The sequence below is a fragment of the Dipodomys merriami genome, unplaced genomic scaffold (assembly GCF_024711535.1).
Source record: "Dipodomys merriami isolate MVZ:Mamm:240054 unplaced genomic scaffold, mDipMer1.0.p SCAF_80, whole genome shotgun sequence".
Classification (NCBI taxonomy): domain Eukaryota; kingdom Metazoa; phylum Chordata; class Mammalia; order Rodentia; family Heteromyidae; genus Dipodomys; species Dipodomys merriami.
Genome location: NW_027206402.1, coordinates 2,780,254 through 3,047,201, shown reverse-complemented (window position 1 = coordinate 3,047,201; position 266,948 = coordinate 2,780,254).

Here is a 266,948-nt window from a genome sequence, read left to right as displayed (position 1 = left end):
GGCTAGGTTGAGGGTGAGGGTTAGGGTTAGTGTTAGGGTGAAGTTTAAGTTTAGGTTTGGGTGAGGTTTAGGGTTATGGTGAGGGTGAGGGTGAGGGTAAGGCTGAGGGTGAGGTTTAGGTTTAGGATTAGGGTTAGGGTGAGGGTTAGGGTGAGGGTTAGGGTGAGTGTTAGGATGAGGTTTAGGGTTAGGATTAGGGTTAGAGTGAGGGCTAGGGTGAGGGTGAGGGTTAGAATTAGTGTTAGGGTGAGGTTTAGTGTTAGGGTTAGGGTGAGGGTTAGGGTTATTGTGAGGGTGAGGGTGAGGGTAAGGTTGAGGGTTAGGGTTAGGGTGAGATTTAGGGTCAAGGTTAGGATTTGGATTAGGGTGAGTGTGAGGTTTAGGGTTAGAATTATGTTTAGGGAGAGGGTTAGGGTGTGGGTTAGGGTTAGGGTTAGTGTTAGGGTTAGGGTTAGGGTGAGGGTTAGGTTGAGTTTTAGGGTTAGGGTTAGGGTTAGTGGTAGGATTAGGGTTAGGGTGAGGGTGAGTGTGATGGTTAGGGTTAGGGTTTCGGTTAGGCTTAGTGTTAGGCTGAGGGTGAGGTTGAGCTAAGGGTTATGGTTAGGGTGAGGGTCCGGGTAGGTTTAGGGTGAGGGTTAGAATTAGGTTTAGGGTTAGCGTGAGGGTTAGTGTTAGGATGAGGGTGGGGTTTCGGATGAGGTTTAGGGTTACAATTAGGGTTAGGGTGAGGGTTAAGTTGAGGGTGATGGGTAGTGTTAGGATTAGGGTCAGGTTTAGGGTTAGGGTTAGGGGTAGGGTTAGGGTCAGGGTTAGCGTTTGGGTTATGGTGAAGGTGTGGGTTAGTTTTGAGGTGATGGTTAGGGTGAGGACTAAATTGACGGTGAGTGTTAGGGTTAAGGTTAGGGTTAGTCTGAGGGTTAGTTTGAGGCTTAGGTTTAAGGTTAGTGTTAGGGTTAGGATTAGGGTTTGGCTGAGGGTGAATGTGAGGGTTAGGGTTAGGGTTAGGCTTAGGGTTAGGGTTACGCTGAAGGTGAGGGTGGGGATGAGGATTAGGTTTAGAGTGATGGTTCTGGTTATGGTTAGGTTGAGGGTTAGGATGAGAGTTAGAGTTAGGATTAGTGTTAGGGTGAGGGCTACGGTGAGTGTGAGGTTTAGGGTTAGGTTTAGGCTTAGGCTTATGGTTAGGGTGAGGCTAAAATGAGGGTGAGGGTTAGGGTTAAGGTGATGTTTAGGGTTACGGTTAGGGTGAGGGTTAGGATGAGGGTTAGGTTTAGGTTTAGGGTTAGGGATAGGGTGACGTTAGGTTTAGGGTGATGGTTAGCGTTAGTGTGAGGGTTAGTGTTAGTATTAGTGTTACTGTTAGGTTGAGGGTAAGTGTTAGGGTAAGGTTTAGGTTTAGGGTGAGGTTTAGTATTAGGGTTAGGGTTAGGGTCAGCGTGAGGTTTAGGGTTAGAGCTAGTGTTAGGGTGAGGTTTTGGGTTAGGGTTAGGGTTAGGTTTAGTGTTAGGGTTTGGGTTAGGGTGAGGTTTAGTAGGGCGTGAGGGTTACTGTTAGGGTTAGGATGAGGGTTAGGGTTAGTGTGAGGGTTACGGTGAGGGTGACAGTAAGGGTAAAGTTGAGGGTTAGGCTGAGAGTGAGGATTACCGTAAGGGTGAGTGTTAGGGTTAGGGTGAGGGTTACGGTTAGGTTTAGGGTGAGGGTGTGGTTTAGATTGAGGATTACTTTTAGGGTTAGTGTGAGGATTAGGATCATGGTGAAGGTGGGGTTAGGATTAGATTTAGGTTTAGGGTTATTCTTAGGGTAGGGTTATTGTTAGTGTTATGGTTAGCGTTAATTTTGTGGTGAGGGTGAGGCTGAGGGTGAGGGTTAGAGTTAGGGTTAGGGTTAGTGTTAGGGCTAGTATTACGGTGAGGTTGAGGGTGAGGATGAAGTTTAGTGTTAGGGTGAGTTTTAGGGTTAGGGTTAGGGTAAGTGTGAGGGTGAGGTTTAGGGTTAGAGTTAGGGTTAGGGATAGGGTTAGGTTGAGGGTTAGGGTTAGGGTTAGGGTTAGGGTGAGGATTAGATTGAATATTAGGGTTAGGGTTAGTGTGAGGTTTAGGGTGAGGATGAGGGTTAGGGTTAGGGTGAGGGTGAGGGTAGGACTTAGGGTTAGGGTGAGGGCTAGTTTGAGGGTTAGGGTTAGAGTTAGGTTTAGGTTTAGGATTAGGTTTAGAATTAAGGTGAGGTTTAGGGTTAGTGTGAGGATTAGTGTTAGGGTTAGGGTTAGTGTTAGTGTGAGGGTAAGTGTTAGGTTGGTGTTTATGGTTAGGGTGAGGGTTATGGTTAGGGTGAGGGTTAGGGTTAGGGTCATGATTACTGTTAGGTTTATTGTTAGTGTTACGGTTACATTGAGGGTGAGGGTGAGGGTTAGGGTTAGTGTTAGAGTGAGGTTGGTTTAGTGTTAGTGTTAGTGTTAGAGTTAGGGTTAGGGTGAGCGTGAGGTTTAGGTGTAGAATTAGGGTTAGGGTGAGCGTTAGGGTTAGGGTGAGGGTTAGGGTGGGGGTGACGGTAAGGGTAAAGATGAGAGTTAGGCTGAGGGTGAGCTTTACACTAAAGATGAGGGTTAGGGTAAGGGTGAGGGTTAGGTTTAGGGTTAGGGTTAGGGTGAGGGTTAGATTGAGGATTAGTGTTAGAGTTAGTGAGAGGTTTAGGGTTAGGATGAGGGTTAGGGTTAGGGTGAGTGATAAGGCGAGGTTGAGGTTTAGGGTTAGTGTTAGGGTGAGGTTTAGGGTAAGGGTGATTTTTAGGGTTAGTGTGAGCGGTAGTGTTAGCATTAGGGTTAGTGTTAGGGTGAGGCTAAATATTAGGGTGAGGATTAGGGTTAGGGTGAGGGTTATGGTTAGGGTGAGTGTTAGGGTTAGGGTTAGGGTTATTGTTAGTGTTAGGGTTATACGGTTACGGTGAGTGTGAGGGTGTGGTTTAGTGTTAGGTTTAGGATGAGTTTTAGCTTCCGGGTTAGTGTTAGAGTTAGGGTGAGGGTGAGGGTGAGTTTTAGGGTTAGAGTTAGGGTTAGTGTTAGAGTTAGGGTTAGGGAGAGGGTTAGGGTTAGGCTTTGGCTTAAGCTAAGGCTTAGGCCGAGCATGAGGGGAAGTTTAGGGTTCAGGTTAGGGTGAGGTTTAGGGTTAGGGTTAGCGTGAGTATTAGGATGAGGTTTAGGGTTAGGATTAGGTTTAGGGTGAGGGTTAGGGTGAGGGTGCGGGAGAAGGTTAGGGTTAGGACAGGGTTAGGTTTAGGATTTGAGTTAGGGTGAGGGTGAGTGTGAGGGTTAGGGTTATGGTGAGGGTTAGGGTTAGGGTTAAGTTAGGATTAGGCTGAGGGTGACGGTGGGGGTGAGGATTAGGGTTATGTTTATGTTTAGGGTTAGGGTTATTGTTAGTGTTATGGTTAGGGTTAAGTTTGCAGTGAGGGTGAGGCTGCGGGACAGGGTTATGGTTAGGGTTAGGGTTAGGGTGAGGGTGAGGGTGAAGGTTAGGTTGAGGTTTAGGGATAGATTTACATTTAGGACTAGGGTTAGTTTAGGGTGAGTGTGAGGGTTAGGTTGAGGGTTAGGCTGAGGCTTAGGGTTAGGCTGAGGGTCACGGTGGGGGTGAGGATTAGGGTTAGGGTGTTGGTTAGGGTTAGGGGTAGGGTTATTGTTAGGGTTAGGGTTAGGGTGAGGGTTAGGATGAGGGTTAGGGTTAGGGTTAGGATTAGGTTTAGTATGAGGGCTAGGGTGAGGATGAGGGTTAGCGTTAGTGTTTGGGTGAGGTTTACGGTTAGCATTAGGGTTAGGATGAGGGTTAGAGTTATGGTGAGCGTGAGGGTTAGGGTTAGGGTGAGGTTTAGGGTTACATTTAGGTTTAGGGGGAGGGTTAGGTCGAGGGTTAGGGTTAGTGTTAGGGTTAAGGTTAGGGTGAGGGTTAGCTTGGGGTTAGGGTTAGTGTTAGTGTTAGTGTGAGTTTTAGGGTTAGGGTTAGGGTTAGGGTTAGGGTTATGTTTAGTTTTAGGGTTAGGGTTAGGGTGAGGGTGAGTTTGACGCTTAGGGTTAGGTTTAGGGTTAGGCTTAGAGTTAGGGTGAGGGTTAGCATTAGGGTTTGGGTTATGTTGCAGATGAGGCTGAGGATTAGGGTTAGGTTTAGGTTAACATTTAGGATTAGGATTAGGGTTAGGGTTAGTGTTAGGGTTAGGGTTATGGTGAGGGTTAGGTTTAGGTTTAGGGTTAAGATGAGGGTGACTGTGTGGGTGAGGATTAGAATTAGTGTTAGGGTTAGGCTTAGGGTTAGGGTTATTGATAGTGTTATGATTAGGGTAAAGTTTGCTGTGAGGGTGAGGCTGAGGTTGAGGGTTAGGGTTGGGGTTGGGGTTAGAGTTATTGTTAGGGTTAGAGCTAGAATTACGGTGAGGTTGAGAGTGACGGTGAAGGTTAGTGTTAGGGTGAGTTTTAGGGTTAGAGTTAGGGTTAGGGTGAGGGTTAGGGTTAGGGTTAGGTTTAGGGTGAGTTTAGGGTTAGGGTTAGTTTGAGGGTTCGTGTTGGGGTTAGGTTAGTGTTAGGGTGAGGGTAAGTGTTAGGGTCAGGTTTTGGGTTAGGGTGAGGTTTATGGTTAGGTTGAAGGTTAGGATTTGGTTTAGGATTATTGTTAGGGTTAGGTTTAGGGTTAAGGTTACGGTGAGGGTGAGGGTGAGGGATAGGTTTAGGTTTATGCTGAGGTTTAGCGTTTGCGTTAGGGTTAGAGTTAGGTTTTGGGTGAGGGTGACGTTTAGGGTTAGAGTTAGGGTTAGGGTGAGGGATAGGTTAAGGTTATGTTTAGGGTTAGTGTTAGGGTTAGGGTTAGGGTGAGAGTAGTAGGGTTAGGGTTAGGGTTAGGTTTAGGATTAGGGTTAGGGTGAGGGTGAGTGTGTGTGTTAGGGTTAGGTTTAGGGTTAGGCTTAGAGTTAGGCTGTGGGTGAGGTTGTAGGTGAGGGTTAGGGTTAGGGTTATGGTTAGGGAAACGTTTAGGGGGAGGGGTAGGATGAGTGTTAGGTTTCGGATTAAGGTTAGGGTGAGGGCTAGGCTAAGGGTGAGGTTTAGGTTTAGGTTTAGGGTGAGGGTTAGGGTTAGGGTGAGGGTGAGAGTTAGGGTTCGGGTTAAGTTTAGTGTTAGGTTGAGGGTTAGGGTAAGGGTTATGTTGAGGGTGAGGTTTAGGTTTAGGTCGAGGGTTAGGGTTCAGATTAGGGTTAGGCTGATGGTGAGGGTGACATTTAGGGTTAGTGTTAGGGTGAGGATTAGGATGAGGGTTAGGATTAGGATTAGGGTTAGGGTGAGGGCTAGGGTGAGGATGAGGTTTAGGGTTAGGATTAGGGTTAGGGTTAGGGTTATGGTGAGTGCGAGGGTTAGGGTTAGGGTTAGGATTAGGATTAGGATTAGGGTTAGGGTGATGGACAGGGTTAGGCTGAGGGTTAGGGTTAGTGTGAAGGTTAGGATGAGGGTTAGGTTTAGGATTAGGGTAAGCGAGAGGGCTCTCCTGAGGGTTAGGGTAAGGGTTAGGTTTAGGCTTAGGGTTAGGCTCAGCATGAGGTTGAGGGTGAGGGTTAGGGTTAGGGTGATTGTTAGGTTTATGGTTAGGGTGGGGGTTAGGATGAGGTTTATGGTTAGGGTGAGGATGATGGTAAGGGTAAATTTGAGATTTAGGCTGAGGGTGAGTGTTAAGATAAAAGTGAGGGTTAGGGTTAGTTTTAGGGCAAGTGTTAGGGTTAGAGTGAGGGCTAGATTGAGGATTAGGGTTAGGGTTAGGGTTAGTGTGAGGTTTAAGGTGAGGATGAGGGTTAGGGTTAGGGTGAGGTTGGGGGTAGGTCTTAGTTTTAAGGTGAGGGCTAGGGTGACGTTTAGGGTTAGAGTTAGGGTTATTATTAGGGTTAGGTTTAGGATTAGGTTGAGGGTTAGGGTTAGTGTGAGGGTTAGTGTTAGGGTTAGTGTTTGGGGGAGAGTAAGCGTTAGGGTGAGGGTTAGGGTTAAGGTAAGAGTTATGGTTAGGCTGAGGTGAGGGTCAGGTTTAGAGTAATGGTTATTGTTAGGTTTAGGGTTAGGTTTACGGTTACGGTGAGGTTGAGGGTGAGGGTTAGGGTTAGGGTTAGAGTTAGAGTTAGGGTTAGGGTTAGGGTGAAGTTTGGGGTAGAATTAGGGTTAGGTGAGGGTTAGGGTGAGGGTTAGGGTTACGGTGAGGGTTAGGGTGGGGGTGACGGTAAGGGTAAAGATGAGGGTTAGACTGAGGGTGAGCGTTACGATAAAGATGAAGGTGAGCATTAGGTTTAGTGTTAGGGTGAGGATGAGGATTAGATTGAGGATTAGTTTTAGGGTTAGTGTGAGGTTTAGGGTGAGGATGATAGGGTTAGGGAGAGTGCTAGGGTGATTTTGAGGGTTAAGGTTAGTGTTAGGGTGAGGTTTAGGCTTAGAGTGATTATTAGGGTAAGTGTGAGCGGTAGTTTTAGCTTTAGGGTTAGTGTTAGAGTGAGGGTAAATATTAGGGTGAGGGTTAGGGTTAGGGTGAGGGTTATGGTTAGGGTGAGGGTTAGGGTTACGGTTAGGGTTAGACTTAGGGTTAGGGTTAGGGTTAGGGTTAGAGTTATGGTGAGGATGAGGGTGCGGGTTAGGGTTAGGGTTAGGGTTAGGTTAGGGTTAGGGTTATTGTTAGGGTTAGGGTTAGAGTTATGGTGAGGGTGAGGGTGGGGGTGAGGATTAGGTTTAGGGTTAGGGTGGGGTTTAGGGTTAGGGTTAGGGTGAAGATGAGGGTTAGGTTTAGGGTTAGATATAGTGTTAGGGGGAGGGTTAGGGTGACGGTTAGGTTTAGGGTTATTGTTAGGGTTCGGGTGAGGGTGAGGGTTAGGGTTAGGCTTAGGGGTAGGGTTAGAGTGAGGTTTAGGGTTAGCGTTTGGGTTAGGGTTAGAGTTAGTGTGAGGGTGAGGGTGCGGGTGAGTGTGCAGGTTAGGGTTAGGTTTAGGGTTAGGCTTAGGTTTTGGCTTAGGATTAGGCTGAGGGTGAGGGTGGGGATGAGGGTTAGGGATAGGGTGAGGTTTTTGGTTAGGGGTATATGGAGGGTTATTATGAGGGTTAGGGTTAGGATTAGAGTTAGGGTGAGAGCTAGGGTGAGGGTGAGTTTTAGGGTTAGGGTCATGTTTAGGGTTCGGGTTTGGGTTAGCGTTAGCCTTACTGTGAGGGTGAGGGTGCGGGTGAGTGTGAGGGTGAGGGTGAGGCTTAGGATTAGTGTTAGGGTTAGTGTTAGGGTGAGAGTTAGGGTTCAAGTTAAGTTTATTGTTAGGGTGAGGGTTGGCGTTATGCTTAAGTTGAGCATGAGGGTTAGGGTTAAGTTGAGGGTAAGGGTTAGGGTTAGGGTTAGGGTGAGTTTTTGAGTTAGGGTTAGGGTGAGGGTTAGGATGAGGATTAGGGTGATTTTTAGGGTTAGTGTGAGCAGTAGTGTTAGCGATATGGTTAGTGAAAGCGTGAGGGTAAATATTACGGTGAGGGTTAGGGTTACGGTGAGGGTTAGGGTTAGGGTTAGGGTTATTGTTAGGGTTAGGGTTATATGGTTACGGTGAGGGTGAGAGTGTGGGTTAGGTTTAGGGTTAGGATGAGGTTTAGGTTTCGGGTTCGTGTTAGAGTTAGGGTTAGGGTAAGGGTGAGGTTTAGGGTTAGAGTTAGGGTTAGTGTTAGGGTTCGGGATAGGGTGAGGGTTAGGGTTAGGCTTAGGCTTAGGCTGAGCATGAGTGGGAGGGTTAGTGTTCGGGTTAGGCTGAGGTTTAGGGTTAGGTTTAGGGTTAGGGTTTGTGTTAGGGTTAGGGTTACAGTGAGGGTTAGGGTTAGGTTTAGGGTTTGTGATAGGGTTAGGGTTAGGGTTACGGTGAGGGTTAGGGTTGGGTTAGGCTTATGGTTAGGGTGAGGGTTAGGGTTATGTTTTGGGTTAGGGTGAGGGTGAGGCTGAGGATTAGGTTTAGGTTTAGGGTTTGGTTTAGGGATAGGGTTTGTGTTAGGGTTAAGGTTACGGTTAGGGTTACGGTGAGGGTTAGGGATTTTTAAGGGTTAGGGTTAGGGTTAGGGTTCCGGAGAAGGTTAGGGTTAGGGTTAGGGTTTGGGTTAAGTTAGGGTTAGGCTTAGGGTGAGGGTGGGGGTGAGGATTAGGTTTATGGTTAGGGTTAGGGTTAGGGTTAGGGTGAGGGTGAGTTGAGGGTTAGGTTGAGGGTTAGTCTGAGGCTTAGGGTTAGGCTGAGGGTGAGGGTGGGGTTGAGTATTAGGGTTAGAGTGATGGTTACGGTTAGGGTTAGGGTTATTGTTAGGGTTAGGGTTAGAGTTATGGTGAGGGTGAGGATGTGGGTGAGGGTTAGGGTTAGGGTTAGGGTGGTTTTTAGGGTTAGGTTTAGGGTGAGGGTGAGGGTGAGGTTTAGGGTTAGATATAGGTTTAGGGGAGGGTTAGGTTGAGGGTTAGGATTATGGTTATTGTTACGGTTAGGGTGAGCGTGAGGATTAGGGTTAGGCTTAGGGTTAGGGCTAGAGTGAGGTTTAGGGTTTGGGTTCGGGTTAGAGTTACTGTGAGGGTGAGGGTGAGGGTGAGAGTGAGGGTTAGATTGAGGATTAGTTTTAGGGTTAGAGTGAGGTTTATTTTGAGTATGAGGGTTAGGGTTAGGGTGAGGGCTAAGGTGAGGGTGAGGGTTAGGGACAGGGATAGGTTGAGATTTAGGGTTAAGGTGGTGGTTAGGGTTAGTGTGAGGGTTACTGTTAGGATTAGGGTTAGTTTTAGTGTGAGGTTAAGGGCTAGATTTAGCGTTAGGGTGAGGGTGAGGTTTAGGTTTATAGTTAGGTTTGGGGGAGGGTTAGAGTGAGGGTTAGGGTTAGGGTTAGTGTTAGTTTTAGGGTTAGGATTAGGGTTAGGATGAGGTTGAGTGTGAGGGTTAGGGTTAGGCGTAGGCTTAGGGTTAGGCTGAGGGTGAGGGTGAGGGTTAGGGTTAGGGTGAGGTTTAAGTTTAGAATTAGGGTGAGGGATAGAATGAGCTTTAGGCTTAGGATTAGGGTTAGGATGAGGGCAAGGGTGAGTGTGAGGGTTAGGGTTAGCATTATGGCAAGGTTTAGGATTAGGGTTAGGTTTAGGGTTAGGGTGAGTGTTAGGGTTAGGGTTATGGTGAGGTTGAGGTTTTGGGTTAGGGTGAGGGTTAGGGTTAGGGTTAGGGTTAGAGTGAGGGTGAGGGTTAGGATTAGGGTTAGGGTTAGGGTTATTGTTAATTTTATGGTTAAGTTTTCGGTGAGGGTGAGGCTGAGGGTGACCATTAGGGTTAGGGTTAGGGTTAGGGTGAGCTTAGGGTTAGGTTTAGGGTTATGGTGATGGTGAGGGTTAGAGTTAGTGTTAGGGTTAGTGTTATTGTTAGGGTTAGGGTTAGAGTTATGGTGAGGGTGAGGGTGAGGGTGAGGTTTAGGGTTAGTGTGAGCATGAGGTTTAGGGTTAGAGTAAGGGTTAGGGGGAGTGTTAGGGTAAGGGTTAGGGTTAGGTTTAGTGTTAGGGTTAGGGTTATTGTTAGGGTTAAGGTTAGAGTTATTGTGAGGGTGAGGGTGAGGGTGACTTTTAGTGTTAGGGTGATGGTGAGGTTTAGGGTTAGAGTTAATGTTAGGGAGACAGTTAGGTGAATGTTATGGTTAAGTTTAGTGTTAGGGTTAGGGTTAGGGTGAGGGGGTTAATTTGAGGTTTAGGGTTAGGGTTAGGGTTAGGTTTAGGATTATTGTTATGGTGAGTGTGAGTGTGAGGGTTAGGGTTAGGTTTAGGCTTAGGCTTAGGTTTAGGCTGTGGGTGAGAGTGGGGATGAGGATTAGTTTTTGGGTGATGGTTAGTGTTAATGTTAGGTTTAGTGTTATGATTAAGGTTAGGGTTAGGATTAGGCTTAGGGTGAGGGCTAGGGTGAGGTTGAGGGTTAGTGTGAGGGTTTGGCTTAGCCTGTAGGGTTAGGCTGATGGTTAGGTTGAGGGTGAGGGTTAGGGTTAGGGTGATGCTCAGGATTATGGTCAGGGTGAAGGTTAGGATGAGGGTTAGGGTTAGCGTGAGTGTTAGGGTGAGTGTGACGGTAAGAGTAAAGCTGAGGGTTAGGCTGAGAGTGAGGATTAAGGTAAGGTCTAGGGTTAGGGTTAGGGTTAGGGTTAGGGTGAGGGTGCGGTTAAAATTGATGCTTAAGTTTAGGGTTAGTGTGAGTTTTAGAATGAGGATGAGGTTTAGGGTTAGAGTGAGGGCTAGGTTGAGGTGAAGGTTAGGGTTAGGCTTAGGGTGAGGTTTAATGTTAGGGTGATGGTTAGGGTTAGTGTGAGTGTTAGTGTTAGGGTTAGGGTTAGTGTTAGGGTGAGAGTAAGTGTTAGTTTCAGGGTTAGGTATAGGGTGAGGGTTATGGTTAGAATGAGGGTAAGGGTTAGGGTTAGGGTTATTGTTAGGTTAGGGTTAGGGTTACATTTATGGTGAAGGTGAGGGTTAGGGTTAGGTTGTGGTTTATGTTTAGGGTTAGGATTAGAGTTAGGATTAGGGTGAGGGTGAAGTTTAGGGTTAGAGTTAGCTTTAGTGATAGGGTTAGGGTGAGGGTGAGGGTCAGTGTGAGGGTTAGGGTTAGGCTTAAGCTTAGGGTTAGGCTTAGGCTTAGACAGAGCGTGAGTGTGAGGGTTAGGTTTAGGGTTAGGGTGAGGGTTAGGTTTAGGGTTAGGGTGAGAGTTAGGGTTAGGGTTAGTGATAATGTTAGGGCTAGGGTTAGGGTGAGGGTGACAGTAAGGGTAAAGGTGAGGGTTAGGGTTAGGATCAGGTTTAGATTGAAGGTGAGTGTGAGGGTTATGGTTAGGGGTAGGGTTACACTTAGGGTTAGGGGGAGAGTTAGGTTTAGGGTTAGGGTTAGTGTTAGTGTTAGGGGTAGGGTTAGGATGAGGGTTAGGGTGAAGGTGAGGTTTAGGGTTAGGATTAGGATTAGCATTAAGTTGAGGGTGAGTGTTAGGGTTAGTGTTAGGGTTAAGGTGAGTGTGAGGGTTAGGGTTCGAGTTAGGGTGAGGTTTAGGGTTAGTCTTAGTGTTAGGGGTATGGTTAGGTTGAGGGTTAGGATGAGGGTGAGGGTTAGGGTTAGGGTTAGGATTACGATTAGGGGTAGTGTTAGGGTGAGTGCTTCGGTTAGGCTTAGGTTTAGGATTAGGCTTAGCATTAAGCTGAGGGTGATGGTGAGGTTTAGGGTTAGGGTGAAATTCAGGGTGAGGGTGAGGGTTAGGCTTAGGGTTAGGATTAAGATTAGGGTAAGGGTTAGGGTGAGTGTGAGGGTTAGGGTTAGGGTTAGGCTGACAGAATGTATTAGGGTGAGGGTTAGATTTAGAGTGAAGAATATGGTTAGGATGAGGGTTATGGTTAGGGTTATTGTTAGGGTTAGGATTGGGGTTATGGTTACGGTGAGGATCAGGGTTGAGGTTTAGGTTTAGGGTTAGGGTTAGAGTTTGGGTTAGGGTTAGGGTTAGTGTTAGGTTTATGGTTAAGTTGTGATTTAGGGTGAGGTTGAGGGTTAGGGTTAAGGTTAGGATTAGGACTAGGGTTAAGGTGAGGGTGAGTGTGAGGGTTAGGATTAGGGTTTGGGTTAGCATTAGAGTTAGGGTGAGGGTGAGTGTGAGGGTTAGGGTTAGGGATAGGCTGACAGTATGTATTAGGATGAGGGTTAGATTTAGAGTGAAGAATATGGTTAGGATGAGGGTTAGGGTTAGGGTTATTGTTAGGGTTAGGATTGGGGTTATGGTTACGGTGAGGATCATGTTTGAGGTTTAGGTTTAGGGTAAGGGTTAGAGTTTGGGTTAGGGTTAGGGTTAGTGTTAGGTTTATGGTTAAGTTGTGATTTAGGGTGAGGTTGAGGGTTAGGGTTAAGGTTAGGATTAGGACTAGGGTTAAGGTGAGGGTGAGTGTGAGGGTTAGGATTAGGGTTTGGGTTAGCATTAGAGTTAGGGTGAGGGTGAGGATGAGAGTTAGGGTTAGGGTGAGGGTTGGGGTTAGGGTTAGAGTAACGTTTAGGGTGAGGGTTAGGCTTAGGCTTAGGTTTAGGGTGTGGGTTAGGGTGAGGGTGAGAGTTAGGGTGAGGGTTAGGCTGAGGGTTACGGTTAGGGTTAGTGTTAGTGTTAGGGTTAGGGTTAGGCTTAGGCTTAGTATTAGGCGAAGGGTGAGGGTGAAGGTGAGGTTTAGGGTTAGCTGAGGGCGAGTTTTAGGGTTAGATTTAGCATTAGATTGAGGGCTAGTTTGAGGGTTAGGGTTAGGGTTAATGTTCGGTTTAGGGTGATGGTGAGTGTGAGGGTTAGGGTTAGTCTTAGTCTTAGGCTTAGGCTTAAGGCCAAGCATGAGGTTGAGTGTGAGGGTTAGGTATAGTGTTAGGGTGAGGGTTTTAGGGTTAGGCTGAGGGTTATGATGAGGTTTAGGGTTAGGATGAGGGTTAGGGTGAGGGCTAGAGTGAGGGTGAGGCTTATGGTTAGCGTTAGGGTGAGGTTTAGGGTTTGGGTTATTGTTAGTGTTAGGGTTAGAGTTAAGTTCAGAGTTAGGGTGAGGGTGAGGATTAGGTTTAGGGTTAGGGTGAGATTTAGGGTTGCGGTTAGGGTGAGGGTGAGGGTTAGGGTTAGGGTTAGGGTGAGTTTTAGGATGAGGTTTAGGGTTAGGATTAGGGTTAGGGTGAGGGCTAGGGTGAGGTTTAGTGTTAAAGTTAGGGTTACGGGGAGGGTTAGGGGGAGGGTTAGGCTTAGGTTTATTGTTAGGGTTAGGGTGAGGGTTAGGTTGATGTTTAGGGATATGTTTAGGGTTAGGATTAGGGTTAGGGTGAGGCTGATTGTGAGGGTTAGGGCTAGTGTTAGACTTCGGCTTAGGGTAAGGCTTAGGGTGAGTGTGGGGTTGAGGATTAAGATTAGGGTGATATTTAGGGTTAGGGTTAGTGTTATTGTTTGGGTTAGGGTTAGAGTTACTGTGTGGGTGAGGGTGCGGGTGAGGTTTAGGTGTACGGTGAGGTTTAGGGTTATGGTTACGGTTAGTGTTAAGGTGAGGGGGAGGGTGAGGTTTAGGGTTAGAGTTGGGATTAGGGGGAGGATTAGGGTGAGGTTTACTGTTAGGGTTAGTGTTATGGTTTGGGTGAGGCTTAGGATTAGGGTTAGGGTTATTATTAGGGTAAGGTTTATGTTTATGGTTATGGTTAGGTTGAGGGTTAGAGTTAGGGTTAGGGTGAGGTTTAGGGTTTGGGTTAGGTTTAGAGTTAGGGTGAGGGTGAGGGTGAGGTTTAGGTTTAGAGTCAGGGTTAGGATCAGCATTAGCTTGAGGGTTAGGTTTAGAGTTAGGATTACGGTTAGGGAGAATGTGAGTGTATGAGATAGGGTTAGGTTTAGGTTTGGGCTTAGGGTTAGGCTGAGGAAAAGTGTGTGTGTGTTAGGGTTAGGGTTAGGTTTAGGTTTAGGCTTAGTCTGAGGGAGAGGGTGAGGGTTAGGGTTACAGTTAGGGTTAGGGTTAGGGTTAGTGTGAGAGTTATGGTTCGGGTTAAGTTTAGGGTTAGGGTGAAGGTTTGGGTAAGGCTTACTGTGAGGGTGAGGGTTAGCGTTAGGTTGAGCGTTAGGGTTAGGGTTAGGGTTAGGGTCAGGGTGAGGGTGAGGGTTAGGGTTAGGTTTAGGGTGAAGTTTAGGGTTAGGATTAGGGTTAGAGTGAGGCTACGGGTGAGGTTTAGAGTTATGGTTAGTGTTAGATTTAGGGTTAGGGTGAGTGTGAGGGTTAGGCTTAGGGTTAGGATTAGGATTAGGATAAGGTTTAGGTGTGTGTGAGGGTTCGGGTTAGGGTTAGGGTTAGGCTTAGGTTTAGGCTGAGGGTGAGGGTGAGGTTGAGGTTTAGGGTTAGGGGGATGGTTAGGGTTAGGTTGAGGGTGAGGTTTAGGGGTAGAATTAGGGTAGGGTGAGGTTTAGGGTGATTGTTAGGGTTAGTGTGAGCGGTAGTCTTAGCGTTAGGGTTAGTGTCAGGGTGAGGGTAAATATTAGGCTGAGGGTTAGGCTTAGGGTGAAGGTTAGGGTTAGGGTTAGGGTTATTGTTAAGGTTAGGTTTATACGGGTACGGTGAGGGTGAGGGTGTGGGTTAGGTTTAGGGTTAGGATGAGGTTTAGGTTTCGGGTTCATGTTAAAGTTAGGGTTAGGGTGAGGGTGAGGTTTAGGGTTAGAGTTAGGGTTAGTGTTAGGGTTAGGGATAGGGTGAGGGTTAGGGTTAGTCTTAGGCTTAGGCTTAGGCTTAGGCCGAGCATGAGGGGGAGGGTTAGGGTTCGGGTTAGGGTGAGGTTTAAGGTTAGGGTTAGCGAGATTGTTAGGATGAGGCTTAAGGTTAGGATTAGGTTTAAGGTGAGGGCTAGGGTGAGGGTTAGGGTGACGGTTAGGGTTAGGATAGGCTTAGGTATAAGATTTGGGTTAGGGTGAGGGTGAGTGTGAGGGTTAGGGTTGGGTTAGGCTTAGGGTTAGGGTGAGGGTTAGGGTTATGTATTGGGTTAGTGTGAGGGTGAGGCTGAGGATTAGGTTTAGGTTTAGGGTTTGGTTTAGGGTTAGGGTTTGTGTTAGGGTTAGGGATAGGGTTAGGGTTATAGTGAGGGTTAGGGTTTGTGTTAGGGTTAGGGTTAGCGTTAGGGTTACGGTGAGGGTTAGGGTTAGGGTTAGGGTTAAGTTAGGGTTAGGATGAGGGTGAGGGTTGGGGTGAGGATTAGGGTTAGGGTTAAGGTTAGGGTTAGGGTTAGGGTTAGGGTTAGGGTTATTGTTAGTGTTATGGTGAGGGTTAAGTTTGCAGGTAGGGTGAGGCTGAGGGTGAGGGTTATGGTTAGGTTGAGGGTTAGGGTTAGGGTTACTGTTATTGTTAGGCTTAGTGTTAGAGTTACAGTGAGGTTGAGGGTGAGGGTGAGGGTTAGGGTTAGGGTTAGTTTTAGGATTAAGTTTAGGGTTAGGTTTAGGGTGAGGGTGAGGTTTATGGTTAGAGTTAGGGTTTGGGGGAGGGTTACAGTGAGGTTTAGGGTTAGTGTTAGTGTTAGGGTTAGGGTGAGGGTGAGGGTTAGGTTGAGGTTTAGGGATAGGGTTACCTTTAGGACTAGGGTTAGTGTGAGGGTGAGTGTGAGGGTTAGGTTGAGGTTTAGGCTGAGGCTTAGGGTTAGGCTGAGGGTGAGGTTGGAGGTGAGTATTAGGGTTAGGGGGTTGGTTAGGTTTAGGTTTAGGGTTATTGTTAGGGTTAGGGTTAGAGTTATTGTGAGGGTGAGGGTGCAGCTGAGGGTTAGGTTTAGGGTTAGGGTGGGGTTTAGGGTTAGGGTTATGGGTAGGGTGAGGGTGAGGTTTAGGGTTAGATATAGGTTTAGGGGGAGGGTTAGGGTGAGGGTTAGGTTTAGGGTTATTGTTAGGGTTAGGGTGAGGGTGAGGTTTAGGGTTAGGCTTAGGGTTAGGGTTAGATTGAAGTTTAGGGTTAGGGTTTGGGTTAGGGTTAGAGTTACTGTGAGGGTGAGGGTGCGGATGAGTGTTTGGGTAAGGGTTAAGTTTAGGGTTAGGTTTAGGATTAGGCTTAGGATTAGGCGGAGGGTAAGGGTGGGGATGAGGGTTACGGATAGGGTGAGGGTTAGGGTTAGGGTTTTTTTTTTTTTAAATTGTATTTTATTTTATTTGAGAACATACTGTACAGAGGGGCTACAATTACATGGGCAGGATAATGCATACATTTCTTACCAAGCATTGCAGCCTCCTCCTTTGTTTACCCTTCACTTCCCTTCCCCGCCTCCCCCCTCCCCCCACCCAATTTTATCCCCCTCCCCCCACCCAATTATACCCCCCTCCCCCCCACACCGAAATTGTAAAGCTGGTTTTGACATGACATTTTGTACTTCTCATTGTTGCAACAGGTCCACCTGAATCCTTAAACGACGTGTTTGTCCCCATCTCCTCCACATGTTATAGTGACATCAAATATATTGAAAGCGGGGGTTACACTGTGGGGGAGGGACATACAAAGCAACAAAGAAATAATCTTATAAATGCATTAGAAACACATGCATGAAAGAAACGAAAACATTAAAATACATATTTAAGGGTTCATTTTCCTAACATCACATTATCTGGCCTTTTCCGCTTGACTCATACCTATACTAGATATTGCAAATAAGGGAAACCATGGGACCTATGCTTCTTTGGGCCTGGCTTACTTCACTTAATATAATTTTTTCCAAACCTTTCCATTTCCTAACAAATGGGGAAATGTCATTCTTTCTGATGGAGGCATAGAATTCCATTGTGTATATATACCACATTTTCTTGATCCAATCATCTACTGAGGGGCATCTGCCCAATAAATAAGTGGGCGAAAGACTTAAAGAGAAGCTTCTCTGAAGAAGAAAGAAGGATGGCCAATAGACACATGAAGAAATGTTCAACATCCCTAGCCATAAAAGAAATGCAAATCAAAACAACATTGAGATATCACCTCACTCCAGTTAGAACAGCAAAAATCAAGAACTCTAATAACAACAGATGCTGGAGGGGTTGTGGACAGAAAGGAACCTTACTTCATTGTTGGTGGGAATGTAAACTTGTTCAACCACTTTGGAAAGCAGTATGGAGGTTCCTCAAAAAACTTTACATAGATCTCCCCTATGATCCAGCAATCCCACTTTTGGGCATTTACCCAAATGTTTACAAACAAGACCACACTAAAGCTATCAGCACAACTATGTTTATAGGGTTAGGGTTTTGGGGAGGGTTAGGATGATGGTTAGGGTTAGGATTAGAGTTAAGGTGAGTGATAGGTTGATGGTGAGTTTTAGTGGTAGGGTTGGGGTGATGTTTAGGGTTACGGTTTGGTTTAGGGTTAGAGTAACTATGAGGGTTAGCATGCGGGTGAGTTTGAGGGTGAGGGTGAGGGTTAGGGTTAGGTATAGGGTTAGCGGGAGTGTTAGGGTGAGTGTTAGCGTTAGGGTTAGTGTTAGGTTTAGGTTTAGGGTGAGGGCTAGGTTGAGGTTTAGGGTTAAGTTTAGGGTTAGGGTTAGTTTGAGGGTTAGTGTTAGGGTTAGGGTTAGTGTTAGGTTGCGGGTAAGTGTTAGGGTGAGGGTATTTGTTAGGGTGAGGGTTAGGGTTAGGGTGAGGGTTAGGATTAGGGGTAGGGTTATTGTTAGGTTTAGGTTTAGGGTTAACTTTACGGTGAGAGTTAGGGTGAGGGTTAGGGTTAGGGTTAGGGTGAGGTTTTGGGTTTGGTTTACGGTTAGAGTTAGGGTTAGGGTGAGGTTTAGGGTTTGGGTTACAGTTAGAGTTAAGGATAGGGTGAGGGTGAGGTTTAGGGTTAGAGTTAGGGTTAGGTTGAGGGTTAGGTTGAGGTTTAGGGTTAGGGTTAGTGTTAGGGTTAGGGTTAGGATGAGAGTTAGGGTGTGGGTTAGGGTTAGGGTTAGGGATAGGATTAGGGTTAGGGTGAGGGTGAGTGTGTGTTAGGGTTAGGTTTAGGGTTAGGCTTACGGTTAGTCTGGGGGTGAGGTTGAGGGTGAGGGTTAGGGTTAGGGGAAGTGTTAGGATGAGGGTTAGGGTTAGGATTAGGGTTAGCATAAGGGCTAGTGTGAGGGTGAGGTTTAGTGTTAGCGTCAGGGTTAAGTTTAGGGGCAGGTTTAGGGTTAGGGTTAGGGTGAGGGTGAGGTTTAGGGATAGAGTTAGGATAAGGGTGAGTCTGAGTGTGAGGGTTTGGGTTAGGGTTAGGGTTAGGTTTAGGGTTAGGGTTAGGTTTAGGGTTAGGATTAGGGTTAGGGTGAGAGTCAGGTTTAGGGTTAGGGTTGGGGTTATGCTTAGGGTTAGGCTGAGGTTAGGGTGAGGGTGAGTTTTAGGGTTATGTTGAGGTTTAAGGTTAGGGTTATTGGGAGGGTTAGGATGAGTTTTAGTGTTAGGATTAGGGTTAGCATGAGGTCTAGGGTGAGGGTGAGTTTTAGGGTTAGGGTTAGGGTGAGGTTTAGGGTTAGGGTTAGGGTGAGAGTTAGGATTCGGGTTAAGTTTAGTGTTAGGTTTAGGGTTAGGGTAATGGTTATGTTGAGGGTGAGGGTTAGGGTTAGGTTGCAGGTTAGGTTTAGGATTAGGGTTAGGGTGATGGTGAGGGTGAGGGTTAGGGTTAGTGTTAGGGTGAGGATTAGGATGAGGGTTAGGGTTAGAGTGAGGCCTAGGGTGAGGTTTAGGTTTAGGGTTAGGGTTAGGGTTAGGATTAGGGTTAGGGTGAGTGTGAGGGTTAGGGTTAGGGTTAGGATTAGTATTAGGGTTAGGGTTAGGGTGATGGATAGGGTTAGGGTTAGTGTTAGGGGTAGTGTCTAGGTAAGGATGAGGGTTAGGTTTAGGATTAGGGTAAGGGAGAAGGCTAAGGTAAGGGTTAGGGTAAGGGTTATGCTTAGGTTTAGGTTTAGGCTCAGGATGAGGTTGAGGGTTAGGGTTAGGGTGATGGTTAGGTTTATGGTTAGGGTGTGGGTTAGGATGAGGTTTAGGGTTAGGGTGAGGATGATGGTAAGGGTAAAGGTGAGATTTAGGCTGAGCGTGAGGGTTAAGATAAAGGTGAGGGTTAGGGTTAGGTTTAGGATAAGAGTTACGGTTAGGGTGAGGGCTAGATTGAGGATTAGGGTTAGGGTTAGGGTTAGTGTGAGGTTTAGGGTGAGGATGAGGGTTAGGGTTAGGGTGAGCGTGAGGGTTAGACTTAGTGTTAGGTTTAGGGTGAGGTTTAGGATTAGGATGAGGGTTAGGGTTAGTGTGAGTGTTATTGTTAGGGTTAGGGTTAGTGGTAGGGTGAGGGTAAGTGTTAGGGTAAGGGTTTTGGTTAGGGTGAGGGTTTTGATTAGGGTGAGGGTTAGGGTTCGCGTTATTGTTAGGGTTAGGTTTAGGGTTACGGTTACGGTGAGGGTGATGGTGAGGGTTAGGTTTAGTGTTAGGGTGAGGTTTACTGTTAGGGTTAGTGTTATAGTTAGGGTTAGGGTGAAGGTCAGGTTTAGGGGTAGAATTAGGGTTAGGGTGAGGGTTAGGGTGAGGGTTAGGGTTAGGGTGAGGGTAAGGATGGGGGTGACGGTAAGGGTAAAGATGAGGGTTAGGCTGAGTGTGAGCGTTATGGTAAATATGAGGTTTAGGGTTAGGGTGAGGGTTAGGTTTAGGGTTAGGGTGAGGGTGAGGTTTAGATTGAGGATTAGTGTTAGGGTTAGTGTGAGGTGTAGTGTGAGGATGAGGGGTAGGCTTAAGGTGAGAGCTAGGGTGAGGGTGAGGTTTAGGGTTAGTGTTAGGGTGAGGTTTAGGGTTCGAGTGATGTTTAGGTTTAGTGTGAGCGATAGTGTTAGCGTAAGGGTTAGTGTTCGGCTGAGGGTAAGTGTTAGGGTGAGTGTTAGGGTTAGGCTGAGGGTTATGGTTAGGGTGAGGGTTAGGGTTATTTTTAGGGTTAGGGTTAGGGTTAGAGTTAGGGTTAGGATGAGGGTGAGATTTAGGGTTAGATTTAGGGTTAAGGTTAGGGTTAGGGTTAGGGAGGGTTAGGGTTCGGCTTAGGCTTAAGCTTACGCTTAATCTGAGCATGAGTGTGAGGATTAGGTTTTGAGTTAGGCTGAGGGTTAGGTTTAGGGTTATTGTCAGGGTTAGGATGAAGTTTAGGGTTAGGATTAGGGTTTGGGTGAAGTCTAGTGTGAGGAATATGGTGAGGTTTAGGGTTAGGGATAGGGTTATGTTTAGGATTAGGGTTAGGGTTAGGGTGAGTGTGAGGTTTAGGGTTAGACTTAGAGTTAAGGTGAGGGTTATGGTTAGGGTTTGGGTTAGGTTGAGGGTGAGGCTGAGTATTAGGTTTAGGTTTAGGGTAAGATTTAGGGCTAGGTTTAGGGTTAGTGTTTGTTTTAGGGTTAGGGTTAGGGTTACAGTGAGGGTTAGGGTTAGGGTTAGGGTTAGAGTTAGGCTGAGGGTTAGGCTGAGGGTTAGGCTGGGCGTTAGGATTAGGGTTAAGTTTAGGGTTAGGCTTAGGGTTAGGGTTATTCTTAGTGTTATGTTTAGGGTAAAGTTTGCGGTGAGGGTGAGCCTGAGGGTGAGGTTTGGGGTTAGGGTTAGTGTTATTGTTAGGGTTAGGGTTAGAGTTACTGTGAGGTTGAGGTTGAGGGTGAAGTTTAGGGTTATGGTGAGGTTTAGGGTGAGGTTTAGGGTTAGGCTTAGGGTGACGTTGAGGGTAAGACTGTGGCTTCTGGTTAGGGTTAGGGTGATGGTTCGGGTTAAGTTTAGTGTAATTGTTAGTGTTAGGGTTAGAGTTACAGTGAGGGTGAGGGTGCCGGTGAGGGTTAGGTTTAGGGTTAGGGTGGAGTTTAGGGTTAAGGTTAGGGTTAGGATGAGGGTGAGCTTTTGAATTAGGGTTAAGGTGAGGGCAAGGGTGAAGGTGAGGTTTGGGGTTAGGGTTAGGGTGAGATTTAGGTTTAAGGTGAGGGTTAGGGATAGTGTGAGGTTTAGTGTTAGGATTAGGATTAGTGTTAGGGTGAGGGTAAGTGTTAGGGTGAGGGTATAGGTTAGGGTGAGGTTTATGGTTAGGGTGAAGTTTAGGATTAGGGTTAGCGTTATTGTTAGGATTAGGTTTAGGTTTAAGGTTAGGTTGAGAATGAGGGTGAGGGTTAGGGTTAGGGTTAGGGTGAGGTTTAGGGTTTGGGTTAGTGTTAGAGTTAGGGCTAGGGTGAGGGTGAGGTTTAGGGTTAGAGCAAGGGTTAGGGTGAGGGTTGGGTTGAGGGTTAGGGTTAGTGTTATTGTTAGGGTTAAGGTTAGGCTGAGAGTTAGGGGTGGGTTAGGGTTAGGGATAGGATTAGGTTTAGGGTGAGGGTAAGTGTGTGTGTTAGGGTTAGGTTTAGGTTTAGGCTTAGGGTTAGGCTGAGGGTGAGGTTGAGGGTGAGGGTTTGGTTTAGGGGAAGGGTTAGGATGAGGGTTAGGGTTAGGATTAGGGTTAGGGTAAGGGCTAGCGTGAGATTTAGGGTTAGCGTTAGGGTGAAGCTTAGTGTTAGGTTAGGGTTAAGGGTAGGGTGAGGGTGAGGTTTAGGGTTAGAGTTAGGTTTAGGTTGAGGCAGAGGGTGAGGTTTAGGGTTAGGGTTAGTGTTAGGTTTAGGGTTATGGTTAGGGTGAGTGTTAGGCAGTGTGAGGGTAGGGTTAGGGTTAGGATTAGGATTAGGGTTAGGGTTAGGGTGAGTGTGAGGGTTAGGGTTAGAGTTAGGGTTAGGCTTAGGGTTAGGCTGAGCGTTAGGTTGAGGGTGAGGGTTAGGGTTAGGGTCAGGGTTAATTTTAGGGTAATGGGTAGGGTTAGGATGAGGATTAGGGTTAGGATTAGAGTTAGGGTGAGGGCTAGGGGAGTTTGAGGTTGAGGTTTAGCGTTAGGGTAAGGTTTAGGTTTAGGGTTAGATTTAGGGGTAGGGTGAGGGTGAGGTTTAGGGTTAGAGTTAGGGTTAAGGTGAGGCTGAGGGTGAGGGTTATGGTTAGGGTTAGGATTAATATTAGGGTCAGGTTTAGGCGCAGTCTTAGGATGAGGGTTAGGTTTAGGATTAGGGTTAGGGTGAGCATGAGAGTGAGGGTGAGGGTTAGATTGAGGGTTAATGTTAGGGTTAGAGTGAGGTTTAAGGGAGGATGAGTGTTAGGGTTAGGGTTAGGGCTAGGGTTAGGTTGAGGTTTAGGGTTAGTGTTAGAGTGAGGTTTAGGGTGAGGGTGATGGATAGGGTTAGTTTGAGGCTTAGTGTTCGGGTTACGGTTATTGTTAAGGTGAGGGCAAATGTTAAGGTGAGGGTTAGGTTTAGGGTTAGGGTAATGGTTAGGGTGAGGGTTAGGGTTAGGTTTAGTGGTTTTGTTAGGTTTAGGGTTATGGTTACGGTTAGTGTGAGGGTGAGGGTTAGGTTTAGTGTTAGGATTAGGTTTAGGGTTAGTGTTAGGTTGAGGGTGTTAGGATGAGGGTTAGGGTTACGGTGAAGGTTATGGTTAGGTTGAAGGTCAGGGTTAGGGTTAGGGTTACGTTGAGCATGAGGGTTAGGCCTAGGTTGAGGGTTAGGGTTGGGGTTCGGGTTAAGTTGAGGTTAGGGTTAGAGTTAGTGTGAGGGTAGTGTTAGGGTTATGGTTAGTGTTAAGGTGAGGGTAGTGTTAGGTTGAGGTTTAGGGTTAGGGTGAGGATTATGATTAGGGTGAGGGTTGGGGTTATATTTAGGGTTAGGTTTAGGTTTAGAGTTAGGGTTAGGGTTATTGTGAGATTTAGGGTTAGAGTTAGGTTTAGTGTTAGGATTAGTGTTAGGGTGAGGGTTAGCCTTAGGCTTAGGCTTAGGCAGAACATGAGGGTTCGGGTTAGGGTTCGGGTTAGGGTTCGGGTTAGGGTTATGGTTAGTGTCAGGTTTAGGATGAGCTTTAGGGTTAGGTTTAGGGTTAGGGTGAGGGCTAAGGTGAGGGTTAGGGTTAGTGTTATGGTTGGGATAGGGTTAGGTTTACGAATAGGGCTAGGTTGAGGGTGAGTGTGAGGCTTAGTTTTAGGGTTAGGGTTAGGCTTAGGGTTAGGGTGAGGGTTAGGGTTAGGGTTTGGGTTAGGGTGCAGGTGAGGCTGAGGTTTAGGGATAGGTTTAGGTTTAGATTTAGGGTTAGGTTTAGTGTTAGGGTTAGTGTTAGTGTTAGGGTTAGGGTTAGGCTAAGGGTGACTCTGGGGGTGAGGAATAGTTAGTGTTAGTGTTAGGCTTAGGGATAGGGTTAATGTTAGTGTTATGGTTAGGGCTAAGTTTGCAGTGAGGGTGAGGCCGAGGGTGAGGTTTAGGGTTAGGGTTAGGGTTAGGGTTAGTATTATTGTTAGGGTAAGGGCTAGAGTTATGGTGAGGTTGAGGGTGAGGGTGACGATTAGGGTTAGGTTGAGTTTTAGGGTTAGGATTAGGGTTAGGTGAGGTTGAGATTTAGGGTTAGATTTAGGGTTAGGGTTAGGGTTAAGATGAGGTTTCCGGTTAGGGTTAGGGTTGGGGTTATGGTGAGGTTTAGGTTTAGGTTTATAGTTAGGGTTAGGGTGAGGCTGAGTGTGAGGGTTAGGGTTAGTGTTAGGTTTAGGGTTAGTGTTAGGGTGAGGGTTAGGGTGAGGGTGAGGTGAGGGTTAAGGTTAGGATTAGGATTAGGGTTAGAGTTAGGGTGAGTGTGAGGGTTAGGGTTAGGGTTAGTATTGGGGTTAGGCTTAGGGTTAGGCTGAGGGTGAGTGTGAGTGTGAGGATTAGGGTTAGGGTGAGGGTTAGGTTTAGGGTTATGGGGAGGGTTAGGATGATTGTTAGGGTTAGGATTAGGGTTAGGTTGAGGGCTAGGGTGAGGGTGAGGTTTAGCGTTAGGGTTAGGGTTAGGGTGAGGGTGAGTTTTAGGGTTAGAGTTAGGCTTAAGTTGAGGCTGAATGTGAGTGTGAAGGTTAGGGTTAGGATTAGGATTAGGGTAAAGTTTAGGGTTAGGGTTAGGATTAGGCTTAGGGTTACACTGAGAGTGAAGTTGAGCGTGAGAGTAAGGGTTAGGATTAGGGTTAGGGTGAGCGTGAGTGTGTGTGTTAGGGTTGGGTTTAGGGTTAGGCTTTGGGTTAGGATGTGTGAGGTTGAGGGTGATGGTTAGGGTTAGTGTCAGGATTAAGGTAAGGGTTACAGGGAGGGTTAGGATGAGGGTTAGGGTTTGGATTAGTGTTAGGGTGAGGATTAGGGTGAGGGTGACCTTTAGGTTTAGGGTTAGGTTGAGGGTTAGGGTTAGGGTTAGGGTGAGAGTTAGGATTCGTTTTAAGTTTATGTTTAGGGTGAGGGTTAGGGTAAGTGTTAAGGTGAGGGTGAGGGTGAGAGTTAGGGTTAGGTTGAGGTTTAGGGTTAGGATTAGGGTTATTGTGAGGGTGAGGGTGAGTGTTAGGGTTAGTGTTAGGGTGAGGGTTAGGATGATGGTTAGGATTAGGGTTTGCTAGGCTGAGTATGAGGTTTACGGTTAGGTTTAGGGTGAGGTTTAGGTTTAGGGTTAGGGTTAGGTTTAGGGTTAGGGTGAGGTATAGGTTTAGAGTTAGGGTAAGGGTGAGGCTGAGGTTGAGGGTTAAGTTTAGGGTTAGTGTTAGAGTTAGGGTTAGGGTGAGGGTTAATGTGAGGGTGAGGGTTAGGCTTACTGTTAGGATTAGGATTAGGGTAATGTTTAGGGGGAGTGTGAGGTATAGTGTTAGGGTTGGGCTTAGGCTTAGAATTAGGTTGAGGTAGAGGATGAGGGTGAGGGTTAGCTTTAGGTTGAGGGTTAGGTTTAGGGTTAGCTTGAGAGTTAGGTTTCAGTTTAAGTTTAGAGTTAGGGTGAGGTTTAGGTTTAGGGATCTGTGAGGGTGATGATTAGGGTTAAGTTGAGTGTTAGGGTTAGGTTAGGGTGAGGGTGAGGGTTAGGATTAGGATTAGGGTGAATGTTAGGATGAGGATTAGGCTTACGATTAGGGTTAGGTTGAGGGCTAGGGTGAGGGTGAGGATTAGGGTGAGTGTTAGGGTAAGGTTTAAGTTTAGGGTCAGGTTTAGGGTGAGGGTTAGGATGAGGGTTAGGGTTATGGTGAGGGTGAGGGTTAGGGTTAGGGTGAGGGTTAGGTTTAGGATTTTAGGGTTAGGGTGAGGGTGAGTGTTAGCTGTAGGGTTAGTGTTAGAGTTAGGTTTAGGGTTAGGATTAGTGTTATTGTTAGGGTTAGGGTAAGATTTATGGTGATGGTGAGAGTGATGGTGAGAGTGAGGGTTAAGTTTAGGTTTAGGGTGAGGTTTAGGTTTGGGGTTAGGTTTAGGGTTAGGGTGAGGGTGAGGTTTAGGGTTAATTGGAGCATTAGGTCGAGGGTTAGGTTGAGGCTTAGTTTTAGGGTTAAGGTTAGGGTGAGGGTTAGGTTGAGGTTTAGGGTTAGTGTTAGAGTTAGGTTTAGGATTAGGGTTAGGGTGAGGGTGAGTGTGAGGGTTAGGGTTAGGCTTAGTCTTAGGCTTAGGGTTAGGCTGAGGGTGAGGGTGGGGGTGAGGATTAGAGTTAGGGTGATGTTTAGGGTTAGGGTTAGGGTGAGGGTTAGGATGAGGGTTAGGATTAGGGTTAGGGTGAGGGGTAGGGTGAGGGTGTGGGTTAGGGTAAATGTTAGGCTTAGGCTTAGGTTTAGGCTGAGGATTTGGTTGAGGATAAGGGTTAGGGTTAGGGTTAGGGTGAGTTTTAGTGTTAGGGTTAGTGTTAGAGTTATGGTTAGAGTGAGGGTGAGGTTTAGGGGTAGAGTTATGGTTAGGGTTAGGGTTAGGGTCAGGGTTAGGGTGGGGGTTACAGTAAGGGTAAAGATGAGGGTTAGACTGAGGGTAAGGGTTAATGTAAGGGTGAGGGTTAGGGTCAGGGTGAGGGTTAGGGTTAGGGTTAGAGTGAGGGTGAGGGTTAGATTGAGGATAAGTGTTAGGGTTAGTGTTAGGGTGAGCTTAGGGTTTGGGTGAGGGTTATGGTTAGGGTGAGGGTGAGGGTTAGGGTTATTGTTAGCGTTAGGGTTAGGGTTATGGTGAGGGTAAGTCTTAGGATGAGGGTTAGGGTTAGGGTGAGGATTATGGTTAGGGTTAGGGTTAGGGTTATTGTTAGTGTTAGAATTACAGTTAGAGTTAGGTTTAGGGTGCGGGTGAGGGTGAGATTTAGGGTTAGAGTTAATGTTAGTGTTAGTGTTAGGGTTAGGGTTCGGGTTATGGTGCGGGTTAGGGTTATGATTAGTGTCAGATTTAGGATGAAGTTTAGGGTTAGGGTTAGGGTGAGGGTGAAGGGTAGGGTTAGGGTAAGGGTTAGGGTTAGGGATAGGGTTAGGTTTAGGTTTAGGGTTAGGGTGAGGGTGAGTGTGAGGCTTAGGTTTAGGGTTAGGGTTAGGCTTAGAGTTAGGGTGACGGTTAGGGTGTGGTTTAGGGTGCAGGTGAGATTGAGGATTAGGGTTAGGTTTAGGGTTAGATTCAGAGTTAGGTTTAGGTTTGGGGTTAGTGTTAGTGTTAGGGTTAGGGTTAGGTTTAGAGTTAGGCTGAGGGTGATTGTGGGGGTGAGGATTAGACTTAGGATTAGGTTTAGGTTTATGGTTAGGGTTAATGTTATTGTTATGTTTAGGGTTAAGTTTGCGGTGAGGGTGAGGATGAGGGTGAGGGTGAGGGTTAGGTTTAGGGTTAGTATTATTGTTAAGGTTAGGGCTAGAGTTATAGTGAGGTTGAGGGTGAGGGTGAAGTTTAGGGTTAAGGTAAGTTTTAGGGTTAGGGTTATGGTGAGGGTGAGGGTGAGGTTTAGGGTTAGAGTTAGGGTTAGGGTTAGGGTTAGGGTGAGGGTTAGGGTTAGGGTTAAGTTTGGGGTTATGGTGAAGGTGAGGTTTAGGGTTAGAGTTAGGGTTAGGGTGAGGCTGAGGATGAGGGTTAGTGATAGGGTTAGTGTTAGGTTTAGGGTTAGGGTTAGGGTGAGTGTTAGGGTGAGGGTTAGGGTGAGGTTGAGTTTTAGGGTTAGAGTTAGGCTTAAGGTGAGGCTGAGGGTGAGGGTGAGGGTTAGGGTTAGGATTAGGTTTAGGGTAAGGGTTAGGGTGAGTGTGAGTGTTAGGATTAGGGTTAGGATTAGGCTTAGGATTATACTGAGGTTGAGGTTCAGGGTGAGGGTAAGGGTTAGGTTTAGGGTTAGGGTGAGGGTGAGGGTTATGGTAAGGGTTAGGGGGAGGTTTAGGATGAGGGTTAGGGTTAGGATTAGGGTTAGGGTGAGGTCTAGGTTGAGGGTGAGGTTTAGGGTTAGGATTAGGGTGAGCGTTAGGGATAGGGATAGGGTTAGGGTGATAGTTAGGATTTGGGTTAAGTATATGTTTGGGGTGAGAGTTAGGTAAGGGTTACGGTGAGGGTGAGGGTGAGGGTTAGGTTTAGGTTGAGGGTTAAGGTTAGGATTAGGGTTTGGGTGAGGTGTAGGGTGAGGGGTAGGGTTATTGTTAGGATGAGAGTTAGGATGAGGGTTAGGATTAGGCTTAGGGTGAGGGCTAGGCTGAGGGTGATGTTTAGGGTTAAGATTAGGGTGAGGATTAGGATTAGGGTTAGGGTGAGAGTGAGGTTTAGGTTTAGTTAGGGTTAGGGTGAGGCTGAGGATGAGTGTTAGGGTTAGGGTTAGTGTTAGAGTTAGTTTTAGTGTGAGGGTTAAGGAGAGTGTGAGGGTTAGGCTTAGTGTTATATTTAGGTTTAGGGTAATGTTTAGGGTGAGTGTGAGGTTTAGGGTTAGGGTTAGCCTTAGGCTTAGGGTTAGGCTGAGGGAGAGGGTGAGGGTTAGCTTTAGGTTGACGGTTAGGGTTAGGGTTAGCTTAAGAGTTATGTTTCAAGTTAAGTTTAGGGTTAGAGTGAGGGTTAGGATTAGGGTTATGGTGAGGGTGATGTTTAGGGTTAGGTTGAGAGTTTGCGTTAGGGTTAGGGTGAGGGTTAGGGTTAGGGTTAGAGTGAGGTTTAAGATGAGGATTAGGTTTACGATTAGTGTTAGGTTGAGGGCTGGGGTGAGGGTGAGGCTTAGGGTTAGAGTTAGGGTAAGGTTTAAGGTTAGGGGATGGTTTAGGGTGAGGGTTAGGATGAGTGTTAGGGTTACGGTGAGGGTGAGGGTTAGGGTTAGGGTGAGGGTTAGGGTTAGGATAAGGGTTAGGTTGAGGGTGAGTTTTAGCATTAGGGTTAGGGTTAGGTTTAGGTTTAGTGTTAGGATTAGTGGTATTGTTAGGGTTAGGGTTTGAGTTATGGTGAGGGTGAGGGTGAGTGTGAGGGTGAGGGATATGTTTAGGGTTAGGGTGAGGTTTAGGTTTAGGGTTAGTTGGAGGCTTAGGTCGAGGGTTAGGTTTAGGCTTCGTTTAGGGTTAAGTAAGGGTGAGGGTTAGGTTGAAGTTTAGGATTACTATTAGAGTTAGGGTTAGGAATAGGGTTAGGCTGAGGGTGAGGGTGGGGGTGAGGATAAGAATTAGGGTGATGGTTAGGGTTAGGGTTAGTTTGTGAATTAGGATAAGGGTTAGGGTTAGGATTAGGTTTAGGGTGAGGGCTAGGGTGAGGGTATGGGTTAGGGTAAGTGTTAGGCTTAGGCTTATGGTTAGGCTGTGCATTTGGTTGAGGATAAGGGTTAGGGTGAGGTTAGGGTATGGTTTAGTGTTAGGGTTAGAGTTAGGGTTAGAGTGAGGGTGAGGTTTAGGGGTAGAGTTAGGTTTAGGGTGAGGGTTAGGGTTAGGGTTAGGCTTAGGCTTAGGGTTAGGATGAGGGAGAGGGTGAGGGTTAGCTTTAGGTTGTCGGTTAGGGTTAGGGTTAGCTTGACAGTTAGGGTTCAGGTTAAGTTTAGGGTTAGGGTGAAGTTTAGGGTTAGGGTTACAGTGAGGGTGCTGTTTAGGGTTAGGTTGAGGGTTAGGTTTAGGGTTAGGGTGAGGGATAGGATTAGGGTTAGGGTGAGGGTTAGGATGAAGATTAGGGTTAAGATAAGGTTTAGGTTGAGGGCTAGGGTGAGGGTGAGGATTAGGGTTAGTGTTAGGGTAAGGTTTAAGGTTAGGGTTAGGTTTAGGGTAAGGGTTAGTATGAGGGTTAGGGTTATGGTGAGGGCGAGGTTTTGGGTTAGGGTGAGGGTCAGTGTTAGGATTAGGGTTTGGTTATGGCTGAGTGTTAGAATTAGGGTTAGGGTTAAGGTTAGGGTTAGGATTAGTGTTATGGTTAGGGTTAGGGTTTGAGTTATGGTGAGGGTGAGGTGAGGGTGAGGGTTAGATTTCGGTTAGGGTGAGGTTTAGGTTTAGGGTTAGGATTAGGGTTAGGGTGAGGATGAAGTTTAGGGCTAGGTTTAGGGTTAGGTCGAGGGTTAGGTTTAGGGTTAATTTTATGGTTAAGGTTAGGGTGAGGGTTAGGTTGAGGTTTAGGATTAGTGTTAGAGTAAGGGTTAGGATTAGGGTTATGGTGAGGGTGAGTGTGAGGGTTAGGGTTAGGGTTAGGCTTAGGCTTAGGGTTAGGCTGAGGGTGAGGGTGGGGCTGAGTATTAGATTTAGGGTGATGGTTAGGTTTAGGGTTAGGGTGAGGGTTAGGATTAGGATTAGGGTTGGGTGAGGGCTAGGGTGAGGGTGTGGGTTAAGGTGTTAGGCTTAGGGTTAGTGTTAGGCTGAGCGTTTGGTTGAGGATAAGGTTTAGGGTTAGGGTTAGGGTGAGGTTTAGTGTTAGGGTTAGGGTTAGTGAGGGTAAGGTTTAGGGGTAGAGTTAGGGTTAGGGTGAGGGTTAGAGTTAGGGTCAGGATTAGGGTGGGGTTTACGGTAAGGGTAAAGGTGAAGGTTAGACTGAGCGTGAGGGTTATGGTAAGGGTGAGGTTTAGGGTTAGGGTGAGGGTTAGGGTTAGGGTTAGAGTGAGGGTGAGGGTTAGATTGAGGATAAGTGTTAGGGTTAGTGTGAGGTTTAGGGTAAGGATGAGGGTTAGGGTTAGGGTGAGGGCTAAGATTAGGGTTATGTTTAGGATTAGTGTTAGGGTGAGCTTTAGGATTAGGGGGATGGTTAGGGTTAGTTTGAGGGTTAGTGTTAGGGTTAGGGTTAGTGTTAGGGTGAGGGTAATTGTTAGGCTGAGGGTTAGTTTTAGGGTGAGGCTTGTGGTTAGGGTGAGGCTTAGGGTTAGGTTTAGGGTTATTGTTACCGTTATTGTTAGGGTTATGATTACGGTGAGGGTGAGGGTGAGGTTGAGGGTGAGGGTTAGTGTTAGGGGAAGTGTTAGGATGAGGGTTAGGGTTAGGATTAGGTTTAGTTAAGGGCTAGGGTGAGGGTGAGCTTTAGGGTTAGCGTTAGGGTGAAGTTTAGGGGTTGGGTTAGGTTTAAGGTGAGGGTGAGGTTTAGAGTTAGAGTTAGGTTTAGGGTGAGGCTGAGGGTGAGATTTAGGGTCAGAGTTAGTGTTAGGTTTAGAGTTAGGGTTAGGGTGAGGTTTAGGCTGAGGGTCAGGGTTAGGGTTAGGTTTAGGATTTGGTTTAAGGGTAGGGTTAGGGTGAATGTGAGGGTTAGGGGTAGGGTTAGGGTTAGGGTTAGGCTTAGGTTTAGGCTGAGGTTTAGGGTGAGGGTGAGGGTTAGGTTTAGGGTGAGGGTTAGGTTTATGGTTATGGGGAGGGTTAGAATGAGGGTCAGGGATAGTATTAGGGTTAGGGTGAGGGCTAGGGTGAGGGTCAGGTTTAGGGTTAGGGTGAGGGTGAGGTTTCGGGTTAGGGTTAGGTTTAGGGTTAGGGTGAGTGTGAGGTTTAGGGTTAGAGTTAAGGTTAAGATGAGGTTGAGGGTGAGGGTTAGTGTTAGGGTTAGGATTAGGATTAGGGTAAGGTTTAGGGTGATTTTGAGGGTTAGGGTTAGGGTTTGGGCTTGGCTTAGGGTTACACTGAGGGTGAGGGTGAGGGTGAGGTTTAGGGTTAGGATTAGGGTTCGGGTGAGTGTGAGTGTGTGTGTTAGGGTTAGGTTTAGGGTTAGGTTTACGGTTAGGCTGAGGGTGAGGGTGAGTTTCAGTTTTAGTTTGAGGGTAAGGTTAAGGGTTAGGGGGAGAGTTCGGATGAGGGTTAGGGTTAGGATTAGGGTTAGGGTGAGGGCTAGGGTGAGGTTGAGGTTTAATGTTAGTGATAGGGTGAGAGTTAGGGTTAGGGTTAGTGTGAGAGTAGGATTCGGGTTAAGTTTAGGGTAAGGGTGAGGGTTAGGGTAAGGGTTACGGTGAGGTTGAGGGTTAGGGTTAGGTTGAGGTTTAGGGTTAAGATTAGGGTTAGGGTGAATGTGAGGGTCAGGGTTAGGTAAGGGTTACGGTGAGGTTGAGGGTTAGGTTGAGGGTTAGGTTTCGGAGTTGTGTTAGGGTGAGGGCAAGGGTGAGGGTGAGGGTTAGGGTAAGGGTTTGGCTTAGGCTTAGGTTTAAGCTGAGAGTGAGGTTGAGGGTGAGAATTAGGGTTAGGGTTAGTGTGATGTTTAGTGTTAGTTTTAGGGTTACAGTTAGGATTAGTGTGAGGGTGAGGTTTAGGTTTAGAGTTAGTGTTAATTTGAGGGTTAGGGTTAGGATGAGGGTTAGGGTGGGGGTGACAGTAAGGGTAAGGTGAGGGTTAGGTTGAGGGTGAGGGTTACGATAAGGGTGTGGTTTAGGTTTAGAGTAAGGCTTAGGGTTAGGGTTAGGGTGAGGGTGTGGGTTAGATTGAGGATTAGTGTTAGGGTTAGTGTGAGGTTTACCATGAGGATGAGTGTTAGGGTTCGGGTTAGGGCTAGGATTAGGTTGAGGTTTAGGGTTAGTTTTAGGGTTAGGGTGATGGTTAGGGTTAGTGTGAGGCTTAGTGTTCGGGTTACGGTAAGTGTTAAGGTGAGGGTAATTGTTAGGGTGAGGTTTAGGTTTAGGGTGAGGGTAATGGTTAGGGTGAGAGTTGGGGTTAAGGTTAGGGTTTTTGTTAGGATTATGGTTTGGGTTACTGTTACTGTGAGGGTGAGTGTTAGCGATAGGGTTAGGATTAGTATTAAGGTTAGTGTTAGGATGAGGGTAAGTGTTAGGGTGAGGGTTAGGGTGAGGGTGAGGGTAATGGTTAGGGTGAGGGTCAGGTTTAGGGTTAGGGTTACATTGAGCATGAGGGTTAGGGTTAGGTTGAGGGTTAGGTTTAGGGTTAGAGTTAGGGTGAGTTTAGGGTTAGGCTTAGTGTGAGGGTTAGTGTTAGGGTTAGGGTTAGTGGTAGGTGAAGGTAAGTGTTAGTGTGAGGTTTAGGGTTAGGGTGAGGATTATGTTTAGGGTGAGGGTTAGGGTTATTGTTAGGGTTAGGGTTAGGGTTAGGGTTAGAGTTAGAGTTAGGGTGAGGATAAGATTTAGGGTTAGAGTTAGGGTTAGGGTGAGTGTTAGGGTTAGGGTTAGGCTTAGGCTTAGGCCAAGCATGAGGGTGAGGGTTAGGGTTATGGTTAGTGTTAGTTGAAGGATGAGGTTTCGGCTTAGGGTTAGGGTTAGGGTGAGGGCTAGGGTTAGGGTTAGGGTGAGGGTTAGGGTTAGGGATAGGTTTAGGGTTAGGTTTAGGGTTAGGGTGAGGGTGAGTATGAGGCTTAGGGTTAGGCTTAGAATTAGGCTTAGAGTTAGGGTGAGGGTTAGGGTTAGAGTTTCGGTTAGGGTGCAGGTGAGGCTGAGGATTAGGTTTAGGTTTAGGGTTAGATTTAGGGTTACGGTGAGGGTTAGGGTGAGGGTTAGGGTTAGGGATAGTGTTAGGTTTAGGATTAGGGTTAGGGTTAGGGTGAGTGTGAGGCGTAGGGTTAGGGTGAGTATTAGGGTTAGGCTTAGGTTTTGGCTGAGGGTGAGTGTGAGGATTAGGGTTAGGGTTTTGGTTAGGGTTAGGATTATGGGGAGGGTTAGGATGATTGTTAGATTTAGGATTAGGGTTAGGGTGAGGGCTAGGTTGAAGGTGAGGTTTAGAGTTAGGGTTAAGGTTAAGGTGAGGGTGAGTTTTTGGGTTAGAGTTAGGCTTAAGATGAGGCTGAGGGTGAGGGTGAGGGTTAGGGTTAGGATTAGGATTAGGGTAAGGGTTAGGATGACTTTGAGTGTTAGGGTTAGGGTTATTATTAGGCTTAGGGTTACACTGAGGGTGAGGGTGAGGGTGAGAGTAAGGGTTAGGTTTAGGGTTAGGTGGAGGGTGAGTGTGTGTGTTAGGGTTAGGTTTAGTGTTAGGCTTAGGCTTAGGTTGAGGGCTAGGCTGAGGGTGAGCTTTAGGGTTAGGATTAAGGTGAGGTTGAGGATTAAGGTTAGGGTTAGGTTTAGGGTGAGGGTGAGGTTTATGTTTAGAGTTAGGGTAAGGGTGAGGCTGAGGGTGAGGGTTAGGGTTTAGGGTTAGTGTTAGAGGTAGGGTTAGGGTGAGGGTTGAGGTGAGGGTGAGGGTTAGGCTTAGGTTTAGGGTTAGGTTTAGGGTAATAGTTAAGGTGAGTGTGAGGTTTAGGGTTAGGGTTAGGCTTAGGCTTAGCTTTAGGCTGAGGGAAAGGGTGAGTGTTAGTTTAGGTTGATGGTTAGGGTTAGGGTTAGCTTGAGAGTTAGGGTTCAGGTTAAGTTTAGGGTTAGTGTGAGGGTTAAGGTTAGGGTGAGGGTTAGGGTTAGGATTAGGTTTAGGGTGAGGGTGAGTTTTAGCATTAGGTTTAGTGTTAGGGTTAGATTTGGGGTTAGGATTAGTGTTATTGTTAGGGTTAGGGTTAGAGTTATGGTGAGGGTGAGGGTTAGGGTTAGGTTTAGGTTTAAGGTGAGGTTTAGGTTTAGGGTTAGGATTAGGATTAGGGTGAGGTTGAGGTTTAGGTTTAGGTTTAAGGTTAGTTGTAGGCTTAGGTCGAGGGGTAGGTTTATGGTTAATTTTAGGGTTAAGGTTAGGGTGAGGGTTAGGTTGAGGTTTACAGTTAGTGTTAGAGTTAGGGTTAGGATTAAGGTTAGGGTGTGGGTGAGTGTGAGGGTTAGGGTTAGGCTTAGGCTTAGGTTTAGGGTTAGGCTGAGGGTGATTGTGGGGTTGAGGATTAGAGTTAGGGTGATGGTTAGGGTTAGGGTTAGGGTGAGGGTTAGGATGAGGGTTAGGTTTAGGTTTAGGGTGAGGTTTAGGGTGAGGGTGCGGTTTAAGTGTTAGGCTTAGGCTTAGGGTTAGTCTGAGCGTTTGGTTGAGGATAAGGTTTAGGGTTAGGCTTAGGGTGAGGTTAGTGTTAGGGTTAGGTTTAGAGTTAGGGTTAGAGTGAGGGTGAGGTTTAGGGGTAGATTAGGGTTAGGGTTAGGGTCAGGGTTAGGGTGGGGGTTACGGTAAGTGTAAAGGTGAAGCTTACACTGACGGTGAGGGTTATGGTAAGGGTGAGGGTTAGGGTTAGCGTGAGGGTTAGGGCAGGGTTAGAGTAAGGTTGAGGGTTCGATTGAGGATAATTGTTAGGGTTAGTGTGAGGTTTAGGGTAAGAATGAAGGTTAGGGTTAGGGTGAGGGCTAAGTTGATGGTTATGTTTAGGGTTAGTGTTAGGGTGAGTTTTAGGTTTAGGGTGAGGGTTAGGGTTAGGGTTAGTGTTATTGTTAGCGTTGTTGTTAGGGTTATGGTTACGGTGAAGATGAGGGTGAGGGTTAGTGTTAGGGGATGAGGGTTACGGTTAGTATTAGGGTTAGTGTAAGGGCTAGGGTGAGGGTGAGCTTTAGAGTTAGCGTTAGGGTGAAGTTTAGGGTTAGGTTTAGGTTTAGGGTGAGGGTGAGGTTTAGAGTTAGAGTTAGGTTTAGGGTGAGGCTGATGGTGAGGGTTAGGGTTAGGGTTCGTATTAAGTTTAGGGTTAGGGTTAGGGTGAGGGTGAGGCTGAGGGTGAGGGTTAGGGTTAGGTTTAGGATTTGGTTTAGGGGTAGGGTTAGGGTGAATGTGAGGGTTAGGGGTAGGGTTAGGGTTAGGGTGCGGCTTAGCGTTAGGCTGAGGGCTAGGGTGAGGGTGAGGGTTAGGGTTAGGGTGAGCGTTATGTTTATGGTTATGGGGAGGGATAGATGAGGGTTAGGGTTAGTATTAGGGTTAGGGTGAGGGCTAGGGTGAGGGTCAGGTTTAGGGTTAGGGTTAGGGTGATGTTTTGGTTTAGGGTTAGGGTGAGGGTGAGGTTTAGGGTTAGAGTTAGGGTTAAGGTTAGCCTGAGTGTGAGGGTTAGGGTTAGGGTTAGGATTAGGATTAAGGTGAGGTTTTGGGTGATTGTGAGGCTTAGGGTTAGGGTTCGGGTTTGGCTTAGGGTTACACTGAGGGTGAGTGTGAGGTTTCGGCTTAGGATTAGGGTTCAGGTGAGGGTGAGTGTGTGTGTTAGTGTTAGGTTTAGGGTTAGGTTCAGGGTTAGGCTGATGCTGCGGTTGAGGGTGATGTTTAGGGTTAGTTTAAGGGTTAGGTTAAGGGTTAGGGGGAGGGTTAGGATGAGGGTAAGGGTTAGGATTAGGGTTAGGGTGAGAGCTAGGGTGAGGTTGAGGTTTAATGTTAGGGTTAGTGTGAGAGTTAGTGTTAGGGTTAGTGTGAGAGTAGGATTCGGGTTAAGTTTAGGGTTAAGGTGAGGGTTAGGGTTAGGGTCAAGGTTACGATGAGGTTGAGGGTTAGGGTTAGGTTGAGGGTTAGGTTTGGATTTGTGTTAGGGTGAGGGCTACGGTGAGGGTGATTGTTAGGGTAAGGGTTTGTCTTAGGGTTAAGCTGAGCATGAAGTTGAGGGTGAGGGTTAGCGTTAAGGTTAGTGTGAGGTTTAGTGTTAGTTTTAGGGTGACAGTTAGGATTAGGGTGAGGGTGAGGTTTAGCGGTAGAGTTAGTGTTAGGGTGAAGGTTAGGGTTAGGGTGAGGGTTAGGGTGCGGGTGACAGTAAGGGTAAGGTGAGGGTTAGGCTGAGGCGAGGGTTACGGTAAGGGTGAGGCTTAGGTTTAGGGTGAGGGTTAGGGTTAGGGTGAGGGTGAGGGTGTGGTTTAGAATGAGGATTAGTGTTAGGGTTTGTGTGAGGTTTACCGTGAGGATGAGTGTTAGGGTTAGGGTTAGGGCTAGGGTTTAGTTGAGGTTTAGGGTTAGTGTTAGGATGAGTTTTAGGGTTAGGGTGATGGTTAGGGTTATTGTGAGGCTTAGTGTTCGTGTTAAGGTTAGTGTTAAGGTGAGGGTAAGTGTTAGGGTGAGGGTTTGGTTTAGAGTGACGTTAATGGTTAGGGTGAGTGTTAGGGTTAAGGTTAGGGTTTTTGTTAGGATTATTGTTAGGATTACTGTTACTGTGAGGGTGAGTGTTAGCGATAGGTTTAGGATTAGTATTAGGGTTAGTGTTAGGGTGAGGGTAAGTTTTAGGGTGAGGGTTAGGGTGAGGTTGAAGGTTAGGGTTAGGTTGAGGGTTAGGGTTAGGTTTAGGGTGAGTTTAGGTTTAGGGTTATTGTGAGGGTTAGTGTTAGGGTAAGGGTTAGTGGTAGGTGAGGGTAAGTGTTAGTGTGAGGTTTAGGATTAGGGTGAGGATTATGGTTAGTGTGAGTGTTAGGGTTATTGTTAGGGTTAGGGTTAGGGTTAGAGTTAGGGTTAGGGTGAGGGTGATATTTAGGGTTAGAATTAGTGTTAGTTTTAGGTTAGGGTGAGGGTTAGGGTTAGGCTCAGGCTTAGGCTTAGGCTTCGGCCGAGCATGAGGGTGAGTGTTAGGGTTCGGGTTAGGGTTAGAGTTAGGGTTATGGTTAGTGTCAAGTTTAGGATGAGGTTTAGGATTAGGGTTAGGTTGAGGGTGAGTGTGAGGCTTAGGGTTAGGTTTAGGATTAGGCTTAGAGTTAGGGTGAGGGTTAGGGTTATAGTTTGGTTTAGGGTGCAGGTGAAGCTGAGGATTAGGGTTAGGTTTAGGGTTAGATTTAGGGTTAGGCTTAGGGTTAGGTTTATTGTTAGGTGTAAGATTACGGTGAAGGTTAGGGTTAGGGTTAGGCTTAGGCTTAGGGTTAGGCTGAGGGTGTCTGTGGGTGTGAGAATTAGAGTTAGGTTTAGGGTTAGGTTTATTGTTAGTGTAATGGTTAGGGTTAAGTATCCAGTGAGGGTGAGGCTGAGGGTAAGTTTGAGGGTTAGAGTTAGGGTTAGGGTTAGTGTTATTGTTAGGGTTAGGGCTAGAGTTATGGTGAGGTTGAGGGTGATGGTGAAGGTTAGGGTTAGGGTGAGTTTTAGGGTTAGGGTTAGGGTTAGTGTTAGGGTGAGGGTGAGTTTTAGGGTGAGGGTGAGGTTTAATGTTAGGGTTAGGGTTAGATTTAGGGTTAGGGTTAGGCTGAGAGTAGGATTCGGGTTAAGTTTAGGGTTAGACTGAATGTTAGGTTAAGGGTTACAGTGAGGTTGAGGGTTAGGTTTAGGTTGAGGTTTAGGGTTAAGATTAGGATTAGGGTGAGGGTGAGGGTTAGGGTTAGGGTAAGATTTACGGTGAGGGTGAGGCTTTGGGTTAGGGTTAGGTTTAGGATTTTTGTTAGGGTGAGGGCTAGGGTGAGGGTGAGGGTTAGGTTAAGGCTTTGGCTTAGGCTTAGGGTTATGCTGAGCGTGAGGTTTAGGCTGAGTGTTAGGGTTAGGGTTAGTGTGAGTTTTAGTGTTAGGGTTAGGGTTAGAGTTAGGATTAGGGTGAGGTTTAGGGGTAGAGTTAGTGTTAGGGTAAGGGTTAGGATGAGGGTTAGGATTAGGCTTAGGGTGAGGGCTAGCTTGAGGGTGAGGTTTATAGTTAGGGTTAGGGTGAGGTTTAGGGTTAGGGTTAGGGTGAGGGTGCGGTTTAGGTTTAGAGTTAGGTAAACGGGGTGGCTGAGGTTGAGGGTTAGGGTTAGGATTAGTGTTAGAGTTAGGGTTAGGGTGAGGGTTAAGGTGAGGGTGAGGGTTAGGCTTAGGGTTAGGTTTAGGATTAGGGTAATGTTTAGAGTGAGTGTGAGGTTTAGGGTTAGGGTTAGGCTTAGCCTTAGGGTTAGGCTGAGGGAGAGGGTGAGGTTTAGCTTTAGATTGACGGTTAGGGTTAGGGTTAGCTTGAGAGTTAGGGTTCAGGTTAAGTTTAGGGTTAGGGTGAGGGTTAGGGTTACGGTTATGGTGAGGGTGATGTTTAGGGTTAGTTTGAGGGTTAGGGTTAGGCTTAGGGTGAGGGTTAGGATTAGGGTTAGGGTTAGCGTTAGGATGAGGATTAGGGTTAGGTTGAGGGTGAGTTTTAGCATTATCGTTAGGGTTAGGGTTAGGGTTAGTGTTAGTATTAGTGTTATTGTTAGGGTTAGGGTTAGAGTTATGGTGAGGGTGAGGTTGAGAGTGAGGGTTAGGGTTAGGGTTAGTGTGAGGTTTAGTGTTAGTTTTGGGGTTACAGTTAGGATTAGGGTGAGGGTGAGGTTTAGGGTTAGAGTTAGTGTTGGGGTGAGGGTTAGGCTTAGGGTGAGGGATAGTGTGGGGTTGACAGTAAGGGTAAGGTTAAGGTTAGGCTGAGGGTGAGGTTTATGGTAAGGGTGAGGTTTAGGGTTAGGGTGAGAATTAGGGTTAGGGTTAGGGTGAGTTTTAGTGTTAGGGTTAGGGTTAGAGTTAGGATTAGGGTGAGGTTTAGGGGTAGAGTTAGTGTTAGGGTAAGGGTTAGGATGAGGGTTAGGATTAGGCTTAGGGTGAGGGCTAGCTTGAGGGTTAGGTTTAGAGTTAGGTTTAGGGTGAGCTTTAGGGTTAGGGTTAGAGTGAGGGTGCGGTTTAGGTTTAGAGTTAGGTCAACGGTGAAGCTGAGGTTGAGGGTTAGGGTTAGGATTAGTGTTAGAGTTAGGGTTAGGGTGAGGGTTAAGGTGAGGGTGAGGGATAGGCTTAGGGTTAGGTTTAGGATTAGGGTAATGTTTAGGTGTGAGTGTGAGGTTTAGGGTTAGGGTTAGGCTTAGACTTAGGGTTAGGCTGAGGGAGAGGGTGAGGTTTAGCTTTCGATTGACGGTTAGGGTTAGGGTTAGCTTGAGAGTTAGGGTTCAGGTTAAGTTTAGGGTTAGGGTGAGGGTTAGAGTTACGGTTACGGTGAGGGTGATGTTTAGGGTTAGTTTGAGGGTTAGGGTTAGGCTTAGGGTGAGGGTTAGGATTTGGGTTAGGGTTAGGGTTAGGATGAGGATTAGGGTTAGGATTAGGGTTAAGTTGAGGGTTAGGGTGAGGGTGAGGTTTAGGGTTAGTGTTAGGGGAAGGTTTAAGGTTAGGGTTAGGTTTAGGGTGAGGGTTAGAATGAGGCTTAGATTTACGGTGAGGGTTAGAGTTAGGGTGAGGGTTAGGGTTAGGATTAGGGTTAGGGTGAGGGTGAGTTTTAGCATTATCGTTAGGGTTAGGTTTAGGTTTAGGATTAGTGTTATTGTTAGGGTTAGGGTTAGAGTTATGGTGAGGGTGAGGTTGAGGGTGAGGGTTAGGGTTAGGGTTAGTGTGAGATTTAGTGTTAGTTTTAGGGTTACAGTTAGGATTAGGGTGAGGGTGATGTTTAGGGATAGAGTTAGTGTTAGGGTGAGGGTTAGGCTTAGGTTGAGGGATAGGGTGGGGTTGACAGTAAGGGTAAGGTGAAGGTTAGGCTGAGGTTGAAGTTTATGGTAAGGGTGAGGTTTAGGATTAGGGTGAGAGTTAGGGTTAGGGTTAGGGTGAGTTTTACTGTTAGGGTTAGGGTTAGAGTTAGGATTAGGGTGAGGTTTAGGGGTAGAGTTAGTGTTAGGGTAAGGGTTAGAATGAGGGTTAGGATTAGGCTTAGGGTGAGGGCTAGCTTGAGGGTGAGGTTTAGAGTTAGGTTTAGGGTGAGCTTTAGGGTTAGGGTTAGGGTGAGGGTGCGGTTTAGGTTTAGAGTTAGGTTAACGGTGAGGCTGAGGTTGAAGGTTAGGGTTAGGATTAGTGTTAGAGTTAGGGTTAGGTTGAGGGTTAAGGTGAGGGTGAGGGATAGGCTTAGGGTTAGGTTTAGGATTAGGGTATTGTTTAGATGTGAGTGTGAGGTTTAGGGTTAGGTTTAGACTTAGGTTTAGGCTGAGGGAGAGGGTGAGGTTTAGCTTTCAATTGACGGTTAGGGTTAGGGTTAGCTTGAGAGTTAGGGTTCAGGTTAAGTTTAGGATTAGGGTGAGGGTTAGGGTTACGGTTAAGGTGAGGGTGATGTTTAGGGTTAGTTTGAGGGTTAGGGTTAGGCTTAGGGTGAGGGTTAGGATTTGGGTTAGGGTTAGGGTTAGGATGAGGATTAGGGTTAGGATTAGGGTTAAGTTGAGGGTTAGGGTGAGGGTCAGGTTTAGGGTTAGTGTTAGGGGAAGGTTTACGGTTAGGGTTAGGTTTAGGGTGAGGGTTAGAATGAGGCTTAGATTTATGGTGAGGGTTAGAGTTAGGGTGAGGGTTAGGGTTAGGATTAGGGTTAGGGTGAGGGTGAGTTTTAGCATTATCGTTAGGGTTAGGGTTAGGTTTAGGGTTAGGATTAGTGTTATTGTTAGGGTTAGGGTTAGAGTTATGGTGAGGGTGAGGTTGAGCTTGAGGGTTAGGGTTAGGGTTAGTGTGAGGTTTAGTGTTAGTTTTAGGGTTACAGTTAGGATTAAGGTGAGGGTGAGGTTTAGGGGTAGAGTTAGTGTTAGGGTGAGGGTTAGGCTTAGGTTGAGGGATAGGGTGGGGTTGACAGTAAGGGTAAGGTGAAGGTTAGGCTGAGGGTGAGGTTTACGGTAAGGGTGAGGTTTAGGGTTAGGGTGAGGGTTAGGGTTAGGGTTAGGGTGAGGGAGAGGGTTAGATTGAGGATTAGTGTTAGAGTTAGTGTGAGGTTTACTGTGAGGATCAGTGTTAGGGTTAGGGATAGGGCTAGGGTTAGGTTGAGGTTTAGGGTTAGTGTTAGGGTGAGGTTTAGGGTTAGGGTGATGGTTAGGGTTAGTGTGAGGCTTAGTGTTCGGTTTGCAGTTAGTGTTAAGGTGAGGGTAACTGTTAGGGTGAGGGTTAGTTTTAGGGTGAGGGTAATGGTTAGGGTGAGGGTTATGGTTATGGTTAGGGTTATTGTTAGGATTATGGTTTGGGTTACTGTTACTGTGAGGGTTAATGTTAGGGTTAGGGTTAGGATTAGTATTAGAGGTAGTGTTAGGGTGAGGGTAAGTGTTAGGGTGAGGGTTAGGGTTAGGGTGAGGTTTATGGTTAGGGTGAAGGTCAGGGTTAGGGTTAGGGTTACATTGAGCGTGAGGGTTAGGGTTAGGTTGATGGTTAGGGTTAGGGTTAGGGTTCGGGTGAGTTTAGGGTTAGGGTTAGTGTGAGGGTTAGTGTTAGGGTTAGGGTTACTGGTAGGGTGAGGTTAAATGGTAGTGTGATGTTTAATGTTAGGGTGAGGATTATGGTTAGGGTGAGGGTTAGGGTTATTGTTAGGGTTAGGGTTAGGTTTAGAGTTAGGGTTAGGGTGAGGGTGAGATTTAAGGTTAGAGTTAGGGTATCTGTTAGGGTTAGGGTGAGGGTTAGGCTTAGGCTTAGGCTTAGGCTTAGGCTTAGGCCGAGCATGAGGGTGAGGGTTAGTGTGCGGGTTAGGGTGTGGGTTAGGATTATGGTTAGTGTCAGGTTTAGGATGAGGTTTAGCGTTAGGGTTAGGGTTAGGGTGAGGGCTAGGGTGAGGGTTAGGGTGAGGGTTAAGGTTAGGGAAAGGTTTAGGTTTAGGATTAGGGTTAGGGTGAGGGTGAGTGTGAGGCTTAGGGTTAGGGTTAGGATTAGGCTTAGAGTTAGGGTGAGGGTTAGGGTTAGAGTTTGGGTTAGGGTGCAGGTGAGGCTGAGGATTAGGGTTAGGTTTAGTGTTAGTTTTAGGTTTAGGTTTAGGGTTAGGGTTAGTGTTAGGTTTAGGGTTATGGTGAGGGTTAGGGTAAGGGTTAGGGTTAGCCTTAGGTTTAGGCTGAGGGTGTCTGTGGGGGTGAGAATTAGAGTTAGAGTTAGGCTTAGGCTTAGGTTTAGGTTTATTGTTAGTGCTATGTTTAGGGTTAAGTTTGCAGTGAGGGTGAGGCTGAGGGTAAGGGTGAGGGTTAGGGTTAGGGTTAGTGTTATTGTTTGGGTTAGGGCTAGAGTTATGGTGAGGTTGAGGGTGAGGGTAAAGGATAGGTTTAGGGTGCGTTTTAGGGTTAGGGATAGGGTTAGGGTGAGGGTGAGTTTTAGGGTGAGGGTGAGGTTTAATGTTAGGGTTAGTGTGAGAGTTAGGGTTAGGGTTAGGGTGAGAGTAGGATTCAGGTTAAGTTTAGGGTTAGAGTGTGGGTTAGGGTAAAGGTTACGGTGAGGTTGAGGGTTAGGGTTAGGTTGAGGTTTAGGGATAAGATTAGGTTTAGGTTAGGGTGAGGGTTAGGGTTAGGGTAAGGTTTAGGCTGAGGGGGAGGGTGAGGATTAGGTTTAGAGTTAGTATTTGTGTTAGGGTGAGGGCTAGAGTGAGGGTGAGGGTTAGGGTAAGGGTTTGGCTTAGGATTAGGTTTAAGCTGAGCGTGAGGTTGAGGGTGAGTGTTAGGGTTAGGGTTAGTGTGAAGTTTAGTGTTAGGGTTAGGGTTACAGTTAGGATTAGGGTGAGGGTGAGGTTTAGGGGTAGAGTTAGTGTTAGGGTGAGGATTAGGCTTAGAGTTAGCGTTAGGGTGGTGATGACAGTAAGGGTAAGGTGAAGTTTATGCTGAGGGTAAGGGTGAGGTTTAGGGTTTGGGTGAGGGTTAGTGTTAGGGTTAGGGTGAGGGTGAGGGTTAGATTGAGGATTATTGTTAGGGTTAGTTTGAGGTTTACCGTGAGGATGAATGTTGGGGTTAGGGTTAGTGCTAGGCTTAGGTTGAGGTTCAGGGTGTTAGCGTGAGGTTTAGGTTTAGGGTGAAGTTAGGGTTTGCGTTAGGATTAGAGTTAGGTTTTGGGTGAGGGTGAGGTATAGGGTTAGAGTTAAGGTTAGACTTAGGTTTAGGCTGAACGTTTGGTTGAGGATAAGGGTTAGGGTTAGGTTTAGGGTGATATTTAGTGTTAGGGTAGGTTTAGAGTTAGGGTGAGGTTGAGGGTGAGGTTTAGGGGTAGAGTTAGGGTTAGGGTGAGGGTTAGGGTTAGGGTGAGGGTTAGGGTGGGGGTTACGGTAATCATAAAGATGATGGTTAGACTGAGAGTGAGGGTTATTGTAAGGGTGAGAGTTATGGTTAGGGTGAGCATTAGAGTTAGGGTTAGAGTGAAGGTGAGGTTTAGATTGAGGAAAAGTTTTAGGGTTAGTGTGAGTTTTAGGGTGAGGATGAGGGTTAGGGTTCGGCTGAGGGCTAAGGTGAGGGTGAGGTTTAGGGTTAGTTATAGGGTGAGGTTTAGGGTTAGGGTGATGGTTAGGGTTAGTGTGAGGGTTAGTGTTAGGGTTAGGGTTAGTGTTATGGTGAGGGTAATTGTTAGGATGAGGGTTAGTGTGAGGTTAGTGTTAGGGTTACTGTGAGGGTGAGGGTAAGTGTTAGGGTCAGAGTTTGGGTTAGAGTGAGGGTTATGGTTAGGTTGAGGGTTAGGATTAGGGTTAGGGTTAGTGTTAGGTTTAGGTTTGGGATTAAGGTTACGGTGAGTCTGAGGGTGAGGGCTAGGGTTAGGGTTTGGGTGAAGTTAGGGTTTGCGTTAGCGTTAGAGTTAGGTTTTGGGTAAGGGTGAGGTTTAGGGTTAGAGTTAGGGTTAGGGTGAGGGTTTGGTTGTGGGTTAGGTTAGGGTTAGTGTTATGGTTAAGGTTGGGGAGAAAGTTAGTAGGAGGTTTAGGGTTAGGGTTAGGGTTAGGGTGAGGGTGAGGGTTAGGGTGAGGGTGAGGGTTAGGGTTAAGGTTAGGATTAGGATTAGGGTTAGGTTTAGGGTGAGAGTGAGGGTTAGTGTTAGGGTGAGGTTGAGGTTTAGGATTATGGTGAGGGTTAGGATGAGGGTTAGGGTTAGGATTAGGGTTAGGGTGAGGGCTAGCGTGAGGGTGAGGTTTAGGTTTAGGGTTAGGGTTAGGGTAAGGGTGAGTTTTAGGGTTAGAGTTAGGCTTAAGGTGAGGGTGCAGGTGAGGGTGAGGGTTAGGGTTAGGATTAGGATTAGGGTAAGGTTTAGGGTGAGTGTGAGGGGTAGGTTTAGTGTAGGATTAGACTTAGGTTTACACTGAGAGTGAGGGTGAGGGTGAGGGTAAGGTTTAGGATTAGGGTTAGGGTGAGAGTGAGTGTGTGTGTTAGGGTTAGGCTTAGGTTTATGCTTAGGGTTAGGGTTAGGGTGAGGGTGAGGTTGAGGGTGAGGTTTAGGGTTAGGGTGAGGGTTAGGGTAAGGGTTAGGGGGAGGGTTAGAATAATGGTTAGGATTAGGATTATGGTTAGGGTGAGGGCTATGATGAGGTTGAGGTTTAGAGTTAGGTTTAGGGTGAGGGTTAGGGTTAGGGTGAGAGTTGGGATTCAGGTTAAGTTTATGTTTAGGGTAAGGGTTAGATAAAGGGCTATGGTGAGGGTGAGGGTTAGGGTTAGATTGAGGGTTAGGGTTAGTTATCAGCGTTAGGGTGAGGTTGAGGGTGTGGGTTAGGGTTAGTGTTAGGGTGAGGGTTAGGATGAGGGTTAGGATTAGGGTTAGGCTGAGGGTGAGGTTTAGGGTTAGAGTTAGGGTAAGGGTGTGGCTGAGGTTGAGGGTTAGGTTTAGGGTTAGTGTTAGAGTTAGGGTTAGGATGAGGGTTAGGGTGATTGTGAGGGTTAGGCTTAAGGTTAGGATTACGATTAGGGTAATGGTTAGAGTGAGTGTTAGGTTTAGGGTTAGGGTTAGGCTTAGGCTTAGGGTTAGGCTGAGGGAGAGGGTGAGGGTGAGGGTTAGCTTTAGGTTGAGGGTTAGGTTTAGGGTTAGCTTGAGTGTTAGGATTCAGGTTAAGTTAAGGGTTAGGGTGAGGGTTAGGGTTAGGGTTACGGTGAGCGTGAGGGTTAGGGTTAGGTTGAGGGTTACAGTTAGGTTAGGGTTAGGGTTAGTATTAGGGTTAGTGTTAGGGTAAGGTTTAAGGTTAGTGCTAGGTTTAGGGTGAGGTTTACGGTTAGTTTTAGGGTGAGTGTTAGGTTTTGGTTAATTTTAAGGTTAGGGTGAGGATGAGGGTTAGGTTTAGGGTTAGGGTGAAGACTAGGGTGAGAGTGAGGTTTAGGGTTAGTGTTAGGGTAAGGTTTAGGGTTAGGATTAGGATTCGGGTAAGGTTTAGGATGAGGGTTAGGGTTATGGTGAGGGTTAGAGTTAGCTTGAGGGTTAGGGTTAGGATTAGTGTTAGGGTTGGGTGAGTGTTAGGATTATGTTTAGGATTTCGGTTAAGGTTAGGTTTAGGTTTAGGATTAGTGTTATTGTTAGGGTTAGGTTTAAAGTTATGGTGAGGGTGAGGTTGAGGGTGAGGGTGAGGATTAGTGTTTGGGTTAGGGTCAGGTTTAGGTTTAGGGTTAGGATTAGGATAAGGGTGAGGGAGAGGTTTAGTTTTAGATATAGGGTTAGGGGGAGGGTTACTTTGAGTGTTAGGGTTAGGGTTAGTGTTAGGGTTAGGGTAAGGTTGAGAGTTAGGTTGAGGTTTACGGTAAGGGTGAGTGTTAGGGTTAGGGTTAGGCTTAGGCTTAGGGTTAGGCTGAGGGTGAGGTTGGGGGTGAGGATTAGGGTTAGGGTGATGGTTAGGGTTAGGTTAGGTTGAGGGTTAGGAGGAGGGTTAGGGTTAGGATTAGGGTTAGGCTGAGGGTGAAGATGAGGTTATTGTTAGGGTGAGGGTTAGGTTTAGGGTTAGGGTGAGAGTTAGGGTTTGGGTTAAGTTTAGGGTTAAGTTGAGGTTTAGGGTAAGGGTTACAGTGAGGGTGAGGGTTAGGGTTAGGTTGAGGGTTAGGGTTCGGATTAGTGTTAGGGTGAGTGTGACAGTGAGGGTTAGGTTTAGTGTTAGGGTGAGGGTTAGGATGAGGGTTAGGGTTAGGATTAGGGTTAGGGTGAGGGTGAGGTTTAGGGTTAGGGTGAGGTTTAGGGTTAGGGTTAGTGTTAGGGTTAGGGTGAGGGTGAGGTTTAGTGTTAGAGTTAGGGTTAGGTTTAGGCTGAGGGTGAGGGTTAGGGTTAGGGTTAGTGTTAGAGTTAGGTTTATGATGAGGGTTAGGGTGAGAGTGAGGGTTAGGCTTAGTGTTAGGATTAGGATTAGGGTAAGGGTTAGGGTGAGGGTGAGGGTGAGGGTGAGGGTGAGGGTTAGGGATAGGGTAAAGCTTAGTGGTAGGGTTAGTTTGAGATTTAGTGTTCGGGTTAAGTTTAGGGTTAGGGTGAGAGTTAGGGTTAGGGTTACGGTGAGCGTGACGGTTACTGTAAGGTTGAGGGTTAGGGTTAGGCTTAGGATTAGGGTGAGGGGTAGGGTTCGGGTTAGGGTGAGTTTTAGGGTGAGGTTTTGGGTTAGAGTTAGGTTTGGGGCAGGGTTAAGGTGAGGGTTAGGGTTAGGGTTAGTGTTAAGGTTAGGGTGAGGTTTAGGGTTAGGGTTAGTGTTATTGTTAGTGTTATGTTTAGGGTGAAGTTTGCGGTGAGGGTGAGGCTGTGGGTGAGGGTCATGGTTATGGTTATGGTTAGGGTTAGTGTTAGTGTTATTGTTAGGGTTATGGTTAGAGTTAAGGTTAGGTTGAGGGTTAGGGTGAGTGTTAGGATTAGGGTGTGTTTTAGGGTGAGGTTTAGGATTAGGGTTTGGGTTAGGTTTAGGGTGAGGGTGAGGTTTAGGGTTAGAGTTAGTTTTGAGGGGAGGGTTAGGGTGAGGTTTAGGGTTAGGGTTAGGATGAGGGTGAGGGTTAGGTTGAGGTTTAGGGATAGGGTTATGTTTAGGATTAGGGTTAGGGTGAGGGTGAGTGTGAGGGTTAGGGTGAGTGTTAGGCTTAGGCTTAGGGTTTGTCTGAGGGTGATGGTGGGGGTGAGGATTAAAGTTAGGGTGACGGTAAGGGTTAGGGTTAGTGTTGTTGTTAGGGTTAGGTTTAGAGTTAGGATTAGGGTGAGGGTGAGTTTTAGGGGTAGAGATAGGGTTAGGGTGAGTGTTAGGCTTAGGGTGAGTGTTAGAGTGGGGGTGACGGTAAGGGTAAAGGTGAGGTTTAGGCTGTGGGTGAGGTTTACCGTAAGGGTTAGGGTTACCGTTAGGGTGAGGGATAGGGTTAGGGTTAGGTTGAAGGTGAGGGTTAGGGTTAGATTGAGGATTAGTGTTAGGGTTAGTGTGAGGTATAGGGTGAGGATGCGGGTTAGGGTTAGGGTGAGGTCTAGGGTGAGGATGAGGTTTAGGGTTAGTGTTAGAGTGAGGTTTAGGGTTAGGGTGATGGTTAGGGTTAGTGATAGGGTGAGGTTAAGTGTTAGGTTTAGGGTTAGGATTAATGTGAGGGTTAGGCTTAAGGTGAGGGTTAGGGTGAGGGTGAGTTTTACGGTTAGGTTTTGGATTAGGAATAGGGTTAGGGTTAGGGTGAGTGTGTTATTTAGGGTTAGCGTTAGTGTTAGGCTTAGGGTTAGGCTGAGGGTGAGGGTGAGGGTTATTGTTAGAATGAGGGTTAATGTTATTGTTAGGGTGAGAGTTAGGTTTTGGTTTAAGTTTAGGGTTAGAGTGAGGATTAGGGTAAGGGTTACAGTAAGGGTGAGGGTTAGTTTTAGGTTAAGGGTTAGGGTTAGGGTTAGGGTGAAGGTTAGGATGAGGATTAGGGTTTGGATTGGGTTTAGGGTGAGGGCTAGGGTGAGGGTGAGGTTTAGGGTTAGGGTTAAGGTGAGGTTTAGGTTTAGGTTTAGGGTTACGGATAGGTTGAGGGTGAGGTTTAGGGTTAGAGTTAGGGTTAGGTTGAGGCTAAGGGTGAGGGTTAGGGTTAGGGTTAGTGTTAGAGTTAAGTTTACGGTGAGGGTTAGGGTGAGAGTGAGGGTTAGGCTTAGTGTTAGTTTTAGGATTAGGGTAAGGGTTAGCATGAGGGTTTGGGTGAGGGTGAGGATGAGGTTTAGGGATAGGGTAAGGTTTAGGGATAGGGTTAGTTTGAGATTTAGGGTTCGGGTTAAACTTAGGGTTAGGGTGATGTTTAGGGTTAGGGTTATGGTGACCGTGAGGGTTAGGGTTAGGTTGAGGGTTAGGGTTTGGTTTAGGATTAGGTTGAGGGTTAGGTTTAGGGTTAGGGTGAGGTTTAGGGTGAGGTTTTGGGTTAGAGTTAGGTTTAGGGGCAGGGTTAGGGTGAGGTTTAGGGTTAGGGTTAGTGTTAAGGTTAGGGTGAATGTTAGGGTTAGGGTTAGGGTTAGGGTTATTGTTAGTGTTATGGTCAGGGTGAAGTTTGCGGTTAGGGTGAGGCTGAGGGTGAGGGTTATGGTCATGGTTATGGTTATGGTTAGGGTTAGGGTTAATGTTATTGTTAGGGTTAGGTTTAGAGTTAAAGTTAGATTGAGGGTGAGGGTGAGGGTGAGTGTTAGGGTTAGAGTGAGTTGTAGGGTGAGGTTTAGGGTTAGGGTTAGGGTTAGGGTTAGGGTGAGGGTGAGGTTTAGGGTTAGAGTTAAGGTTGAGGGGAAGGTTAGGGTTAGGTTTAGGGTTTGGGTTAGGATGAGGGTAAGGGTTAGGTTGAGGTTTAGGCATAGGGTTAGGTTTAGGATTAGGGTTAGAGTGAGGGTGAGTATGAGGGTTAGGGTGAGGCTTAGGGTTAGGCTGAGGGTGATGTTGGGTGTGAGGATTAAGGTTAGGTTGATGGTAAGGGTTAGGACTAATGTTAATTTTAGGGTTAGGGTTAGAGTTGGGAATAGGGTGAGTGTGAGGTTTAGGGGTAGATATAGGGTTAGGGTGAGTGATAGGCTTAGGGTGAGGTTTAGGGTGGTTATGAGGATAAGGGTAAAGGTGAGGGTTAGGCTGAGGATGATGGTTACGGTAAGGGTTAGTGTTAGGGTTAGAGTGAGGGATAGGGTTAGGTTTAGGGTGAGGGTGATGGTTAGATTGAGGATTAGTGTCAGGGTTATCGTGAGGTTTAGGGTGAGGATGATGGTTAGGATTATGGTGAGGTCTAGGGTGAGGATGAGGTTTAGGGTTAGTGTTAGGGTGAGGTTTCGGGTTAGGGTGATGGTTAGAGTTAGTGTTATGTTGAGGTTTAGTGTTAGGGTTAGGGTTAGGATTAATGTTAGGGTTAGGCTTAAGGTGAGGGTTAGGGTGAGGGTGAGGTTTAGGTGAGGGTTAGGATGAGGGTTAAGGTTAGAATTAGGGTTAGGGTGAGAGCTAGGGTGAGGTTGAGGTTTAGGTTTAGGGTTAGGGTGACGTTTAGGGTTAGGGTTAGGGTTATTGATAGGGTGACGGTGAGGTTAAGGGTTATTGTTAGGGTTAGGGTGAGGCTGAGAGTGAGTGTTAGGTTTAGTGTTAGTGTTAGAAATAGGGTCACAGTGAGGATTACGGTGAGGGTGAAGGTTAGGCTTAGTGTTAGGATTAGGTTTAGGGTAAGGTTTAGGGTGAGTGTGAGGGTTAGGGTTACAGTGAGCATGATTGTTAGGTTTAGGTTGAGGGTTAGGGTTAGGCTTAGGATTAGGGTTTCGGTGAGGGTGAGGGTTAGGGTTATGGTAAGGGATAGGGGTAGGGTTAGGGTGAGAGTTAGGTTTCGGGTTAAGTTTAGGGTTAAGGTGAGGATTAGGTTTAGGATTAGGGTGAGCATGAGGGTTAGGTCAGATTGAGGTTAGGGTTAGGCTTAGGATTATTGTGAGGGTTAGGGTCAGGGTTAGGGTGAGGTTTAAGGTGAGTTTTTGGATTAGGGTTAGGGTTAGGGTTAGGGTGAGGGTGAGGTTTAGGGATAGAGTTAGGTTTAGGGGCAGGGTTAGGGTGAGGTTTAGGATTAGGGTTAGTGTTAGAGTTAGGGTGAGGGTTAGGGTTAGGGTTATTGTTTGGGTTATTGTTATTCTTAGTGGTATGGTTAGGGTTAACTTTGCAGTGAGGGTGAGGCTGAGGGTGAGGTTTATGGTTAGGGTTAGGGCTAGGGTTAGTGTTATTGTTAGGGTTAGGGTTAGAGTTAAGTGTAGGTTGAGGGTTAAGGTGAGGGTTAGATTTAGGGTGAGGTTTAGATTGAGGTTTAGGGTTAGGGTTAGGGTTACGGTTAGGGTGAGGGTGAGGTTTAGGGGTAGAGTTAGGGTTAGGGGGAGGGTTAGGGTGAGGTTCAAGTTTAGGGTTAGGTTGAGGATGAGATTTCGCTTGAGGTTTAGGGATAGGGTTAGGTTTAGGATTAGGGTTCAGGTGAGGTTGAGTGTGAGGGTTAGGGTGAGGGTTAGGCTTAGGCTGAGGGTTAGGCTGAGGGTGAGGGTGGGGGTGAGGATTAGGGTTCGCGGGATGGTAAGGGTTAGTGTTAGTGTTATTGTTAGGGTTAGGGTTAGAGTTACTCTTAGTGTGAGGGTGGGGGTCAGGGTTAGTGTTAGGGTTAGTGTGAGGTTTAGGTTTAGGGTTATTGTTAGGGTTATTGTGAGGGTGAGGTTTAGGGTTAGTTATAGGGTTAGGGGGAGGGTTAGGGTGAGGTGAGGGTTAGGGTTAGTGTTAGGTTTATGGTGAGGTTGAGGGTTAGGTTGAGGTTTAGGGTTAGGCTTAGGGTTAGGGTTACTGTGAGGGTTAGTGTTAGGATTAGGGTTAGTGTTAGGGTGAGGGTTTGGGTTAGGGTGAGGGTTTGTGTTAGGTTGAGGGTTATGTTTAGGGTGAGGATTAGGGTTAGGATTATTGTTAGGGTTAGGTTTAGGGTTATTCTGAGGTTGAGGGTGAGGGTGAGGTTTAGGGTTAGGGTGCGGGTTTTGGTTATGGTTAGGGTTAGGGTTAGTGTTAATGTTATTTTTAGGGTTAGGGTTAGAATTAAGGTTAGGTTGAGGGTGAGTATGAGTGTTAGGGTTAGGGTGATTTTTAGGGTGAGGTTTAGGGTTAGGGTTAGGGTTTGGGCTTGGGTGAGTGTGAGGTTTACGGTTAGAGTTAGGGTTGAAGAGAGGGTTAGGGTGCGATTTAGGGTTAGGTTTAGGATGAGGGTGAGGGTTAGGTTGAGGTTTAGGGATAGGGTTAGTTTTAGGATTAGGGTTAGGGTTAGGGGGAGTGTAAGGGTTAGGGTGAGGTTTAGGCTTAGGCTTAGGGTTAGGCTGAGGGTGATGGTGGGTGTACGGATTAAGGTTATGGTGATGGTAAGTGTTAGGGTGGGTGTGACAGAAAGGGTAAAGGTGAGGTTTAGGCTGAGGGTGAGGTTTACACTAAGGGTTAGTGTTAGGGTTAGGGAGAGGGATAGGGTTTGGGTTAGGGTGAGGGTGAGGGTTAGATTGAGGATTAGTGTTAGGGTTAGTGTGAGGTTTAGGGTGAGGATGAGGGGTAGGATTATGGTGAGGTCTAGGGTGAGGATGAGGGTTACGGTTAGTGTTAGGGTGAGGCTTAGCGTTAGGGTGATGGTTAGGTTAGTGTTAGGGTGAGGTTTAGTGTTAGGTTTAGGGTTAGGATTAATGTTAGGGTTAGGCTTAAGGTGAGGGTTAGGGTGAGGGTGAGGTTTAGGGTTTGGGTTAGGATTAGGAATAGGGTTAGGGTTAGGGTGAGTGTGAGGTTTAGGGTTAGCGTTATGGTTAGGCTTAGGGTTAGGCTGAGTGTGAATGTGAGGGTGAGGGTTATTGTTAGGGTGAGGGTTAGGTTTAGGGTTAGGATGAGAGTTAGGGTTCGGGTTAAGTTTAGGGTTAGAGTGAGGATTAGGGTAAGGGTTACAGTGAGGATGAGGGTTAGGGTTAGTTTGAGGTTTAGGGTTAGGCTTAGGATTAGGGTTAGGGTTCGGATTAGGTTTAGGGTGAAGGCTAGGGTGACGGTGAGATTTAGGTTTAGGGTTAGGGTGAGGTTTAGGTTTAGGTTTAGTGTTAGGGATAGGGTGAGGGTGAGGTTTAGGGTTAGAGTTAGGGTTAGGTTGAGGCTGAGGATGAGGGTTAGGGTTAGGGTTAGTGTTAGAGTTAGGGATATGGTGAGGTTTAGGGTGAGAGTGAGGTTTAGGCTTAATGTTAGGATTAGGATTAGGGTAAGGGTTTGGGTGAGGGTGAGGGTGAGGTTTAGGGTTAGGGTAAAGTTTAGGGGTAGGGTTAGGGTGAGATTTAGGGTTCTGGTTAAGTTTAGGGTGAGGGTGAGGGTTACGGTTAGGGTTATGGTGAGCGTGAGGGTTAGGGTTAGGTTGAGGGTTAGGGTTAGGTTTAGGATTAGGGTTACGTTTAGGGTTAGTGTTAGGGTGAGGTTTAGGGTGAGGTTTTGGGTTAGAGTTAGGTTTAGGGGCAGGGTTAGGGTGAGGTTTAGGGTTAGGGTTAGTGTTAAGGTTAGGGTGAGGGTTACGGTTAGGGTTAGGGTTTGGGTTATTGTTAGTGTTATGGTTAGGGTGAAGTTTGCGGTGAGGGTGAGGCTGCGGGTGAGGGTTATGTTTATGGTTATGGTTATAGTTAGTGTTAGTGTTATTGTTTGGGTTAGGGTTAGATTTAAGTTTAGGTTGAGGATGAGGATGAGTGTTAAGGTTATGGTGAGTTTTAGGGTGAGGTTTAGGGTTAGAGTTAGGGTTAGGGTTAGGGTGAGGGTGAGGTTTAGGGTTAGACTTAAGGTTAAGGGGAGGTTTAGGGTTAGGTTTAGGCTTAGGGTTAAGATGAGGGTGAGGGTTAGGTTGAGGTTTAGGGATAGGTTTAGGTTAAGGATTAGGGTTAGGTGAGGGTGAGTATGAGGGTTAGGGTGAGGCTCAGGGTTAGACTGAGGCTGATGTTGGGGGTGAGGATTAAGGTTAGTGTGATGGTAAGGGTTAGGGTTAGTGTTATTGTTAGTGTTAAGTTTAGAGTTAAGATTAGGGTAAGGGTGAGGTTTAGGGGTAGAGATAGGGTTAGGGTGAGGGTTAGGCTTAGGGTGAGGGTTAGGTTGGGTGTGAGGGTAAGGGTAAAGGTGAGGGTTAGGCTGAGGGTGAGGTTTACCGTAAGGGTTAGGGTTAGGGTTTAGGGGAGGGATAGGGTTAGGGTTAGGGAGAGGGTGAGGGTTAAGGTTAGATTTAGGATTAGTGTTAGGGTTAGTGTGAGGTTTAGGGTGAGGATGCGGGTTAGGATTAGGGTGAGGTCTAGGGTGAGGATGAGGTATAGGGTTAGTGTTAGGGTGAGGTTTAGGGTTAGGGTGATGTTTAGGGTTAGTATTAGGGTGAGGTTTAGTGTTAGGGTTTAGGTTAGGATTAATGTTAGGGTTAGGCTTAAGGTGAGGGTTAGGTTGAGGGTGAGGATTATGGTGAGGGTTAGGACGAGGTTTAGGGTTAGAATTAGGGTTAGGATGAAAGCTAGGGTGAGGGTGAGGTTTAGGGTTAGTGTTAGGGTGACGTTTAGGGTTAGGGTTACGGTTAGGGATAGGGTGATGGTGAGGTTTAGGTTTAGAGTTAGGGTTTGGGTGAGGCTGAGGGTGAGTTTTAGGTTCAGTGTTAGTGTTAGATATAGGGTTTTAGTGAGGGTTAGGGTGAGGGTTAGGCTTAGTGTTAGGATTAGGATTAGGGTAAGGCTTAGGGTGCGTGTGAGGATTAGGGTTACTGTGAGAGTGATTGTTAGGTTTAGGTTGAGGGTTAGGGTTAGGCTTTGGATTAGGGTCAGGGTGAAGGTGAGGGTTAGGGTTAGGGTAAGGTTTAGGGGTAGGGTTAGGGTGAGAGTTAGGTTTCAGGTTAAGTTTAGGGTTAGGGTGAGGGTTAGGGTTAGGGTTACCGTGAGCATGAGGGTTAGGGTTAGGTTGAGGGTTAGGGTTAGGCTTAGGATTAGGGTGAGAGTTAGGGCTAGGGTTAGGGTGAGGTTTAGGTTGAGGTTTTGGATTAGGGTTAGGGTTAGGGTTAGGGTGAGGGTGAGGTTTAGTGTTAGTGTTAGGTTTAGGGACAGGGTTAAGGTGAGGTTTAGGGTTACGATTACGGTGAGCTTGGGGGTTAGTGTTAGGTTGAGTTTTAGGGTTAGGCATATGATTAGGGTGAGGGTGAGGTTTAGGGTTAGAGTTAGGTTTAGGGGCAGGGTTAGGGTGAGGTTTAGGGTTAGGGTTAGTGTTAGGGTTAGGGTTAGAGTTAGGGTTAGGGTTGTTGTTTGGTTTAGGGTTATTGTTAGTTTTATTGTTAGGGTTAAGTTTGCAGTGAGGGTGAGGCTGAGGGTGAGGGTTATGGTTAGGGTTAGGTTTAGGGTTAGTGTTATATTTAGGGTTAGAGTCAGAGTTAAGGGTAGTTTGAGGGCGAGGGTAAGGGTTAGGGTTAGGGTGAGGTTTAGAGTGAGGTTTAGGATTAGGGTTAGGGTTAGGGTTAGGGTGAGGGTGAGGTTTAGGGGTAGAGTTAGGGTTGAAGAGAGAGTTAGGGTGAGATTTAGGGTTAGGGTTCGGATGAGGGTTCGTATGAGGATTAGGGTTAAGATTAGAGTTAGGGTGAGGGCTCGGGTGATGGTGACGTTTAGGTTTACTGTTGGGGTGAGTTTTAGGTTTAGGGTGAGGGTTAGGATGAGAGTTAGGGTTACCGTGACATGAGGGTTAGTGATAGGGTGAGGGTGAGGATTAGAATTATGGTTAGGGTGAGGGTGAGTTTTAAGATTAGGGTTAGTGTTAAGTTTAGTGTTAGGATTAGTGTTATTATTAATGTTAGGGTTAGACTTACAGTGAGGGTGAGGATGAAAGTGAGGTTGAAGGTGAGGGTTAGGGTGAGGGTTTGGGTGAGGTTTATGGTTAGGGTTATTATTAGGGTTAGGGTGAGGGTTAGGGTTATGTTTAGGGTTAGGTTTAGTGTTATTGTTAGGGTTAGGGTTACAGTTACGAATAGGTTGAGGGTGAGGGTGAGGGTTAGTCTTAGGCTGAGGTTTAGGGTGAGCTTTAGCTTTAGGTTTAGGGTTAAGGTTAGGTTGAGGATGAGGTTTAGTGTTAGAGTTAGGTTTAGGGGGAGGGTTAGGGTGTGGATTAGGGTTAGGGTTAGTTTTCGTGTTAGGGTTAGGGTGAGGATTAGGTTGAGGTTTAGGGTTAGGGTTAGGTTTTGCATTAGGGTTAAGGTGAGTGTGAGGGTTAGGTTTAGGGTTACACTTAGGCTTAGGGTTAAGCTGAGGGTGAGGGTTAGGATGAGGATTAGGGTTAGGGTGAGCGTTAGGTTGAGGGTACTATTAAGTGTAAAGGTGAGGGTTAGGCTGAGGGTGAGGATTAAGATAAGGGTGAGGGTTAGGTTTATGGTGAGGGTTTGGGTAAGGGTTCGGGTTAGGTTTAGGGTGAGAGTTAAATTGAGGATTAGGGTTAGGGTTAGTGTGAGGTTTAGGGTGAGGATGAGGATTAGGGTTAGCCTGAGGGTGAGGGTTTGAATTAGGGTTAGCGTGATGGATAGTGTGAGGGTGAGTGTTAGGGTTAGGGTTAGGGTTAGGGTGAGGTTTAGGATTAGAGTGAGAGTTAGGGTTAGTGTGAGGGTTAGGGTTAGTGTTAGGGGAGGGTAATTGTTAGGTTGAGAGTTAGGTTTAGGGTGAGGTTTATGGTTAGGGTTAGGGTTAGATTTAGGGTTAGGGTGAGGGTGAGGTTTAGGGGTAGATTTAGGGTTAGGGTGGGGGTTAGGGTGAGGGTTAGGATTAGGGTGAGGGTTCGGGTGGGGGTGACGGTAAGTGTAAAATTGAGGGTTAGGCCGAGGATGAGGGTTAGGGTTAGGGTGAGGGCTAGGGTGAGGGTGAGGGTTAGGGTTATTGTTAGGGTGAGGTTTAGGGTTAGAGTGATGGTTAGGGTTGGTGTGAGGGTTAGTGTTAGGGTTCGGGTTAATGTTAGGGTGCGGGTTAGTCTTAAGGTGAGGGTTATGGTTAGGGTGAGGTTCAGCGTTAGTGTTAGGGTTAGAGTTAGGGTTATTGTGAGGGTTAGGGTTATGGTGAGGGTAAGGTTGACGGTTAGGGTTGGGGTTAGGATGAGGTTTAGGTTTAGGTTTGGTGTTAGAGTTAGGTTAGGGTGAGGGTGAGGTTTAGGGTTAGTGTTAGGGTTAGTGTTAGTGTTAGGGTTAGGGTGAGGGTGAGGGTTAGGCTTAGGCTTAGGCTTAGGCTTAGGCTTAGCCCGAACATGAGGGTTAGGGTTAGTGTTAGGGTGAGTGTTATTGTTAGGGTGAGGGTTAGGGTTAGGGTTAGGGTTAGTGTTAGGTTTAGTGTTAGCGTTAGGGTTACGTTGAGGGTAAGGGTGAGGCTTACGGTTGGGGTTAGGATTCGGTTTAGGATTAGGTTTAGGGTTAGAGTTTGGTTTAGGGTGAGTGTAAGTTTTAGGGTTAGAGTTAGGGTTAGGGTTAGTGTTAGGGTTAGGGTTAGGATGAGTGTTAGGTTTAGGATGAGGTTTAGGGTGAGGGCTATTGTGAGGGTGAGGTTTAGGGTTAGGGTTAGCTGAGGTTTAGGGTTAGGGTTATGGTTAGGGTTATGGTGAGGGTTAGGTTTAGGGTTAGAGTTAGGGTTAGAGTGAGGCTGAGGGTGAGGGTTAGGTTTAGGGTTATTGTTAGATTTAGGGTTAGGGTGAGGGTTAGTTTGAGGTTGAGGGTTAGGCTTAGAGTTAGGATTAGGATTAGGGTAAGGGTTACAGTGAGTGTGAGGGTTAGGTTAGGGTTAGGGTTAGGCTTAGGGTTAGGTTGAGGGTGAGGGTGAGGGTGAGGGTTAAGTTTAAGGTTAGGGTGAGTGTTAGGTTTAGGGTTAGGGTGAGGGCTAGGATGAAAGTTAGGTTTAGGGTGAGCGTGTTAGGATTAGGGTTAGGGTTAGGGTTAGGGTTATGGTTAGGTTTAGGATTAGTGTTATTGTTAGGGTTAGGGTTAGAGTTACCGTGAGGTTGAGGGTGAGGGTTAGAGTGAGGTTTAGGTTTAAGGTAAGTGTTAGGGTTAGTGTGAGGTTTAGGTTTAGGGTTAGATTTCCGGTTATGGGGAGGGTTAGGTAGAGGGTTTGGGTTAGGGTTGGTGTTAGGTTTAATGTTAGGGTGAGGGATAGGTTGAGGTTTAGGGTTAGGGTTAAGTTTAGGATTAGGGTTAGGCTGAGAGTGAGGGTGAGAGTTACGGTTAGGCTTAGGCTTAGGTTTAGGCTGAGGGTGAGGGTGGGTGTGAGGTTTCGGTTTATGGTGATGGTTAGGTTTAGGGTTAGGTGAGGGGACGGGTGCGGGTAAGTGTTAGGGTAAGGCATAGACTTAGGCTTAGGGTTAGGTTGAGCTTGAGATTGACGGTGAAAGTTAGGCTTAGGTTGATGGTTAGGTTTACGATTAGGGTGAGTGTTAGGATGAGTTTTAGGGTTAGGGGAGGGTCAGGGTGAGGATGATGGTAAGGGTAAAGGTGACCTTTACACTGAGGGTGAGGGTTAAGATAAGGGTGAGGGTTAGGGTTAGGTTTATGCTTAGGGTTAGGGTTAGGGTGAGGGTTAGATTGAGTATTAGGTTTAGGGTTAGTGTGAGGTTTAGGGCGAGGCTGAGGTTCAGGGTTAGGTTGAGGGTGAGGGTTAGAATTAGGGTTAGTGTGAGGGCTAGTGTGAGGGTGAAAGTTAGTATTAGGGTTAAAGTTAGGGTGAGGTTTTAGGTGAGGGTTAGGGTTAGGGATGTGGTTAGGTTTAGGATTAGGGTTATGGTGAGGGTGAGTGTGAGGGTTAAGGTTAGGGTTATGCTTAAGGTTAGTGTGAGGGTTAGGGTTTGGGTAAGGGTGAGGGTGAGGCTAAGGATTAGGGTTAAGTTTAGTGTTAGGTTTAGGATTAGGGTTATTTTTAGGTTTAGGCTTAGGGTTAGGATTATGGTGAGGGTTAGGTTTAGCCTTAGCCTTAGGCTTAGGTTAGGCTGAGGGTGAGAGTGAGGGTGGGGATGCGGATTAGGGTTGGGGTTAGGGTTAGTGTTATTGTTAGGTTTAGGGTTAGAGTTACGGTGAGGTTGACGGTGAGGGTGAGGGTTCGGGTTAGGGTGAGGTTTAGGGTGAGCTTTAGGTTTAGGGTTAGGGTGAGGTTTAGGTTTTGGGTGAGGACTACAGTGTGGGTTAGGGTTAGCTTTAGGGTTAAGGTGAGAGTTAGGGTGAGGTTGAGGGTTAGGGTGAGGGTGAGGGTTAGGGTTAGGGTTAGGGTTAGGGTTTGGGTGACGTTTAGAGTTAGGGTGTGGGTTAGGGATAGGTTTATTGTTAGGGTGAGGGTTAGGTTTTTGGTTAGGGTTCAAGTTAGGGTGAGTGTGAGGGTGTGCATTAGGATTAGGATTAGGGTTAGGGTTAGTGTTAGGCTGAGGGTGTGGGTGAGGGTGAGTATTAGGTTTAGGGTAATGTTTAGGGTTAGGGTTAGGGTTAGGATGAGGGTTAGGGTGAGGATTATGGTTAGGGTTAGGGTGAGGGTTAGGTTTAGTGTGATTGTTAGGGTTAGTGTGAGGTTGAAAGTTAGGGTGAGGTTTAGGGTGACGGTTAGGGATAGGAATAGTGTGAGGGTTAGTGTGAGCGTTTGGGTGAGGGTTAGGTTTAGGGTTAGGGTGAGGGTTAGGGTTAAGTTTGAGATTAGGGTTAGGGTTAGCGTGAGATATAGGGTTAGGTTAAGGGTGAGGGTTAGGGTTACTGTGAGGTTTAGGGTTCTGGTTAGGTTTATTGTTAAGATAAGGATTAGGGTGAGGGTTAGGGTGAGGGTGAAGGATAGGGTTAGTGTAAGGGTTAGGGTGAGTGTTTGCTGAGGGTTAGGTTTATGTTTTAGGTTAGGGTGAGGGTTAGGCTGAGGGTAAGTTTTAAGGTGAGGTTTCTGGTGAGGTTGAGTATTAGGGTTAGCATTAGTCTTAGGTTGATAGGGTTAGGTATAGCATTAGGGTTAGGGTGAGGGTTAGTATTAGGGTTATGGTGAGGGTGAGGTTTAGGTTTAACATTAGGTTTATGGTTAGGGTTATAGTGAGGCTGATGGTGAGGGTTAGGATTAGGTTTAGGGTTAGGGTGAGGCTGAGGTTGAGAATGAGGTTGAGGGTGAGGTTTAGGGTTAGGGTTAGGTTTAGGGTGAGGTCTACGGTGAAGGTGAGGTTTAGGGTGAGGGTTAGGGTGAGGGTGACTTTGAAGGTGAGGTTTAGGCTTAAGGTGAGGGTTAGGGTTAGGGTTAGGCTTGAGGGTTAGAGTTAGGGTGATGTTTAGGGTGAGGGTGAGGGTGAGAATGAGGGTATAGGTGAGGGTTAGGTTCAAGGGGAGGGCAGGGGTGACGGTGAGGGTTAGGTTGAGTGTGTGGAAAAGGGTTAGGGTTAGTTTCAGGGTGAGGATGAGGGTTAGGGTTAGCATAAGTTTTAGGGTGAGGGTTAGGGTTAGGGTTAGGATAAGGGTTAGGTTTAGGGTAAGGTTTAGTGTTAGGCTTAGGGTTAGGGTTAGGGTTAGGGTGAGGGATAAGCTTAGGGTTAGAGTTAGGGTGAGGGTTAGGGTTAGCGTGAGGGTTAGGGTTAGGGTGATGTTTAGGGTGACGGTGAGGGTTAGGGTGAGGTTAAGGTGAGCGTGAGGGTTAGTGTGAAGCTGAGCGTGAGTGGGAGGGTGACGGTGAGGGTTAGGGTTAGGGTTAGGTTTAGGGTGAGGGTAAGATTTAGGGTTACTATTAGGGTTAGGGTAATGGTTAGGCTGAGGGTTAGGGTGACGGTGAGGGTCAGGGTGTGCGTTTCTGTTATGTAAGTGTTTGGGTTATGGTTAGGGTGATGATTAGGTTGAGTGTGAGTCATAGGGTTAGGTTGAGTGTTAGGCTTAGTGTGAGGGTCACGGTTAGGGTTAGGTTTAGTGTGAGGATAAGGATTAGGGTGAGGGTAAGTATGAGATTCAGGGTTAGGGTTAGAGTTAGGGTTAGGGTGAAGTTTAGGGTGGGGGTTAGGGTGAGGGTTAGGGTTAGGTTTAGGGTTGGGTGAGGGTTAGGATGAGTGTTAGGTTTATGGTTAGGGTTAGGTTTAGGGTGCAGGTTAGGGTTAGGGTTAGAGTGAGGGTGAAGGTCAGGGTTAATGTTAGGATTAGGTTTAGGGTTATGGTGGGGCTGAGGGTGAGGCTGAGGGTGAGGGTGAGGGTGAGGGTTAATATGAGGGTTAGTTTTAGGGTGAGGGCTATTGTGAGGGTGAAATTTAAGGTGAGGGTTAAGGTTAGAGTGAGTGTTAGGGTTAGGGTTAGGGTGAGGGTTAGGTTTAGGGTGATGTTTAGGGTGAGGGTGAAGGTGAGAGTGAGGGTTCGGGTTCGGGTTAGGGTTAGGGTGAGGGTTAGGATTAGGGTAAGGGTTAGGGTGAGGGTAAGGGTTAGGATGAAATTTACGTTGAGGGTGAGGGTTAGGTTTAGGTTTAGGGTTAGGGTCAGGGTTAAGGTGAGGGTTAGAGTGAAGCTTAGGGTGAAGGTTAGGGTTAGGGTTAGGGTTTGGGTTAGGGTGAGGGTTAGGTTAAGGGGAAGGGGTAGGTTGAGGTTTAAGGAGAGGGTGATGGATAGGGTTATTGTGAGAATAAGTATTAGACTGAGGCTTAGGTTGAGAGAGCATTTGTGTTAGCATCAGGTTTGGGCTGATGGTGAGGGTTAGGGATAGGCTGACGGGTAGTTTTAGGGTTAGGGTGAGGGTTAGGGTTTGGGTTAGGGTGAGATTAAGGTTTAGGGTGAGGGTGAGGGTGAGGCTTAGGGTTAGGGTTAGGCTGAGTTTGAGGGTATGAGTGAGGCTCACCCTAGACCTCACCGCTAGGGTTAGGGTGAGTGGTAGGTTTAGGGTTAGATTTAGGGTGAGGTTTAGGTTTAATGTGAGGGTTCGGGTGATTATAAGTGTTAGAGTGAGGGTTAGTGTGAGAGTGAGGTTTAGGGTGATGTTTAAGCTGAAGGTGAAAGTTAGGGTGTGTGAGAGGTTTTGGGTGAGAGTGAGGGTTATGGTTTGGTTGAGGGTGAGGGTTAGTGTGAGAGTAATGGTTAGGGTGATGTTTAGGTTGAGGATGAGGTTTAGGGTGAGAGTTAGGGTTCAGGGAATGGGTAGGGTTAGGGTGTAGGTGAGGGTTAGTGTAAGGGTGAGGCTTAGGGTGACCGTGAGGGTTAGGTTTCAGGGGAGGATTAGGGTTAGGGTTAGGGTTCGGGTTCAGGTTAGGGTTAGGGTTAGGGTGAGTGTTAGGGTGAGAGGTAGGGTTAGGTTTAGGATGAGGGTTAGGCTTTTTGTGAGGGTTACGGTTAGGGTTAGGGTTAGGGTTTATGTGAGGATAAGGGTTAGGGTGAGGGTTTGGGTGAAACTGAGGGTTAGGGTTAGCCTTAGGGTTAGGGTTAAGGTTAGGATGGGGGTTAGGGTGAGGGTTAGTATGAGGGTTAGGGTTGGGTGAGGGTTAGGGTGATTGTAAGGGTTAGGGTGAGGGTTAGGTTGAGGTTGAGGAATAGGGTTTTTGTGAGGTTAAGGTTTATGGCGACGGTTAGGGTGAGGTTGAGGGTTAGGGTTAGCATTAGTGTTAGGGTGAGGGTGAGAGTTAGGGTGAGCGTGAGGGGTAGACTGAGGTTTAGGGTTGGTTTATGGTTAGTGGTAGGGTGTGGTTTAGAGTTAGGGTTAGGGTGAGGGTGAGGGTTAGGGTAAAGGTTAGGGTCACTGTTAGGGTGAGGGTGAGGTTTAGGGTTAGCATCACGGTTAGGGTTAGGTTTAGGTTGAGTGTTACAGTTAGGGTGAGGTTGAAGGTTAGGGTTAGCATTAGGGTAAGGGTTAGGGTTAGGGTGCAGGTTAGGGTTAGGGTTAGAGTGAGGGTGAGGGTCAGGGTTAGGGTTAGGATTAGGTGTAGGTTTAGGGTGAGGCTGAGGGTGAGGGTGAGCATTAGGGTGAGCGTGAAGGTGAGGGTTAAGTTTATGGTTATGTTTAGGGTGAGGTATAGGGTGAGGGTGAGGGCTAGGGTGAGGGTCAGGTTGAAGGTGAGGTTTTCAGCTTGGAGAGGGTTAGGGTTAGGTTTAGGTTGAGGATTAGGGTGAGGGTGAGGTTTAAGGTGAGTGTTAGGGTTAGGGTGTGGGTTAGGGTTAGGGTGAGGGTTAGGGTTAGGGTGATGTTTAGGGTGAGGGTGAGGGTGAGAGTTAGGGTTCGGATGAGGGTGTGGGTTAGGGTGTTGGTGAAGGTTAGGGTGAGAGTGAGGGTGAGGGTGAGGGTGAGGGTTAGGGTGTTGGTGAGGTTTCGGATTAGAATAAGTTTTAAGGTAAGGGTGAGGTTTAGGGTGAGGGTGAGGGTTAAGGTTAGGGTTAGTATTATGGTTAGGGTTAGGGTGAGGGTTATGGTTAGGGTTAGGTTGAGGATTAGGGTGAGAGTGAGGGTTAGGATTTGATTAAGGGTTAGGTTGAGGTTTAGGGTAAGGGTTAGGGTTAGGGTTAGGGTGAGTGTGAGGGTTAAAGTTAGGGGTAGGGTGAGGGTCATGGTTGGAGTTAGGGTTAGGGTTAGGGCTAGGGTGAAGGTTAGGATGAGGGTGAGGGTGAGTGTGAGTGTTAGGGTGTGGGTTACGGTTAGGTTTATGGTGAGGGTTAAGATGACGGTGAGTGTTAATGTGAGGGTGAGTGTTAGGGTTAGGGTGAGTGATAGGGTGAGGGTTAGGGTCAGATTGAGTGTGAGGATTAGGGTTAGGGTTACCCTTAGGTTTATGGTGAGGGTATCAGTTAGGGTGAGATTTAGGGTGAGGGTGAGGGTTAGGGTGAGCGTTAGGGTTAAGTTGAGATTAGGGTGAGGATTAGAGTTAGGGTGAGGATTTGGGCTAGGGTTAGGGTGACGTTTAGGGTTAGGGTGTGGGTTAGGGATAGGTTAATGTATAGGGTGAGAGTTAGGTTTATGGTTAGGGTTCAAGTTAGGGTGAGTGTGAGTGTGAGCGTTAGGGTTAGGATTAGGGTTTGTGTTAGTGTTAGGCTGAGGGTGTGGGTGAGGGTGACGGTGAGGGTTAGGTTTAGGGTAATGTTTAGGGTTAGGGATAGTTTGAGGGTTAGGGTTAGGGTTAGGATGAGGGTTAGGGTGAGGATTATGGTTAGGGTTAGGGTGAGGATTAGGTTTAGTTTTATTTTTAGGGTTAGTGTGAGGGTAAGCGTTAGGGTGAGGGTTAGGGTGAGGGTGAGGTATAGGTTTAGTGTTAGGGTTAGGGTGAGCGTTTGGGTGACGATTAGGATTGGATTTAGGGAGAGGTTTGGGGTTAGGGTTGAGTTTAGGGTTAGGGTTAGTGTGAGGTTTAGTGTTAGGTTTTGGGAGATGATTAGAGTTAGTGTGAGGTTTAGGGTTACGTTTAGGGTTAGTGTGAGGATAAGGGTTAGGGTGATGGTTAGGGTGCGGGTGAGGGATAGGGTGAGTGTAAGGGTTAGGGTGACTGGTGAAGGTTAGGTTTAGGTTTAGGGTTAGGGTGAGGGGTAGGCTGAGGGTAAGTGTTAGGGTGAGTTTTCGGGTGAGGTTGAGTATTAGGCTTAGAATTAGTCTTAGTGTAAGTGTTAGGATTAGGTATAGCATTAGAGTTAGGGGTAGGGTGAGGGTGAGGGTTAGGATTAGGGTAAAGTTGAGGGTGAAGTTTAGGGTTAGCATTAGGTTTAAGGTTATCGTTAGAGTGAGGGTTAGGGTGAGGATTAGGTTTAGGATTAGGTTTAGGGTTAGGGTGAGGCTGAGGTTGAGGATGAGCTTGAGGGTGAGTTTTTGGGTTAGGGTTAGGTTTAGGGTGAGGGCTAGGGTGAGGGTGAGATTTAGGGTGAGGGTTAGGGTGAGGGTGAGGTTGAAAGTGAGGTTTAGGGTTAGGGTGATGTTTAGGTTGAGGGTGAGGGTGAGGGTGAGGGTGAGTTTTAGGGTATAGGTGAGGGTTAGTTTTAGGGTGAGGGTTAGGGTGACGGTGAGGGTTAGGGTGAGGGTGTGGAAAAGGGTTAGGGTTAGTTTCAGGGTGAGGGTTAGGGTTAGGGTTAGGGTGAGTGTTCGGGTTAGTGTGAGGGTTAGGGTTCGGGTTAGTGTGAGGAAAAGGTTTATGGTGAGGATTAGGATGAAAGTAAGAGTTAAGGTTAGGTTTAGTGTTAGGGTTAGGGTGAGGTTTAGGGTTAGGATTAGGGTTAGGGTTAAGTTGAGGGTGAGGGTTTGAATTAGGGTTAGGTTGAGGGTTAGGTTTGGGGTGAGTGTTAGGGTTTCGGTTAGGGTGAGGGTGAGGTAGAGGTTTCGGTTTCTGGTGAGGGTTAGTGTGTGGGTGATGGTTAGTGTTCGAGTGAAGTTTAAGGTGACAGTGAGGGTTAGGGTGAGGGTGATGGTTAGAGTTAGTGTGAGTATTAGGTTTAGGGTTAAGGTTATGGTGAGGGTAAGGTTTAGGGTGCGGTTTAGGGTGAGGCTGAGGGATAGGGTTAGCATTAGGGTTATGGTGGGGGATAAGGTTAGGTTTAGGGTGAGATAGAGGGTTAGGTTTAGGGTTAGGATGAGGATTAGGATTAGGGTTAGAATTAGGGATAGGGTTATGGTTAGGGTTAGTGTTTGAATTAGGGTGAGTATGAGGGTGAGAGTTAGGGTTAGGATTTAGGGTTACGGTTAGTGTTAGGCAGAGGGTGAGGGTGAGGGTGAGGGTTAGGGTTAGGGTGATATTTAGGGTTAAAGTTAGGGTGAAAGGTAGGGTTAGGGTTAGGGAGATTTTTAGGTTTAGGGTGAGGGTTTGGGTTAGTTTGAGGGTTAGGGTGAAGGTAAGTTTGAGATTGAGGGTTAGTGTGAGGGTGATGGTGACTGTGAGGGTTAGGGTTAGGATTCTGGTTAGGGTTAGGGTGAGGGTTAGGGTTAGGTTTAGGGTTAGAGTGAGGGTAAATTTGAGGGTAAGGGTTAGGGTTATGGTTAGGTTTAGCGTTAGGGTTAGGTTTCAGGTAAGGTTTAGGGTTAGGATGAGGGTTAGGTTTAGGTTTAGGGTGAGGGTTAGGGTTAGGGTTAGGTTTAGGGTGAGGGTTAGTGTTAGGGTTAGGGTGACGGTGAGGGTTAGGTTGAGGGGTAGGGTTAGGAATAGGGTAAAGTTTAGGGTTAGGGTGAGGCTTAGGTTTAGGGTGAGGGTTAGGGTGAGGGTTAGGGTGAGGGTTAGTGTGAGGTTTAGGTTTAGGGTAAGGGTAAGGGTTAGGTTCAGGGTGAGCGTTAGTTTTAGGTTTAGGTTTAGGGATAGGGTGATGCTGAGGGTTAGGGTTAGGGTTCGTGTGAGGATAAGGGTTAGGGTGAGGATTAGGGTGAGGATGAGAGTTAGGGTTAGCATAAGGTTTAGGGCGAGGGTTAGGGTTAGGGTTAGGGTTAGGGTTAGGGTACGGTAAGGGTTAGGGTTAGCGTGAGGGTTAGGGGTAGGGTGATGTTTAGGTTGAAGGTGAGGGTTAGGGTGAGGGTGAGGTTGAGCGTGAGGGTTAGGGTGAGGGTGAGCATGAGTGGGAGGGTGACCATGAGGGTTAGGGTTAGGGTTAGATTTAGGGTGAGGATAAGAGTTAGGGTACTATTAGGATTAGGGTAAGGGTTAGCCTGTGGGTGAGGGTGAGGGTGAGGTTTCGGTTTCGGTAAGGTAAGGGTTAGGGTTATGTTTAGGGTGAGAATTATGGGGAGGGAGAGGATTAGGGTTAGGTTGAGGGTTAGGCTTAGTGTGAGGGTTGCGGTTAGGATTAGGGTTAATGTGAGGATAAGTTTTAGGATGAGGGTTAGGTTGAGAGTGAGGGTTAGGGTTAGCGTTAGGGTTAGGGTGAAGGTTAGTGTGGGGGTTAGGGTGTGGTTTAGGGTTCGGGTTAGGGTTGGGTGAGGGTTAGGCTGAGCGTAAGGTTTAGGGTGAGGGTTAGGTTGATAGTGAGGGATAGGGTTAAGGTGAGGGTAAGGGTTAGGGTTAGGGTGAGAGTGAGGGTGATGGTAAGGGTAAGGGTTAGGGTTCAGGTTAGGGTGAGGGTGAGGGTTAGGGTTAGCATTAAGGTTAGGGTTTGGTTTAGGTTGAGTGTTAGGGTTAGGGTTAGGGTTAGGGTTAGGGTGAGCGTAAGGGTTAGGATGACAGTTAGGGTGAGGGTGAGGGTTAAGTTTAGGTTTAGGGTTAGGGTGAGTTTGAGGGTGAGAGTTAAGGTTAGGGTTAGTGTGAGTGTTATGGTGAGGCTTAGGGTGAAGGTTAGGATTAGGGTTAGGCTTTGGGTTAGGGTGAGGGTTAGGGTGAGGGGAGGGGGTAGGGTGAGTTTTAGGGGGAGGGGAGGGATAGGGTTATGGTGAGGGTAAATGTTAGGCTGAGGCTTAGGTTGAGAGTGAACATTTGAGTTAGCATCAGATTTGGGTTAAGGGTGAGGGTTAGAGTTAGGCTGAGGGGTAGTTTAAGAGTTTGGGTTAGGGTTAGGTTTCGGGGGAGGTTAAGGGTTAGGGTGAGGGTGAGGTTTAGGGTTAGACTTAGGGTGAGGGTGAGGATTAGGTTTAGGGTAAGGGTGAGTGTGAGTGTGAGGGTTAGGTTTAGGATTAGGGTTAGGGTTAGGCTGAGGTTGAGGGTATGAGTGAGGGTGAGGGCTAGGGTTCGGGGTAGAGGTAGGGTTAGGGTAGAGGTTTAGAGTAAGTATTAGGGTTAGGGTTAGGATTAGGCTGAGGGTGAGGGTGAGGGTGAGGGTGAAGATGACGTTTAGGGTTAGAGTTAGGATTAGAGTTAGGGTTATGTTGACCACTAGGATGAGGGTGAGGGTTAGGGTTTGAGTTAGGGTTAGGGTGAGGCTTAGGGTGAGGGTTGAGTGTTAGGGTTTGGCTTAGGTTGAGGGTTACGGTTAGGATTAGGGATAGGGATAGGGTTAGGCTGAGGTTGAGGATGAGGTTGAGGTTGAGGGTTAGGGTTAGGGTTAGGCTTAAGGTGAGGGCGAAGGTTAGGATGAGGGTTAGGGTGAGGGTGCAGTTTTCGGTTAGGAAAGGGTTAGGGTTAGGTTTAGGGTGAGGATTAGGCTGAGGGTGAGGTTGAAGGTGAGGGTTAGGGTTAAGGTGAGGGTTAGGGTTAGGGTTAGGCTGAGGTTTAGGGTTAGGGTGATTTTTAGGGTGAGGGTGAGGGTTAGGGTTTAGGTGAGGGTTAGGGTTAGGGTGAGGGTTAGGGTGACAGTGAGGGTTAGGTTGATGGTTAGGGCTAGTGTGAGGGTTAGGATTAGGGTTAGTGTGAGGAAAAGGTTTAGGGTGAGGATTAGGATGAGACTAAGATTTAGGGTTATGTTTAGCATTAAGGGTAGTGTGAGGTATAGGGTTAGAGTTCGGGTGTTGGTTAGGTTGAGGGTGAGGGTTTGGTTTCGGGTGAGGGTTAGGGTGTGGGTTAGGGTTAAGGTTGTGGTGAGGGTAAGGGTTAGGGTGAGATTTAGGTTGAGGGTTAGGGTTAGGTTGAGGGTTAGTGTGATGTTGAGTGTTAGGGTGACAGTGAGGGTTAGGTTCAGGGTTAGGCTTAGGGTGAGGGTTAAAGTGAGGGTTAGGGTTAGGGTTAGGTTTAGGGTTAGTGTGAGGATTAGGGTTAGTTTTAAGTTTATAGTGAGGGTAAGGGTTAAGGTGAGGTTTAGGCTGATGGGTAGGTTTAGGGTAAGTGTGAGGGAGAGGGTGAGGGTAAGGATTAGAGTGAGGGTTAGGGTGAGGTTGAGTGTTAGGGTTAGCATTAGGGTTAGGGTTTGGGTTAGGGTGAGGTGTAGGGTTAGGGTTAGGGTGAGGATGAAGTTTAGGGTTAGCATTAGGTTTAGGGTTAGGTTGAGGGTGAGGGTTAGGGTTAGTTTTAGGGTGAGTGTTAGGTTCAGGTTTAGGGTCAGGGGTAGAGTGAGGGTTAAGGTTAACGTGTGGGTTCCAATTAGGGTGAGGGTGAGGGTAAGGATTCGGGTGAGGTTTAGGGTGTGGTTGAGGGTTAGGATTTGAATTAGAGTTACGCTTACGGTGAAGGTGAGGGTGAGGGTTAGGGTTAGGGTTAGGGTTTGAGTGAGGGTAAGTATTAGGGTGACGGGTAGGGTTAGGTTTGGGATGAGGTTGAGGGTTAGGTTTAGTGTTAGGGTGTGGGTTAGGGTTAGGGTAAGGTTAAGGGTTAGAGTGAGGGTTAGGGTGAGAGTGAGTGTTAGGGTTAGCGTGAGTGTGAGGGTGAGGTTTAGGGTGATGTTTAGGGTGACAGTGAGGGTTAGGGTGAGGGTTAGGTTTAGGTTTAGTGTTAGCGTTACAGTGAGGGTTAGGGTCACGGTTAGGATTAAGGTGAGGGGTAAAGTGAGGGTGAGTGTTAGGGTTAGGTTTAAGGTGTGGGTTATGGTTAGGGTTAGGATTAGGGTGAGGTTTAGGGTGAGGCGTTGGGTCAGGTTTAGTGTGAGGTTTAGGGTTAGTGTGAGGTTTTGGGTTAGGTTTAGGGTAAGTGTGAGGATAAGGGTTAGAGTGAGGGATAGGGTTATTGTAAGGGTTAGGGTGAGGGTTTGGGTTCGGTTAGGGTTAGGGTTAGGGTGAGGGTTAGGGTTAGGTTAAGGCATAGGGTTGGGGTTAGGGTAAGGGTGCGTGTGAGGGTGATGGTTAGTGTTAGGTTTATGGTGAAGGTGAGGGTTTGGTTTAGGATTAAGGTTAGGGTTAGTTTTAGGATGAGTGTGAGGGTTAGGTTTAGGATTAGGGTTAGGGTTAGGCTTAAGGTGAGTTTGAGTGTGAGTGTGATGGTTAGGGAGAGGATTAGGGTTAGGTTTAGGGTTAGCGTGAGAGTGAGGGTTAGGTTGAGGTGAGGTTTCGGGTTTGGGTGAGGGTGAGGGTTAGGGTTAGGGTTAGGGTTAGGGTAAGGTTTAAAGTTAATGTGAGGGGTAGGGTTATGGTTAGGGTGAGGGTGAGGTTTAGGTTTAGTGTGAGGGTTAGGGTTAGTGTTAGGGTTAGGATAAGGTTAAGGGTTAGGGTGTGGTTTAGAGTAAGAGTGAGGGTTAGGGTTAGCGTGAGTTTGAGGGTGAGAGTTAGGGTTTGGGTGAGGGTTAGGTTGAGGGAGAGGCTTATGTTTAGGGTTAAGGTGAGGGTTAGGATGAAGGTGAGGTTTAGGGTGAGGTTGAAGGTTAGGGTGAGGGTGAGGTTTAGGGTTAGGGTTAGGTTTAGGGTGTGGGTTAGGTTTAGGGTTAGGGTTATTCTGATGGCTAAGTTTGGGGTTAGGGTAAGCGTGAGGATGACGGTGAGGGTTAGTGTTAGTTTCAGGGTGAGTGTGAGGGTTAGGTTTAGGATTAGTGTTAGTATGATGGTGAGGGTGAAGTTTACAGTTAGTGTTAGCTTTGGGGCGAGGGTGATCGTGATGGTGAGGTTTAGGGTGTGGATGACGGTTAGGTTTAGGGTGAGGGTTAGGGTGATGGTAAGGGTTAGGTGAGGGTGAGATGTAGGTTTAATGTTAGAGTTAGGCTGAGGGTTAAGATCAGGGTCCGGATTAAGGTGAGGGTTAAGGTGAGGGTTAGGGTTAGGGTTAGGTTTAGGGTTAGTGTGAGGATTAGGTTTAGGGTGAGGGTAAGCTTTAGTGTGAGGGTTAGACTGAGGGTGAGGGATAGGTTTAGTGTTAGTGTTAGGGTGAGCATTTGGGTGAGGGTTAGGTTCAGGGTTAGGGTTAGGGTGAGTGCTAAGGTGAGGGCAAGTCTTAGGGTTAGGTTTAGGTGGACGGTGAGGGATAGGGTTATGGTGAGGTGAGGGTGAGGATGAAGGTGAGGGTTAGGGTTAGTGTTAGGTTGAGGGGAAGGTATAGGTTGAGGGTAAGTAATAGTGTTAGGCTGAGGGTGAGGGTGAGGTTGAGGTTTAGGGTTAGAGTAAGGGTTAGGGTTAGTGTGAGGGTTAGTGTTAGTGTTAGGGTTAGGGTTAGTGTGAGGGTAAGTGTTAGGGTGAGGGTTTGGGTTAGGGTGAGTGTTATGGTTAGGGTGAGGGTTAGGGTCAGGTTTATTTTTAGGGTTAGTGTTACGGTAACGGTGAGGGTGAGGGTGAGTGTTAATGTTAGGGTTAGAATGAGATTTAGGTTTAGGGTTAGGATGAGCGTTAGGCTGACGGTTAGGTTTAGGGTTCAGTGTGAGGGTTAGGGTTAAGGTTAGGGTGAGGGGGAGGATTCACGTTAGGGTTAGCTTGAGGTTAGGGTTAGGGTTAGAGTTAGGGTGAGCGTGAGGGTTAGTGTGAGGCGTTAGGTTAGGGTTAGGGTGAGGGTGAGGGTTAGGTTTAGGGTGAGGTTTAGGGTTAAGGTTAGGGTGAGGGTGCGGGCTAGGTTTAGGGTGAGTGTTAGGGTTAGGGTGAGGGTGAGGGCTATGGTTAGGATGAGGGTGATTGTTAGGGTTAGGTTTAGGGTGAGGGTGAGCGTTAGATTTAGGATGAGGGTTAGGGTGAGGGTGAGGGTGAATGTTACGGTTAGGATTAGGTTTAGGGTGAGGGTGGGGATTAGGTTTAGGATTAGGGTTAGGGTTAGGCTTAGGGTGAGGGTCAGGGTGAGGGTGAGGTTGACGGTGAGGGTTAGGGTAAGGGTTAGGGTTACGGTAAGTGTGAGTGTGAGGGTTATGGTTAAGGTGAGTTTGAGGTTTAGGTTTAGAGTTAGGGTTAGCGTGAGGGTTTTGGTTAGGGTTAGGGTTAGGGTGATGGTGAGGGTTAGGTTGAGTGTGAGGTTGAGGTTGAGGGTGAGGGTGAGGGTTAGGGTGTGGGTTAGGGTTAGGGTTAAGGTGAGGATTAGGGTTAAGGTGAGTGTGAGTGTTAGGTTTAGAGTTAGGGTTAGCATGAGGGTTATGGTTATGGTTAGGTTTAGGGTGATGGTGAGGTTGAGGGTGAGGTTGAGGGTGAGGGTGAGGATGAGGGTTAGGGTGAGGGTGAGCGTTAGGGTGAGAGTGTGGATTCCGGTGAGGGTGAGGGGGAGGGGGAGGGTTAGGTGAGGGTGAGATGTAGGTTTAATGTTAGAGTTAGGCTGAGGGTTAAGATCAGGGTCCGGATTAAGGTGAGGGTTAAGGTGAGGGTTAGGGTTAGGGTTAGGTTTAGGGTTAGTGTGAGGATTAGGTTTAGGGTGAGGGTAAGCTTTAGTGTGAGGGTTAGACTGAGGGTGAGGGATAGGTTTAGTGTTAGTGTTAGGGTGAGCATTTGGGTGAGGGTTAGGTTCAGGGTTAGGGTTAGGGTGAGTGCTAAGGTGAGGGCAAGTCTTAGGGTTAGGTTTAGGTGGACGGTGAGGGATAGGGTTATGGTGAGGTGAGGGTGAGGATGAAGGTGAGGGTTAGGGTTAGTGTTAGGTTGAGGGGAAGGTATAGGTTGAGGGTAAGTAATAGTGTTAGGCTGAGGGTGAGGGTGAGGTTGAGGTTTAGGGTTAGAGTAAGGGTTAGGGTTAGTGTGAGGGTTAGTGTTAGTGTTAGGGTTAGGGTTAGTGTGAGGGTAAGTGTTAGGGTGAGGGTTTGGGTTAGGGTGAGTGTTATGGTTAGGGTGAGGGTTAGGGTCAGGTTTATTTTTAGGGTTAGTGTTACAGTAACGGTGAGGGTGAGGGTGAGTGTTAATGTTAGGGTTAGAATGAGATTTAGGTTTAGGGTTAGGATGAGCGTTAGGCTGACGGTTAGGTTTAGGGTTCAGTGTGAGGGTTAGGGTTAAGGTTAGGGTGAGGGGGAGGATTCACGTTAGGGTTAGCTTGAGGTTAGGGTTAGGGTTAGAGTTAGGGTGAGCGTGAGGGTTAGTGTGAGGCGTTAGGTTAGGGTTAGGGTGAGGGTGAGGGTTAGGTTTAGGGTGAGGTTTAGGGTTAGGGTTAGGGTGAGGGTGCGGGCTAGGTTTAGGGTGAGTGTTAGGGTTAGGGTGAGGGTGAGGGCTATGGTTAGGATGAGGGTGATTGTTAGGGTTAGGTTTAGGGTGAGGGTGAGCGTTAGATTTAGGATGAGGGTTAGGGTGAGGGTGAGGGTGAATGTTACGGTTAGGATTAGGTTTAGGGTGAGGGTGGGGATTAGGTTTAGGATTAGGGTTAGGGTTAGGCTTAGGGTGAGGGTCAGGGTGAGGGTGAGGTTGACGGTGAGGGTTAGGGTAAGGGTTAGGGTTACGGTAAGTGTGAGTGTGAGGGTTATGGTTAAGGTGAGTTTGAGGTTTAGGTTTAGAGTTAGGGTTAGCGTGAGTGTTTTGGTTAGGGTTAGGGTTAGGTTGATGGTGAGGGTTAGGTTGAGTGTGAGGTTGAGGTTGAGGGTGAGGGTGAGGGTTAGGGTGTGGGTTAGGGTTAGGGTTAAGGTGAGGATTAGGGTTAAGGTGAGTGTGAGTGTTAGGTTTAGAGTTAGGGTTAGCATGAAGGTTATGGTTATGGTTAGGTTTAGGGTGATGGTGAGGTTGAGGGTGAGGTTGAGGGTGAGGGTGAGGATGAGGGTTAGGGTGAGGGTGAGCGTTAGGGTGAGAGTGTGGATTCCGGTGAGGGTGAGGGTGAGGGGGAGGGTTATGGTTAGTGTTCGGGTTAGAGTTAGGTTGAGGGTGGGGCTGAGGGTTAGGTTTAGGATTAGGGTTAGGTTTAGGGTTAGGTTGAGGGTGAGTGTGAGGGTGAGGTTAGGGTTCGGGTTAGGGGGAGAGTTAGGTTAATGTTAGGGTTAGGTCTAGGCTGAGGGATCGGGTTAGGGTTAGGGTTAGGATGAGGTTTAGGCTGTGGGGTAGGGTTAGGGTTAGGGTGAGCGTTAGGTTTAGTGTGAGTTTTAGGGTTAAGTTTAGGTTCAGGGTTAGGTTTATGGTGAGGAGAAGGTTTAGGGTGAGGGTTAGGATGAGGGTGAGGTTTAGGGTTTGGGATAGGGTTAGGGTAAGTTTAGGGTGAGGGCTAGCGTGGGTGTGAGGTTTAGGGTTAGGGTTAGGGTTAGGGTTTGACTGAGTCTTAGGCTGAGGGGTAGGGTTAGTGATAGGGTGATGGTTAGGTTTAGTGTGAGGGTTAGGGTTTGGGGTAGGGTTAGGGTTTGGGTTAGGGTGAGGTTTAGGCTGATGGCTAGGGTTACAGTTAAGGTGAGGGTTAGGTTTAGTAGGAGTGTTTGGGTTAGGTTTAGTGTTAGGGTTAGGGTGAGGGTTCGGTTGAGGGTTCAGATTAAAGTGTGGGTGAGGGTTAGGGTTAGTGTGAGGACTAGGCTTAGGGTTAGGGTTACTGTTAGGGTTAGGGTTAGAGTGAGGGTAAGGGTTACGGTTAGGGTGATTGTGAGGGTAAGGTTTAGGGTTAGTGTTAGGGTTAGGGTGACATTTCGGGTTAGTGTGAGGGTTAGGGTGAGGGTGACGGTAAGGGTTGTTTAGGGTTAGCCTTAGTGTGAGGATGAGGGTTAGGGTTAGGTTTAGGGTGAGTGTGAGTGTGAGGGTTAGTTTTAGCATTAGGGTTAGGGTTAGGTTTAGGCTGAGGTTGAGGGTATGAGTGAGGCTCACGCTAGCCCTCACGGCTAGGGTTAGGGTGAGGGGTAGATTTAGGGTTAGAGTTAGGGTGAGGCTTAAGTTTAGTGTGAGGGTTAGGTTTTGAGTAAGGGTTAGGGTGATGGTAATTGTTAGGGTGTGGGTTAGGGTGAGAGTGAGGGTTAAGTTTAGCCTAAGTGTTACGTTGTGGGTTAGGGTAATGGTTAGGGTTAGGGTTAGGGTGAGGGTGAGGGTTATGGTTAGGGTTAGGGTGAGTGTTAGGGTTAGGGTGATGTTTAAGGTGAAAGTGAAAATTAGGGAGAGTGAGAGGTTTCGGGTGGGGGTGAGGGTTAGGTTGTGGGTGAGATTGAGGGTTTGGGTTTGGGTGAGGGTTTGGGTTAGGGTGATGTTTAGGTTGAGGGTGAAGTTCAGGGTGAGAGTTAGGCTTCAGGGAATGGGAAGGGATAGGGTGTAGGTGAGGGTTAGGGTGAGGGTGAGGCTTAGGGTGACCATGAGTTTTAGCGTTCAGGGGAGGATTAGGGTTAATGTTAGGGTTCGGGTTAGGGTTAAGGTTAGGGTTAGGGTGAGTATTAGGGTGAGAGGTAGGGTTAGGCTTAGGATTAGGTTTAGGCTTAGTGTGAGGGTTACGGTTAGGTTTATGGTTAGGGTTAGTTTGAGGATAAGAGTTAGGGTGAGGGTTAGGGTGAGACTGAGGTGTAGGGTTAGCCTTACTGTTAGGGTGAATGTTAGGGTGGGGGTTAGGGTGAGGGTTATGTTTAGGATTAGGGTTGGGTGAGGGTTAGGGTGAGTGTAAGGTTTAGGGTAACAGTTAGGTTGAGGTTGAGGGATAGGGTTATGGTGAGGGTAAGGGTTAGGACGACGGTTCATGTGAGGTTGATGTTTAGGCTTATCATTAATGTTAGGGAGATGGTGAGGTTTAGGGTGAGGATGAGTGTTAGGCTGAGGGGTAGGATTAGGGTTAGGGTTAGAGGTAGGGTTAAGGTGAGTGTTAGGGTTACGGATAGGGTGAGGGTGAGGGTTAGGGAAACGGTTAGGGTCAGGGTTAGGATGAGGGAGAGGGTTAGGGTTACCATTAAGGTTAGGGTTAGGGTTAGGTTCAGTGTTAGGGTTAGGGTTAGGGTTAGGGTGAGGGTGAGTTTGAGGGTTAGGGTTAGCATTACTGTTAGGGTTAGGCTTATGTTGCAGGTTAGGGTTAGGTTTAGAGTGAGGGTGAGGGTCAGGGTTAGGGTTAGGATTAGGTTTAGGGTTAGGGTGAGGCTGAGGGTGAGGGTGAGGGTGAGGGTGAGCATGAGGGTGAGGGTTAAGTTTAGCGTTAGGTTTAGGGTCAAGGCTAGGGTGAGGGTCAGGGCTAAGGTGAGGTTTAGGGTGAAGGTGAGGTTTTCGGTTAGGAAAGGTTTAGATTTAGGTTTAGGGTGCGGATTAGGGAGAGGGTGAGGTTTAAGTTTAGGGTTAGGGTTAGGGGATGGGTTAGGGTTAGGGTTAAGTTGAGGGTTAGGGTTGGGGTGATGTTTAGGGTGAGGGTGAGGATGAGAGTGAGGATTCGTTTGAGGGTGTGGCTAAGGGTGTTGGTGTAGCTTAGGGTGAGAGTGAGGGTTCGGGTGAGGGTGAGAGTTAGGGTGTTGGGGAGGGGTAGGGTTAGGGTGAGGTTTAGGGTGAAGGTGAGGGTTATGGTCAGGTTGAGGGTTAGGATAAGAGTAAGAGTGAGGGTTAGGTTTAAGGTGAAGGGTAGGGTGAGGGGTAGGTTTAGGGTTATGGAGAGGGTTAGGTTTAGGGTTAGGATTAGGGTGAGTGTTATGGTTAGGGTTAGAATGAGGTTTATATTTAGGTTTAGGGTGAGGAATAAGTTTAGTGTGAGGGTTAGTGTTATGGTTAGTGTAAGGATCAGGGTTAGGTTGAGGATTAGGGTGAAAGTGATGGTTAGGGTTAGATTAAGTTTTAGGGTGAGGGTTAAAGTTAGGGTTAGCGTGAGTGTTAGGGTTGGGGTGAGGGTTAGAGTTAGGATTAGGGTGAGGGTTAAGGTGAGGGTGAGGTTTAGGGTGAGGGTGAGGGTTAGGGTTAGGGTGAGCGATAAGGTGAAGGTTAGGGTTAGGGTGAGTGTGAGCATTAGGGTTAGGGTTACTCAGGGCTATGGTGAGGGTTTGGGTTAGGGTGAGGTTTAGGATGAGGGTGACGTTTAGGGTTAGCATTAGGATAAAGGTGAATTTTAGGGTGAGAGTTAGCGTTAGGGTGAGGGTGAGGGTTAGGGTTAGGGTTAGGGTAATGTTTAGGGTTAGGGTGTGCGTTAGGGATAGGTTTATGGTTAGGGTGAGGGTTAGGTTTACGGTTAGGGTTCAAGTTAAGGTGAGTGTGAGGGTGAGTGTTAGGGTTAGGATTATGGTTCGGGTTAGTGTTAGGCTGAGGGTGAGTGTGAGGGTTAGGGTTAGGGTAATGTTTTAGGTTAGGGTTAGTTTGAGGGTTAGGTTTAGGGTTAGGATGAGGTTGAGGGTGAGGATTATGGTTAGGGTTAGTGTGTGGGTTAGGTTTAGTGTGAGGGTTATGGTTATGTTTAGGGTGAGGGTGTGGGTAAAGGTTAGGGTGAGGGTCAGGGTGAGGGTGAGGTTTAGGGTAAAGTTTAGGGTGAGTGTTAGGGTGAGATTTAGCTTTAGGTTTAGGGTTAGGTTGAGGGTTAAGATGAGGGTAAGGGTTAGGGTGAGGTTTAGGTTGTGGTTGAGTATTAGGGTTAGCATTAGTCTTATTGTGAGTGTTAGGGTTGGGTATACCATTATGGTTAGGGTTAGGGTAGGTTGAGGGTTAGAATTAGGGTTAAGGTGAGCGTGAGGTTTAGGGTTAGCATTAGGTTTACAGTTAGGGTTAGAGTGAGGGTGAGGGTGAGGGTTAGGGTTAGGAATATGTTTAGGGTTAGGGTGAGGCTGAAGTTGAGGATGAGGTTGAGTTTGAGGGTTAGGGTTAGGGTTTGGCTTAGGGTGAGGGCTAGGGTGAGGGCGAGGGTTAGGGTGAGGGTTAGGTTGAGGGTGCGGTTTTCGGGTAGGAAAGGGTTAGGTTTAAGTTTAGGGTGAGGATTAGGCTGAAAGTGAGGTTGAAGGTGAGGGTTAGGGTTAAGGTGAGGTTTAAGGTTAGGGTTAGGCTGAGGGTTAGGGTTAAGGTGATGTTTAGGGTGAGGGTGAGGGTAAGGGTGAGGGAGAGGTTTAGGGTGTCGGTGAGGGTTAGGGTTAGGGTGAGGGTTAGGGTGATGCTGAGGTTTAGGTTGAGGGTTAGGTTTAGTGTGAGGGTTAGGATTAGGGTTAGTGTGAGGAAAAGGGTTAGGGTGAGGATTAGGATGAGAGTAAGAGTTAGGGTTAGGTTTAGCCTTAGGGTTAGGGTGAGGTATAGGGTTAGAGTTCGGGTTACGGTTAGGTTGAGGGTGAGGGTTAGACTTAGGGTTAGAGTGAGGGTTAGGGTTGGGGTGAGTCTTAGGCTTAGAGTTAGGGTGAGGGTGAGGGTGACGGTGAGGTTTCGGGTGAGGTTTAGGCTGTGGGTTAGGGTTAAGTTTATGGTTAGGGTAAGGGTTAGGGTGAGGTTTAGGGTGAGGGTTAGGGTTAGGTTGACATTGAGGGTTAGGGTGACAGTGGGGGTTAGGGTGAGGGTGAGGTTTAGGTTTAGTGTTAGTGTTACAGTGAGGGTGAGGGTCAGGGTTAGGATTAGGGTGAGGGTTAAAGTGAGGGTTAGGGTTAGGCTTAGGTTTAGGGTTAGTGTGAGGATTAGGGTTAGTGTTAGGTTTATAGTGAGGGTAAGGGTTAAGGTGAGGGTTAGGCTCATGTGTATATTTAAGGTAAGGGTTAGGGAGAGGTTGAGGGTAAGGGTTAGGGTGAGGGTTATGGTGAGGGTGAGGGTTTGGTTTAGCATTAGGGTTAGGTTTTGGTTAGGATGAGGGGTAGGGTTAATGTTAGGGTCAGGATGAGGGTTAGGGTTAGCATTAGGTTTAGGGTTAGGGTGAGGGTGAGGTTTGGGGTTAGGGTTAGTGTGAGTGTGAGGTTGAGGTTTAGGGTTAGGGGTAGAGTGAGGGTTAAGATTAAGGTGTAGGTTTTGGTTAGGGTGAGGGTGAGGCTAAGGATTAGAGTGAGGTTTAGGGTCTGGGTGAATATTAGGGTTTGAATTAGAGTTAGGGTTAGGGTGAGGGTGAGGGTGAGGGTTAGGGTTAGGTTTAGGGTTAGGGTGAGGGTCAAGGTGAGGGTTAGGGTGAGGGTAAGGTTTAGGGTTAGGGTTAGGGTTAGGATTAGTGTTAAGGTGAGGGCTAGGGTGAGGGTGACGTTTAGGGTTTGTGTTAGGGTGAGGTTAAGTGTTAGGGTGAGGGGTAGTGTGAGGGGTAGGGTTAGGTTTAGGGTGAGGGTGAGGGTTAGGGTTAGGGTGAGGGTTCCTGTTAGGGTTAGGATTAGGGTTGGGGGGAGGGTGAGGATTATGTTTAGGGTTAGGGTGAGGGTTAGGTTTAGGGTGATGTTTAGGGTGAGGGTGAGGGTTAGGGTGACAGTGATGGTTTGGCTGAGGGTGAGGATTAGGGTGTGGATGAGGGTTAGGGTGAGGGTGAGGGTTAGGGTTAGATTTAGGGTGTGGTTTAGGGTTAGGTTTAGGATTAGGGTGAGAGGTAAAGTCAGGGATAGAATGAGTTTTGGGGTTAGTGTGAGGTTTAGGGTTAGGTTTAGGGTAAGTCTGAGGATAACGGTTAGGGTGAGGGATAGGGTTATAGTTAGGGTTAGGCAGAGGATTAAGGTTAGGTTTAGGGTTAGGGTGAGAGTGAGGGTTAGGTTGAGGTGAGGGTTCGGGTTTGGGTGAGGTTTAGGGTGATGGTGAGGGTTAGTGTTAGGGTTAAGTTGAGGGTGAGGATCAGAGTAATGGTTAGTGTAAGGTTTAGAGTGAGGGTGATGTTTTGGTTTAGGATTAGGGTTAGGGTTAGGCTTAGTGTGAGGGTGAGGGTGAGGATGTGGGTGGGGGTTAGGGTTAGGGTGAGGGTAGGGTTAGGGTTAGGGTTATGGTGAGGATTATGGGTATGGTTAGGGTTAGGATCAGCGTTATGCTGAGGGTTAGGGTTAGGGTTAGTGTGCAGGTTAGGTTTAGGGTTAAGGTTAGGGTAAAGGTGAGGGTTTAGTTTAGGTAACGTTTAGGGTAAGATTAGGGTGACGTTTAGGATGAGGTTGAGGGTTAAGGTGAGGGTTTCGGTTAGGGTGAGCGTTAGGATTAGGATTAGGGTGAGGGTTATTGTTAGGGTGATGTTTATGGTGAGGGTGAGGGTGAAGGTTCGGGTGAGGGGGAGGCTTAGGGTTAGGGTTAGCGTGAGGGTTATGGTTATGGTTAGGGTGATGGTAAGGGTTAGGGTGAGTGTGAAGTTGAGGGTGAGGATTAGTATGAGAGTTAGGTGAGGGTTAGAGTGAGGGTGAGCATTAGGGTGAGAGTGAGGGTTCAGGGTAGGGTGCGGTTGAGGGGGAGGGTTAGGGTTAGGGTTCGGTTTAGAGTTAGGGTGAGGGTGTGGGTGAGGGTTAGGTTTAGGATTAGGGTTAGGGTTATGGTAAGGCTGAGGGTGAGTGTGAGGGTGAGGGTGAGGGTGAGGGTTAGGGTGAGGGTTAGGGTTAGGGTTAGGGTTAGGATGAGGGTTAGGCTGTGGGGTAGGGTTAGGTTTAGAGTAAGGGTTAGGTTTAGTGTGAGTTTTAGGGTAAAGGTTAGGGTCGAGTTAGGATTAGTGTGAGGAGAAGGGTTAGGGTGAGGGTTAGGTTGAGGGTGAGGTTTAGGGTTAGGGATAGGATTAGGGTGAGGTTAGGTTGAGGGCTAGAGTGAGTGTGAGGGTTAGGGTTAGGGTTAGGGATAGGGTGAGGTTTAGGGTTAGGGTTAGGGTTAGGGTTAGGGTCAGTCATAGGCTGAGGTTTAGGGTTAGGGATAGGGTGAGGGTTATGTTTAGTGTGAGGTTTAGGGTTTAGGATAGGGTTAGGGTGAGGGCTAGCGTGAGTGTGAGGGTTAGGGTTAGGTTTAGGGATAGGGTGAGGTTTAGATTTTGGGTTAGGCTTCAGGTGAGGTTTAGGCTGATGGGTAGGGTTACATTTAGGGTGAGGGTTAGGTTTAGTAGGAGTGCTGGGTTAGGTTTAGCGTTAGGGTTAGGGTTCGGGTTCGGGTGAGGGTTTGGGTTAAGGTGTGGATGAGGGTTAGGGTTAGTGTGAGGACTAGTTTTAGGGTTAGGGTTACTCTTAGGTTTAGGTTTAGGGTGAGGGTAAGGGTTAGGGTTAGGGTGATTGTGAGGGTAAGGGTTAGGGTTAGTGTTACCGTTAGGGTGAGGGTTCGCGTTAGTGTGAGGGTTAGGGTTAGGGTTAGGTCAAGGTGAGGGTAAGGGTTAGGGTGAGTGTGAGGGTTAGGATTAGATTTAGGGTTAGAATTAGGGTTAGGGTGAGGTTGAGGTTTAGTGTTAGGGCGAGGGTTAGGGTTATTGTTAGGGTTAGGGTGCAAGGGAGGGTGAGGGTTAGGGTTAGGGTAGGGTTAGGTTTAGGCTGAGGGTGAGGGTGAGGGTGAGGTTGATGGTTAGTGTTAGGGTTAGGGTGAGGGTTAGGCATAAGGTGAGGGTGAGGGTTAGTGTGAGATTGAGGATGATGCTTTCGTTTAAGTCAGGGTTCGGGTTAGCGTGAGGATTAGGGTGAGGGTGAGGGTGAGGGTTTCGTTTACATCAGGGTTAGGATTAAGCTGAGGTTAGGGTTAGGGTGAGGGTTAGGTTTAGGGTTAGGGTATGGGTTAAGTTTAGGGTGATGTTTAGTGTGAGGGTGAGTATTAGGGTCAGAGTTAGGATGAAGTTTAGGGTTAGTGTTAGGATTAGGGTTAGGGTAAGGGTGAGGTTTAGGGTTAGAGTTAGGGTTATGGGGAGGGTTAAATTGAGGGTCAGGGTTTATGTTAGTGTTAGGGTTAGGGTTAGGATGAGGGTTAGGCTGAGGATTAGGGTTACGGTTAGTGTGAGGGTTAGGGTTAGGTTAGGGTTAGGATTACGGTTTGGTTAGGGTGAAGGTTAGTTTTAGGTTTAGGGTTAGGATAAGGTTTAGGCTGAGGGTTAGGTTTAGGTTTAGTGTGAGGGTTAGGTTTAGGGTTAGGGTGTGGACTATGTTGAGGGTGAGGGTTAGGGTGAGGGTTAGGGTTAGGGCTGAGTTTAGCGTCAGGGGTAGGCTGAGGGTTAGGATTAGGGTATAGACTAGGGTTAGGCTGAAGTTGAGGGTGAGGTTGAGGGTGAGGGTTACTGTTAGAGTGAGGGTTAGAGTGTGGGTGAGGGGGAGTGGGAGTGTTTGGTTTAGGGTTAGAGTTAGGTTTAGGGTGAGTGTTAGGATTAGGGTTAGCACTAGGTTTAGGCTGAGGGTTAGGGTGAGTTTGAGGGTGAGGTTTAGGGTTAGTGTGAGGGTTAGGGTTAGGGTTAGTTTTAGGGTAAGTGTTAGGGTTAGGGTTAGGGTTAGGATGAGCATTAGACTGAGGGTTAGGGTTAGGGTTTGGTTAGGGTGAAGGTTGCTTTTAGGTTTAGGGTTAGGATAAGGTTTAGGATAAGGTGAGGGTGAGGGGTAGGGTGAGGTTGTGGGTTTGGGTTATGGTTAGGTTTAGGGTTAGGGTAAGGGTGAGGGGAAGGGTTAGAGTGAGCTTTAGGCTGAGGGTGAGTTTTAGGGTTAGGGTTAGGATTAGGGTGAGGGCTAGGGTGAGGGTGAAGGTTAGTGTGAGGGTTAGGGTGAGGGTTTCTTTTAGCCAAGGTTTAGTGTTATGGTGAGGATTAGGGTGAGGGTGAGGTTTAGGGTTAGGGTTAAGGTTATGGTGAGAGTTAGGGCAAGGGTTAGGTTGAGGGTTAGGGTTTGGGTGATGTTTAGTGTGAGGGTGCGGATGAGGGTTCGAGTGAGGGTAAGGGTTCGAGTGAGGGTGAGAGTTAGGGTGTGGGTGAGGATTAGTGTTAGGTTGAGTGTTAGGGTTAGGTTTAGGATTAGTGTTAGGGTGAGGGTTAGGGCTAGGGATAGGGTTAGGTTGACGGTTAGGATTAGGGTTAGGCTTAGTATGAGGGTTAGGGGGAAGGGTAGGGTTAGCGTGAGGGTGAGGGTTAGGGTGAGTGTGAAGATTAGGGTGAGGGTGTTGGTGAGGTTTACGGTTAGGTGTAGGGTTTGGGTGAATTTGAGGGTGAGGCTTAGGTTTAGGATTAGGATTATGGTTAGGGTTAGGAAGAGAGTTTGGGTGTCGGTGAGGGTTCGGGTGAGGGTCTGGGTTAAGGTGTGGGTGAGGGTTAGGTTTAGGGTGAGCATTAATGTTAGAGTTAGGTTTATGGTGAGGATAAGGGTTAGGGTGAGGTTTAGTGTGAGGGTTAGGGTTAGGGTTAGGGTGATGGTGAGGGTGAGGTATAGGGTTTGGGTTAGGGTTAGGGTGAGGTTTAGGGATAGATTTAGGGATAGGGTGAGGGTGAGGGTGATGGTGAGGTTTAGGGTTAGGTTTAGTGTTAGAGTTAGGGTGAGGGTGAGGGTTAGTATTAGGGTTAGTATTAGAGTTCGCCTGAGCGTGAGGGTAAGGTTTAGGTTTAGTGTGAGTGTTAGGGTTAGGGTTACAGTTAAGGTGAGGGTTAGGATTAGGGTAAGGGTTAGGATGAGCGTTAGGCTGAGGTTTAGGGTTTGAGTTAGTGTGAGGTTTAGGGTTAGGGTTAGGGTTAGGGTGAGGGTTAGGGTTAGGTTTAGGTTTAGAAGAAGGGTTAGGTTGAGGGTTAGGTTTAGGTTTAGTGTGAGGGTTAGGTTTAGGTTTAGGGTTAGGGTTAGGGTCAGGGTAAAGGTTAGGGTGAGGGTTAGGTTGATGGTGAGGGTAAAGATTATGGTGAGGCTTAGGGTCAGGGTGAGGGTCAGGGTGAGTGTGAGGGGGAGTGTGAGGGTTTGGTTTTGGGTTAGAGTTAGGGTGAGTGTGAGGGTTAGGATGAGGGTTAGCACTAGGTTTAGCGTGAGGGTGAGGTTGAGGTTGAGGGTGAGGTTTAGGGTTAGTGTGAGGGTTAGGGTTAGGATTAGGTTTAGGGTGAGGGTTAGGGTTAGGATTAGGATGAGCATTAGGCTGAGGGTTAGGGTTAGGTTTAGTGTGAGGGTTAGGGTTAGGGTGAGGTTTAGGGTTTGGTTAGTGTGAAGATTTGTTTTAGGTTTAGGTTTAGGATAAGGTTTATTCTGAGGGTTATGGTTTGATTTAGTGTGAGGGTTAGGTTTAGTGTTAGGGTTAGGGTGTGGGCTAGGGTGGGGGTGAGTGTTAGGGTGAGGGTAAGGGCGACGGTTTAGTTTAGGTAAGGGTTAAGGTAAGGTTAGGTTGAGGATTAGGGTGAGGATGAGGGTTAAGGTGAGGGTTAGGGTTAGGGTGAGGGTCAGGGTTACTGTGAGGTTTAGGGTTACGCTTAGGGTGAGGGTGAGGGTAAGGGTTAGGGTGAGGGTTATGGTGAGGTTGAGAGTTAGGATTAGAGTTAAGGTTAGGATTAGGGTGAGGGTGAGGGTGAGGGTTAGTGTTAGGGTGAGGTTTAGTGTTGGGGTGAGGGTTAGGGTTGGGGTGAGGGTGAGGGTGAGGTTTAGGGTTAGGGTTAGGATTTGGTTTAGGCTGAGGTTGAGGGTGAGGTTGAGGGTTATAGTTAGGGTTAGGGTGAGGGTGATGGCTCGGGTGAAGGTGAGCGTTAGGGTGAAGGTGAGGATAAAGTTTAGTGTGAGGGTTAGGGCGAGGCTGAGGGTTAGGTTTAGGGTGAGGGTTATTGTGAGGGTTAGGGTGAGGGTAAGGTTTAGGGTGATGGTAAGATTGAGTTTGAGGGATAGGATTATGTTGTGGGTAAGGGTTAGGGTGAGAGTTTGGGTTAGAGTGGTGGTTAGGGTTAGGGTTAGGTTGAGCGTTAGGGTTAAGGTGATGTTTAATGTGAGAGTATGGTTTGGGGTTAGGGAGAGTGCTCGGGTCAGCATGAGGTTTAGGATGAGAGTGAGCGTTAGGTTTACAGTTAGGGTTAGGGACAGGGTTAGGGTGAGCATTAGGGTTAGGATTAGGGTTACGATTAGGGTTAGAGTGAGGATGAGTGTGAGAGTTAGTGTGTGGGTAAGTGTTATGGTTAGGGTTAGTGTTAGGGCTAGGGTGAGGGTGAGTGTTAGTGTGTGGGTGAGGGTTTTGTTTAAGTTAGGGTTAGAGATAGGGTGAGGATTAGGTTGAGGGTGAGGGTTAAGCTGAGGTTAGGTTTAGGGTGAGGGTTAGGGTTAGGGTGATATTTAGGGTGAGGGTGAGTGTTCCGTGAGGTTGAGGATGAGGGTTAGTGTTAGGGTTAAGTTTAGGTTGAGGGTGATTGTGAGGATTAGGATTAGGAAAAGGGTTAGGGTTTGTGTGAGGGTCAGTGTGAGGGTGAAGCTTAGGGTTAGGGTTAGGGTTATGGTTAGTGTGAAGGTTACGGTTAGTGTGAGGGTTATGATTATGGTTAGGTTTAGGGTTACAGTAAGGGTAAGGGTTAGGGTGAAGGTGAGTGTTAGGGTTCGGGTTAGGGTTAGGGTGAGGGCTAGGATTAGGGTTATGGTTAAGGTAAGGCTGAGGGGGAAGGGGAGTTTCAGGGTGAGGGTTAGGGTTAAGGTTAGGGTTAAGTTGAGGGCTTGAGTGAGGGTGAGGGTTAGGTTGAGGGTAAGGGTGAGGTTTTATGTTACATAAAGGTTAGGTTTAGGGTCAGGATTAGGGTGAGGATTAAGTTGAGTTTAGGTTCAGGGTTTGGGTTCGGGTTAGGGTTAGTGTGAGGGTTTCTTTTAGGTCATAGTTAGGTTTATGGTGAGGATTAGCTTGAGGGTGAGGGTTAGATTTAGGGTAAGGGTTAGGGTTAGGGTTAGGGTGAGAGTTAAGGTTTGGGTGATGTTTAGGGTGAGGGTGAAGGTTAGGGTGTGTTAGAGGATTAGGGTTAGAGTTAGGTTTAGGGTTATGTTGAGGGTACGGAATAGGGTGAGGTTTATTGTGAGGGTTAGTGTTAGTGTTTGGTTTAGGATGAGGTTTAGGGTGTGGGTTAGGCTGAGAGGTAGGGTTAAGGATAGAGTGACTGTTAGGTTTAGTGTGAGGATTAGGGTTAGGGTGAGGTTTAGGTTTAGTGTAAGGTTTAGGATTAGGGTTAGGGTAAGGATGAGTGTTAGGGTTAGGTTGAGGGTGAGGGTGAGGGTGAGGGCTAGGGTTAGAGTTAGTGTGAGGTTTAGTGTTAGGGTGAGCGTTAGGTTTTGCGTGAGGGTTAGGGTTAAAGAAAGGTTTAGGGTGAGGGTTAGAGTTAGGATTAGGGTTAGGGTGAGGGTCAGGGTGAGGGTTAGGTTTAGGGTGAGGGTTAGGTTTAGGGTGAGGGTTAGGGTTAGGGTGAGCGTTAGGGTGATGTTGAGGGTTAGGGTGAGGGTGAGGGTTAGGTTTAGAGTTAGGGTTAAGATGATGTTTGGGGTGAGGTTGAGGGTTATTGTGAGGGTGAGGGTGAGGATTAGGGTTAGGATTAGGATTAGGGTGAGTTTTAGGGTTCGGGTTAGGGTTAGAGTTATTGTTAGGGTTAGGGTTAGGATGAGGGTGAGGGTAATTGTTAGGGTTAGGGTTAGGGTTAGGGTTCGGGTGATGTTGAGGGTTAGTGTTAGGATTAGGGTTATGGTTAAGGTAAGGCTGAGGGGGAAGGGGATTTTGAGGGTGAGGGTTAGGGTTAAGGTTAGGGTTAAGTTGAGGGCTTGAGTGAGGGTGAGGGTTAGGGTGAGGGTGAGGGTGAGGTTTTATGTTACATAAAGGTTAGGTTTAGGGTCAGGATTAGGGTGAGGATTAAGTTGAGTTTAGGTTCAGGGTTTGGGTTCGGGTTAGGGTTAGGGTGAGGGTTAAGTTTAGGGTGATGTTTAGGCTGAGGGTGAGGGTTAGGGTGAGCGTGAGGGCTAGGATTAGGGTTAGGGTTAAGCTTAGTGTGAGGATCAGGGTGAGGGAGAACGTTAGGCTCAGGGTTAGGGTTAGGATTAGAGTGAGGGTTACGGTTATTGTGAGTGTTATGGTTAGGGTTAGGGTGAGGGTAAGGGTTAGGGTGAGGGTAAAGGTTAGGGTGAGGGTTAGGGTGAGTGTGAGGGTTTGGATTAGGGTTTGTGTTAGGGTTAGGGTGAGGGTTAGTGTTTGGGTGATTTTTTGAGTGAGGGTGAGTGTTAGGGTGAGGATGAGGGTTTGGGTGAGCGTGAGGGTTCAGTTGACTGTGAGGGTTAGGGTGTGGGTGAGGAATAGGCTTAGGGTTAGGGTAAGCGTTAGGGGTAGGGTTAGGGTTAGGTTTAGGGTTAGGGTAAGAGTTAGGGTGAGGGTAAAAGTAAGGGTGAGAGTCAGGAGAAGGGGGAGGTTTAAAGTTAGGGTGAGGGTGAGGGTAAGGATGTGGGTAAGTGTTAGAGTAAGGTTTAGGGTGAGGGTGAGTGTTAGCATCAAGGTTAGGTTTAGGGTTCGGGTTAGGGAGAGGGTTAGAGATAGGGTGAATTTGAGAGTGAGGGTTAGGTTTAGGATTCGGGAGAGGGTTAGGTTTAGGTTGAGGGTTAGGTATATTGTTAGGGTGGGTGTTAGGGTTAGGTTTAGGGTTAGAGTTAGGTAGAGTGTGAGGGTGAGGGTTAGGATTAGGTTAGGATTAGGGTTAGGCTGAAGGTGAAGGAGAGGGTGAGGGTGAGGGTTAGGTTTAGGGTGAGGTTTAGGTTTACGGTTAGGGTTAGGGTGAGGGTTAGGATTAGGGTTAGGCTTGGGATGAGGGTTATGCTGAGGGTTAGGGTTAGGATTAGGGTGAGGTTTAGGGCTAGGTTTAGGGTTAGGATAAGGGTTAGGCTGAGGGTTAGGGTTAGGGTTAGTTTGAGGGATAGGCTTAGGGTTAGGGTAAGAGTTAGGGTGAGGGTCAAGGTTAGGGTGAGAGTTAGAGTGAGGGTGAGGTTTAGGGTTAGGGTGAGGGTTAGGGTAAAATATAGGTTTAGGGTTAGGGTTAGGGTGAGTGTAAGGGTGTGAGTAAGTGTTAGGGTGAGGTTTAGGGTGAGGATGAGGGTTAGCGTCAAGCTAAGGTTTAGCGTGATAGTTAGGGTTTGGGTAAGTGTTAGGGTGCGGTTTAGGGTGAGGGTGAGGGTTAGGGTTAGGGTGAGAGTAAGTGTTAGGGTGAGGGTTAGTGTGAGTCTGAGGGTTAGGGTTAGCATTAGGGTGAGGGTGAGGGTTAGGGTTAGGATTAGAGTTAGGGTGAGCGTAAAGCTTAGTGTGAGGGTTAGGGTGAGGTTGAGGGTTAGTGTTAGGGTGAGTGGGAGGGTAAGTGTTATGGTGAGGACTAATTTTAGGGTTAAGATTAGGGTGAGTGTTAGGGTTATTGTGAGGGTGAGGGTGTGGGTTAGGTTCAGTATTAGGTTTAGGGTTAGTGTGAGGGTTTGTGATAGGGTTAGGGTTAGGGTGAGGGTCCTAGTTAGGGTTAAGGTGAGGGTTAGTCTGAGAGGTAGGGTTAGGGTTAGGGTGAGGGTTAGGCTTAGTGTGAGGATTAGGTTTAGGTTTAGGATTAGGGTGAGGGTGAGTTTGAGGGTGAGGGTTTGGGTTAGGGTGAGGGTTAGTGTTGGGGGAGGGCTAGGTTGAGGGTAAGGGTTTGGCTGATGGTGAGGATTTCGGTTAGGTAATGTTTAGGGTTAGGGTTAGGGTGAGGATTAGGGTGAGGTTGTGGGTTAGGTTTAGGGTGAGTGTGAGGGTTCGGGTGAGGGTTCGGGTGAGGGTTAGGGTATGGGTTAAGGTTCGGTTTAGTGTGAGGGTTTCGGTGACGGTGAGTGTTAGGGTGAGGGTGAGGTTGAGGATGAGGGTTAGGGTTTGGTTTGGGGATAGGATTAGGTTTAGGTTTAGGGTAAGGGTTAGGGTCAGGTTGAGGGTTAGGTTTAGGGTTAGGGTGAGGGTTAGGGTTTGGTTTAGGTTTAGGGTGAGGGTTAGGGTTAGGATTAGGGTGAGCATGAGGGTTAGGTTGAGGGGTAGGTTTAGGGATAGGGTAAGGGTTAGGGTTAGGCTGAGGGTTAGGTTTAGGGTCAGGGTTAAGATGAGGGTGAGGGTGAGGATTAGGGTTAGGGCTAGGGTTAGGTTTACGTTTAGGGTAAGGGTTAGGTTTATGGTGAGGGTTAGTTTCAGGTTTAGGGTTAGGGTGAGGTTGATGCTGAGGGATAGGGTTAGAGTTAGTGTGAGGATAATTGTTAGGGTGAGGATTAGGGTGAGGGTGAGTGTTAGGTTTAGCATAAGGTTTAGGGTGGGGGTTAGGGTTAGGGTTAGGGTGAGGGTAAGGGTTAGGGTTAGTCTTATTGTTATGGTTAGTGTTAGTGTTAGGGTTAGGGTTAGGCTTATGGTTACGGTTAGTGTTAGGGTTAGGGTGAGGTTTAGGCTTAGGGTTAGGTTTAGGGTGAGGGTTAGGCTGAGGGGTAGGGTTAGGGATAGAGTGACTGTTAGGTTTAGTGTGAGGATTAGGGTTAGGGTGAGGTTTAGGTTGAGGGTGAGGGTGAGGGTGAGGGCTATTTGTAGGGTTAGTTTGAGCGTTAGTGTTAGGGTGAGCGATAGGTTGAAGGTGAGTGTTAGGGTTAAAGTAAGGGTTAGGGTGCGGGTTAGTGTTAGGGTTAGGGTTAGGGTGAGGGTCAGGGTGAGGGTTATGTTTAGGTTGAGGGTTAGGTTTAGGGTGAGGGTTAGGTTTAGGGTGAGGGTTAGGGTGAGCGTTAGGATGATGGTGAGGTTTAGGTTTAGGGTGAGAGTTAGTATTAGGGTTAGGGTTAGGATGAGGGTTAGGCTGAGGCTTAGGGTTAGTGTTTGGGTAAGGTTTAGGGTTAGGATAAGGGTTGAGCTGAGGGTTAGGGTTAGGGTTAGTGTGAGCGTTAGGTTTAGAGAGGGTAAGAGTTAGGGTGAGGGTAAATGTTAGGGTGAGAGTTAGGGTGAAGGTGAGGTTTAGGGTTAGGGTGAGGGTTAGGGTCAAGTTTAGGTTTAGGGTTAGGGTTAGCGTGAGTGTAAGGGTGTTGGTAAGTGTTAGGGTGAATTTTAAAATGAGGGTGAGGGTTAGCGTCAAGGTTGGGTTTAGGGTTAGGGTTAGGGTGAGGTTTAGGGTTTGGGAAAGTGTTAGGGTGAGGTTTAGGTGAGGGTGAGGGTTAGGGTTAGGGTGAGGGTAAGTGTTAGTGTGAGGGTTAGGGTGAGTGTGAGGGTTATGGTTAGCATTAGGGTGAAGGTGAGGGTGAGGGTTAGGGTTAGGGTTAGAGTTAAGGTGAGGGTATAGCTTAGGGTGAGGGTTAGGGTGATGTTGAGGGTGAGGGTAAGTGTTAGGGTGAGGACTACGGATAGGGTTTGGATTAGGGTAAGTGTTAGGGTTATGGTGAGGGTGAGGGTTAGGTTCAGTATTAGGGTTAGGGTTAGTGTGAGGGTTAGTGATAGGGTTAGGGTTAGGGTGAGCGTTAGTCTGAGAGGTAGGTTTAGGGTTAGCATTAGGGTTAGGGTTAGGTTTAGGGTTAGGGTGAGGGTGAGTGTGAGGGTGAGGGTTAGGGTTAGGGTGAGGGTGAGTGTTGGGGGGGCTAGGTAGAGGGTTAGGGTTTGGGTGAGGGTGAGGTTTTCGGTTAGGTAAGGTTTAGGGTTAGGGTTAGTGTGAGGCTTTGGGTTAGGGTTAGTGTGAGGGTGAGGGTGAGGGTTAGTGTTAGGATGAGGGTTCGGTTTAGGGTTAGAGTGAGGGTGAGGGTGAGGGTGAGGGTGAGGGTTAGGGTGTGGGTTAAAGTTCGGTTTAGGGTGAGGGTTAAGGTGACGGTGATGGTTAGGGTGAGGGTGAGGTTTAGGATAATTTTTAGGGTGAGGGTTAGGGTTAGGGTGAGGGTTAGGGCGAGGAGTAGGGTTAAGGTTAGGGAGAGGGTTAGGGTTTGTGTGAGGGTTAGGGTTAGGGTTAGAGTTAGCTTTAGTATGAGGATAAAGGTTAGGGTGAGGGTTAGGCTTAGTGTGAGGGTTAGGGTTAGGGTTAGGGTTAGGGTTAGGTTTAGGGTAAGTGTTAGGGTTAGGGTGAGGGTTAGGTTTAGGTTAGCGTTAGGGTTAAGGTTAGGGTTGGGTTTAGGGTGAGTGTCATAGTTAGAGTTTGGTTGAGTGTGAGGTTTAGGGTGAAGGGTAGGGTTAGGGTTAGGGTAAGGGACAGGGTTAGGGTGAGGGTTATGTTTAGGGTTAGGTTTAGGGTGAGGGTGAGGGTTTGGGTTAGGGTTACAGTTAGTGTGAGGGTTAAAGTTAGGTTCAGGCTTAGAGTAAGGATTACGGTTAGAGTGAGGGTTATGTTTATGGTTAGGGTTAGAGTAAGGGTGAGGCCGAGGTTTAGGGTTAGGGTTAGTTTGAGGATAAGGATTAGGGTGAGGTTTAGGGTGAGGTTGAGGGTTAGGGTTGGCATTAGGTTTAGGGTGATTTTTAGGGTGATGGTGAGCGTTAGGGTGAGGGTGAGATTGAGCATGAGTGTTAGGGTGAGGGTTAGGGTTAAGTTTAGGGTTAGGGTGAGGGTGAGATTGAGCATGAGGGTTAGGGTGAGGGTGAGGGTGAGTGTGAACGTGACGGCTAGGGTTAGGTTTAGGGTGAGGATAAGGGTTAGGGTTAGGATTAGGGTTAGTGTAAGGGTTAGGCTGAGGGTGAGGGTGAGGGTTAGGGTGAGGGCTATGGTGAGAATGAGGGTTAGGGAGAGGGTGAGGGTGAGGTTGAGTGTTTCGGTTAGGTAAGATTTAGGGTTAGGGTTAGCGTGAGGATTAGGGTGAAGGTGAGGTTTAGGCTGAGGGTTAGGTTTAGGTTGAGGGTTAGGGTGAGGCTGAGGTTTAGGGTGAGGGTTAGGGTTACAGTGAGGGTTAGGGTTAGGGTTAGCTTGAGGATGAGGTTTAGGTATCGGTTAAGGGTTCGGGTTATGGTGAGGGTTAGGGTTAGGGCAAGTGTTAGGGTGAGGATGAGGGTTAAGTTTAGGGTTAGGGTGAGGTTTAGGGTTAGGCTTAGGGTTTGTGTAAGAGTTAGATTTAGGGTAAAAGTTAGGGTTAGGGTTAGAATTAGGGTTAGAGTGAGGGTTCGGGTGAGGTTTAGTGTTAAGTTTAAGGTTGGGGTTAGGTTGAGGGTAAGTGTTAGGGTGAGGGTTAATGTTAGGGTGAGAGTTTGGTTTAGGGTTAGGGTTAGGGTAGGGGTTAGGTTAGCGTGAGGGTTAGGTTTAGAGTGATGTTTAGGGTGACGGTGAGGGTTAGGGTGAGGGTGAGTGTGAAGGTGAGGGTTAGGGTGACGGTGAGGGTGAGTGGGAGGGTGACGGTGAGGATTAGGGTTAGGTTAGGTTTAGGGTGAGGGTAAGAGTTAGGGTTAGGATTAGGGTTAGGGTAAGGTTTAGGCTGAGGTTGAAAGAGAGCATGAGGTTGTGGGTGAGGGTTTCGGTTAGGTAAGGTTTTGGGTTAGGTTTAGGGCGAGGATTATGGTGGGGGGCAGGGTTAGGTTGTGGTGAGGTTGAGTTTTAGGTTGAGGGTAAGTGTTAGGGTGATGTTTAGGGTGAGGGTGAGTTTTAGGGTGAGAGTTAGGGTTCAGGGAAGGGGAAGGGTTAGGGTGTAGGTGAGGGTTCGGGTTCAGGGGCGAATTAGGGTTAGGGTTAGGGTTCAGGTAAGGGTTAAGGTTAGGGTTAGGGTGAGTGTTAGGGTGAGAGGTAGGGTTAGGGTTAGGATGAGGGTTAGTCTTAGTGTGAGGGTTACGCTTAGGGTTATTGTTAGGGTTCGTGTGAGGATAAGAGTTAGGGTGAGGTTTAGGGTGAGACTGAGGGTTAGGGTTAGCATTAGGGTTAGGGTGAAGGTTAGGGTGGGGGTTAGGGTGAGGGTTAGTGTTAGGGTTAGGTTTGGGTGAGGGTTAGGGTGAGTGTAAGGGTTAGGGTGAGGGTTAGGTTGAGGGGAGGGATAGGGTTATGGTGAGGGTAAGGTTTAGGGCGACTGTTAGGGTGAGGTTGATATTTAGGGTTGGCATTAATGTTAGGGAGAGGGTGAGGGTTAGAGTGAGGGTAAGGGTTAGGCTGAGTGGTAGGATTAGGGTTAGGATTAGAGTTAGGGTTAGGGTGAGTGTTAGTGTTATAGATAGGGTGAGGGTGAGGGTTAGGATAAGGGTTAGGTTCAGGGTTAGAGTTAGGGTGAGGGTTAGGGTTAACATTAGGGTTTGGGTTAGGTTTAGTTTGAGTGTTAGTGTTAGGTTTAGGGTGAGGTTGAGGGTTAGGGTTAGCATTAGGGTTAGGGTTATGCTTAGGGTGCAGGTTAGGATTAGGTTTAGAGTGAGGGTGAGGGTCAGGTTTACCGATAGGATTAGGTTTAGCGTTAGGGTTAGGGTTTGGTTTAGGGTTAGGGTGAGGGTGAGGTATAGGGTGCGTGTTAGTGTTAGGGTGAGGGTTAGGTATATGGTTAGGGTGAAGTTGAGGGTTAGGTTTAGAGTTAGGGTGAGGGTGAGTGTTAGGATTAGGGTTAGGGTTAAGGTTAGGGATAGGGTGAGGATTAGGGTTAAGGTTAGGTTTAGGGTGAGGGTTAAGCTAGGGTTAGGGTTAGGGATAGAGTGACTGTTAGGTTTAGTGTGAGGATTAGGGTTAAGGTGAAGTTTAAGTTTAGTGTGAGGTTTAGGTTTAGGGTTAGGGTTAGGATGAGTGTTAAGGTTAGGTTGAGGGTGAGGGTGAGGGTGAGGGCTAGAGTTAGGGTTAGTGTGAGGGTTATTGTTAGGGTGAGCATTAGGTTTATGGTGAGGGTTAGGGTTAAAGTAAGGGTTAGGGTAAGGGTTAGCGTTAGGGTTAGGGTTAGGGCGAGGGTCAGGGTGAGGGTTATGTTTTGGTTGAGGGTTAGGTTTAGGGTGAGGGTTAGGGTTAGGGTGAGCATTAGGGTGATGGTGAGGGTTAGGGTGAGGGTGAGGGTTAGGTTTAGAGTTAGGGTTAGGGTGAGAGTTAGGGTGAGGTATCAGGATACGGTTAGCTTGAGGGTTAGGGTTAGTGTGAAGGTTAGGGTTAGGGTTTGGTTTAGTGTGAGGATAATGTTTAGGCTGAGGGTTAGTTTGTGGGTGAGAGTTAGGGTGAGCGTTAGGGTTAGGTTCATTGTGAAGGTTAGGGTTAAGGTGATATTTAGGGTGAGGTTGAGGGTTAGTGTGAGGGTGAGGATGAGGTTGAGATTTAGGGTTAGGATTAGGGTTAGGATGAGTTTTAGGGTTAGGGTTAGGGTTAGAGTTATTGTTAGGGTTAGGGTTAGGGTTAGGATGAGGGTGAGGGTTATAGTTAGGGTTAGGGTTAGGGTTAGGGTGAGGTTGGGGTTGAGCATTAGTGTTACGATTAGGGTTATGGTTAGGGTAAGGCTGAGGGTGTAGGGGAGTTTGAGGGCGAGGGTTAGGGTTAAGGTTAGGGTTAGGGTGAATTCTTCGGTGAGGGTGAGGTTTAGGCTATGGGTGAGGGTGAGGGTTTCGGTTAGGTAAAGGTTAGGGTTAGGTTGAAGATTATGCTGAGTTTAGGTTCAGGGTACAGCTTCGGGTTAGGGTTAGGGTGAGTGTTTGGATTAGGGTGATGTTTAGGGTGAGGGTTAGGGTTAGGGTGAGGGTGAGGGTGAGGTTTAGGGTTAGTGTTAGGTTTAGGGTTTAGGGTGAGGGTTAGGTTTAGGGTTAGGGTTAAGCTGAGTGTGAGGATCAGGGTGTGGATGAAGGTTAGGGTGAGGGTTAGGGTTAGAGTGAGGGTTACGGTTATTGTGAGGATTATGGTTAGGGTTAGGGTGAGGGTAAGGGTTAGGGTGAGGGTAAGGGTGAGGGGGAGGGTTTGGATTAGGGTTTGGGTTAGGGTTAGGTTGAGGGTTAGTGTTTGGGTGACATTTAGAGTGAGTGTGAGGGTTAGGGTGAGGATGAGTGTTTGGGTGAGGGTGAGGTTTCTGTTGAGGGTGAGGGTTAGCTTGTGGGTGAGGATTAGGTTAGGTTGAGGGTTATCGTTAGGGGTATGGTTAGGGTTAGGTTGATGGTTAGGGTTAGTCTTAGGGTTATGGTGAGGGGTAGGGAGAGGGGAGGGCTTAGGGTAAGGGTGAGGGTGAGTGTTAGGGTTAGGTTTAGGGTTAGAGTTGGGATTAGGATTGGCTGACGGTTATGGGGAGTGTGAGGGTGAGGGTTAGGGTTAGGGTGAGGTTTAGGTTTACGGTTAGGTTTAGGATGAGGGTTAGGATTAGGGTTAGGGTTGGGATGAGGGTTAGGCTGAGGGTTAGGGTTAGGTTTAAGGTGAGGTTGAGGGCTAGGTTTAGTGTTAGGATAAGTGTTAGGCTGAGGGTTATGGTTAGGGTTAGTGTGAGGGTTAGGTTTAGGGTTAGGGTAAGAGTTAGGGAGAGGGTAAACATTAGGGTGAGAGTTAGGGTGAGGGTTAGGGTCAAGTTTAGGTTTAGGGTTAGGTTTAGGGTGAGGGTAAGTGTTTGGGTAAGTGTTAGGGTGAGGTTTAGGGTGAGGGTGAGGGTTAGCGTCAAGATTAGTTTTAGGGTTAGGGTTAGGGTGAGTGTTAGGGTTTGGGTAAGTGTTAGGGTGAGGTTTAGGGTGAGAGTGAGGGTTAGGTTTAGGGTGAGGGTAAGTGTTAGGGTGAGGGTTAGTGTGAGTCTGCTGGTTAGGTTTAGCATTAGGGTGAGGGTGAGGGTTAGGGTTAGGATTAGAGTTAGGTTGAGGGTAAGGCTTAGGGTGAGTGTTAGGGTGAGGTTGAGGGTTAGGGTTAGGGTGAGTTTGAGGGTAATTGTTAGCGTGAGGACTACGGTTAGGGTTTGGATTAGGGTGAGTTTTAGTGTTATGGTGAGGGTGAGGGTGAGGGTTAGGTTCAGTATTAGGGTTAGGGTTAGTGTGAGGGTTAGTGATATGGTTAGGCTTAGGGTGAGGGTTAGAGTTAGGGTTAAGGTGAGGGTTAGTCTGAGAGGTAGGGTTAGGTTTAGGGTTAGGGTGAGGGTGAGTGTGAGGGTTAGGGTTAGGGTGAGGCTTAGGGTTAGGTTTAGGGTTAGGGTGAGGGTGAGTGTGAGGGTTAGGGTTAGGGTGAGCATTAGTGTTAGAGGGAGGGCTAGGTTGAGGGTTAGGGTTAGGGTGAGGGTTACTGTTAGGTTTAGGCTTTGTATATGGGTTAGGCTGAGGGTAAGGCTTAGGATTAGTTTGAGTGTTAGGTTTAGGGTTAGGGTTTGGGTTATGTTGAGGGTAAAGGTTAGGGTGAGGGTTAGGGAAAGGGTGAGGATTAGAGTTATGGTGAGGGTTCGGGTTATGGTTAGGATTAGGGTTATTTTTAGGGTTAGCGTGAGGGTAAGGGGAAGGTTAGGTTTATTTTTAGGGTTAGGGTGACGGTTAGGGTGTCAGTAAGTGTTAGAGTGAGGGTTAGGGTGAGGTTAGTGTTAGCGGGAGGGGGAGGGTTAGTGTTAGCATTAGGATTAGGGTGAGAGTGAGGGTTCGGTTGAGGATTAGGGTTGAGTTTAGGGATAGGGTGTGGATTAGGGTTAGGGTTATGTATAGGGTGAGGTCAGGGCTGAGGGTTAGGGTTAGATTTATGGTGAGGGTTAGGTTTAGTGTGAGGGTTAGGGTTAGGGTTATGGTGAGGGTAAGGGTTAGGTAGAGGTTTAGGGTGAGCCTGAGGTTTAGGGTTAGCATTAAGTTTAGGTTTAAGGTTAGGATGAGGGTTAGGATTAGGGTGAGGCTGGGTGTTAGAGTTACAGTGAGGGTGAGGTTGAGGATGAAGGTTAGGATTAGGGTTATGCTTAGGGATAGGATCAGGTTGAGGATGAGGGATAGGTTGTTTTTGAGGGTTAGTGTTAGGGTGAGAGTGAGGGTTAGGATGAGTGTTAGGGAAAGGGGTAGAGTTAGGGATAGGCTAAATGTTAGGATTAGGGTGAGGGTTAGGGTCAAGGTAAGGGTTAGGGTTAGGGTGAGGTTAAGGATTAGTGTGAGGGTGAGGGTTAGGATTAGGTTTAGGATTAGGGTGAGGGTGAGGTTGAGGGTGAGGTTGAGGGTGAGGGTGAGGGTGAGGGTGAGGGTGATGTTGAGGGTTAGGGTGTTGTTTAGGGTTCAGTTTAGTGTGAGGGTTAGGGTGACGGTGAGCGTTAGGTTGAGGGTGAGGGTTAGGATAAGGGTTAGGGTGAGGGTTAGAGTGCGGGGTAGGGTTAAGTTTAGGGAGAGAGTTACGGTTTGTGTGAGGGTTAGGGTTAGGGTTAGAGTTAAGGTGACTATGAGGATAAAGTTTAGGATGAGGTGTAGGGTGAGGGTTAGGTTTCGGACTAACGTTTGGGTTAGGGTTAGGGTTACGTTTAGGGTAAGTGTTAGGGTTACGGTGAGGGTTAGTTTTAGGGTTAGCATTAGGGTTAGGGTTAGGTTTAGCGTGAGGGTCAGGGTTAGGTTTTGGGTCAGGGTGATGTTTAGGTTGAGGGGTAGGGTTAGGGTTAGGTTAAGGGTTAGGGTTAGGGTGAGGGTTATATTTAGGCTTAGGTTTATGGTGAGGGTGAGGGTGATGGTTGGTGTTAGGGTTACGGTTAGGGTGAGGGTTAGGGTTAGGTTTGGGTTAGGGTAAGGGTTAGGGTTAGAGTGAGGTTTAGGTTTAGGTTTAGGGTTAGGGTGAGGGTGAGGCTGAGGGTTAGGTTTAGGGTTAGTGTGAGGATAAGGTTTACGGTGAGGTTTAGGTCGAGGTGGAGGGTTAGAGTTAGCATTAGGGTTAGGGTGAGAGTTAGGGTTAGGGTTATGGTAAGGGTTAGGGTTATGGTTAGGGTAAGGCTTAGGGTTAGGGTGAGGGTTAGGGGTAGGGTGATTTTTAGGGTGAAGGTGAGGTTTAGGGTGAGGGTGAGTTTGAGCGTGAGTGTTAGGGTGAGGGTGAGGTTGAGTGTGAGTTTGACGGTTAGGGTTAGGTTTAGGGTGAGTATAAGAATTAGGGTTAGGTTTAGGGTTAGTGTTAGGGTTAGGGTTAGGGTTAGGGTGAGGGTGATGGTTAGGGTTAGGCTTAGTTTTATTGTTAATGTTAGGTTTAGGGTGAGTGTGAGGTTGAGGGTTAACATGTGGGTTAGGGTTAGGGTTATGGTTAGAGTGAGGGTGAGGGTGAGGGTTAGGTTTAGGATTAGTGTTAGGGTTAGGTTTAGGATGAGGGTTAGCCTGAGGGTTAGAGTTAGGGTTAGTGTGAGGCTTAGGGTTAGGTTTACATTTAGGTTGAGGACAAGGGTTAGGGTAAGGGTTAGGGTCGGTTTGAGGGTTAGGGTTAGGGTGAGGTTTATGGTGAGGGTTTGGGTGAGGGTTAGAGTTAGGGTGAGGGTTAGGGTTAGCATTAGTGTTAAGATGACAGTTAGGTTGAGAGTTAGGGTTAGGGTGAGGGTGAGGGATAGGGTTAGGATTAGTGTTAGGGTGATGTTTAGGTTTAGGGTGTAGGTTAGGGATAGGTTTATGGTTAGGGTGATGGTTAGGTTTATGGTTAGGTTCCAATTAGGGTGAGTGTGAGGGTGAGTGTTAGGTTTAGGATTAGGGTTAGGGTTAGTGTTAGGCTGAGGTTGAGGGTGAGGGTGAGGGTGGGGGTTAGGGTTAGGTTAAGATTTAAGTTGAGGGTTATGTTTAAGGTTAGGATGAGGGATACAGTGAGGATTATGGTTATGGTTCGGGTGAGGGTTAGATTTAGTGTGAGGGTTAGGGTTAGGGTGAGGGTAAGCGTTAGGGTGATGGTTAGGGTGAGGGTGAGCGATAGGGTGATTGTTAAGGTTAGGTTGAGCGTATGGATGAGGGCTAGGGTGAGGGTGAAGATTAGGGTTTGGGTTAGGGTTATGGTAAGTGTTATTGTGAGGGGTAGAGTTAGGGTAATGTTTAGGGTGAAGTTTAGGATGAGAGTGAGGGTTAGGGTTAGTGTGAGTGTGCGATGAGGGATACGGTGAGGGTTCGTGTTTGAGTTAGGATTAGGGTTGGGGTGAGGGTGAGGGTTATGTTTATGGTTAGGGTGCAGGTTAGGGTTAGGGTGATTTTCAGAGAGAGGTGAGTGTTAGGGTGACTGTGAGGGTTCGGGTTTGGTTTCAGATTAGGGTGTGGATGAGGGTTAGGGTGAGGGTGAGGGTTAGGGTTAGGTTTAGGGTGTGGGTTAAGGCTAGGGTTAGGATTAGGGTGAGGTTTAGGGTGAGGTGTAGGGTCAGGGTTAGGGTGAGGTTTAGGGTTAGTGTGAGGTTTAGGGTTAGGTTTAGGGTAAGTGTGAGGATAATGGTTAGGGTGAGGGATAGGGTTATTGTTAGGGATAGGGTGAGAATGAGGGTGAGGGTTATGGTTAGGGTAAGGGTTCGGGTGAGGGTTAGGGTTAGAGTAAGGCTTAGGGTTAGGGTTAGGGTAAGGGTGCGTGTGAGGGTGATGGTTACTGTTAGGTTATGTTGAAGGTGAGGGTTCGGTATAGGATTAGGGTTAGGGTTAGTTTTATGGTGAGGGTGAGGGTTGGATTAGGATTAGGTTTAGGGGTTAGGCTTTAGGTGAGGTGAGGGTGAGGTTGAGGGTTAGGGAGAGGATTAGGGTTAGGTTTATGGTTAGGGTGAGTGTGAAGATTAGGTTGAGGTGAGGGTTCAGGTTTGAGTGAGGGTTAGTGTGACGGTGACGGTTAGGGTGAGGGTGAGGTTTAGGTTTAATGTTAGCTTTAGGGTGATGGTTAGGATCAGGTTTAGGATTAGGGGGAGGGTTAAGGTGAGGGTTAGGGTTAGGGTTAGGGTTAGGGTGAGGGTGAGGGTTAGGGTTAGGGTTATATTTAGGGTGAGGATGAGGGTGAGGGTTAGGTTTATGGTTAGGGTTAGGGTAAGTGTTAGGATTAGGGTAAGGGTGAGGGCTAGGTTTAGGTTGAGTTTAGGGTTAGGCTGAGGTTTAGGGTGAGGGGTAGGGTTAGGGTTTGTGTGAGGGTGAGGGTTAGGTTTAGTGTGAGGCTCATGTTTAGTTTTAGGGTTATGGTAAGTTTAAGGGTTAGGGTGAGGTTTAAGGTAAGATTGAGGTTTAGGGTTAGCATGAGTTTGAGCGGGAGGGTTAGGGTTAGGGTTAGTGTTTGGGTGAGGGTGAGAGTTATGTTTAGGGTTAGGGTGAGAGTTAGGGTTAGGGTGATGTTTACGGTGAGGGTGAGGGTTAGGATGAGGATGAGGTTTCGTTTGAGGGTGAAGGGTAGGGTGAGGGTGAGGTTTCATGTGAGGGTGAAGGTTAGGGTGAGGGTGAGGTTTAGGGTAGGGTTAGGTTTAGGGTGTGGGTTAGGGTTAGGGTTAGGGTTAGGGTGAGGTTTAGGGTGAGGGTTAGGGTTATCATTAGGGTTAGGGTGAGGGGGAGTTTGAGGGTTAGGGTGAGGGTTAGGGTTAGGCTGAGGGTTAGGTTTGGGTTTAGGGTAAGGGTAAGGGTGAGGGTGAAGCTGAGGTTTAGCGTGTGGGTGAGGGTTAGGTTTAGGGTGAGGGTTAGGGTGACGGTGAGGGTTAGCTGTGGGTGAGGTTTAGGTTTAGTGTTAGAGTTAGGGTAACGGTTAGGGTCAGGGTTAATATTAAGGTGAGGGTTAAGTTGAGGGTTAAGGTTAGGGTTAGGTTTAGGGTTAGTTTGAGGATTAGGTTTAGTGTGAGGGTAAGCGTTACGGTGAGGGTTAGACTGAGGGTGAGGGTTAGGTTTAGTGTTAGGGTTAGGCTGAGCATTTGGGTGACTGTTAGGTTCATGGTTAGGTTTAGGGTGAGGGTTAGGGTGACGGCAAGTGTTAGGGTCAGGTTTAGGTTGAGGGTGACGGATAGAGTTATGGTAAGGTTAGGGTGAGGGTGAGGGTGAGGGTTAGGGTTAGGGTTAGGGTTAGTTTGAGTGTGAGGTATAGGGTGAGGGTTAGGACGAGGATTAGGCTGAGTATGAGGATGAGGTTTAGGGTTAGGGTGAGGGTTAGGGTGAGTGGGAGTCAGAGGGTGAGGGTTAGGTTTAGGGTTAGAGTAAGGGTGAGGTTGAAGGTTAGGATTAGGTTAGGACTAGGTTTAGGCTGATGGTGAGGTTGAGGTTGAGGTTGAGGGTTAGGATTAGTGTGAGGTTTAGGGTTAGGGTTAGGGTTAGGGTTTGTATAGGGTGAAGGTTAGTTTTAGGTTTAGGGTTAGGATAAGGTTTAGGCTGACGGTTAGGGTTAGGGTTAGTGTGAGGGTTATGTTTAGCGTTAGGGTTAGGGTGTGGGCTAGTGTGAGGGTGAAGGTTAAGTTGAGGGTTTAGTTTAGGTAAGGGTAAAGGTTATGTTAGGGTGAGGATTAGCGTGAGGTTGAGGGTTAAGGTTAGGGTTAGGGTTAGGGTGAGTATTAGGGTTATGATTAGGTTTAGTGTTAGGGTCATGTTTAGGGTGAGGTTGAGTGTGAAGGTTCGGGTGAGAGGGAGGGTTAGGGTTAGGGTTAGAGGTAGGGTGAGCGTGAGGGTTAGGGTGAGGGGTAGGTTTATGGTTAGGGTGAGGGTGAGGGTTAGGTTTAGTGTTTGGGTTAGGGTTAGGGTGAGGGTGAGGGTTAGTGTGAGGATTAGGGTTAGTGTGAGCATGAGCGTGAGATTGAGGGTAATGGTTAGGGTTAGGTTTAGGGTGAGGGTGAGCATTAGGGTGAGAGTGAGGGTTCAGTTGAGGGTGAGGGGTAGGGGAAGGGTTATGGTTTGGGTTCGGGTTAGAGTTAGGGTGAGGGTGCGGGTGAAGGTTAGGTTTAGGATTAGTGTTAGGGTTAGGGTTAGGCTGAGTTTGAGTGTGAGGGTGAGGGTGAGGTTTAGGGTTAGGTTGAGGGTTATGGTTAATGTCAGGGTTAGTGTTAAGTTGAGGGATAGGGTTAGGGTTAGGTTTAGGATGAGGTTTAGGCTGTGGGGTAGGGTTAGGGTTAGGGTGTGGGTTAGGTTCATTGTGAGTTTTAGGGTTAAGGTTAGGGTCAGGGTTAGGATTAGGGTGAGGGTAAGGGTTAGCTTGAGGGTTACATTGAGGGTGAGGTTTAGGGTTAGGGGTAGGGTTAGGGTGAGGTTAAGGTGAGAGCTAGGGTGAGTGTGAGGGTTAGGGTTAGGGTTAGGGATAGGGCTAGGATTAGGTTTAGGGTTAGGGTTAAGGTTAGGGTGAGTCTTAGGCTGAGGGGTAGGGTTAGGTATAGGGTGAGGGTTAAGTTTAGTGTGATGGTTAGGGTTTGGTGTAGGGTTAGGGTGAGGGCTAGGGTGAGTGTGAGGGTGAGGGTTAGGTTTAGGGATAGGGTGAGGATTAGGGTTAGGTTTAGGGTTAGGGTGAGGTTTAGGCTGATGGGTAGGGATACAGTTAGTGTGAGGGATAGGTTTAGTGGGAGGGTTAGGTTTAGGTTTAGGGTTAGTATTAGGGTGAGGGTTCGGGTGATGGTTCAGGTTAAGGTGTGGTTGAGGATTAGGGTTAGTGTGAGGACTAGTTTTAGGGTTAGGGATACTGTTAAGGTTAGGGTTAGTCTGAGGGTAAGGGTTAGGGTTAGCGTGATTTTGAGGGTAAGGGTTAGGGTTAGTGTTACGGTTAGGGTGAGTGTTTGGGTTAGTGTGAGGGTTAGGGTTAGGGTTAGGTGAAGGTGAGGGTAAGGGTTAGGGTGAGGGTTAGGGTGAGGGTGAAGGTTAGGATTAGAATTAGGGTTAGGATTAGGGTTAGGGTGAACTTGAGGTTTAGTTTTAGGGTGAGGGTTAGGGGTATTGTTAGGGTTAGGGTGCTGGTGAGGGTGCGGGTGAGGGTGAGGGTTAGGGTTAGGGTAGGGTTAGGTTTAGGCTGAGGGTGAGGTTGATGGATAGTGTTCGGGTAAGGGTGAGGGCTAGGGTGAGGGTGAGAGTTAGTGTGAGGGTGAGGGTGAGGGTTTCGTTTATGTCAGGTTTCGGGTTAAGGTGAGGATTAGGGTGAGGGTGAGGGTGAGGGTTTCGTTTACATCAGGTTAGGGTTAAGTGAGGTTAGGGTTACAGTGAGGGTTAGGATTAGGGTTAAGGTGTGGGTTAAGGTTATTGTGATGTTTAGGGTGAGGGTGAGGGTTAGGGTGAGAGTTAGGGTGAGGTTTAGGGTTAGTGTTAGGATTAGGGTTAGGGTGAGGGTGAGGTTTAGTGTTAGAGTTAGGGTTATAGGGAGGGTTAAATTGAGGGTCAGGGTTAGGGTTAGTGTTAGGGTTAGGGTTAGGATGAATGTTAGGTTGAGGTTTAGGGTTAGGGTTAGGTTTAGGGTTAGGATGAGCGTTAGGCTGAGGGTTAGGTTTAGGGTTAGTGTGAGGGTTAGGTTTAGGTTAGGGTTAGGGTTATGGTTTGTTTAGGGTGAAGGTTAGTTTTAGGTTTAGGGTTAGCATAAGGTTTAGGCTGAGGGTTAGGGTACGGGTTAGTGTGAGGGATAGGTTTAGGGTTAGGTTTAGGGTGTGGACTATGGTGAGGGTGAGGGTTAGGGTTAGTGTTAGGGTTATGGTTAGGTTCAGGGGTAGGTTAAGGGTTAGGATTAGGTTAAGGACTAGGGGTTAGGCTGAGGGTGAGGGTGAGGTTGAGGGTGAGGGTTAGGTTTAGAGTGAGGGTTAGATTAAGGGTGAGAAAGAGGGGGAGATTTTGGTTTAAGGTTAGAGTTAGGTTGAGGGTAAGGGTTAGGATTAGGGTTAGCACTAGGTTTAGGCGGAGGGTGAGGGTGAGGTTGAGGGTGAGGTTTAGGTTTAGGGTGAGGTTTAGGGTTAGGGTTAGTTTTAGGGTGAGGTTTAGGGTTAGGGTTAGAGTTAGGGTTTGGTTAGGGTGAAGGTTAATTTTAGGTTTAGGCTTAGATTAAGGTTTAGGCTGAGGTTTAGGGTTAGGGTTAGTGTGAGGGTTAGGTTTAGGGTTAGAGTTAGGGTGTGGGCTAGGCTGATGGTGAGGGTTAGGGTGAGGATGAGGGTGAAGGTTTAGTTTAGGTAAGTGTTAAGATTAGGTTAGGGTGAGGATTATGGTGAGGTTGAGGGTTAAGGTGAGGGTTAGGGTTAGGGTGCAGGGTAGGGTTAATGTGAGGGTTAGGATTAGGGTTAGGGTGAGGGTGAGGGTAAGTGTTAGTGTGAGGGTTAGGGTGAGGGTGCTGTTTAGGATTAGAGTTACGGTTAGGATTAGGGTGAGGTAGAGGATTAGTGTTAGTGTTAGGGTGAGGGTTAGGGTTGGGGTGAAGGTTAGGGTTAGTGTTAGGGTTAGGGTGAGGGTGAGGTTTAGGGTTAGGTTTAGTGTTAGGTATAGGCTGAAGGTGAGGTTGAGGGTGACGTTGAGCGTTAGGGTTATGGTTAGAGTGATGGTGAGGGATAGGGTGAGGGTGATGGTTATTGTGAGGATGAGGGTGAGGTTTTTGTTTATGTCAAGGATAGGGTTAATCTGAGGTTAGGTTTAGGGTGAGTGTTAGGTTTAGAGGTAAGGTGAGGTTTAGTGTTAGGTGATGTTTAGGGTAAGGGTGAGGGTTAGGGTGAGGGTGAGGATTACGGTATGGGTGAGGGTGAGGGTTAAGATTGGGAATACGGTTAGGGTTAGGGTTAGACTGAAGTTGAGGGTGAGGGTGAGGGTGAGGGTTTGGGATAGGTTAGGTTTAGGGTTAGGGTGAGGGTTACGGTTTCTGTGAGGGTTATGGTTATGGTTAGGGTTAGGGTTAGGGTGAGGGGAAGGGTTCGAGTGAGGTTTAGGGTGAGGGTGAGGTTTAGGGTTAGGGTTAGATTTAGGGTGAGGGCTTGTGTGAGGGTGAGGGTTAGTGTAAGTTAAGGGTGAGGTGTTCCTTTAGACAGAGTTTAGTGTTATGGTGAGGATTAGGGTGAGGGTGAGGGTTAGGTTGAGGGTTAGGTTTAGGGTGAGGGTTAGGGCAAGGGTTAGAGTGAGGGTTATGGTTTGGGTGATGTTTAGCATAAGGGTGAGGGTTATGGTGAGGATGAGTTTTCGGGTGAGTGTCAGGGTTCGAGTGAGGGTAAGAGTTAGGGTGTGGTTGAGGATTAGTGTTAGGTTGAGTATTAGCATTAGATTTAGGGTTAGTGTGAGGGTGAGGGTTAGGGCTAGGATTAGGTTTGGGTTGACGGTTAGGATTAGGGTTAGGTTTAGTAGGATTGTTAGGGTGAAGGGTAGGGTTAGGGTTAGTGTTAGGATGAGTGTTAGGGTGTCGGTGAGTGTTAGGGTGAGGATTAGGGTGAGGTTGAGGCTGAGGGTTAGGGTTAGGGTTAATGTTAGGTTTAGGGTTAGGGTGAGGGTAATGGTTACTGTGAAGCTTATGGTTAGGGTTAGGGTTAGGGTAAGGGTGAAGGCTAGGGTGAGGGTGAGTGTTAGTGTGAGTTTTAGGTTGAGGGTTTATTTTAGCCAAGGATTTGGGTTATGGTGAGGAATAGGGTGAGGTTGAGAATTATGTTTTGGGTTAGGGTTAGGATGAGGGTTAGGGCTAGGGTTAGGGTGAGGGTTAGGGTTTGGGTGATGTTTAGCATGGGGGTGAGGGTGAAGGTGAGGGTGAGGGTCAGGGGGTGGATGAGGATTAGGGTTAGGTTGAGTGTTAGTGTTAGGTTTAGGTTTAGTGTGAGGGTGAGGGTTATGGGTAGCATTAGGTTTAGGTGGAGGGTTTGGATTAGGGTTAGGGTGAGTCTGAGGGTGAGGGTGAATGGTATGCTTAGGGTTTGGGTGAGGTTTAGGGTGAGGGTCAGGGATAGGGTGAGGGTGTGGGTTAGGGATAATGTTAGGTGTAGGTTTAGGGTGAGTTTAAGGGTGAGGTTTAGGTTTAGGAATAGGGTTAGGGTTAGGGTGCGGGTGAATGTTAGGTTTAGGGTGAAGATTAGGGTTAGAGTTAGGTTTATGTTGAGGGTAAGGTTTAGGGTGAGGTTTAGTGTGAGGGTTAGGGTTAGGGTTAGGGTGAGGGTGAGGTATAGGTTTTGGGTTACAGTTAGGGTGAGGGTTAGGGATAGTTTTAGGGTTAGGTTGAGGGTGAGGGTGAGGGTTAGGGTTAGGTTTAGGGTTAGAGTTAGGTTGAGGGTGAGGGTTAGGGTTAGTATTAGAGTTAGCCTGAGGGTGAGGGTGAGGGTTAGGCTTAGTGTGAGGGTTAGGGTTAGGGTTAGGTCGAGGGTTAGGTTTACGTTTAGGGTTAGGATCAGGGTTAGGTTGAGGGTTAGGTTTAGGGTTAGTGTGAGGGTTAAGTTAAGGGTGAGGGTAGGGTTAGGGTCAGGGTAAAGTTAGGGTGAGGTTTAGGGTGAGGGTGAGGGTAAAGGTTAGTGTGAGGGTTAGGGCGAGGGTGAGGGCTAGGGTTAGGGTGAGGGTTAGGGTGAGGGTTGGGATAAGGGTTAGGGTGAGGGTAAGGGTTAGGGTGATGGTAAGGTTGAGGGTGAGGGATAGGATTATGTTGTGGGTAAGGGTTAGGGTGAGGGTTAGCGTGAAGTTTAGGGTTAGGGTGGGGGTTAGGGTTAGGGTTAGATTAAGGGTTAGGGTTAGGGTGATGTTTATTGTGACAGTATCGTTTAGGGTGAGGGTGAGTTTTCTGGTGAGCATGAGGGTTAGGATGAGGTTGAGGGTTAGGGTTACAGTTAGGATTAGGGAGAGGGGCAGGGTGAGCATTAGGGTTAGGATTAGGGTTAGAGTGAGGATGAGGGTGAGGGTTAGAGTGTGGTTAAGTGTTATGGTTAGGGTTAGGGATAGGGCTAGGGTGAGGGTGAGGGTTAGTGTGAGGGTTAGTTTGAGGGTGAGGGTTTCCTTTACATTAGTGTTACGGTTAGGGTTAGGATTAGGTTGAGGGTGAGGGTTAAGCTGAGGTTAGGGTTAGGGTGATGGTTAGGGTTAGGGTGATGTTGATTGTGAGGGTGAGTGTACGGTGAGGGTGAGGGTGAGGGTGAGGGTTAGTGTTAGGGTTAGGTTTAGGTTGAGGGTGATTGTGAGGGTTAGGATTAGGAATAGGATTAGGGTTAGGGTTAAGCTGATGCTGAGGGTCAGGGTGAGGGTGAAAGTTATGGTCAGGGTTAGGATTAGGGTTAGAGTGAGGGTTATGGTTAGTGTGATGGTAATGGTTAGGGTTAAGGTGAGGGTAAGGATTAGGGTGAGAGTAAAGATTAGGGTGAGGGTTAGGGTGAGTGTGAGGGTTTGGATTAGGGTTTGTGTTAGAGTTAGGGTGAGGGTTAGGATTTGGGTGATGTTTAGAATGAGCGTGAGGGTTAGGGTGAGGATGATTGTTCGGGTGAGGGTGAGGGTTCGGTTGAGGGTTCGGGTTAGGGTGTGGGTGAGGATTAGGTTTAGGGTGAGGGTTAGCATTAGGGGTAGTTTTAGGGTTAGGTTGAGGGTTAGGGTTAGGGTTAGGGTGAGGGGTAGGGACAGGGGTAGGGTCAGGTTTAGGGTGAGGTTTAGGGTGAGTGTGAGGGTTAGGTTGAGGGTGAGGGTGAGGGTTACGGTTAGAGTTTGCGTTAGACTTAGGGTGAGTTGGAGGGTGAGAGTTAGGTTTAGGATTTGGGTGAGTGTTAGGGTTAGCTTAAGGGTTAGAGATAGTGTTAGGGTTAGGGTAAGGGTGAGGGTGAGTGTTAGGTTTACTTTTAGGGATAGAGTTAGGGTGAGGGTGAGGGTGAGGGTTAGGATTAGGTTAGATTTAGGGTTAGGCTGAGGTTGATCGAGAGGATGAGGGTGAGGGTTAGCGTTAGGGTGAGGTTTAGGTTTCCGGTTTGGGATGGGTGAGGGTTAGGATTAGGGTTATGGTTAGGATGAGGGTTACGCTAAGGGTTGGGGTTAGGGTTAGGGTGAGGTTTAGGGCTAGGTTTAGGGTTAGGATAAGGATTAGGCTGAGGATTAGGGTTCGGGTTAGTGTGAGAGTTAGGTTTAGTGTTAGGGTAAGAGTTAGGGTGAGGGTAAAGTTTAGGGTGAGGGTTAGGGTGAGGGTGAGGTTTAGGGTTAGGGTGAGGGTTAGGGTCATTTTTAGGTTTAGGGTTAGGGTTAGAGTGAGGGTAAGGTTGTGGGTAAGTGTTAGGGTGAGGTTTAGAGTGAGGGTGAGGGTTAGCGTCAAGGTTAAGATTAGGATTAGGGTTAAGGTGAGAGTTAGGTTTTGGGTGAGTGTTAGGGTGAGTTTTAGGGTGAGGGTGAGGGTAAGGGTGAGGGTAAAGTGTTAGGGAGAGAGTTACGGTGAGGCTGAGGGTTATGGTTAGCCTTAGGGTGAGGGTGAGGCTTAGGGTGTAGCTTTGGGTAAAGGTTAAGGATACGGTGAGGATTAGGGTTAGGGTTAGTTTGAGGGTGAGGGTTAGGGTTAGGGGTAACATTAGAGTTTGGGTGAGGGTTAGGTTTACTGTGAGGGTTAGGGTTGTTTTAGGGTGACGGTAAGGGTTAGGGTGACGGTTAGGTTGAGTGTGACGGAGGATGAGGGTTAGGGTTAGGGTGAGGTTTAGGGATAGGTTTAGGGTTAGGGTGAGGGTTAGGGTTAGGGTTAGGATTAGAGTTAGGGTGACGGTAAGGCTTCGGGTGAGGGTTAGGGTGAGGATGAGAATTAGGTTTAGGATGAGGGTGAGGGTAAGTGTTAGCATGAGGACTAGTGTTAGGTTTAGGATTAGGGTGAGTGTTAGGGTTATGGTGAGGGTGAGGGTGAGGGTTAGGTTCAGTATTAAGGTTAGGGTTATTGTGAGGGTTAGTGATAGGGTTAGGGTTAGGGTGAGGGTTAGAGTTAGGGTAAACGTGAGGGTTAATCTGAGAGTTAGGGTTAGGTTTAGGGTGAGAGTTAGGCTCAGTTTGAGTGTTAGGGTTAGGGTGAGGGTTAGTTTTAGGGGGAGGGCTAGGTTGAGGGTTAGGTTGAGGGTGAGATTGAGTGTGAGGTTTTCGGTTAGGTAAGTTTTAGGGTTAGGAATAGGGTGAGGATTAGGGTGAGGTTGTGGGTTAGGGTTAGGGTGAGGGTGAGGGTGAGGGTCAGGGTTAGTGTTAGGATGAGGGTTAGGGATAGGTTTAGGGTGAGGTTGCGGTTGAGGGTGAGTGTTAGGCTTAGGGTTAGTGTGAGTTTTAGGGTTACGGTGAGGGTTATGGTTAGGGTGAGGGTTAGGGTTAGGGTTAGGTTGAGGGTTAGTGTTAGGTTGATGTTTAGTGTGAGGTTGAGGATTAGGGTGTGGGTGAGTGTTCAGGTAGAGTTAGGGTTAGGGTTAGGGTTAGGGATAGGGTTAGGGTTTAGCTAAAGTTTAGGGTGAGGGTAATGATTAGGGTTAGCTTGAGTTTTAGGGTTAGGTTTAGGGTTAAGATGAGGTTTAGGCTGAGGGTTAGGGTTAGGTTTAGGGTTAGTGTGAGGGTTCAGGTTAGGGTGAGGGTTGGATTTAGGTTTTGGGTTAGTATAAGGGATAGGGTGAGGGTTAGGGTTACGGTTAATATGAGTGTTAGGTTGAGGTTAGGTTGAGGGTAATGGTTAGGGTGAGGGTTAGGGTGAGGCTGAGGGATAGGTTTATGGTGAGGGTTAGGTTGAGTGTTAGGATTGTGGTTATGGTTAGGGTAAGGCTGAGGGGGAAGGAGAGGTTGAAGGTGAGCGTTAGGGTTAAGGTTACTGATAGGGTGAGGATTCGGGTTAAGGTTAGATTTAGGGTGAGGGTTAGGCTCAGGGGTAGGTTTAGGGTTAGGTTGAGGGTTAGGTTTAGTGTGAGGTTTAGGGTTAGGGTTAGAGTGAGGGTTAGGTTTAGTGTGTTGGTTAGGGTTAGGGTTAGGTTGAGGGTAAGGGTTAGGGTGAGGGTGAGGTTTAGGGTTAGCATTAGATTTAAGGTTAGGGTTAGGATGAGGATTAAGGTGAGGGAGAGGGTGAGGGTGAGGATAAGGGTTAGGATGAGTGTTAGGTTTAGTGTGAGGGTGAGGATTAGGTTTAGTGTGAGGGTGAGGGTTAGGTTTAGGGTGAGTATTAGGGTTAGGGGAAGGGTGAGGGTTAGGGTTAGGGTTAGGGTTAGGGTGAGGGTGAGGGTCAGGGTGAGGGATAGATTTAGGTTGAGGATTAGATATAGGGTGAGGTTTAGGGTTTGGGTTAGGGTGAGATTTTGGGTTAAGGTGATATTTAGTGTGAGGGTGAGTGTTAGGGTGAGTGTGAGTGTTCGGGTGAGGGTGAGTGTTGGGGTGAGGGTGAGGATTAGGGTGTGGTTGAGGGTTAGGGTTAGTATGAGAGTCAGGGTGAAGTGTAGGTATAGGGTTAAAGTGAGGGTTAGGTTAGTGTGAAGGTTAGAGTTAGGGTTAGGTTTAGCGTTAGTGTGAGGATAAGAGTTAGGGTGTGGGTTAGTGTGAGGGTGAGGGTTAGGGTTAGCGTTAGGGTTAGGGTGAGCATTATGGTGAGGTTTAGGGTTAGGGTGAGTGTTAGGATTAGGGTTAGTGTTAGGGTGATGTTTAGGGTGAGGTTGAGGGTTAGTGTGAGGGTGAGAGTGAGGGTGAGTGTTAGTGTGAGGGTGCGGGTGAGGGTGAGGGTTAGTGTTAGGTTTAGAGTGAGGGTGAGGGTTAGGGTTAGGATAAGTGTTAGTGTTAGGCTGAGGGTGAGGATGAAAGTGAGGGTGAGGGTGAGGTTTAGAGTTAGGTTTAGGGTGAGGATACGAGTTAGTGTGAGGGTTAGTGTGATGGTGAGAGTCAGGCTGAGGGTGAGTGTTACAATGAGGTTGAGGTTGAGGGTGAGGGTTAGGGTTAGGATTAGATTAAGGTGAGTTGTACGGTGAGGGTTAGGGTTAGGTTTATTGTTAGGTTTAGGGTTTAGGTTAGGTGAGGGTGAGGGTGAGGGTTAGCGTTAGGGTTAGGGTTAGGGTTAGGGTGAGGGTGGGGTTCAGGGTTAGGGTTAGGATTATGTAAAGGGTAAGGCTGAGGGGGAAGTGGAGGTTGAGTGTGAGGTTTTGGGTTAGGGTTACGGTTAGGGTGAGGGTTACTGTTAGGTTTAGGGTTAGTATAAGGGCTAGGCTGAGGGTAAAGGTTAGGGTTAGTGTGAGTGTTAGGTTTAGGGAAAGGGTTTGGGTTAGGTTGAGGGTAAAGTTTAGAGTAAGGTTTATGGAGAGGATGAGGGTTAGGGTTACCGTGAGGGTTCGGGTGAGGGTTAGGGTTAGGGTTATGGTTAGGGGTAGTATGAGGGTTTGGGTGAAGGTTAGGTTTAGGGATAGGCTTCGGGTGTGGGTTAGGGTGTGGGTAAGTGTTAGAGTGAGGGTTAGGGTGAGGGTGAGGGTTAGGAGGAGGGTGAGGGCTAGTGTTAGCATTAGGGTTAGGGTGAGGGTGTGGGTTAGGTTTAGGGTGAGGGTTAAGGTGAGGGTAAGTGTTAAGGTTAGGGATAAGGTGAGGAATAGGATTAGAGTTAGGAATAGGTTGAGGGTTAGGCTGAGGGGTAGGGTTAGGTTTAAGGTGAGGGTTATGTTTAGTGTGAGGATTAGGGTTAGGTTTAGGGTGAGGTTTAGGTTTAGTGTGAGGGTTAGGGTTAGTGTTAGGGTGAGGGTAAGGGTTAGGGTGAGTTTTAGGGTGAGGGTGAGGCTTAGGGTTAGCGTTAGGTTTAGGTTTAAGGTTAGGATGAGGGTTAGGGTTAGGGTTAGGGTGAGGGTGAGGGTGAGGCTGATGTTTAGGATGAGGGTTAGGTTTAAGGTGAGGGTTCGGGTTAGGTTTAGGGTGATGGTTAGGGTCAGGGTAAGTGTTAGGGTGAGGGTTAGTGTTATGGTTAGGTTTAGTGTGAGGGTAAGGGTGAGGTTTATTGTTAGGTTTATGGTTAGGGTTAGGGTGACGGTAACTGTTAGGGTGAAGGTTAGGGTGATTGTGTGGTTTATGGTTAGCATTAGGTTTAGAGTTAGGGTTAGGATGAATGTTAGGGTTATGTTTAGGGTTAGGGTTAAGGTGAGGGTGAGGGTTAGGGTTAGGTTTAGGGTTAGGGTTAGTTTTAGTGTGAGTGCAAGGGTGAGGGTGAGGGTTAGGGTGAGGTTTTCATTTAAGTAAGTGTTAGGGTTAGAGTTAGGGTGAGGTGTAGGGTGAGAGTGTGGGTTGGGGTTAGGGTTAGGGTTAGGGTGAGGCTGAGGGTCAATGTTAGTGTTAGGATGAGGATTAGGGTTAGGGTTAGGGTGAGGGTGAGGGTAAGGCTTAGGGTTAGGGTTAGTGTGAGATTTAGGGTTACGGTGAGGGTTAGGGTTAGGGTGAGGAGTAGGGTTAGGGTTACGGTGAGGGTTAGGGTTGGGTGATGTTTTGTGTGAGGGTGAAGGTTTGGGTGAGGGTTTGTGTTCTGTTGAGAATTAGGGTTAGGGTTAGGGATTGGGTTAGTGTGAGGGTAAGTGTTAGGGTGAGGGTTAGGGTGAGGGTGAGGTTTAGGGTGAGGTTGAGTGTTAGGTTTAGGGTTATGATGAGGGTGAGGGTTAGGGTGAGCCGTAGGTTTAGGGTTAGGGTTAGTTTGCGGGTTAGGGTGAGGGTAAGGGTTAGGGTGAGGTTAAGGGTGAGGGTGAGTTTTAGGTTTAGGGTGAGGGTAAGGTTTAGGGTGAGGGTTAGGGTGAGGGTTAGTTTTAGGGTTAGTGATAGGGTAAGGATTAGTGTTAGTGTGAGTGTTAGGGTGAGGGTTAGGATTAGTGTTAGTGTGAGGATAAGTGTTAGGGTGAGGGTTAGGGTGAGGGTGAGGGTTAAGGTTAGGGTGATGGTTAGGGTTAGGTTTATGCTTAAGGTGAGGTTTAGGGTGAGCTGTAGGTTTACCGTTAGGCTTATTTTGTGAGTTCGGGCGAGGATAAGGATTAGGGTGAATTTTAGGTTTAGGGTGAGGGTTATGGTTAGGGTGAGGGTAAGGGTTAGGGTGAGGGTTAGGGTGAGGTTTCGGGTCAGGGTTAGGGATAGGGTGAGGATTAGGGTTAGTGTGAGGGTTAGGATTAAGTTTATTGTGAGGATAAGGGTTAGGGTGAGGGTTAGAGTGAGGGTGTGGTGTTGGGTTAGTGTTAGGGATAGGGTGAGCTTAAGGGTGAGGATTAGGTTTAGGGTGAGGTTTATGGTTAGGTTTAGGGTGAGGGTCAGGGTGAGGTTCAGCATTAGGGGTAGGTATAGGGTTAGGGTGAGGGACGGTTGAGGGTTAGGGTTAAGATTAGTGTTAGAGTTAGGGTGAGGGCTAGGGTGAGTGTGAGGTTTGGGTGAGGGTGAGGGTGAGTGTTTCAGTTATGTAAGTGTTAGAGTTAGTGTGAGGATTAGGGTGAGGTTGAGGGTTAACCTGAGGTTAGGTTTAGCCTGAGGGTTAGGGTTAGGGTTAGGGTGTGGGTTAGGGTTAGGGTGATGGTTAGGGTGAGGGTGGGGCTGAGAGTTAGGATTAGGAATAGGGTTAGTGTTAGGGTCAGGCTGAGGTGAGGGTCAGGGTGAGGGTGAAGGTACGAGTTAGGGTTATAGTTAGAGTGAGGGTTAAGCTTAGTGTGTGGGTTAGGGTTAGGTTTATGTTTCGGGTGAGGGTTAGGATTTAATTTAGGGTTAGCATAAGGGTTAGGCTGAGGGTTAAGGTTAGATTTAGTCTGAGGGTTAGGTGTAGGGTTAGGGTAACTCTAATGTTTAAGGTGAGGGTTAGGGTGAGTGTGAGGGTTAGGGTTAGGGTGAGGGTTAGGGTGAAGGTTAGGTTTATGGTTAGGGTTAGGGTGAAAGTTAGAGTTTGGGTTAGTGTAAGGGTGAGGGTTAGGGTGAGGGTTAGGATTAGGGTTAGCATTAAGTTTAGGGTGAGGGTGAGGGTTAAGGTGAGGGTTTGGGTTAAGTTTAAAGATAGGGTGAGGATAAGCTTTAGGGTTAGGTTTAAGTTGGAGGTTAGGAGGAGGGGAAGGCTTAGGGTTAGGGTGAAATTTAGGTTTAGTGTGAGAGTTAGGGTTAGGGTTAGGGTGATGGTAAGGTATAGTGTGAGGTTTAGGGTGAGTGTGAGGTTTTGGGTTAGCATTAGTTTTAGCATTAGGGTTAGGGTTAGGATTAGGGTGAGTGTAAGGATTAGGTCTAAGGTGAGGGTTAGGTTTAAAGTTAGCATTAGGTTTAGGGTTAGGGTGAAGGTTAGGTTTAGTGTGAGGGTTAGGGTTAGGGTTAGGGTTAGGGTGATGTTAAGGGTTAGTGTGAGGTTTAGGGTGAGTGTGAGGTTTTGGGTTAGCATTAGTTTTAGCATTAGGTTTAGGATTGGTGTTAGGGTTAGGTTTAGGGTTAGGTTGAGGGTGAGGGTGAAGGTTAGAGTTAGGATAAGGGTAGGGGTGAGGGGTAGGGTGAGCGTTAGGGTTATGCTTACTGTGAGGGTTAGGATTATGGTGAGGTTTAGGGTGAGGGGAGGGTTAGGTTTAGCATTAGGGTGAGGGTTAACTTTAGGGTGAAGTTTAGTGTCCGGGTGAGGGTTAGGATGAGGGAGAGTGTTCTGCTGAGAGTTAGGATTAGGGTTAGGGTCAGGGATAAGTTTAGTGTGAGGGTAAGGGTTAGGGTGAGTGTTAGGTTGAGGGTCAAATTTAGGGTTAGGGTGAACGTTAGGGTTAGGGTTAGGGTTATGTTTAGGGTGAGGGTTAGGGTGAGCGGTAGGTTTAGCGTTAGGGTTAGTTTGCGGGTTATGGTGAGGGTAAAGGTTAGGGTGAGGTTTAGGTTGAGGATGAGGGTTAGGGTTAGGGTAAGGGTAAGGGTTAGGTTGAGAGTGAGTGTGAAGGTGAGGGTTAGGGTTAGCATTAGAGTTAGGGTGAGGGTGAGGGTTAAGGTGAGGTTTATTTTGAAGATGAGGATTAGGGTTAGTGTGAGTGTTAGGGTGAGTGATAGGGTGAGGGTTAGGGTTAGGGTTTGGGTTAGGGTGAGGGTGAGGTATAGGGTGAGGGTTAGTGTTAGGGTGACGGTTAGGGATAGGGTTAGAGTTAGGGTGAGGATGAGGGTGAGTGTTAGGGTTAGGTTTAGGGTGAGTGTGAGGGTGAGAGTTAGGATTAGGAATAGGGTTAGGGTTTGGGTTAGGCTGAGAGTGAGAGTCAGGGTTAGGGTGAGGGTTAGGGTTTGGGTGATGTTTAGGGTGAGGGTGAGGGTTAGGGTGAGGATGAGGGTTTGGGTGAGGGTGAGGGATCGGGTTAGGGTGTGGGTGGGATTAGGGTTATGTTGAGGGTTAGCATTAGGTTTAGGTTTAGTGTGACACTGAGGGTGAGGGGTAGGGGTAGGGTTAGGTTGAGTGTTAAGGTTAGGGTTACGGTAATGGTTAGGGAGAGGGGTAATGTTAGGGTTAGGGTGAGGTTTAGGATGAGTGTGAGGGTTAGGGTTAGGTTGAGGGTTAGGTTTAGGGTTAGGGTTAGGGTGAGGGTTAGGGTTAGATTTAGGGGTAAGGTGAATTTGAGGGTGAGGGTTAGGTTTAGGTTTAGGCTTAGGGTTAAGGTTATGGTGAGGGTAAGTGTTAGGGTGAGGTTTAGTGTGTGGATGAGGGTTAGGGTTATTATTAGGGCTAGGGTGAGGGTTAGGGGGAGGGCTAGGGTTAGGGTTAGTGTTAGGGTGAGGGTGAGGTATACGGTGAGGTTTAGGATTAGGGTGAGGGTTAGGGATATTGTTAAGTGAGGGTGAGTGTTAGGTTTAGGTTTAGGTTTAGAGTTAGGGTGAGGGTGAGGGTGAGGGTTAGGATTAGTGTTAGGGTTAGGGTTAGGATGAGGGTTAGGCTGAGGATTAGGGTTAGGGTTAGGGTTAGCATAATGTTTAGGCTGAGGTTTAGGGTTAGGCTTAGGGATAGGGTTAGGATGAGGGTTAGGCTGACAGTAAGTGTTAGGGTGAGATTTAGGGTGAGGTTGAGTATTAGGCTTAGCATCATTCTCTGGGTGAGGTTTAGGTTTAGGTATAGCATTAGGGTTAGGGTTAGGATTAGGGTGAGGGTAAGGATTAGGTCTAAGGTGAGGGTGAGGTTTAGGGTTAGCATTAGGTTTAGGGTTAGGGTGAAGGTTAGGTTTAGTGTGAGGGTTAGGGTTAGGTTTAGGGTGATGGTAAGGGTTAGTGTGAAGGTTAGGGTGAGTGTGAGTTTTAGGGTTAGCATTACTTTTAGCGTTAGGTTTAGGATGAGTGTTAGGGTTAGGTTTAGGGTTAGGGTGAGGGTGAGGGTGAAGGTTAGAGTTAGGATGAGGGTAGGGGTGAGGGGTAGGGTGAGCGTTAGGGTTAGGCTTACTGTGAGGGTTAGGATTATGGTGAGGTTTAGGGTGAGGGTGATGGTTAGGTTTAGCATTAGGGTGAGGGTTAGCTTTAGGGTGATGGTTAGTGTCCGAGTGAGGGTTAGGATGAGGGAGAGTGTTCTGCTGAGAGTTAGGATTAGAGTTAGGGTCAGGGATAAGTTTAGTGTGAGGGTAACCGTTAGGGTGAGTGTTAGGGTGAGGGTCAAATTTAGGGTTAGGGTGAGCGTTAGGGTTAGGTTTAGTGTTATGTTTAGGGTGAGGGTTAGGGTGAGCGGTAGGTTTAGCGTTAGGGTTAGTTTGCGGGTTATGGTGAGGGTAAAGGTTAGGGTGAGGTTTAGGTTGAGGATGAGGGTTAGGGTTAGGGTAAGGGTAAGGGTTAGGTTGAGAGTGAGTGTGAAGGTGAGGGTTAGGGTTAGCATTAGAGTTAGGGTGAGGGTGAGGGTTAAGGTGAGGTTTAGTTTGAGGATGAGGATTAGGGTTAGTGTGAGTGTTAGGGTGAGTGATAGGGTGAGGGTTAGGGTTAGGGTTTGGGTTAGGGTGAGGGTGAGGTATAGGGTGAGGGTTAGTGTTAAGGTGACGGTTAGGGATAGGGTTAGAGTTAGAGTGAGGATGAGGGTGAGTGTTAGGGTTAGGTTTAGGGTGAGTGTGAGGGTGAGAGTTAGGATTAGGAATAGGGTTAGGGTTAGGGTTAGGCAGAGAGTGAGAGTCAGGGTTAGGGTGAGGGTGAGGGTTTGGGTGATGTTTAGGGTGAGGGTGAGGGCTAGGGTGAGGATGAGGGTTTGGGTGAGGGTGAGGGATCGGGTTAGGGTGTGGGTGGGATTAGGGTTATGTTGAGGGTTAGCATTAGGTTTAGGGTTAGTGTGACAGTGAGGGTGAGGGGTAGGGGTAGGGTTATGTTGAGTGTTAGGGTTAGGGTTAGGGAGAGGGGTAATGTTAGGGTTAGGGTGAGGTTTAGGATGAGTGTGAGGGTTAGGGTTAGGTTGAGGGTTAGGTTTAGGGTTAGGGTTAGGGTGAGGGTTAGGGTTAGATTTAGGGGTAAGGTGAATTTGAGGGTGAGGGTTAGGTTTAGGTTTAGGCTTAGGGTTAAGGTTATGGTGAGGGTAAGTGTTAGGGTGAGGTTTAGTGTGTGGATGAGGGTTAGGGTTATTATTAGGGCTAGGGTGAGGGTTAGGGGGAGGGTTAGGGTTAGGGTTAGTGTTAGGTTGAGGGTGAGGTATAGGGTATGGTTTAGGGTTAGGGTGAGAGTTAGGGATAGTGTTAAGTGAGGGTGAGTGTTAGGTTTAGGTTTAGGTTTAGAGTTAGGGTGAGGGTGAGGGTGAGGGTTAGGATTAGTTTTAGGGTTAGGGTTAGGATGAGGGTTAGGCTGAGGATTAGGGTTAGGATTAGGGTTAGCATAATGTTTAGGCTGAGGTTTAGGGTTAGGCTTAGGGATAGGGTTAGGATGAGGGTTAGGCTGACAGTAAGTGTTAGGGTGAGATTTAGTGTGAGGTTGAGTATTAGGCTTAGCATCATTCTTTGGGTGAGGTTTAGGTTTAGGTATAGCATTAGGGTTAGGGTTAGGATTAGGGTGAGGGTAAGGATTAGGTCTAAGGTGAGGGTGAGGTTTAGGGTTTGCATTAGGTTTAGGGTTAGGGTGAAGGTTAGGTTTAGTGTGAGGGTTAGGGTTAGGTTTAGGGTGATGGTAAGGGTTAGTGTGAGGGTTAGGGTGAGTGTGAGTTTTAGGGTTAGCATTAGTTTTAGCGTTAGGTTTAGGATGAGTGTTAGGGTTAGGTTTAGGGTTAGGGTGAGGGTGAGGGTGAAGTTTAGAGTTAGGATGAGGGTAGGGGTGAGGGGTAGGGTGAGCGTTAGGGTTAGGCTTACTGTGAGGGTTAGGATTATGGTGAGGTTTAGGGTGAGGGTGAGGGTTAGGTTTAGCATTAGGGTGAGGGTTAACTTTAGGGTGATGTTTAGGGTCCGTGTGAGAGTTATGATGAGGGTGAGTGTTCTTCTGAGAATTAGGATTAGGGTTAGGGTCAGGGGTAAGTTTAGTGTGAGGGTAAGTGTTAGGGTTAGTGTTAGGGTGAGGGTCAAATTTAGGGTTAGGGTGAGCGTTAGGGTTAGGTTTAGTGTTATGTTTAGGGTGAGGGTTAGGGTGAGCGGTAGGTTTAGCGTTAGGGTTAGTTTGCGGGTTATGGTGAGGGTAAAGGTTAGGGTGAGGTTTAGGTTGAGGATGAGGGTTAGGGTTAGGGTAAGGGTAAGGGTTAGGTTGAGAGTGAGTGTGAAGGTGAGGGTTAGGGTTAGCATTAGAGTTAGGGTGAGGGTGAGGGTTAAGGTGAGGTTTAGTTTGAGGATGAGGATTAGGGTTAGTGTGAGTGTTAGGGTGAGTGATAGGGTGAGGGTTAGGGTTAGGGTTTGGGTTAGGGTGAGGGTGAGGTATAGGGTGAGGGTTAGTGTTAGGGTGACGGTTAGGGATAGGGTTAGAGTTAGGGTGAGGATGAGGGTGAGTGTTAGGGTTAGGTTTAGGGTGAGTGTGAGGGTGAGAGTTAGGATTAGGAATAGGGTTAGGGTTAGGGTTAGGCTGAGAGTGAGAGTCAGGGTTAGGGTGAGGGTGAGGGTTTGGGTGATGTTTAGGGTGAGGATGAGGGTTAGGGTGAGGATGAGGATTTGGGTGAGGGTGAGGGATCGGGTTAGGGTGTGGGTGGGATTAGGTTATGGTGAGTGTTAGCATTAGGTTTAGGGTTAGTGTGACAGTGAGCGTGAGGGGTAGGGGTAGGGTTAGGTTGAGTGTTAGGGTTACATTTAGGGTGATGGTTAGGGAGAGGGGTAATGTTAGGGTTAGGGTTAAGTTTAGGATGAGTGTGAGGGTTAGGGTTAGGTTGAAGGTTAGGTTTAGGGTTAGGGTTAGGGTGAGGGTTAGGGTTAGATTTAGGGGTAAGATGAGTTTGAGGTTGAGGGTTAGGTTTAGGTTTAGGCTTAGGGTTAAGGTTATGGTGAGGGTAAGTGTTAGGGTGAGGTTTAGTGTGTGGATGAGGCTAGGGTTATTATTAGGGCTAGGGTGACGGTTAGGGTGAGGGTTAGCATTAGGGTGAGGGTGAGGTATAGGGTGAGGTTTAGGGTCTGGGTGAGGGTTAGGGATAGTGTAAGGTTAGGGTGAGAGTGAGGGTGAGTGTTAGGTTTAGGTTTAGGTTTAGAGTTAGGGTGAGGGTGAGGGTGAGGGTTAGGATTAGTGTTAGGGTTAGGGTTAGGATGAGGGTTAGCTTTAGGTTTAGGGTTAGCATAATGTTTAGGCTGAGGGTTAGGTTTAGGCTTAGGGATAGTGTTAGGGTAAATGTTAGGCTGACGGTAAGTGTTATTGTGAGGTTTAGGGTGAGGTTTAGGCTGAGGTTGAGTATTAGGCTTAGCATCATTCTTAGGGTGAGGTTTAGGTTTAGGTATAGCATTAGGGTTAGGGTGAAGGTTATTATTAGGGCTAAGGTGAGGGTGAGGTTTAGGGTGAGCATTAGGTTTAGGGTTAGGGTGAGGGTTTGTGTTACGGTGAGGGTTACCTTTCATGTGAGGTTTAAGTTTAGGTTGAGGGTTAGGGTTGGTGAGAGGGTTAGGTTGAGGTTACAGGTTAGGGTTAGCGTCAGCGTTAGGGTGATGGTGAGGGTTATGGTTAGGTTAGGATGAGGGTGAGGGTGAGGGTGAGGGTTAGGGTTGGTGTTAGTGTTAGTGTTAAGGTTTGGGTTAGGGTTAGGTTTAGGGTTAGGGTTAGCATTAGGGTTAGGGTTAGGGTTAGGGTTAGGATGAGCGATCGCGATAGGGTTAGGGTTAGGTTTAGGGTGAGGGTGAGTGTTATGTTGAGGCTGAGGGTGAGGTTGAGGGTTAGGGATAAGGTTAGGGTGAGGGTGAGGGTGTGGGTGAGGGTTAGGGTTAGGATTAGTGTTAGGGTTAGGGTTTCCTTGATGGTGAGCTTGAGGGTGAGGGATAGGGTTAGGTTTAGATTTAGGGTGAGGGTTAGTGTTATTGTGAGTGTTAGGATTAGGGTGAGGTTAGGTTTACAGTTAGGGTGCTTGTTAGTGTGAGGTTTAGGGTTAGGGTTAGGTTTAGGTGAGGGTTAGGGTGAGGGTTAGGGTTAATGTTAGGGTTAGGTTGAGGGTGAGGGTTAGGGTGATGGTCAGAGTTAGGGTTAGGTTTTAGGCTTAGGGTTAGTTATAGGGTGAGGCTTAGGGTGAGGGGTAGGGTTAGGAAGAGGGTTAGGGTTAGTGTGAGGTTTAGAGTTAGGGTTAGGGTTAGGGTGAGGGTATGGATTAGGGTGAGGTTTAGTGTGAGGGTGAGGGTTAGTGTGAAGGTTTTTGTTAGGTTTAGTGTAAGGTTTATGGTGAGGTCTAATATGAGGTTGCGGTTTAGGGAGAGCGAGAGGGTGAGGGAGAGCCTGTCAGTTAGGTAAGTGTTAGGATTCGGGTCAGGGTGAGGATTAGGGTGAGAGTTAGGGATAGGATGAAATTTAGGGTTAGGCTGATGGTTAGGGTTAGTGTGAGGTTTAGGGTTAGGGTTAGGGTTAGAATGAGGTTTAGGGTTCGGGTTTGCATTAGGGTTAGGGTGAGGGTTAGGGTCACGGGTAGGTTTAGGATTAGGTTGAGGATTAGGGTTAGTTTGAGGGTTAGGGTTAGTGTTAGGGTGAGGGTAAGGGTTACTGTGAGGTTTAGGGTGAGGTTGACAGTTAGGATTAGCTTTAGGTTGAGGGTGAGGTGAGGTATCAGGTTTGCATTAGGGTTAGGGTGAGGGCTATGGTGAGGGTTAGGGTTAGGATTAGGGTGAGGGTGAGGGTGAGGGTTAGGATTAGGGTGAGGGTGAGAGTGTGGTTTAGTGTTAGGGTTAGTATCAGTTTGAGGGTTAGGGTTAATGTGAGTTTTAGGGTGAGGGTGAGGATAAGGGTTAGTGTGAGGGTTAGGGTGAGGGGTACAGATAGTGTTAGGGTTAGGTTTAGCGTTAGGATTAGGCTGAAGGTGAGAGTGAGGGTTAGGGTGAGGTTAAGGTTGAGGGTGAGGGTGAGGGTTAGGGCTAGGTTTAGGGTGAGGGTGAGGGTGAAAGTAAGGGTTAGGGTGAGGGTGAGGGTTAGGGTTAGGGTTAGTGTTAGTTTGAGGGTTAGGGTTAATGTGAGTTTAGGGTGAGGGTGTGGGTGAGGGTTAGTGTGAGGGTTAGGGTGAGGGTGAGGGTTAGGGTTAGGGTCATGGTTAGCGTTAGGGTTAGCTTGAGGATTAGGGTGAGGTTTTGGGTTAGGGTGGCCGTTAGGTATAGGCTGTTAGGTTTAGGGTTAGGGTGAGGGTTAGGGTTAGTATGATATTTAGGCTGAGGGTGAGAGTTCGGGTTCTCATGAGGGTTAGCTTTTGTGTGACGGTTAGGGTTAGGGTTAGGGTTAGGGTGAGGTTGAAAGTTAGGGTGGGGGTGAGGGGTAGGGTTAGGTTTAGGGTTAAGTTTAGGGTGAGGGTTACGGTGAGGTTTAGGGTTAGGGTTATGGTGAGGGTAAGGTTTAGAATGAGGGTTAGATTGAGGGTGAGCGTTAGGTTAGGGTTTGGGTGAGGGAAAGGGTGAGAGTTAGGGTTAGGTTGATGGTGAGGTTAGGGTGAGAATTTTGGTTAGTGTTAGGGTTTAGAGTTAGTGTTAGTGTGAGGGTGATGGTTATGGTTAGGGTTAGTATTAGGGTGAGGTCTAGGGTGAAGGTGATGTTTAGTGTTAGTGTTAGGGTTAGGTATAGGGTGAGTATTAGTGTTATGATTTGTGTGAGGGTTAGGCTGAGCGGTAGGGTTAGGGTTAGGTTTAGTGTGAGGATTCAGATTAGGGTTAGGATTAGGGTTAAGGTGAGGGTTAGGGTTAGGTTGAGGGTTAGGGTGCGGGTGAAGTTTAGGGTTAGCATTAGGGATAGGGTGAGGGTTAGGGTGTGGGTAAGAGTCTGGGTAAGGGTTAGGTTGAGGGTGAGGTGTAGGGTTAGGGTTAGTTAGAAGGATAGTGTTAGGGTGAGGGTTTGGGTTAGTTTGAGGATTAGGGTGAAGGTGAGTTTGAGGTTGAGAGTTAGGGTGAGAGTAAGGGTGACGATAATGTTTAGGGATAGCATACGGGTTAGGGTTAGGGTTAGGTTTAGGGTTAGGGTGAGGTTGAGGGTGAGGGTGAGGGTTAGGGTTAGGATTAGGTTTAGGATTAAGGTGAGGTTTAGGGTAAGGGATAGCGTTAGGGTGAGGGTTAGGTTTAGGTTTACGGTGAGTGTTGGGGTTAGTTTTAGGTTTAGGGTGAGGGTTAGTGTTAGGATAAGGGTGAGGATGAGGGTTAGGTTGAGGTTGAGGGGCAGGGTTAGGGATAGGGTAAGGGTTAGTGTTAGGGTGAGGGTTAGGGTAAAGATTAGGGTTAGGGTGAGGGTGAGGGTGAGGGTTAGGGAGAGGGGTAATGTTAGGGTTCGGGTGAGGTTTAGGGTGATTGTGAGGGTTAGGGTTAGGTTGAGGGTTTGAGTTAGGGTGAGGGTTAGGGTTAGAGTTAGGGGTGGGTTGAGTTTGAGGGTGAGGGTTAGGTTTAGGTTTAGGCTTAGGGTTAAGGTTATGTTGAGGGTAAGTGTTAGGGTGAGGTTTAGTGTGTGGATGAGTGTTAGGGTTATTGTTAGGGTTAGGGTGAGGGTTAGGGTGAGGGTTAGAGTTAGGGTTAGCGTTAGGGTGAGTGTGAGGTATAGGGTGAGTTTTAAGTTTAGGGTATGAGGTAGGGATATTTTTAGGTGAGGGTGAGGGTGAGGGTGAGTGTTAGTTTAGGTTTAGGTTTAGAGTTAGGGTGAGGGTGAGGGTGAGGGTTAGGGTTAGAATTAGGATTAGGGTTAGGGTTAGGATGAGGGTTAGTATTAGTGTTAGGATGAGGTTTAGGGTTAGGGTGAGGGTTAGGGATAGGGATAGGGTTAGGGTTATTGTGACGGTTAGGGATAGGGTTACGATTTGAGTTTGCGTGAGTATGAGGATGAGCTTTAGGGTTAGGATTAGGGTTAGGGTTAGTGTTAGGCAGAGAGTGAGCGTGAGGGTTACGGTTAGGGTGAGGTTTAGGGTTAGGGTTAGGGTGAGGGTTAGGGTGAGGTTTAGGGAGAGGGTGAGGGTTAGGGTGAGAGTTAGAGTTTAGGTTAGCGTTAGGGTGAGTGTGTGGTATACGGTGAGGTTTAAGGTTAGGGTGAGGGTTAGGGTTAGTTTTAGGTTAGGGTGAGGGTGAGGGTGAGTGTTAGGTTTAGGTTTAGGTTTAGAGTTAGGGTGAAGGTGAGGGTGAGGGTTAGGGTTAGAATTAGGGTTAGGGTTAAGTTTAGGATGAGTGTTAGGATTAGGGTTAGGATGAGGTTTAGGGTTAGGATGAGGTTTAGGGATAGGGTTAGCGTTATTGTGAGGGTTAGGGTTAGGGTTACGGTTTGAGTTAGGGTGAGTATTAGGGTGAGCTTTAGGGTTAGGATTAGGGTTATGGTTAGTGGTAGGCAGATGATGAGTGTGAGGGTTAGGGTTAGGGTGAGGTTTAGGGTTAGGTTTAGGATGAGGGTTAGGGTTAGGGTTAGGGAGAGGGATAGGGTTAGGGTGAGGGATAGGGTGAGGGTTAGGGTCACAGGTAGGTTTAGGGTTAGGTTGAGCGTTAGGGTTAGTGTGAGGGTTAGGGTTAGAGTTAGGGTGAGGGTAAGGGTTACTGTGAGGTTTAGGGTGAGGGTGACAGTTTGGGTTAGCTTTTGTTTTTTGGTGAGGTGAGGTTTCGGGTTTGCATTAGGGTTAGGGTGAGGGTTATGGTGACGGTTATGGTTAGGGTTAGGGTGAGGGTGAGGGTGAGGGTTAGGTTTAGGGTTATGTTGAGTGTTAGGTTTAGGGTGAGGGTTAGTGTTAGGGTTAGGATTAGGGTGAGGGTGAGGGTGAGGGTGAGGGTGAGGTTTAGGGTGAGGGTGAGGGTGAGGGTGAGAGTGAGGTTTAGGTTTAGGTTTAGGGTTAGGGTAAGGGTTAGGGTTAGGGTTAGGGTGAGGGTGTGCGTGATGGTTAGTGTTATGGTGAGGGTGAGGGTGAGGGTTAGGGTTAGGGTTAGGGTTAGTTTTTGTGTTAGGATTAATGTGAGTTTTAGGGTGAGGGTGAGGGTAAGGGTTAGTTTGAGGGTTAAGGTGAGAGTTAGGTTTAGGGTGAGGGATAGAGGTAGGTTTAGGGTTAAGTTTAGGGTAATGTTTAGGCTGTGGGTGAGGGTGAGGGTGAGGGTGAGGGTGAAGGTGAGGTTTAGAGTTAGAGTTAGGGTGAGGGTGAGGGTGCGGGTTAGGTTTAGGGTTATGGTGAGTGTTAGGTTTAGGTTGAGGTTTAGGTTTAGGGGTAGGTTTAGGTTGAGGGTGATGGTGAAGGTGAGGGTCAGGGTTAGGGTTAGGGTGAGGGTGAGGTTGAAGGTTAGGGTTAGGGTGAGGGTGAAGGTTAGGGTTAGGGTTAGGGTTAGGGTTAGGGTTAGTTTGAGTATTAGGGTGAAGTTTTGGGTTAGAGTGACCGTTAGGTATAGGCTGAGTGTTAGGTTTAGGGTAAGGGTGAGGGTTAGGGTTAGTGTGAGGTTTAGGGTGAGGGTGAGGCTAAGGGTAAGGGTTCGGTTTCTCATGAGCGTTAACGTTTGTGTGACGGTTAGGGTTATGGTGCGGGTTAGGGTGAAGTTGAAGGTTAGGGTGAGGGTGAGGGGTAGGGTTAGGTTGAGGTTTAGGTTTAGGGTTAGTGTTAGGTGAGGGTTATGGGGAGGGTTAGGGTTAGGGTTAAGTTTAAGGTGAGGGTTATGGTGAGGGTTAGGGTTAGGGTTAGGGTGAGGGTAAGGTTTAGAGTGAGGGTTAGAGTGAGGGTGAGGGTAAGGATTAGGGTTTGGGTGAGGGAAGGGTGACGGTTAGGGTTAGGGTGAGGGTGAGGTTTAGGGTGAGAGTTTAGGTTAGTGTTAGGTTTAGGGTTAGTGTGAGTGTTAGTGTGAGGGTGAGGGGAGGGTTAGGATTAGGGTAAGGATTAGGTTTTGGCTGAGTTTGAGGGTGACTGTAAGAGTGAGGGTTAGGTTTATGGTGAGGGTTAGGACTAGGGTTAGGGTTAGGGTAAGGGTGAGGGTTAGGTATAGGGTGAGGGTGTGGGTAAATATTAGGGTGACGGTTAGGGCGAGAGTGAGGGTTAGTGTTAGGGTCAGGGTAAGGGTTAGGGTGAGGGTAAGTGTTAGGTTGAGGGTTATGGTGAGGGTGAGGCTTAGGGTTAGCATTAGGGTTAGGGTGAGGGTGAGGGTTAGGTTGAGGGTTAGGGTTAAGGTTAGGGATAGGGTGAGGATTAGCGTTAGGGTTAGGTTTAGGGTGAGGTTTAGGATGAGGGGTAGGGTTACAGTTAGGGTGAGGGTTAGGTTTAGTGGGAGTGTTAGGATTAGGTTTAGGGTTAGGGTTAGGGTGAGGGTTCGGGTGAGCGTTTGGGTTAATGTGTGGGTGAGGTTTAGGGTTAGTGTGAGGACTAGGTTTAGGTTTAGGGTTACTGTTACGGTTAGGGTTAGGGTGAGGGTAAGGGTTAGGGTTAGTGGTATGGTTAGGGTGAGGGTTCGGGTTAGTGTGAGGGTTAGGGTTAGGGTTAGGTAAAAGTGAGGTTAAGGGTTAGGTTGAGGGTTAGGGTGAGGGTGAGGGTTAGGATTAGAGTTACCGTTAGGATTAGGGTTAGGGTGAGGGTGAGGTTGAGGTTCAGTGTTAGGGTTAAGGTTAGGGTTATTGTTAGTGTTAGGTTGCAGGTGAGGGTGCGGGTGAGGGTGAGGGTTAGGGTTAGGGTAGGGTTAGGTTTGGCTGAGGATGAGGGTGAGAGTGAGGGTGAGGGTTAAGGTTAGGGTTAGGTTTAGGGTGAGGGCTAGGGTGAGGGTGATATTTTTGGTTAGGAAAGGTTTATTCTTAGGTTTAGGGTGAGGATTTGGGTGAGGATGAGGTTTAAGATGAGGGTTAGGGTTAGGGTGAGGGTTAGGGTTAGGGTTAGCGTGAGGTTTAGGGTTAGGGTGATGTTTAGGGTGAGGGTGAAGGTGAGAGTGAGGGTTCAGGTGAGGGTTAGGGTTAGGGTGATGGTTAGGGTTAGGGTTAGGGTTAGGGTGAGGATAAGGGTTAGGATGACAGTTAGGGTGAGGGTGAGGGGTAGGGTTAGGTTTGGGTTAGGGTGATGTTTATGGTGAGGGTGAGGGTGAGAGTGAGGATTCGGTTGAGGGTGTGGCTTAGGGTGATGGTGAGGGTTAGGTTGAGAGTGAGGGTTCGGGTGAGGGTGAGAGTTAGAGAGGGTTAGGGTGACGGTGAATGTTAGGGTTAAGGGTAGGATTAGGATGAGGGTTAGGGTTAGGATTAGGGTGAGGGTTAGGGTGAGGGATATGGTTAGGGATAGTGTGAGGATTAGGGTTAGTGTGAGGGTTAGGTTAGGGTTGGTGTAAGGATAAGGGTTAGGTTGAGGATTAGGGTGAAGTGAGGGTTAGGGTTAGATTAAGGGTTAGGGTGAGGGTTAGGGTAAGGGTTAGGGTTAGGGTTAGGGTTAGGGTGAGTGTGAGGGTTAAAGTTAGGGTTAGGGTGAGGGTTAGGGTTGGGGTGAGGGTTAGGTTTAGGCGTTGGGTGAGGGTTCGGGTGAATGTGAGTGTTAGGGTGTGGGTGACGGTTAGGGTTAGGTTGAGGGATAAGGTGACGGTGAGGGTTAGGGTGAGGGTTAGGTTCAGGGTGAGGGTAGGGTTAGGTTTAGGCTGAGGGTTAGGGTTAGGTTGATATTTATGGTGAAGGTGAGTGTTAGGGTCTGGGTTAGGGTGAAGGTTAGGTTAAGGGTTAGGGTTAAGGTTAGGGTGAGCGTGAGGATGAGGGTTAGGTTTATGATTAGGGTTAGGGTTTTGCTTAGTGTGAATGTTAGGGTCAGGATTTGGGTTCGGGTGATGGTGAGGGTTAAGGTGTGTGCGAGGGTTAGGGTTAGGCTGAGGATTAGGGTTAGGGTTAGGATTAAGGTGAAGGTTAGGGTGAGAGTTAGGCTTAGGGTTAGGATGAGGATTAGGCTTACTGTGAGGGTTACGGTGAAGATGATGGTTAGGGTTAGCATTAGAGTTAGGATGATGGTTAGGGTGAGGGTTAGGTTTAGGGTTAGGGTTAGGGTGATTTTGAAGGTGAGGGTGAGATTTAGTGTTAGGATTAGTGTTAGGGTTATTGTTAGAGTGAGGTTGAGGGTTTTGTTTAGGGTGAGGGTTAGGGTTAGGGTGAGGGTTATGGTTAGGGTGAAGTTTAGCATTAGGGTGATGTTTATTGTGAGGGTGAGTGTTAGGGTGAGGGTGAGTTTCAGGGTGAGGGTGAGGGTTTGTTTGATCGTGAGGGTTAAGCTGTGGTTGAGAGTTAGGGTTAGAGTGAGGGTAGGGTGACGGTGAGTGTTAGGGTGCAGGTTAGATTTAGTGTTAGGGTTAGTGTGATGCTGAGGGTGAGCGTGAGGGTGACGGTTAGGGTGAGTGTGATTGTGAGGGTTAGGTTTAGGGTTAGGGTTAGGGTGAGTTTTATGGTTATGGTTAGGGTTAGGGTGTGGGTGAGGCATTACGGTTAGGGTTAGGGTTATTTTTAGGGTTAGTGTTAGGGTTAGGGTGAGGGTGAGGGTGAGGTTCAGCATTAGCGTTAGTGTTAGGGTTACGGTGAGGATGGGGGTGAGGGTTAGGGTTAGGATTAGGGTTAGGTTTAGGGTTAGGCTGAGTGGGATGGGGAGATTTAGGGTGAGGGTTAGGGTTATGGTTAGGTTAAGGCCTAGGGTGAGGATGAGGGTTAGGCTGAGGGTGAGGGTGAGAGTTTCGGTTAGGTAAGGTTTAGAGTTAATTTTAGGGTGAGGATTAGGTTGAGTTTGAGCGTTAGTGTTAGTGTTAGTGTTAGGTTGAGGGTTAGGGTTAGGATTTGGGTGAGTGTTGGTGTTAGGGTTATGTTTAGAGTGTGGTTTAGAGTTAGGGTGGGGTTAGGGGTCCGGTGAGGGTGAGGGTTAGGGTGTGGGAGAGGGTTAGGGTTAAGTTGAGTGTTAAGGTGACGGTGAGTGTTAGGTTGAATGTGAGGGTTAGGGTTAGGTTGAGGGTGAGGTTTAGGTTTAGGGTGAGGGTTAGGGTGAGGGTTAGTGTGAGGGGGTAGGGTTAGGGTTAGGGTGAGGGTTAGGGTTAGTGTGAGGGTTAAGGTTATGGTGAGGGTAAGTGTTAGGTTGAGGGGTATGGTTAGGGATAGTGTGAGGGCTAGGGTGAGGGTGAGGTTTAGGTTGAGTGTGAGGGTGAGTGTTTCGTTAGGCAAGGGATAGGGTTAGGGTTAGGGTGAGGATTAGGGAAGGGAGAGGGTTAGATAGAGGGTTAGTGTCAGGGTGAATGTCAGGGTTAGGGTTAGGGTGAGGGGTAGGGTTAGGGTTAGGGTGAGGTTTAGGTTTAGTGTGAGGGTTAGGGTTAGCGTTAGGGTTAGGGTTAGTGTGAGGATAAGGGTTAGGATGAGGGTTAGGTTGTGGGTGAGGTTTAGGGTTATCGTTTGTTTTAGGTTGGGTTAGGGTGAGGTTTAGGGTCAGGGATAGGGTAAGGGTTAGGGTTAGGGTTAGGGTTAGTGTGAGGGTTAGTTTTAGGGTTAGGGTTTGTGTGAGGATAAGGGTTAGGGTTTGGGTTAGGGTGAGAATGAGGGGTAGGGCTAGCGTTAGGTTTATGGTAATGGTCAGGGTAAGGGTTAGGGTTAGGGTTAGGGTTAGGGTGAGGGTGTGGGTTAGAGTTAGGGTTAGGGTTGGGTGAGGGTTCGGGTTAGGCTTAGGGTGAGAGTTCGGGTTCGGGTGAGGGTTCGGGTTCGGGTGAGGGTGAGTGTGTGGGTGACGGTTAGGTTTAGGGTTTAAGTGATGGTAAGGTTTAGGATGAGGGTGAGGATTAGTGTTAGGGTGACGGTGAGGGTGCAGGTTAGTGTTAGGGTTAGTGTTAGGATTAAGGTTAGGTTTAGGGTTACTGTTATGGTGAGGGTAAGTGCTAGGGTAAGGTTTAGGGTGAGTGTGAGTGTTAGTGTTAGAGTTAGGGTGAGGGTTAGGGTTAGGGTGAGGGTTAGTGTTAGGGTGAGGGTGAGGGTAAGGTTTAGGGTTAGGGTTAGTGTGAGTGTTAGGATAAGGGTGAGGGTTAGGGATAGGGTTAGGGTTAGGGTGAGATTTAGGGCTGGATTTAGGTTTAGAGTCAGGGTATGGTTAAGGCTTAGGGTGAGGGTTAGGTTCAGGTTGAGGGTTAAGGTTAGGTTGAGGGTGAGGGTAAGTTTTAGGGTGAGGGCCAGGGTTAGGTTTAGGGTTAGAGAAAGAGTTAGGGTTATGGTGAGGGTGAGGTTGATGGTTAGGTTTAGGATTAGGGTTAGGGTTAGGGTGAGGTTTAGGGATAGGCTTAGGGTGAGGGTTAGGGTTAGATTTAGAGTTAGGGTGAGGTTCAGTGTGAGGGTTAGTGTTTGGATTAGAGTTAGAGATAGGGTTAGGGTGAGGGTTAGACTGAGGGGTAGGATTAGTGTTAGAGTGAGGGAAAGGGGGATGGTAAAGGTTACGGTGAGGGTTAGGGTGAGGGTGAGGTTTAGGGATAGCATTAGGTTTAGTGTTAGGGTTAAGGTGAGGTTTAGTGTTAGAGTTAGGTTGAGGGTGACATTTAGGGTTAGCATTAGGGTTACGGTTAGGTTTAGTTAGAGGGTTAGGATTAGGGTAGGGTTAGGATTATGGTTAAGGTTAGGGTTAGGCTGATTATTGGGATGAGGGTGAGGATTAGTGTTAGGGTTAGGTTTAGGGTGTGGGCTAGGGTGAGGGTGAGGTTTTAGGTTAGGAAAAGCTTAGGGTTCGGTTTACTGTGAGGATTAGGGTGAGGGTGAGGTTTAAGGAGAGGATTAGGGTTAGGGTGAGGATTAGGGTTATGTTTAGGGTGAGATTTAGGTTTAGGGTGATGGTTAGGGTGAGGGTGAGGGTTAGGGTGAGGGTGAGGGTGAGGGTGAGGTTGTTGGTGAGGATTAGGGTTAGGGTTAGGGGGACAGTGAGGTTTAAGGTGAAGGTGAGGATTACGGTTAGGTTTAGGGTGAGGGTTAGGGAAAGAATTAGGGTGAGAGGGAGGGTTAGGGTTAGGGTGAGGGTTAGGTTTAATGTGACGTTAGGGTTAGGGTTATGGTTAGTGTGAGGATAAGGGTTCGGGTGAGGGTTAGCGTTACGGTTAAGGTGAGATTTAGGGTGAGGGTTAGGGTGAGGGTGAGGGTGAGGGTGAGGGTGAGGGTGTGTTTTATAATGTGGGTGAAGTTTAGGGTTAGGGTGATCGTTAAGGTGATGTTGAGTGTTAGGTTGAGAGTGAGTGTTAGGTTTAGGGTTAGGGTTAGGCGAAATGTGAGGATTAGGGTTAGAGTTAGGGTTATGGTGAGGGTACGGGTTAGGGTGAGGTTTATGATGAGGGTGAGGGTTAGGGTTAGCATTAGGGTTAGGGTGAGGTTTAGGGTGGGGGTTAGGGTTAGGGTGAGGGTGCCTGTTAGGGTTAGGGTTAGGGTGAGGTTTAGGGTTAGGGTGAGGGCTAGGGATAGGGTTAGGGTTTGGGTGAGGGTCAGAGTTAGGGGTAGGGTTAGAGTTAGGGAGAGGGTGAGGTTTAGAGATAGGGTTAGGATTAGGTATATGGTTAGGCTGAGGGTGAGGGTTAGGTTTAGCGTGAGGGTTAGGGTTAGGTTTAGGGTTAGGGTTATGTTGATTGTTAGGGTTAGGTTTAGGATGAGGGTTTGGCTGAGGGTTAGGTTTAGGGTTAGGGTGAGGCTTAGTGTTAGTGTGATGGTTAGGGTTAGGGTTTTGTTTACGGTGAGAGTGAGGGTTAGGGTTAGGTTTAGGGTGAGGTGAGCGATTGGTTGAGGGTTTGGGTTAGGTTTAGTATTAGGATGATGGTTACGGTGAGGGTTAGTGTTAGGGTTAGGGTTTGGGTGAGGGTTAGGGTTAGGGTTAGAGTTAGGATCAGGGTGAGGTTGAGGGTTAGCGTTTGAATTAGGGTAAGGTTTAGGGTTATGCTGAGGGTGAGGTTGAGGGTGAGGGTGAGTTTTAGAGTTTGGGTGAGGGTTAGGGTTATGGTTAGGGTTAAGGTGAGGTTGAGGGTTAGGGTTAGCGTTAGGGTTAGGATGATCGGTAGGCTGAGTGTTAGTTTTAGGCTTAGGGTGAGGGTAAGGGTTAGCGTGATGGTGAGGGACAGGTTTAGGCTTCAGGTTAGGGTTAGTGTGATGGTTAGGGTTAGGTTTAGGCTGAGGGTGAAGGTTAAGGTGAGGGGTAGGTTTAGGGTTAATGTTATGGTGAGGATTAGGGTTAGGGTGAGGGTAAGGGTGAGGGGTAGGTTTAGGTTTAGGGTTAGTGGGAGGGTAAGGGTTAGGGAGAAGGTTAAGGTGAGGGTGAGGATGAGGGAGAGGGTTAGTGTGAGGGTGATGGTTAGGGTTAGGTATAGAGTTAAGATGAGAGTGAGGGTGAGTATTAGGTTTTGGATTAGGGTTAGGTTTAGGTTTACTCTGAGGGTGAGGATAAGGGTGAGGGTGAGTTTGAGGGTTAGGTTGAGAGTTAGGGTTAGGGTTAGGGTTAATGTTAGGGTGAGGGATAGGGTTAGGGTTAGGGTTTGGATCAGGATTAGGCTGAGGGTTATGATTAGTGTTAGGGTGAGGATAAGGTTTAAGGTTTGGGTTATGGTGAGGGTGAGGGTTAGGGTTAGCTTAGGGATAGGGTGAGGGTTAGGGTGAGGTTTAGGGTGAGGGTTAGGGTGAGGGTTAGGGTTAGGGATAGGGTTGGGTGAGGGAAAGTGTTAGGGTGAGGGTTAGTGTGGGGATGATGGATATGGTTATGGTGAGGGTATGGGATAGGGCTAGGGTTAGGGTGAGGGTTTTGGTTAGGGTTAGGTTTAGAGTGAGGGTGAGGGTGAGGGTAAGGGATAGGTTTTGTATTAGGGTTAAGTTTAGGGTTAGGCTGAGGGTGAGGTTGAGGGTGAGGGTGATGGTTAGGGTGACGGTTAGGTTTAGGGTTAGGATGAGGGTTAGGCTGAGGTTTAGGTTTAGGGTTCGGTAAGGGTAAGGGTTAGGGTGAGAGTGAGGGTTAGGCTTAGGCTTAGGGTTAGGGTGCCGGTTAGGGTGAGGTTTAGTGTTAGTGTTAGGGTTATGGTTAGAGTGAGGGTTAGGGTGACGGTAAGGGTTAGGGTTAGGGTTAGGTTGATGGTGATGGATAATATTAAAGTGAGGGTAAGGGTTAGGGCGAGGTTTAGGGTGAGGCTAAGCGTTAATGTTAGCATTAGGGGTATGGTGAGGGTGAGGGTTAGGGTGAGGGTTAGAGTTAGGGTTAGGGATAGGGTGAAGATTAAGTTTAGGGTTAGGTTTAGAGTGAGAGTTAGGCTGAGGGGTAGGGGTAGGGTTAGTGTTAGGGTGAGGGTTAGGGAGTGGGTTAATGTTAGGGTTAGGGTTAGGGTGAGGTTGAGGGTGAGGGTTAGGGTTAATGTGAGGGTTATGGAGAGGTTGAGGTTTAGGGTTAGCATTAGGGTTAGGCTTAGGATTAGGGTTAGGGTGAGGGTGAGGGCTAATGTTAGTATTAGGGTTAGGGTTAGGGTTAGGGTGAGGATGAGGTTTAGAGTGAGGGTAAGGGTTAGGGCGAGGTTTAGGGTGAGGTTGTGGAATAATGTTAGCATTAGGGTTACTGGGAGGGTGAGGGTTAAGCTGAGTGTTATGGTTATGCTTAGGGATACAGTTTGGATTAGGGTTACAGTTAGGTTTAGGGTGAGGGTAAGGCTGAGGGCTAGGGGTAGGTTTAGCGTTATGGTGAGGGTTAGGGTTAGGGTGAGGGTTAGGATTAGGATTAGGTTCAGGTTGAGGTTGATAGTGAGGGTAACGGTTATGTTGAGGGTTAGAGTGAGGTTTAGGGTTAATGTTTCGGTTAGGGTAAGGGTGAGGGTAAGGATTACAGTGAGAGTTAGTTTGAGGGTTAGTTTGAGGGTGAGGGTTTTGGTGAGGCTTAGGGTTACAGTTAGGGATAGGTTGATGATTAGGGTTAGTGTGAGGTTTAGGGTCTGGGTAAGGGTTAGGGTTAGATTTAGGGTGAGGGTGAGGGTGAGCATTAGAATTAAGATTAGGGTTAGGGTTAGAGTAAGGTGAGATTGAGGGTGAGGGTTAGGGTTTGGGATAGAATTAGGGTGAGGGTGAGCATGAGGTTTATGTTTAAGATTAGGGTTAGGGTTATGGTGAGGGTTACGGTGAGGGTGAGAGTGAGGCTTAGGCTTAGAGTTAGGATGAAGTTTAGGTTTACGGTGAGGGCTACGGTGCGGGTGAGTTTTAAGGTGAGTGTGCGGGTGAGGTTGAGGGTTTTGGTTAGGTAAGGGTTATGTTTAGGGTTAGGGTGAGGATTAGGGTGAGGGTGAGGGTTAGGGTGAGGCTCAGGGTTAGGGTGAGAGTTAGAGATACGGTGAGGGTTAGGGTTAGGTTGAGGCTGAGGGTTAGGTATAGGGTAAGGGTTAGGGTTAGTTTGAGGCTGAGGGTTAGGTATAGTGTAAGAGTTAGGGTTAGTTTGAGGCTGAGGGTTACGTATAGGGTAAGGGTTAGGGTTATGGTGAGAGTTAGGGTTAGGGTAAGTGTTAGGGTGAGGGTGAGGTTTAGGGTTAGGGTTAGGGTTAGTGTAATGGTTAGAGTTACGGTGAAGGTTAGGGTTAGAGTTAGGATTAGGGTTAGGGTAAGGGTTAGGGTGAGGGTGAGGGTTAGGGTTAGGGTGAGGTTGCGGGTGAGGGTTAGGGTGATTGTGAGTGTGAGGGTTTCGGTTATGTAAGGGTTAGGGTTAGGGTTAGGGTGAGGATTAGGGTGAGGGTGAGGGTTATCGTTAGGGTCAGGTTTAGGGTGAGGTTAAGTGTTAGGGTGAGGGTGAGTGTGAGTGTGAGTGTGAGGGCGAAGGTGAGGGTTTCGGTTAGGTAAGGTTTAGGGTTATGGTTAGGGTGAGGATTAGGGTGAGAGTGAGGTTTAGGGTGAGGTTAGTTGAGGCTGAGGGTTAGGGTGTGGGTGAGGATGCAGGTGAGGGTGAGGGTTCGGTGAGGGTGAGAGTTAAAGTTAGGTTTAGGGTGAGGGTTAGGGTTGAGGTGAGGGTTAGGGTTATGGTTAGGGTGAGGATGAGGATTCGGGTTCGGGTGAGTGTGAATGTTAGGGTGTTGGTGACGTTTAGGGTTAGGGTGAGGGTGATGCTGAGTGTTAGGGTTAGGGTTAGTTTGAGGATAAGGGTTAGGGTGAGGATTAGGGTGAGTGTGAGGGTTAGGGTTAGCATAAGGTTTAGGGTGAGGTTTAGGGTTAGGGTTAGGGTAAGGATTAGGGTTAGGTAAGGGTTAGGGTTAGGGTTAGGGTTAGTGTTAGGTTGAGTGTTAGGCTTAGGATTAGGGTTAGGGTGAGGGTTAGGGTTAAGTTTAGGGTTAGGGTAAGGTTAGGGTTAGCATGAGGTTTAGGGTTAGGGTGATGTTTAGGGTGACGGTGAGGGTTAGGGTGATGTTGAGGTTGAGCTTGAGGGTTAGGGTGAGGGTGAGGGTGAGTGGGAGGGTGACGGTGAGGGTTAGGTTTAGGGTGAGGGTAAGATTTAGGGTTAGGATTAGGGTTAGGGAAAGGGTTAGGCTGAGGGTGAGGGTGAGGTTACGTAAGTTTTAGGGTTAGGTTTAGGGTGAGGATTAGGGTGAGGGTGAGGGTTAGTGTTAGGTTGAGGTTTAGGGTTAGGGTTAGGGTGAGGGTTAGGGTGAGAGTTAGGATTAAGGTTAGGATGAGGGTTAGGCTTAGTGTGAGTGTTCCGGTTAGGTTTAGGGTTAGTGTGAGGATAAGGGTTAGGGTGAGTGTTAGGTTGAGACTGATTGTTAGGGTTAGCGTTAGAGTTAGTTTGAAGGTTAGAGTGGGGGTTAGGGTGAGGGTTAGGTTTCGGGTTAGGGTTGGGTGAGGTTTAGGATGAGGGTAAGGGTTAGGGTTAGGGTGAGAGTGAGGGTGAGGGTAAGGGTTAGGGTTAGGGTCAGGGTTAGGGTGAGGGTGAGGTTTAGGGTTTGCATTAGGGTTAGGGTTAGGGTTAGATTGAGTGTTAAGTTTAGGGTTAGGGTGCAGGTTAAGGTTAGGGTTAGAGTGAGGGTGAGGGTCAGGGTTAGGGTTTGGATTAGGTTTAGTGTTAGGGTGAGGCTGAAGGTGAGGCTGAGGGTGAGGGTGAAGGTGAGGGTTAAGTTTAGGGTTAGATTTAGGGTGAGGGCTAGGGTGAGGGTGATGTTTTTGTTTAGGATAGGTCTAGGGTTAGGTTTAGCGTGAGGATTAGTGTGGGGGTGAGGTTTAAGGTGAGGGTTAGGTTTAGGGTTAGGGTGAGGGTTAGGGTTAGGGTGAGGGTTAGGGTTAGGGTGATGTTTAGGTTGAGGGTGAAGGTGAGAGTGAGGGTTCGGGTGAGGGTTAGGGTTAGGGTGATGGTTAGTGTTAGGGTAACGGTTAGGTTTAGGGGGAGCGTAAGTGTTAGGATGACAGTTAGGGTGAGGGTGAGGGTTAAGGTTAGGTTGAGGATTAGGGTGAGTGTTAGGGTGAGGGTTAGTTTTAGGGTTAGGGTGAGGGTTAGGGTGAAGGTTAGGGTGAAGGTTAGGTTTAGGGTTTGGGTTAGGGTGAGGGTTAGGTGAGAAGGAGTAGGGTGACGGTTAGGGAGAGGGTGAGGGATAGGGTTATGGTGAGGGTAAGGTTTAGGCTGAGGCTTAAGTTGAGAATGAGCATTTGTGTTAGCATCAGGGTTGGGTTGAGGGTTAGTGTTAGGCTGAGGGGTAGTTTTAGGTTTAGGGTGAGGGTTAGGGTTAGGGTTAGGGTTAGGTTGAGGTTAAGGGTTAGGGTGTGGGTGAGGGTGAGGGTTAATGCTAGACTTAGGGTGAGGATGAGGGTTAGGTTTAGGGTTAGGGTGAGTGTGAGTGTGAGGGTTAGGTTTAGGATTAGGGTTAGCGTTAGGGTTAGGCTGAGGTTGAGGTTATGAGTGAGGGTGAGGTCTAGGGTTAGGGGTAGAGGTAAAGTTAGGGTTAGATTTAGGGTTAGTATTAGGGTTAGGTTTAGGATTAGGCTGAGGTTGAGGGTGAGGGTGAGGGTGAAGGTGAGGTTTAGGGTTAGGGTTAGGGGTAAAGTTAGGGTTAGGTTGAGCGGTAGGATGAGGGTGAGGGTTAGGGTTAGCGTTAGGTGAGGTTTAGGGTGAGAGTTGAGTGTTAGGGTTAGGGTTAGGGTGAGCGTGTGGGTTAGGGTTAGTGTGAGGTTGAGGATCTGTGTTAGGGTTAGGGTTAGGCTTAAATTTAGGATGAGGGTGATGGTGAGGGTTAGAATTAGGATTAGGGTTAGGGTTAGAATTAGGTGAGAGTGAGGATGAGGGTTAGGGTTTGGGTTAGAATTAGGGTGAGGGTGAGCATAAGGGTTATGGTTAGGATTAGGGTTAGAATTATTGTTAGGGTTAGGGTGAGAGTGAGGGTGAGGCTTAGGGTTAGGATTAGGGTTAGGGTTAGTGTGAGGATCAGGGTTAGGGTGAGTTGTAGGGTTACGGTGAGGGTTAGGGTTAGGGTTAGGTTGAGGCTAAGGTTTAGGCTGAGTGTTAGGGTAGGTTTAGGGTGAGGTTTAGGTTTAGGGTGAGGGCTTTGGTGAGGGTGAGTGTTAAGGTGAGTGTGAGGGTGAGGTTGAGGGTTTTGGTTAGGTAAGGGTTACGGTTAGGGTTAGGGTGAGGATTAGGTTGAGGATGAGGTTTAGGTTGAGTGTTAAGTTGAGGGTGAGGGTTAGGGTGAGGGTGAGGGTGAGGGAGATCATGAGGGTTCAGGTGAGTGTGAGAGTTCGGGTGAGGTTGAGGGTTCGGGTGTGGGTCAGGTTTAGGTTTAGGGTGAGGGTTAGGGTGACGCTGAGGGTTAGGGTGAGGGTGAGGTTTAGGATTGGGGTTAGGGTGAGGGATTGGTTTAGGGTGAGTGTTAGGGTGAGGGGTAGGGTTAGGGTTAGGAAGAGGGTTAGGGTTAGGGTGAAGGTTCGGGTTAGTTTGAGTGTTAGGGTGAAGGTGAGTTTGAGGTTGAGGGTTAGGGTGAGGGTGATGGTGACGGTGAGGGTTAGGGTTAGGATTCGGGTTAGGGTTAGGTTGAGAGTTAGGGTTAGGTTTAGGATGAGGATAAGGGTGAGGGTGAGGGTGAGGGTTAGGGTTAGGGTTAGGTTTAGGATTAGGTTTACGTTTAGGGTAAGGGTTAGGGTTAGGGTTAGGGTGAGGGTTAGGTTTAGGTTTAGGGTGAGGTTTAGGGTTAGGATTAGGACGAGGGTGGGGTTAGGTTGAGGGGTAGGTTTAGGGATAGGGTAAGGGTTAGGGTTAGGGTGACGGTTAGGTTTAGGGTTAGGGTTAGTGTGAGGGTGAGGGTGAGGGTTAGGGTTAGGGTTAGGGTAAGGGTTAGGTTTAGGGGGAGGATTAGTTTTAGTTTTAGGTTTAGGGTGAGGGTGATGCTGAGGGTTAGGGTTAGGGTTAGTGTGAGGATAAGGGTTAGGGTGAGGATTAGGGTGAGGGTGAGGGTTAGGATTAGCATAAGGTTTAGGGTGAGGGTTAGGGTTAGTGTTAGGGTTAGGGTAAGGTTTAGGGTTAGGGTAAGGGTTAGTGTTAGGCTTAGGGTTAGGGTTATGGTTAGGGTTAGGGTCAGGGTTAGGCTTAGGTTTAGGGTTAGGGTGATGTTTAGGATGATGTTGAGGGTTAGGGTGAGGGTGAGCTTGAGCGTGAGAGTTAGGGTGAGGGTGAGTTGGAGGGTGACAGTGAGGGTTAGGGTTAGGTTTAGGGTGAGAATAAGAGTTATTGTTAGGATTAGGTTTAGGGTAAGAGTTAGGCTGAGGGTAGGGTGAGGGTGAGGTTTTCGGTTAGGGAAGGGTTTGGGTTAGGTTTAGGGTGTGGATTAGGGTCAGGGTGAGGGTTAGTGTTAGAGTTAGGGTTAGGGTGAGGGTTAAGCTTAGGGTTAGGATGAGGGTTAGGCTTAGTGTGAGAGTTACGGTTAGGTTAGGTTTAGTGTGAGGATAAGTGTTAGGATGAGTGTTAGGTTGAGACTGAGGGTTAGGGTTAGAGTTAGGGTTAGGGTGAAGGTTAAGTTGGCGGTTAGCGTTCTGGTTAGGTTTGGGTGAGGGTTAGGGTGAGCGTAAGGGTTAGTGTGAGGGTTAGGTTGAGGGTGAGGGATAGGGTTATGGTGAGGGTAAGGGTTAGGGTTAGGGTGAGAGTGAGGGTGGGGGTAAGGTAAGGGTTAGGGTCAGGGTTAGGGTTAGGCTGAGGCTTATGTTGCAAATGAGCATTTGTGTTAGCATCAGTGTTGGGGTGTGGGTGAGGGTTAGGGTTAGGCTGAGGGGTAGTTTTAGGGTTGGGTGAGGGTTAGGGTTAGGGTTAGGGTTAGGGTGAGATTAATGGTTAGGGTGTGGGTGAGTGTGAGGGTTAGGGTTAGCCTTAGGGTGAGTGTGAGGTTTAGGGTTAGGGTTAGAGTGAGTGTGAGTGTGAGGGTTAGGTTTAGGATTAGCGTTAGGGTTAGGATTAGGCTGAGGTTGAGGGTGAGGGTGAGGGTGAAGGTGAGGTTTAGGGTTAGGGTTAGGTTAGAGTTAGATTTATTTTGTGCGCTAGGATGAGGATGAGGGTTAGGGTTAGTGTTAGGGTGTGGTTTTTGGTGAGTGTTGAGTGTTAGGGTTAGGGTTAGGGTGAGGGTGAGGGTTAGGGTTAGGGTGAGGGTGAGGATTAGGAATAGGGTGGGGGTTAGAGTTACAGTGAGGGTGAGGGTGAGGGTGAAGGTTATGATTATATTTAGGGTTAGGGATAGGGTGAGGGTGAGGGTTAGAGTGTTTTTGAGGGTTAGGGATAGCGTGAGGATTAGTTTTAGGGTGAGGGTTAGGGTTAGGATTAGGGTTAGGATGAGGGTTAGGGTAAGGGATAGGGTTAGTGTTAGGCTGAATGTTAGGATTAGTGTGAGAGTTAGGGTAAGGTAAGGGATAGGGTTAGGGTGAGGTTAAGAATTAGGGAGAGGGTGAGGGTTAGCGTTAGGGTTAGGTTGAGGTTTAGGGTGTGGCTTAGGGTTATGTTTAGGTTTAGGGTGAGGGTTAGGGTTAGGGTTAGTGTGAGGTTTAGGTTGAGGGTGAGGGTGAGGGTAAAATTTAGGGTGTGGGTTAGGGTTTGTTTTAGGGTGAGGGTTAGTGTTAAGGTGAGGGTTAGTGTGAGAGTGAGATTTAGGTTATGGTTTAGGGTGAGGGTTAGGGTTAGGGTGAGGGTTATGGCGAGGGGTAGGGTTAGGGTTAGGGAGAGGGTTAGGGTTTGTGTGAGGGTTAGGGTTACGGTTAGAGTTAGGTTCAGTATGAGGATAAAAGTTAGGGTGAGGTTTAGGGTTAGGGATAGGGTTAGGGTTAGGGTTAGGTTTAGGGTAAGTGTTAGGGTTAGGGTGAATGTGAGTTTTAGGGTGAGGGATAGGGTTAGGGTTAGGGTAAGGGTTAGGTTTAGGGTGAGTATTAGATTTAGGGTTAGGGTTAGGGTGAGGGTGAGGATTAGGGTTAGGGTGAAGGTGAGGGTGAGTTTTAGGGTTAGGATTACAGTTAGGGTGAGGATTAGGTTTAGGTTTATGATTAGGGTAAGAAGTAGGATTAGGTTGAGGGTTAGGTTTAGGGTTACGGTTAGGATGAAGGTGAGTCTGGGGGTTAGGGTTAGTGTGAGGATAAGGGTTAGGGTGAGGATTAGGGTGAGGTTGAGGGTTAGGGTTAGCATTAGGGTTAGGGTGAAGGTTAGGGTTAGTTTTAGTTTAAGGGTTAGGGTTAGGGTTAGGGTAAGGGTTAGGTTTAGGCTTAGGGTTAGGGTTAGCATTAGGGTGAGGGTGAGGCTTAGGGATAGTGTTAGGTGAGGGTTAGGGTTAGGCTTAGGGTTAGGGTAAGGTTTAGGGTTACGGTGAGGGTGATTTTTAGGGTGACGGTGAGGGTTAAGGTGAGGGTGAGCTTGAGCATGAGGGTTAGGTTGAGTGTGAGTGTGAGTGTGAGGATGACGATGAGGGTTATGTTTAAGGTTAAGTTTAGGGTGAGGGTAAGGTTTAGGGTTAGGATTAGGGTTAGTGTAAGAGTTAGGCTGAGGGTGAGGGTTAGGGTTAGGGTGATTTTTAGGGTGACGGTGAGGGTTAGGGTGAGGGAGAGCTTGAGCATGAGGGTTAGGTTGACTGTGAGTGTGAGTGTGAGGGTGACCATGAGGGTTATGGTTAAGGTTAGGTTTAGGGTGAGGGTAAGGGTTAGGGTTAGGATTAGGGTTAGTGTAAGGGTTAGGCTGAGGGTGAGGCTGAGTGTTAGGGTTAGGGTTAGGGTGAGGGTTAGGGGTAGTGTGAGGGTTAGGTTGAGGGTGAGGTTGAGGGTCAGGGTGAGGTTGAGGGTGAGGTTGAGGGTGAGGGATAGGGTTAGGGTTATGGTTAGGGTGAGGGTGAGGGTGAGGTTTAGGGTTAGGGTTAGTGTTATTGTTATGGTTAGGGTTTTAGGGTTAGGATTAGTGTGAGAGCGAGGGTGAGGGTTAAGTTTAGAGTTACAGTTAGGGAGAGGGTGAGGGTGAGTGTTAGGGTTAGGGTTATGGTGAGGTGTAGGGTGAGGGGTAGGATTAGGGTTAGGGTGAGGGTTAGCATTAATGTGAGGATTAGGGTTAGGGTTATGGTTAGTGTGAGGATAAGGGTTAGGGTGAGGTTTAGGGTGGGAGTGAGAGTTAGGGTTAGCTTTAGTGTTAGGGTGAGGGTTAGGGTGAGGTTTAAGGTGAGGGTTTGTGTTAGTATGAGGGTGAGGTTTATAGTTCGGATTAGGGTGAAGGTTAGGGCTAGGGTGAGGTTTAGGGTATGGTTAAGGTGAGGATTCGGGTTCAGGAGAGGTTGAGTTTTAGGGTGAGAGTGATGGTTCGGGTTCGGGTGAGGGTTAAGGTGACAGTGATGGTTAGGGTGATGTTCAGGCTTAGGGTTACTGTGAGGATTAGGGTGAGTGTTATTGTTAGGGTTAGGGTGAGTGTTAGTTTTAGGGTGAGGGTTAGGGTGAGGTTGTGGTTTAGGTTTAGGTTGAGGGTTAGGTTGAGCGTTAGCTTGAGGGTTAGGTTTAGGTTTAGGGATAGGGTGAGGGTTAGGTTGAGGTTTAGTGTTAGTGTTAGGGTTAGGGTTAGGGTGAGGGTTAGGGTTATGGTAAGGGTTACAGTGCGGTTTAGGGTGAGAGTGAGGGTTACATATAGTATTAGGGTTAAGGTTAGTTTTAGGGTGAGGCTTAAGTTTAGGGTTATGTTGAGGGTGAGTGTTAGGGCTAGCATTAGAGATACGGTTAATGTGAGGGTGAGGGTTAGGGTTAGGGTTGGGGTTAGGATTAGGTGAGGGCTAGGATTATGGTTAGGGTAAGCTTTAGGTTTAGGGTGAGGGTAAGGGTGAGGGTTAGGTGTAGGATTAGGCTTAGGTATAGGGTTAGGCTTAGGGTGATGGTGAGGGTGAATGTCAGAGGTAGATTTAGGGTGAGGGTTAGGGTTATGGTTAGGGTTAGGGTGAGGGTGAGAGTGAAGGTTAGGGTGAGGTTGAGGGTGAGGTTGAGTGTGAGGGTGAGGGTTAGGGTTTGGGTGACAGTTAGGTTTAGGTTTAATGTTAGGGTGAGGGTTAGGTTTAGGGTTAGGTTTAGGAGGAACGTTAGGCTGAGGGTTAGGGTTAGGGTTAGAGTGAGCATAAGGTTTATGATGATGGTGATGGTTAGGTTTAGGATTAAGTTTATGGTTAGAATGAGGGTTAGGGATAGGGTTAGGATTAGGGTGAGGGTTTTGGTTAGGGTTAGGTTTAGAGCTAAGATGAGGTTGAGGGTGAGGGCTAGGGTTTAAATTAGGGTTAGGGATAAGGTTAGGCTGAGGGTGAGGTTGAGGGTGAGGGTGAGGGTTAGGGTTAATATGAGGGTTAGGTTTATGGTTAGTGTTAAGGTTAGGGTGAGGGGTAGGGTTAGGGTTAGAGTTAGGATGAGGGTTAGGGTGAGGGTTAGGATTATTGTTATTGTTAGCTTTAGTGATATGTTGAGTGTGAGGGTGCGGGTGAGGGTTAGGGTTAGGGTTAGGGTGAGGTTTAGGGTTAGGGTTAGATTTAGGGTAAGGGTGAGGGTGAGGTTTAGGGTTAGAGTTAGGGTTAGTTTTAGGTTTAGGCTTAGCGTTAGGCTGAGGATGAAGGTGGGGGTGAGGATTAGGGTTAGGTTTAGGGTTAGGATTAGAGTTAGGGTTAGGGTTAGGGTTAGGGTTATTGTTAGTGTTATGGTTAGGTTTACGTTTGGTTTAGGGTTAGGGTTAGGGTTAGTGTTATGGTTAGGGTTAGGTTTAGAGTTACAGTGAGGGTGAGGGTGAGGGTGAGTGTTAGGTTTAGGGTGGGGTTTACGGTGAGGTTTAGGTTTAGGGTTAGGTTGAGGTTGAGGTTGAGGTTTAGGGTTAGAGTAAGGGTTAGTGGGAGGGTTAGGGTGAGGGTTAGGTTTAGGGTTAGTGTTAGACTTAGGGTGAGGTTGAAGTTAGGTTGGGGTTTAGGGATAGGTTTAGGGTTAGTCTTAGGGTTAGGGTTAGGCTGAGAGTGAGTGTGGGGGTGAGGGTTAGTGTTACAGTGAGGGTGAGGATTAGGATTAGGGTTAGGGTTAGGATGAGGGTTAGGGTTAGGGTTAGGGTTAGGGTTTGGTTTAGGGTGAGGGTTAGTGTTAGGGTTAGGGTTAGGCTTAGGGTTAGGCTGATGGTGAGGGTGGTGATGAGATTATGTTAGACTGATGGTTAGGGTTATGGTTACATTGAGGATTAGGATGAGGGTTAGGGTTAGGATTAGGGTTACGGTGTGGGCTAAGGTGAGGATGAGGGTTAGGATGAGGGTTAGGCTTAGGATTAGGGTTAGGCTGAGGCTGAGGGTGAGGATGAGGGTTAGGGTTAGCATGATGGTTAGGGTTAGGGTTAGGGTGAGGGTTAGGATGAGGGTTAGGGTTAGGGTGAGGGTTACAATAAGGGTGAGGGTTAGGATTAGTGTGAGGATTAGGGTTAGGTTTAGGGTGAGGGTGAGGCTTTGATTGAGGGTTAGGGTTATGTTGAGTGTTATGGTTAGGGTGAAGGTTAGGTTTAGGGTTAGGGTTAGGGTTAGGGTTAAGGTTAGGGTTACAGTTAAGGTGAGGGTGAGGGTGAAGGTTAGGGTTAGGGTTAGGGTGAGTTTTAGGTTTAGGGTTAGGGTTAGACTTAGGCTTAGGGTGAGGGTGAGGTTTAGGGTTAGTGTTAGGGTGATTGTTAGGGTTAGGTTTAGGGTGCGGGTTAGGGTGAGGTTTAGACTTTGGGTTAGATTTAGGCTTAGGAATAGGCTTAGGCCCAGCGTGAGGGTGAGGGTTAGGGTTAGGGTTAGGGTGAGGGTTAGGGGGATGTTTAGGGTGAGGATTAGGGTTAGGGTTATGTTGAGGGTGAGGGTTAGAGTTAGAGTGAGTGTTAGTGGGAGGGTTAGGGAGAGGGTTAGGTTTAGGTTTAGTGTTAGTCTTAGGGTGTGGGTGAGGTTTAGGTTGAGGTTTAAGGATAGAGTTAGGGTTAGCATTAGGCTTAGGGTGAGGGTTAGTGTGAGGATTAGGGTTAGGTTTTAGGCTCAGGCTAAGGGTTAGGCTGAGGGAGAGGGTGGGTGTGAGGGTTAGTGTTACGGTGAGTGGGAGAATTAGGGTTAGGGTGAGGGTTATGATGAGGGTTAGGGTTAGGGTTAGGGTTTGGTTTAGGGTGAGGTTGAGGGTGAGGATTAGGGTTAGGGTTAGGGTTAGTGTTATGGTGAGGGTTAGGATGAGGGTTAGGTTTAGGATTAGGGTTAGGGTGTGGGCTAGTGGCAGGTGAGGTTTACGGTGAGGGTTACGGTGAGGTTTAAGGTTAGGGTTAGGGTTAAAGTTAGGGTGAAGTTGAGTTTAGGGTTAGAGTTAGGGTTACGGTGAGGCTGAGGTTGAGGGTTAGGGTTAGGTTGAGGTTTAGTGTTAGGATTAGTGTTAGAGTGAGGGTTAGAGCAAGGGTTAGGTTGTGGGTGAGGGTTAGGCTTAGCATTAGGATTAGGTTTAGGCTGAGGGTGAGGGTTAGTTTGAGGGTTAGGGTTAGGTTTTGGGTTAGGGTTAGATTGAGTGTTAGGTTTAGGATTAGGGTTAGGGTGAGGGTTAAGTTTAGGGTTAGGGTGAGGGTAAGGATGAGGATTAGAGTTAGGATTAGGATTATGGTGAGGGCTAGTATGAGGATGAGGGTTAGGGGTAGTGTTAGATTAAGCTTTAGGGTTAGGGATCGCTTTAGGGTGAGGGTTAGGTTGAGGTTAGGGTTACAGTGAGTTTGTGGGTTAATGTTAGATTGAGGGTTAGGGTTAGGATTAGGGTTAGGGTGAGAGTGAGTGTTAGGATTAGGGTTAGGTTTAGGTTTAGGGTTAGGGTGAGGGTTAGGGTGAGGATGATGGTAAGGGTAAAGGTGAGGTGTAGGGTGAGGGTGAGGGTTAAGTTAAGGGTGAGGTTTAGGTTTAGGCTTAGGTTTAGAGTAAGGGGTAGTATTAGGGTCAGTTGGATTGTTAGATTGAGGATTAGGGTTAGCGTTAGTGTGAGGTTTAGAGTGAGGATGAGGGTTAGGGTTAGGGTGAGGGTGAAGGTTAGAATTAGGGTTAGGGTGAGGGCTAGGGTGAAGGTGAGGGTGAGGGTAAGGGTTAGGCTTAGGCTTAGGATTAGGCTGAGCGTGAGATTGAGGATGAGTGTTAAGGTTAGGGTGATGGTTAGGTTTACAGTTAGGGTGAGGGTTAGGATGAGGTTTAGGGTTAGGGTGAGGGTTAGGTTGAGGTTTATAGTTAGGGTTAGGGTTAGACTTAGGGTTATGGTGAGGATGAGGTTCAGGGGTACAGTTAGGGTTAGGATGAGGGTTAAGGTTAGGGTGCAGGTTAGCCTAGGGGTGACGGTAAGGGTAAAGGTGAGGGTTAGGCTGAGGGTGAGGGTTCCAGTAAGGGTGAAGGTTAAGGTTAGGGTGAGGGTTAGTGTTAACATTAGGGTGAGGGTGAGGGTTAGATTGAGGATTAGTGTTAGGGTTAGTGTGAGGTTTAGGGTGAGGATGAGTGTTAGGGTTAGGGTGAAGGCTAGGGTGAGTGTGAGGGTTAGGGTTAGGGTTAGGGTGAGGGTAAGTGTTAGGGTGAGGGTTAAGGTTAGGGTGAGGGTTATGCTTAGGGTGAGGGTTAGGGTTAGGGTTAGGTTTATTGTTAGGTTTCGGGGTAGGGTTACGGTTACTGTGAGGGTGAGGGTGAGGATTAGGTTTAGGGTTAGGATGAGGTTTAGGTTTAGGGTTAGGTTTAGAGTCAGGGTTAGGGTGAGGGTTAGGCTTAGGCTTAGGCTTAGGCTTAGTCTTGGGCCGAGCATGAGGTTGAAGGTTCGGGTTCGGGTTCGGGTGAGGGTTAGGGTTAGGTTTAGGGTTAGGTTGAGAATTAGGTTGAGGTTTAGGGTTAGGATAAGTTTAAGGGTGAGGGCTAGGCTGAGGTTTAGGGTGAGGGTTAGGGTTAGAGATAGGGTTAGGTTTAGGATTAGGGTTAGGGTGAGGGTGAGTGTGAGGGTTAGGATTAGGGTTAGGGTTAGGTTTAGAGTTAGGATGAGTGTTAGGGTTAGGGTTTGGGTTAGGGTGATATTGAGGCTGAGGATTAGTGTTAGGTTTAGTGTTAGGTTTAGGGTGAGGGTGAGGTTTAGATGTAGGGTTAGGGGGTGGGTTAGGGTGAGGGTTAGGGTTAGGGGTAGTGTTAGGTTTAGGTTGAGGGTGAGGTTTAGGTTGAGGTTTAGGGTTAGGGTTAAGGTTAGGGTCATTGTGAGGGTTAGTTTTAGTGTTAGTGTTAGGGTGAGGGTAAGTTTTCGGGTGAGGCTATGGGTTAGGTTGACGGATATGGATAGGGTTAGGGTTATTTTTAGGTTTAGGTTTAGGTTTACGGTTACAGTGAGGGTGAGTGTGAGGGTTAGGGTTAGGGTTAGGTTGAGGTTTAGGGTTTGGGTTAGGGTTATAGTTAGGGTTAGGGTGAGGGTGAGGTTTAGGGTGAGAGTTAAGTTTAGGGTGACGGTTAGGGTTAGGTAGGGAGAGAGTTAAGGGGAGGGTAAGGCTTAGTGTTATGGTTAGGGATAGGATTACGGTTAGGGTTAGTGTGAGGGTCCGTGTGTTTGTTAGGGTTAGTTCTGGGGTTAGGCTTAAGTTTAGGCTGAAGGTGAGGGTGATGGTTAGGGTTAGGGTTTGGGTTAGTGTTAGGGTTAGGGGGAGTGTTAGGATGACGGTTAAGGTTAGGATTAGGGTTAGGGTAAGGGCTAGGGTGAGGTTGAAGTTTAGGGTTAGAGTTAGGGCGAGGTTTATGGTTAGGGTAAGGATTAAGGTGAGGGTGAGGTTTAGGGTTAGAGTTAGGGTTAGGGTGAGGCTGAGGGTGAGGGTTAGGGTTAGTGTTAGTGTTAGGTTTAGGGTTAGGGTTAGGGTGAGTGTTAGGGTGAGGGTTAGGCTTAGGTTTAGGGTTAGGTTTAGGCTGAGGGTGAGGGTGAGGGTGAGGGTTAGGGTGAGGATGAAGGTTAGGGTTAGGATGAGGGCTAGGGTTGGGTGAGGGTTAAGGATAGGGTTATCGTGAGTTTTAGGGTTAGGGTAATGTTTAGGGTTAGTGTGAGGGTTAGTGTTAGGTTTAGGGTTATTGTTAGGGTTGGGGTAAGTGTTAGGGTGAGGTTTAGGGTTAGGGTGAGGGTTATAGTTAGGGTGAGGGTTAGGGTTATGGTTAAAGTTATTGTTAGGGTTAGGCTTATGGTTATGTTGAGGGTGAGGGTGAGGGTTACGGTTAGGGTTAGGATGAGGTTTAGGTTTAGGGTTAAGCATAGAATTAGGGTTCGGGTGACAGTGAGGTTTAGGGTTAGAGTTAGGTTTTGTGATAGGGTTAGGGTTAGGGTGAGGATTAGGGTTAGTCTTAGGCTTAGGCTTAGGCTGAGCATGAGGGTGAGGTTTAGGGTTAGGTTGATGGTTCTGGTTAGGATTAGTGTTATTGTTAGGGTTAGGGTTAGAGTTACAGTGAGGGTGAGGGTTCAAGTGAGGGTTAGGGTTAGGGTTAGGGTGGTGTTTACCGTTAGAGTTAGGGTTAGGTTGAGGGTGAGGTTTAGGGTTAGATTTAGGGTTAGTTTTAGGGTGAAGTTTAGTGTTAGAGTTAGGGTTAGCGTGCGGCTGAGGGTGAGGGTTATGGTTCGGATTAGGGGTTGGGTGAGGGTGACGGTGAGGGTTAAGTTTAGTGTTAGGATGAGGGTTAGGGTTAGAATTAGTGTTAGGGTGAGGGCTAAGGTGAGGGTGAGGTTTAGGGTTAGAGTTATGGTGAGGTTTAGGGTTAGGGTTAGTGTTAGGGTTAGGGTGAGTGTAAGGTTTAGGGTTAGTGTTAGGGTTAGGGTGAGGCTGAGTTTGAGGGTTAGGGTTAGTGTTAGTGTTAGATTTAGGGTTAGGCTGAGGGTTAAGTTGAGTGTGAGGGTTAGGCTTAGAGTTAGGATTAGGTTTAGGGTAAGGGTTAGGGTGAGTGTGAGCGATATGTTTAGGGTTAGGGTTAGGCTTAGGGTTAGACTGAGAGTGAGGGCAGGGGTGAGGCTTAGGATAAGGGTGAGTGTGAGGGTTAGGGTTAGGGTGATTGTTAGGGTTAGGGTTACTGTGAGCGTGAGGGTTAGGGTTAGGTTGAGAGTTAGGGTTAGTCTTAGGGTTAGGGTGAGGGTTAAGGTTAGCGTTAGGGTGAGGGTAAGGATCAGGATTAGGGTTAGGATGAGGGTTAGGGTGAGGGCTAGGGTGAGGTTGAGGTTTAGGGTTCGTGTAAGATTAAGGTTTAGGGTTAGGGTTAGGGTTAGTGTGAGGATTAGGTTGAGGATTAGGGTTACAGTGAGGGTGAGGATTAGGGTTAGGGTTAGGGTTAGGATTAAGGTTAGCTTGAGGGTGAGTATTAGCATTAGTTTTAGGGTGAGGGTTAGGTTTAGGTTTAGGGTTAGGATTAGTGTTGTTAGGGTTTGGGTTAGAGTTATTGTGAGTGTGAGGTAGAGGGTGAGGTTTAGGGTTAGGGTTAGGTTTATGGTTAGGTTTAGGGGTAGGGTTACGGTTACTGTGAGGGTGAGGGTGAGGATTAGGGTTAGGGTTAGAATGAGGTTTAGGTTTAGGGTTAGGGTTAGAGTTAGGGTTAGAGTCAGGGTTAGGGTTAGGGTTAGGCTTAGGCCGAGCATGAGGGTGAGGGTTCGTGTTCGTTTTCGGGTGAGGTTAGGGTTAGGTTTAGGGGTAGGTTGGGAGTTAGGTTGAGGATTACTGTTAGGATAAGTTTAAGGGTTAGGGCTAGGCTGAGGGTTAGGGTGAGGGTTTGGGTTAGGGATAGGGTTAGGTTTAGGATTAGGGTTAGGGTGAGGGTGATTGTGAGGGTTAGGATTAGGGTTAGGGTTAGGCATAGAGTTAGGATGAGGGTTAGGTTTATATTTTGGGTTAGGGTGATGTTGAGGCTGAGGATTAATGTTAGGTTTAGGGTTAGGTTTAGGGTTAGTGTTAGTGTTAGGGTTAGGGTTAGGGTTAGGGTGAGGGAGAGGTTTAGATATAGGGTTAGGGTGAGGGTTAGGGTTAGGGTTAGTGTTAGGTTTAGGTTGAGTGTGAGGGTTAGGTTGAGGTTTAGGTTTAGGGTTAGGTTTAGGGTCAGTGTGAGGGTTAGTGTTACTGTTAGGGTTAGTTTTAGGGTGAGGGTAAGTGTTAGGGTGAGGTTATGGGTTAGGGTGATGGTTATATTTAGGATGAGGGTTAGGGTTAGCGTTAGGTATATTGTTAGGTTTAAGTTTAGGTTTACGGTTACGGTGAAGGTGAGTGTGAGGGTTAGGGTTAGGGTTAGGTTGAGGTTTAGGGTTTAGGATAGGGTTAGAGTTAGAGTAAGGGTGAGGGTGAGGTTTAGGGTTAGAGTTAGGGTTAGGGTGACAGTTAGGATTAGGGTTAGGGTGAGAGTTAGGGGGAGGGTAAGGGTTAGTGTTAGGGTTAGGGATAGGATTAGGGTTAGGGTTAGGGTGAGGGTCAGTGTGTTTGTTAGGGTTAGGTCTAGGGTTAGGCTTAGATTTAAGTTGAGGGGGAGGATGATAGTTAGGTTAGGGTTTTGTTAGGGGGAGGGTTAGGATGAGGGTTAGGATTAGGATTAGGGTTAGGGCAAGGCCTAGGGTGAGGGTGAGGTTTAGCGTTAGCGTTAAGGTGAGATTTATGGTTATGGTTAGGGTTAGGGTGAGGGTGAGGTTTAGGGTTAGAGTTAGGGTTAGGGTGAGGCTGAGGGTGAGGGTTAGTGTTAGGGTTAGTGTTAGGTTTCGTGATAGGGTTAGGGTGAGGGTTAGGGTGAGGGTTATGGTTAGATTTAGGATTAGGTTTAGGCTGAAGGTTAGGGTGAGGCTGAGGGTTAGGGTGAGGATGAGGGTTAGGTTTAGGGTGAGGGCTAGTGTTGGGTGAGGGTTAGGGATAGGGTTAGCGTGAGGTTTAGGGTTAGGGTAATGGTTAGGGCTAGTGTGAGGGTTACTGTTATGGTTAGGGTTATTGTTAGGGTTAGGCTAAGTGTTAGGGTGAGGGTTAGGGTTAGGGTGAGGTTTATGGTTAGGGTGAGGGTTAGGGTTATGGTTAAGTTTATTGTTAGGGTTAGCATTAGGGTTACGGTTATGGTGAGGGTGAGGGTGGGGTTGACGTTTAGGTTTAGGGTTAGGGTTAGGTTGAAGTTGAGGTTTAGGGTTAGATTTAGGGTTAGTGTTAGGGTGAGGTTTAGTTTTAGAGTTAGGGTTAGGGTGAGGCTGAGGTGAGGTTTAGCGTTAGGATAAATGTTAGGGTTATGCTTAAGGTGAGGGTTAGGTTGAGGGTGAGAGTTAGGGTTAGTTTTAGGAGTTGGATTAGTGTTAGGTTTATGGTGAGTGTGAGGGTTAGGGTTAGGGATAGGCTTAGGGTTAGGCTGAGGTTGAGGGTTAGGGTTGGGGTTAGGGTGAGTTATAGGGTTAGGGTTAGGGTGAGTGTGAGAGTTTGGTTTAGGGTTAGGATTAGGATTAGGCTGAGCATGAAGGTGTGGGTTAGGGTTAGGATGAGGGTTAGGGTTATGTTGAGGGTTAGGATGAGCGTTAGGGTTAGGATTAGGGTTAGGGTGAGGGTGAGTGTGTGTCTTAGTGTTAGGTTTAGGATTAGGCTTAGGGTTAGGCTGAGTGTGAGTTTGAGGGATAAGGATAGGGTTAGGGTGAGCGTTATTGTAAGAGTTAGGGGGAGGGTTAGGAAGAGGGTTATGGTTAGGTTTAGGGTTGGGTGAGGGCTAGGGTGAGGGTGAGGTTTAGGGTTAGGTTTGGGGTGAGGGTTAGGGTTAGGGTAAGAGTGAGAGTTAGGGTTCAGCTTAAGTTTTGGGTTAGGTTGAGGGTTAGGGTAAGGGTTACGGTGAGGGTGAGGGTTAGGGTTAGATTGAGGGTTAGGGTTCGGAATAGGGTTAGGGTGAGGGTGACAGTGAGGGTTAGGTTTAGTGTTAGGTTGAGGGTTAGGATGAAGGTTAGGGTTAGGATTAGGGTTAGGGTGAGGGCTAGGGTGAGGGTGAGGTTTAGGGTTAGGGTTAGGTTGAAGTTTAGGGTTAGGGTTAGTGTTAGGGTTAGGGAGAGGGAGAGGTTTAGGGTTAGAGTTAGGGTTAGGGTGAGTCTGAGTTTGAGTGTTAGGTTTAGTGTTAGTGTTAGATTTAGGGTTAGGTTGAGGGTAAGTTTGAGTGTGAGGGTTAGGCTTAGGGTTAGGATTAAGTTTAGGTTAAGGGTTAGGGTGAGTGTGAGCGATATGGTTAGGGTTAGGATTAGGGTTAGGGTTAGACTTAGGGTGAGGGTGGGGGTGAGGATTAGGTATAGCGTGAGTGTGAGGGTTAAGGTTAGGGTCAGGGTTAGGGTTAGGGTTATGGTGAGCGTGAGGGTTAAGGTTAGGTTGAGAGTTAGGGTTAGTGTTAAGGTTAGGGTGAGGGTTAAGGTTAGGGCTTGGGTGAGGGTAAGTATGAGGATTAGGGTTAGGATTATGGTTAGGGTGAGGGCTAGGGTGAGAGTGAGGGTTAGGGTTAGTATTAGATTAAGCTTTAGGGTTAGGGTTAGGGTTAGGGTGAGGATTAGGTTGAGGGTTAGGGTTACAGTGAGGGTGAGGATTAGGGTTAGGATGAGGGTTAGGGTTAGGATTAGGGTTAGTCTGAGGGTGAGTGTTAGCATTAGGGTTAGGGATAGGGTTAGGTTTAGGGTTAGGATTAGTGTTATTGTTAGCGTTAGGGTTAGAGTTATGGTGAGGGTGAGGTGAGGGTGAGGGTGAGGGTTAGGGTTAGGGTTAGGGTGAGGTTTATAGTTAGGTTTAGGAGTAGGGTTAGGGTGAGGGTGCGGTTTAGGGTTAGATTTAGGGTTAGTTGGAGGGTTAGGCCTAGGGTGAGGTTTAGGGTTACTTTTAGGGTTAAGGTTAGGGTGAGGGTTAGGTTGAGGTTTAGGCTTTTGGTTAGGGTTAGTGTTAGGATTAGGGTGAGGGTGAGGTTGAGTGTGAGGGATAGGATTAGGTTTTGGCTTAGGCTTAGGGTTAGGCTGAGAGTGAGGGTGGCGTTGAGGATTAGGTTTAGGGTGATGATTAAGGTTAGGGTTAGGGTGAGGTTTAGGATGATGGTTAGGATTAGGATTAATGTTAGGGTGAGGGCTATGGTGAGGGTGAGGGTTAGGGAAGGGTTAGGCTTAGGCTTAGGATTAGGCTGAGCTTGAGGTTGAGGGTGAGGGTTAGGGTTAGGGTGATGGTTAGGTTTACAGTTAGGGTGAGGGTTAGGATGAGCTTTAGGTTTAGGGTGAGGGTTAGGGTGAGGTTTAGTGTTAGGGTTAGGGTTAGACTTAGGCTTATGGTGAGGGTGAGGTTCAGGGGTCCAGTTAGGGTTAGGATGAGAGTTAGGGTTAGGGTGCAGGTTAGCCTGGGGGTGACGGTAAGGGTAAAGTTGAGGGTTAGACTGAGGGTGAAGGTTCTGGTAAGGGTGAAGGTTATGGTTATGGTTAGGGTTAGTGTTAGCGTTAAGGTGAGTTTGAGGGTTAGATTGAGGATTCGTGTTAGGGTTAGTGTGAGGTTTAGGGTGAGGATGAGGGTTAGGGTTAGGTTGAAAGCTAGGGTGAGTGTGAAGGTTCCTAGGGTTAGGGTTAGAGTGCGGGTAATTGTTAGGGTTAGAGTTAAGGTTTGGGTGAGGGTTATGGTTAGGGTGAGGGTTAGGGTTAGGGTTAGATTTATTATTAGGTTTAGGGGTATGGTTACAGTTACTGTGAGGGTGAGCGCGAGGATTAGGGTTAGGGTTAGGATGAGGTTTAGGTTTAGGGTTAGGGTTAGAGTTAGGGTTAGTTTGAGGGGTAGGGTTAGGGTTAGGCTTAGCCTTAGGCCGAGCATGAGGGTGGGGGTGAGGGTGAGGGTTCCGGTGAGGGTTAGGGTTAGGTTTAGGGTTAGGTTGAGAGTTAGGTTGAGGTTTAGGGTTAGTATAATTCTAAGGGTGAGGGATAGGCTGAGGGTTAGAGTGAGGGTTAGGATTAGGGATTGGGTCAGGTTTAGGATTAGGGTTAGGTTGAGGGTGAGTGTGAGGTTTAGGATTAGGGTTAGCGTTAGGGTTAGCGTGAGGTTTAGGGTTAGGGTTTCGGTTAGGGTGAGGATTAGTGTTAAGTGAAGGTTATTGTTAGGGTTAGGCAAAGTGTTAGGGTGAGAGTTAGGGTTAGGTTGAGGGTTATGGTTAGGGTGAGGGTTAGGGTTATGGTTAAGGTTATTGTTAGGGTTAGGGTTAGGCTTAGGGTTAAGGTGAGGGTGAGGGTTACGGTTATGTTTAGCTTGAGCTTAAGGTTTAGGGTTAGGCTTAGAATTAGGGTTAGGGGGACAGTGAGTTTTAGGATTAGAGTTAGAGTTTGTGATAGGGTTAGTGTTAGGGTGAGGTTTAGGGTTAGGGTTAGGCTTAGGCTTAGGCTTAGGCCGAGCATCAGGGTGAGTTTTAGGGTTAGGGTGATGGTTCTGGTTAGGATTAGTGTAATTGTTAGGGTTAGGTTTAGAGTTACAGTGAGGTTGAGGGTGCAGGTGAGGGTTAGGGTTAGGGTTAGGGTGGGGTTTACGGTTAGGGTTAGGGTTAGTGTTAGGTTGAGGGTGAGGTTTAGGGTTAGATTTAGGGTTAGTGTTAGGCTGAGGGTTAGTGTTAGCGTTAGGTTTAGTTTTAGGGTGAGGCTAAGGGTTATGGTGAGGGTTTGGGTTAGGGTGAGGGTTATGGTTAAGCTGAGGTTTAGGAATTGGTTTAGAGTTATTGTTAGGGTTCGGTTTAATTTTACGGTTACAGTGAGGGTGAGGATGAGGGTTAGGGTTAGGCTTAGGGTGAAGTTTAGTGTGAGGGTGAGTTTTAGGTTTAGAGTCAGTGTGAGGGTTAGGTTGAGGGTTTGGGTTAGGGTTAGTGTTAGTGTTAGGGTTAGGGTGAGAGTTAGGGGGAGGTTTAGGGTTAGAGTTAAGTTTAAGATTAGGTTTAGGATGAGGGTGAGTGTGTGTGTTAGGGTTTGTTTTAGGGTTAGCCTTAGGGTTAGGCTGAGGGTGAGGTTGAGGGTGAGGGTTAGTGTTAGGGTTAGGGTTAGGATTAGGTTTAGAGGGAGGGTTAGGATGAGGGTTAAGGTTAGGATTAGGGTTAGGGTGAGGGCTAGGGTGAGGGCAAGGTTTAGGGTTAATGTTAGGGTGAGGGTTAGGGTTTTGTTTAGGGTGAGCGTTAGGGTTTGGGTTAAATATAGGATTAGGGTGAGCGTTACGGTAAGGGTTACACTGAGGGTGAGGTTTAGGGTTAGGTTGAGGGTTAGGGTTAGGATTAGGGTTAGTGTGAGGGTGTGGATGAGGGTTAGGGTTAAGTTTAGAGTGAGGGTTAGGATGAGGGTTCGGGTTAAGATTAGGGTTAGGGATAGGGCTAGGTTGAGGGTGAGGGTTAGGGTAAGTGTAAGGCTTAGTCTTAGTGTTAGGCTGAGTGTGAGGTTGAAGGTCTGGGTTAGGGTGATGGTTAGGTTTACAGTTAGTGTTAGAGTTAGTATGAGGTTTAGTGTTTGGAAGATTTTTAGGGTGAGGATGATGGTAACGGTAATGGTGAGCTTTAGGCTGAGGGTGAGGCTTAAGATAAGGGTGAGCGTTATGGTTAGGTTTAGGGTTAGATTAAGGGCTAGAGTTAGGGTTAGGGTGAGGGTTAGATTGAGGATTAAGGTTAGGGTTAGTGTGAGGTTTAGAGTGAGGATGAGGGTTAGGGTGAGGGTGAGGGTTAGGGTGAGAGTTATTGTTAGGTTGAGGGTTTGGGTTAGGGTTAGGGTGAGGTTCAGTGTTAGGGTTAGGGTTAGAGTTAGGATTAAGGTGAGGTTGAGGTTTAGGGTGGAGTTAGGGTTAGGGTGAGGGTTAGGATGAGAGTTAGTTTTAGTGTTAGGGTTAGGGTGAGAGTTAGGGGGAGGGTTAGGGTTAGGGTTAAGTTTAAGTTTAGGGTTAGGAGGAGGGTGAGTGTGTGTGTTAGGGTTTTGTTTAGGGTTAGGCTTAGGGTTAGGCTGAGGATGAGGTTGAGGGTGAGGGTTAATGTTAGGATTAGGGTTAGGGGGAGGGTTAGGATGAGGGTTAAGGTTAGGATTAGGTTTAGGGTGAGGGCTATGGTGAGGGTAAGGTTTAGGGTAAGGGTTAGGGTGAGGGTTAGGGTTTTGTTTAGGGTGAGCGTTAGGGTTCGGGTTAAGTTTAGGGTTAGGGTGAGCGTTAGTGTAAGGGTTACAGTGAGGGTGAGGTTTAGGGTTAAGTTGAGGGTTAGGGTTAGGATTAGGGTTAGTGTGAGGTTGTGGGTGAGGTTTAGTGTTAGGGTTAGGGTGAGGGTTTGGATGAGGGTTAGGGTTAAGATTAGGGTTTGGGGGAGGGCTAGGGTGAGGGTGAGGGTTAGGGTAAGTGTAAGGCTTAGTCTTAGTGTTAGGCTGAGTGTGAGGTTGAGGGTGAGGGTTAGGGTTAGGGTGATGGTTAGGTTTACAAGTAGTGGTAGAGTTACTATGAGGTTTAGGGTTAGGGGGATTTTTAGGGTGAGGATGATCGTAAGGGTAATTGTGAAGTTTAGGCTGAGGGTGAGGGTTAAGATAAGGGTGAGCGTTAGGGTTAGGTTTAGGGTTAGATTAAGGGCTAGAGTTAGGGTTAGGGTGAGGGTTAGATTGAGGATTAGGGTTAGGGTTAGTGTGAGGTTTAGAGTGAGGATGAGGGTTAGGGTGAGGGTGAGGGTTAGGGTGAGAGGTATTGTTAGGTTGAGGGTTTGGGTTAGGGTTAGGGTGAGGTTCAGTATTAGGATTAGGGTTAGAGTTAGGGTTAGGGTGAGGGTGAGGTTTAGGGTGGAGTAAGGGTTAGGGTGAGGGTTAGGATGAGGGTTAGTGTTAGAGTTAGGGTTACAGTGAGGTTTAGGGTTAGGGTTAGTGTTAGGGTTAGGTTGAGAGTTAGGGGGAGGTTAGAGTTAGGGTTAGGGTTAGAGTTAGGTTTAGGTTTTCGGTGAGTGTGAGTGTGAGGGTTAGGATTAGGGTTAGGGTGAAGATGAGGTTTAGGGTTTGAATTAGGGTTAGGGTGAGGCTGAGGGTGAGGGTTAGGGTTAGGGTTAGGATTAGGATTAGGGTTAGGGTTAGGGTGAGTGTGAGGGTTAAGTTTAGGGTTAGGGTTAGCATTAGGTTTAGGCTGAGGGTTTGGTTGAGGGTGAAGGTTAGGGTTAGTTTGAGGGTTAGAGTTAGGGTTAAGGTCAGGTTTAGTGTTAGGGTTAGGGTTAGAGTTATGGTTTGGGTGAGGGTGAGGTTTAGGCGTAGAGTTAGTTTTAGCGTGAGGGTTAGGTTGAGTGTTTGGGTTAGGGTGAGGATTAGGGTAGGGGTGACGGTAAGGGTAAAAGTGAGGGTTTGGCTGAAGGTGAGGGTTACGGTAAGGTTGAAGGTTAGGGTTAGAGTGTGGGTTAATGTTAGGGTTAGGGTTAGAGTTAGGGTTCGGGTTAAGTTTAGGGTTAGGATGAGGGTTAGAGTAAGTGTTACGGTGAGGGTGACGGTTAGGTTTAGGTTGAGGGTTAGGGTTAGGATTATGGTTAGGGTGATGGTGAGGTTTAGGGTTAGTGTTAGGGTGAGGGCTAGGAAGAGGTTTAGGGTTAGGATTAGGGTTAAGGTGAGGGCTAGGGTAAGGGTGACGTTTAGGGTTAGGATTAGCGTGAGGTTTAGGGTTAGGGTTAGGGTTAGGGTTAGGGTTAGGGTGAGGTTTAGGGTTAGATTTAGGGTTAGGGTTAGGCTGACGTTGAGGGTTAGAGTTAGGTTTAGTGTTAGAATTAAGGTTAGGGTGAGGGTTAGGATGAGTTTTAGGGTTAGGATTAGGGTAAGGGTGAGGGCTAGGATGAGGGTTAGGGAGAGGGCTAGGGTTATGGATATGGTTAGTTTTAGGATTAGGGTTAGGGTGAGGGTGAGTGTGAGGGTTAGGGTTAGGCTTAGGTTTAGGCTTAGAGTTAGGGTGAGGGTTAGGGTTAGGGTTTGGTATATGGTGAGGCTGAGGCTGAGGATTACGGTTAGGTTTAGGGTTAGGGTTAGTGTTTGGGTTAGGTTTACGGTTAAGGTGAGGATTACAATAAGGGTGAGGGTTACAATTAGGGTGAGGGTTAGGGTTAGGACTAGGATTAGGGTTAGGGTTAGGCTGAGGGTGAGATTGAGGGTTAGAGTTAGGGTGAGGATGAGGGTTAGGGTTAGATTGAGGGCTAGGGTGAGGGTGAGGGTTAGGGATAGGGTTAGCTTGAGGTTTGGCATTAGGGTGATGATTAGGGTTAGTGTGAGTGTTAGTGTTAGGGTTAGGGTTAGTGTTAGGGTTAAGGTAAGTTTTAGGGTGAGGGTTAGGGTTAGGATGAGTGTTAGGGTTAGGATGAGGGTTAGGGTTAGGGTGAGGGTGAGGTTTAGATATAGGGTTAGGGTGAGGGTTAGGATGAGTTTTAGGGTTAGGATTAGGGTAAGGGTGAGGGCTAGGGTGAGGGTTAGGGAGAGGGCTAGGGTTATGGATAGGGTTAGTTTTAGGATTAGGTTTAGGGTGAGGGTGAGTGTGAGGGTTAGGGTTAGGCTTAGGTTTAGGCTTAGAGATAGGGTGAGGGTTAGGGTTAGGGTTTGGGATATGGTGAGGCTGAGGCTGAGGATTACGCTTAGGTTTAGGGTTAGGGTTAGTGTTAGGGTTAGGGTTAGGGTGAGGGTTATGTTGAGGTATAGGTTTAGTGTTAGGGTTAGTGTGAGGGTTAGTGTTAGGGTTAGGGTTAGTGTTAGGGTGAGAGTAAGTGTTAGGGTGCGGGTATGGGTTAGGGTGCGAGTTATGTTTAGGGTGAGTGTTAGGGTTAGGAATAGGGTGATTGTTAGGTTTAGGTTTAGGTTTACGGTTATGGTAAGGGTGATGTTGAGTGTTAGGCTTAGGGTTAGGTTGAGGTTTAGGGTTTGGGTTAGGGTTAGTGTTAGGGTTAGGCTGAGGTTGAGGTTTAGGGTTAGAGTTAGGGTTAGGGTGAAGGATAGGGTTAGTGTTCGTTTGAGATTTAGGGGGAGTGTTATGGTTATGATTAGGTTTAGGGATAGGATCAGGGTTAGTGTGAAGGTGAGTGTGTGTGTTAGGGTTAGATCTAGGGTTAGGCTTAGGGTTAGGCAGAGGCTGAAGTTGAGGGTGAGGGTTAGGGTTAGGGTTAGGATGAGGGATAGGGTTAGCATTAGGGTTAGGGCAAGGGCTAGGTTGAGGGTGAGTTTTAGGGTGAGTGTTAGGGTGAGGTTTATGGTTACGGTTAGGGTGAGAGTGAAGTTTAGGGGTAGATTTAGGGTTAGGGTGAGGCTGAGCTTGAGGGTTATTGTTAGGGTTAGTGTTAGGTTTAGGGTTAGGGTTAGGGTGAGGGTTAGGTTTAGGGTTAGTGTTACGTTAAGGGTTACAGTTAGGGTGAGGGTTAAGGTTAGGGTGAGGATTTTGCTTAGGATTAGGATTAGGGTTAAGGTTAGGCTGAGGGTGAGGGTGAGGGTGAGAGTGAGGGTTAGGGTGAGGATGAGGGTTAGGGTGAGGGTGAGGGCAAGGGTGAGGGTGAGGGTTAGGGATACGGTTAGCGTGAGGTTTGCATTTAGGGTGATGATTAGGGTTAGTGTGAGGTTTAGTGTTAGGGTTAGGGTTAGGGTAAGTGTTAGGGTTTGGTTTATTGTTAGGTTTAGCGTTAGGGTTTAGGTTTTAGTGAGGGTGAGGGTGAAGTTTAGGGTTAGGTTTAGGATGAGGTTTAGGTTTAGGTTTATGGTTAGAATTAGGGTTAGGTTGATAGTGATGTTTAGGATTAGAGTTAGGGTTTGTGATAGGGTTAGGGTTAGGGTGGGCTTTACAGTTAGGGTTAAGATTAGGGTTAGGTTGAGGGAGAGGTTTAGGGTTAGATTTAAGGTTTGTGTTAGGTGAGGGTTAGTGTTAGGGTTAGGGTTAGTGTTAGGGTTAGGTTAAGATTTAGGGTGAGGGTTTGGGTTAGGGTGAGGGTTATGGTTAGGGTGAGGGTTAGGATGAAGGTTAGGGTTATTGTTAGGGTTCGGGTTAAGGTTAAGTTTACTGTGAGGGTGAGGATGAGGGTTAGGTTTAGGGTGAGGTTTAGGGTGAGTGTGAGGTTTAGGGTTAGTGTTAGGATTAGGGTGAGGGTTAGGTTGAGGGTTAGGGTTAAGGTTAGGGTTAGGCTGATAGTTAGGGGGAGGGTTAGAGTTAAGGTTAGGGTTAGGGTTAGGGTGAAGTTGAAGGTGAGTGTGTGTATTATGTTTAGGTTTAGGTTTAGGCTTAGGGTTAGGCTGAGTGTGAGGTTTAGGATGAGGGTTAGTGTTAGGGTGAGGTTTAGGTTTAGGGTTAGGGTTAGGGTGAGGGTTAAGTTTAGGATTAGGGTTAGGGTGAGGGTTAGAGTGAGGGTGAGGGTAAGGGTTAGGGTTAGGGTGAGGGTTAAGGTTAGATTTAGGGTGAGAGTTAGGGTTCGGGTTAAGTTTAGGTTTAGGGTGAGGGTTAGGGTAAGGGTTATGTTGAGAGTGAGGTTTAGGGTTAGGTTGAGAATTAGGGTTAGGAATAGGGTTAGGGTGAGTGTGAGGGTGAGGATTAGGTTTAGGGTTAGGGTGAGGGCTAAGGTGAGGGTGACGTTTAGATTAAGGGTTAGGCTTAGTCTTAGGTTTAGGCTGAGTGTGAGGTTGAGTGTGAAGGTTAGGGTTAGGGTGATGGTTAGGTTTACGGTTTGGGTTAGGATGATGTTTATGTTTAGGGGGAGGTTTAGGGTGAGGATTATTGTAAGGGTAATGGTGAGGTTTAGGCTTAGGGTGATGTTTATGATAAGGGTGAGACTTAGCTTTAGGTTTAGCGTTAGGGTAAGGGTTAGGGTTAGGGTTAGGGTTAGTGTTAGATTGAGGATTAGGGTTAGGGTTAGTGTGAGGTTTAGAGTGAGGATGAGGGTTAGGGTGAGGGTTAGGGTTAGGGTGAGGGTTATGGTTATGGTGAGGGTTAGGGTCAGTGTTAGGGTGAGGTTTAGGGTTAGGGTGACGGTTTTAGGGTGGGGGTGATTATAAGTGTAAACGTGAGGGTTAGGCTGAATGTGAGGGTTATGGTGAGGTGAGGGTTAGGGTTAGTGTGAGGTTAGGGTTAGGGGAAGGGTGTGGGTGAGGTTTAGATTGAGGATTAGTTTTAGGGTTAGTTTGAGGTTTAGGGTGAGAATGAGGGTTACGGTTAGTGTGAGGGCTAGGGTGAGGGTGAGGGTTAGGTTTAGGTTTAGGGTGAGGTTTAGGGTTAGGGTGATGGTTAGGGTTAGTGTGAGGGTTAGTGTTAGGGTAAGGGTAAATGTTAGGGTGAGGGTTAGTGTTAGGGTTAGGGTTAGGGTTATGGTTAGGTTGAGGGTAAGGGTTAGGTTTAGGATTATTGTTAGGGTTAGTTAGGTTTACGGTTACGGTTATGGTGCGGGTGAGGGTGAGGGTTAGTGTTAGGGTTAGGGTTAGTGTTAGGGTGAGGGTAAATGTTAGGGTGAGGGTTAAGGTTAGGGTGAGGGTTATGGTTAGGTTGAGGGTTAGGTTTAGGGTTAGGATGAGGTTTAGGTTTAGGGTTAGGGTTAGAGTTAGGGTCAGGATGAGAGTGAGGTTTATGGTTAGATTTAGGGTTAGTGTTAGGGTTAGGGTGAGAGTGAGGGTTAGGCTTAGGCTTAGGCTTAGGCTTAGGCCGAGCATGAGGGTGAGGGTTAGGGTTAGGGTTAGGTGATGGTTAAGTTTAGCGTTAGGGTGAGTGTTAGGATGAGTTTTAGTGTTAGGATTAGGGTTAGGGTGAGGACTAGGGTGAGGGTTAGGGTGAGGGTTAGGTTTAGGGTTAGGTTTAGGATTAGGGTTAATGTGAGAGTGAGAGTAAGTTTTAGGGTTGGGGTTAGGCTTAGGGTTAGGGTGAGGGTTAGGGTTAGGGCTTGGTTTAGGGTCAGGGTGAGGCAGAGGATTAGTGTTAGCTTTAGGGTTAGAGTTAGGGTTAGGTTTAGGTTTAGGGTTAGGGTTAGGGTTACATTGAGGGTTAGGGATAGGTTTAGGGTTAGGCTTAGTGTTAGGCTGAGGGTAAGGGTGGGGGTGCAGATTCGGGTTAGGGTTACTGTTAGGGTTAAGTTTGCGGTGAGGGTATGGCTGAGGGTGAGGGTTATGGTTAGGGTTAAGATTAGGGTTAGGGATAGGGTTAGCGTTATTGTTATTGTTAGGGTTAGAGATACAGTGAGGTTGAGGGTAAGGGTGAGGTTTAGGGTTAGGGTGAGGTTTACTGTGAGGTTGAGGGTTAGGGTTAGGGTTAGGGTCAGGGTGAGGTTTAGGGTTAGAGTTAGGATTAGGGGAAGGGTTAGGGTGAGGTTTCGGGTTAGGGTTAGTGTTAGGGTTAGGGTGAGGGTGAGGCTTAGGTAGAGGTTTAGGGATAGGGTTACGTTTAGTATTAGATTTAGAGTGAAGGTGAGTATGAGTGTTAGGGTGAGGGTTAGGCTTAGGCTTAGGATTAGGCTGAGTGTGAGGGTGGGTGTGAGGATTAGGGTTAGGGTGATGGTTTGGTTTAGGGATAGTGTTATTTTTAGGGTTAGTGTTAGAGTTACGGTGAGTGTGAGGGAGATGCTTAGGGTTAGATTTAGGGTTAGTGTTAGTGTGAGTGTTAGTGTTAGTGTTACGGTTAGTGTTAGGGTGAGGGTAAGTCTTAGGATGAGGGTTTTGGTTAGGATGAGGGTTATGGCTAGGGTGAGGGTTAGGATTAAGGTAAGGGTTATTTTTAGGTTTCGGTTTAAGGTTAAGGTTACGGTGAGGGTGAGGGTTAGGCATAGGGTTAGGGTGAGGGTGAGGTTTAGCGTTAGAGGTAGGGTTAGGGTGAGGGTTAGGTTGAGGTTTAGGGTTAGGGTTAGTGTTAGTGTTAGGGTTAGGGTGAGAGTTAGAGGGAGGGTTAGGATTAAGGTTAGGGTTAGGATTTGCGTTAGCATGAGGGTGAAGGTTAGGGTTAGGATTAGTATTAGGGGTAGGGTTAGGCTGAGTGTGAAGGATAGGGTTAGGGTTAGGCTTAGTGTTAGGCTGAGGGTGAGGGTGAGGTTTAGGGTTAGGGTGAGGGTTAGGTCAAGGGTGAGGGTTAGGTTTAGGGTTAGGCGGAGGGTTAGGATGAGGGTTAGGGTTAGGATTAGTGTTAGGGTGAGGGCTAGGGTGAGGGTGAGGCTTAGGGTTAGGGTTATAGTGAGGTTTATGGTTAGGGTTACTTTAGGGTTAGGGTGAGGGTGAGTTTTAGGATTATAGTTAGGGATAAGGTGAGGCTGAGTTTGAGGGTTAGGGTTAGGGTTAGGATTAGGATTAGGGTAAGGTTTCGGTTGAGTGTGAGTGTTAGGGATAGGGTTAGGTTTAGGCTTAGGGTTACACTGAGGGTGACGGTGAGGGTGAGGGTTAGGGTTATTCTTAGGGTTAGGGTGAGGGTGAATGTGTGTGTTAGAATTAGGTTTAGGGTTAGGCTTAGGGTTAGGCTGAGGGTGAGGTTGAGGGTGAGGGTTAGGGTTAGGTTGAGGGTGAGGGTTATGTTTAGATTTAGGGTGAGGGTTAGGGTTAGGATTCTGGTTAGGGTGAGGGCTAGTTTGAGGGCGAGGTTTAGGGTTAGGTTTCAGGGTGAGTTTTATTGTTAGAGTTAAGGTTAGGGTGAGGCTGAGTCTGAGGGTTAGGGTTAGGATTCATATTAGGCTTTGGCTTAAGATGAGGGTTAGTTTGAGGGTGAGGGTTAGGATTAGGGTTAGGAGTAGGATTAGGGTTAGGGTGATCGTGAGTGAGAGGATGAGGATTAGGGTTAGATTTAGGTTGAGTGTGAGGGTTCGGGTTAGGGAGTGGGTTAGGCTTAGGGTTAGGATGAGGGTGAGGGTGAGGGTTAAGGTTAAGGTGAGGGTTAGGGTTAGGGTTAGGGTGAGGATTAGGATGAGTATTAGGGTTAGAATTAGGGTTAGGGTGAGAGCTAGGGTGAGGGTGATGGTTAGGGTTAGTGTTTGGGTGAGGTTTAGGGTTAGGGTTAGGGTTAGGGTGAGGATTAGGATGAGGGTTAGAGTTACAGTGAGGGCGAGGATTAGGTTTACCGTGAGGGTTAGTGTTAGGATTAGGGTTAGGGTGAGGTTGAGTGTTAGCATTAGTGTTAGGGTTATGGTTAGGGGTAGGTTGAGGGTTAGGATTACTGTTATTGTTAGGTTCAGGGTTAGAGTTATGATGAGGTTGAGGGTGAGGGTGAGTGTTATGATTAGGGTGAGGTTTAGGGTCAGGTTTAGGATTAGGGTTAGTGTGAGGGTGAGGTTTATGGTTAGGTTTAGGTTTAGTTGGAGGATTAGGTCGAGGGTTTGGGTTAGGGTAAGTGTTAGGATTAAGGTTAGGTTGAGGGTTAGGTTGAGGTTTAGGTTTAGGGTTAGCGTTAGGGTGAGGGTGAGTGTGAGGTTTAGGGTTAGGGTTATGCTTAGGTTTAGGGTTAGGCTGAGGGTGAGGATTTTGGTGAGGATTAGGGTTAGGGTGATGGTTAGGTTTAGGGTTATGGTGTGGGTTAGTGTTAGGGTTAGGGTTAGAGTTAGGCTTAGGGTGAGGGTGAGGTTTCGGGGTAAAGTTAGGATTAGGGTGAGGGTTAGGGTTAGAGTGAGGGTTACGGTTGGAGGTACGGTAAGGGTAAATGTCAGGTTTAGGCTGAGGGTTAGGGTTACAGTAAGGGTGAGGGTTAGGTTAGGGTGAGGGTTAGGGTTAGGGTTAGGGCGAGCGTGATGATTAGATTGAGGATTAGTGTTAGGTTTAGTGTGAAATTTAGGGTGAGGATGAGCTTTGGGGTTTAGGGCGAGGTCTAGGGAGAGTTTGAGGTTTAGGGTTAGTATTAGGGTGAGGTTTATGGTTAGGGTGATGGTTAGGGTTAGTGTGAGGTTTAGTGTTAGGGTTAGGGTTAGTGTTAGGGTGAGGGTAAGGGTTAGGGTGAGGGTTAGGGTGAGGGTGAGGGTTATGTTTAGGGTGAAGTTTAGGGTTAGTTTTAGTGTTAGTGTTAGGGTTAAGGTTATGGTGAGGGTGAGGTTGAGGCTTAGGGTTAGGTCTAGGATGAGGTTTAGGGATAGGGTTAGGGTTAGGGTCAGGGTGAGGTTCAGTGTTAGAGTTAGTGTTAGAGTGAGGCTGAGGGTGAGAGTTAGGGTTAGGATTAATGTTAGGGTTAGGCTTAAGGTGAGATTTAGGTTGAGGGTGAGGGTTAGGGTTAGGATTAGGAGTAGGATTAGGGTTAATGTTAGGGTAAGCCTGAGTGTTAGGGTTAGGGACAGGCTTAGGTTTAAGCTGAGCTTGAGGGTCAGGGTTAGGGTTAGGGTGAGGTTTAGGGTAAGGGTTAGGGTGAGGGTGAGGGTTAGCGGTAGGGTTGGGCTTAGGATTAGGCTGAGAGTTAGGGTGTGAATTAGGGTTAGGGTTAGGGTTAGCGTTAGGGTGAGGTTTAGGGTTTGGGTTAGGGTTAGAGTTAGGGTTAGGGTGAGGGTGAGTTTTAGGGTTAGAGTTAGGGTTAGGGTGAGGTCTAGGTTGAGGGTTATGGTAAGGGTTAGTTTTAGGGTTAGGGTTAGGGTGAGAGTTAAGGGAAGGGTTAGGGTTAGGGTTAGGGGTAGGGATAAGATTAGGGTTAGAGTGAGGGGGAGTTGTCTGTTAGGTTTTGGTTTAGGGATAGGCTTAGTGTTAGGCTGAGGGTGAGGTTGAGGATGAGGGTTAGAGTTAGGGGGAAGGTTAGGATGAGGGTTAGGGTTAGGATTAGGGTTAGGGTAAGGTCTAGGGTGAGTGTGAGGGTGAAGTTTAAGGTTATGGTTATGGTTATGGTTAGGGTTAGGGTTAGATTTAGGTTTAGGGTGAGGCTGAGGGTGAGGGTTAGAGTTAGGATAGGATTAGGTTTAGGGTAAGGGTTAGGGTGAGTGTGAGGGTTACGGTTATGCTTTGGGTCAGGCTGAGGGTGAGGGTGATGGTGAGGTTTAGGGTTGGGGTTAGAGTGAGATTTAGGTTTCGTTTATGTTTAGGGTTAGGGTGAGGGTTAGAGTTACGGGGAGCGTGAGGTTTAGGGTTTGGTTGAGGGATATTTTTAGGGGTAGGGTGAGGGTTAGGGTTAAAATTAGGGTTAGGAAGAGGGTGACTGTTAGGATTACAGTTAGAGTTAGTGTTAGGGTTAGGTTTAGGTTTAGGATTAGTGTTATTGTTAGGGTTAGGGTTAGAGTTATGGTGAGGGTGAGGTTGAGGGTGAGGGTGAGGGTTAGGGTTAGGGTTAGGGTGAGGTTTAGGGTTAGGATTAGGATTAGGGTTAGGGTGAAATTGAGGTTTAGGGTTAGATTTAGTGTTATTTGGAGGGTTAAGTCGAGGGTTATGGTTAGGGTTAGTTTTAGGCTTAAGGTTAGAATGAGGGTTAGGTTGAGGTTTAGGGTTAGGGTTAGGATTAGGGTTAGGATCAGGGTGAGGTTGAGGGTTAGGGTTAGGCTTAGGCTTAGGCTTAGGGTTAGGCTGAGCATGAGGTTGAGGGTGAGGGTTAGTGTTAGGGTGTTGGTTAGGTTTACAGTTAGGTTGAGGGTTAGGATGAGGTTTAGCGTTAGGGTGAGGATTAGGGTGATGATAATGGTAAGGGTAAAGATGAGGTTTAGGCTGAGGTTGAGGGTTAAGATAAGGGTAAGGGTTAGGGTTAAGGTTTTGGGTTAGGGTAAGGATTAGTGTTAGGTTAGGGTTAGGGTGAGGGTTAGATTGAGAATTAGTGTTAGGTTTAGTGTGAGGTTTAGGGACAGGATGAGGGTTTGGGTTAGGGTTAGGGTGAGGTTTAGGATTAGGGTGAGGGTAAGTGTTAGGGTGATGGTTAGGGTTAGGGTGAGGGTTATGGTTAGGGTGAGGGTAAGGGTTAGGATTAGGGTTAGAGTGAGGTTTAGTGTTAGGGTTAGGGTTAGAGTTAGGGTTAGGTAGAGGGTGAGGTTTAGGGGTACATTTAGGGTTAGGGTGAGGGTTAGGGTGCGGGTTAACATGGGGGTGACGGTATGTGTAAAGATGTGGGTTAGACTGAGGTTGAGGGTTAGGATTAGGGGTAGGAGTAGGATTAGGGTTAGGGTGATCATGAGTGTGGGGATGAGGATTAGGGTTAGATTTAGGATGAGTGTGAGTGTTCGGGTTAAGGTGTGGGTTAGGCTTAAGGTTAGGATGAGGGTGAGGGTGAGGGTTAGGGTTAAGGTGAGGGTTAGGGTTAGGATTACCATGAGGGTTAGATTTAGGGTTAGGGTGAGGGTTAGGTTGAGGATTAGGGTTAGAATTAGGGTTAGGGTGAGGGCTAGGGTGAGGGTGATGGTTAGGGTTAGTGTTTGGGTGAGCTTTAGGGTTAGGGTTAGGGTGAGGGTGAGGGTTAGGATGAAGGTTAGGTTTAAGATGAGGGTGAGGATTAGGGTTAGGGTGAGGATTAGGGTTAGGATTAGGGTTAGGGTGAGGTTGAGTGTTAGCATTAGTGTTTGGGTGAGCTTTAGGGTTAGGGTTAGGGTGAGGGTGAGGGTTAGGATGAAGGTTAGGTTTAAGATGAGGGTGAGGATTAGGGTTAGGGTGAGGATTAGGGTTAGGATTAGGGTTAGGGTGAGGTTGAGTGTTAGCATTAGTGTTAGGGTTATGGTTAAGGTTAGGTTGAGGGTTAGGATTACTGTTATTGTTAGGTTTAGGGTTAGAGTTATGATGAGGGTGAGGGTGAGGGTGAGTGTTACGGTTATGGTGAGGTTTAGGGTCAGGGTTAGGATTAGGGTTAGTGTGAGGGTGAGGTTTATGGTTAGATTTAGGTTTAGATGGAGGGTTAAGTCGAGGGTTAGGGTTAGGGTAAGTGTTAGGATTAAGGTTAGGTTGAGGGTTAGGTTGAGGTTTAGGGTTAGGGTTAGCGTTAGGTTTAGGATTAGGGTGAGGGTGAGGGTGAATGTGAGTTTTAGGGGTAGGGTTAGGCTTATGCTTAGGGTTAGGCTGAGGGTGACAGTGGGGGTGAGGATTAGGGTTAGGGTGATGGTTAGGGTTAGGGTTATGGTGAGGGTTAGTGTTAGGGTTAGGATTAGAGTTAGGGTTAGAGTGAGGGTGAGGTTTAGGGGTAGAGTTAGGGTTAGGGTGAGGTTTAGGGTTAGAGTGAGGGTTAGCGTGGGGGTGACGGTAAGGGTAAAGGTCCGGATTAGGCTGAGGGTAAGTGTTACAGTAAGGGCGCGGGTTAAGGTTAGGATTAGGGTGAGGGTGAGGGTTAGATTGAGGATTAGCGTTAGGGTTAGAGTGAAGTTGAAGGTGAGGATGAGGGTTAGGGTTAGGGCGAGGTCTAGCGAGAGATTGAGGTTTAGGGTTAGATTTATGGTGAGGTTTATTGTTAGGGTGATGGTTAGGTTTAGTGTGAGGTTTAGTGTTAGGTTTAGGGTTAGTGTTAGGGTGAGGGTAAGGGTTAGGCTGAGGGTTAGGGTTAGGGTAAGGGTTATATTTAGGGTGAACTTTAGTGTTAGTGTTAGGGTTATTGTTAGTGTTAGGGTTAGGGTTAAGGTTATGGTGAGGGTGAGGATGAGGGTTAGATTTAGGTCTAGGATGAGGTTTAGGGATAGGGTTAGGGTTAGTGTGAGGTTTAGTGTTAGTGTTAGGGTTATGGTGAGGCTGAGGGTGAGGGTTAGGGTTAGGATTAATGTTAGGGTTAGGCTTAAGGTGAGGGTTAGGTTGAGAGTGAGGGTTAGGGTTAGGATTAGGAGTAGGATTAGGGTAAGTGTTAGGGTGAAGTTTAGGGTTAGGGTTAGGGTTAGGGTTAGGGACAGGCTTAGGGTCAAGCTGAGGTTGAGGGTGAGGGTTAGGGTTAGGGTGAGGTTTAGGGTTAGATTTAGGGTGAGTGTGAGAGTTAGGGTTAGGGTTAGGTTTAGGATTAGGCTTAGTATTAGGGTGTGGATTAGGGTTAGGCTTAGGGTTGGGGTGAGGTTTAGGGTTTGGATTAGGGTTAGAGTTAGGGTTAGGGTGAGGGTGAGGTTTAGTTTTAGAGTTAGGCTTAGGGTGAGTTTTAGGTTGAGGGTTATGGTAAGGGTTAGTTTTAGGGTTAGGGTGAGAGTTAGGGGAAGGTTTAGGCTTAGGGTTAGGGTTAGGTATAGGATTAAGGTTAGAGTGAGGGGGATTGTGTGTGTTATGTTTAGGTTTAGGGATAGGCTTAGGTTAGGCTGAGGGTGAGGTTGAGGGTGAGGGTTAGGGTTAGCGGGAGGGTTAGGATGATTGTTAGGGTTAGGATTAGGATTAGGCTAAGGTCTAGGGTGAGTGTGAGAGTGAGGTTTAAGGTTATGGTTAGGGTTAAGGTTCGGGTTCGGGTGAGGTTTAGGTTAGAGTTAGGGTTTCGGTGAGCCTGAGGGTGAGTGTTAGAGTTAGGGTTAGAATTAGGTTTAGGGTAAGGGTTAGGGTGAGTGTGAGGGTTACGGTTACGCTTAGGGTCCGGCTGAGGGTGAGGGGGAGGGGGAGGGGGAGGGTTAGGTTTAGGGTTAGGGTGAGAGTTAGGGTTCATTTATGTTTAGGGTGAGGGTGAGGCTTAGAGTTAAGGGGAGCGTGAGGTTTAGGGTTATGGTTATGGTTATGGTTAGGGTTAAGTTTAGGGTTAGGGTGAGGGTAAGGATGAGGATTAGGTTTAGCATTAGGGTTACAGTGAGGGCTTGGTTGAGGGTGAGGATTAGGGTTAGTGTTAGGTTACGTTTTAGGGTTAGGGTTAGGGTTGGGGTGAGGGTTAGGTTGAGGGTTAGAGCTACAGTGAGGATTAGGGTTAGGGTAAGGGTGAGGGTTAGGATTAGGGTTAGCAAGAGGGTGAGTGTTAGGATTATAGTTATTGTTAGGGTTAGGTTGAGGGTTAGGATTAGAGTTATTGTTAGGGTTATGGTTAGAGTCATGGTGAGGGTGAGGGTGACGGTGAGGGTGAGGGTTAGGGTTAGGGTGAGGTTTAGGGTTAGGGTTAGGATTAGGGTTAGGGTGAGGGTGAGGTTTAGGGTTAGCTTTAAGGTTAGTTGTAGGGTTAGGTCGAGGGTTAGGGTTAGGGTTAGTTTTAGGGTTAAGGTTAGAGTGAGGTTTAGGTTGAGGTTTAGGGTTATGGTTAGGGTTAGGGTTAGGATTAGGGTGAGGGTGAGGGTGAGGTTGAGGGTTAGGTTTAGGCTTAGGCTTAGGCTTAGGGTTAGGCTGAGCGTGAGGTTGAGGGTGAGGGTTAGGTTTAGTGTGATGGTTAGGTTTACGGTTAGGGTGAGTGTTAGGATGAGGTTTAGTGTTAGGGTGAGGGTTAGGGTGATTATGATGGTAAGGGTAAAGATGAGGTTTAGGCTGAGGTTGAGGGTTAAGATAAGGGTGAGGGTAAGGGTTAGGTTTAGGGTTAGGGTAAGGATTAGTGTTAGGTTAGGTTTAGGGTGAGGGTTAGATTGAGAATTAGTGTTAGGGTTAATGTGAGGTTTAGGGATAGGATGAGGGTTAGGTTTAGGGTTAGGGTGAGGTTTAGGATTAGGGTGAGGGTTAGGGTTAGTGTGAGGGTTAGTGTTAGGGTTAGGGTTAGTATTAGGGTGAGGGTAAGTGTTAGGGTGATGGTTAGGGTTAGGGTGAGGGTTATGGTTAGGGTGAGGGTAAGGGTTAGGATTAGGGTTAGAGTGAGGTTTAGTGTTAGGGTTATGGTTAGTGTTAGGGTTAGGGAGAGGGTGAGGTTTAGGGGTACATTTAGGGTTAGGGTGAGGGTTAGGGTTAGGGTGCGGGTTAACGTGGGGGTGACGGTATGTGTAAAGATGTGGGTTAGGCTGAGGTTGAGGGTTAGGATTAGGGGTACGAGTAGGTTTAGGGTTAGGGTGATCGTGAGTGTGAGGATGAGGATTAGGGTTAGATTTAGGGTGAGTGTGAGGATTCGGTTTAGGGTGTGGGTTAGGGTTAGGGTTAGGATGAGGGTGAGGGTGAGGGTTAGGGTTAAGGTGAGGGTTAGGGTTAGGATTACCATGAGGGTTAGATTTAGGGTTAGGGTGAGGGTTAGGTTGAGGATTAGGGTTAGAATTAGGGTTAGGGTGAGGGCTAGGGTGAGGGTGATGATTAGGGTTAGTGTTTGGGTGAGCTTTAGGGTTAGGGTTAGGGTGAGGGTGAGGGTTAGGATGAAGGTTAGGTTTAAGATGAGGGCGAGGATTAGGGTTAGGGTGAGGATTAGTGTTAGGATTAGGGTTAGGGTGAGGTTGAGTGTTAGCATTAGTGTTAGGGTTATGGTTAGGGTTAGGTTGAGGGTTAGGATTACTGTTATTGTTAGGTTTAGGGTTAGAGTTATGATGAGGGTGAGGGTGAGGGTGAGTGTTACGGTTAGGGTGAGGGTTATGTTTAGGGTGAAGTTTAGGGTTAGTGTTAGGGTTATTGTTAGTGTTAGGGTTAGGGTTAAGGTTATGGTGAGGGTGAGGATGAGGGTTAGGTTTAGGTCTAGGATGAGGTTTAAGGATAGGGTTTTGATTAAGCTTAGGGTTAGGGTGAGGTTTAGTGTTAGTGTTTGGGTTAGGGTGAGGGTGCGGGTGAGGGTTAGGTTTAGGATTAATGTTAGGTTTAGGCTTAAGGTGAGGGTTAGGTTGAGAATGAGGGTTACGGTTAGGATTAGGAGTAGGATTAGGTTTAGTGTTAGGGTGAGGGTTAGGGTTAGGGTTAGGGTTAGGGTTATGGACAGGCTTAGGGTTAAGCTGAGGTTGAGGGTGAGGGTTAGGGTTAGGGTGAGGTTTAGGGTTAGGGTTAGGTTGAGTGTGAGGATTAGTGTTAGGGTTAGGCTTAGGATTAGGCTTAGTGTTAGGGTGGGGATTAGGGTTAGGCTTAGTGTTATGGTGAGGTTTACGGTTTGGATTAGGGTTAGAGTTAGGGTTAGGTTGAGGGTGAGTTTTACGGTTAGAGTTAGGGTTAGGGTGAGGTTTAGGTTGAGGGTTATGGTAAGGGTTAGTTTTAGGGTTAGGGTTAGGGTGAGATTTAGGGGAAGGGTTAGGAATATTTTTAGGGTTAGTTATAGGATTAAGATTAGAGTGAGGGGGAGTGTGTGTGTTAGGTTTAGGTTTAGGAATAGGCTTAGTGTTAGGCTGAGTGTGAGGTTGAGGTTGAGGGTTAGGGTTAGGGGGAGGGTTAGGATGTGGGTTAGCGTTAGGAATAGGGTTAGGGTAAGGTCTAGGGTGAGTGTGAAGGTGAGGTTTAAGGTTAGGGTTAGGGTGAGGGTGAGGTTTAGGTTAGAGTTAGGGTTACAGTGAGGCTGAGTGTGAGGGTTAGAGTTAGGGTTAGGATTAGGTTTAGGGTAAGGGTTAGGGTGAGTGTGAGGGTTACGGTTACACTTAGGGTCAGGCTGAGGGTGAGGGTGAGGGTGAGACTTAGGGTTAGGGGGAGGGTTAGGGTTAGGGTTAGGGTGAGAGTTAGGGTTCATTTATGTTTAGGGTTAGGGTGAGGGTTAGAGTTACGGTGTGAGTGAGGTTTAGGGTTTGGTTGAGGGTCTGGGTTAGGATTAGGGTTAGGGTGAGGGCTAAGGTTAGGGTTAGGGTGAGGGTAAGGATGAGGAGAAGGTTTAGCATTATGGTTAGGGTGAGGGCTAGGTTGAGGGTGAGGGTTAGGGTTAGTGTTAGGTTAAGGTTTAGGGGTAGGGTTAGGGTTACGGTGAGGGTTAGGTTGAGGGTTAGGGTTAGAGTGAGGGTGAGGATTAGGGTTAGGGTGAGGGTTTGGGTTAGGATTAGGGTAAACATGAGGGTTAGTGTTAGGATTACAGTTATGGTTAGGGTTAGGTTTAGGTTGAGGGTTACGAGTAGTGTTATTGTTAGGGTTATGGTTAAAGTTATGGTGAGGGTGTGGGTGAGGGTGAGGGTTAGGTTTACAGTTAGGGTGAGGTTTAGGGTTAGGGTTAGGTTTAGGGTTAGGGTGAGGGTGAGGTTTAGGGTTAGATTTAGGGTTAGTTGCAGGGTTAGATCGAGGGATAGGTTTAGGATTAGTTTTAGGTTTATGGTTAGAGTGAGGTTTAGGTTGAGGTTTAGGCTTATGGTTATGGTTAGGGTTAGGATTAGGGTGAGGGTGAGGGTGAGGTTGAGGGTTAGGCTTAGGCTTAGGCTTAGGCTTAGGGTTAGGCTGAGCGTGAGGTTGAGGGTGAGGGTTAGGGTTAGGGTGATGTTTAAGTTTACGGTTAGGGTGAGTGTTAGGATGAGGTTTAGCGTTAGGGTGAGTGTTAGGGTGATGATGATGGTAAGGGTAAAGATGAAGTTTAGGCTGAGGTTGAGGGTTAAGATAAGGGTGAGGGTTAGGGTTAGGTTTAGGGTTAGGGTAAGGGTTAGGGTTACGGTTAGAGTTAGGGTGAGGTTTAGATTGAGGATTAGTTTTGGGGTTAGTGAGAGGTTTAGGGTGAGGATGAGGTTTAGGATTAGGGTTAGGGTGAGGTTTAGGATTAGGGTTAGGGTGAGGGCTAGGGTGAGGGTTAGTGTTAGGGTTATGGTTAGTGTTAGAGTGAGGTTAAATGTTAGGTTGAGTGTTAGGGTTAGGGTGAGGGTTATGGTTAGGGTGAGGGTGAGGGTTAGGATTAGGATTAAAGTGAGGTTTAGTGTTAGGGTTAGGGTAAGTGTTAGGGTTAGGGAGAGTGTGAGGAATAGTGTACATTTAGGGTAGGGTGAGGGTTAGGGTTTGGGTGCGGGTTAACGTGGGGGTGATGGTAAAGGTAAAGGTGAGGGTTAGGCTGAGGCTGAGGGTTACGGTAACTGTGAGTGTTAGGGTTAGGGTGAGGGTCAGTGCTAGCGTTATGGTGAGGTTGCGAGTTCGATTGAGGATTAGTGTTAGGGTTAGTGTGAGATTTATGGAGAGGATGAGGGTTGGGGTTACCCTGAAGTCTAGTGTGAGTGTGAGGGTCAGGTTTAGTGTTAGGGTGAGGTTTAGGTTTAGGGTGATATTTAGGGTTAGTGTGAGAGTTAGTGTTAGGATTAGGGTTAGTGTTAGGGTGAGGGTAAGTGTTAGGGTGAGGATTAGGGTTAGGGTGAGTTTTATGGTTAGGGTGAGGGTTAGGGTTAATATAAGTTTAAGGGTGAGGACTAGGCTAAGGGTTAGACTGATGGTTAGGGTTAGGGATAGGGATAGGTTTAGGATTAGGGTTAGGGTGAGGGTTAGGACTAGGGTTATGGTTAGGCTTAGAGTTAGGATGAGGTTTAGGGTTAGGGTTTGGGTTAGAGTGAGGGTGAGGCTGAGGACTAGGGTTAGGTTTAGGGTTAGGTTTGGGTTAGGTTTAGCGTCAGTGTTAGTGTTAGGGTTAGTGTTAGGGATCCAGTGAGGGTTGGGATTAGGGTTAGGATTAGGTTTAGGCTTCGAGTTAGGGTGAAGGTTAAAATGAAGATTAGGCTTACGATTAGGGTTAGGGTCAGGGCTAGGGTGAAGGTGAGGATTAGGGTTAGTGTTAGGGTAAGATTTAGGGTTAGTGTTAGAGTTAGGGTGAGGGTTAGGATGAGCGTTAGGGTTACAGTGAGGATGAGGGTTAGGGTGAGGGTGAGGATTAGGGTTAGGTTTAGGGTTAGGGTGAGGTTGAGTGTTAGCATTAGGGTTAGGGTTATGGTTATGGTTAGGTTTAGGGTTAGGATTACTGTTATTGTTAGGGTTAGGGTTAGAGTTATGGTGAGGGTGAGGGTGAGGGTGAGTGTTAAGGTTAGGGTGAGGTTTAGGGTTAGGGTTAGGATTAGGGTTAGGGTGAGGGTGAGGTTTATGATTAGATTTATGTTTAGTTGGAGGCTTAGGTGGAGAGTTAGTGTTATTGTAAGTGTTAGGGTTAAGTTTAGGTTGAGGGTTAGGTTGAGGTTTAGGGTTAGGTTTAGAATTAGGTTTAGAATTAGGGTAAGGGTGAGGGTGAGGGTGAGGTTTAGCGTTAGGCTTAGGCTTAGGGTTAGGCTGAGGGTGAGGTTGGGGGTGAGGGTTAGGGTTAGGGTGATGGTAAGTGTTAGGGTCAGGTTTAGAGTTAGGGTTAGGGTGAGGGTTAGGGTTAGAATTAGAGTTAGTGTGAGGTTGAGTGTTAGCATTAGGGTTACGGTTAGGGATAGGGTTAAGTTTAGGGTTAGGATTATTGTTATTGTTAGGGTTACGGTTAGAGTTATGGTGAGGGTGAGGGTTGGGGTGAGGGTTAGGGTTAGGGTTAGGGTGAGGTTTAGGGTTAGGGTTAGGATTAGGGTGAGGGTGAGGGTGAGGTTTAGGTTAGATTTAGGTTTAGTTGGAGGGTTAGGTCGAGGGTTAGGGTTAGGGTTAGTGTTAGGTTTAAAGTTAGGGTCAGGGTTAGGTTGAGGTTTAGGGTTAGGGTTTGGTTTAGGGTTAGGATTAGGGTTAGGGTGAGGTTGAGTGTGACGTTTAGGGTTAGGGTTAGGCTTAGGCTTATGGTTAGCCTGAGGGTGAAGGTTGGGGTGAGGATTATGGTTAGGGTGATGGTTAGGGTTAGGGTTATGGTGAGGGTTAGTGTTAGGGTTAGGATTAGAGTTAGTGTAAGGGTGTGGGTGAGGTTTAGGGGTAGAGTTAGGGTTAGGGTGAGGGTTAGCGTTAGAGTGAGGGTTAGGGTGGGGGTGACGGTAACGGTAAAGGTGAGTGTTAGGCTGAGGGTGAGGGGTACAGTAAGGGTGAGGGTGAGGGTTAGGGTGAGCGTTAGGGTGAGGGTTAGGGTGAGGGTGAGGGTTAGATTGAGGAATACTGTTAGGGTTAGTGTGATGTTTAGGGTGAGTATGAGGGTGAGGGCTAGGGAGAGGGTGAGGTTTAGGGTTCAGGTTAGAGTGAGGTTTAGGGTTAGGTTGATGGTTAGGGTTAGTGTTAGGGTTAGGGTTAGTGTAAGGGTGAGGTTAAGTCTTAGGGTGAGGGTTAGCGTTAGGGTGAAGGTAAGTGTTAGGGTGAGGGTTAGGGTTAGGGTGAGGGTTATGCTTAGGGTGAGGGTTAGGGTTAGGGTTAGGATTATTGATAGCATTAGGGTTAGGGTTAATATTATCGTGAGGGTGAGGGTGAAGGTGAGGTTTAGGGCTAGGAAGAAGTTTAGGGATAGGGTTCTGGTTAGGGTTAGGGTCAGGGTGAGGTTTAGTGTTAGATTTAGGGGTAGGGTGAGGCTGAGGGTGAGGATTAGGGTTAGGATTAATGTTAGGGTTAGGCTTAAGGTGAGGGTTAGGTTGAGGGTGAGGGTTAGGGTTAGGGTGAGGAGTAGGATTAGGGTTAGGGTTAGGGTGAATGTGAGGGTTAGGGTTAGGGTTAGGGATAGGCTTAGGTTTAGGCTAAGTTTGAGGGTTAGGTTTAGGGTTAGGGTGAGTTTTAGGGTTAGGATTAGGGTGAGTGAGAGGGTTAGGGTTAGGCTTAGGTTTATGATTAGCATGAGGGTGAGGGTGTGGGTTAGAGTTAGGGTGAGGGTGAGGGTTAGTTTGACAGTTAGGGTTACGGTTAGGGTGAGGTTTAGGGTTAGGATTAGGATTAAGGTTAGGGTGAGGGTGAGGTTTATGATTAGATTTAGGTTTATTTGGAGGCTTAGGTTGAGGGTTAGGGTTAGGGTTAATGTTAGGGTGAGGTTTATGGTTTGGATTAGGGTTAGACTTAGGGTTAGGGAGAGGGTGAGGTTTAGGGTTAGAGTTAGTGTTAGGGTGAGGTTTAGGTAGAGGGTTATGATAAGGGTTAGTTTTAGGGTTAGTGTTACGGTAAGAGTTAGGGGGACGGTTAGGATTAGGGTTAGGTTTAGGGATAGGATTAGGGCTAGAGTGATGGGGAGGGTGTGTGTTAGGTTTAGGTTTACGGTTAGGCTTAGGATTAGGCAGAGGTTGAGGTTGAAGCTGAGCTTTACGGTTATGTGGAGGGTTAGGAGGAGGGTTAGGGTTAGGATTAGGGTTAGGATAAGGGCTAGGGTGAATGTGAGGGTGAGGTTTAAGGTTATGGTTAGGGTTAGGGTTAGGGAGATTGTGAGCTTTAGGGTTAGATTTAGGATTAGGGTGAAGCTGAGGGTGAGGGTTAGGGTTAGGGTTAGGATTAGGATTAGGGTAAGGTTTAGGGTGAGTGTGAGGGTTACAGTTAGGCTTAAGGTTAGGCTGAGGGTGAGGGTGAGGGTGAGGGTTAGGGTTATGGTGAGCGTGAGGATTAGGGTTAGGTTGAGGGTTAGGTTTAGGGTTAGGGTTAGGGTGAGGGTTAAGTTTAGGGATAGGTTGAGGGTAAGCATAAGGATTAGGGTAAGGATTAGGGTTAAGGTGAGGGCAAGGTTGAGGGTGAGGGTTAGGGTTAGTATTAGATTAAGGTTTAGGGTTAGGGTGAGGGTGAGGGTTAGGTTGAGGGTTAGGGTTACGGTGAGGGTGAGGATTAGGGGTAGGGTGAGGGTTAGGGTTAGGATTAGGTTTAGCATGAGCGTGAGTGTTAGCATTACAGTTAGGGTTAGGGTTAGGGTTAGGTTTAGGGTTAGGATTAGTGTTATTGTTAGGGTTAGGGTTAGAGTTATGATGAGGGTGAGGGTGAGGGTGAGGGTTAGGCTTAGGGTTAGGGTGAGGTTTAGGTTAGGATTAGGATTAGGTTTAGGGTGAGGGTGAAGTTTAGGTTAGATTTAGGGTTAGTTGCAGGGTGAGGTTGAGGGTTAGGGTTAGGATTAGTTTTAGGGTTAAGGTTAGGGTGAGAGTTAGGTTGAGGTTTTGGGTTATGGTTAGGGTTAGGGTTAAGAGTAGGGTGAGGGTGAGGGTGAAGGTGAGTGTGCCGGTTAGGCTTAAGCTTAGGCTTAAGGTTAGGCTGAGGGTGACAGTGGGGTTGAAGATTAGGTTTAGGGTGATGGTTAGGGTTGGGGCTAGGGTGAGGGTTAGGATGAGGGTTAGGTTTAGGATTAGTGTTAGGTTGAGGGCTAGGTTGAGGGTCAGGTTAGGGTAAGGATTAGGCTTAGTTTTAGGGTTAGGCTGAGCATGAGGTTGAGGTTAGTGTTAGGGTTAGGGTGATGGTTAGGTTTACAGTTAGGGTGAGGATTAGGATGAGGTTTAGGGTTAGGGTGAGTGTTAGGGTGAGGATGTTGGTAAGGGTAAGGGTTAGGTTTAGGCTGAGGGTGAGGGTTAAGATAAGGGTGAGGGTTAGGGTTAGGGTTAGGGTTAGGGTAAGTGTTAGGGTTAGGGTTAGGGTGAGCGTGAGGGATAGATTGAGGATTAGGGTTAGGGTTAGTTTGAGGTTTAGGGTGAGGATGAGGGTTAGTGTTAGGGTGAGGGTTAGGGTTAGAATTAGGGTTAGGGTGAGGGCTAGTTTGAGGATGAGGATTAGGGTTAGGCTTAGAGTTAGGGTGAGGGTTATGATGAGGGTTAGGGTTAGGATTAGGGTTAGGGTGAGGGCTAGGGTGAGGTTGAGGTTTAGGGTTAGGGTTAGGATTAGGGTTAGGGTGAGGGTGAGGTTTATGGTTACATTTAGGTTTAGTTGGAAAGTTAAGTCGAGGGTTAGGGTTAGGGTAAGTGTTAGGGTTACGGTTAGGTTGAGGGTTAGGTTGAGGTTTAGGGTTAGGTTTAGGGTTAGGATTAGGGTTAGGGTGAGGGTGAGTGTGAGGTTTAGTGTTAGGGTTAGGGTTAGGCTTAGGCTTAGGCTGAGGGTGAGGGTGGGTGTGAGGATAAGGGTTACGGTGATGGTTTGGGTTAGGGTTAGGGTGAGGGATAGTGTTAGGGTTAGGTTTAGAGTTAGGGTTAGTGTGAGGGTGAGGTTTAGGCGTAGAGTTAGGGTTAAGTTGAGGGTTATGGTAAGAGTGATGGTTAGGGTGAGGGTGAGGGTTACGGTTAGGGTGAGGGTTAGGGTGAGGGTTATGTTTAGGGTGAGGGTTAGGGTTAGGGTTAGGGTTATTGTTAGCGTTAGTGTTAGGGTTAAAGTTATGGTGAGGGTGAGGGTGAGGGTTAGGTTCAGGGCTAGGATGAGGTTTAGGGATAGGGTTAGTGTTAGGGTTAGGGTCAGGGTGAGGTTTAGTGTTAGAGTTAGGTTTAGGGTGAGGCTGAAGGTGCGGGTTAGGGTTAGGATTAATGTTAGGGTTAGGCTTAAGGTGAGGGTTAGTTTGAGGGTGAGGGTTAGGGTAAGGGTTAGGAGTTGGATTAGGATTAGTGTTAGGGTGAGTGTACGAGTTATTGTTAGGGTTAGGGATAGGCTTAGTGTTAGGCTGAGGTTGATGGTGAGGGTTAGGTTTAGGGTGAGATTGAGTGTTAGGGTTAGGGTGAGTGTGAGGTTTAGGGTTAGGGTTACGCTTAGGATTAGGCTGAGGGTGAGGGTGTGGTTTAAGTTTAGGGTGACGGTTAGGGTTATGGGGAGGGTTAGGATGAAGGTTTGCGTTAGGATTAGGGTTAGGGTGAGGGTGACTGTGTCTGTTATGGTTATGTTTAGGGTTAGGCTTAGGTTTAGCCTGAGGGAGAGGTTGAGGATGAGGGCTAGGGTGAGGGTAAGGTTTAGGGTTAGGGTTAGTGTGAGGGTTAGGGTTAAGTTAAGGGTGAGAGTTAGGGTTCGGTTTAAGTTTAGGGTTAGGTTGAGGGTTTGGGTTCAGATTAGGGTTAGGGTGAGGGTGAGCGTGTGGGTTAGGTTTAGTGTTAGGCTGAGCTTTAGGGTTAGGATTAGGGTTAGGGTTAGGGCTATTGTGAGGGTTAGGTTTAGAGTTAGGGTTAGGGTGAGGTTTATGGTTAGGGTTAGGGTTAGTGTTAGATTTAGGGTTAAGTTGAGGGTGAGGTTTAGGCATAGGTTAAGGATTAGTTTTAGGGTAAGGGTTAGGGTGGGTGTGAGCGTTAGGATTAGGGTTAGGCTTAGTGTTAGGCTGAGCTTGAGGTTTAGGGTTAGGTTGAGAGTTAGAGTTAGGGTTAGGGTTTGGGTGAGGTTTAAGGTTAGGGTTAGGGTGAGGGTAAGGATGATGATTAGGGTTAGGATTTCGGTTAGGGTGAGGGCTAGGGTGAGGCTGAGGGTTAGGGTTAGTGTTAGATTAAGGTTTAGGGTTAGGGTTAGTGTTAGGGTGAGGGTTAGGTTGAGGGTTAGGGTTACAGTGAAGGTGAGGATTAGGGTTAGTGTGAGGGTTAGGGTTAGGATTAGGGTTAGCATGAGGGTGTGTGCTAGGATTAGGGTTAGGGTTAGGGTTAGGTTTCGGGTTAGGGTTAGTGTTATTGTTAGGGGTATGGTTAGAGTTATGGTGAGGATTAGGATGAGGGTTAGGGTAAGGATTAGGGTGAGGTTTAGGGTTAGGGTTAGGATTTGGGTTAGGGTGTGGGTGAGGATTAGGGTTAGATTTAGGTTAGTTGGATGGTTAGGTCGAGGGTTAGGGTTAGGGTTAGTTTTAGGGTTAAGGATAGGGTGAGGGTTAGGGTGAGGTTTAGGGTTATGGTTATGATTAGGGTTAGGATTGGGGTGAGGGTGAGTTTGAGGGTTATGGTTAGGATTAGGGTTAGCATGAGGGTGTGTGCTAGGATTAGGGTTAGGGTTAGGGTTAGGTTTCGTGTTAGGGTTAGTGTTATTGTTAGTGGTATGGTTAGAGTTATGGTGAGGGTTAGGATGAGGGTTAGGGTTAGGATTAGGGTGAGGTTTAGGGTTAGGGTTAGGATTAGGGTTAGGGTGTGGGTGAGGATTAGGGTTAGATTTAGGTTAGTTGGATGGTTAGGTCGATGGTTAGGGTTAGGGTTAGTTTTAGGTTTAAGGATAGGGTGAGGGTTAGGGTGAGGTTTAGGGTTATGGTTAGGATTAGGGTTAGGATTGGGGTGAGGGTGAGTTTGAGGGTTATGCTTATGGCTAGGCTTAGGTTTAGGGTAAGGCTGAGCGTGAGGGTGGGGGTGAGGTTTACGTTTAAGGTGATGGTTAGGGTTAGGGTTAGTTTGAGTTTAGGATGAGGTTTAGGATTAGGATTAGGGTTAGGGTGAGGGCTAGGGTGAGGGTGAGGTTTAAGGTTAGGGTGATGGTTAGGTTTACGGTTGGGGTGAGGGTTAGGATGAGGTTTAGCATTAGGGTGAGGGTTAGGGTGAGGATGATGGTAAGTGTAATTGTGAGGTTTCGGCTGAGGGTGAGGGTTAAGATAAGGGTGAGTGTTAGGGTTAGGTATAGGGTTAGGGTAAAGGTCAGGGTTAGGATTAGTGTGAGGGTTAGATTGAGGATTAGGGTTAGGGTTAGTCTGAGGTATACAGTGAGGATGAGGGTTAGGATTAGGGTAAGGGTGAGAGTTAGGATGAGGGTGAGGATTAGGGTTAGGATTAGGTTTAGGGTGACTTTTAGGATTAGTGTGAGGATTAGGGTTAGTTTGAGGGTTAGTGTTAGGGTTAGGGTTAGTGTTAGGGTGAAGGTATGTGTTAGGGAGAGGGTTAGGTTTAGGGTGAGTGTTATCTTTAGGGTGAGGGTTTGGGTTAGGTTTAGGGTTACTGTTAGGTTTAGGGTTAGGGTTACGGTTACGGTGAGGGTGAGCGTTAGGTTTAGGTTTACAGTGAGGTTTAGTGTTAGGGTTAGGGTAAGAGTAAGGGTTAGGTTGAGGGTGAGGTTTAGGGGTACAATTTTAGTTAGGGTGAGGGTTAGGGTTAGGGTGCGGGTTAGCGTCGGGGTGACTGTAAGGGTAAAGTTGACGTTTAGGCTGAGGGTGAGGGTTACGGTAAGGGTGAGGGTTAGGGTTAGGGTTAGGGTTAATGTTAGCGTTAGGCTGAGGGTGAGGGTTAGATTGAGGATTACTGTTATGGTTAGTGGGAGGTTTATGGTGAGGATGAGGGTTAGGTTTAGGCTGAAGGCTAGGGTGAGGTTGAGGTTTAGGGTTAGTGTTAGGGTGAGGTTTAGGGTTAGGGTGATGTTTAGGGTTAGTGTTAGGGTTAATGTTAGGATTAGGGTTAGTGTTAGGTTGAGGGTAAGTGTTAGGGTGAGTTTTAGGGTTAGGGTGAGTGTTATAGTTAGGGTGAGGGTTAGGGTTAGGATAAGTGTAAGGGTGAGGGCTAGGCTAAGGGTTAGGGTGAGGGTTAGGGTTAGGGATAGGATGAGGTTTAGGATTAGGTTTAGGGTGAGGGTGAGTGTGAGGGTTAGGATTCAGGTTAGCATTAGGCTTAGAGTTAGGATGAGGATTAGGGTGAGGGTTTGGGTGAGGGTGAGGCTGAGGCTGAGGATTAGGGTAAGTTAAGGTTTAGTGTTAGTGTTAGGGTTAGTGTTAGCGTTACAGTGAGGGTTGGGGTTAGGGTTAGGGTTAGGGTTAGGCTTAGAGTTAGGGACAGGGTGAGAATGAGGATTAGGTTTATGATTAGGGTTAAGGTGAGGGCTAGGGTGAAGGTGAGGATTAGGGTTAGTGTTAGGGTAAGGTTTAGGGTTAGGGTTAGGGTTAGGGTTAGGGTAAGGGTTAGGATGAGGGTTAGGGTTATAGTGAGGGTGATGGCTAGGGTTAGGGTGAGTGTTAGGGTTAGGGTGAGGTTGAGTGTTAGCTTTATGGTTAGGGTTAGGGTTAGGGTTAGGGTTAGGATTACTGTTATTGTTAGGGTTAGGGTTATAGTTATGGTGAGGGTGAGGGTGAGGGTGAGTGTTAGGGTTAAGGTGAGGTTTAGGGTTAGGGTTAGGTTTAGGATTAGGGTGAGGGTGAGGTTTATGGTTAGATTTAGGTTATTTGGAGGGTTAGGTCGAGAGTTAGGGTTAGGGTAAGTGTTAGGGTTAAGGTTAGAGTGAGGGTTAGGTTGTGGTTTAGGGTTAGGTTAGGCTTAGTGTGAGGGTAAGGTTTATGGTTAGATTTAGGTTATTTGGAGGGTTAGGTCGAGAGTTAGGGTTAGGGTAAGGGTTAGGGTTAAGGTTAGGGTGAGGGTTAGGTTGAGGTTTAGGTTTTCCGTTAGGTTTAGGGTTAGGATTAGGGTTAGGGTGAGGGTGAGTGTGAGGTTTAGGGTTAGGGTTAGGCTTAGGCTTAGGGTTAGGCTGAGTGTGAGGTTGGGGGTGAGGATTAGGGTTAGGGTGATGGTTAGGGTTTGGGTTAGGTTGAGGGTAATGTTAGAGTTAGGGTTAGAGTTAGGGTTAGGCTGAGGTTGAGGTTTCGGGGTAGAGTTAGGGTTAGGGTGAGGGTTAGGGTTAGAATGAGGGTTATCGTGGGGGTGACGGTAAGGGTAAAGTTGAGGTTTAGGCTGAGGGTGAGGGTTACGGTAAGGGTGAGGGTAAGGGTTAGGGTGAGGGTTAGTGTTAGTGTTTGGGTGAGTTTGACGGTTAGATTGAGGATTAGTGTTAGGGTTAGTGTGAGGTTTATGGTGAGGATGAGAATTAGGTTTAGTGTGAAGGCTATGGTGAGGGTGAGGGTTAGGTTTAGTGTTAGGGTGAGGTTTAGGTTTAGGGTGATGTTTACGGTTAGTGTGAGTGTTAGTGTTAAGGTCAGTGTTAGTGTTAGGTTGAGGGTAAGCGTTAATGTGAGGGTTAGTGTTAGGGTGAGGTTTATCGTTAGTGTGAGGGTTAGGGTTAGGATAAGTGTAAGGGTGAGGGCTAGGCTGAGGGTTAGGGTGAGTGTTAGGGTTAGGGATAGGCTTAAGTTTAGGATTAGGTTTAGGTTGAGTGTGAGGGTTAGGATTAGGGTTAGAGTTAGGCTTAGAGTTAAGAGGAGGGTTAGTGATAGGGTTTGGGTTAGGGTGAGGGTGAGGCTGAGGATTAGGGTTAGGTTTAGTTTTAGGTTTAGGGTTAGTGTTAGTGTTAACGTTAGTGTTAGTGTTACAGTGAGGGTTGGGCTTAGGGTTAGGGTTTACGTTAGGCTTAGAGTTAGGGTGATTGTTAGGATGAGAATTAGGTTACAATTAGGGTTAGGGTGAGGGCTAGGGTGAAGGTGAGGTTTAGGGTAAATGTTAGGCTAAGGTATAGGTTTAGGATTAGGGTGAGGGTGATGGTTAGGGTTAGGATTAAGGTTAGGGTTAGGATTAGGGTTAGGGTGAGGTTGAGTGTTAGCATTAGGTTTAGGGTTAGGGTTAGGGTTTGGTTTAGGGTTAGGATTACTGTTATTGTTAGGGTTAGGGTAAGAGTTATGGTGAGGGTGAGGGTGAGGGTGAGTGTTTGGGTTAGGATGAGGTTGAGGTTTAGGGTTAGCTTTATTAGTAGGATTAGGGTTAGTGTAAGTGTGAGTGTGAGGGTTAGGGTTAGGTTTAGGAATAGGCTTAGGGTTTTGCTGAGGTTGAGGGTGAGGGTTAGGGTTAGGGTGAGGTTTAGGGTTAGGGATTGGGTGAGTGTGAGGGTTAGGTTTAGGGTTAGGCTGAGCATGAAGGTGTGGGTTAGGTTTAGGGTTAGTGTTAGGTGAGGTTTAGGTTTTGGTTTAGGGTTAGAGTTAGGGTTAAGGTGAGGGTGAGGTTTAGGGTTAGAGTTAGGCTTAGGGTGAGGTTTAGGTTGAGGGTTAGGGTAAGGGTTAGTTTTAGGGTTGGGGTTGGGGTCAGAGTTAGGGAGAGTGTTAGGGTTAGACTTAGGTTTAGGGACAGGATTATGGTTAGAGTGAGCGTGAGTGTGTGTGGTAGGTTTAGGTTTAGGGTTAGCCTGAGGGTTAGGCTAAGGGTGAGGTTGAGGGTGAGGTTTAGGGTTAGGGGGAGTGTTAGGGTGAGGGTTAGGTTTTGGGTAAGGGCTAGGGTGAGTTTGAGGGTGAAGTTTAATGTTAGGCTTAGGGTTAGGGTTAGGGTGAGGGTGAGGTTTAGGGTTAGTGTTAGGGTTAGGGTGAGGGTTAGCGTTAGGGTTATTGTTAGGTTTAGGGTTTGGTTTAGGGTGAGGGTTAGGGTGAGGGTGAGGGTTAGGATTAGGATTATGGTTAGGGTTAGGCTGAGGTTGAGTGTGAGGGTGAGGGTTAGGTTTAGGGTGAAGGCTAGGGTGAGGGTGAGGGTTAGGGTTAGTGTTAGATTGAGTGTTAGGGTTAGGGTGACGTTTAGGGTTAGTGTAAGAGTTAGTGTTAGGGGTAGGCTTAGTGATAGTGTGAGGGTAAGTGTTAGGGTGAGGGTTAGGGTTAGGGTGAGGTTTATGGTTATGGTGAGAGTAAGGGTTAGGATAAGTGTAAGGGTGAGGGCTAGGCTGAGGGTTAGGGTGAGGTTTAGGGTTACTTATAGGGTTAGGTTTAGGATTATCGTTAGGTTTAGGGTGAGTTTGAGGGTTAGGATTAGGGTTAGGGTTAATCTTAGAGTTAGGATGTCGGTTAGGGTAACGCTTTCTATTAGGGTGAGGGTGAGGCTGAGGATTAGGATTAGGTTTAGTGTTAAATTTAAGGTTAGGTTTAGGGTTAGGGTTAGTGTTAGGTCAGTGTTAGGGTTACAGTGAGGGTTGGGGTTAGGATTAAGGTTAGGCTTAGAGTTAGGGTGAGGGTTAGGATAAGGATTAGGTTTACAACTAGGGTTTTGGGTGAGGGCTATGGTGAAGTTGAGGATTAGGGTTAGTGTTAGGGTAAGGTTTAGCTTTAGGTTTAGGTTTAGGGTGAGGGTTAGGATGAGGGTTAGGGTTACAGTGAGAGTTAGGGTAAGGGTTAGGCTTAGGGTTAGGGTTAGGGTTAGGGTTAGGGTGAGGTTGAGTGTTAGCATTAGGTTTAGGTTACGGTTAGGGTTAGGTTTAGGTTTAGGATTACTGTTATTGTTAGGGTTATGGTTAGAGTTATGGTGAGGGTGAGGGTGAGGGTGAGGGTGAGTGTTAGGATTAGGGTGAGGATTAGGGTTAGGGTTAGGATTAGCGTTAGGTTGAGCTTGAGGTTTAGGGTTAGATTTAGGTTTAGTTGGAGCGTTACGTCGAGGGTTAGGGTTAGGTTAAGTGTTAGGGTTAAAGTTAGGTGAGGGTTAGGTTGAGGTTTAGGGTTAGGTTTAGGGTTAGGATTAGTTTAGGGTGAGGGTGAGTGTGAGGTTTAGGTTTAGGTTTAGGCTTAGGCTTAGGGTTAGGCTGAGTGTGATGTTGGGAGTGAGGATTAGGGTTAGGGTGATGGTTACAGTTAGGGTTAGGGTGAGGGTTAGTATTAGGCTCAGCGTTAGAGTTAGGGTTAGGGTGAGGGTGAGGTTTAGTGGTAGAGTTAGGGGTAGGGGGAGGGTTAGGGTTGGAGTGAGGGTTATGGTGTGGGTGACAGTATGGGTAAAGGTGAGGTTTAAGCTGAGGTTGAGGGTTACGGGAAAGGTGACGTTTAGGGTTAGGGTGAGGGTTAGGGTTAGGGATAGGGTGAGGGTGAGGGTTAGATTGAGGATTAGTGTTGGGCGAGGTCTAGCGAGACGGTGAGGTTTAGGATTAGTGTTAGGGTGAAGTTTATGGTTAGGGTAATGTTTAGGGTTAGTGTGAGGTTTAGTGTTAGGGTTAGGGTTAGTATTAGGGTGAGGGTAAGCGTTATGGTGATGGTTAGGGTTAGGGTGAGGGTTAGGGTTAGTGTTAGGGTTATTGTTAGTGTTAGGTTTAAGGTTAAAATTATGGTGAGGGTGAGGGTTAGGGATAGGGTTAGGATGAGGTTTAGGGATAGGGTTAGGTTTAGGGTTAGGGTCAGGGTGAGGTTTAGCGTTAGAGTTAGGGTTAGGGTGAGGCTGAGGGTGAGAATTCGTGTTAGAAATATTGTTAGGGTCAGGCTTAAGGTGAGGTTTAGGGTTAGGGTTAGTATTAGGGTGAGGGCTAGGGTGAGGATGAGGTTTAGGTTTATGTTCAGTGTGAGGTTTAGTGGTATAGTTAGTGTTAGGGTGAGGCTGAAGGCGAGGGTTAGGGTTAGGATTAATGTTAGGCTTAGCCTTAAGTTGAAGTTTAGGTTGAGGGTGAGGTTTAGGATTAGGGTTAGTAGTAGGATTAGGGTTAGGGATAGGCTTAGGGTTAGGCTGAGGTTGAGGGTGAAGGTTAGGGTTAGGGTGAGGTTTAGGGTTAGGTTTAGGGTGAGTGTGAGGGTTAGGGTTAGGGTTAGGCTTAGGATTATGCTGGGGTTGAGGGTGTTGGTAAGTGTTAGTGTTAGGGTTAGGGTTATGGGGAGGGTTAGGATGAGGGTTAGGGTTAGGGTGAGGTTTAGGGTGAGGGTGAGTGTGTGTGTTAGGGTTAGGTTTAGGGTTAGGCTTAGGGTTAGGCTGAGGGTGAGGTTAGGGTTAGGGTTAGGCTTAGGCTTAGGCTTAGGGTAAGGCTGAGAGTGAGGGTGAGGCTGAGGGTTAGTGTTAAGCTGAGAGTTAGGGTAAAGGTTAGGGGGAGGGTTAGGAAAAGGGATAGGGTTAGGATTAGGGTTGGGTGGGGCTAGGGTGAGAATGAGTTTTAGGGTTAGGGTTAGCTTGAGGGTTAGGATTATTTTAAAGGTGAGAGTTAGTATTCGGGTTAAGTTTAGGGTTCGGTTGAGGGTTAAGGTAAGGTTTACAGTGAGGTTGAGGGTTAGGGTTAGACTGAGGGTTAGGGTTCGGATTAGGGTTAGGGTGAGCGTGAGGGTTATGGTTAGTGTTAGGGTGAGGGTTTGGATGAGGGTTAGGGTTAGGATTAGTGTTAGGGTGAGGGCTAGGGTGAGGGTGAGGTTTAGGGTTAGGGTTAGAGTTAGGGTGAGTTTTAGGTTTAGAGGTAGGGTTACTGTTAGGGTGAGGGTGATGTTTAAGGTTAGAGTTCGGGGTAGGATGAGGCTGAGGTTGAGCGTTAGGGTTAGGGTTAGTGTTAGATTTAGGGTTAATGTGAGGGTTAGGTTCAGGGTGAGGGTTAGGCTTAGGGTTAGGATTAGGTTTAGGGTAAGGGTTAGGGTGAGTGTGAGCATTACTGCTAGGGTTAGGGTTTGGCTTAGGGTTAGGCTGAGGGTGAGGGTGAGGGTTAGAGTTTGGTTATGTTTATGGTTAGGGTGAGGGTTAGGGTTAGGGTTAAGGTGAGCATGAGGTTTATGCTTACTTTGAGGATTACCTTTAGGGTTAGGGCTAGGTTGAGGGTTAATTTTAGGGTGATGATGAGTGTAAGGATGAGGATTAGGGTTAGGATTAGGGTTAGGGTGAGGGCTAGGGTGAGGTTGAGCGTTAGGGTTAGTGTTAGATTAAGGTTTAGGGGTAGGGGTAGGGTGAGGGTAAGTTTGAGGGTTAGGGTTCCAGTCAGGGTGATGATTATGGTTAGGGTGAGGGTTAGGTTTAGGATTAGATTTAGCCTGAGGATGAGTGTTAGGATTATTGTTAGGGTTAGGGTTAGGGTTAGGTTTAGGGTTAGGATTAGTGTTTTTGTTAGGGTTAGGGTTAGAGTTATGGTGAGGGTGAGGGTGAGGGTAAGGGTTAGGTTTAGGGTGAGGTTTAGGTTTAGGGTTAGGATTAGGGTTAGGGTGAGGGTGAGGGTTAGGGTTAGGGTGAGTGTTAGGGTTAGGTTTAGGGTGAGAGTTAGGGTTCGGTTATGTTTAGGATTAGGGTGAGGGTTAGAGTTAGGGTTATGGTGACCATGAGTTTTAGGGTTATGTTGAGGATTAGGCTTAGGGTTAAGGCTAGTGTGAGGGTTAAGGTTACGGTTAGGGTGAGCTTAAGGATGAGGATTAGGTTTAGGATTAGGGTTAGGGTGAGGGCTAGGCTGAGGGTGAGGGTTAGGGTTAGTGTTAGATTAAGGTTTAGGGTTAGGGTTTGGGTTAGGGTGAGGGTTAGGTTGAGGGTTAGGGTTATGGTGCGGGTAAGGATTAGGGTTAGAGTGAGGGTTAGGGTTAGGATTAGGGTTAGCATGAGAGGGAGTGTTAGGATTACAGTTAAGGTTAGGATTAGGATTAGGATTAGTGTTATTGTTAGGTTTAGGTTTTGAGTTATGGTGAGGGGGAGAGTGAGGGTGAGGTTTAGGTTTAGGGTTAGTGTGAGGTTTATGGTCAGGGTTAGGATTAGAGTTAGGGTGAGGGTGAGGATGAGGGTTATTGTTAGGGTGAGGTTTAGGGTTAGGGTAAGGGGCAGGGTTAGGATGAGGGTTAGGGTAAGGATTAGGGTTAGGGTGATGGCTAGGGTGAGGGTAAGGTTTAGGGTTAGTGTTAGGGTTAGGGTGAGGGTGAGGTTTAGGGTTAGAATTAGGGTTAAGCTGAGGTTTAGGGTGAGGGTTAGGGTTAGGTTTAGGATTAGGATTAGGGTAAGGGTTAGGGTGAGTGTGAGGTTAGGTTTAGGATTAGGGTTAGGCTTAGGGTTACACTGAGGATGAGGGTGAGGGTGAGGTTTAGGGTTAGGATTAGGGTTATGGTGAGGTGAGTGTTTGTGTTAGAGTTAGGTTTATGGTTAGGCTTAGGGTTAGGCTTATGTTGAGGTTGAGGGTAAGGGTTAGGGTTAGGGTGAGGGTTAAGGTAAGGGTTGGGGGAGGGTTAGGATGAGGTTTAGTGTTAGGATTAAGGTTAGGGTGAGGGCTAGAGTGAGGGTGAGGTTTAGGTTTAGGGTCAGGGTGAGGTTTAGTGTTAGAGTTAGTGTTAGGGTGAGGCTGACGGTGAGGGTTAGGGTTAGGATTAATGTTAGGGTTATGCTTAAGCTGAGGTTTAGGGTGAGGGTTAGGATTAGGGTTAGGAGTTGGATTAGGGTTAGCGTGAGGGTGAGGATTAGGGTTAGGGTTAGGGAAAGGCTTAGGGTTAGGCTGAGGTTGAGGGTGAAGTTTAGGGTTAGAGTGAGGTTTAGGGTTAGGGTTAGGGTAAGTGTGAGGGTTAGGGTTAGGCTTAAGCTTAGGATTATGCTGAGGGTGAGGGTGAGGTTTAGTGTTAGGATTAGTGTTAGTGTTATGGGGAGGGTTAGGATGAGTGTTAGGGTTAGGGTGTAGTTTAGGTTGAGGGTGAATGTGTGTGTTAGGGTTACATTTAAGATTATGCTTAGGGTTAGGCTGAAGGTGAGCTTGAGGCTGAGGTTTAGTTTTAGGGTGAGTGTTAGGATAAGGTTTAGGGGGAGGGTTAGGAAAAGGGATAGGGTTAGGATTAGGGTTGGGTGAGGCTAGGGTGAGAATGAGGTTTAGGGTTAGGGTTAGCTTGAGGGTTAGGATTATGGTAAGTGTGAGAGTTAGTGTTCGGGTTTAGTTTAGGGTTAGGTTGACGTTAAGGTAAGGGTTACGGTGAGGGTGGGGGTTAGGGTTAGGTTGAGGGTGAGGGTTCGGATTAGGGTTAGGGTGATCGTGAGGGTTATGGTTAGTGTTAGGGTGAGGGTCAGGATGAGGGTTAGGGTTAGGATTATTGTTAGGGTGAGGGCTAGGGTGAGGGTGAGTTTTAGGGTTAGGGTTAGGGTTAGGGTGAGGTTTAGGGTTAGGGTTAGGGTTAGTGTTAGATTTAGGGTTAGGCTGAGGGTTAAGTTGAGGGTAAGGGTTAGGATAGGTTTAGGATTAAGGTTAGGGTAAGGGTTAGGGTGAGTGTGAGCATTAGGGCTAGGGTTAGGGTTTCGCTTAGGATTAGGCTGAGGGTGATGGTGAGGATGAGTGTTAGGGTTAGTGTTAGATTAAGGTTTAGGGTTAGGGTTAGAGTTAGGGTGAGAGTCAGTGTACGGTTATGTTTTGGGTTAGGGTGAGTGTTAGGGTTAGGGTTAAGGTGAGCATGAGGTTTAGGGTTACGTTGAGGATTAGGCTTAGGGTTAGGGCTAGGGTGAGGGTTAGGGTTAGGTTAGGGTGAGGGTAAGGATGAAGACTAGGGTTAGGATTAGGGTTAGGGTGAGGGCTAGTGTGAGGGTGAGGGTTAGGGTTACTGTTAGATTAAGGTTTAGGGTTAGGGTTAGGGTAAGGGTTAGGTTGAGTGTAGGTTTACAGTGAGGGTGAGGATTAGGGTTAGGGTGAGGGTTAGGGTTAGGATTAGGGTTAGCATGAGGGTTAGTGTTAGGATTACAGTTAGGGTTAGGGTTCAGTTTAGGTTTATGGTTAGGATTAGTGTTATTGTTAGGGTTAGGGTTAGAGTAATTGGAAGGGTGAGGGTGAGGTTGAGGGTTAGGGTTAGGGTTAGGGTGAAGTTTACGGTTAGGGTTAGGATTAGGGTTAGTGTGAGGGTGAGGTTTAGGGTTAGATTTAGGGTTAGTTGGAGGGTTAGGTCGAGGTTTAGAGTTAGGGTTAGTTTTAGGGTTAAGGTTAGGGTGAGGGTTAGGTTGAGGTTTAGGTTTATGGTTAGGGTTAGGGTTAGGATCAGGATGAGGGTGAGGGTGAGTGTGAGGGTTAAGATTAGGGTTAGGCTTAGGCTTAGGGTTAGGCTGAGGGTGAGGGTGGCGGTGAAGATTAGGTTTAGGGTGATGGTTAGGTTTGGGGATAGGGTGAGTGTTAGGATGAGGGTTAGGATTAGGGTTAGGGTGAGGGCTAGGGGGAGGGTGAGGGTTAGGGTAAGGATTAAGCTTAGGCTTAAGGTTATGCTGAGCGAGTGGTTGAGGGTGAGAGTTAAGGTGAGTTTGATGGTTAGGTTTACGGTTATGGTGAGGGTTAGGATGAGGTTTAGGGTTAGGGTGAGGGTTAGGGTGAGGATAATGGTAAGGATAAGGTGAGGTTTAGTCTGAGGGTGAGGGTTAAGATAAGGGTGAGGGTTAGGGTTTCGTTTAGGGTTATGGTAGGGGTTAGGTTTAGGGTTAGGTTGAGGGTTAGATTGAGGATTAGGGTTAGGGTTAGTGTGAGGCTAGGGTGAGGGTGAGGTTTACGGTTTGGTGTAGGGTGAGGTTTAGGGTTAGAATTAGTTTTAGGGTGGGGGTTAGGGTGAGGTTTAGGGTTAGAGTTAGGTTTAGGGGGATGGTTAGGGTGAGGTTTATGCTTATTGTTATTTTTAGGTTTATGGGATGGTGAGGGTTAGGTTGAGGTTTAGGGATAGGGTTAGGTTTAGTATTAGGGTTAGGGTGAGGGTGAGGGTGACCGTTAGGGTGAGGGCTAGGCTTAGGCTTAGGCTTAGGCTGAGGGTGAGGGTGGGGGTGAGAATTAGGGTTAGGGTGATGGTTTGGGTTAGGGTTAGTGTTATTGTTAGGGTTAGGGTTAGAGTTAGGGTGAGGGTGAGGGTGCGGGTGAGGGTTAGGGTTCGGATTAGGGTGTGGTTTACGGTTAGGGTTAGGGTTAGTGTTAGGGTGAGGTTTAGGGTTAGATATAGGGTTAGGGTAAGGGTTAGGGTTAGGGTTAGGGATAGGGTTAGTGTTAGAATTATGGTGAGAGTGAGGGTTAGGTTGAGGTTTAGGGTTAGTGTTATGGTGAGGGTTAGTGTGAGGGTTAGTATTACGGTTAGGGTTATTGTTAGGGTGAGGGTAAGTTTTAGGGTGAGAGTTTGGGTTAGGGTGAGGGTTACTGTTACGTTGAGTGTTAGGATTAGCGTTAGGGTTATTGTTAGGCTTAGGTTTAGGGTTTTGGTTACAGTGAGGGTGAGTTATAGGGTTAGTGTTAGGGTGAGGTTTAGGGTTAGGGTTAGGGTTAGAATGAGGGTTAGGATGAAGGTGAGGTTTGCTGTTAGAGTTAGGGTGATGGTGACGGTTAAGGTTAGGATTTGGGTTAGGGTGAGGGTGAGTGTGTGTGTTAGGGTTAGGTTTAGGTTTCGGCTAAGAGTTAGGCAAAAGGTGAGGTTGAGGGTGAAGTTTAAGGTTATGATTAGGGTTAGTGTGAGAGTTAGGGCAACGGTTTGGTTTAGTGTTAGGGTGAGGGTTAGGGTGAGTGTTAGGATTAGGGTTAGGGTTATGGTGAGCGATAGGGTTAGGGTTAGGTTGAGGGTTTGGGTTAGGGTAAGAGTTAGGGTTAGTTTTAGTGCTAGGTTGAGGGTTAGGATGAGGACTAGGGTTACGATTAGTGTTAGGGTGAGGGATAGGGAGAGGGTGAGAACTAGGGTTTGTGTTAGGTTAAGGTTTAGGTTAAGGGATAGGCATAAGGTGTGGGTTATTATGAGGGTTAGGGTTACGGTGAGGGTGAGGGTTAGGGTTAAGGTGAGGGTTAGGGTTAGGATTAGGGTTAGGGTTAGGGTTTTGGAGAGGTTTACGGTTAGATTTAGGGTTAGGGTGAAGCTGAGTGTGAGTGTTAGGGTTCCAGTTAGTGTTAGGTTTAGGGTTAGTGAAAGGGTCAGGGTTAGAGTGAAGGTAAGTGTAAGGGTTAGGGTTAGGGTGAGGATTAGGGTTAAGGTTAGGGGGAGGGTTAGGATGAGGGTTAGTATTAGGATTAGGGTTAGGGTGAGGGCTAGGGTGAGGGTGAGGTTTAGGGTTAAGGTTAGGGTGAGCTTTAGGGTTAGGATTAGTGTTAGGGTTAGGGTGAGGCTGAGGTTTAGGGTTAGAGTTAGGGTTAAGGTAAGGCTGAGGGTGAGGGTTAGGGTTAGGTTTAGGATTAGGATTAGGGTAAGGGTTAGGGTGAGTGTGAGAGTTAGGGTTAGGGTTAGAGTTAGGATCAAGCTGAGATTGAGCTTTAGGGTTACGTTGAGGATTAGGGTTAGGGTTAGGGCTAGGGTGAGGGTTAAGTTTAGGGTTAGGGTGAGGGTAAGGATGAGGATTAGGGTTAGGATTAGGGTTAGGGTGAGGGCTAGCATGAGGTTGAGGGTTAGGGTTAGTGTTAGATTAATGTTTAGGTTTAGGGTTAGGGTTAGGGTGAGGGTTAGGTTGAGGTTTAGGGTTACGGTGAGGGTGATGATTAGGGTTAGGCTGAGGGTTGGGTTTAGGATTAAGGTTAGCGTGAGGGTGAGTGTTAGCATTAGCGTTAGGGTTAGGGTTAGGGTTAGGTTTCGGGTTAGGATTAGTGTTATTGTTAGGGTAGGATTAGAGTTATGGTGAGGGTGAGTGTGAGGGTGAGGTTTACGGTTAGGGTGAGGTTTAGGTTGAGGGTTAGGATTAGGGTTAGTTTTAGGGTGAGGGTTAGGTTTATGGTGAGGGTTAGGGTAAGGGTTAGGGTGAGAGTTAGTGTTCGATTATGTTTAGGGATAGGGTGAGGGTTAGGGTTAAGGTTACGTTGAACATGAGGTTTAGGGTTACGTTGAGGATTAGGCTTAGAGTTAGGGCTAGGGTGAGGGTTTAGGTTAGGGTTAGGGTGAGGGTAAGTATGAGGATTAGGGTTAGGATTAGGGTTAGGGTGAGGGTTAGGGTGAGGGTGAGGGTTAGGGTTAGAGTTAGATTAAGGTTTAGGGTTAGGGTTGCGGTTAGGGTGAGGGTTAGGTTGAGGGTTAGGGTTTCGGTGAGAGTGAGGATTATGGATAGTGTGAGGGTTAGGGTTAAGATTAGGGTTAGCATGAGAGTGAGTGTTAGGATTAGGGTTAGGGTTTGGGTTAGGTTTAGGGTTAGGATTAGTGTTATTGTTAGGGTTAGGGTGAGAGTTGTGGTGAGGGTGAGGGTGAGGGTGAGGCTTACTGATAGGGTTAGGGTGAGGTTTAGGATTAGGTTTAGGATTAGGGTTAGGGTGAGGGTGAGGTTTAGGATTAGATTTAGTGTTAGTAGGAGGGTTAGATCGAGGGTTAAGTTTAGGGTTAGTTTTAGGGTTAAGGTTAGGGAGAAGGTTAGGTTGAGGTTTAGGGTTATGGTTAAGGTTAGGGTTAGGATTAAGGTGAGGGTGAAGGTGAGTGTGAGGGTTAGGGTTTGGGTTAGTCTTAGGCTTAAGTTTAGGCTGAGTGTGAGGGTGGAGGTGAAGATTAGGTTTAGGGTGATGTTTAGGATTAGGGCTAGGATGAGTTTTAAGATGAGGGTTAGGATTACTATTATGGTTAGGTCGAGGTCTAGGGTTAGGGTGAGGGTTAGGGTAAAGTTTAGGCTTAAGCTTAGGGTTAGGCTGAGCATGAGGTTGAGGGTGAGGTTAGGGTTAGGGTGATGGTTAGGTTTTCGGTTAGGGTGAGGGTTGGGATGAAGTTTAGGGTTAGGGTGAGAGTTAGGGTGAGGATGATGGCTAGGATAAGGGTAATGTTTACGTTGAGGTTGAGTGTTAATGTGAGGGTGAGGGTTAGGGTAAAGTTTAGGGTTAGGGTTAGGGTTAAGGTTAGGGTTAGGGTGAGGGTTAGGGTTAGGATTAGGGTTAGGGTGAGGTTGAGTGTTAGCATTAGGTTTAGGGTTAGGGTTAGGTTTAGGGTTAGGGTTAGGATTAGTGTTCTTGTTAGGGTTAGGGTTAGAGTTATGGTGACGGTGAGGGTTAAGGTTAGTGTTAGGGTTAAGGTTAGGGTGACATTAGGTTGAGGTTTAGGGTTAGGGTTAGGTTTAGGGTTAGGATTAGGGTTAGGGTGAGGGTTAGTGTGAGTTTTAGGGTTAGGGTTAGGCTTATGCTTAGGGTTAGGCTGAGGGTGAGGATTAGGGTTAGGGTGATGTTTAGGGTTAAGTTTATAGTGAAGGATAGTGTTAGGGTTAGCGTTACAGTTAGGATTAGGGTGACGATGAGGTTTAGGGGTAGAGTTAGGGTTAGGGTGAGGGTTAGCATTAGAGTGAGGGTTAGGGTGGCGTTGATGGTAAGGATAAAGGTGAGGGTTAGGCTGAAGTTGAGGGTTACAGTAAGGGTGAGGGTTAGGGTTAGGGTGAGGGTTCAGGTGAAGGTGAGGGTTAGATTGAGGATTAGTGTTAAGGTTAGTGTGAAGTTTAGGGTGAGGATGAGGGTTAGGGTTAGGGTGAGGGCTGGGAGAGGGTCAGGTTTAGGGTTAGTGTTAGGGTGAGTTTTAGGGTTAGGATTATGGTTAGTGTTAGTGTGAGGGTTAGTGTTAGGGTTAGGGTTAGTGTTAGGGTGAGGGTAAGTGTTAGGGTGAGGGTTAGGGTTAGGGTGAGTTTTATGGTTAGGGTGAGGGTTACGGTTAGGGTTAGCATTATTGTTATCTTTAGGGTTAGGGTTTCAGTTATGGTGAGTATGAGGATTACATTTAGGGCTAGGATGTGTTTTAGGGATAGGGTTATGATTAGGGTTAGGGTCAGGTTGATGTTTAGTGTTAGAGTTACGGTTTGGGTGAGGCTGAGGGTCAGGGTTCGAGTTAGGATTAATGTTAGGGATAGGCTTAAGGTGAGGGTTAAGTTGAGGGTGAGGGTTAGAGTTAGGGTTAGGAGTAGGATTAGGGTTACGGTTAGGGTGAGTGTGAAGGTTAGGGTTAGGGTTAGGGATAGGCTTAGGGTTAGGCTGAGGTTGAGGGTAAGTGTTAGGGTTAGGGTTAGGGTTAGGATGAGTGTGAGTGTTATTGTTAGGATTAGGGTTAGGGTGAGGGTGAGTGTGTGTGTTAGTTTTAGGGTTAGGGTTAGGGTTAGGTTTAGGTTGAGGTTTGAGGTTTGGTTTAGGGTTACAGTTAGGTTTATGGTGAGGGTGAGGTTTAGGTTTAGGCTGAGGGTGAGGGTGGGTTTGAGGATTAGAGTTAGGGTTAGGATTAGGATTAAGGTTAGGGATATTGTTAGTGTTATGTTTAGGGTTAAGTTTGTGGTGAGGGTGAGGCTGAGGGTGCAGGTGAGGGTGAGGGTTAGGGTTAGAGTTAGGGTGAGGTTAAGGGTGAGGGTGATGTTTAGGGTTAGAGTTAGGGTTAGGGTGAAGGTTAGGTTGAGGTTTAGGGTAGTGTTAGTGTTAGGGGTAGGGTTAGCGTGAGAGTTAGGGGGAGGTTTATGGTTAGGGTTAGGGTGAGGGATAGGATTAGGGTTAGGGTGCAGGTGAGTGTGTGTTTTAGGGTCAGGTTTAGGGTTAGGCTTAGGGTTAGGCTGATGATGAGGTTGAGGGTGAGGGTTAGGGTTCGGTTTGGGGTGAGGGTTAGGGTTAGGGGTAGGGGTAGGTTAAGGGTTAGGATGAGGTTCATGGTTAGGATTTGGATAAGGCTGAAGGCTAGGCTGAGGGTTAGGTTGAGGGTTAGGGTTAGAGATAGGGTTAGGTTTAGGATTAGGGTTAGGGTGAGGTTGAGTGTGAGGGTTAGTGTTAAGGTTAGGGTTAGGCTTATAGTTAGTGTGAGGGTTAGGGTTAGGTTTTGGGTTAGGGTGAGGGTGAAGCTGAGGATTAGGTTTAGGGTTAGGATTAGGTTTAGGGTTAGTGTTAGGGTTAGGGTTAGTGTTAGGATTATGTTGAGGGTTAGGAATAGGAGTAGGGTTAGGGTTAGACTTAGGGTTCGGCTGAGGGTGAGGGTGGGTGTGATGATTAGAGTTAGGCTTAGGGTTAGGCTTAGGGTTAGGGTTATTGTTAGTGTTATGGTTAGGGTTAAGTTTGTGGTGAGGGTGAGGCTGAGGGTGAGGGTTATGTTTATGGATAGTGTTAGGGTTACGGTTAGTGTTAGGGTTATTATTATTGTTAGGGTTAGAGTTAGATTTACGGTGAGGGTGAGGATACGGGTGAGGGTTAGGTTTAGGGTTAGGGTGGGGTTTACGGTTAGGGTTTGGATTAGGGTTCGGGTGAGGTTGACGTTTAGGGTTAGATTTAGGGTTAGTGTTAGTGTGAGGGTTAGTGTTAGCGTTAGGGTTAGTGTTACAGTGAGGGTAAGACTTAGGGTGAGGGTTTGGGTTAAGGTGATGGTTATGGTTAGGGTGAGGTTTAGCATTAGGTTTAGGGTTGTTGTTAGGTTTCAGTTTAAGGTTACTGTTATGGTGCAGGTGAGGGTGAGGTTTAGGGTTAGGGTTAGGGTGAGTTTTAGTGTGAGGGTGAGGTTTAGGGTTAGACAGGGTTAGAGTAAGGGTTAGGTTGAGGGTTAGGGTTAGGGTTAGTGTTAGGGTGAGATTAGGGCGAGGTTTAGGGTTAGGGTTAGGGTGAGGGTTAGGATTAGGGTTAGCATGCGGGTGAGTGTGTGTGTTAGGGTTAGGTTTAGGGTTAGGCTTAGGATTAGTCTGAAGGTGAGGTTGAGGGTGAGGGTTAGGATTAGGGTTAGGGTGAGGGTGAGGTTGAGGGTCAGGATTAGGGTTAGGGTGAGGGTTAGGATGAGGCTTAGTGTTAGGATTAGGGTTAGGGTGAGGGCTAGGGTGAGGTTTAGGGTTAGGTTAAGGTTTAGGCTTTGGCTTAGTGTTAGGCTGAGCGTGAGGTAGAGGTTGAGGGTTAGGGTTTTGGTGATGGTTAGGTTTATGGTAAGGGTGAGGGTTAGGATGAGGTTTAGGTTAGGGGGAGGTTTAGGGTGAGGATGATGATAAGGGTAAAGGTGAGGTTTAGGCTGAGGGTGAGGTTTAAGATAATGGTGAGTGTTAGGGTTAGGTTTACGGTTAGGGTGAGGGTTAGGATTAGGCTTTGGGTGAGGGTTAAATTGAGATTTAGGGTTAGGGTTAGTGTAAGGTTTATGGTGAGGATGAGGGTTAGGGTTAGGTTAGGATTATTTTTAGGTTTATGGTGAGGGTGAGGTTTTCTGTTGGAAAGAGTGTTAGGGTGAAGTTTAAGGTTAGGGTAAGGGTTATCATGGGGGTGATGGTAAGGGTAAACATGAGGGTTAAGCTGAGGGTGAGGTTTACAGTGGGATGAGGGTTAGGGTTAGGGTGAGGGTTAGGGTTAGGGGAAGGGTGTGGGTTAAGGTTAGATTGAGAATTAGAGTTAGGGTTAGTGTGAGGTTTAGGGTGAGGATGAGGGTTAGTGTTAGGGTGATGGCTAGGGTGAGATGAGGGTTAGGTTTAGCTTTAGGGTGATGTTACGGGTTAGGGTGATGATTAGGGTTAGTTTGAGGGTTAGTGTTAGGGTTAGGGTTAGTGTTAGGGTGAGAGTAAGTGTTAGGGTGAGTGTTATGTTTAGGGTGAGTGTTATGGTTAGGTTGAGGGTTAGGGTTAGGATTAGGGTTATTGTTAGGGTTAGGGTTACAGTTATAGTGAGGGTGAGGGTGAGGGTTAGGGTTAGGGTTAGGATGAGGTTTAGGTTTAGCGTTAGGTTTAGAGTTAGGGTTAGGGTGAGAGTGAGGTTTATGGTTAGAGTTAGGGTTAATGTTAGGGTTAGGGTTATGGTGATTGTTTGGGTTAGAGTTAGGCTTAGGCTTAGGTTTATGCCAAGCATGAGGGTGAGGGTTAGGCTTATGGTTAGGGTGAGGTTTAGGGTTCGGGTTAGGGTGAGGGTTAGGATGAGGTTTAGGGTTAGGATTTGTGTTAGGGTGAGGGTTAGGTTTAGGGAGACGGTTTGGTTTAGGAGGGTTAGGGTTAGGCTTAGGATGAGTGTGAAGGTCAGGGTTAGGGTTAGGCTTAGGTTTAGGGTGAGGGTTAGGGTTAGGGGTTTGGTTAGGGTGAGGGTGATGCTGAGGATTAGGGTTAGGTTTAGGGTTAGGTTTTGGGTTAGGTTTAGGGTTAGGGATTGGGTTCCAATTAGGGTTAGCGTTAGGGTTAGGGTTAGGCTTAGGGTTAGGCTGAGGGTGAGGTTGGGGTTGAGGTTTAGAGTTAGGGTTAGGATTACGATTATTGTTAGTGTTATGGTTAGGGTTAAGTTTGCAGTGAGGGTGAGGCTGAGGGTGAGGGTTATGGTTATGGTTAGGGTTAGGGTTAGTGTTATTTTTAGGGTTAGGGTTAGAGTTACGGTGAGATTGAGGGTGAGGGTGAGGGTTGGAGTTAGTGTGAGGTTTAGGGTGAGGTTTAGGGTTAGGGTTAGGGTGAGGGTGAGTTTTAGGGTTAGAGTTAGTGTTAGGGGAGCGTCAGGCTGAGGTTTATGGTTAGGGTTAGTGTTAAGGGCAGGGTGAGGTATAGGTTGAGGTTTAGGGATAGGGTTAGGTTTAGTATTAGGTTTCGGGTGAGGGTGAGGGTGAGTGTGAGGGTTAGGGTGAGGTTTAGGCTTAGGCTTAGGTTTAGGCTGAGGGTGAGGGTGGGGGTGAGGATTAGGGTTTGGGTGATGGTTCGGGTTAGGGTTAGTGTTATTGTTAGGGTTAGGGTTAGAGTTACGGTGAGGGTGAGGGTGCGGGTCAGGGTTAGGCTTAGGGTTAAGGTGGGGTTTAGGGTTAGGGTTAGGGTTAGTGTGAGGGTGAGGTTTAGGTTTAGATTTAGGGTTAGGGGGAGGGTTAGGGTTAGGGTTAGGCATAGGGTTAGTGTTCGGGTTTGGGTGAGGGTGAGGGTTAGGTTGAGGTTTAGGGTTATGGTTAGGGTTAGTGTGATGGTTAGGTTTAGGGTTAGGGTTAGTGTTAGGGTGAGGGTAAGTTTTAGGGTGAGAGTTTTGGTTAGGGTGAGCGTTATGGTTTGGGTGAGGGATAGGATTAGGTTAGGTTATTGTTAGGGTTAGGTTTAGGGTTTTGGTTACGGTGAGGGTGAAGTTGAGGTTTAGGGTTTGGGTTAGGTTTAGAGTGAGGGTTAGGATGAGGGTGAGGTTTACGGTTGGATTTAGGGTTAGGGTGAGGGTCAGGGTGAGGATTAGGGTTTGGGTTACTCTTATGGTTAGGGTTAGGGTGAAAGTTAGTTGGAGGATTAGGGTAAAGGTTAATGTTAGGGTTATGTTTAGGGTTTCAGTTTCGGTGAGTGTGAGGGTTAGGATTAGGGTTAGGGTGAAGGTGAGTTTTAGGGTTAGACTTAGGGATATGGTGAGGCTGAGGGTGAGGGTGAGGTTTAGGGTTAGGGTTAGGATGAGGTTTAGGGTTATGTTTAGTTTGAGTGTGAGGGTTATGGTTAGGGTTACGGTTAGCTGTAAGTTTAGGCTGAGGGTTAGGCTGAGGATGAGAGTTAGGGTTAGTTTGAGGGTTAGGGTTAAGGTTAGGGTGAAGTTTAGTGTTAGGGTTAGGGTTAGAGTTATGCTTAGGTTGAGGGTGAGATTTAGACGTAGAGTTAGTTTTAGGGTGAGGTTTAGGGTGAGTGTTACGGTTAGGGTGAGGGTTAGGGTAGGGGTGACTGTAAGGGTAAATGTGAGGGTTAGGCTTGAGGGTGATGGTTACGGTAAGCTTGAGGGTTAGGGTTAGGGTGAGGGTTAGGGTTAGTGTTAGGGTGAGAGTTAGGGTTCGGGTCAAGTTTAGGGTTAGGGTGAGGGTTAGCGTAAGGGTTATGGTGAGGGTGAGGGTTAGGGTTAGGTTGAGGGTTAGGGTCAGGATTAGGGTTAGGGTGAGGGTGAGGGTTAGTGTTAGTGTTAGGGTGAGGGTAAGTGTTAAGTTGAGGGTTAGGGTTAGGTTGAGGGTTATGTTTAGGTTGAGGGGTAGAGTTAGGGTTAGGGTTATTGTTAGGGTTAGGGTTAGTGTTACCATTACGGTGAGGATGAGGGTGAGGTTTAGGTTTAGGATTAGGATGAGGTTTAGGTTTAGAGTAAGTGTTAGAGTTAGGGTTAGTGTGAGAGTGAGGTTTAGGGATAGAGTTAGGGTTAGTGTTATGGTTAGGGTTAGGGTTAAGGTGAGGGTTTGGGTTAGAGTTAAGCTTAGGCTTAGGCTTAGGCCAAGCATGAGGGTGATGGTTGGGGTTAGGGTTAAGGTGAGGGTTAGTATGAGGTTTAGGTTTTGGATTAGTGTTAGGGTGAGGACTAGGGTGAGGGTTAGTGTTTGGGTTAGGTTTAGGGATAGGTTTAGGTTTAGAATTAGGGTTGGGTTGAGCGTCATTGTGAGAGTCAGGGTTACGGTTAGGCTTAGGGTTAGGGTGAGAGTTAGGGTTAGGGTTTTGGTTAGGGTGAGGGTGAGGCTGAGGATTAGGGTTAGGTTTAGGATTAGGTTTTGTGTTAGGTTTAGGCTTAGGCTTAGAGTTAGGGTTAGGGTTAGGGTTAGGGTTAGTCTTAGGATTAGGCTGAGTGTGAGGTTGGGGTTGAGGATTAGGGTAAGGGTTAGGATTAGTGTTATTGTTAGTGTTATGGTTAGGTTTAAGTTTGCACTGAGGGTGAGGCTGAAGTTGAGGCTTATGGTTAGGGTTAGGGTTAGGGTTAGTGTTATTTTTAGGGTTAGGGTTAGATATTTGGTGAGATTGAGGGTTAGGGTGAGGGTTAGGGTTAGGGTGAGGTTTAGGGTGAGGTTTAGGGTTAGGGTTAGGGTGAGGTTTAGGGTTAGAGTTAGTGTTAGGGGGATGGTTAGGTTGAGGTTTAGGGTTATGATTATTGTTAGGGTTAACGGGGAGGGTGAGGGTTAGGTTGAGGTTTAGGGATAGGGTAGATTTAGTATTAGGGGTAGGGTGAGGGTGAGTGTGACAGTTAGGGTGAGGGTTAGGCATAGGCTTAGGGTTAGGCTGAAGGTGAGGGTGGGGGTGAGGATTAGGGTTACGTTGATGGTTTGGGTTAGGGTTAGTGTTATTGTTAGGGTTAGGGTTAGAGTTATGGTGAGGGTGAGGGTGCGGGTGAACGTTAGGCTTAGGGTTAGGGTGGCGTTTCAGATTAGGGTTTGGGTTAGTGTGAGGGTGAGGTTTAGGGTTAGAATTAGGGTTATGATTAGGGTTAGGGTGAGGGTTAGGGATAGGGTTAGTGTTAGAGTTAAGGTGGGGGTGACGGTTAGGTTGAGATTTAGGGTTATGGTTATGGTTAGGTTTAGTGTGAGGGTTAGTGTTAGGGTTAGGGTTAGTGTTAGGTTGAGGGTAAGTTTTAGGGTGAGATTTTGGGTTAGGGTGAGGGTTATGGTTAGGGTGAGGGTTAGGATTAGTGTTAAGGTTATTGTTAGGGTTAGGTTTAGGCTTTTGGTTTCAGTGAGCGTGAGGGTGAGGTTTAGGGTTAGGGTTAGGGTGAGGTTTAGGGTTAGGGTTAGTGTTAGGGTTAGGGTTAGGGCGAGAGTTAGGAGTACAGTTAGGGTTAGGGTTAGGCTTAAGGTTAGAGCTAGGTTTAGGGTTTCGGTTACGGTGAGGGTGAGTTTCAGTATTAGGGTTAGGGTGAGTGTGAGGTTTAGGGTGAGAATTAGGGTTAAGGGTGAGTCTGAACGTGAGGGTGAGGATTAGGTTTAGGGTTAGGATTAGGATTAGGTTTAGGATTAGGGTGAGTGTGAAGGTTAAGGTTAGGGTTAGTGTTAGCCTTAGGTTTAGGCTGAGGGTTTGCGTGAGGGTGAGGTTTATGGTTAGTTTGAGGGGTAAGGTTAAGTTTAGGATGAGGTTTAGTGTTAGGGTTATGGTTAGAGTTATGGTTAGGGTGAGGGTGAGGTTTAGGGCTAGAGTTAGTTTTAGGGTGAGGGTTATGGTGAGTGTGAGGGTTATGGTGAGGGTTAGGGTAGGGGTGAAGTTAAGGGTAAACGTGAGGGTTAGGCTGAGGGTGACCATTACGGTAAGGTTGAGGGTTCGGGTTAGGGTGACATTTAGGGTTAGGTTTAGTGTGCGAGTTAGGGTACACTTTAAGTGTAGGGTTAGGGTGAGGGTTAGGGTAAGGGTTACAGTGAGGGTGAGGGTTAGGTTTAGGTTGAGGGCTAGGTTGAGGGTGAGGGTTAGGGTTAGAGTTAGAGTGAGTGCTAGGGGGAGGGTTAGGGTTAGGGATAGGTTTGGGTTTAGGATTAGTGTTAGGTTGAGGGTGAGTGTGAGGGTTAGGGTTAGGTTTAGGGTTAGGCTTAGAGTTGGGGTGAGGATTAGGGGTAGAGTTTGGGTTAGGGTGAGGCTGAGGCTGAAGATTAGTGTTAGGTTTAGGGTTATGGTTACGCTTAGGGTTAAGCTGAGGGTGAGGGTGGTGGTTAGGATTAGAGTTAGGGTTAGGTTAGGCTTAATTTTAGGGTTATTGTTAGTGTTATGGTTTGGGTTAAGTTTGCAGCGAGGGTGAGGCTGAGGGTGAGGGTTATGGTTAGAGTTAGGGTTAGGGTTAGGGTTAGTGTTATTGTTAGGTTTAGGTTTATGGTTACGGTGAGGGTCAGGGTGAGGATTAGGGTTAGGGTTAGGGTGAGGTTTAGGGTTAGGGTTAGGATTAGGGTTAGGGTGAGTGTGAAGTTTAGGGTTAGATGTAGACTTAGCTGGAGGGTTAGGTCGAGCGTTAATATTAGGGTTAGTGTTAGGGTTAAGGTTATGGTGAGGTTTAGGATGTGGTTTAGGGTTAGGGTTAGGATTAGGGTTAGGGTGAGGTGAGTGTGAGAGTTAGGGTTAGGCTTAGGCTTAGGCTGAGGGTTAGGCTGAGGGTGAGTGAGTGGGTGAGGATTAGGGTTAGCGTGATGTTCGGGTTCAGGTTAAGTTGAGGGCTAGGATGAGGGTTAGGGTTAGGCTTAGGATTAGGGTGAGGGCTAGGGTGATGGTGAGGGTTAGGGTAAGTGTTATGCTTAGGCTTAGGGTTAGGCTGAGCATGAGGTTGATGGTGAGTGTTAGGGTTAAGGATAGTGTGAGATTTAGTGTTAGGTTTAGTGTTAGAGTTAGGGTTAGGACGAGAGTGAGGTTTAGGAGTAGGGTTAGGGTTAGCGTGCGGATTAGGGTTTGGGTGAGGGCTAGGGTGGGGGTGACGGTAAGGGTAAAGGTGAGAGTTAGGCTGAGGGTGAGGGTTATGTTAAGAGTGGGGGTTAGGTTTAGGATGAGGGTTAGGGTTAGGGTTAGGGTGAGGTTAAGGGTTAGATTGAGGTTTAGTGTTAGGGGTAGTGTGAGGTTTAGGGTGAGGATGAGGGATAGGGTTAGGGTGAGGGTGAGGTTTAGGGTTAGGTTTAGGGTTTGGGTGAGGTTTAGGATTAGGGTGATGTTTAGGGTTAGTGTGAGGGTTATGGTTTGTGTTAGGATTAAGATTAGGGTTAGAGTTACGGTGAGTGTGAGGGTTAGTGTTAGGGTTAGGGTTAGGCTTAGTGTTAGGCTGAATGTGAGGGTGAAGTTGAGGGTTACGGTGAGGGTGTGGGTTAGGTTTAGGGTTAGGGTGATAGTTAGGGTTAGGGTTAGGGTTAGGGTTAGGGTGAAGGTGAGGGTGAGGGTGAGGGTTAGTGTTAGGGTGAGGGTTAGAATGAGGGTTAGGGTTAGGATTAGGGTTAGGGTGAGGGCTAAGGTGAGGGTGAGGTTTAGGGTTAGATTTAGGGTGAGGTTTAGGGTTAGGTTTAGGGTTAGGGTTAGGGTGAGGGTCAGGTTTAGGGTTAGAGTTAAGGTTAGGGTGAGGCTGAGGGTGAGGGTTAGGGTTAGGGTTAGTGTTAGAGTTAGGGTTACAGTGAGGGTGAGGGTGAGTGTGAGGATTAGGCTTAGTGATAAGATTAGGTTTAGGGTACAGGTTAGGGTGAGTGTGAGGGTTAAGGTAAGGGTTAGGTTGAGAGTTAGGTTTAGGGTGAGGTTTAGTGTTAGGGTTATGGTTAGGGTGTGGGTTAGTGTTAGTGTTAGGGTGAGGGTTAGGATGAGGATTAGGGTTAGGATTTGGGTTAGGGTGAGGGCTAGGGAGAGGGTGAGGGTTAGGGTTAGTGTTAGGGTGAGGTTTAGGTTTGGGTTTAGTCTTAGGGTCAGGGATAGGATGAGAGTTAAGGTTACTGTAACTGTGAGGGTTTGCATTAGGGTGAGGATTAGGGTTCGGATTAGGCTTAGAGTGAGGGTGAGTATTAGGATTAGGTTAGGGTTAGGGTTAGGGTTAGGGTTATGTTTAGGCTTAGGATTAGTTTATTGTTTGGGTTAGGGTTAGAGTTACAGTGATGGTGAGCTTGAGGGTGAGGGATAGGCTTAGGCTTATGCTTAGGGATAGGCTGAGCTTGAGGTTGAGGTTGACGGTTAGGGTTAGGGTGATGGTTAGGTTTATGGTTAGTGTGAGGGTTAGGTTGAGGGTTAAGGTTAGGGTTAAGTTTAGGGTTAGTGTGAGGGTTAGGTTTAGGTTTTGGGTTAGGATGAGGATGATGCTCAGGATTACTGTTAGTTTTAGGGTTAGGGTTAGGTTGAGGGTTAGGGTTAGTTGTAGGGTTACGGTGACAGTTTGGGTTAAGTTTAGGGTTATGGTTAGTTTTAGGGTGAGGGCTAGGGTGAGGCGTTGGGTGAGGTTTAGGGTTAGGGATAGGGTTAGGGTGAGGGTTAGTTTGAGGGTTATGGTTAGGGTTAGTGTTAGGGTGAGAGTTAGGCGGAGTGTTAGGGTTAGGGATAGGGTTAGGATTAGGGTTAGGGTGAAGATGAATATTTGTGTTTAGGTTAGTTTTACGGTTAGGCTTAGGTTTAGGCTGAGGGTGATGTTGAGGATGATGGTTAGGGTTATGGTGAGGGTTAGGGTTAGGGTTAGTGGGAGGGTTAGGGTGAGGGGTAGTTTTAGGATTAGGGTTAGGGAGAGGGCTAGGTTTTGGGTGAGGTTTAGGGTTAGTGTTAGGGTTAAGGTTAGGGTAAGGGTGAGGATTAGGCATAGAGTTAGTGTTATGGTGAGGCTGACCGTGAGGGTTAGGTTTAGGGTTAGTGTTAGATTTAGGGTGAGTGTGATGGTTAGTATTAGTGTTAGGGTTAGGCTGAGATTGAGGGTAAGGGTTAAGGTTAGGGTTAGGCTTGGGGTTAGGCTGAGGGTTAGGGTGAGGGTTAGGTTTACGGTTAGGGTGAGGGTTAGGGTTAGTGTTAGTGTTATTGTTAGGGTTAGGGTTAGAGTTAAGGTGTGGTTAGGGTGCGGGTGAGGGTTAGGGTTAGGGTTAGGGTGGGGTTAAGGGTTAGGGTTAGGGTGAGCGTGCGGTTTAGATTTAGATATGGTATTAGTAGGAGGCTTAGGGTGAGGGTTATGTTTAGTGTTAGTGTTACTGTTCCAGTTATGGTTAGCATGAGGGTTAGGGTTAGGGCTAGGCTTAGGCTTAAGCTTAAGCTTAGGCCGAGCATGAGTGTGAGGGTTAGGGTTAGGGTTAGGGTGAGGGTTAGAGTGAGGTTTAGGGTTAGGGTTAGGTTTAGGGTGAGGGCTAGGGTGAGGCTTAGGGTGAGGTTTAGGGTTAGGGAGAGGGTTAGGTTTAGGATTAGGGTTAGAGTGAGAGTGAGTGTGAGGTTTAGGGTGAAGGTTAGGGTTAGGCTTAGGTTTAGGATGGGCGTTAGGATTAGTGTTTGGGTTAAGGAGAGGGTGAGTCTGAGTATTAGGTTTAGGTTTAGGGTTAGAGTTAAGTTTAGGTTTAAGGTTAGGGTTAGGGTTAGTTTTAGGGTTATGGTGAGGGTTAGGGTTAGGGTTAGGGTTTGCCTTAGGGTTAGGCTGATAGTGAGGGTGGGGGTGAGGATAAGGTTAGGGTTAGGGTTAGGTTGAGGGTTAGGTTTAGGGTGAAGTTTAGGATTAGGGTTAGGTTTATGGTTACGGTGAGGGTTAGGGTTAGGGTTAGGTTTACGCTGAGAGTGAGGGTTAGGGTTAAGTTGAGGGTTAGGTTTAGGGTGAGCGTGAGGTTTAGGTTGATGTTTAGGGATAGGGTTAGGTTTAGGATTAGGGATAGTTTTAGGGTGAGTGTGAGGGTTAGGGTGAAGGTTAGGTTTAGGCTGAAGGTGAGATTGAGGTTTAGGGTTAGGTTTAGGTTGAGGGCTAATTTTAGGGTTATGAGGAGGGTTTGGATGAGCTTTAGAGTTAGGATAATGGTTAGGGTGAGGGGTATTGTGAGGGTGAGGTTTAGGTTTAGGGTTAGGGTGATGTTGAGGGTTAAGTTTAGGTTTGGGTTATGTTGAAGGTGAGGTTTAGGGTTAGAGTTAGGATTAGGGTGAGGCTGAATGTGAGGGTTATGGTTAGGGTTAGTGTTAGAGTTAGGGTTAGGGTGAGAGTTAAGATGATGGTGAGGGTTAGGTTTAGGGTTAGGATTAGAATTAGGGTAAGGGTTAGGGTTAGGCTTAGGGTTAGGGTTAGGATTAGGGTTATTGTTAGGGTTAGGGTTAGAGTTATGGTGAAGGTGAGGTTGCGGGTGAGGTTTAGGGTTAGTGTTAGGGTAGGGTTAAGTGTTAGGGTTAGTGTTAATGTGAGGGTGAGGTTTAGGGTTAGATATAGGGTTAGGGGTATGGTTAGGGTGAGGGTTAGGTTGAGGGTTAAGGTTAGGGTTAGGGTTACGTTGAAGGTGAGATTTAGGGTTAGAGTTAGGGTTAGGGTGAGGGTTAGGATGATGGTGAGGGTTAGGTTTAGGGTTAGGATTAGAATTAGGGTAAGAGTTAAGTTTAGGCTTAGGGTTAGGGTTAGGTTTAGGGTTATTGTTAGGGTTAGGGTTAGAGTTATGGTGAGGGTGAGGTTGCGGGTGAGGTTTAGGGTTAGGATTAGGTTGGGGTTAAGTTTTAGGGTTAGGGTTAGTGTGAGGGTGAGGTTTATGGTTAGATATAGGGTTAGGGGTATGGTTAGGGTGAGGGTTACGTTTAGTGTTAGTGTAAGGGTTAGGGTGAGGTTGAGGGTTAGGTTGAGGTTTAGGGTTATGGTTAGGTTTAGGGTTAGTGTGAGGGTTAGTGTTAGGGTAAGGGTTAGTGTTAAGGTTAGGGTGTTAGGGTGTGGGTTTTGGTTAGGGTGAGGTTTACGGTTAGGGTTATTGTTAGTGTTATATTTAGGGTTAAGTTTGCGGTGAGTGTGAGGCTGATGGTGAGGGTTATGGTTATACTTAGGGTTAGGGTTAGGGTTAGTGTTATTGTTTGGGTTAGGGTTAGAGTTACGGTGAGGTTGAGGGTGAGGGTGAGGGTGAGGGTTAGGGTGAGGTTTAGGGTGAGGTTCAGGGTTAGGATTAGGTTTAGAGTGAGGGTGAGGTTTAGGGTTAGAGTTAGGGTTAGGAGGTGGGTTAGGGGGTGAGGTTTAGGGTTAGTGTTAGTGTTAGAGTTAGGATGAGGGTGAGGGTTAGGATGAGGTTAGGGATAGGTTTAGGGTTAGGATTAGGGTTAGGGTGAGGGTTAGTGTAAGGGTTAGGGTCAGGGTTAGGCTTTGGCTTATGTTTAGGCTGAGGGTGAGGGAGGGGGTGAGGATTAGGGTTAGGGTGATAGTTCGGGTTAGGGTTAGTGTTATTGTTAGGGTTAGGTTTAGAGTTACGGTGAGGGTGAGGGAGCAGTTGAGGGATAGGTTTATTGTGAGATTTAGGGTTTGGGTTAGGGTTAGAGTTAGGTTTATGGTGAGGGTGAGGTTTAGGGTTAGAATTAGTGTTCTGGTGAGGGTTAGTTTGAGGGTTAGGGTTAGTGTTAGTGTTCGGGTTAGGTTTACGGTGAGAGTTAGGGTGCGGGTTAGGGTTAGGGTTAGTGTTAGGATTTGAGTTAGGGTGAGGGTGAGTGTGATTGTTAGGGTCAGGTTTAGGGTTGGGCTTAGGGTTAGGCTGAGGGGGAGGTTGAGGGGGAGAGTTAGGGTTAGGGTGAGGGTTAGGGTTCAGGTTACGTTTAGGGTTAGGGTGAGGGTTAGGGTAAGGGTTATGCTGAGGGTGAGGTTTAGGGTTAGTTTGAGGGTTAGGTTTAAGGTTAGGGTGAGGTTGAGTGTGAGGGTTAGACTTATGATGAGGGTTAGGTTGAGGATTTGTTTTAGGATTAGGGTTAGGGTGAGGGCTATAGTGAGGGTAAGGTTTAGGGTTAGGGTTAGGATGAGGTTTAGGGTTAGGGTTAGGGTTAGGGTGAGTATGAGGTTTAGGTTTAGAGTTAGGGTTACGGTGAGGCTGAGGGGGAGGGTTAGGGTTAGGGTGAGTGTTAGATTTAAGGTTAGGTTGAGGGTTAGGGTGAGGTTGAGGGTTAGGGTTAAGGTTAGGGTTAGGCTTAGGGTTAGGCTGAGGGTGAGGGTGAGAGTGAGGGTTAGGGTTAGGGTGAGGATTAGGGGGAGAGTTAGGATTCGCATTAAGTTTAGGGTTAAGGTGAGGGTTAGGGTTAGGCTTACAGCGAGCATGAGATTTAGGGTTAGGTTGAGGGTTAGGATGAGGGTTAGGATTAATGTGACGGTTAGTGTTAAGGTTAGTGTGAGGTTTAGGATGAGGATTAGGGTTAGGATTATGGTTAGTGTGAGGGCTAGTGTGAGGTTGCGGGTTAGGTTTAGTGTTAGGGTGAAGTTTAGGTTAGGGTTAGGGTTAGGGTGAGTGTTAGGATGAAGGTTAGGGTTATGGTGATATGAGTGTTAGGGTTAGGTTTGGGGTTAGGGTTAGAATTAGTGTTAGGGTGAGGGTGAGTATTAGGATTAGGGTTAGGGTTAGGGTTAGGGTTAGGTTTAGGATTAGGATTAGTGTTATTGTTAGTGTTAGTGTTAGAGTTAACGTGAGGGTGAGGGTGAGGGTGAGGTTGAGTGTCAGGATTAGGGTGAGGTTTAGGGCTAGGGTTAGGATTAGGGTTAGGGTGAGGGTGAGGTCTAGGTATAGATTTAGGGTTAGGGTGAGGGCTAGGGTGAAGCATAGGGTGAGGGTTAGGGCTAGGGATCAGATTAGGTTTAGGATTAGGGTTAAGGTGTGGGAGAGTGTGAGGGTTAGGTTTAGGGTTAGGGTTAGGCTTAGGGTTAGGGTGAGGGTTAGGGTTAGGTATTGGGTTTTGGTTGAGTGTGAGGCTGAAGATTAGGTTTAGGCTTAGAGTTAGGGTTAGGTTTAGGTTTAGGGTTAGGGTTAAGTTGAGGATTAGGGTTAGGTTAGGGTTAGGGTTATTGTTAGTTTTTTGGTTAGTGTTAAGTTTGGTGTGAGGTTGAGGCTGAGGGTGAGGGTTATGGTTAGGGTTAGGGTTATGGTTAGGGTTAGTGTTATTGTTAGGTTTAGAGTTAGAGTTACTTTGAGGTTGAGGCTGAGGGTGAGGGTTAGGTTTAGGGTGAAATTTTGAGTGAGGTTTAAGGTCAGTGTTAGGGTTATGGTTAGGATTAGTGTTAGGATGAGGGTGAGTGTGAGGGTTATAGTTAGGGTTAGGCTTAGGTTTAGGGTTAGGGTGTGGGTGAGGGTGGGGGTGAGGATTAGGTTTAGGGTGATGGTGAAGATTAGGGTTAGAGTGTTGGATAGGGTGGGGGTGAAGGTTAGGGTGAGGGATAGGCTTAGTCTTAGTCTGAGCATGAGGGTGAGGTTTAGGGTTAGGGTTAGGGTGAGGGTTAGGCTTAGGTTTATGGTGAGGGATAGGATGAGGTTTAGGGTTAGTATTAGGGTTATGGTTAGGGTTAGGGCTAGGGTGAGGGTTAGGGTGAGGGTTAGGGTTAGGGATAGGTTTAGGTTTACAATTAGGGTTAGGGTGAGGGTGAGTGGGAGGGTTAGGGTTAGGGTTAGGATTAGGTTTAGGGTTAGGGTGAGGGTTAGGATTAGGGTGAGGCTGAGCCTGAGGATTAGGTTTAGCTTTAGGGTTAGTGTTAGGTTTAGGTTTAGGGTTAGGATTAGGGTTATGTTTAAGGTTAGGGTTACGGTGAGGGTTAGGGTTAGGTTTAGGCTTAGGGTTAAGCTGAGGGTGAGGGTGGGGGTGAGGTTTAGAGTGAGGGTTAGGGTTAGTGTTAGGGTTATTGTTAGTGTTATGGTTAGGGTTAAATTTGCGGTGACGGTGAGGCTGAGTGTGAGGGTTTGTTTAGGGTTAGGGTTAGGGATAAGATTAGTGTTATTGTTTGGGCTCGGATTAGGGTTACCGTGAGTTTGAGGGTGAGGGTGAGGGTTTTGTTTAGGTTAAGGTGGGGTTTAGGGTTAAGGTTAGGGTTAGGGTTTGGGTTAGGGTGAGGTTTACCGTTAGATATAGGGTTATGGGGAGAGTTAGGGGGAGGGTTAATGTTAGGGTTAGGATTTGCGTTAGTGTGAGAGTTAGTGTTAGGTTAGGGTTAGTGTTAGGGTGAGGGTAAGTGTTAGGGTGAGGGTTTGGGTTAAGGTGAGGGTTAGGGTTAGGTTAGGGTTAGGGTAATGGTTAGGGTTAGGGTCAGGTTGAGGGTTACATTGAGGATTAGTGTTAGATTTAGTGTGAGGTTAGGGTGAGGATGAGGGTTGGGGTTACGGTGAAGGTGAGGGTTAGAACCAGGATTAGGGTGAGGGCTAAGGTGATTGTGAAGGTTAGGGTTAGGGTTAGCATTATGGTGAGGTTTAGGATTAGGGTAAGGGTTAGGGTTAGTGTGAGGATTAGTGTTAGGGTTAGGGTTATTGTTAGGGTGAGGATAACTGTTAGTTTGAGATTTAGGGTTAGGGTGAGGGTTATGGTTAGGGTGAGGGTTAAGGTTAGGTTTTGGGTTATTGTTAGGGTTAGGGTTACGGTTACGGTGAGGGTGAGGGTGAGGTTTAGGTTATGGTTAGGGTGAGGGTTGGGTTAGGATTAGGGTGATATTTAGGGTTAGTGTTAAGTTTAGGGTTAGGTTGAGGGTTTGGGTAATGTTTACTGTGAGGTTGAGGGTTAGGGTTAGGTTTAGGGTTAGGGTTAGGATTTGGGTTAGGGTGAGGGTGAGGGTTAGGATGAGGGTTAGGGTTAGGATTAGTGTTAGGGTGAGGGCTAGGGTGAGGGTGAGGGTTAGGGTAAGGGTTAGGCTTAGGATTAGGTTTAGGCTGAGCATGAGGTTGAGGGTGAGGGTTAGGATTAAGGTGATGGTTAGGTTTAAGGGTTGGATGAGGGTTAGAATGAGGTTAGGGTGAGGTTTAGGGTGAGGATGATGGTAAGGTTAAAGGTGAGGTTTAGGCTGAGTGTGAAGGTTAAGATAAGGGTGAGGGATAGGGTCAGTTTTAGGGTTAGGGAAAGGGTCAGGGTTAGGGTTAGGGTGAGGGTTAGATTAAGGACTAGGGTTAGGGTTAGTGTGATGTTTATGGTAAGGATGAGTGTTAGGGAGAGGGTTAGGTTTAATGTGGAGGTTATGATTAGGGTGAGGATTAGGGTAAGGGTGAGGTTTAGTGTTAGGGTTAGGGTTAGAGTTAGGGTTAGGGTGAGGGTGAGGTTTAGAGGCAGAGTTAGGGTTAGGGTGAGGGTTAGAGTAGGGTTAGGGTAAGGTTTAGGGAGGGGGGTGATGTTAATGTTAAATGTGAGGTTTAGGCTGAGGGTGAGGGTTACAGTGGAGTGAGAGATAGGGTTAGGGTTTGGGGAAGGGTGTGGGTGAGTGTTAGGGTTAAGGTGATGGTTAGGGTTAGTGTGAGGGTTAGTGTTAAGGTTAGGGTTAGTGTTAGGGTGAGGGGAAGTGTTAGGGTGAGGGTTAGGGTGTGGGTGAGGGTTATGTTTAGGTTGAGGGTTAGGGTTAGGGTTCGGGTTATTGTTAGGTTTAGGATTAGGGTTAGGGTTACAGTGAGTTTGAGGGTGAGGATTAGGTTTAGGGTTAGGATGAGGTTTAGATTTATGGTTAGAGTTAGAATTAGAGATAGGGTGAGAGTGATGTTTACGGTTAGAGTTAGGGTTAGTGTTAGGGTGAGGGTTAGGGTGAGGGTTGGGTTTAGGGTCAGGCTTAGGCTTAGGCTAAGGCTTAGGCTTAGGCTTAGGCTTAGGCTTAGGCTTAGGCTTAGGCTTAGGCTTAGGCTTAGGCTTAGGCTTAGGCTTAGGCTTAGGCTAAGGCCGTTAGGGTTAGGGTTAGGGTGAGGTTTAGGTTTAGGATTAGGGTGTGGGTTAGGATGAGGTTTAGAGTTAGGATTAGGGTTAGGGTGACGGTTAGGTTTAGGGATAGGGATAGTTTTAGGATTAGGGTTAGAGTGAGGGTGAGTGTGAGGGTTAGGGTTAAGGTTAAGCTTAGGTTTAGGCTGAGGTTTAGGGTTAGGGTTTCAGGTAGGGTGGGCGTGAAGCTGAGGATTAGGGTTAGGTTTAGGGTTAGGGTTAGGTTTAGGTTTAGGGTTAGGGTTAGGGTTAGGGTTAAGGTGAGGGTTAGGGTTAGGGTTAGGATTAGGCTTAGGGTTAGGCTGAAGATGAGGGTGGGAGTGAGGATTAGGGTTAGGGTTAGGGTTAGGTTTATTGTTAGTGTTAGGTTTGCGGTGAGGGTGTGGCTGAGGATGAGGGTTATGTTTAGGGTTAGTGTTAGGGTTAGTGTTATTGTTAGGGTTAGGATTAGATGTATGGTGAGGTTGAGGGTGAAGGTGAGGGTTAGGGTTAGGGTGAGGTTTAGCGTTAGGGTTCGTGTTAGGGTTAGGTTGAGGGTGAGGTTTAGGGTTAGAGTTAGGGTTAGGGGGAGGGTTAGGTTGAGGTTTAGGGTTACGGTTAGTGTTATGGTTAGGGTGAGGGTGAGGGTTAGTTTGAGGTTTAGGGATAGGTTTAGGTTTAGGATTAGGGTTAGGGTGAGTGTGAGTGTGAGGGTTAGGGTGAGAGTTAGGCTTAGGCTTAGGGTTCGGTTGAGGATGAGGATGGGGGTGAGGATGAGGGTTAGGGTGATGGTTTGGTTTAGGTTTAATGTTATTGTTAGGGTTAGGGTTAGAGTTACCGTGAGGGTGAGGTTGGGGGTGAGTGTTATGTTTAGGGTTAGGGTGGGGATTAGTGTTAGTATTAGGATTACTTTGAGGGTGAGTTTTAGGGTTAGATATAGGGTTAGGGGGATGGTTAGGGTGAGGGTTAGAGTTAGGGTAAGTGTTATGGTTAGGGTTAGAGTGAGGGTTAGATTGAGGATTAGGTTTAGGGTTAGTGTGAGGTTTAAGGTGAGGATGAGGGTTAGGGTTAGGATCAGGATGAGGGTTAGAATTAGGGTTAGGGTGAGGGCTAGGGTGAGGGTGAGGCTTAGGTTTAGGGTTAGGGTTAGGGTGAGGTTCAGGATTAGGGTGAGGGTTAGTGTTAGTGTTAGGGTGAGTGTTAGGGTGGGAGTAAGTGTTAGGGTGAAGGTTAGGGTTAGGGTGAGGTTTATGTTTAGGGTTAGGGTTAGGGTTAGGTTTAGGGTTAGGGTGAGGGTTTGGGTTATTGTTAGGCTTTGGCTTAGGCTTAGGCTTAGGCCGAGCATGAGTGTGAGGTTTAGTGTTAGGGTTAGGGTTAGGGTGAAGGTTAGGATGAGTTTTATGGATGGGATTAGGGTTAGGGTGAGGGCTATGATAAGTGTTAGAGTGAGGATTAGAGTTAGGGCTAAGGTTAGGTTTAGGATTAGGGTAAGGGTGAGCGTGAGTGTGAGGGTTAGGTTAGGGTTAGGTTTAGGCTTAGATTTAGGGTGATGGTTAGGGCTAGGGTTTGGTTTAGGGTGACGGAGAGGCTGAGGATTAGGGTTAGGTTTTGTGTTATGTTTAGAGTTAGGGTTAGTTTTAGGGTTAGGGTTAGTGTTAGGGTTAAGTTGTGGGTTAGAGTTAGGGTTAGGGTCAGGGTTAGGCTTAGGCTTAGGCTGAGGGTGAGTTTGGGGGTGAGGTTTAGGGTTATGGTTAGGGTTAGGCTTGGGGTTAGGTTTATTTTTAGTCTTATGGTTAGTGTTAAGTTTGAGGTGATGGTGAGGCTGAGGGTGAGGGTTATGGTTAGGGTTAGGGTTAGGGTTAGTTCTATTTTAGGGTTAGGGTGAGAGTTATAGTGAGGTTTAGGGTGAGGGTGAAGGTTAGGTTTAGGGTGGGGTTTAGAGTTAGGGTTAGGGTTAGGGTGAGGGTGAGGTTTAGGGTTAGAATTAGGGTTACGGGGTGGGTTAGGGTGAGGTTTAGGTTTAGGTTTAGGGTTAGGGTTAGTTTTAGGGTGAGGATAAGTGTTAGGGTGAGGGTATGTATTTGGGTGAGGGTTAGGATTAGGTTTAGGGTTATTGTTAGGGTTAGGTTTAGGGTTATGGTTGCGGTGAGATTGAGGGTGAGGGTGAAATTTAGGGTTAGATATAGGGTTAGGGTGAGTGTTAGGGTGAGGTTTAGGGTGAGGGTTAGGGTTAGGCTTAGTTTGAGGGTGAGGGTTAGGTTGAGGTTTAGGGTTAGGGTTAGGGTTAGAGTTAGTGTGAGGGTTAGTGTTAGGGTTAGGGTTAGTCTTAGGGTGAGGGTAAGTGTTAGATTGAGGATATGGGTTAGGGTGAGGGTTAATGTTAGTGTGATGGTATGGGTTAGGGTGAGGTTCATGGTTAGGGTGAGGGTTAGGATTAGGGTTAGGGTTATTGTTAGGGTTAGATTTAAGGGTATGTTTGAGGTGAGGGTGAGGGTTAGGGTTAGGGTGAGGTTTAGGTTTTGGTTTAGGGTTAGAGTTAGGGTTAGAGTGAAGGTGAGGTTTAGGGTTAGGGTTAGGGTTAGGGTGAGGGTTAGGTTGTGGGTTAGGGTTAGGGTTAGTGTTAGGGTTAGGGTTAGGTGAGAGTTAGGGAGAGGGTTACGATTAGGGTTAGTTTTAGGGATAGGATTAGGATTAGGGTGAGGGTGAGTGTGTGTGTTAGGGTTAGGTTTAGGTCTAGGCTTAAGGTTAGGCTGAGAGTTAGGTTGAGGTTGAGGTTTAGGGTTGGGGGAGGGTTAGGATGAGGGTTAGGGTTAGGATTAGGGTTAGGGTAAGGGCTAGGGTGAGCATGAGTTTTAGTGTTAGGGTTAGGGTGAGGTTTAGGGTTAGGATTATGGTTAGGGTGAGGGTGAGGTTTCGGGTTAGAATTAGGGTTAGGGTGAGGATGAAGGTGAGGGTTATGGCTATCGTTAGGGTTAGTGTTAGTGTTAGGTTTAGGTTTAGGTTTAGGGTGAGGGTTAGGGTGAGTGTTAGGTTTAGGGTTAGGGTTAGTGTTAGGGTGAGTGTGAGGGTTAGGTTTAAGGTTAGGGTGAGGGTTAGGGTTAGTGTTATGAGGAGGGTTAGGATGATGGTTAGGGTTAGGATTAGGGTTAAGGTGAGGGCTAGGGTGAGTGTGAGGTTTAGGGTTAGGGTTAGGGTGAGGTTTAGGTTTAGGGTTAGAGTTAGGGTTAAGGTGAGGCTGAGGATGAGGTTTAGGTTTAGGGTTAGGATTAGGATTAGGGTAAGGTTTAGGGTGAGCATGAGGGTTAGGGTTAGGGTTGGGGTTTGTCTTAGGGTTACACTGATTGTGAGGGTGAGGGTGAGGCTTAGGGTTAGGATTAGGGTTAGGGTGAAGGTGAGCATATGTGTTAGGGTTAGGTTTAGGGGTAGGCTTAGGGTTAGGCTGAGGGTGAGGTTGAGGGTGAAGGTTAGGTTTAGGGTCAGGGTTAGGGTAAGGGTTAGATGTAGGGTTAGGATGAGGGTTAGGGTTAGTATTAGGGTTAGGGTGAGGGCTAGGGTGAGGGTGAGGTTTAAGATTAGGGTTAGGGTGAGTGTTGGTGTTAGGGTTAGGTTAAGAGTTTTGGTTCTGGATAAGTATAGGGTTAGGGTAAGGGTTACAGTGAGGTTGAGGCTTAGGCTTAGGGTTAGGGTTAGCCTAGGTTTAGGCTGAGGGTGAGGGTGAGACTGAGGGTTAGGGTTAGGGTGAGTGTTAGGGTTTGGGTTATGGTGAGAGTTATGGTTCGCTTTAAGTTTAGAGTTAGGTTGAGTGTCAGGGTTATGGTTATGGTGAGTGTGAGGGTTAGGTTTAGGTTGACCATTAGGGTTAGCGATAGGGTTAGGTTGAGGGTTAGTGTTAGGGTGAGGGTGAGGGATAATATGAGGATTAGGGTTCAGATTAGAGTTAGGGTGAGGGCTAGGTTGAGGGTGATGTTTAGGGTTAGTTTTAGGTTGAGGTTGAGGTTTAGGGTTAGGGTTAGCGTGAGGGTTTGGATCCGAGTTAGGTTTACGGTGATGTGAGGGTAAGGGTTAGGTTGAGGGTTAGGGTTAGAATTAGGGTTAGGGTGAGGGTGAGTATTAGGATTAGGGTTAGGCTTAGGGTTAGGGTTAGGTTTAGGTTTAGGATTAGTATTATTGTTAGATTTAGGGATAGAGTTACAGTGAGGGTGAGGGTGAGGGTTAGGGTTAGGTGTAGGGTGAGGTTTAGGGTTAGTGTTAAGATTAGGGTTAGGGTGAGATTGAGGTTTAGGGTTAGATTTAGGGTTAGCGGGAGGGTTAGGTCTAGGTTTAGGGTTAGGGTTAGTGTTAGGGTTAAGGTTAGGGTGAGGGTGAGGGTGAGGGTGAGGGTTAGGTTTACGGTTAGGCTTATGCTTAGTTTTATGCTGAGGGTGAGGGTGGGTTTGAGGATTAGGGTTAGGGTGATGGTTAGGATTAGGGTTAGGGTGAGGGCTGGGGAGAGGGTGAGGTTTAGGGTAAGTCTTAGGCTTAGGCTAAGGGTTAGGCTGAGCATGAGGTTGAGTGTGAGGGTTAGTGTTAGCATGATGGTTAAGTTTATGGTTAGGGTTAGGGTTAGGATGAGGTTAGGGTTAGGGTGTGGGTTAGGGTGAGGATCATGGTAAGGGTAAAAGTGACTTTTAGGCTGAGGGTGAGGGTTAAGATAAGGGTGAGTGTTAGGGTTAGGTTTAGGGTTAGGGTAGGTTTAGGTTTAGTTTTAGCGTGTGGGTTATATTGAGGATTAGGTTTAGGGTTAATTTGAGGGTTATGGTTAGGGTGGGGGTTAGGGTTCGGTTTAGGATTATTGTTAGTGTTAGGGTTAGGGTTACGTTATGGTCAGGGTGAGGGTGAAGGTTAGGGTTAGGGTGAGGTTTAGTATTAGGGTTAGGGTGAGGTTGAGGTTTAGGGGTAGAGTTAGGGTTAGGGTGAGGGTTAGGGTGAGGGTTGGGGTTAGGGTGCGGATTAGGGTGGGGGTGACGGTTAGAGTAAAGGTGAGGGTTAGTCTGAGAGTGAGGGTTACTCTAAGGGTTAGGGTTAGGGTTAGGGTGAGGGTTGGGATTAGGGTTAGGCTTAGGCTTAGTCCCAGCATGAGGGTGAGGGTTAGGGTTCGGGATTGGGTGAGGGTTAGGGTTAGGGTTAGGGTGAGGGTTATGATGAGGTTTAGGGTTAGGATTAGCGTTAGGGTGAGTGCTAGGGTGAGGTTTAGGGTGAGGGTTAGTGTTAGGGATAGGGTTAGGGTTACGATTAGGGTTAGGGTAAGGGTGAGTGTCAGGGTTAGGGTTAGGGTTAGGGTTAGAGTTAGGGTGAGCGTTAGGGTTAGGGTTTGGGTTAGGCTGAGGTTGAGGCTGAGGATTAGGGTTAGGTTTAGGGTTAGGAGTAGGGTTGTGTTTAGGTTTAGGGTTAGTATTAGGGTTAGGGTTAGGGTTAGGGATACGGTGAGGGTTAGTGTTAGGGTTAGGCTTAAGGCTAGGCTTTGGGTTAGTCTGAGGTTGAGGGTGGAGTTGAGGATTAGGGTTAGGGTGATGGTTAAGATTAGGGTTAGGGTGAGGGCTGGGGAGAGGGTGAGGTTTAGGGTAAGACTTAGGCTTAGGGTTAGGCTGAGCATGAGGTTGAGTGTGTGGGCTAGGGTTAGCATGATGGTTAGGTTTACCGTTAGGTTGAGGGTTAGGATGAGGTTAGGGTTAGGGTTTGGGTTAGGGTTAGGATGATGGTAAGGGTAAAGGGGAGGTTCAGGCTGAGGGTGAGGATTAAGATAAGGGTGAAGGTTAGGGTTAGTATTAGGGTTAGGGTAGGGTTAGGTTTAGGGTAAGGGTGAGGTTTACATTGAGGATTAGGTTTAGGGTTAGGGTGAGGGTTATGGTTAGGGTGAAGGTTAGGGTTCGGGTTAGGGTTATTGTTAGTGTTAGGGTTAGAGTTACAGTGAGGTTGAGGGTGAGGGTGAAGGTTAGGTTTAGGGTGGGGTTTAGAGTTAGAGTTAGGGTTGGGTGAGGGTGAGGTTTAGGGTTAGAATTAGGGATACGGGGTGGATTAGGATGAGGTTCAGGTTTAGGGTTAGTGTTAGAGTTAGGTTGAGGGTGAGGATTAGGTTGAGGTTTTGGGATAGGTTTAGGTTTAGGATTAGGGTTAGGGTTAGGGTGAGTGTGAGGGTTAGTGTGAGGGTTAGGCTTAGGCTTAAGGTTAGGCTCAGGGTGAGGGTGGGATTGAGGATTAGGGTTAGGGTGATGTTTCGGGTTAGGGTTAGTGTTATTGTTAGGGTTAGTGTTATAGTTACGGTGAGGGTGAGGGTGCGGTTGAGGGTTAGGGTTAGGGTGGGGTTTAGGGTTAGGTTTATGGTGAGGTTGAGGTTTAGTGTTAGATATAGGGTTAGGGTGAGGGTTAAGGTGAGGATTAGGGTGAGGGTTAGGGTTAAGGTTAGTGTTAGGGTTAGGTTGAGGGTGAGGGTTAGGTTGAGGTTTAGGGTTAGGATTAGGGTTAGGCTTAGTATGAGGGTTAGTGTTAGCGTCAGGTTTACTCTAACGGTGAGAGTAAGTGTTAGGGTGAGGGTATGGGTTAGGGTGAGGGTTATGGTTAGGGTGAGGTTTAGGATTAGGGTTAGAGTTATTGTTAGGTTTAGGGTTAGGGTTAAGGTGAGAGTGAGGGTGCGGTTGAGGGTTAGGTTTAGGGTGGGGTTTAGAGTTAGGGTTAGGGTTAGGGTGAGGGTGAGGTTTACGTTTAGATATAGGGTTAGGATGAGGGTTAGGGTTAGGGTTTGTGTTAGTGTTAGGTGGAGTGTGAGGGTTAAGTTGAGGTTTAGGGTTAGGGTTAGGTTTAGGGTAAGTGTGACGGTTAGTGTTAGGGTTAGGGTTAGTCTTAGGGTGAGGGTTAGGATTTGGGTTAGGGTTATTGTTATTGTTAGGTTTAGGGTTATGGTTGCGGTGAGGTTGAGGGTGATTGTTAGGGTTAGGGTTAAGGTGAGGTTCAGGGTTTGGGTTAGGGTTAGAGTTACGGTTAGAGTGAGGGTGAGGTTTAGTGTTAGGGTTATGGTTTGGGTGAGGGTTAGGTTGAGGGTTCGGGTTTGCGTTAGTGTTAGGTTTAGGGTTAGGTGAGAGATAGGGAGAGGATTAGGATTGGAGTTAGTCTTAGGGATAGGATTAGGGTTATGTTGAGTGTGAGTGTGTGTGTTAGGGTTAGGGTTAGGTTTAGGCTTAGCGTTAGGCTGAGGGATAGGTTGAGGGTGAAGGTTAGGTTTAGGGGGAGGATTAGGATGAGGGTTAGGGTTGGGATTAGGGTTAGGGTAAGGGCTAGGGTGTGGGTGAGGTTTAGTATTAGGGTTAGGGTGAGGTTTAGGTTTAGGGTTAGGGTTAGTTTGAGGGTGAGGTTTAGGGTTAGAGTTAGGGTTAAGGTGAGGCTGAAGTTGAGGGTTAGGGTTATCGTTAGTGTTAGGGTTAGTGTTAGGCTTAGGTTTAGGGTTAGGTTTAGGGTGAGGGTTACGCTTAGGCTTAGGGTTAGGTTTAGGGTGACTGTGCGAGTTAGGGTTAGGGTTAGGGTTAGGCTTAGGGTTAGGCTGATTGTGACGGTAAGGGTTAGGTTTAAGGTGAGGGTTAGGGTTAGGGTTATGAGGAGCGTTAGGATGATGGTTGGGTTAGGATTAGTGTTAGGTTGAGTTCTAGTGTGAGGGTGAGGTTTAGGTTTAGTTTTAGGGTGAGGTTTAGGGTTAAGGTTAGAGTTAGGGTTAAGGTGAAGCTGAGGGTGAGTTTTAGGGTTAGGGTTAGGATTAGGATTAGGGTAAGGGTTTGTGTGAGCATGAGGGTTAGGGTTAGTGTTAGGGTTAGGGTTAGGCTTAGGGTTACACTGATGGTGAGGGTGAGGGTGAAGGTTAGGGTTAGGATTAGGGTTAGGGTAAAGGTGAGCATGTGTGTTAGGGTTAGGTTTAGGGGTAGGCTTAGGGTTAGGCTGAGGGTGAGGTTGAGGGTGACATTTAGGGTTAGGATAATGGTTAGTGTAAGAGTTAGAGGGAGTGTTAGGATGAGGGTTAGGTTTAGGAATAGGGTTAGGGTGAGGGCTAGGGTGAGGGTGAGGTTTAAGGTTAGGTTTACGGTGAGGGTTAGGGTTAGGTTTAGGGTGAGGGTTTTGGTTCGGGTTAAGTTTAGGGTTAGGATAAGGGTTACGGTGAGGGTGAGGGTTAGGTTTATGTTAGGGTTAGGATTAGGGTTAGGGTGAGGGTGAGTGTGAGGGTTAGGGTTAGTGTTAGTGTGAGGGTTAGGATGAGGGTTAGGATTAGGGTAAGGGGGAGGGCTAGTGTGAGGGTGAGGTTTAGGGTTAGGGTTAGGGTGACGTTTAGGTTTAGGGTCAGGTTTAGGGTTAGGGTGAGGGTGAAGTTTAGGGTTAGAGTTAGGGTTAGGGTGAAGCTTATGGCTAGGGTTAGGGTTAGGGTTAGTTTTAGATTTAGGGTTAGAGTGAGGGTTAGGGTGAGTGTGAGGGTTTGGCTTAGGGTTATTATAGGGTTAGGGTAAGGGTTAGGGTGAGTGTGAGGGTTAGGGTTAGGGTTAGGCTAGGTTTAGGCTGAGGGTGAGGGTGAGGGTGAAGGTTAGGGTTAATGTGAGGGTTAGGGTTAGGTTTATGGTGAGCGTGAGGGTTAGGTTTAAGTTGACCATTAGGGTTTGGGTTAGTATTAGGGTTAGGGTAAGGGTTAGGGTGAGGGTGAGGGTTAAGATGAGGATTAGGGTTCGGATTAGAGTTAGGGTGAGGGCTAGGTTGAGGCTGAGGGATAGGGCTTGTGTTAGGTTAAGGTTTAGGGTTAGGGTTAGGGTTAGGGTGAGGGTTTGGATGAGATTTAGGGTCACAGTGATGTGATGGTTAGGGTTAATTTGAGGGTTAGGGTTAGAATTAGGGTTAGGTGAGGGTGAGTGTTAGGATTAGGTTTTGGCTTAGGGTTAGGGTTAGGGTTAGTGTTACGATTAGTGTTATTGTTAGGGTTAGGGTTAGAGTTACAGTGAGGGTTAGGGTGAGGGTTAGGGTTAGTTTTAGGGTGAGGTTTAGGGTTAGGGTTAGGATTAGGGTTAGGGTGAGAGTGAGGTTTAGGTTTAGATTTAGGATTAGGGGGAGGGTTAGTTCGAGGGTTAGGGTTAGGGTTAGTGTTAGGTTTAAGTTTAGGGTGATGGTTAGGTTGAGTTTTAAGGTTAGGGTTAGGGTTAGGGTTAAAATTAAGGTTAGGGTGAGGGTGACTGTAAGGGTTCGGTTTACGGTTAGGCTTAGGGTTAGGGTTAGGCTGAGCTTGAGTGTGGGGTTGAGGATTAGGATTAGGGTGATGGTTAGGATTAGGGTTAGGGTGAGGGCTGGGGAGAGGGTGAGGTTTAGGGTAAGTCTTAGGCTTAGGCTTAGGGTTAGTGTGAGGGTTAGTGTTAGCATGATGGTTAATTTTAAGGTTAGGGTGAGGGATAGGATGAGGTTAGGCTTAGGGTTTGGGTTATGGTGAGGATGAAGGTAAGGGTAAAGTTGACTTTTAGGCTGAGGGTGAGGGTTAAGATAAGGGTGAGGTTTAGGGTTAGGTTTAGGGTTAGGGTTAATGATAGGGTGAAAGTGAGGGTGAGTTTTAGGATTAGAGTTAGGTTTAAGGAGAGGCTGAGGGTTAGGGGTAGGATTAGGATTAGGGTAAGGGTTAGGGTGAGTGTGAGGGTTAGGGTTAGTGTTAGGGTCAGGCTTTTGGTTACACTGAGGGTGAGGGTGAGGGTGAGGGTTAGGGTTAGGATTTGGATTAGTGTGAGGGTGATTGTGTGTGTTAGGGTTAGGTTTAGCTTTAGGCTTAGGGTTAGGCTGAGGGTGAGGTTGAGGTTGAGGGTTAGGTTTAGGGTGAGGGTTGGCTTAAGGGTTAGGGATAGGGTTATGATGAGGGTTAAGGTTAGGATTAAGGTTAGGGTGAGGGCTAGGTTGAGGGTGAGGTTTAGCGTTAGGTTTAGGGTGAGGTTTTAGGTTTGAGTTAGTTTTAGGTTGAGAGATACGTTCCGGGTTATGTTTAGGGTTAGGGTGAGGGTTAGGGTAAGGATTAAGGTGAGGGTGAGGGTTAGGGTTCGCTTGAGGGTAAGGCTTACGATTAGGGTTAGGATGAGGTTTAGGGTGAGGGTGAGGTTTAAGGATAGGTTTAGGATTAGGATTACGGTTAGGGTTAGGGTGAGTGTGAGGGTTATGGTTAGATTTAGGGTTAGGCTGAGGGTGAGGGTGAGGGTGAGGTTAGGGTTAGGGTGAGGTTCAGGTTTAGGGTTAGGTTTAGGGTTAGGCTGAGCATGAGGTTTAGTGTTAGAGGTAGGGTTAAGGTGAAGCTGAGGGTGAGGGTTAGGGTTAGGGTTAGGTTTAGGCTTAGGGTTAGGCTGAGAGTGAGTGTGGGGCTGAGGATTAGAGTTAGCCTTAGGGTTAGGCCTAGTGTTAGGTTTATTTCTAGTGTTATGGTTAGGGTTAATTTTGCGGTGAGGCTGAGGCTGAGTGTGAGAGTTATGGTTAGGGTTATTGTTAGGGTTAGGGTTTGTGTTATTGTTAGGGTTAGGCTTAGAGTTACGGTTAGGTTGAGGGTGAAGATGAAGTTTAGGGTTAGGGTGCGGTTTAGGGTTATTGTTAGGGTTAGACTGAAGGTGAGGGTAGGGATGAGGATTAGGGTTAGGGTGAGGCTGATTGTGTGTGAGGGTTAGGTTTATTGTTAGGCTTAGGGTTAGGCAGAGTGGGAGGTTGAGGGGGAGGGATAGAGTTAGAGGGAGACTTCGTATGAGGGTTAGGTTTAGGATTAGGTTTATGGTAAGGGCTAGGGTGAGGGTGAGGTTTAGGGTTAGGGTTAGGGTGAGGGTTAGGGTTATGGTTAGGGTTAGGGTGAGGGTGAGGGTGAGGTTTAGGGTTAGAGTTAGGGTTCGGGTGAGGATGAGGGTGAGGGTTAGGGTTAAGTTTAGTGTTAGTGTTAGGGATAGGGTTAGGGTGAGGGTTAGGTTGAGGGTGAGGGTTAGGGTTAGGGTTAGGATTAGGATTACGGTTAGGGTTAGGGTGAGTGTGAGGGTTAGGGTTAGGTTTAGGCTGAGGGTGTGGGTGAGGCTGAGGTTAGGATTAGGGTGAGGTAAAGGTTTAGGGTTAGGGTGAGCATGAGGTTTAGTGTTAGAGGTAGGGTTAAGGTGAGGCTGAGGGTGAGGGTTAGGGTGAGGGTGAGGTTAATGGTAAGGGTTAGGGGGAGGGTTAGGATGAGGGTTAGTGTTAGGATTAGGGTTAGGGTGAGGGCTCGGGTGAGCATGAGGTTTAGGGTGAGGGTTAGGGTTAGGTTTAGGGTGAGAGTTTTATTTCGGGTTATTTGAGGGTTAGGGTAAGAGTTACGGTGAGGGTCAGTGTTAGGTTTAGGTTGAGGGTTATGGTTCGGATTAGCGTTAGGGTGAGGGTGAGGCTGAGGGTTAGGGTTAGTGTTTTGATGAAGGTTAGGATGAGGGGTAGAGTTAGGATTAGTGTTAGGGTGAGGGCTTGGGTGAGGGTGAGGTTTAAGGTTAGGGTTAGGGTGAGGTTTAGGTTTAGGATGAATTATAGGGATAGGGTTAGATTTAGGGTTAGTGTCAGGTTGAGGTTTAGGGTTAGAGACAGTTTTAGGGTGAGGCTGAGCATGAGGGTTAGGGTTAGGATTAATGTTAGGGTTAGGCTTAAGTTGAGGGTTAGGGTGAGGGTGAGGTTTAGGGTTAGGGGGAGGGATAGGATGAGGGTTAGTGTTAGGATTAGGGTTAGGGTTTGGGCTAGGGAGAGGGTGAAGTTTAGGGTTAGGGTTAGGGTGAGGTTTAGGGTTAGGGTTAGGGTTGGGGTTTGGGTGAGGTTTAGGGTTAGAGTTAAGGTTAGGGATCGCCTGAGGGTGAGGTTTAGGGTTAGGGTTAGGGTTAGGTTGAGGGTGAGGTTTAGTTTGAGGTTTAGGGATAGGATTAGGTTTAGGATTAGGGTTAGGGTGAGGCTGAGTGTGAGGGTTAGGGTGAGGGTTAGGCTTAGGCTTAGGGTTAGGCTGAGGGTGAGGGTGGGTGTGAGGATTAGGGTTAGGGTGATGGTTAGGGTTAGTGTTATTGTTAGTGTTAGGGTTTGATTTACCGTGTGAGTGAGTTTGCGGGTGAGGTTTAGGGTTAGGGTTAGTGTGGGGTTTATGGTTACGGTTAGGTTTAGGGTTAGGTTGAAGATGAGGTTGAGGGTTAGATATAGGATTAGAGGGAGAGTTACGGAGAGGGTTAGGATTAGGGTTAGGGTGAGGCGTAGTGTTAGCATTAGGGTTATGGTTATTGTTTGGGTTAGGTTTAGGGTTAGGATTAGTGTTATTGTTAGGGTTAGTGTTAGAGTTATGGTGAGGGTGAGTGTGAGGGTGTGGGTTAGGGTTAGGGTTAGGCTTAGGCTTAGGCATAGTTTTAGGCTGAGTGTGAGGGTGGGGGTGAGGATTAGGGTTAGGGTGATGTTTAATGTTAGGGTTAGGGTGAGGGTTAGTGTTAGGGTTAGGGTTAGAGTTAGGGTTAGAGTGAGGGTGCGGTTTAGGGGTAGAGTTATGTATAGGGTGAGTGTTAGGTTTAGGGTTAGGGTTAGGGTGGTTTTGACCGTAAGGGTAAAGGTGAGGTTTAGGGTGAGGGTGAGGGTTAAGGTATGGGTGAGAATTAGGGTTAGGGTGAGGTTTAACATTAGGGTCAGGGTGAGGGTGAGGGTTAGATTGAGGATTAGTGTTAGGGTTAGTGTGAGGTTTAGGTTGAGGATGAGGGTAAGGGTTAGGGTGAGAGCTAGAGTGAGGGTGAGGTTTAGGGTTAGTGTTACGGTGGGGTTTAGGGTTAGGGTAATGGTTAGTGTTATTGTGAGGGTTAGTTTTAGAGTTAGCGTGAGTGTTAGGGTTAGTGTTAATGTGAGGGTGAGGGTGAGGGTTAGCGTTAGGGTTAGGATGAGGTTTAGGGATAGGGTTAGGGTTAGGGTTAGGTTCAGGGTTAGGTTCAGTGTTTGAGTTAGGTTTAGGGTGAGGCTGAGGGTGAGGTAGAGGGTTAGGATTAATGTTAAGGTTATTCTTAAGATGAGGGTTAGGTTGAGGGTGAGGGTTTGGGTTAGGGTTAGGAGTAGGATTAGGGTTAGGGTTAGGGTGAGTGTGAGGATTAGGGTAAGGGTTAGGGTTAGGCTTAGGGTTAGGGTTAGGATGAGGGTGAGGGTGAGGGTCAGGGTTAGGGTGAGGGTGATATTTAGGGTTAGGATTAGGGTGAGTGTGAGGTTTAGGGTTAGGTTTAGGTTTAGGTTTAGGCTGAGCATGAGGGTGAGGGTTAGGGTTATGGTGAGGTTTAGGGTTAGGGTTATGGGGAGGGTTAGGAGGAGAGTTAGGGTTAGGATTAGGGTTAGAATTATTGTTAAAGTGAGGCTGCGGGTGAGGCTTAGCGTTAGGGTTAGGATAAGGATTAGGGTAAGGGCTAGGTTGAGTGTGAGGGTTAGGGTTAGGGTTAGGTTTAGACTTAGGGTTACGCTGATGGTGAGGGTGAGGGTGAGGGTTAGGGTTAGTATTAGGGTTAGGGTGAGAGTTAGGGTTCAAGTTAAGTTTAGGTTTAGGGTGTGGGTTATGGTTAGGGTTACATGGAGCGTGAGGTTTATGGTTTGGTTGAGGGTTAGGGTTAGGGTTAGGGTTAGGGTGAGATTACGGTTAGGGTTAGTGTGAGGGTTAGTGTTAGGGTTAGGGTTAATGTTAGGGTGAGGGTAAATGTTAGTGTGAGGGTTTGCGTTAAGGTGAGGGTCATGGTTAGGTTCAGGGTTAGGATTAGGGTTCGGGTTATTGTTTGGGATAGATTTAGGTTTATGGTTATGTTGAGGGTGAGGTTGAGGGTTAGGGTTAGGGTTAGGGTGAGGTTTATGGTTTGGGTTAGGGTTAGAGTTAGGTTTAGGGTGAGGGTGAGGTTTAGGTTTATAGTAAGAGTGAGGGTTTGGTTGAAGTTTAGGTTTAGGGTTAGGGTTAGGATTAGGGTTAGGGTGATGGTGAGTGTGTGTGTTTGGGTTAGGTTTAGGGTTAGGCTTAGGGTTAGGCTGAGGGTGAGGTTTAGTGTTAGAGTTAGGGTAAGGGTGAGGCTGATCTTGAGGTTTAGGGTTAGGTTTAGTGTTAGATTTTGGGTTACGGTGAGGGTTAGACTGAGTGTGAGGGTTATGCTTAGTGTTAGGATTAGGTTTAGGGTAAGGGTTAGGGTGAGTGTGACGGTTAGGTTTAGGTTTAGGCTGATGCTTAGGTTTAGGCTGAGGGTGAGGGTGAGGGTGAGTTTAGGTTTACGGTTAGGGTGAGAGTTAGTGTTCGGTTAAGTTTAGGGTTAGGGTGAGGGTTAGATTTAGGGTAAGGATTAGGGTTAAAGTTAGGGTTAGGGTGAGGGTTAGGATGAGGATTAGGGTTATGATTAGGGTAAGGTTGAGAGCGAGGGTGAGTTTGAGGATTAGGGTTAGTGTTAGGGTAAGGTTTAGTGTTAGGGTTAATGTTAGAGTGAGGGTTAGCATGAGGGTTAGGGTTACCTTTAGGGTGAGGATTAGGGTTAGGATGAGGGTAAGAGTTAGGATTTGTGTTAGTGTGAGGGTGAGTTTTAGGGTTAGATTTAGTGTTAGGGGGACGCTTAGGTCCAGGGTTAGAGTAAGTGTTATGGTTAAGGTTAGGTGAGGGTTACTTTGAAGTTTAGGGTTATGGTTAGTGTTAGGTTTAGGTTTAGGGTTATTGTAAGGGGGAGTGTGAGGGTTAGGCTTAGGGTTAGGCTTAGGCTTAGGGTCAGGCTGAGGGTGAGGGTGGGGGTGAGTATTAGGTTTAGGGTGATTGTTAGGGTGAGGGTTTTGATGAGAGTAAGTGTTAGGATTAGGGTTAGGGTGAGGGTGAGTGTTAGCATTAGGATTAGGGTTATGGTTAGGTTTAGGGTTAGGACTAGTGTTATTTTTAGGGTTAGGGTTAGAGTTATGGTGAGGGTGAGGGTTTGGGTTAAGGTTTCGGTGAGGTTTAGAGTTAGGATTAGGATTAGGGTTAGGGTGAGGGTGAGGTTTAGGGTTAGATTTAGGGTTAGTTACAGGGTTAGGTCCAGGGTTAGGGTTATGGTTAGTGTTAGTGTTAAGGTTAGGGTGAGGTTTAGGTTGAGGTTTAGGGTTAGGGTTAGAGTTAGGGTTAGGATTAGGATTAGGGTTATGGTGAGGGTGAGTGTGAGGGTTAGGTTTAGGGTTAGGGTTAGGCTTAGGATTAGGCTGAGTGTGAGGGTGTGGGTTAGAATTAAGGTTAGGGTGATGGTTAGAGTTAGGGTTAGGGGCAGGTTTAGGGTTAGAGTTAGGGTTAGGATGAGGCTGAGGTTGAGGGTTAGGTTTAGGGTTAGTGTTAGAGTTAGGGTTAGATTGAGTGTTAGGGTGAGGGTATGGTTTAGGCTTAGTGGTAGGATTAGGATTAGGGGAAAGGTTAGGGTGTGTGTGAGGATTAGGGTTATGGTTATGGTTAGGCTTAGGGTTAGGATGAAGGTGAGTGTGAGGATGAGGGTTAGGGTTAGGGTGAAGGTTAGTTGTAGGGTTAGGGTGAGAGTTAGGTTTCAGGTTATGTTTACGGTTAGGGTTAGGGTTAGGTTTAAGTTTAGGGTTAGGTTTAGGGTTTGGTTTAGGGTTAGTGTTAGTGTTAGGGGTAGTTTTAGGGTTACAGTGGGGGTTAGGATTAGAGTTGGGGTTAGGGTTAGGGTTAGGCTGAGGGTGACGGTGGGGGTGAGGATTCGAGTTAGGGTTAGGGTTAGGGTTAATGTTAGTGTTATGGTTAGGGTCAAGTTTCCAGTGAGGGTGAGGCTGACGGTGAGGGTTATTGATATGGTTAGGGTTAGGGTTAGTGTTATTTTTAGGGTTAGGGTTAGACTTATGTTGAGGTTGAGGGTGAGGGTGAGGGTTAGGGTTAGGCTGAGGTTTAGGGTTAGGGTTAAGGTTAGGTTTAGGTTGAGGGTGAGCTTTAGGGTTACAGATAGGTTTAGGGGGAGGTTTAGGTTGAGATTTGGGTTAGCGTTAGTGTTAGGGTTAGGGTGAGGTTGAGGGTTAGGTATAGGGTTAGGTTTAGGATTAGAGTTACAATGAGGGTGAGTGTAAAGGTTAGGGTGAGGGTTAGGCTTAGACTTAGGCTTAGGCAGAGGGTGAGGTTGGGGGTGAGGATTAGGGTTAGGGTGATGGTCCGGGTTAGGGTTAGTATTATTGTTAGGGTTATTGTTAGTGTTATGGTGAAGCTGAGGGTGCGGTTGAGGTTTAGGTTTAGGGTTAGGGTGGGGTTTAGGGTTATGGTTAGGGTTACTGTTAGGGTGAGGGTGAGGTTTAGGGTTACATATAGGGTTATGGAAGTGGTTAGCGTGAGGGTTAGGTTTAGGGTTAGTGTTAGGGTTAGGGTGAGGTTGAGGTTTATGGTTTGATATAGGGTTAGGGAGAGGGTTCAGGTGAGGGTTAGGGTTAGGGTGAGTGTTAGGGTTAGGGTGAGGGTGTGGTTTAGGGTTAGATATAGAGTTAGGGGGAAGGTTAGGGTTAGGGGGAGGTTTAGGGTTAGGGTTAGGGTGAGGGTTAGGGTTAGGGTTAGAGTTACAGTGAGTGTGAGGTTGATGGTGACTGTGAGGGTTAGGGTTAAGTTTAGGGGTAGGCTTAGGGTTAGGCATAGGATTAGGCTGAGGGTGAATGTGAGGGTGAGGGTTAGGGTTAGGGTGAGGGTTAGGGTTAGGGTTATGGGGAAGGTTAGGATGAGGGTTAGGGTTAGGATTAGGGTTAGGGTGAGGGCTAGGGTTAGGGTTAGGGTTAGGTTGAGGATGAGTTTTAGGGTTAGAGTTAGGGTTAAGGTGAGGTTGAGGTTGAGGGTGAGGGTTAGGTTTAGGATTAGGGTAAGGGTTAGTGTGAGTGTGAGGGTTAGGGTTAGGGTTAGGTTTAGGCTTAGGATTACACTGAGAGTGAGGGTGAGGGTTAGGGTTAGTGTATGGGTTAGGGTTAGGGTTAGGGTGAGAGTTAGGGTTCCGGTTATTTTAGGTTTTGGGTGAGGTTTAGGATTAGGCTTAAATTGTGCATGAGTGTTAGGGTTAGTTTGAGGGTTAGGGTTAGGGTTAGGGTTAGGGTGAGGTTTAGGGTTAGAGTTAGGATGAGGGTTAGAGTGAGGATTAGGGTTAGGATTAGGGTTAGGTTGAGGGCTAGGGTGAGGGTGAATGTTAGGTTAGTGTTAGGGTGAGGTTTAGGGTTAGGGTTAGGGTTAGGGTTAGGGTTAGGTTTAGGGTTAGGGTGAGGGCAAGAGTGAGGCTGAGGGTGAGGGTTAGAGTTAGGGTTAGCGTGAGGTTTAGGGTCTGTGTTAGGGTTAGAGTTAGGGTTAGGGTGAGGGTGAGGTTTAGGGTTAGAGTCAGGGTTAGGGTGAGGGTTAGGTTGAGGGTTAGGGTTAGGGTTAGTGTTAGGGTTAGGGTTAGGTTGAGATTTAGAGGGAGGGTAAGGGTTAGTGTTAGGGTAAGGGATAGGATTAGGGTTAGGGTTAGGATTAGGTTTGGTGTAAGGTCTAAGGTGAGGGTGAGGTTTAGGGTTAGGGTTATTGTGAAGTTTTGGGCTTGGGATAGGGTTAGGTTAAGTTAGAGGGTGAGATTTAGGGTTAGAGTTAGGGTTTGGGTGAGCCTGAGAGTGAGGTTAGCTTTAGGGTTAGTGTGAGGGTTAGGGTTAGGTTTAGGGTGAAGTTGAGTTTGAGGATGAGGGTTAGGATTAGGGTGAGGTTGAGGGTTTGGTTTAGGTGGAAGGTTAGGTTGAGGTCAGGGTTAGGGTTTGGGTTACGCAAAGGATGAGGATGTGGGTGAGGGTTAGGTTTAGGTTGAGGGAATGTTTTATTGTTTTGAGGAGGGTTAGGATGAGGGTGAGGGTGAGGATTAGGGTTAGGGTGAGGGTTAGGGTGAGGGTGAGGTTTAGGTTTAGGTGTAGCGGAAGCTTTAGGGTTAGGGTTAGGGTTAGGGTGAGGCTAAGATTTAGAGTTAGGGTTAAGCTTAGGCTTAGGGTTAGGCTGAGGGTGACGTTGAGGGTGAGGGTTAGGTTTAGGGTGAGCATGAGCGTTAGGATTAGGGTGAGGTTTAGGGTGAGGGTGAGGTTAAGGTTTAGGATTAGGATTAGGATTATGATATGGGTTAGGGTTAGTGTGACAGGGTTAGGGTTAGGCTTAGCCTTAGCTTTCGGCTGAGGTTTAGGGTGAGGGTGAGGGCTAGGTTTAGGGTGCGGCTTAGGGTTAGGGTTAGGGTGAGAGTTAGGGTTCCGTTAAATTTAGGGTTAGGGTGAGCATTAGGGTTAGGATTCGGTTTAGGTTGAGGGCTAGGGTGAGGCTTAGGGTTAGGGTTAGTGTTAGGGTAAGGTTTAGGTTTAGGGTTAGAGTTAGGGTGAGGGTTAGGGTTAGGATTAGGGTTAGGGTGAGTGTGATAGTTAGAATTAGGTTTAGGTTTAGCAATAGGGTTATGTTTATCGTTAGGATTAGTGATATTGTTAGGGTTAGGGTTAGTATTAGGGTTAGGGTGAATTTGAGGTTTTAGGTTAGATTTAGGGTTAGTTGTTGGGATAGGACGAGGGTTAGGGTTAGGGTTACTGTTAAGCTTAAGGTTAGCGTGATGGTTAGGTTGAAGTTTAGGGTTAAGGTTAGGGTTAGGGTTAGGATTAGGGTTAGGGTGAGGGTGAGTGTGATGGTTAGGGTTAAGCTTAGGCATAGGGTTAGGCTGAGGGTGCAGAGGGGTGAGAATTAGGGTTATGGTGATGCTTAGGTTTAGGTTAATGTGAGGGTTAGGATGAGGGTTAGGGTTAGGATTCGGTTTAGGGTGAGGCTAGGGTGAGGGTGAGTGTTAGGGTTAGGGTTAGGGTGTGGTTTAGTGTTAGGGATAGGATTAGAGTTAAGGTTAGCCTGAGGGTGAGGTTTAGGGGTAGAGTTAGGGTTAGGGTTAGGGTTAGGGTGAAAGTTAGGGTGGGGGTGAAGGTAAGGGTAAACGTGAGGATTAGGCTGAGGATGAGATTTAGAGGGAGGGTAAGGGTTAGTGTTAGGGTAAGGGATAGGATTAGGGTTAGGGTTAGGATTAGGTTTGGTGTAAGGGGTAAGGTGAGGTTGAGGTTGAAGGTTAGGGTTATGATGAGGTTTAGATTTCAGGTTAGGGTTAGTGTTAGTGAGAGGGTGAGGTTTAGGGTTAGAGTTAGATTTAGGGTGAGGCTGAGAGTGAGGGTTAGGGTTAGGGTTAATGTGAGGGTTAGGGTTAAGTTTAGGGTGAAGGTGAGGTTGAGGATGATGGTTAGGGTTAGGGTGAGGTTGAGGGTTTGGTTTAGGTGGAGGGTTAGGTTGAGGGTTAGGGTTAGGGTTAGGGTTAGGCTAAGGATGAGGATTTGGGTGAGGGTTAGATTTAGGGTGAGGGATTGGGTTAGGGTTTTGGGGAGGGTTAGGACGAGGGTTAGGGTTAGGATTCGGGTTAGGGTGAGGGCTAGGGTGGGGGTGAAGTTTAGCGTTACGTTTAGGGTAAGCTTTAGGGTGAGGGTTAGGGTTAGGGTGAGGCTGAGGTTTACAGTTTGGGTTAAGCTTAAGCTTAGGGTTAGGCTGAGGATGAAGGTGAGGGTGAGGGTTAGGCTTAGGGTGAGGGTTAGGTTTAGGGTTAGGGAGAGAGTTAGGGTTAGGGTTAGGGTTAGGGATAGGGTGAGGTTAAGACTTAGGGTTAGGATTAGGATTAGGATATGGGTTAGTGTGAGTCTGACAGTTAGGGTTAGGTTTAGGCTTAGCCGTAGGGTTAGGCTGAGGTTGAGGGTGAGGGTGAGGGTTAGGGTTAGGGTGAGGCTTAGGGATAAGGTTAGGGTGAGAGTTAGGGTTCGGTTAAGTTTAGGGTTAGGGTGAGCATTAGGGTTAGGATTAGGGTTAGAGTGATGGCTAGGGTGAGGTTGAGGGTTAGGGTTAGTTTTAGGGTAAGGTTTAGGTTTAGGGTCAGGGTTAAGGTGAGGGTTAGGATGAGGTTTAGGGTTACAGTGAGGGTGAGGGTTAGGGTTCGGTTGAGGGTTTGGGTTAGGATTAGTGTTAGCGTGAGGGTGATTGTTAGAATTAGGGTTAGATTTAGCATTAGGGTTCTGTTTCTCGTTAGGATTAGTGATATTGTTAGGGTTAGTATTAGGGTTAGGGTGAGGATGAGGTTTGGGGTTAGATTTAGGGTTCCTTGTTGGGTTAGGACGAGGGTTAGGGTTAGGTTTAGTGTTAGGCTTAAGGTTAGGGTGTAGGTTAGGTTGAGGTTTAGGTTTAGGGTTAGGGTTATGGTTAGGATTAGGTTTAGGGTGAGGGTGAGTGTGATGGTTAGGGTTAGGCTTAGGCTTAGGGTGAGGGGGGTGAGAATTAGGGTTATGGTGATGGTTAGGTTTAGGTTTAGTTTGAGGGTTAGGATGAGGTTTAGGGTTAGGATTCAGTTTAGGGTGAGGCTAGGGTGAGGGTGAGGGTTAGGGTAAGGGTTAGGCTTAGGCTTAGGGTTAGACTGAGGATGAGGTTGAGGGTGAGGGTTAGGTTTAGGGTTAGGGTGAGGTTTAGTGTTAGGGTTAGGATTAGAGTTAGGGTGAGGTTTAGGGTTAGGGTTAGAATTAGAGTTAGGGTTAGCCTGATGGTGATGTTTAGGGATAGAATTAGGGTTAGGGGGAGGCTGAGGGTGAGAGTTAGGGTTAGTTTTAGGTATACACTTAGGTTTAGGCTGAGGGTGAGTGTGTGTGTTAGGGTTAGGTTTAGGGTTAGGCTTAGGGTTAGGCTGAGGGTGAGGTTGAGGGTGAGGGTTAACGTTAGGGTGAGGGTTAGGGTGAGGTTTAGGGTTAGGGTTAGGGGGAGGGTTAGGATTAGGGTTAGGGTTAGGGTTAGGGTTAGTGTGAGGGCTAGGTCTAGGGTAAGGTTTAGGTTTAGGGTTACATGAAGTTTAGGTTCAGGGTGAGTGTTAGGATGAGGATGAGGTTTAGGGTTACAGTTAGGGTTAGGGTGAGACTGAGGTGAGCGATAGGGTTAGGGTTAGTGTTAGGGTTAGGGTTAAGGTGAGGGTTAGGGTGAGGGTGAGGGTTAGGGTTAGGGTTAGGATTAGGATTAAGGTTAGGTTTAGGGTGAGGTTTAGTGTTAGGATTAGGGTTAGGGTTATGGTGATGGTTAGGTTGAGGGTAATGTTTAGGGTTACGGTTAGGCTTAGGCTTAGGGTTAGGCTGAGGGTGAGAGTTCGGGTGAGGGTTCGGGTTAGGGTTCGGGTTAACGTTAGGTTGAGAGTTAGGGATTGGATTAAGCTTAGGGTTAGATTGATGGTTAGGGTAAGGATTTTGGTGATGGTGATGGTTAGGGTTACTTTGAGGGTCAGTGTGAGGTTTAGGATAAAGTTTAGGGTTAGGTTTAGGCTTAGGCTTAGGCTGAGTGTGAGGTTGAGTTTGAGGGTTAGGATTAGGGTGATGGTTAAGTTTAAGTTTATGGTGTTGGTTAGGATGAGGTTTAGGGTTAGGGTGAGGTTTAGGTTGAAGATGATGGTAAGGGTAAAGTTGAGGTTTAGGCTGAGGTTGAGGGTTAAGATAAGGACGAGGGTTAGGGCTAGGTTTAGGGTTAGGGTAAGGGTTAGGGTTAGGGTTATGGTGAGGGTTAGATTGAGGATTAGGTTTAGGGTTAGTGTGAGGTTTAGGGTGAGGATGAGGATTAGGGTTAGGTTGAGCCTGAGGGTTAGAATTAGTGTTAGGGTGAGAGCTAGGGTGAGGAAGAGGGTTAGGGTTAGGTTGAAGGCTAGGTTGAGGGTGAGGGTTAGAATTAGGGTTAGGGTGAGGGCTAGGGTGAGGTTGAGTTTTAGGGTTAGGGTGAGGTTTAGGATTGGGGTGAGGGTTAGGGTTAGTGTGAGGGTTAGTGTTAGGGTTATGGTTAGGGTTAGAGTGAGGGTAAGTGTTAGGGTGAGGGTTAGGGTTAGGGTGAGGATTATGCTTAGGGTGAGTGTTAGGGTTAGGGTTATTGTTAGGGTTAGGGTTATGGTTACTTTTTCGATGAGCATGAAGGTTAGGGTTAGGGGGAGGAGGAGTTTTAGGGTTAGAGTTAGGGTTAGGATGAGGCTGAGGTTGAGGGTTAGGGTTTGGGTTAGTGTTAGTGTTAGGGTTAGGGTGAGGGTGAGGGTTAGTGTGAGGGTTAGGGTTATGTTGAGGGTTACGATAAGTTTTAGGGTTATTATTAGGGTTAGGTTGAGGGCTAGCATGAGGGTTAAAGTGAGGGTAAAGTTCAGGGATACCATTAGGATTAGGATTAGGGTTAGGGTGAGGGTGAGTGTGAGGGTTAGATTTAGGGTCAGGCTTAGTGTTAGGGTGAGGGTTAGGGTTAGGGTTTGGGTTAGGGTATTGCTAAGGCTGAGGATTAGGGTTTGGTTCAGTTTTAGTGTTAGGTTTAGGGTTAGGTTTAAGGTGATGGGTTAGGGTTAGGGTTAGGTTTAGGGTTAGGCTGAGGATGAGGGTGTGGGTTAGGGTTAGTGTTTGGGTTAGGGTGAGGGTCAGGCTGTGGATTAACGTTATGTTTAGGGTTAGGGTTAGGTTTAGTGTTAGGCTTAGGCTTAGGGTTAGGGTTAGCGTGAGGTTTAGGGTTAGATATAGGGTTAGGGGGAGGGTTAGGACAAGGTTTAGGAATACGGTTAGTGTTAGGGTTAGGGTGAGGGTGAGGGTTAGGTTGAGGTTTAGGCTAATTGTTAGGGTTATGGATAGTGTGAGGGTTAGTGTTAGGGTTAGGGTTAGTGTTAGCGTGAGGGTAAATGTTAGGGCAAGGGTTTGGGTTAGGGTGAGGGTTATGGTTAGGTTGAGGGTTAGGATTAGCTTTAGGGTTATTGTTAGGGTTAGGTTTAGGGTTACGGTTACGGTGAGGGTGAGTGTGAGGGTTAGGTTTAGGGTTAGGGTAAGGTTTAGTGTTTGGGTTAGGGTTAGAGTGATGGTTAGGTTGAGGGTGAGGATTAGGGATAGAGTTAGGGTTAGGCTGAGGGTTAGGTTGAGGTTTGTGGTTAGGGTTAGTGTTAGGTTTAGGGTTAGGGTTAGCGTTAGGGTTATGGTGTGGGTGAGGTTTAGTGTTAGAATTAGGGTTAGGGTGAGTCTGAGTGTGAGGGTTAGTTTCAGGGTTAGATTTAGGGTTAGGGTGAGGGTTGCGGTGAGGGTGAGGTTTAGGGCTAGAGTTAGAATTAGGATTAGGTTTAGGGTTAGGGTGAGTGTGAGGGTTAGGTTTAGGGTTAGGGTTATCCTTAGGTTTAGTCTGAGGGTGAGGGTGAGGGTTAGGTTTGGGGTGAGGTTAGGGTTAGGGTTAGGGTGAGGTTTAGTATTGGATTTAGGGTTAGGGTGATGGTGAGCTTTAGGGTTAGAGTTAGGTTTAGGGTGAGGGTGAGTGTGAGGGTTAGGTTTAGGGTTAATGTTAAGCATAGGTTTAGGCTGAGGGTGAGGGTGAGTCTTAGGGTTAAGGTTAGGATGAGGTTTAGGTTAGGGTTAGGGTTAGAATTAGTGTTAGGGTGAGAGTGAGATTTAGGGTTAGAGTTAGGGTTAGGGTTAGGGATAGGGTAAGGTTGAGAGTTAGGTTTAGGGTTAGGCTTAGGCTTAGGCTTAGTCTGAGCATGAGGGTGAGGGTTAGGATTAGGTTTAGGGTGATGGTTCGGGTTAGGTTTACTGTTATTGATAGGGTTAGGGTTAGAGTTACGGTGAGGGTGAGGGTGCGGGTGAGGGTTAAGTTTAGGGTTAGGGTTGGGTTTATGGGTAAGGATAGGGTTAGGGTTAGTCTGAGGGTGAGGTTGAGGGTGAAGAATAAGTTTAGAGTGATGGTTAGGGTTATGGTGAGGGTGAGGGTAAGGATTAGGGTTAGGACTAGGGTGAGGGTTACGGTGAGGGTGATGGTAAGCATAAAGGTCAGGATTAGGCTGAGGCTTAGGGTTAAGATAAGGTTGAGGGTAAGTGTTAGGATGAGGGTTAGGTTTCGGGTGATTGTTATGGTTAGGGTGAGGGTAAGAGTTAAGTTTACGGTTATTGTTAGGGTTAAGATTAGGGTTACCCTTACAGTGAGGGTGAGGGTAAGGGTTAGGTTTAGGGTGAGGTTTAGGGTTAGGGTTATGGTTAGAGTTTGAGTTAGGTTTAGGATTCGGGTTAGGGTGAAGGCTAGGGTGAGGGTGAGGGTTAGGGTTAGGGTTAGGATTAACATTAGGGTGAGGGTGAGGGTGTGTGTTAGGTTTAGGTTTAGGGTTAGGCTTAGGGTTAGGCTAAGGATGAGGTTGAGGATGAGGGTTAGGGTTAGGGTGAGGGTTAGGTTTAGGGTTAGGTTGAGGGTGAGTGTGTGGGTTAGGGTTAGGTTTAGGGTTAGGCTTATGTTTAGACTATGGGTGAGGTTAGGGGTGAGGTTTAGGGTTAGGTTGATGGTTAGGTTTAGGGTTAGGGTGAGGCTTAGGATGAGGGTTAAGTTCGGATTAGGGTTAGGGTGAAGGCTAGGGTGAGGGTGAGTTTTAGGTTTAGCGTGAGGGTTAGGGTGAGGGTCAGGTTTAGGATTAGAGTTAGGGTTATGGTGAGGTATAGGGTGAGGTTTAAGGTTAGGATTAGTGTTAGTGTTAGGGTGAGGTTGAGGGTTAGGGTTAGGATGAGGTTTAGGTTTAGGGTGAGAATTAGTGTTAGGGTTACTTTGGGTCAGGGTTAGGGTTAGGTTGAGGGTTAGAATTAGGTTTAGGGTTAGGTTTAGGGTTAAGGTTAAGGTTAGGCGAGGTTTTGGATGAGGTTTAACGTTAAAATTAGGTTTCGGGTGAGTGCTTGGGTGAGGTTGGGGGTTATTGTTAGGGTTATGGTGAGGTTTAGGGTTTGGGTTAGTGTTACAGTGAGTGTGAGGGTTAGGTTAAGGGTGAGGGTTTGGGTTATGATTAGGGTGAGGGTGAGGGTTAGGATTAGGGTTAGGGTTAGAGTTACAGTAAGGGTGAGGGTGAGGGTGAGGGTAAGGATCAGGTTTAGGGTGAGGTTTAGGGTTAGGGTTATGGTTAGGGTGAGGGTGACGTTTAGGGTTAGAGTTAGGGTTAGTGGGAGGGTTAGGGTGAGCATTAGGTTTAGGTTTAGGGTTAGGGTTAGGGTGAGTGTTAGACTAAGTTTTAATGTTAGGGTTAGGTTTAGGTTTAGGATTAGGTTTTTGGTGAGGGTGAGTGTGAGGGTTAAGGTTAGGGTTCGGCTTAGGTTTAGGGTTAGGCTGAGGGTATGGGTGGGAATGAGGATTAGGTTTAGAAAGATGGTTAGGTTTATGGTTAGGTTAAGGGTTAGGAAGAGGGTTAGGGTTAGGGTGAGGGTGAGGTTTAGGGTTAGGCCAAGGCTTAGGCTTAGGTTTAGGCTGAGGCTGAGGGTGAGGGTGAGGGTTAGGGTTAGGGTGATGGTTGGGGTTACCGTTAGGGTTAGGGTTATGATGAGGATTAGTTTTATGTTGAGGGTTAGTGTGAGGGTGATGGTAAGGGTAAAGGCGAGTGTTAGGCTGAGGGTGAGGTTTACGGTAAGGGTGAGTGTTAGGGTTAGGGTGATGGTGAGGTTGAGATTGAGGATTACTGTTAGGGTTAGTGTGAAGTTTAGGGTGAGGATGAGGGTTAGGGTTAGGTTGAGAGCTAGGTTGAGGTTGAGGGTTAGGGTTAGGGTGAAGTTTAGGGTTAGGGTGATGGTTAGGGTTAGTGTGAGGGTTAGTGTTAGGGTGAGTGTTAGTGTTAGGGTGAGGGTAAGTGTTAGGGTGAGGGTTAGGGTTACAGTGAGGGTTAGGGTTACGGTGAAGGTTATGCTTATTATGACTGTTAGGGTTAGGGTTAGGGTTATTGTTAGGGTTAGGGTTAGGGTTACAGTTACGGTGAGGGTGAGGGTGAGGGTGAGGGTGAGGGTTAGGGTTAGGATGAGGTTTAGGTTTAGGGTTAGGTTTAGAATTAGGGTTAGGGTGAGGGTGAGGTTTAGGGTTAGAGTTAGGTTTAGTTTTATTGTTGGGGTTAGGGTGATGTTTAGGGTTAGTGTTTGTCTTAGTCTTAGGCTTAGGCTTAGGCCGAGCACAAGGGTGATTGTTAGGGTTAGGGTTAATGTGGGGTATAGGGTTAGGTTTAGGGTGAGTGTGAGGTTGAGGGTTACATATAGGTTTAGGGAGAGGGTTAGGCTGAAGTTTAGGGTTAGTGTTAGGGTGAGGGTAAGTGTTAGGTTGAGGGTTAGGAATACGGTTAAGTTTATTCTTATTGTTAGGTTTAGGGTTGCGGTTACGGTGAGGGTGAGGATTAGGGTTAGGGTTATGGTTAGAGTGAGGTTTAGGGTTTGGGTTAATGTTAGAGTTGGGTTTAGGGTCAGGGTGAGGTTTAGGTTAGAGTTAGGATTAGGGTGAGGGTTAGGTTGAGGGTTAGGGTTAGTGTTACTGTTAAGGTTAGCGTTAGGGTGCGAGTTAAGGGGAGGGTTAGAGTTAGGGTTAGGGTTAGGAATAGAGTTAGGGTGAGGGTGAGGGTTATGGTTAAGGTGAGTGTTGGGGTTAGGATTAGAGTGAGGGTTAGGGTGAGGGTTAGGCTTAGGCTTAGGGTTTGGTTATGGGTATGGTGAGTGTGAGTGTTAGGGTTAGGGTTAGGGTGACGGTTAGGGTGAGGGTTACTCTTCTTGTTAGGGTTAGGGTTAGGGTTAGGTTTAGGTTTAATATTAGGCAGAGGGTGAGGGTGAAGGTGAGGGTTAGGGTTAGTGTGAGGGTGAGGTTTAGGTTTAGAATTAGCATTAGGGTGAGGGTTAGTGTGAGGGTTAGTGTTAGGATTAGTGTTACGGTTAGGGTTGGGCTTAGGGTTAGGGTGAGTGTTCGGGTTAGAGTTTAGGTTAGGGTGGGGGTGAAGCTGATAATGAGGGTTAGGTTTAGGGTTAGGGTTAGGTTTAAGGTTAGGGTTAGTGTTAGTGTTAGGTTTCTGTGAGGGTTAGTCTGAGAGTTATGGTTAGGCTTAGGGTTAGGCTGAGGCTGAGGATGGGGGTGAGGATTAGGGTTAAAGTGATGGTTAGGGTTAGGGTTAGGGTTTGGGTTAGAGTTATGTTGAGGTTGATGGTGCGGGTTAGGGATAGGTTGGGGTTTAGGGTTAGGGTCAGGGTTAGGGTTAGGCTGAGGGTGAGGTTTAGGGTTAGATATAGGCTTAGGGTTAGGGTGAGGTTTAGGGTTAGTGTTTCGGTTAGGGTTAGGGTGAGGCTGAGGATTAGGGTTAGACTTAGGGTTAGGGTTAATTCTCTTTAGGGTTAGGGTTAGGGTTACGGTGAGGTTTAGGGTTAGGCTTAGGGTTAGGGTTAGTGTGAGGGTTAGTGTTAGGTTTAGGCTTAGTTTTAGGGTGAGGGTAAGTGTTAGGTGAGGTTTGGGTTTAGGGTGATCGTTATGGTTAGGGTGAGGGTTAGGATTAGTGTTAGGGTTATTGTAAGGGTCAGGTTTAGTTTTAGGCTGAGGGTGAGGGTGAGGGTTAGTTTTATGGTGAAGTTTAGGGTTTGGGTTAGTGTTAGAGTTAGGTTTAGGGTGAGGGTGAAGTTTAGGGTTAGGGTGAGGGTTAGGTTGAGGGTTAGGGGTAGTGTTAGTGTTAGGGTTAGGGTTAGGGTGAGAATTAGGGGGAGGCTTAGGTTTAGGGTTAGGATTAGAGTAAAGGTGAGGGTGAATATTTGTGTTAGGGTTAGGTTTAGGGTTAGGCTTAGGGTTACGCTGAGTGTGAGGTTGAGTGTGAGCATTAGCATTAGGGTGAGGGTTAGGGTTAGGATTAGGGTTAGGGTGAGTGCTAGGTTGAGGGTGAGGTTTAGGTTTAGGGTAGGGGGGAGGTTTAGGTTTAGGGTGAGTATTAGGATGAGGGTGGGGTTTAGGGTTACAGTTATTGTTAGGATGAGAGTGAGGGTGAGGGTTAGTGTTAGGGTGAGTGTTAGGGTGAGGGTGAGGGTTAGGTTTAGGGTTAGGTTTAAGATTAATGTTAGGGTTAGAGTGAGGTTTAGTGTTAGGATTAGGATTAGGGTGAGGGCTAGGGTGAGGGTGAGGTTTAGGGTTAGGGTTTGGGTGATGTTTAGGGTTAGGGTTAGGGTTATGGTGGGGGGAGGGGGAGGTTTAGGGTTAGAGTTAGTGTTAGAGTTAGGTTTAGGGTGAGGGTTAGGGTGAGGGTGAGGGTTAGGCTTAGGGTTAGGATTAGGATTAGGGTGAGGTTTAGGGTGAGTGTGAGGGTTAGGGTTAAGGTGAGGATAAGCTTTAGGGTGTGGGTTAGGGTTAGGGTGAAGGATATGGTTAGGATGATGTATAGGGTTAGGGTTAGGGTTATTGTAAGGGTTAGGGTTAGGTTTATGGTTACTGTGAGGGTGAGGGTGAGGGTTAGGATAAGGGTTAGGGTCAGGTTTAGGTTTAGGGTTAGGGTTAGGGTTAGGTTTAGGTTTAGGTTTAGGGTTAGGGTTAGGTTGAGGGTGAGGGTTAGGGTTATTGTTAGTGTTATGGTTTGGGTTAAGTTTGCTATGAATGTGAGGCTGAGGGTGAGGGTTATGTTTAGGGTTAGGGTGAGGTTTTGGGTGAGGGTGAGGGTTAGGGTTAAGGTTAGGTTTAGGTCTAGGGTTAAGGTGACTGTGTGTGTGAGGGTTAAGGTTAGGGTTCAGGTTAGGATTAGAGTTAGGCTGAGGGTGAGGTTCAGGTTTAGGTTTCGGTTGAGGTTTGGGGTTAGGGTTAGAGTGAGAGTTAGGGTGAGGGCTAGGCTTAGGCTTAGGTTTAGGGTGTGGGCTAGGGTGAGGTTTAGGGGTAGGGGTAGGATTAGGATTAGGATGAGGGTTAGGGTTATTGTTAGTGTTTTGGTTTGGGTTATGTTTGCTTTGAATGTGAGGCTGAGGTTGAGGGTTATGATTATGGTTATGGTTAGGGTTAGTGTTAGGGTAAGGGTGAGGGTTAGGGTGTAGGGTGAGGGTAAGGGTTAGATTGAGGATTAGTGTTAGGGTTAGTGTGAGGTTTAGGGTGAGGGTTAGTGCTATGGTTAGGATTAGGGTTAGGGTGAGGGTGTGTGGTAGGATTAGGTTTAGGTTTAGGGTTAGGGTTACGTTTAGGTTTAGGATTAGTGTTATTGTTAGGGTTCGAGTTAGAGTTAAAGTGAGGCTGAAGGTGAGGGTGAGGTTTAGGGGTAGGGTTAGGGTGAGGGTTAGGATAAGGTTTAGGGTTAGCATGAGGGCTATGCTGAGGGTTAATGTGAAGGATAGGTTTAGGGATAGGGTTAGGTTTAATATTATGGTTATGGTGAGGGTGAGTGTGAGGGTTAGGTTTAGGGTTAGGTTTAGGGTTAGGGTGAGGGTTAGGGTTAGGGTTTGGGTTAGGGTGAGGGTGAAGCTGAGGATTAGGTTTTGGCTCAGGGTGAGGGTTTGGGTGAGGATTAGGGTTTGAGTTAGGGTGAAGGTGAGGTTGAGGATTAGGGTGAGTTTTAGTGTTATGTTTAGGTTTAGAGTTACGGTGAGTTTGTTGGTTAGGGTTAGGTTTAGGTTTAGGGTTATTGTTATGTTTAGGGTTAGAGTTAAGTTGAGAGTAAGGGTGAGGGTGAGGATTCAGTTTAGGGTTAGGGTGAGGTTTAGGTTCATGGTTAGGGTTAGTGTGAGGGTTAAGGTTAGGGTTAGGGTGAGGTTTAGGATGAGGTTTAGGGTTAGGATTCGGGTCAGTTTGAGGGCTAGTGTGAGGGTTAATGTGAGGGTTAGGTTTAGGGATAGGTTTAGGTTTAGGATTAGGGTTCGGGTGAGGGTGAGTGTGAGGGTTAGAGTTAGGGTTAGGCTTAGGGTTAGGGTGAGGGTTAGGGTTATTGTTTGGGTTACGGTGACATTGAGGTTGAGGATTAGGGTTATGGTTAGGGTAAGGGTTAGGTTTAGGTTTGGGGTTAGGTTTAGTGTTTCGGTTAGGGTTATGGTTAAGGTTAGGGTTTGGGTTATGATGAGGGTTAGGGTTAGTGTTAGGGTTAGGCTTAGGGTTAGGTTGAGGGTGAGGTTGGGGTTGAGGATTAGGCAAGGGTTAGGGTTAGGGTTAGGGTTAGTGTTAGGTTTAGGTTGAGTGTCGGTTTAGGCTTAGGGTTTGGATTAGGATTAGGGTTAGGCTTAGGGTGAGTGTGAGGGTTAGGGTTAAGGTTAGGATTAGGCTTAGGCTTGGGCTGAGGCTGAGGGTGATGGTGAGGATTAGGGTTAGGCTGAGGGTTAGGGTTAGGTTTAGGGTGAGCGTTAGGGTTCGGGTTAAATTTAGGGTTAGGGTAAGGGTTAGGGTAAGGGTTATGGTGAGGGTGAGGTTTAGAGTTAGTTTGAGAGTTTGGGTTAGGCTTAGGGTGATGGTAAGGATGAGGGTTAGGGTTAGTGATAGGATGAGGTTTAGGATGAGGCTTAGGGTTGGGATTATTGTTAGGGTGAGGGCTAGGGGGAGAGTGAGCTTTAGGGTTAGGGTTGTGGTGAGTTTTAGGGTTAGGGTTATGGTTAGGTTTAGGGTGAGGGTGAGGTTTAGGGCTTGAGTTAGGCTTAGGTTGAAGCTGATTTTGAGGGTTAGGTTCAGGGTTAGTGTTAGGTTTAGGTTGAGGGTTAGGAGGAGAATTAGGGTTAAGATTAGGGTTAGGGTGATTGTTTGGATGAGGGTTAAGGTTATGGTGATGGTGAGGGTTAGGGTAATGGTTAGGATTAGGGTTAGGGTGAGGGTGTGTTTTAGGATTAGGGTTAGGGTTAGGCTTAGGGTTAGATTTAGGTTTGGGATTAGTGTTATTGTTAGGGTTAGAGTTAGAGTTAAATTGAGGGTGAGGGTGAGGGTGAGGCTTAGGGTTAGTGTTAGGGTGAGGTTTAGGGTTAGGGTTAGGATTAGGGTTAGGGTGAGTGTCAGGTTTATGGTTATATTTAGAGTTGGGGGAGGGTTATTTCGTGGGTTAGGGTTAGGGTTAGTGTTAGCGTTAAGGTTAGGGTGAGCATTAGGTTGACGTTAAGGGTTAGGGGTAGTTTTAGGTTTATGATTAGTGTTAGGGTGAGGGTGAGGGTTAGGGTTCTTTTTAGGCTTAGGTTTTGGGTTACAGTTACGGTGACAGTGAGGGTGAGGGTCAAGGTTAGCTATAGAGTTAGGGTTAGGTTGAGGCTTACGTTGAGGTTTAGGGTTAGGGTGAGGGTTAGGGTTAGGGTTTACCTGAGGGTTAGCATAAGTTTTAGGATTAGGATTAGGGTGAGGGTGAGGGCTAGGCTGAAGGTTAATGTGAGGGTTAGGTTTAGGGATAGGGTTAGGTTGAGGATTAGGTTTAGGTTAAGTGTGAGTGTGAGGGTTAGATTTAGTGTTTGGGTTAGGGTGAGAGGGAGGCTGAGGATTAGGGTTTGGTTAAGGGTTAGGGTTAGGGTTAGTGTTAGGTTTAAGGTGATGGTTAGGTTTAGGTTTAGGGTTAGGTTTAGGGTTACGCTGAGGGTGAGGGTGTTGGTTAGGGTTAGGGTTTGGGTTAGGGTAAGGGTGAGGCTGAGGATTAGGGTTACTTTTAGGGTTAGGGTTAGGGTTAGGCTTACCCTTGGGCTTAGGGTTAGCGTGAGGTTTAGGTTTAGATATAGGTTTAGCAGAAGGTCTAGGGTAAGGGTTAGGAATAGGGTTAGTGTTAGGGTTAGGGTGAGGGTGAGGTTTAGATTGAGGTTTAAGTTTAGGTTTAGGGTTAGGGTTAGTGTGAGGGTTAGTGTTAATGTTAGGGTTAGTGTTAGGGTGAGGGTAAGTTTAAGGTTGAAGGTTTGGTTTTGGCTGAGGGTTATGGTTAGGGTGAGGGTTAGGATTAGCTTTAGGGTTATTGTTAGGGTTAGGTTTAGGGTTACGATTACTGTGAGGGTGAGTTTGAGTTTTGGGGTTAGGGTTAGGGTGAGGTTTAGTGTTTGGGTTAGGGTTAGAGTGAGGGTTAGGATGAGGGTGAGATTTAGGGATAGAGTTAGGGTTAGGGTGAGGTTTAGGGTTAGGGTTAGTGTTAGGGTTAGGGTGAGAGTTGGGGGGGTTAGGGTTAGGGTTATGTTTAGGGTTAGCATTAGGGTTAGGGTCTGGGTGCGGTTCAGTGTTAGAATTAGGGTTAGGGTGAGGCTGAGTGTGAGGGTTAATTTTAGGTTTATGTTAGGGTTACGGTGAGTGTTAGGGTGAGGATGAGGGTTAGGGCTAGGGTTAGGATTAGGATTAGGGTTAGGGTTAGAATGAGTGTGAGTATTAGGGTTAGGGTTAGGCTTAGCCTTAGGTTTAGGCTGAGCGTGAGGGTGAGGGTGAGGGTTAGGTTTAGTGTGAGGGTTAGCTTTAGGGTTAGGGTGAGGTTTAGTGTTAGGTTTAGGGTTAGGGTGAGGGTGAGGTTTAGGGGTAGAGTTAGGTTTAGGGTGAGGGTGAGTGTAAGGGTTAGGGTTAGGGTTAATGTTAGGCTTACGTTTCAGCTGAGGCTGAGGGTGAGTGTTAGGTTAGGGTTAGGATGAGATTTAGGTTTAGGATTAGGTTTAGAATTAGTGTTAGGGTGAGAGTGAGGTTTAGGGTTAGAGTTAGGGTTAGTGTAAGGTTGAGGGTTAGGGTGAGGGTTAGGGTTAGGCTTAGGCTTAGTCTTAGGCTTAGTCTGAGCATGAGGGTGAGGGTTAGGGTTAAGGTTAGGGTGATGGTTCGGGTTAGGGTTAGTGTTATTGATAGGGTTAGGGTTAGAGTTACGGTGAGGATGAGGGTGTGGGTGAGGGTTAGGTTTAGGGTTAGGTTGAGGGTTAGAGTTAGGACTATGGTTAGGGTGAGGGCTAGGGTGAGTTTGAGGATTAGGTTTAGATTTAGGCTTATTCTTAGGGTTAGTCTGAGGGTGAGGTTGAGGATCAGGGATAGGGTTAGGGTGATGGTTAGGGTTACGATTAGGGTGAGGGTTAGGATGAGTGTTAGAGTTAGGGTGAGGGTTAGCGTAGGGTGATGGTAAGTGTAAAGGTGATGATTAGGCTGAGGCCGAGGTTTAAGTTAAGGGTAAGTGTTAGCTTTAGGGTGAGGGTTAGCGTAAGGGTTACAGATATTGTTACGTTTAGGGTTAGGTTTACACTTACAGTGAGGGTGAGAGTTAGGGTTAGGTTTAGGGTGAGGTTTAGGGTTAGGGTTATGGTTAGAGTTTGGGTTAGGTTTAGGATTAGTGTTAGGGTGAAGGCTAGGGTGAGGGTGAGTTTTAGGGTTAGGGTTAGGGTTAGGGTTAGGATTAGGGTTATGGTGAGGGTGAGTGTGTGGGTTAGGGTTAGGGTTAGGGTTAGGCTCAGGGTGAGGTTGAGGGTGAGGGTTAGTGTTAGGGTGAGGGTTAGGGTTAGGGTTAGGTTGAGGGTGAGTGTGTGGATTAGGGTGGGGTTTAGGATTAGGCTTAGGGTTAGGCTAAGGGTGAAGTTAAGAGGGTTAGAGTTAGGGTGAGGGTTATGTTTAAAGTTAGGCTGTGGGTTAGGATGAGGGTTAATGTTAGGATTAGTGTTAGGGTGAAGAGTAGGGTAAGGGTTAGGCTTAGGGTTAGGGTGAGGGTTAGGGTTAGGGTTAGGGTTAGAATTATGGTTAGGGTTATTGTTAATGTATGGTATGGTTAGGGTTAAGTTTGCGGGAAGTGTGAGGCTCAGGGTTTGGGTTATGGTTATGGTTAGGGTTAGGGTTAGGTTTAGGATTATTGTGAGTCTTATTTTTAAGGTTTGGTTTAGAGTAACAGTGAGGTTGAGGTTGAGGGTGAGGGTGAGGATGAGGGTAGGGTGAGGTTTATGGTGAGGTTTATGGTTAGATTTAGGGTAGGGTGAGGGTAAGTTTTATGGTTAGAGTTAGGGATAGGTGGAGGGTTAGGGTGAGGGTTAGTGTTAGGTTTAGTATTAGGGTTTGGGTGAGGGTGAGGGTTAGGTTGACGTTTAGGGATAGGGTTAGTGTTAGGGTGAGCGTTAGGGTTAGAGTTAGTGTTATTGTTAGTGTTAGGGTTAGAGTTACAGTGAGGGTGAGGGGGAGGGGGAGGGTTAGTGTTAGGTTTAGGGTGAGGTTTAGGGTTAGGGTTAGGATTAGGGTTAGGTTGAGGGTGAGGTTTAGGCTTAGATTCAGGGTTAGGGGGAGGGTTAGTTCATGTTTTAGGGTTAGGGTTAGTGTTAGGGTTAAGGTTAGGGTGAGGGTTAGGTTGAGGTTAAGGGTTAGGTTTAGGGTTAGGGTTAGGATTAGGGTTAGGGTGAGGGTGAGTGTGAGGGTTAGGCTTAGGCTTAGGCTTAGGGTTAGGCTGAGGGTGAGGTTGATGGTGAAGTTTAAGGTTAGGGTGATATTTTGGTTTACGGTTAGGGTGAGGGTTAGGATGAGGTTTAGGTTCAGGGGGAGGGTTAGGGTGAGGATGATGGTAAGGGTAAAAGTGAGGTTTAGGCTGAGGCTGAGGGTTAAAATAAGGGTGAGTGTTAGGGTTAGATTTAGGGTTAGGGTAAGGTTTAGGGTTAGGGTTATGGTGAGGGTTAGATTGAGGATTAGGGTTAGGGTTAGTGTGAGGTTTAGGGTGAGGATGAGGGTTAGGGTTAGGGTGAGCATGAAGGTTAGAATTAGGGTTAGGGTGAGGGCTAGGGTGAGGGTGAGGGTTAGGGTTAGTGTTAGGATTAGGGTGAGGGTTAAGATGAGGTTGAGGGTTAGAGTTAGTGTGTGGGTGAGTGTTAGGTTTAGGGTTAGTGTTAGGGTGAGCGGAAGTGTTATGTTGAGGGTTATGGTTAGGGTGAGGGTTATGGTTAGGGTGAGGTTTAGGTTTAGGGTTAGGGTGAAGGTGAGCGTGAGGTTTAGGTTTAGATTTAGGGTTAGGGGGAGGGTTAGGGTGAGGTTTAGTGTTAGGGTTAGTGTTAGGGTGAGGTTGAGGTTTAGGTTGAGTTTTAGGGTTAGGGTTATGGTTAGGGTTAGTGTGAGGTTTAGTGTTAGGGTTAGTGTTAGGGTGAGGGTAAGGGTTAGGGTGAGGTTTTGGGTTAGGGTGAGTGTTATGGTTAGAGTGAGGTTTAGGATTAGGGTTAGAATTATTGTTAGGGTTAGGTTTAGGTTTTCTGTTATGGTGAGGGTGAAGGTTAAGGTTAGGGTTAGGTTGAGGTTTAGTGGTTGGGTTAGGTTTATTGTTAGGTTTAGGCTGAGGGTGAGGTTTAGGGTAAGAGATAGGGTTAGAATGAGGGTTAGGTTGAAGGTTAGGGTTAGGGTTAGTGTTAGGGTTAGGGATAGGGTGAGATTTAGGGGGAGCGTTTGGGTTAAGGATAGGTTTAGGATTAGGGTTAGGGTAAGGGTGAGTGTGTGTTTTAGGGTTATGTTTAGGGTTAGGCTTAGGGTTAGGCTGAGGGTGAGGTTGAGGGTGAGGTTTAGGGTTAGGGTGAGAGTTAAGGTTAGGGTTAGGGGGAGGGTTAGGATGAGGGTTAGGGTTAAGATTAGGGTTAGGGTGAGGGCTAGGGTTAGGGTGAGGTTTAGGATTAGGTTTAGGGTGAGGTTTAGGGTTAGGTTTAGGGTTAGGGTTAGGGTGAGGTTGAGATTTAGGGTTAGAGTTAGGGTTAGGATGAGGCTGAGGGTGAGGGTTAGGGTTAGGGTTAGGGTTAAGGTGAGAGTTAGGGTGAGGGTGAGGCTTAGGGTTAGGTTTAGGATTAGGATTAGGCTTAACGTTAGGCTGAGTGTAAGTGTTAGGGTTACAGTTACTGTTAGGCTTATTCTTAGGCTGAGGGTTTGGTTGAAGTTGAGGGTTAGGGTTAGGGTGAGGGTTAGGGTTAGGGTTAGTGTGAGAGATAGGGTTCAATTAAAGTTTAGGGTCAGGGTGAGTTTTAAGTTAAGGTTTACCCTGAGGGTGAGGATTAGGCTTAGGTTTATTGTTAGGGTGAGGGTTAGGATTAGGTTTAGGGTTAGGATTAGGGTTAGGGTAAGTGCTAGCGTGAGGGTGAGGTTTAGGGTTAGGGTTACGGTGAGGTTTTGCTTAGGGTTAGGGTTAGTGTTAATGTGAGGTTGAGGTTTAGGTTTAGAGTTAGTGTTAGGGTGAGGCTGATTGTGAGGGTCAGGGTTAGGGTTAGTGATAAATTTAGGGTTAGGGTGAGAGTGAGGGTTAAGCTTAGGGTTAGGATTAAGATTAGGGTAAGGTTTAGGTTGCGTGTGAGGCTTAGGGTTATGGTTAGGCTTAGGGTTATGCTGAGGGTGAGAGTGAAGGTTAGGGTTAGGATGTGTGTTAGGGTTAGGTTTAGGGTGAGTGATAGGGTTCGGGTTAAGTTTAGGGTTAGCGTGAGGGTTATTTTAGGGTTACCGTGAACATGAGGGTTAGGGTTAGCTGGAGGGTTTGAGTTAGGTTTAGGGTTAGGGTGAGGGTTAGGGTTAGGGTTAGGGTGAGGGTTAGGATGAGGATTAAGGTTAAGGTGAGGACTAGGGTGAGGGTGAGGTTTAGGGTTAGTGTTAGGGTGAGGTTAAATGTTAAGGTTAGGGTAAGGGTGAGGGTTTGGATGAGGTTTAGTGTTACAGTGAGGGTGAGGGTTAGGGTTCCGGTGATGGTTAGGGTTAGGATTATGGTTAGGGTGAGGGTGAGTGTTAGAAATAGGGTTAGGGTTAGGGTTAGCGTTAGGTTTAGGATTAGGTTTAGTGTAATTGTTAGGGTTATGGATAGAGTTACACTGAGGGTAAGAATGAGTGTTAGGTTTAGGGTTAGGATTAGGGTTAGGGTGAGGGTGAGGCTTAGGTTTAGATTTAGGGTTAGGGGGAGTGTTAGTTTCTGGAAGGGTTAGGGTTAGTGTTAGGGTTAAGGTTAGGGTGAAGCTTCAGTTGAGGTTAAGGGTTAGGGTTAGGTTTAGGATTAGGGTTAGGGTGAGAGTTTAGGGGAGGGTTAGGTTTAGGGATAGGGATAGGATTAGGGTTAGGGTGAGGGTGAGTGTTCGTGTTAGGGTTAGGTTTAGGGTTAGGCTGAGGTTGAGGTTGAGGGTGAGGTTTAGGGTTAAGGTTAGGTTTAGGGTTAACATTAGGGTGAGGGTGAGGTTTAGGGTTAGAGTTATGGTTAGGTTGAGGGTGATTGTGAGCGTTGGGCTTAGGGTTAGTCTTAGAGTTAGGGATAGGTTGTGGGTTAGTGTGTGGGTGAGGGTTAGGCTTAGGTTTAAGATTAGGTTTAGGGTTAAGCTTAGGGTGAGTGTGAGGGTTAGGGTTAGGATTAGGCTTCGGCTTAGGCTGAAGGTGAGTGTTAGGGTGAGGGTTAGGGTTAGGGTGAGGGTTAGGTTTAGGGTTAGGGTGAGAGTTAGGGTTCGGGTTAAATTTAGGGTTAGGGTGAGGGTTAGGTTAAAGGTTATGGTGAGGGTGAGGGTTAGAGTTAGGTTGAGCATTAGGGTTAGGGTTAGGGTTAGGGTGATGGTGATTGTGAGGGTTAGGGTTAGTGTTAGGGTGAGGGTTAGGATGAGGGTTAGGGTTAGGATTAGGGTTAGGGTGAGGGCTAGGTAGAGGGTGAGGTTTAGGGTTAGGATTTTTGTGAGTTTTAGGATTAGGGTTATGGTTAGGTTTAGGGTGAGGGTGAGGTTTAGGGTTAGATTTAGGCTAAGGTTGAGGCTGATTGTGAGGGTTATGGTTAGGGTTAGTGTTAGAGTTAGGTTTAGGGTGAGGATTAGGGTGAGGGTGAGGGTTAGGCTTAGGGTTAGGATTAGGATTAGGGTAAGGGTTAGGACAAATGTGAGGGTTAGGGTTAGGTTTAGGCTTAGGGTTAGGCTGAGGATGAGGTTGAGTGTGAGGGTGAGGGTTAGGATGAGGTTTAGGGTTAGGGTGAGGGTGAGAGTTAGGGTTCGGGTTAAGTTTAGGGTTTGGGTGAGGGTTAGGGTTAGGATTACGGTGAGTGTGAGGGTTAGGATTAGTTTGAGGGTTAGGATTAGGTTTAGGGTTATGGTGTGTGTTAGTGTTAGGTTTATGGTTAGGAGTAGACTTAGGGTTAGGATTAGTGTTCTGGTGAGGGCTAGGGTGAGGCTGAGGGTTAGGGTTAGTGCTAGGGTGAGATTTGGGGTTAGGGTGAGGGTTTTGATGAGGGTTAAGGTTATGTTGAGGGTGAGGGTTAGGGTCATGGTTAGGTTTAGGGTTAGGGTGAGGGTGTGTGTTAGGATTAGGCTTAGGGTTAGGTTGAGGTTTAGGATTAGTGTTACTGTTAGGCTTAGAGTTAGAGTTAAAGTGAGGGTGAGGGTGAGGGTGAGGGTTAGGGTTAGGGTGAGGTTTAGGGTTAGGGGTAGGATTAGGGTTAGGGTGAGGGTGAGGTTTATGGTTAGATTTAGTTTTAGGGAGAGGCTTAGTTTTTGGTTTAGGTTTAGGGTTAGTGTTAGAGTTAAGGTTAGGGTGAGGGTTAGGTTGAGGTTAAGCATTAGGGGTAGTTTTAGGTTTAGGATTAGGGTTAGGTTAAGGGTGAGTGTGAGTGTTAGGGTTAGGTTTCAGCTTAGGGTTAGGCTGAGAGGGTGAGTGTGGGCGTGAGGATTAGGGTTAGGGTAATGGTTAAGTTTAGGGTTAGGGTGAGGGTTAGGATGAGGGTTAGGGTTAGGATTAGGGTTAGGGTGAGAGCTAGGGAGAGGGTGAGGTTTAAGGTAAGGGTTAGGCTTAGGCTTAGGTTTAGCCTGAGCTTGTGGTTGAGGGTGAGGGTTAGTGTTAGGGTGATGTTTAGTTTTCCAGTTAGGGTGAGGGTTAGGATGAGTTTTAGGGTTAGGGGGAGGGTTAGGTTGAGGATGATTGTAAGGTTAAACGTGAGGTTTAGGCTGAGGATGAGGTTTAAGTTAAGGGTGTGGGTTAGGGTTAAGTGTAGGGTTATGGTAAGGGTTAGGGTTAGGGTTAGGGTGAGGGTTAGATTGAGGATTAGAGTTAGGGTTAGGGTGAGGCTTAGTGTGAGGATGAGGGTTAGGGTTAGGGTGAGGATGAGGATTAGAATCAGGGTTAGGGTGAGGGCTAGGGTGAGGGTGAGGATTAGGGTTAGGGTGAGGTTTAGGTTTAGGGTGAGGGTTATGGTTAGTGTGAAGGTTAGTGTTAGGGTGAGGGTAAGTGTTAGGGTGAGGTTTAGGGTTAGGGTGTGGGTTATGGTTAGATTGAGGTTTAGGGTTAGGTTTATTGTTAGGGTTAGTGTTAGGGTTAAGGTTACGTTTTCGGTGAGCGTGAAGGTTAGGGTTAGGTTGAGGGGGAGGTTTCGGTTTAGAGTTAGGTTTAGGGTGAGGCTGAGGGTGAGAGTGAGGTTTAGGGTTAGTGTTAGGGCTAGGGTTAGGGTGAGGGTTAGCGTTAGGGTTAGGCTTAGGCATAGGGGTAGGGTTATCGTGAGGTTTAGGGTTAGATATAAGGTTAGGGGGAGGGTTAGATTAACGGTTAGGAATAGTGTTAGTGTTATGGTTAGAGTGAGGGTGAGGGTTAGGCTGAGGTTCAGGGTAAGGTTTAGGGTTAGGATTAGGGTTAGCGTGAGGGCTAGGCTGAGAGTTAATATGAGGGTTAGGGTTAATGTTAGGCTTAGGTTTAGGGTGAGGGTTAGGGTTTGGGTTAGGGTGAGAGGGAGGATGAGGATTAGGGTTTGGTTCAGGGTTAGGCTTAGGGATATGGTTAAGGTGATGGTTAGGGTTAGGTTTAAGGTTAGGCTTAGGGTTAGGCTGAGGGTGAGGGTGTTGGTTAGGGTTAGGGTTTGGGATAGGGTGAGGGTGAGGATGAGGATTAGGGTTACATTTAGAGTTAGGTTTAGGCTTAGGCTTATGGTTAGGATTAGTGTGAGGTTTAGGGTTAGATATAGGGTTAGGGGGAGGGTTAGGTTAAGGGTTAGAAATAGGGTTAGTGTTAGGGTTAGGGAGAGGGTGAGGGTTAGGTTTAGGCTTAGGGTTAATGTGAGGGTTAGTGTTAGTGTTAGGGTTAGGGTTAGGGTTAGGGTGAGGGTAAGTGTTAGGGTGAGGTTTTGGGTTAGGGTGAGGGTTCTGTTTAGGGTGAGGGTTAGCATTAGCTTTAGGGTTATTGTTAGGGTTATTTTTAGGCTTACGGTTACTGTGAGGATGAGTGTGAGGTTTAGGGTTAGAGTTAGGGTGAGGTTTAGTGTTTGGGTTAGGGTTAGAGTGAGGGTTAGGGTGAGGGTAAGCTTTAGGAATAGAGTTAGGGTTAGGGTCATGGTTAGGTTGAGTTTTAGGGTTAGGGTTAGTGTTATGTTTAGGGTGAGATTTTGGGTGGGTTAGGGTTAGGGTTAGTATTAGGGTTAATGTTAGGGTTAGGGTATGGGTGAGGTTTAGTGTTCTAATTATGGTTAGGGTGAGGCTGAGTGTGAGGGTTAGTTTTAGTTTTAGTGTTAGTGTTACCGTGAGGGTTAGGGTGAGGATGAGGGTTAGGGCTAGGGTTAGGTTTAGGATTAGGGTTAGGGTGACTGTGAGTGTTAGGGTTAGGGTTAGGGTTAGCCTTAGGTTTTGGCTGAGCGTGAGGGTGAGTGTGAGGTTTAGGTTTAGGGTGAGGGTTAGGGTTAGGTTTAGGGTGAGGTTTAGTGTTAGGTTTAGGGTTAGGGTGATGGTGAGGTTTAGGGGTAGAGTTAGGTTTAGGGTGAGGGTGAGTTTGAGGGTTAGGGTTAGGGTTAATGTTATGGTTAATGTTAGGCTTAGGTTTAGGCTGAGGGTGAGGGTGAGTGTTAGGGTTAGAGTTTGGATGAAGTTTTGGTTTAGGGTTAGGGTTAGAATTAGTGTTAGGGTGAGAGTGAGGTTTAGAATTAGAGTTAGGGTTTGTGTTAGGGTAGGGTTAGGGTGATGGTTAGGGTTAGGCTTAGGCTTAGGCTTAGGTTTAGGCTTAGTCCGAGCATGAAGGTGAGGGTTAGGGTTAGAGTTAGGGTGATGGTTCAGGTTAGGGTTAGTTGTATTGATAGGGTTAGGGTCAGAGTTACGGTGAGGTTGAGTGTGCGGGTGAGGGTTAGCGTTAGGGTTAGGGAGGGGTTTATGGGTAGGGTTAGGGTTAGGGTTAGGGTGAGGGTTAGGGTTAGGATTATGGTTAGGGTGAGGGCTAAGGTGAGATTTAGGGTTAGGGTTAGGTTTAGGCTTAGGCTTAGGGTTAGTCTGAGGGTGAGGTTGAGGGTGAGGGATATGTTTAGGGTGATGGTTAGGGTTACGGTTAGGGTGAGGGTTAGGATGAGGGTTAAGTTTAGGGTGAGGGTTAGCGTTAGGGTGATGGTAAGTGTAAAGGTGAAGATTAGTATGAGGCTGAGGGTTAAGATAAAGGTAAGTTTTAGGGTTAGGGTTAGGGTTCGGGTAAGGATTACAGTTATTGTTAGGGTTAGGGTTAGGGTTACCCTTACAGTGATGGTGAGGGTTAGGTTTAGGTTTAGGGTGAGGTTTAGGTTTAGGGTTATGGTTTGAGTTTGGGTTAGGGTTAGGATTAGTGTTAGGGTGAAGTGTAGGGTGAGGTTGAGGGTTAGGGTTAGGGTTAGGTTTAGGGTTAGGATTAGGGTTATGGTGAGGGTGAGTGTGTGGGTTAGGGTTAGGTTTAGGGTTAGGCATCGGGTTAGGCTAAGGATGAGGTTGAGGGTGAGCGTTAGGGTCAGGTTGAAGGTTTGGGTTAGGGTTAGGTTGAGGGTGAGTGTGTGGGTTAGGGTTAGTTTTAGGGTTATGCTTAGGGTTAGGGTTAGGGTGAATTTAAGAGTGAGGATTAGGGTTAGGGTGAGGGTTAGGTTTAAGGTTAGGGTAAGGGTTAGTGTGAAGGTTACATTGAGGTTTAGGGTTAGGGTTACGGTGAGTTTTAGGGTTTGGATTAGTGTTAGAGTTATGTTTAGGGTGAGGGTGAGGTTTAGAGTAGAGTTAGGTTTAGGGTGAGGTTTATGTTGAGGGTTAGGTTTCGTGTTCGTGTTAAGGTTAGGGTTAGGGTGAGAATTAAGGGGAGGGTTAGGGTTAGTTTTAGGATTAGAGTTAGGGTGAGGTTAAGGGTGAGGGTTATAGTTAAGGTGAGTGTTTGGGTTAGGGTTAGAGTGAGGGTTAGGGTGAGGGTTAGGCTTAGGCTTAGGGTTTGGTTATGGGCTAAGGTGAGTGTGAGGGTTAGGGTTAGTGTTAGGGTTAGGGTGAGGGTGAGGGATAGATTGAGGATTAGTGTTAGGTTTAGTGTGAGGTTTACAGTGAGGATGAGGGTTAGGGTTAGGTTGACGGCTAGGTTGAGGGTGAGGGTTAGGGTTAAGCTGACGTTTAGGGTTAGGGTTAGGTTTTGGGTTGGTGTGAGGGTTAGTGTTAGGATTAGGGTTAGTGTTAGGGTGAGAGTAAGTTTGAGGGTGATGGTTTGGGTTCGGGTGAGGGTTATGGTTAGGGTAAGTTTTAGGAAAAGGTTTAGGGTTATTGTTAGGTTTAGGTTTATTGTTACGGTTAAGGTGAGGGTGAAGATGAGGGTTAGGGTTAGGGTAAGGGTGAGGTTTAGGGTTTGGCTTAGGTTTACAGTTGGGGTTAGGGTGAGGGTTAGGTTGAGGTTTAGGGTTAGTGTTCGTGTTAAGGTTAGGGCTAGGGTGAGAGTTAGGGGGAGGGTTAGCGTTAGGGTTAGGATTAGGGTTAGGATTAGTGTTAGAGTGAGGTTGAGTGTTTGTTAGGGATAAGTTTAGGTTTAGGCTTAGGGTTAGGCTGCCGGTGAGGGTGAGGATGAGGTTTAGGGTTATGGTGAGGGTTAGGGTTAGTGTTAGGGTGAGGTTTAGTGTTAGGGTTAGGGTTAGAGTTAGGGTTAGGTTGAGGTTTAGGGTTAGAGTTAAGGATAGGGTGAGGGTTAGGGTTAGGATTATGGTTAGGGTCAGGGCTAGGGTGAGGTTTAGGTTTAGGGATACTGTTAGGTTTAGGATTAGGGTTAGGGTAGAGTGAGTGTGAAGGTTAGGGTTAGGGTTTGGGTTAGGCTTAGGGTTACCGTGAGGATTCGCGTTTGGTTTTGGGTTAGGGTGAGGGTGAAGCTGAGGATTAGGGTTAGTTTGAGGGTTATGGTTATGGTTAGGGTTAGGGTTAGGATTAGGCTTAGGTTTAGGGTGAGAGTTAGGGTTAGGGTTTGTGTTAGGGTGAAGGTGAAACTGAGGATGAGGGTTAGGTTTTGGGTTATGCTTAGGGTTAGGGTTAGGGTTAGGTTTAGTTTTAGGCTTAGGCTTAGAGTTAGGGTTAGCGTGAGGTTTAGGGTTAGATATAGGGTTAGGGGGAGTGTTAGGTTAAGGGATAGGAATATGGCTAGTTTTAGGTTTAGGGTGGGTGTGAGGGTTAGATGAGGTTTATGGTTAGAGTTAGGGTTAGGGTTAGTGGGAGGGTAAGTGTTAGGGTTAGAGTTAGTGTTAGGGTGAGGGTAAGTGTTGGGGTGAGGGTTTGGGTTAGGGTGACGGTTATGGTTAGGGTGAGGGTTAGGATTAGCTTTAGGGTTATTGTTAGGGTCAGGTTTAGGGTTACGGTTACTGTGAGTGTGAGTGTGAGGGTTAGGGTTAGTGTTAGGGTGAGGTTTAGTGTTCGGGTTAGTGTTAGAATGAGGGTTAGGGTGAGGGTGAGGTTTCCGTTAGTTAGGGTTAGGGTGAGTGTTAGGTTGAGGGTTAGGTTTAGTGTTCGTGTTAAGGTTAGGGTTAGGGTAAGAGTTAAGGGGAGGGTTAGGGTTAGGGTTAGGGTTAGGATTAGTGTTAGGGTGAGGGTGAGTGTGTGTTAGGGATAAGTTTATGGTGAGGCTTAGGGTTAGGCTGAGGCTAAGGGTGAGGTTGAGGTTTAGGGTTAGAGTGAGGGTTAGGGTTAGGGTTAGGGTGAGGTTTAGTGTTAGGGTTAGGTTTAGAGTTAGGGTTAGGTTGAGGGTGAGGTTTAGGGGTAGAGTTAGGGTCAGGGTGAGAGTTAGGGTTAGGATTAGGGTTAGGGTTAGGTTTAGGGTTGAGTTGACGGTAAGGGTAAACATAAGGGTTAGGCTGAGGGTGAGAGTTATGGTAATGTTGAAGGTTAGGTTTAGAGTAAGTTTTAGGGTTAGGGGTAGGTTGAGGGTGAGTGTTAGATTAAGGAATAATGTTAGGGTTAGGGTGAGGTTTAGATTGAGGATGAGGGTTAGGGTTAGGTTGAGGGCTGGGGTGAACGTGAGGGTTAGGGTTAGGGTTAGGCTTAGGGTTAGGCTGAGGATGAGGGTGGGGGTGAGGATTACGGTTAGGGTTAGGGTTAGGGTTATTTTTAGTGTTATGGTTAGGGTTAAGTTTGAGGTTAGGGTGAGGTTGAGGGTGGGGTGAGGATTACGGTTAGAGTAATGATTAGGGTTAGGGTTAGTGTTATTGTTAGGGTTAGGTTTAGAGTTAAGGTGAGGTTGAGGGTGCAGGTGAGTATTAGGGTTAGGGTTACGGAGGGGTTTAGGGTTAGGGAGAGGGTTAGGGTGAGGGTGAGTTTTACAGTTAGATATAGGGTTAGGGGGAGAGTGACGGTGAGGTTTAGGGTTGGGGTTAGTGTTAGGGTTAGGGTGAGGTTGAGGGTTACGTTGAAGTTTAGGGTTAGGGTTAGGGTTAGGGTTAGTGTGAGGGTTAGTTTTAGGGTTACGGTTAGTGTTAGTGTGAGGGTAAGTGTTAGGTGAGGGTTTGGGTTAGGGTTAGGATTATGGTTAGAGTGAGGGTTAGGATTACGGTTAGGGTTATTGTTAGGGTTAGGTTTAGGGTTAAGGTTAAGGTGAGGGTGAGGGTGAGGGTTAGGTTTTGGGTTAGGGTGAGGTTTAGTGTTTCAGTTAGGGTTAGATTTAGGTCTAGGGTGAGGGTGAGGTTTAGGATTAGGTTTAGTGTTAGTGTGAGGGTTAGGTTGAGGGTTAGGGTTAGTGTTAGGGTTATGGTTAGGGTGATAGTTAGGCAGAGGCTTAGGTTTAGGCTTAGGTTTAGGGTTAGGATTAGGGTAAACCTGAAGGTGATTGTTTGTGTGTTAGGGTTAGGTTTAGGCTTAGGCTTACAGTTAGGCTGAGGGTGAGGTTTAGGTGAGGGATAGGGTTAGGGTGAGGGTTAGTGTTAGGGTTAGGGGGAGGGTTAGAATGAGGATTAGGATTAGGATTAGGGTTAGGGTGAGGGCTAGGTTGAGTGTGAGGTTTAGTGTTAGGTTTAGGATGAGGTTTAGGGTTAGGGTTAGTGTTAGGATGAGGGTGAGGTTTAGGGTTAGAGTTATGATTAGGATGAGGCTGAGGGTGAGGGATAGGGTTAGGGTTAGTGTTAGGGTTAGGGTTAAGGTGAGGGTTAGGGTGAGGTTGAGGTTTAGGGTTAGGGTTAGTATTAGGTTTACGTTTAGGGTTAGGGTGAGGTTTAGTGTTAGGGTTAGGGTTAGGGTGAGGGTAACATTTAGGGTTAGTGTTAGGGTTAGGCTTACGGTTAGGCTGAGGGTGAGGGTGAGGGTGAGGGTTAGGGTGATGATTAGGTTTAGGGTTAGGGTGAGAGTTCGGGTTCGGGATAAGTTTAGGGTTAGGGTGATGGTTAGGGTAAGGGTGAGAGTGAGGGTAACAGTTAGGGTTAGGGTGAGGGTTAGGGTTAGGTTTAGGGTTAGGGTGAGGGTGAGAGTGAGGGTTAGGGTGAGTGTTAGGGTGAGGGTTAGGATGAGGGTTAAGTTGAGGATTCGGATTAGGGTGAGAGCTAGGGTGAGGGTGAGGTTTATGTTTATTGTTAGGGTGAGATTTAGAGTTATGGTTAGGGTTACGGTAATGTTGAGAGTGAGGTTTAGGGTTAGAGTTAGGGTTAGGGTGAGGCTGAGGGCTAGCGTTAGGTTTAGGGTTAGTGTTAGAATTAGGGATAGGGTGAGGCTTAGGGTGAGGGTGAGGGTTAGGCTTAGGGTTAGGATTAGGATTTGGGTAACAGGGTGAGTGTGAGGTTTAGGGTTCGGGTTAGGGTTAGGGTCAGGGCTAGGGTGAAGTTGAGAGTTAAGCTCAGGGTTAGGGTGAGGTTTAGGTTTAGGGTGATGGTTAGCGTTGGTGTGCGGGTTATTTTTAGGTTTAATGTTTGTTTTAAGGTGAGATTAAGTGTTAGGGTAAGGTTTAGGTTTAGGGTGAGGTTTACGATTAGGGTTAGGGTTAGGGTTAGGGTGAGGGTGATGTTAAGGGTTAGAGTTAGGGTTAGGGTGAGGGTTAGGGTTAGGGTTAGAGTTAGGGTTAGGGTGAGATTTAGGGTGGGGGTGAGGATTGGTGTTAGGGTTAAGATTAGGATTAGGGTTAAGGTGAGGTGAGAGTTATGGTTAGGGTTAGGGTTAGGATTAGAGTTAGAGTGAGGGTGAGGATGAGGGTTATGGTTAGGGTGAGTCTTGGGGTTAGGGTTAGAGTGAGGGTTATGGTGAGGGTTAGGCTTAGGCTTAGTGTTTGGTATGGGCTATGTTGTGGGTGTGGGTTAGGGTTAGGGTTAGGGTGAGCCTTAGGCTGGGGGTTAGGGTTAGTATTAGGTTTTGGGTTGGGGTTAGGTTTAGTCTTAATGTTAGGTAGAGGGTGAGCGTGAGGGTGAGGTTTAGGGTTAGGGTGAGGGTGAGGTTTAGGGTTAGAGTTAGCGTTCAGGTGAGGGTTAGTGTGAGAGTTAGGGTTAGGGATAGGGTTAGGGTTAGGGTTAGTTTGAGGGTGATTGTGAGGGCCAGGGTTAGTCTTAGGCTTAGGCTTAGGCTTAGGCCGATCGTGAAAGTGAGGGTGAGGTTTAGGGTTAGAATTAGTGTTATGGTGAAGGCTAGAGTGAGTATGAGGGTTAGGATTAGCGTTTGGTTGAGGTTTAGGGTTAGGGTTACAGTGAGGGTTAGGGTTAGGGTTAAGGTTATAGTGAGGGTTTGTGTTAGGGTTAGGGTTAGGGTGAGGGTCAGGGTAAGGGTTAGGGTTAGTGTAATAGTTAGGGTTAGGGTTAGAGTTACATTGAGGGTGAGGGTGAGGGTTATGATCAGGTTTGTGTTAAGTTTAGGTTAAGGGTTATGGTTAGGGTGAGGGTGAGGTTTAGGGTTAGAGTTAGGATTTCGATGAGGGTTAGGATTAGGGTTAGTGTTAGGCTTGGGGTTAGGGTGAGGGTTAGTTTGAGGATTAATATTAGGGTTAGGGTTAGGTTTAGGATTAGGTTTACGGTGAGGATATCTGTGAGGGTTAGGGTTAGGGTTCGTTTAGGCTTAGGGGTAGGCTGAGTGTATGGGTGGGGATGAGGATTAGATTTAGAATGATGGTTAGGTTTCTGGTTAGGTTAAGTGTTAGGATGAGGGATAGGGTTAGAATTAGGGTTAGGATGAGGGCTAGGGTGAGGGTGAGGGTTAGGGTTAGGGTTAGGCTTATGCTTAGGATTAGGCTGAGGCTGAGGGTGAGGGTGATGGTTAGGTTTAGGGTGATGGTTGGGGTTATCTTTAGGGTGAGGTATAGAATGAGGATTAGGGTTATGGTGAGGGTTAGTGCGAGGGTGATGGTAAGGGTAAAGTTGAGGGTTAGGTGAGGGTTACGGTCAGGGTGAAGCTTAGGGTTAGGGTGAGGGTGAAGGTTAGATTGAGGATTAGTATTGATGTTAGTGTGATGTTTAGGGTGAGGATGAGGGTTAGGGTTAGGTTGAGGGCTAGGTTGAGGGTGAGGGTTAGGGTTATATTTAGGGTTAGGGTTAGTGATAGGGTTAGGGTTAGGGTGAGGTTTAGGGTGAGGGTGAGGCTAGGGTTAAGGTTAGGATTGGGACTAGTGTTAAGGTGAGGGTGAGTGTGAGGTTTAGGGTTAGGGTTAGGGTTAGGATTAGAGTTAGGATGAGGTCTAGCATGAGGGTGAGTGTTAGTGTTAGGGTTAGGTGAGGTTTAGAGTTAGAATTAAGTTTAGGGATAGGGAGAGTGTTAGCGTTAGGGTTATGGTGAGGGTGAGTGTTAGGGTTAGGTTGAGGGTTAGGATTAGGGCTAGGTTTAATGTGAGTGTTAGGGTGAGGGTGATGGTTAGCATGAGGGTTAGGGTTAGGATTTGGTTTAGGATGAGGGATAGGGTGAGAGTGAGGGTTAGGTTGATACTTAGGGTGAGGTTTAGGGTTTGGGTTAGGTTTAGGGTTAGGGTGAGGGTTATGGTTAGGTTACGGTGAGGGTTAGGGTTAGGGTTAGGTTGAGGGTTAGAATTAGGTTTAGGGTTAGGTTGAGGGTTAGGGTTACGGTTAGGGTGAGGGTTAGGATGAGGGTTAGGGTTACAATTAGGGTTAGGGTGAGGTCTAGGGTGAGGATGAGTGTTAGTATTAGGGTTAGGGTTAGGGGTAGGGTTAGGGAGAGGGTTAGGGTTCATGTTTCGGTGAGGGTGAGGGTTATGTTTAGGTTAGTATTAGGTTAGTATTAAGTTTAGGGTTAGGGTTAGGGTTAGCGTGAGGGTTAGGGTTCAGGTTTCGGTGAGGGTGAGTGTTAGGTTTGGGGTGAGGGTTAGGTTGAGGACTAAGGTGAGGGTGAGGGTTAGGGTTAGGGTTAGCGTTAGTGTGAGGGTTAAGTTTGGGTTTAGGGTTAGGTTTAGATTTAGGATTAAGGTTAAGGTGAGGCTGAGTGTGAGGGTTAGGCTGAGGGTTAGGCTTAGGCTTAGGGTTAGGCTGAGGGTGAGTGTAGGGATGAGTGATGGTTCTGGTTAAGGTTAGGTTGAGGGTTAGGATGAGGGTTAGGGTTAGGATTAGGGTTAGGGCGAGGGCTAGGGTGAGTGTTAGTTTCGGGGTTAGGTTTAGGCCTAGGGTTAGGATGAGGCTGAGGCTGAATTTGAAAGTGAAGGTTAGGTTTAGGTTGATGTTTAGGGTTAAGGTTAGGATGAGGGATAGGATGAGGGTTATGGTTTAGGGTGAGGGTTAGGATGAGGGTGACTGTAAGAGAAAAGGTGAGGTTAGGCTGAGGATGAGGGTTATGGTAAGGGTGAGGTTTCGGTTAGGGTGATGGTGAGGGTTAGATTGAGGATTAGTGTTAGGGTTAGTGTGAGGTTTAGGGTGAGGATGAGGGTTAGGGTTAGGTTGAGGGCAAGGGTGAAGTTGAGGGTTACGGTTAGGGTTAGGGTGTGGTTTAGGTTTAGGGTGATGGTTAGCGTTAGTGTGAGGGTTAGGGTTAGGGTTGGTGTTAGTTTTAAGCTGAGGGTAAGTGTTAAGGTAAGGTTTAGGTTTAGGGTGAGGTTTAGGATTAGGGTTGGGGTTAGGATTAGTTTGAGGGTGAGGGTTAGGGTGGAATTTAGTGTGGGGGTGAGGTTGCCAGTTAGGGTTAGGATTAGGATTAGGGTTAAGGTGAGGGTGAGTGTTAGGGTTAGGGTTAGGAATAGGATTAGATTTAGGGTGAGGTTGAGGGTGAGGTTATGGTTAGGGTGAGTGTTGGGGTTAGTGTTAGAGTGAGGGTTAGGGTGAGGGTTAGGCTTTGGTTTAGGATTTTGGCATAGGCTACGGTGAGGGTGAGGGTTAGGGTTACGGTTAGGGTGAGCGTTAGGGTACGGGTTAGGGTTAGTATTAGGGTTAGGGTTGGGGATAGGGTTAGGCTTAATGTTAGGCAGAGGTTGAGGGTGAGGGTGAGGTTTAGGGTTAGGGTGAGGGTGAGGTTTAGGGTTAGAGTTAGTGTTCATGTGAGGGTTAGGGTTAGGGTTAGGCTTCCGTTTAGGGTTAGGATGAGGGTGAGTGTGAGGGTCAGGGTTTGTCTTAGGCTTAGGCTTATGCTTAGGCCGAGCGTGAAGGTGAGGGTGAGGTTTAGGGTTAGCATTAGGTTTAGGGTGAGGGCTAGAATGAGGATGAGGGTTAAGGTTAGCGTTAGGATGAGGTTTAGGTTTATGGTTACGGTGAGGGTGAGGGTTAGGTTTACGGTTAGGGTTAAGGTGAGGGTTTGGGTTAGGGTTAGTGTTAGGGTGAGAGTCAGGGTTAGGGTTAGGTTAGTGTAATAGTTAGGGTTAGGGTTAGAGTTACAGTGAGGGTAAGGGTGAAGGTGAGGATTAGGATAAGAGTTAGGGTGAGGTTTAGGTATAGGGTTATGGTTAGTGTGAAGGTGAGGTTTAGGATAAGTTTTATGCTTTGGGGGAGGGTTAGGGTGAGGGTTAGGATTAGGGTTAATGTTAGGCTTGGGGTTAGGTTGAGTGTTAAGTTGAGGTTTAAAATTATGGATAGGGTTAGTTTTAGGATTAGGTTTACGGTGAGGGTGAGTGTGAGGGTTAGGGTTAGGGTTCATTTAGGCTTAGGGTTAGGCTGAGTGTATGTGTGGGGATGAGGATTAGGTTTAGAATGATGGTTAGGGTTCTGGTTAGGTTAAGGGTTTGTATGAGGGTTAGGGTTAGAATTAGGGTTAGTGTGAGGGCTAGGGTGAGGGCTAGGGTGAGGGTGAGGTTTAGGGTGAGGATGAGGGTTAGGGTTAAGTTGAGTGTTAGGTTGAGGGTGAGGGTTAGAGTTACGGTTAGGTTTAGGTTTAGGGTGAGGGTGAGGTTTAGGGTTAAAGTTAGGGTTAAGCTGAGGGATAGGGTTTAGGTTTACGGTTAGGATTAGTGTTAGGATTAGGTTTAGGTTGAGGTTTAGGGTTGGAGTTAGGGTTAGATTTAGGGTTAGGGTTAGGATGAGGGTTAGGGTTAGGCTTAGTCTTTGTCTTAGGCTTAGGCTTACGCCCAACATGAGGGTGAGGATTAGGGTTAGGATTAGGGTGAGGGTTAGGTTTAGGGTTACATTGTGGTCAGGGTTAGAGTTAGTTGAGGGTTAGAATTAGGTTTAGGGTTAGGTTGATGGTTAGGGTTAGGGTTAGAGTGAGAGTTGGGATGAGCGTTAGGTTTACAATTAGGTTTAGTGTGAGGGCTATGGTGAGGGTGAGTGTTATTGTTAGGGTTAGGGTGAGGTTTAGGGTTAGGGTTAGGGTTAGGGTTACGGTGAGGATGAAGGTTAGGGTTAGGGTGAGGGTTAGGTTTAGGTTTAGGGTGAGGGTGAGGGTTAGGATTAGGGTTAGGGTTAGAGTTACAGTGAGGGTGAGGGTGAGGCTGAGGTTTAGGGTCAGGTTTAGGGTGAGGTTTAGGTTTAGGGTTATGGTTAGTGTGAGGGTGAAGTTTAGGGTTAGAGTTAGGGTTAGGGTGAAGGTTGGGTTGATGTTTAATGTTAGGGTTAGGGTTACCTTTAGGATTAGGTTTACGATGAGGGTGAGTGTGAGGGTTAGGGTTCAGCTTAGGCTTAGGATTAAGCTGAGAGTATGGGTGGGGGATGAGGATTAGATTTAGAATGTTGGTTAGGTTTATGGTTAGGTTAAGGTTAGGATGAGGTTTAGGGTTCGAATTAGGGTTCTGGTGAGGGCTAGGTTGAGGGTGAGGGTTAAGGTTAGGTTTAGGCTTAGGCTTAAGTTTAGGCTGAGGCTGAGGGTGAGGGTGAGGGTTAGGGTTAGAGAGAGGTTTAGGATGAGGGTGACGGTAAGTGTAACGGTGAGGATTAGGCTGAGGGTGAGGGTTAGGGTTAGGGTGAGGATGAGGGTTAAATTGAGGATTAGGGTTAGGGTTAGTTTGAGATTTAGGGTGAGGATTAGGGTTAGGGTTAGGGTGAGGTTTAAGGTTAGGGTGATGGTTAGGGTTAGTGTGAGGGTTAGTGTTAGGTTTAGGGTTAGTGTTAGGGTGAGGGTAAGTGTTAGGGTGAGGGTTAGTGTTAGGGTGAAGGTTATGGTTAGGATGAGGGTTAAGGTTAGGGATAGGGTTATTGTTAGGGTTAGGGTTAGGCTTACGGTTACAGAGAGGGTGAGGGTGAGGTGAAGGGTTAGGGTTAGGTGAGGTTTACCTTTAGGGTTAGGGTTAGAGTTAGGGTTAGGGTTGAGGTGAGGTTTAGGGTTAGAGTTAGGTTTAGTGTTATTGTTGGGGTTAGGGTGAGGTTTAGGGTTAGTTTTAGGCTTAGGTTTAGGCTAAGCATGAGGGTGTGGGTTAGGGTTAGTGTTAGGTTGGGGTTTAGGGTTAGGGTTAGAGTGAAGGTGAGGTTGAGGGTTAGGGTTAGTGTTTGTGTTAAGGATAGGGTTAGAGTGAGAGTTAAAAAGAGGGTTAGGATTAGGGTTAGGGTTAGGATTAGTGTTAAGGTGAGGGTGAGTGTGTGTGATAGGGATAGGTTTATGGTTAGGCTTAGGATTAGGGTTACGGTTAAGGTTTAGGGTTAGGGTGAGGGTTAGGGTTAGGGTGAGGTTTAGTGTTAGGGTTAGGGTTAGAGTTAGGGTTAGGTTGAGGGTTAGGTTTAGGGGTAGAGTTAAGGTTAGGGTGAGGGTTAGGGTTATGGTTAGGGTGAGGGTTAGGGAGAGGGTTATGGTTACGGTGAGGGTTAGGGTGGGGGTGAAGGTAAGGGTAAACGTGAGGTTTAGGCTGAGGGTGGGAGTTACGGTAATGGTGAGAGTTAGGGTTAGGGTGAGTGTTAGGGGTAGGGGTAGGGTGAGGGTGAGGGTTAGATTGAGGATTAGTGTTAGGGTTAGGGTGAGGTTTAGGGTGAGGAGGAGGGTTAGGGTTAGGTTGAGGGTTAGGGTGAAGGTGAGGGTTAGAGTTAGGGTTAGGGTCAGGTTTAAGGTTGGGGTGATGGTTAGGGTTAGTTTGAGGGTTATCTAGTGTTAGGGTAGGTGTTAGGGTGAGGGTAAGTGTTAGGGTGAGGGTTAGGTTTAGGGTGAGGTTTATGTTTATTGTGAGGGTTAGGGTTAGAGTTAGGGTTATTGTTAGGGTTAGGGTATCGGTTATGGTAACGGGGAGGGTCAGGGTGAGGTTTAGGTTTAGGGTTAGGGATAGAGTTAGGGTTAAGGTGAGAGTGAGATTTAGGATTAGAGTTAGGTTTAGTGTTTGGGTTAGGGTTAGGGTTAGGGTTACGGTTAGAGTTAGGCTTAGGCTTAGGCTTAGGCCTAGCATGAGGGTGAGGGTTAGGGTTAGGGTGAGGGTTAGGATAAGGTTTAGGGTTAGGAATAGGGTTAGGGTGAGGGCTAGGGTGAGGGTTAGAGTTACAGTGAGGGTGAGGGTTATTGTGAGGGTGAGGGTGAGGTTTGGTGTTAGGGGTAGGGGTAGGGTTATGTTTAGGGTGACGTTTATGGTTAGATTTAGGGTTAGGGAGAGGGTTAGTTCGTGGGTTAGAGTTAGGGTTAATATTAGGGTTCAGGTTAGGGTGAGGGTTAGGTTGAGGTTAAGTGTTAGGGTAGGGTTAGGATTTGGATTAGGGTTAGGGTGAAGGTGAGTGAGAGTGTTAGGGTTAGTGTTAGGCTTCGGCTTAGGGTTAGGCTGAGGGTGAGTGTGGGCGTGAGGATTAGGGTTAGGGTGATTGTTAGGTTTAGGCTTAGGGTGAGGGTTAGGATGAGGCTTAGGTTTAGGATTTAGGGTTAGGGTGAGGGCTTCGGGAGAGGGTGAGGTTTAGGGTAAGGGTTAGGCTTAGGCTTAGGGTTCGGCTGAGCTTGAGGTTGAGGGTGAGGGTTAGGGTTAGTCTGATGGTTAGGTTTACTGTTAGGGTGAGTTTTAGGATGAGGTTTAGGTTTAGGGGGAGGGTTAGGGTGAGGATGATGGTAAGGGTAAAGGTGAGGTTTCGTCTGAGGTTGAGGGTTAAGATAAGGGTGTGGTTTAGGTTTAAGTTTAGGGTTAGAGTAAGGGTTAGGTTTCGGATTAGGGTGAGGGTTAGATTAAGGATTAGGGTTAGGGTTATTGTGAGGTTTAGGGGGAAGATGAGGGTGAGGGTTAGGGTGTGGGTGAGGGTTAGAATTAGGGTTAGGGTGAGTGTGATGGTAAGCCTAAATGTGAGGATTAGGCTAAGGCTGAGGGTTAAGATAAGGGTGAGGGTAAGTGGTAGGGTGAGGGTTAGGGTTAGGGTGAGTGTTAAGTTTAGGGTGAGGGTTAGAGTTAGGGTTACGGTTATTGTTAGGGTTAGGGTTAGGGTTACCCTTACAGTGAGGGTGAGGGATAGTGTTAGGTTTAGGGTGAGGTTTAGGGTTAGGGTTATGGTTAGAGTTTGGGTTAGGATTAGGATTAGGGTTAGGGTGAATGCTAAGGTGAAGGTGAGGGTTAGGGTTAGGGTTAGTTTTAGGTTTAGGGTTAGAGTGAGGGTGAGTGTGTGGGTTAGGGTTAGGTTTAGGGTTAGGCTTAGGGTTAGGCTAAGGGTGAGGTTGAGGGTGGGGGTTAGGGTTAGGGTGAGGGTTAGGTTTAGGGTTAGGGTGAGTGTTAGGATGAGGGTTAAGGTTAGCATTAGGGTTAGGTTGAGGGCTAGGGTGAGGGTGAGGTTTAGGGTTAGGGTTAGAGTGAGGGTGAGGTTTAGGGTTACAGTTAGGGTTAGGGTGAGGAATAGGGTGAGGTTTAGGGTTAGGGTTAGTTTTAGGGTTAGGGTTAGGGTGAGGGTTAGGGTTTGGATGAGGGTTAAGGTTACAATTAAGTTTTGGGTGAGCTCTAGGGTGAGGGTGAGTGTTATTGTTAGGGTTAGGGTGAGGTTTAGGGTTAGGGTTAGGGTTAGGTTTACAGTGAGGGAGAGGGTTATGGTTAGGGTGAGTGTTAGTGTTAGGGTTAGGGTGAGGGTGAAGGTTAGGATTAGGGTTATGTTTAGAGTTACTGTGATAGTGAGGGTGAGGGTGAGGGTTAGGATCAGGTTTACGGTGAGGTTTAGGGATAGGGTTATTGTTAGGGTGAGGGTGAGGTTTAAGGTTAGAGTTCTTGTTAGGGGGAGGGTTAGTGTGAGCGTTAGGGTTAGGGTCAGTGTTAGTATTATGGTTAGGGTGAGGGTTAAGTTGAGGTTTAATGTTAGGGTTAGCGTTATGTTTAGGATTAGGTTTACGGTGAGGGTGAGTGTGATGGCTAGGGTTAGGGTTCGGCTTAGGCTTAGGGTTTTGCTGAAGGTATGGTATGGGGATGAGGACTAGGTATAGAAAGTTGGTTAGGTTTATGGTTAGGTTAAGGGTAAGGATGAGGGTTAGGGTTAAGATTAGTGTTCGGGTGAGGGTGAGGGTTAAGGTTGGGTTTAGGCTTAGGCTTGGTGTTAGGCTGAGGCTGAGGGTGAGCGTGAGGGTTAGGGTTAGGGTAATGTTTGGGGTTACCATTAGGGTGAGGGTTAGGATGAGGATTCGGGTTAGGGTGAGGGTTACGGTGAGGGTTAGGTTAAAGGTGACGGTAAGGGTAAAGTTGAGGGTTAGGCTGAGAGTGAGGGGTAAGGTAAGGGTGAAGGTTAGGGTTAGCGTGTGGGTTAGGTTTAGGTTGAGGTTAGTGTTAGAGTTAGTGTGAGGTTTAGGGTGAGGATGAGGGTTAGCGTTAGGTTGAGGGCTAGGTTTGGGGTGAGGGTTAGGATCAGGGTGACGTTTAGGATTAGTGTGATGGTGAGGGTTAGTGTGAGGGTTAGTGTTAGGTTTAGGGTTAGTGTTAGGGTGAGGGTTAATGTTAGGGTGAGGGTTATTGTTATGGTGAAAGTTAAGGTTAGGATGAAGGTTATGGTTATGGTTAAGGTTATTGTTAGGGTTAGGGTTAGGGTTACGTTTACGGTGAGGGTGAGGGTGAGGGTGAGGGTTAGGGTTAGGGTGAGGTTTAGGTTTAGGGTTAGGGTTAGAGTTAGGGTTAAGGTGAGGTTGAAGTTTAGGATTAGAGTTAGGTTTAGCGTTATTGTTGGGGTTAGGGTGATGTTTAGGTTTAGTTTTAAGCTTAGGCTTAGGGTTAGTCTTAGGCCGAGCAAAGGGTGAGGGTTAGCTTTAGGGTTAGGGTGGGGTTAGGGGTTAGGGTTAGGGTGAGGGTGAGGTTGAGGGTTCGATATAGGGTTAGGGTGAGGGTTAGAGGGAGGGTTAGTGTTAGTGTTAGGGTGACGGTAAGTGTTAGGGTGAGGGTTAGGAATAATGTTAGGGTTATTCTTAGGTTTAGGTTTGGGGTTATGGTTACGGTGAGGGTGAGGATGAGGGTTAGGGTTAGGGTTAGGGTGAGTTTTAGGTTTTGGGTTAGTGTTAGAGTTAGGTTTAGGGTGAGGGTGAGGTTTCGGTTAGAGTTAGGGTTAGGGTGAGGGTTAGGTTGAGGGTTAGGGTTAATGTTCGTGTTAAGGTTAGGGTTAGGGTGAGAGTTAAGGGGAGGTTTAGGGTTTGGGTTAGGGTTAGGATTAGTGTTAGGGTGAGGGTGAGTGTGTGTGTTTGGGATATGTTTATGGTGAGGCTTAGGGTTAGGCTGAGGCTGAGGGTGAGGGTGAGGTTTAGGGTTAGGGTGAGGGTTAGGGTTAGAGTTAGGGTGAGTTTTAGTGTTAGGGTTAGGGTTAGAGTTAGGGTTAGGGTGAGGGTGAGGTTTAGGGGTAGAGTTAGGGTTAGGTTGAGGAATAGGGTGAGGGTGAGGTTTAGTGTGAGGGTTAGGGTGGGGGTGACGGTAAGGGTAAACATGAGGTTTAGTCTGAGTGCAAGAGTTACGGTAATGGTGAAGGTTAGGGTTAGGGTGAGTGTTATGGTTAGGGTTAGGGTGAGGGTGAGGGTTAGATTGAGTATTAGTGTTAGGGTTAGGGTGAGGTTTAGAGTGAGGATGAGTGTTAGGGTTAGGTTGAGGGCTGGTGTGAGGGTGAGGATTAGGGTTAGGGTTAGGCTTAGGCTTAGGTTTAGGCTGAGGATGAGTATGGGGGTGAGGATTACGGTTAGGGTTAGGGTTATTGTTAGTGTTATGGTTAGGGTTAAGTTTGAGGTGAGCGTGAGGCTGAGGGTGGGGGTGAGGATTAGGGTTAGAGTGATGGCTAGGGTTAGGGTTAGTGTTTTTGGTATGGTTAGGGTTAGAGTTAAGGTGAGGTTGAGGGTGCGGGTGAGGATTAGTGTTATGATTAGGGTGGGGTTTTGGATTAAGGCGAGGGTTAGGTTTACAGTGAGATATAGGGTTAAGGGGAGTGACAGTGAGGTTTAGGGTTAGGGATAGTGTTAAGGATAGGGTAAGGGTGAGGGTTAGGTGGAAGTTTAGGGTTAGGTTTAGGGTTAGGGGTAGTGTCAGGGTTAGTTTTAGCGTTAGGGTTAGTGTTAGTGTGAGGGTAAGTGTTAGGGTGAGGGTTTGGGTTAGGATGAGGGTTATGGTTAGAGTGAGGGTTTGCATTATGTTTAGGGTTATTGTTAGGGTTAGGTTTAGGGTTAAGGTTAAGGTGAGGGTGAGGGTGAGGGTTAGTTTTAGGGTTAGGGTGAGGTTTAGTGTTTCAGTTAGGGTTAGAGTTAGGTTTAGGGTGAGGGTGCGGTTTAGGATTAGAGTTCGGGTTAGGGGAGGGTTAGGTTGAGGATTAGGGTTAGGTTAGTGTTAGGGTTATGGTTAGGGTGAGAGTTAGAGCGAAGCTTAGGGTTAGGGTTAGGTTTAGGGTTAGGATAAGGGTAAAGCTGAAGGTGATTGTGTGTGTTAGGGTTAGGTTTAGGGTTAGGCTTAGGCTTAGGCTGATGGTGAGTTTGAGGGTGAGAGTTAGGGTTAGGGTGATGTTTAGGGTTAGGGTTAGGGGGAGGTTTAGGATGAGGGTTAGGATTAGGATTAGGGTTAGGGTGAGGGCTAGGGTGAGGGTGAGGTTTAGGGTTAGGGATAGGATGAGGTTTAGGTTTATGGTTAGGGTTAGGATGAGCGTGAGGTTTAGGGTTAGAGTTAGGGTTAGGATGTGACTGAGGGTGAGGGTTAGGGTTAGGGTTAGTGTTAGGGTTAGGGTTAAAGTGAGGGTTAGGGTGAGGTTGAGGCTTTGGGTTATGGTTACTATTAGGATTAAATTTAGGGTTAGGGTTAGGTTTAGGGTTAGGGAGTGTGTAACGTTTAGGGTTAGGGTTAGGGTTACGTTGAGGGTGAGGGTGATGGTGAGAGTTAGGGTTAGGGTGAGGGTTAGGGTTAGGGTTAGGGTGAGGTTTAGTGTAAGGGTTTTGGTGAGGGTGACAGTTAGGGTTAGGGTTAGGGTTAGGGTCAGGGTTAGGATGAGGGTTAGGGTGAGAATTCGGTTTAGGGTTATGGCTAGGGTGAGGGTGAGGATTATGGTTAGTGTGACTGTAAGAGAAAAGGTGAGGGTTAGGCTGAAGGTGAGGATTATGGTAAGGGTGTGGTTTAGGGTTAGCGTGAGGGTGAGGGTTAGACTGAGGATTAGTGTTAGGGTTAGTGTGAGGTTTAGAGTGAGGATGAGGGTTAGGGTTAGCGTGATCACTAGGGTGAAGTTGAGGGTTAGAGTTAGGGTTAGGGTAGGTTTAGGTTTAGGGTGAATTTTAGTGTTAAAGTGAGGGTTAGTGTTAGGGTTAGTGTTAGTTTTAAGATGAGGGTAAGTGTTAGGGTAAGGTTTAGGTTTAGAGTGAGGTTTAGTATTAGGGTTAGGGTTAGTGTTAGGGTGAGGGTGAGATTGAGGGTTAGAGTTAGGGTTAGGGTGAGGGTTAGGGTTAGGGTTACGGTTAGGGTTAGTGTTAGGATTAGGATTAGGGTTAAGGTGAGGGTGAGTGTTATGTTTAGGGTTAGGGTTAGGATTAGATTTAATGTGAGTGTGAGGGTGAGGGTTATGGTTAGCGTGAGCTTTCGGTTTAGGGTTAGAGTGAGGGTTAGGTTGAGGGTTAGGCTTAGGCTTAGGTTTCTGTATGGGCTATGGTGAGGGTGAGGGTTAGGGTTAGGGTTTGGTTTAGGGTGAGCGTTAGGGTGGGGGTTAGGGTTAGTATTAGGGTTAGTGTTGGGGTTAATGTTAGGCTTAATGTTAGGCAGAGGGTGAGGGTGAGGGTGAGGATTAGGGTTAGGGTGAGGGTGAGGTTTAGGGTTAGTGTTAGCGTTCGGGTGAGGGTTAGTGTGAGGGTTAGGGTTAGGGTTAAGGTTACGGTTAGGGTTAGGTTGAGGGTGACTGTGAGGGTCAGGGTTAGTCTTAGGCTTAGGCTTAGGCTTAGGCCGAGCGTGAAGGCGAGGGTGAGGTTTAGGGTTAGCATTAGGTTTAGGGTGAGGGCTAGAGTGAGGATGAGGGTTAGGGTTAGCGTCAGGCTGAGGTTTAGGGTTAGGGTTACCGTG